The 288,358-nt window shown below is 38.6% G+C and overlaps 9 protein-coding genes and 1 long non-coding RNA gene across 27 annotated transcripts in view; 7 read left to right on the top strand and 3 right to left on the bottom strand.

The window, feature by feature from the left end:
* Nucleotides 1-39,603, top strand: part of LOC129730175 (atrial natriuretic peptide receptor 1-like) — a 269,163-nt gene extending 229,560 nt beyond the window's left edge. For all 6 annotated transcript variants that reach the window (XM_055689292.1, XM_055689294.1, XM_055689293.1 and 3 more), the window contains 12 exons: nt 1,017-1,131; nt 1,342-1,486; nt 19,720-20,019; nt 20,084-20,219; nt 20,278-20,489; nt 20,551-21,046; nt 21,670-21,825; nt 34,705-34,879; nt 34,954-35,103; nt 35,159-35,351; nt 36,426-36,600; nt 37,544-39,603. In XM_055689292.1, coding sequence (XP_055545267.1) covers nt 1,017-1,131; nt 1,342-1,486; nt 19,720-20,019; nt 20,084-20,219; nt 20,278-20,489; nt 20,551-21,046; nt 21,670-21,825; nt 34,705-34,879; nt 34,954-35,103; nt 35,159-35,351; nt 36,426-36,600; nt 37,544-38,073 — 2,783 coding nt within the window. In that variant the 3' untranslated portion in view covers nt 38,074-39,603. The remainder of the gene's footprint in view (nt 1-1,016; nt 1,132-1,341; nt 1,487-19,719; nt 20,020-20,083; nt 20,220-20,277; nt 20,490-20,550; nt 21,047-21,669; nt 21,826-34,704; nt 34,880-34,953; nt 35,104-35,158; nt 35,352-36,425; nt 36,601-37,543) is intronic.
* Nucleotides 21,619-22,576, bottom strand: LOC129730180 (uncharacterized). Its single transcript, XM_055689311.1, has 2 exons — nt 22,130-22,576; nt 21,619-22,079 (listed from the first exon to the last, which is right to left on the bottom strand). The coding sequence occupies exons 1-2, from the start codon at nt 22,506-22,508 to the stop codon at nt 21,856-21,858; spliced, it is 603 nt and encodes a 200-aa protein (XP_055545286.1). The 5' UTR covers nt 22,509-22,576; the 3' UTR covers nt 21,619-21,855.
* Nucleotides 39,604-48,809: 9,206 nt separating the features above from the next.
* Nucleotides 48,810-50,300, bottom strand: LOC129728851 (uncharacterized protein K02A2.6-like). The gene has a single exon (XM_055687317.1). The coding sequence runs from the start codon at nt 50,298-50,300 to the stop codon at nt 48,810-48,812; it is 1,491 nt and encodes a 496-aa protein (XP_055543292.1).
* A 9,579-nt stretch (nt 50,301-59,879) lies between these two features.
* Nucleotides 59,880-203,436, top strand: LOC129732839 (histone-lysine N-methyltransferase, H3 lysine-79 specific). 8 transcript variants are annotated; one of them, XM_055694131.1, is made up of 8 exons: nt 59,880-60,181; nt 60,336-60,744; nt 158,056-158,412; nt 158,477-162,192; nt 162,322-162,869; nt 162,942-163,115; nt 163,188-163,427; nt 198,816-203,436. In XM_055694131.1, exons 3-8 carry the CDS (start codon nt 158,146-158,148, stop codon nt 199,640-199,642), a joined length of 5,772 nt encoding a protein of 1,923 aa, XP_055550106.1. In that variant the 5' UTR covers nt 59,880-60,181; nt 60,336-60,744; nt 158,056-158,145; the 3' UTR covers nt 199,643-203,436. The 8 variants fall into 8 exon arrangements, with proteins under 8 accessions (XP_055550106.1, XP_055550105.1, XP_055550113.1 ...); XM_055694134.1 differs by lacking the exons at nt 59,880-60,181; nt 60,336-60,744 and adding exons at nt 81,708-81,809; nt 81,882-82,377; XM_055694130.1 differs by having other exon boundaries at nt 59,880-60,744.
* Nucleotides 96,185-96,544, top strand: LOC129728850 (protein FAM200C-like). The gene has a single exon (XM_055687315.1). It carries the CDS (start codon nt 96,185-96,187, stop codon nt 96,542-96,544), a length of 360 nt encoding a protein of 119 aa, XP_055543290.1.
* Nucleotides 96,547-97,209, top strand: LOC129728849 (SCAN domain-containing protein 3-like). The gene has a single exon (XM_055687314.1). The coding sequence runs from the start codon at nt 96,547-96,549 to the stop codon at nt 97,207-97,209; it is 663 nt and encodes a 220-aa protein (XP_055543289.1).
* Nucleotides 203,437-221,019: 17,583 nt separating the features above from the next.
* LOC129727074 (tetratricopeptide repeat protein 37) lies at nt 221,020-251,240 on the top strand. 2 transcript variants are annotated; one of them, XM_055684488.1, is made up of 7 exons: nt 221,020-221,262; nt 221,316-221,524; nt 221,588-223,097; nt 223,152-223,336; nt 248,951-250,180; nt 250,575-250,749; nt 250,806-251,240. In XM_055684488.1, exons 1-7 carry the CDS (start codon nt 221,170-221,172, stop codon nt 251,157-251,159), a joined length of 3,756 nt encoding a protein of 1,251 aa, XP_055540463.1. In that variant the 5' UTR covers nt 221,020-221,169; the 3' UTR covers nt 251,160-251,240. The 2 variants fall into 2 exon arrangements, with proteins under 2 accessions (XP_055540463.1, XP_055540464.1); XM_055684489.1 differs by having other exon boundaries at nt 221,103-221,262; nt 221,329-221,524.
* Nucleotides 251,241-267,065: 15,825 nt separating this feature from the next.
* Nucleotides 267,066-271,303, bottom strand: LOC129727075 (uncharacterized). 4 transcript variants are annotated; one of them, XM_055684491.1, is made up of 6 exons: nt 271,080-271,303; nt 270,860-271,003; nt 270,767-270,801; nt 270,438-270,685; nt 269,670-270,295; nt 267,066-269,316 (listed from the first exon to the last, which is right to left on the bottom strand). In XM_055684491.1, exons 4-6 carry the CDS (start codon nt 270,516-270,518, stop codon nt 267,789-267,791), a joined length of 2,235 nt encoding a protein of 744 aa, XP_055540466.1. In that variant the 5' UTR covers nt 270,519-270,685; nt 270,767-270,801; nt 270,860-271,003; nt 271,080-271,303; the 3' UTR covers nt 267,066-267,788. The 4 variants fall into 4 exon arrangements, with proteins under 4 accessions (XP_055540466.1, XP_055540467.1, XP_055540465.1 ...); XM_055684492.1 differs by lacking the exons at nt 270,767-270,801; nt 270,860-271,003 and having other exon boundaries at nt 270,438-270,711; XM_055684490.1 differs by lacking the exons at nt 270,767-270,801; nt 270,860-271,003.
* Nucleotides 271,304-272,872: 1,569 nt separating this feature from the next.
* On the top strand, nt 272,873-274,202 carry LOC129727076 (uncharacterized). The gene is made up of 3 exons (XR_008728475.1): nt 272,873-272,999; nt 273,087-274,013; nt 274,081-274,202. It is a non-coding gene; the product is annotated as an uncharacterized LOC129727076 (long non-coding RNA).
* A 6,162-nt stretch (nt 274,203-280,364) lies between these two features.
* On the top strand, nt 280,365-286,963 carry LOC129729222 (probable RNA methyltransferase CG1239). 2 transcript variants are annotated; one of them, XM_055687720.1, is made up of 4 exons: nt 280,365-280,702; nt 285,646-285,728; nt 286,037-286,328; nt 286,385-286,963. In XM_055687720.1, exons 2-4 carry the CDS (start codon nt 285,663-285,665, stop codon nt 286,855-286,857), a joined length of 831 nt encoding a protein of 276 aa, XP_055543695.1. In that variant the 5' UTR covers nt 280,365-280,702; nt 285,646-285,662; the 3' UTR covers nt 286,858-286,963. The 2 variants fall into 2 exon arrangements, with proteins under 2 accessions (XP_055543695.1, XP_055543694.1); XM_055687719.1 differs by lacking the exon at nt 280,365-280,702 and having other exon boundaries at nt 285,599-285,728.
* Nucleotides 286,964-288,358: the final 1,395 nt, after the last annotated feature.

The raw sequence follows: 288,358 nt of genomic DNA, 5'->3' as shown, positions 1-288,358 counted from the left end.
TCAGAAATGTATCGAAATGATTTGATTATGGTTGAAAGGTGCTTCATAATGTTCAATGAAATAAAAACGTAGAATTTTACGAGCGCAGGATTGAAAAAAAAAACTAAAAACAAATCAGATCCGAAACATATCGTAGGTATCTTTTTTAGCAGCAGTTAGATATTTCCGTTTTTGCAGTACAACAGTCAATAAAACTCAAGGCGGCGGTACGAAGTTTGCCGGGTCAGCTAGTATGAAATAAATTACTTGTGAGTTTGAGAGACAACCGTATGAAACTAGTTTTGCTCATATAAGCCTTAACAATTTGATATGGAATGGCTAAGTCTGACTATAATAAAATGATAATAAATCATATCGGTCCAACCATCTCTGAGAAAAGTGAGTGAGTTAAAAAAAGTTCATTAGTTAAGGGTTTTGAAGACAGCCCGTTAATTAGATACCCATATTGTTCAAATCGGTTGTATAGTTACTGAGACATTTTATGTTCGTATTCTGTCTAGTTGAACCGAAAATAATGTTTCAAATATTTTCGGAAGACCTGAATTTACAAAAAAAAAAAAAAAAACAAAGTGTTTACAGTTATCGATAAAAATAAATGTATGGAAACCGGGAATTTCGAGCAAATTTTTGAATTTGTATAACTAATATAATTAATTCCTCTAGAGAATCCACATAGTAAAACGGGCAAGTTCCTAAATTCACACAAAACATGCGTAAATTTGTAAATCCTCGTGAAAGACCCGCCAAACATTAAAATCTGCGTATGAAAACGAGCAAAAAGTGACCTAAGAGTATATCTACCATTATTTCAGCAATATCCAGAATCCACAACACACCCTCCGCTCCCAGAGTTATTCTTTTAATTAATATCCCGCGATAGAGCTTTGACCATCTTTAATATGTTTCATAATTACTGCAACTGTATTTAATAGAAAATAGTAAGAAACTTGAAGATTCACTTATTTGTCATTTCGGGTTCACCACATTGATTACCTTACTCATTTATCTCTTTCTAGTTGTTATCATGTGTGCTAGTCCTACCACAATACGAGAAATTATGCTGGCAGCTGCAGAACTAAACATGGTGGACAGCGGCGAATACGTCTTTTTCAATATTGAGATTTTTAGCAGGTAAACATGGTTAGTTGACTATAAACAACATTGACAACAAATTGTGTTGTGTTTCGTAATGCGTTTTTTTTCAATATGGCATATTAGAGTTTTTTGAATCTATGACAGAAACTCGAAAAACGGTATACCAACTTTAAAAATAATTATCACTTCTCCTTCATTTATATTTCTATTATCGGATAACCGAAAACCTGTTGCCAAAAAATAAAGCATGGCTGCTACAAAGAAACCACCCTGGTTCGTGAAAAATGACACAGAGGAGCGAAACATGAAGGCGAGAAACGCTTATACGGCCCTGTTGCAGGTGGTTGCCCGGCAGCCTGAGGATGAAGAATATCGCCGTTTCTCCGAAGAGGTAAGGAGTTTTTGGATCGATAGTGTTACAAAAGGATTGATTTTGCCTTTCAAATCTAAAATGCTATTCGAGACAACTCGAGCAAACCTAGATATTTGAATATGTGGTCAGGTAAACGGACTGCCTATACTTATTTGTCATGTAGAACATGCATGTATGAAGAATCGTTTGAAGTGAACTGATAAGCGTTAGAATTTTTTCCGTTTATAAAGTTAGTAATATAGTCATGGTAAATGAATTAGAATGAGGCAATGTTTATGTGAATTAGTTTGAATTTCTCGTAATGGTTAAGATACTTTAATTACGATACAGTGGCTTTGATAGCATCAGCATTTTCGAGTTGACTTATAACTTGGGGGCAATATTTGTGTCCACAAGTCAGTGTTAGTTGATTTATTCGAAAAAAAAAAAATTACACTTTAACCGCACCAATTGGTTATTTCAATGAAAGCGCTGATTATTTGGATGTCTTCAACAAAAAAACCAATCATTATAATTGTTATCTTCTATTGATGATAATAAGGATGATGATGGTCTCGCCACATACCTCTACAAATGTACAAATTTAGTCACATGTAAATCAGTTATATAAAGAAAAGAACTGATTTTACCTCCAAATATAAACTTCTTCACAAAAGCTGTTTAGTTGGCTCACATCGGTGAATAAATAAATTTTTCTCTAAACATTAAAAAATCAATTTTAATTTCAATTGTAAAAGAATACATCTATTCTGAATTCTGCGCGCGAGGCTCAAACTTATGTAGTCACTTTCTATTATCTTTTTAAAACTGCAATAACATACAGGAAAAGAATCCATCATAACCACCGTGACGAACACAGCAGTTTTTGTTATTACATGTTAAAAAAGGTCTAATAAAAAAAATATAAAAAAATTTTAAAAACACAATCAGATCCGTTCATAAAAACTAAAACAATAAATAAATAAATTAATAGGCTCCAAAAATAAAAAGTTCATCCAAATGAAAAATGAGTAAGCTTACGCAATAATGTATACATTAGAGTAGTGAGGGGCAAAAGTACACACGGGGTAAAAGTACGCATTGGCCTTTTCGAAGCATACGAGCAAAACAAACTGGCAACATTGCATGAATTTGCAGTATTATATCGTCAGTTAATCACACATGTAAACACATGAGATTCCGTTTAAATGGGGCGAAGATATGAAGAGAGTTGTGTTTTGAGCTGTTTTGATTTAATTTTCTTAGTTTTGTGAACCCATTGACCCATTCAGAAACTACAGAAACTCGAAAACAACAGAGCCCAAAAAACTCTTGTATAATTGTGGTGTGTAGGGTGAACTTGTTTTGCCGGAAATATTATGATGTTTGTCATAAAACTCAAACCATTTGGAAAACTCATTGTGGGACAAAAGTATGCATAAATCGAGGGGCAAAAGTACGCACTAAGTGCCATTAACCTAATGAAAAATGTGTTTAATAACGATGTTTTTGTACAGAAATTACTCAAAAACAACTAGTGATATGAGAATGTGCTCTGAAATCGAGGAATATTATGGTTTCATGATTTTTTAAATGGAATCTTACAACCATTTTAATAGTTTTGTTGATATGCTTTCAAAATGGTCCTTCCGGAATAGATAAAAGCTTCTTGAAGCCAAAAAAACAATAAAAAATACAAGCCCAAATACCATCCAATATTTATTTTCGCAACTGGGATGATATCCACAGATCGAAAAATGGCCCAGACGCCATTTTGAATTTCAAGATGGCGACTTCCGGTTTCTAGAAAGCAACCTAAGATGGTCGAATACCCTCCAATATGTGTATATCCGTAATCGAGATGATGTCCAGAGACTGGATAACGACCCCAGACACCATTTGATTTTGATTCCAAAAGGCGACTTCCGGTTTCTGGAAAACAACAAAATGTGATCAAATACTAGGAAATATGATTTTTTTCGGAATCGGGATGATGCTCTGAGACCATTAAATGACCCCAGACGCCATTTTGGATCCCAAGATGTCGACTTCCGGTTTCTAGGAAAGAATGGTCGAGTACCCCCCAATATGTGTATATCTTAAAATCAAATGACGCCCTGGGACAGGAAATCAACTTTAGCACCATTTTCAAATTCTAGCTGGTGACTTCTGATTCGTCTGGTGTCGTATTCAGGTCTCTTGGCATCATACTCATATACGATGGTATTTGGTCAATTTTGGTTGTTTTCCAGAAACCGGAAATCACCATCTTGAATTTGAAAATCGCGTTTTGAATTATTATTTCTGGTGTCTGCGCATCATCCCGATCCCTGAAATACTCATATTGGTATTCGGCAGTTTTAGGTTGTGTTCCGGAAACCGGAAGTCACCATCTCGGAACTCAAGATGGCGTCTGGGATCGTTTTCAGGTCTCTTGGCATCATTTCTATTCCAAAATTACTCATATGGGGTGGTATTTGGTCAATTTGTACTGTTAACCGCAAACCGGAAGTCACCATCTTAAATTCAAAAATAACTTCTGAAGTTTATTTTTGATCTCAGAGCAACAATTCGATTCCGAAAATACCAGCATTGGGTGGTATTCAACCATTTTTGGTTGTTTTTCGGAAACCGGAAGTTGCTTTTTGGAATCTAATAAGGCATCCGGAGTCGTTCTCGGGTCTCTGTGTATCACCCCGGTTCCGAAAATAAATTTTATTAATTTGTTTCTATGGCCTCTAGAAGCCCCAGCGGAATCTCTTCTGGAAGGTCCACTTTTAGGATATATCACCAAAACACCCTAACATATCCCCAGAAAACCAAATTTCCGGAAGTAAGAGAATTATTTCGGGGCACCGCTCTAGCGCAGTTAAAAAGAATCAGTGCAAAACCAGCGAAAAACAATTAACTTTTTCAAGCATAGTTCATACAGTGCGAACTTTTGCCCCGCATGCTGGGTAAAAGATCGCATCTGAGTATTTTTTCTAAAAAGTGAAATTCTCATGCTACAAACAGAATTCGAAAAGCTCTGGTAATACATTTTAAAGGCGAAAGGTTCATGTTCCGCTTGGAAACAAAACCGAATTTTATGATAATTGTTTGCAATAGTTCTGTTGCAAAAACAATTAAGTGCGTACTTTTGCCCCTCACTACTCTATACGAAATCAAAAATAACAGAGCTTGAGCTTGATTGGTTGATCATCACCGGTTTGCCATAACGCGATTCTAGTTCTATCGCTGGCGAGAGAGCGACGACGAGCGTGTTCGTCTACCCAACTCAACCCCAGAGACGTACAAATGATCATGAAAGTTATTTCATTATTACGAAATCCGAGCGAAAGGTATATGTATCGCGGCGCTTCTACCGATGCGAAAGCGATGTTGTTCCAGAAGCGTATTAATGTTCCAGAAAGAAGCAAACGGATTCGGACCAAATGAAGGAGTTGTGGTGATGAGGAGAGCCTGAGAGAATACACCCGTGCCTAACTATACTAAATCCTTTTTATGATCAAAAATGGCCTGCTTCTACTATCTAAACAAGATTTGAACTCACGACCTTCTGCTTATCAAAGCGGACTCTGTAACCAAGTGGCTACCAGCTCCTTTATACGAAATCGAAAATAACAGAACACATTCAAGTGATTCCTCGATGTTATCCACGTTCATACGAAAGTACATTCGTTAATTGTACAAATTATACGAATGTTCTATACAATCAACAAAAGTACTGTACAATCTACGAATTCCATGTTTACGAAATGTGCATGAGTATGAATAACGAAAAAATATTTTCAGTGTAATATATGTATATACCTTGTAATTACAAATAATTTTCTTCAATTATTTGCCAAAAATATTTGCTGTCTTTTTCAGTAAACGAAAAATCAGGCCATTATTTGGTTTATCTAATGTCGTTGAATTTTTTGGTTGAAAATTCCGTAAATCAATGCAACCCTTTTGAAAATAATTTAATAAAACTCAAAGTCAGGGTCGTGGCTGCGATTTCATCTTTAAAACCGTCTCTGCAGAATATTTACGTAGGCATGCGAATGCTTTAAAACTAACCTTTTATGAGTCGTATTGAACTGATTATTTAGTTTTTTATTGTTTCCTTCCGGTTTGTTTCAATCTTTCACAGCAAACCGGCGAATGGCGGAATCACGTTCCAGTCAATCAATCCAAATTCTTACACGGAATCCTGAGCAAATACTTTACTATGGTGTAATAGGATAGCATATCGTCGGTTTCGTGTAACACTGGCACGACTCAAAAAGCATAGTTTCGAAAAACGCGATTGATAATTAGCGTCCAAAATTTAGTTTTCAATTTTCAAGAAAACTTTAAAGTTTAATATTTCTAATTCTCATTCAACGTTTTTGGGTCTATTGTGCACATTTTATGAGCACGTTGTACAAGATTTGTATTACAAGAAGTGCCTGCTTATAGCCTTTGATTATTTGTGAGTTTTGAAACAAGGTTTCGTGAGAGAAAAATTTACAGTATTTGGCATCGTTTGTCATCAAGAATTCAAAAATGCAAAATTTCCAGTTGCACGAAACCGACGATATATAGTATCCCTAAGAAACATTTTGCCCAAAAAGGCCGCACATTTTTCATTCCCGGTTCCCGGGAATGAGATTTTTTATTCCCGTTTCCCGGAAAACCAATTCTCGGGAATATTGCAAACCCTAATTGTCAATGTGAGCGTTGAACTTTATTTTTTTTTTTTAATCTCGCTTATTTTCCGTCGGTCTTGTTCCGTCACTGTTGTGGCCAATCACCGACGCCCAGGGAGGCGACTCCACACCCAGGACCCTAACTCACGACCCGTTTATTAACGGACCGGCGCCAACGGCTTTACTTCCTCATGCGATGGAAGGCGTGATCCCAGAGATTTTTCGCCTCAGAAAATCTCCCGGTGTCGGCTAGGATTGAATCTAGACCAGTTGGGTTGGTTGTGAGTGGATCACGCCACCTCACAACCATCGACACCTATGTCGGCGGTGGGATTCGAACCCAGGCGTCGAGCGTGGTTGGCGGAGACGTTACCAACCACACTAGGCCCCCGCTCTAGCGTTGAACTTTAGATTGTCATCAATAATCACGCCAAGATATTTAATATCTTAAACGCGACCAATTGCCTCATCATCGATAACAATACTGACATGGTCATTTACCACGGTGCGCGAGAAAATCATAAATTTAGTTTCATCAATATTCAATTTCAATTGCTTATACTTCAATCATCTGTTTAGAGAACTCTTATCAACTTTCCGTTATGACTATATAAAACGGTATTTTTCTGTTGCTGGAATTGAATAGTTCAGCTGATGGATTGTTTGTCTTACATTCCTTGTCCCGCACAGTAACTCTTTTGAATTTATCAATATGAATTGTGTTGGTTCGTTTTTTGACTTTTAATGTATGTTTCTTGCAAGTTTTCATAAATCTCATCTCTTTGGAATTTTGTTCAAAGCTTTTGAGTAAACTTTTGTGTGGGCCTGGCTTCTTGTGTTTCGCAAAGATAATTATTTTTCATAGATTTGATTTAGGAACTCTAGTCCAACGAATAGTGAACTTCAACTGCGACAAAACAAATAAAAATACTTCTCGAAATAATATAAGTCGTAAATAAATAATATGGAAATTTCCTAACAATAATTTGTATAGGATGGCCGGCTTAAATCACATTAGAAATTCGCCTCTACGCCTCTAGTGCAAAATAGTGACACGCCAACAAACACTAACCTCTAATCAAAATCAACGCCACACATTCTGTGCCGAACACGCATCAGTACTGGACGTGTTTGGTGATCGGTCCGATAGAGTATAAAACAAAAGACGTGTGAACAAGTGTTGGCATTGTTTGCCTGGTCGAGTGAAATAAATCCGGGTTCAAGGTCGTTCCTTTGTGCAACTGTTTCGCATCGTGACTGCCAGCTGGTGCGTAAGCCGATTTGGCTGCTGGCTGGATTGTGCTACAGCAGTGGACGAGACACAAACGAGGAAAAAGAAGAAGCCATCAGTGTCAGCTAGTCGTATCGCTGTGTGGAGTGATCTCACACCTGGCTCGCTGCTGGTGGCTGTTTAGTGCTGCTGTATTGGTGCTGCTGGCTGTAACGGCTGCTACTTCGAACGATCGGACAACCAACCTTACTGGAAGGGAGAAATAAAAAGGTACGTGTTCTTGTCAGCGCTAGTGCGCTAGACTTAAGATGGATGTAGATCCCTCGCCTCCCGCGCCACCATCCCCGAACCCCTCTGACCCTGACCCTTCTGTTACCCCCTCCCCTGTTCATTCTTCAGTCCCCCCTCGCCCCAGGCTTTACCCAGACGGAGCCCAGGGCAGCTATACTGTTTATTTTCGGCCAAAGGCAGGACCGAAATCGAAAAAGTTGAACCTCTTGCAGATTTCTAAAGACCTGACGAAGGAGTACAAGGGCGTGACCGAAATTTCCAAGGTCCGGCCTAACAAGCTCCGTGTCGTGGTCGGTAACCTGAAAGAGGCCAACGATATAGCTTGCTCTGAGCTCTTCACACGCGAGTATCGCGTTTACATACCCGCACGAGACGTGGAGATCGACGGTGTCATAACCGATTCGAGTCTGTCCGTCGAGTGTATACTACAAAGTGCCAAAGGGTGCTTTAAGAACAAAACGTGTCCCGAAGTAAAGGTGCTCGACTGCAAGCAATTGCGGTCAGCATCGATCATCGGTGGCAAAACAGTATACACTCCGTCAGACTCGTTTCGAGTTACGTTCGCCGGGTCTGCACTACCAAGCCACGTCTCGATCCACCGGGTTCGTCTCCCTGTGAGGCTCTACGTGCCCCGCGTCATGAACTGCCTGAATTGCAAGCAGTTAGGCCATACAGCCGCCTACTGCTGCAATAAGGCACGTTGTGGCAAGTGTGGGGAGTCTCATGCGGAAGATTCTTGCAGTGTTAACGCTGAAAAGTGTATTCACTGCGGAGAAAATCTGCATGAGCTCTCGACATGTGCGGTGTACATGCAGCGCAGGGATAAAATAAAACGGTCTCTCAAAGAGCGTTCAAAGCGTTCCTACGCTGACATGCTGAAGAAGACCGTTACCACTTCTCCCGTTACTTCGAACCCCTTCGATCTGTTGCCCTCTGAGGAAACCGATTCTGACGATTCACCAGCGGGAGCATCTTACGCCAATCCTGGGGAGTCTAGAAAGAGGAAAAGTGTTTCCTCTCCTAAACTTCCCAGAAAAGGTCCTAAGATTTCTCAAAGTGAAATGAAGGTTACAAACAAACCAAACAGTGCTGCGGAAAAACCGAAGCAAACTCCTCCTGGGCTGGCAAATTTAAAGTCCCAGAAGGAGTTCCCAGCACTGCCAGGAACATCTAAAACCCCAGTTGCTCCTTTTACACTCCCAGTTGATGAAACAAACTCTGGATTAGTGAAATTTTCTGACATTGTGGACTGGATTTTTGAAACTTTCAATGTACCCGATCCAATTAAAATTTTTCTTACAGCATTCCTCCCAACAGTTAGATCATTTTTGAAGCAGTTGACTGCCCAATGGCCCCTCCTTGCAGCGATTGTATCCTTCGATGCCTAATTCAACTGCGTATATGAAGGATTCTATCTCTGTCTTACAGTGGAATTGTAGAAGTATTTTACCAAAAATTGATTCGTTTAAAGTTTTGATAAATAAAAACAAATGCGATGCATTTTCCCTTTGTGAAACTTGGCTTACTTCAAATATTGATCTCAACTTCCATGATTTTAATATTATTCGCCTTGATCGAGACACCCCATATGGAGGAGTACTTTTAGGGATTAAAAAGTGCTATTCTTTCTATCGTATTAACCTCCCCTCGATTCCAGGCATCGAAGTTGTCGCATGTCAAATGACAATACAAGGTAAAGAGCTTTGTATTGCCTCAATATATATTCCCCCCAGAGCACAGGTTGGGCAACGGCTGCTCTTTGATTTAATAGAACTTCTTCCCTCGCCACGTTTGATTTTGGGAGACTTCAACTCTCATGGCGTGGCTTGGGGTTCCCCATACAATGATAACCGCTCCTCTTTAATCTATAACCTTTGCGATGACTTCGACATGACTATTTTAAACAACGGTGAAATGACACGTATCCCGAAACCTCCAGCGCGCCCAAGCGCTTTGGATCTATCCTTATGTTCGACGTCGCTACGGTTGGATTGCACATGGAAGGTAATCCTCGATCCTCACGGTAGCGACCATCTGCCTATTCTTATTTCAATTACTAACGGGTCAACTCGCATGCGACCAATTGACATTCCGTATGACCTCACACGAAATGTCGATTGGAAGTTATACGAGGAAATGATTTCAAAAGCGGTCGAGTCGATTCAACATCATTCACCACTTGAAGAATACAACCTCCTCGCGGGCTTGATTCTCGACGCCGCGTTGCAAGCCCAAACGAAGAAATATCCCGGCGTAACGATCAAAGAACGGCCTCCCACTCCGTGGTGGGACCAAGAGTGCTCCGATGTCTACACGCAAAGATCCGACGCGTTTAAGGCCTACCAGACGGGAGGTATACCTGGCGACTATTTACGGTATTCGGAGCTTGATACCAAGCTTAAAAGCTTGGCTAAAGCAAAGAAACGTGGATATTGGCGTCGGTTCGTGAACGAGACGTCGAGGGAGACATCGATGAGCACTCTTTGGAACACAGCCCGAAGAATGCGGAATCGCGTAACGGTCAACGAAAGCGAGGAGTCTTCAAGTAGGTGGATATTTGATTTTGCCAGGAAAGTATGTCCGGACTCTGTTCCTGAGCAAAATATTGTTCGCGATGCGTCTCCGGGCCACGACGCGATAGAATCACCTTTTACGATGGCAGAACTTTCAGTTGCCCTCCTGTCCTGTAACAATAACGCGCCTGGATTAGATAGAATCAAATTCAACTTGTTGAAGAATCTACCCGGCAATGCCAAGAGGCGCTTGTTGAACTTGTTCAATAAGTTCCTGGAGCACAACATTGTACCGCAGGATTGGAGGCAAGTGAAGGTGATCGCCATCCAAAAACCAGGGAAACCAGCTTCTAATCACAACTCTTATAGGCCGATTGCAATGCTATCCTGTATCCGGAAATTGATGGAAAAAATGATACTCCGTCGTTTAGACCACTGGGTCGAATCAAATGGTCTACTATCAGAAACTCAATTTGGCTTCCGCCGTGCCAAAGGGACGAATGATTGTCTTGCGTTGCTTTCAACAGATATTCAGCTGGCGTATGCTCGTAAAGAACAAATGGCGTCTGCGTTCTTGGACATTAAGGGGGCTTTTGATTCCGTTTCTATTGACATTCTTTCGGGTAAACTTCACCGACAAGGATTTTCTCCAATTTTGAACAATTTTTTGCACAACTTGTTGTCCGAAAAGCACATGCATTTTACGCATGGCGATTTGGCAACTTTTCGCATTAGCTACATGGGTCTTCCCCAGGGCTCATGTTTAAGCCCCCTTCTTTACAACTTTTATGTAAATGACATCGACGAATGTCTGGCAAATTCATGCACGATAAGACAACTTGCAGACGACAGTGTAATCTCTGTTACAGGAGCCAAAGCTGCCGATTTGCAAGGACCATTGCAAGATACCTTGGACAATTTGTCTGCTTGGGCTTTACAGCTAGGTATCGAATTCTCTCCGGAGAAGACTGAGATAGTAGTTTTTTCTAGGAAGCATGAACCTGCTCAGCTTCAAACACAATTAATGGGTAAAACGATTTCTCAGGTTTTGGTACACAAATATCTTGGTGTCTGGTTCGACTCTAAAGGCACCTGGGGATGTCACGTGAGGTATCTGATGAAAAAATGTCAACAAAGAGTGAATTTTCTTCGTACAATAACCGGACAATGGTGGGGAGCCCATCCAGGAGACCTTATAAGGCTTTACCAAACAACGATATTGTCTGTTATTGAATACGGGTGTTTCTGCTTCCGCTCCGCAGCAAACACACATTTGATCAAACTGGAGCGAATACAATATCGTTGTTTGCGTATCGCCTTAGGTTGCATGCAGTCGACCCATACGATGAGTTTGGAGGTTTTAGCTGGAGTACTACCATTGAAAAACCGCTTCTGGAGCCTGTCTTCTCGTATTCTAATCAAATGTGAGGTCTTGAACCGTCCCGTGATTGAAAATTTTGAAAGGTTAATCGAACTTAATTCTCAAACCCGTTTTATGACATTGTATTTCAATCACATGTCCCAAAATATTAACCCTTCTTCGAATATTCCAAATCGTGTCGACTTATCAAATACTTCTGATTCTACTGTGTTTTTCGATACATCCATGATAGAAGAAACTCGTGGAATCCCGGATCATTTACGCGTGCAGCAGATCCCTAAAATTTTTTCCAATAAATATCGAAACATCAACTGCGACAATATGTACTACACTGACGGATCACTTCTTGATGGGTCCACTGGCTTCGGTATCTTCAATAACAATTTAACCGTCTCCCATAAGCTCGATAATCCTGCTTCTGTTTACGTCGCAGAATTAGCTGCAATTCAGTACACCCTAGGGATTATCGAAAAAATGCCCACGGACCATTATTTCATCTTTACGGACAGTCTCAGTTCCATTGAGGCTCTCCGATCGATGAAAGATGTTAAGCACTCTCCGTATTTCCTGGGGAAAATACGGGAACATCTGAGTGCTTTATCCGAAAAATCTACTCAGATTACCTTAGCGTGGGTCCCTTCTCACTGCTCGATACCGGGTAATGAGAAAGCGGACTCTTTGGCTAAGGTGGGCGCAACAAACGGTGATATTTATGAAAGACCAATTGCCTTTAATGAATTTTTCGCACTTGTACGTCAGAATACGATCATCAGTTGGCAAAATGCTTGGACCAGAGGGGAATTGGGAAGGTGGTTACATTCCATAATCCCCAAAGTATCGACGAACCCGTGGTTCAAGGGGTTGGATGTAGGTCGGGATTTCATTTGCGTGATGTCCCGGCTTATGTCCAATCACTATAGATTTGACGCGCTCCTCCGTCGTGTTGGGCTCGGGGAAAGTGGTATCTGTGCCTGTGGTGAAGGTTATCACGACATAGAGCATGTGGTTTGGTCATGCCCTGTACACCGTGACGCCAGGTCTAAATTAATAGCTTCCCTGCAGGCCGAGGGTAGACAGCCGGCTGTTCCTGTTCGTGATGTCTTGGCGAGCCGTGACCTATCCTACATGTCCCTTATATACGTTTTCCTGAAATCCATCCACGCCCCAGTCTAGTCCCGTTCCCCTCCGTCTACACCCAACAAAACGACAAGAACACGTTTGAACCTTAAGCACAAAACCAGCAACCAGACCCCGCACAACAGAACCAGGACCCAAGGACTACGAGCCTCTGTCCCAACTCACGACATCGTGGCTCAGCAGAACGAATCCATACATGCCATTCGACGATTATCAGACGACCATTGAACAACAAAACACTGATTGGAAATCCCATGCTAGTTTTAAGTTAGACTTAATTTCAGCTCGTAGTCGGCAGCGAGGATAAAAAATTTGCTTTAGTTTTTAAGTCATCAGATATAATTGGCGCCGTTAAACATTAAATTGTATTTGTGCCGTGTCAAATAAATGTTATGTGAAGAAAAAAAAAATCAACGCCACAGTGTCGAAACGCCGCTGCCGTTGACGAAATTATTTTTTAAGCGCATGAATCATGATCCCAATGATTATGTGACATTATTACAAAGGCAATGTTTTGGGTTAGTCAGCAAAGAAGAAAATAATCCCCCAATATTGAACCAGATTTTTCAAAAAGTATTTCACATCAGAAAAGGAAAAGACTCACATTCTTGTCCGAATCCTATACTTCGAAATCTCTCCAACGTAACGAAGTCTTTTGAACGTAAAATACCCAAAACTATATGAAGAGTTAATTTTGAATATGAAATATTTTTCATTGTTTCCGATGCAATAAATATAAAAATATATAAAAAATAAATAAAATATATATAAAGTATGAAAAACAAGAAAAAATAGAAGTAAAGGAATATTACCAACATTAAGCATTCGAAAATAAACAGAACCAAAAATATTTCGTGTAGATTTCTAAACTTGAAATAAAAACTGTACAATGAAAATGTAAAATTATTCTTTAAGTATCATGCGGTTGAAACGTAAATTTTAATATACGTTTATTCATCTTAAACTCCACAAATATCCAGAAGAGTCAAGATATATCTGTTTAAATTCAATTTACAATATCAAAGCAGATTTTATCCATTAACGAAATAATGTTGCCACGGGTTGTGCAAAGTTATTATCTTAAATTAGCACTTGCGAACCTCCTCCGCAATGGACGTTGTCTGTAATTAACGGCCTCTTTTAACGTGATTTCAAGGTTGATGGGAAATGATATCATTTTGGCATAATTCATGTATCGCGAAGGAAGTGCAACGATATTCCGTGCTTCTTCACAGGTCAAAAAATTACTAGACTGAAACGGTTCTCGACCGCATATGAAATCGGTGCTATAACTCACTATAAACAGACTACATACTAATTGGCTGATTTTCATACACATTCAACTCTCGAAAGGGGATGAATTTTTCGATTTAATTTAGCAGCCTAAAATTCAATACGTGCAATATTCATTACAAATGTGTTAGTTAATCATATAGTTTTTTATTGATTCGCGAAAAAAAAAACCCTTTATTCCTCCCAAAAGTTAATCAGATGGCAACATCCATGGGAGATGTATTGAATTATCAGGGGTGTTGTTTTTATTCAAATAAAAACTGAATTGATGATTAGAAGAAACAATTATGTTATATTGATTATACATTTCTATAAACCTATGCTCGTTACTGGAAAACTACGAATAACTCACGGAAAAGGCGATTTTTCATAAAAAAAAAACAAAATTAATCCACCTAGCGGTGAGACCCAGCCTCTCTCTTTCGAACTTATTGTTTGTTTGAAAAGATTTACATTAAACCTTAAATTAATAAAAAAAACACATCTTGATAATTTCTGATGGATTTATTTTTCATAAATATGTTTTAAATATATGATGCGATTTTCTTTTATTCCTGGTATAATCAAAACGTCACTGTACTCATATATAGGTCGAATTATATATCATTTTAGATTAAACTTTTTGTAGTAGGACAATTTTCCCTGATGAACAACAGCCTGAACAGACCAAATATCGTTCAATATGATAATATGTGGAATAGTATGAAACCCAGAAGCCAAAAATCAACTTCAGACGCCATTTTAAATTTTGGACAGCAGCTTCCAGTTTAAATACTTAGAGGCCGGGAATCAACTCCATACTTCATTTTGAAATCCGATTTTGCGACTTATGGTTTCTGGAAAACAGCCTTAAATTGCCAAATTCAATCCAACAAAGATATATTGATGTTGTATCTGAACTAATAATTGAAGTATAAAATGTGAAATTTGATTTGTAATCACGAGCAATACCTGGAACGTTCAAATAGTACAATATATTTTGATCAGTCAATTTTGTTCTTTCCATAACTTTTGAACCACGTATCAAATTGTTATGAAATTTGTTATTTGTACGTTTGAGAGACAGTCCGTAAGTATGTTCAAATAAGTCATGTAATCTTTGAGTTTCGTTGTTTTCAGAATTCAATACATAACGGTCAAAATAAAAGTCCGATTATAATTGAATGAAATGGCAAATAAACCGTTCATTTGACACTGATATTGTTGAAATTAGTTCAGCCATCTCCGGGAAAACGAATGAAGTTGAAAACTTATCGGAACATGTTTCTTTTTGAAACTTTTGAACCATATGCCTAGTCATTATGAAATTCTTCAGTTAATCCTTAACTAGCCCGCTAATTGATACCAATGATGTTCGAATCGGTTGTGTGGTTTGTAAGATAATGAAGTTTAGTGATTTTCACATTTTGATACATTACAATTGGTCGCTTTTAGATGTTTTCTAGAAACCGAAAGTCGCCATTTTGGGATTCAAAACTGTGTTTCGAGTTTTGGCTTCTGTGCATCATCATGATTACGGAAATACCCATATTTTGTGGTATTTGATCACTTTCCGCTATTTTCCAACCCGTAAATCATAACAGAAACATTTATCACCCACAAAAACCTTTACATGCTAAATTTGGTTCCATTTGCTAGATTAGTTCTCGAGCTATGCAATAATTGGTGTTTCATTTAAATGGGGGCCTTCCCTTCCAGAGGAGGGAGGGATCTCAAAGTATCATAAGAACCTTCCCCGACCCCGAAACCCCTACATACAATTATTCATGTTGATCGGTTAAGTAGTTTCCAAGTCTATAGGATCAGACAGACAGAACTCCATTTTATATGTATGATATTATTCCAGTTTATTCAAAACAAACCCTGGGCACGACTCAGACTGGCTTCAGTCTCGATCACGCAAAGTCTTTAAGAGTTATCAGTGACAGCCAGCGTTGCCAGGTCATTTTTTCAAAAATCTGGAAAAGGCAAAATAAAAATCTGGAAAAAATCTGGCAGTCATTTCGTGGGGTGAAAGGTTAATTTTTCGAATAAAAGTTTTGGGGTACGCAAAATTTGAGGTGACAAAATTGCAAAATTTCGCGCCAAAATTGAAGTGATGACCTTTTTGCGGAACAGAGAAAATAAAATCTGGATAAAATCTGGATCATCCATGAAAAATCTGGATAATTGGACATCAAAGCTGTCTACCTGGATACATGTTCAAAAATCTTGATAATCCAGCTAAATCTGGATACCTGGCAACGTTGGTGACAGCTAACTCTTCTGCGTGTGATGAGCATGAGACATTCCTTTCAGTCGCAAAACTAACGCCTGCACAGCAGTGTGTGTGTGTGGAATGTGATACAAATATAGTAGTTTAATTGGTCAAAATATCATGCCGGAGACAAGGAAACTGCGGGTTAAAGTCGCCTGGATGCGATATATTTTTCCAAGTTTGTATCATATTTTCAGCTGGCTTATTTTTGGTTTTCCCAGTTGCACAGCTGTCTACTTTTATAAACTCCAAAATCATCCTCTGACTATTTGTTAACAGTCTTGTGTTTTACAAAATAACCATTCAGATCATTCAGATTTTCAACAAATACAAAATGCTGTCAAATTCCGTACGAAAAAAAAAATGACAGCTGAATGCAGCTTCGTTTGCCTGCTCTTTTTTGTTGTACCATCATAAGCCTGTAGGTTAGGGTGGGGCTTATTTTCAAAAATATTCGCGGGACCTGTTTTCCCAGGCAAAAAGACCTCCTTGGGGTTCAATAAGCAACATATTAAAAATTGGTTGAATTTCATTAAGGTCTAGAGGTGGCGCAGAGGGCCTAAAGGTCAAATTTTAAACGAAGCAATTTTAAAACAAAACATATGCCTATATAGGTAAACAGGTAATTTTGTGACCCTTTTGGGCGTAAATTTCGTCCGTTTTGCGTTTAATTCAACCGTTTTTGAGATATTCGCAATTTTAGTGTACACTCTTGCAAACTCGGGGTATGTGATTATTAGGAAATGCACAAGGTGCCTGTATAAGGGCATCTTCAGCAGTGGTCTATTTTTGAAACAACTTTATACTAGATTTACACCAGCGAAAACAGAATAGAACCAGATAATATAGACCAACTTTTCGTTCTCCGCACCGGTGTTGTATATCTTGTTGTTTTAATCCGCTGACATCTGTCACACTGTCAACAATTCAATACCCCATGCTATCAGTTTATGAGACTTGTTATAATAAAAAGCACTCAATATTTAACAAACGGAAATTCGATAATTTTTACGCACATTTGAACATTTTCAGTTCAGTGTCTTCGAGGAACATTTTCTGGCTTCTTAAGGTCTCCTCTAGTCCCACTACAATTAAGGCGATTAACAAATACCCAAAATATTTGTCATCCTGGTGGCTGATGGTTGCAAACCAAGTAGTTGAACCTACGGTTATGGTCTTCCAGAATTCCCCCTTTTGCTGATCGGTTTCCTTGAAACCGAAAACGACAAACCTGCTCATTTTCTTCTTCAGAAAATCCACAAAAATGAATTGTGATAAAAAATCTTTGTTTTGTTTACTCCCCAACACTCGCAAAACGCTTATATGAAAATAGCTAAAAATGGGGTATTCAATTGAAATATGACATTTCACCCACCTATTGGTGGCGTACGAAAAGTTTTAGAACGATCTATTTCTTGTTCCAAAAAGTGACAAAAATAGACCAAAACATATACCAGTTTCAATTTTTTTCAATTTAGATCTGGTATAAACAAAATTTACACCACCGGTGCAGCAGTGAACTAGAGTTTGTTCCAAAAAATAGAACAAAACAACGATTTGGACCACCGCTGGAGATGCCCTAAGTTAACACGTCATGTTCTCGAATATATTCTCGCAATAGATATCATTGTTCCTCCGAAAAGAGTGCAAAAGAGAAAGAAAAAGAATACGAAAAGCGAAAATATGGAGCATCACAAACTTGAAATTTACTAGTTTCTTAAGATGAAATGATGAAGATGAAATACACGCATTTGACTTTTCTTAGTTTCCCTTTTTCCATTCTCTTTCTTTCTCTTTTGCACTCTTTCCGGAGGAACAATGATGTCTATTGCGAGAATATATTCGAGAACATGACGTGTTAACTTATACAGGCACCTTGTGCATTTCCTTATAATCACATACCCCGAGATTGCAAGAGTGTACACTGAAATTGCGAATATCTCAAAAACGGTTGAATTTAACGCAAAACGGACGAAATATACGCCCAAAAGGGTTACAAAATCACCTGTTTACCTATATAGGCATATGTTTTGTTTTAAAATTGCTTTCGTTTAAAATTTGACCTTTAAGCCCTCTGCGCCACCTCTAGATCTTAATGAAATTCAACCAATTTTTTATATGTTGCTTATTGAACCCCAAGGAGGTCTTTTTGCCTGGGGAAACAGGTCCCGCGAACATTTTTGAAAATAAGCCCCACCCTACTGTAGGTGTTAGTACTATCATAAAAACATTATTGTATCGACATTATAGTACCTGTCTTTTATTATACTAGTGAACCTTACAGCTAAGTTCACCTAAATTGGTTAAATAATCCATGTATGATTTGAAACAATACAGGTTTTTTAACGTAGGGGACACATACCTCATAAAATCCGCGTGAAAAAAACCGCGTAATTAAAAAATCGCTCTATGACGTTTTTGGTTGATATGCGTTATTCCGAGAATCCGCGAAAAAGCTTTTGAATTAACTCGGTAACGCGTAAAACAAACGTTAATTAGTAATAGTATTGCCTTGCATGTTTGTACTTGTATTGATGCAAAATTTCGAAATACTGTTAAACTTACTAACCTAAAAAAATTACTGGATACTTACTTATTTTCGTGGCTACAGGTCGTCATAGGTATACTGCATTACTAGGGTCGCGATACTTATTATCGCGACGAGATTGCTGTCTTCGATATAACTGGCGAGACACCGCATTTTATAGCTAAGCCATCCACTCTAGACCAGTTGCTGTTTGAGATCCGCCCCCCCCCCCCCCCCCCTGACATGGGAAATAGACGCTGAGACAAGCTGCTCTCCAATAAGAATGTGCTGAAAAACTGTTCTAAGAATTTATTAGTTTACAGCACAAATATTTTAGAGTAGTTTCACATTAATCGACATTTTGAAAAGTTGTGTCAATTTGTAATTTCTACAAAACTACTCTAAGAGCCTGTGTGAAAAAGTATAATCGTTCCAGGCATGAGAGGCTTCTGGTGGATACCGAGAATTGAATCATCGAGAACAATTGGCAGTTTTGGTTAGGCAATGTTATTTAAGAATTCTAAATTTTCGTATTTTCCAAATCATAAGAAAAAATTTAAGTTATTTTGTAATTTTTCAATGCTAGGTTGAATATTGATTACCGTATGATAACACTGGTCGACAAAAACGAAAAAATGTGCCTTAGAAAGGTTATTGCTTTTTAAACTTTCCTGTGATTTTAATGCCCCTAGTAAATGCAGCAGTGCGTCAAGAGGCCGCAGAGTAACTTCTAACCAAGTTCGTAACTTCCAAATTTGCTTAAAATTTTTTAAAAGTTATCTTTTCTAGAAGTACTAAAATTCACAGGAATGCAATGGTTGAAAAGTTGAACTTTTTTCAGTTTGAGGTCTAGGGCAAAATCTTTGTTCATCAGTGTAATTATAGCGTCAATCAAAGTTTTCATATTTCCCAAAACATTAGTCATCGAAAACCATTGATTGAAGAAATTATCACTCTTATGCGCAGGTCAAACAGCTAACTAAAAATAAGTTCAACTACACATATGCCGAAGATGAACCAGTATCTACATTTGTCACAGCATTTTACGATGCTGTCCTGCTCTACGCCTACGCCCTAAACGACAGTATTACCCAGCTAGGGGAACATCAGGCTCTGATGCAGCCCATTAACGGTACCCATTTAGTCCATTTGATGTGGGGAAAATCCTTCAAAGGTATTACTGGTAACGTAACAATCGACTCAAATGGAGACAGAGTTTCAGATTACTCACTACTGGATCTTAATCCAAATACGGGCATGTTTGAAGTAAGTTCTTTGTTTTTTTTTTCGTAAATCAGCATACTTAATCACAGTAACTTTTTATTTCAAGATAGTAGCAAATTACTTCCATGACGGTGGTTTGCAGTTCACTGCTGGTAAGGAAATCCATTGGTCAGGAGGAAGAGTAACAGCCCCACCAGATCGTCCTACTTGTGGGTTTGATGGTTCATTATGTCCTGATAATTGTAAGTAAATAAACAATTTCTTCCGTCAATTATCTATAAAGTTTATTCATCTGTATAGCAATTCCGGGTTATGCCATTCTTTCGTTGATCCTGGGTATGTGTGTGATATGCATGGGTATTGCATCAATACTTGGCTATAGACACTACAAGCTCGAAGCGGAAATCAATTCCATGACATGGAAGGTACATGCAAATGAAGTACTTTCCTGCAATTCTAATTTAGGACATCGTGGTAGTTTACACATGATGACCCGACGTGGCAGTCAAGCGGTAAGTATTCGCCTTCGATGTTTCATAGTAATATATAAACCAATTCATAGTTCGATTTTAGACAATCTATTCCGAAGACTTTAATTCGTTGCCCGGTGACCGACAAATCTACATTCAGTTTGGATTTTACAAAGGCTGTAAAGTTGCAATCAAAAGAATAAACGTCAACAACTTGAATCTTAACCGCAATTTGATGCTGGAGTTTAAACGTATGAAAGATATACAGCACGACCATCTTGTCAAATTCTACGGAGCCTGTCTCGAGCCTAGTCCAGATGCCTTCATTTTAACTGAGTACTGCCCAAAGGGTTCACTGCAAGACATCCTGGAGAATGAAACTATCAAGCTAGACTGGATGTTCAAAATATCGCTCATGCATGATATCGTCAAGGGTATGGCTTTTTTGCACTCCACTGACCTGCATTCGCACGGCAATTTAAAATCTTCTAATTGCGTGGTTGACTCGCGATTTGTGCTTAAAATCACAGATTTTGGGTTGCACCAGCTAAGAAGGCCTTGTGAAGAACAAGACCAGGAAAGCTACGCTTATTGGAAAAGTAAGTACCTACATTGTACCGGCTATGACATGTAAATGCTTGCATCTTTATACACAAATGTAACATTTGCTGCGTAAGCATTGATTTTGTTTGTACTACCAAATACCGTGCCATTACTATATTGCTGGCAGACATTTCTGTCTCATTACTCCTTCGTAAAGAAAGAATGTCGTTACGATAACAAACTCACGAACGATTTGATAAATACACATTATTGTGGATTCATTTATTAACCTAGTTCTTCCAATTTGGAACTGCTGTCAAGTAGAAATAAATGAGCTCAATTTGTTAATCCAGTTCCTGCCCAGAGGTTATAAATTTACTATAAAAGAGATCAGATAACCACCATCAATTATTAGAAACAAACTATCCTATTTAGACCACATTTTGCACAAGATTGCTAAGTCTCTAACGATTTTCATGATTAACGATTATCCGATGGACTGATGCGTCTCATTCACCACTGCAGGTGAACTTCAACTCATTATTGCTACTGTTGGTGAATACAATTTCAGTGTGAAATTTATTCCATCATGTATACAAACGCTTTAAAAATTAGACGTTGTTAAATATCAAACAGAAATATCTTCATTCAGTACAATACAAATATTTTTCCGTTGTAGAATTACTTTGGACGGCACCGGAACTTTTGCGTAACTCCACCCTCGATCCTGCTGGTACTCCACGAGGAGACGTTTACTCGTTCGGGATCATCGTCCAAGAGATCGTCTCACGACAAGGACCATTCTACACCGGGGAAGATGCAAAATCTCCGAAAGGTAAAAACCTTTTATCTTTTTTTTTTCATTTTACAATTTTCGCTTTTGTGTCCATATGGGACAAAGAAAAAAATAACAACATGGCGTTGAAGACACAACCTCATCCGATTGAGATTTATATGGTAATTTTTCGTTCTCCTGCTCCAATTGCTCTAACCAATGTAGCCTAGATTGTTGCCAGGAATTGTTCAATTTATAAATAGGAACAAACTTCTTGATTGATTCCTCCAGAACTTCTTCCCATTTCAGTGGAGCTGCAGGATTAAAAAAATCTACAATAGTTTCCTTTTCATATCCAACATACCGTAAATTTTAACTATTCTAATTCTTCTGGGAGTTATCGATTGCCTTCTCATGTATTCGCTGTACGCATCTCGAAAATTAAGCACCCTCATGCGTGTAAGCCGCGTTGAACTATCATCACGTATTAATGCGGTTTTTCCGCTAGGACCTGGTTGATGTTGAATTTCAGTAGATTTCTTGACTTCATGTTGTTTGTTATGTGTGGTCGATTGATTTTCTCGTTTAATGTTATCCAAGCATATAGAAAAATGCGACCTTGTTGGTAAATCGTAGATTTTATAAGGAGATTTAGATATCACGACACGTCTCTGGTACTGTGTCTGAGGATTTATTTGTTTTGACTCTGCTTTTTTGTGATGATGTCCAACTTCACGTGACATTGCTTATTCACACCGATAAATGTTCATTGCACTGGAAATTTTGACAAGCAAATTAATTGTATGCATCTCTACCGTTAGCGAAGACTACTTTGTTTTTGTTTGTTTTGCTCTTCTCCTAGAAAGGTATAGGTACCTTTAATTTGATTTATTGGTCAATCTTCAACATAAAGTTGTACAGATATTCACTTAGTCTAGGTGTTGAATTCTTCGTCTATAAGTACTTTTACTAATGTTAAAATCAAAGACGTCACAAACTTCGTTGAAAACTCGGCAGCACATATTCCATGGTGCGTTATAAGCGTAGTTGGTACGATGAGTATGTTGCCACAGCAAACCAGTATGTTGAGTGAACCAAATACAAAAAAACGCTGAAGTAGTTTTCTTCTTGCTGCCAATGACTCCAGGTTAAATAGTTGACATCGTTCTTCGTATGGCGGAAGGTGAATAGTGTTATTCCAGGGCAGGACATGTAGAGCGTATTTTATAAAGTTTTTCTGGATAGCTTCGATTCTGTTAAGTTGCGCAGCGTGATATGGCGCCCATACAACAACAGCGTATTCCAGAATGCTGCGGACTAGAGCGCAGTATAATGATTTGAGCGCATAGATATCTTGAAATGCACTGGTATTTCTTTTCAAGAAACCTAAGGTGGCGAACGCAGTAATCATGGGAATATCCCCGTTGAATCTGACCTTTGAGTCGATGATGACACCCAGATCTTTTATTTCATTCACCCGGGGAAGACTGGTGGAACCTATTTTATAACCAAAATGCAAAGGATTGTGTAGGCGGCTGAAGGTGATGGCGCAGCATTTAGTGGCATTAACCTGCACGCCGTTCAATGTGCCCCAGCGTATGAGTACGTCAATGTCATTCTGTAGAGCACAACAGTCAAGTCTGGATTTAATTACGCGGAATATTTTTAAGTCGTCCGCAAACATGAGTTTTGAAGAACGTAGACGGGTACACAGGTCGTTTACGAACAAAATAAATATTAAAGGTCCCAAATGGCTGCCTTGAGGCACACCTGAAGGTTGTATGAAGCAGGAAGATTTAGTATCACTGACTGATACGAAGGCTGAGCGATCGGTTAAGTAGGACAGTATCCACTCGGTCACCCAGTTAGGGAAACCCATACACCTCATCTTATCGACTGCTAGCGCAGGTGGTACTTTGTCGAATGCTTTACTGAAATACACATAAATTGCATCAACTTGTCGTCGTTCTTCAATACCATTTATCAGCGAGTCAATAAATATCATCAAATTTGTGACTGTAAAACGCTTTGTCACGAAACCATGTTGATGTTCAGGTATAATGAACGATACGCAGCGTCGTAAACAATTTGTTCGAGCAATTTTGGGAGGCAGCTAAGTATTGAGATACTACGGTGATTTTCGACATTATGAATGTTTCCAGTTTTATGTTATAGACGCAATTTTTCACACTGTCGGAAACACACCGCTACCTAGCGAACGATTGTAGCAAACTGCTTAACAAAAGCTGGCGATAGATTACTTGGACCGGGACCTTTAGAAGCATCTAATGACCCTAGCATTCTTTGAACCTCATCAACAGAAACATTAAATTGCGGTAAATTCACGCTGTAGTGAGCATTTGTAACGTTCGTCCGGTGAATGGGTGGGTGGGGTGTTCGAATATACGTTTTTAATGAATTTAGCGAAAAGTTCAACAGCTGTTTCAATGGAGTCCGCGCCGATGTTCCTGTAGGATACATCCTGTGGTATACCGCTATTCCGTCTCAACTTTTCAATAAATTACCAGAACGAGAGCGGATCTCGCTTAGCGTTCGATTTATTGCGCGATATGTAGTCATGAAATACTGCGTTCAGATGACCGGTGTAGAGCTCCTCAATTTCGTGAAGCAATCGCTTGTTGTCCTCAGTGCGTGATTTGAAGAAACGTTTCCTCATCTTACGTAATCTGTTGCGAAGTTTTCGAAGCTCGCAAGTCCACCATGGTTGATTGAAACGTGGGCGAACTTTACGTCGTCGAATAGGAGTATGATCGTAAATAATGTTGAAGCGAGTTTCATAAAATCGGAGGACAGCGTCGTCAATGTCACAATTCTTCATAAGCAATTCTCAGTCAAAAGAATTGAGGGCTCATCGCAGGATTCAAAATCGTAGTGAGATCGATCTGCCCAGGTGTCGTCAGAATTTCGAAAATAATCATATTTGATAATTAACGGCTTGTGGTGGCTGTCAATTTTTAAAATTCTACGAAGTGACTCGAATAGTTCGATTCTCACTTGCAATCACTTGCAAAACCGAAGATATAAAAGTGCTTCAAAGGGCCGAATACACGACTTTGTTGAACACCACTACGGACTGTCTCTCAAACGAACAAATAGCAAATTTCACATGTCACTAATGTTCCCAGGTAAATAAATTCGTCGACTACTTCAAATGTTTCCCCATCTAGCACCACCGCAGCACCAACCTCCGACGGACTACCACGCACTCTGCCAGCCACCATGTATTTCGTTTTGGCAGAGTTTATGACAAGCCCTAATCTTGCAGCTTCCCTCTTGAGAGGTCCGAAGGCCTCTTCCACAGCTCTACGGCTGATACCAATGATGTCGATATCGTCCGCAAAACCGAGAAGCATGTGCGACTTCGTAATGATGCTTCCAATGCGATGTTGAACAATAAGTTCGACAGCCCGTCACCCTAATTCAAACCATCTAACGTCACGAACGAGTCCGATATCTCATCGGCTATCCTGACGCTTGATGTAGAACCTTCAAGGGTGGCACGTATCAGCCTAATCAGCTTTGTTGGAAAGCCATGTTCAATCATAATCTGCCATAACCCATTTCTCTTGACTGAATCGTGGTTGGCGAATGGTTGGACACGTGTCACTTGAGATCATATTGTTGTCACTCACCTCTGTCCAGCAACTCCTATCCCAACCTCCACGTGGTGCCGACCGGGATACGAGTAACCTTAGCGGAGATTGGGTAACCAACCCCGGTGGAAACTTTGGTCGTATGCTGACTGGGAAGGGGGAACGTACGTGGCTGTTTCCCCATGTTAGGGGCGGCGTACAACAGCGTCTGATCCGGAGCGGGCGGCTGAATCATGAAACGCGGTATCTCGCCAGCTATATCAAAGACGGCAGCCCCGTCGCGAGACTAGGTATCGCAGCCCTAGTAAGGCAGCATACTGAATATTAAATACTACGAACAATCCAGATATAACAATTTGATACGTGGTTCAAAAGTTATGGAAAGAAACAAAATTGATTGATCAAAATATATTGTACTATTTGATCGTTCCCGGTGTTGCTCTTGATTAAAGTGTTTGATATTAGGAGGCATATTTTATCACGATATTTCTTCAGCACAAAAAGAACGTCAAAGCTCACATTTTTTGCTTTAATTATTACTTTAAATACAACATTCATACTGTAGGACCCAAAGAGTGAATATATACCTTTATGGGCTTGAATTTGACAATTCAAGGATGTTTTTCAAAAAACTATAAGTCGCAAAATCGGATTTCAAAATAAAGTATGGAGTTAATTCCCGGCATCTAAGCATTATCCCGGTTCCTGAAAAACTCACATTGGGTAATGAAACTGGAAGCTACTATCCAGAAATTTAAAATGGCGTCTGAAGTTGATTTTTGGCCCCTGGGTATCATACTGTTCCACAAATTCTCATATTGAATGATATGTGGTCTTTTTTGGCTGTTGTTCATCAGTGAAAATTTCATGTTACTTCCAAAATGTTCGGTATAGGTAGTTGTGCTTTTGGTTATCAGAAATTCATAATTAAAAGTAAAAAATAAATCAAGCAGAAATTTGAAATTAATTGAAGGTTTCATGTAAATCTATTCAAACAAATAATAAGTTCGAAAAAGAAAGGCTGGGTCTTACCGCTAGGTGAATTATTTTGGTTTTTTTAGTAGTGCGACCGAGTAAAATTTTGCTAAACATAACTAATTTGTCGAATATTCATGTAGGTATTCATAGATTGAAATTTGCTATTTGCAAACTCCTTAACTATTAACTTGATCACCGTACCAATTTCGATAAGTGGTTATGCTTCTACAACATTGATTTTTATGTATCTCAGTGGCGTAGCAAGGAGGGGTTCTTATTGAATTTCGTTATTTGTAAATTATGTAAAATTTTGTAAAAAAGTTCATCACGAATATTTATATAAAGGTGTTTACGAATATGAGACGTACATAACTTTGTCATTTGAGATGGGGGGGGGACTGGATGATTGTTGTCAATTAATTTTTTAAACGCTTAACCGACTATCATTTAATTCGGTAAATACAGGTCGTATAATAGCGTATATGTTTCAATAACTTTATATTATATCTATCTCATAAGTGTATGAATAAAAGAGGGTAGGGGGGCTGGCAACAAAAAATTTATTCGTTGTAAACTCCTAAACGCCGATTGAGGGAACAACGGTGGAAAAGTAAGGATAATTTCAGGAAAACTTTCGGAAAATATTTAAATACCTGTTAAAATTAGCATAAAATATGTACAAACTATTTGTTTTGAATAAACAAAGGTCAAATATGAACACTTCTAAACACCAAACATGATCAATGTGTTATTCTGTATACGTGGGTTCTTCTCTATCTTAGTGGCGTAGTTAAAAAGAGGTTACAACAACCTTCATCATTTATTAACCGTCTAATAGTTTATCTTGAACAGTTTTATCTAGAAGTTCTCGCGTATCGGACATGAGAGGAAAGAGGGGGGGGGGGGATTTGTCGTATTGCAAAGTAGAGATCGTTAATTTTATATATTATTTTATCATCATTTAAATTTAATGGCAAGGTGTCTCAAGCCTAAAGGGTGTTGTCATGATTTTGGTTTCCAACGGATTTCTTCCGTTTTTGCAACAATCAATTGGAAAATTACTTACGCCTCCATCAACATCCGGCAAAATCGTAATGTTATGACGTGAACTATTGAACTATTGAAAAATGTAGAAACATTTTTTAAACTCAGATTACTACCAATTAGAGCTGAAAAGAAGGCCAACGTGGGTATTTTCGAATCCTAGGTTATATTTAGAGGCCGGAGATCAACCCAAGATATCAAGATGACATTGTCCGGTTTCTAGAAAACATTCTAAAATGCACAATACCACCTAATATAAATATTTCTAAAATCAGAATAGTTCCTAGACCGCAAATCAAATCCAGACGCCATTTTTAAATCCAAGGTGGCATCTTCCGGTTTCAGAAAATTATCAAATTTTGCCAACTATGGTTAGTTTTGGAACCAAAATGATACCCAGAGGCCAAAAATCGACTCCAGACACCATTTTGAAATCCAAGATGATGATTTCCGGTTTCCAGAAAACAGTCTGAAACTTAATATCACCCAATATGGGTATTTTTGGAATCGAGGTAATGCCCAAAGACCTAAAATTAACCCTAGACACCATTTTGAAATCCAAGATAGTGACTTCCGGTTTCCGAAAATGACTAAATACCACCCAATATGGACATTTCTTTAATCGAAACGATGCACATAGACCAGAAATCGTCCACAGAGGCCATTTTGAAATTCGAAGTAGCAATTTCCGGTTGCTGGAGAACAACTAAAAATAGTCATTCCATAACCGAGATGATGCCCAGAGACCAGAAGTCCAATTCAGACGCTATTTAGAAATACGGCGACTTCCGGTTACCAAAAATGAGCAGATATAGGCATTTTTGTAATTGAAATGATGCACATATCCCTAAAATCGTCCCAGACGCTATTTTGAATTTGAAGTGGTTGTTGGAAAACAGCTAAAAATAGTGATACCATAACCGAGGCCGAAGACCGGATATCATATGCATACGCTATTTAGAAATACAAAATGGCGACTTTCGGTTACCGAAAATGACCAAATACCACACAGGGAGAACTGGCAGCACGGCCAACAATCAACACGCAGTTCTGCTTGCTTTATGTTAATCTTCAAATTATTAGTGTTTTTTATAAGTTTAAACAGCATAAGTTCTTAGAAACGTTAAACTGGTGCGCGGTTTGTACGGAAGTGAAAAAATAATTAGGTTTGAGTGCATCGTTTAGTGAAAAATCGTTAAAATGAACATTGAAAATCTTCGGTCGTGTAAAATGTGTCTAAAGTGTGAGCAGGATGACACAAGTTATCGTAATCGAAAAAGCTCGCGAAGAACGCTTTCTTTTGGTTTGACACGGACAACGCGGTCAAACGAGAGAAAAAAAGTAACGTGAAAGAGACAACACCAGCTAAGTATCCCTATTTTGCATCATGTGGTGTTTGTGTGATGTATTCTCGAAAGTGACGATGCCAGTCACGCACACTAAACGCAAACTGTTTGCTTCATATATGACTTGCTTTCACCACTGCAATGTAAATCATATAGGTAGTGATGTCCGATTTTTTCAACTAATCGATTAATTGTTAATCGATTATTTTGTTCGGGCCCGCTAATCGGACTCGATTAACTGACACAAGATATTCGATTAATCGAGATAATCGATTATTTGATTGCGTTAGCCCTACGTTCAAAAATAAAATGTTAGTGCTGACCAACAGTCAGTTACCAATAAACTTGATCTCAGATTTTACTGACAAATCTGGCAGAAAGCTCTAGAAATATTCCGTGGCCTACCTCTTGATTTTGATGTACGAAGCAGGTTCATCGAACAAGCCTAGGATCGAATCTCTACTGCAAATTCTGTGTTAAATAGTGTAACACCTAAACTTTGCTTTTTTGCAGCAAAAAATATTGTACAATTTTACAACATATTAAAACTTTCTTCAAGACACTTTTTGACTATTCGGTTTGGAATCACATTATTTAATATATTTAATAATTCAATCAGCCTAATTCTTTATGAATTTTCGAGAAAGTATTTTTCCGATTCATTTAATTCTTCAGTTTTGCGATTGTTTGCAAGTGATTTTGCTGTACGAAAAACTTTACACTAGATTTAAGTGATCGAATCCTACATCCTAAACATTAGGCAAACGAATCAATAAATAGGAACCACCATATAAATTTACTTGTTAACGTTTGAAAAGCGAGAAAAGAAACATTTATCTCAAAAATGCTAAACATTCGAATGACAATGAATGTCCCTACTCCCTAGACACCCTGTGACGTGAGTAGGTGCCGTCAGTAGAACCATGCATCCTCTCCTATCAAGTGTTAGATTAGGAACATTTCTAGTTGGGGTCTTGGGTGCCGATTTCGCAGCTTTGTAATCGTTTAACCGGCTTTGCTGAATAGACTTCTGAAGGAACGGATGTTCCTAGAACTGGCATGTATTTCATCGGTATTTTATAAAGCGTTGGAATCTGTCCTTGAATTCGGTTCCATACTATAATTGGGTCAACGCGAATTCGTTCGGTTCTTGCATGCAAAAAGAGGGAAGGAAATATTTTATCTCTGGCACTCACACATATTTTAACAATCGCTTATGTGAGTTTGCGTAAGTGCGAACAGCCCTTTAAATCTTTTTTAACTTCGTAGTCGCGACGCCAAGAGTTTTGTTTGTGAACACGCAAAAAAAAAGTTTAGTTTTCGTTCGTGCGCGCATTTTTATAATTTTGAATGAAATATCAACGTCGCAGCACTAAATCGAAATCGCGACTTTAAATATCCTTACGTGGGATGTAACGCGCTGTATAGCACATCAGATGCGCTATACAGCGCACTATTTGCGACGTAAGGTACAATGTATAATGTGCGGCATGCGAGTAAAATCAATTGTCGCCAGTCGACAACTGCAATTTTCAACTAAATGGATAATATAAAATAAGTGAGAACAGAGGTTTCGAAACCTCTTGTGTTTTCTTCACCGCTGGCATCACCAATTTTCCCATTTTTGGACAAAGTTGAACTATGATCGAACAATAATCGGGGTCAACTATTCGATTATTCAATAATCGAAAAGTCAGTTATTCGATTAAAACTTAATCGAATATTTCCGCAAATAATCGATTAACTCGATTAATTGAGAAGTAATCGGACATCACTACATATAGGGTTGGTGGAGCTGATAACAAAGCAAACTTAGTGCTGTGCGCGTACTGCTTTCTCCCATGAAATAAAATAGTGTAATTGGTGAAATGGCAAAGTTTGGTTTCTCCTGTTAACTCTGAATGAACTCTGAAGAAGGAGATCATCCGATCGCTTTTAGCAGGATCAGTACCGTTACATTTTTAAAGCTATTTGTTAGTTTTGAGATCAGCTGAACCAGACATAAAAAACACCAACCGTGAAGTTTAATTTTTCACGCTCGCAGCGCCACCGCCGGTCGCTGGCGGGTAGACAAACTAACCAAAAAAAAGCTGCCCATGAAATAGATGGGGAGATGCATACGAACAAAATGAAATCTGTTAGTAGAATACGCCGTTTCGCTTGTATAGAGAAAGTTTAAGTATATAGTCAAACATTTATTAGCGTGAGTTAAAGAAATATATATATATATATATATATATATATATATATATATATATATATATATATATATATATATATATATATATATATATATATATATATATATATATATATATATATATATATATATATATATATATATATATATATATATATATATATATATATATATATATATATATATATATTCGCTTCCTATATTATTACAATTCATGATTTCTCTAGCTTTTGAACAACTGTTAAATATTCACATTTTTTCATTTGATCATGTTGAAATTTATAAGTGGACTTGACACGAGTTCTACTATATATTCGGATTTTTAATGGTTTGGCTTTTTTTAAATAAACTTTGTTTGTACAGTAAGATCTTTTTTCACACGGTTTTTACAACGGGTTTTCAAATACCGCGGTTTTTTTTTCTTTTTTTTTCACGTCTTTTTTTTTAATAATGTGGTTTTGCTCATGCTCATACTTAGTGGTTAAGGAAAAATATCGAGTTTTTTATTGTTAGCATGTGGCACGCACCTAACATAAAGATCAAAGAATCAAAGCTAAAAGCGCCAAAGAAACGGACGCTTGGAGCGCCGTCTACTGGCGGATACTCGGGCATTATACGAAAGAAGCCCATTGACAAATTACATCGGTTTGTTAATTTTAAAATGTTTTCACATCTTTTAATATTGGTGTAGAAACAGAGATCATACGAATTCGATCGCTCGATTTAAAAACAGAAAGCAAATGAAACTTACCGTGTCACAAAGTTAGCTCAAACTGACTTGCCATTTCTCTGCGTATGATATGTGATACTTAAAAATGACATCACCAAAACTTCCGGCATCGGTAATATTTGGCATGCCGTTAATTTATTTATTTCAATTTTTTTCTAACAAGTCCCCTAGCTTTTGACAAATATTGCTATACAAAAACGTAATTCAGTTGCGCTGAAATCATGTATGGCGAAGTGACGACCTCAACGACATTATCTTTATCGTGATTAGTTAGGCGTTTTGCGATTAAATTTGGAACTAGCATATGTTCCATTTGTACAAGTTTCACAGGCTTCGAATTCATGCAACTTTGCCATTTTACAGATTAGATGAGGGACATAGCTTGTTCATTACAGTAGCGAACGCGTCGAGCTTGTTTTCGCAATAGGCGGTCTGTCGGGGATTTCGCGCACACTCTCGTGGTTGTGCACAGTATTGCTCTTCGAGTACGACGGCTTTACCTTTCAATGATCGCACGGTGTAACAGTGAGATGTTCGGGAGGTCTTAGAGATTCCGTCCGAGTTGTTTTCTATCTAGCACCAAGTCTCGAAAAATTATATTACAAGAGAAAAAACGCGTTGTAGATATTATATCCTCTAAAATTGCGGTCGGCTTACAGTTTCCGAATAAAGTTTAACGTTTTACGAAATAAAGCTACTCATTGATTCGTGAATGGGTAAATTAAGGTGTTCATGAGCAGAAACGCGTAGAGTCGTACGATACGTAAGGTAACCGAAATTACTTAACCTCCACGATTCGCTTGTATCCCGTCACTGCAAATATGATGAGGTTTCAAACATGTTGGCACCTGGCGCGCTTTCGTGAGTTCATATATCGAAGATCGCACCACTTACCTCGGGAAAGTGCGTGCACGTCGGGTTCAAAATTGGAAGGGTCGGTCAGTTCCTCTATTAGTACAAAGCTCGTTATTCCCGTCGTACTCCTAAAATCAATGAAACAAAACGTCTTAGATACATAGAAGATAGGTTCGCGAAAAATATCTTAGTGGACGAGGGCCCATAAATACCGCCAAGAGTTTTATCGTATATAGAGAAGAAACGCGACAAACAACTAACACAAAATTCCTATACCCGTGGTGCTTGTGGAGTGTGCAGGAGTATATCCGGCCTCTAGTAACAACAAGTATCGAACTAACACCCCTTTCCTTCCTTCCTTTGATCTACGTTCTGGACCGGCAGGCGTCGGTACTGATCAGCATGCAGGGATTATTGGAGATGCACATCGAAAAGCTAAATCCCAAGCAGTAATCACTAAATTCGATTTACAACTCCAATCGATCCTGGTCAGTAACGAAGTGGCAACCGGTGGTGATCAATAGAGCTCAAGCTCAAGCTCAAGAAAATGACCAAATACCACACAGTATGGTTATTTTTGGAATCAAATTAATAGACAGTGGCTGAACATCGACTCCACAGACCATTTTGTAGTCCACGATGATTACTTCCGGTTCCCGTAAAACGACCTCTAATTATCGAACACTTGTTAGTTAAGGTATATCTGGAATCGAAATGATGACCAGATATAAACTGAACTGAAATCCAATATGGTGACTTCCGGTTTTCAGAAAACAAACAAATACCAACAAAAATAGGTATTCCCGTAATCGAAATTACGCACAGACGCCAAAAATGATAACTAAAAATCTGGAATTGCAACGTCGAACTGCTGGAAAATAGCCAAAAATGATCATTCCGTAATCGCTATGATTGGTTATCATAGAACCCAGGCGCCTTTTTCAAATCCAAAATGGCGATATCCGGCTGTCGAAATATACCGCATACTTGGGTGGTATCTATTAGTTGTTTTGAAACCAAAATGAAATGAGAGATCGGAAAAAGTGCCCCAAAGAGCCGAATGGCATATATCACTCGACAAAGCTCGACGAGCTGAGCATTTTCTGTATGTGTGTGTGTGTGTGTGTGTATGTATGTGTGTGTGTATGTATGTGTGTGTGCATGTGCAACTTTTTATTCTCACTCACTTTTCTCAGAGATGGCTCAACCGATTTTCATGTAATTGATTGCAAATGGAAGGTCTTATTGTCCCATAGAAACATATTCAATTTTATTTTAAACGGGTTTTTAGTTTAGAGGATATGTAACCAAATATATAAATCATGAATCATCATTATCTCAGAAACTACACATCCGTTTTAAACAAAAATGATTTCAAATGAACGGGCTACCTCAAATACCCTTAACATTTGAATTTTATAAAGATTGAACTAGTGGTTCAATAGTGATGAAAATAGACGTGAATCTGAAGACTGTTTAATCTCACTCATGTTTCTCAGAGATGGCTGAACCGATTTCCATAAAATCAGTTTAAAAATGTGAAATCCAGCATGAAAAAAGACATATTTCGAAGGCTACTTGAACTCACTCACTTTTTTCAGAGATGGCGGACCCGATTTCTACAAAATTAATGTAAAATGAAAAATCTAGCTACCTCATAACACCCTATTAAATTTTCCTGTAATCGAACTGTAACTTCGTCTGTAATGTACCGGAATGTGAAAATCACGAAACTTCATTATCTCAGAAACTACACAACCGATTTGAACAATATTGATATCAGATGAACGGGCTAGTTAAGAGTTAACTGATGAATAAATGTGGTTTTAAAGTTTGGCTGCCCTATACGTTCCCATTTCATTTGATTATAATCGAACTTAAGCAACCGTTATGTATTAATTATCAAAACAACGAAAGCCTATTATCGCAAAGATTACACGACTTATTCGACCAATTTGAATTCGTTTCAAAACGTCGAAAATTAAAACTGAAATTTCTGAAAACTTCCGTCATTTAAATCGTCAGTATTACATCAATTACGTACATTTAGCATTGAAAATCATTTTGTATGAGCTTTTATTATAATATATTGTCATTTCAAGAGATTTTAAACAACCATATATGAAAAAACAACTGAACTGCTTTAAGAAAAAGTAATCTCTTTGATTTCAGAAATCATAAAACTAGTCAAAAACGGACCTGAATCGTACAACGCCCCATTCCGACCCAAGGTAGATGAGACCTCATACGAAGATGTAAACAACCTTATGGTTAAATGTTGGGCTGAGGATCCTGCTGATCGTCCAGATTTCAATCTATTGAAAACAATCATTAGAAAAATCAATAAGTAAGTGGTTTACAAAATACAAACTTTGATATTCTTATTAGCAATTGATGTCGCAACACATTCTTGTATTACAGGGAAAACGAATCTGGTAATATATTAGATAATTTATTACAACGCATGGAACAATATGCAAATAACTTAGAGACACTAGTAGAAGAGCGTACACAAGACTACTTCGAGGAGAAACGCAAGTGCGAAGAGCTCCTGTATCAGTTACTGCCAAGGTAAATCGATCGAATGATAAAAATAACATTTCAAAAATTTATCAAATTATTCAAGGTCCGTGGCAGCACAACTTATAATGGGCAAATCTGTGATAGCCGAAACCTATGATCAAGTAACTATTTATTTTAGCGATATTGTTGGATTCACGTCCATTTCCGCTCAAAGCACACCAATGCAGGTCGTGGACCTGCTTAACGATCTCTACACTTGCTTCGACTCCATTGTGGAGAATTTTGATGTCTACAAGGTAAGCATACTCTTCAAGATGATATTTTGATTAGATATCTGCTAGATTAAATGATAAAAACATATACTCAATGGCAGTTTAAAAACTGATGGAGCGGTTTTATATATCAAAAATAAAATTCGTTCGCCTTAGAGAAATATATTACACTGGTCATCATAAGTGCACTCCATGAACTCAAACTGGAAAAAACAGAAAAATCATAGCTAGTCAACCATTCCTGTGAACTTTGGTGTCCTTAGCTATTACCGTTTTTGAGACTTAAATGAGTTTACTCGTAAACATAACGTTAAAGCGACGAACCCGGCGAGCGATTTCTATACGACACTCTCATGAAAGTTGACGCGTTTTGGTAATGGCTAGGGGCACCAAAATTCATAGGAATGGTTATATAGCTATAATCTTTCATTTTTTCCGGTTTGAGCTTTTGGAATGCACTTTTTTCATTTTGTCGACTAGTTTAATTCTTAAAAAATATTCTTTTAAATATGTCAAGTGCTCCATCGCGCAAACTACATAATCTTCAAGTCCTCGTTTTGGGGATTCTTCCACCGTGTCCACTTCTGACACTATGTAATAAGCTTATGAATATCTTCTATCAGATTGTTATCTAAATCGCACTGAAGTCAAAGGTATACTAACCTAAACTAAATTGTAAAAGAATATAGCACTGGAACATTATTGCTAAAACTGCAAAAGTAAATAGCTTCGTCCAGTTGAGCAATATTGGGCCATCGTCAAGCGGACCTAGAATAAGAACTAAAACCAGTTCAAAACGGTGAGCAGTATAAGGCGAATCAGCAGTCTGTGGTGAAAAAAGTGGATGCAGTAGCTGTTGGAGTTTAACGAAACTCGGCTGCCACATAGAAACTAGTTTTACGAAAAGTAGCCTTTAACTAGTTTTAAAATTTCAATGATTTCTATCACTCTAGATTGAGGTGAACTATTGAATTTCGTGTTATAAAACATAAAGTCGAGCATTTACTGTTGAACTTGAAGGGACCATAGACTAAAAACCTTTTTTTTATAAGTTACTTAAAGCGAGACTCTAGACTAAAAACACATTGTATATTTCAGGTAGAAACTATAGGAGATGCATATATGGTTGTATCTGGTTTGCCGGTACGTAATGGAAATCTCCACGCCAGAGAAATCTCTCGTATGGCCCTAGCTTTACTGGCTGCTGTGTACAAATTTACCATCCGGCATCGACCCGATGAGCAACTAAGGTTAAGGATAGGTTTGCATAGTGGTAAGTGACAAATCATCGTAAATTCAAATTGTAACAGAAAGTTGAGACTGAACAAATCACCCGAAGATGTAATCTTTCTCAATTCATCAAATAATAAGTGTATCTCATTTTTTCCACACACCTACTAGAGATGGTCGGGTTTGGCTTTTTTCAAACCCGTACCCAATTTTTTATTTCGGTTGAAACCCGACCAGGGGGTCGATTTTTTGTACCAATTTGAGGCTGCCGTGAAGCTTTGAGCCTCGAATGGTATTGAAATGTTAGTGATTTTTACAGTTGGATGAAAATAGACATCATTATCTTATCAAAATGAAAATTTTTTCCCGGCAAACCCGACCCGTACCCGACACCTTCAAAAATGTTCAAACCCGGACTCGACCCGAACCCGACACTTTCAAAAATTTTCAAACCCGAACCCAACGGGTATGGGTCGGGTTCGGGTTTTGGGTTCGAAAACCCGAAAACCGACCATCTCTAACACCTACATTTTTTTGCCTGGTCTCGGTAGTTTATAGCCGAGAACGGCACCATTGAGTGCTCGGTTAAAAAATTAATAACAGCTGTCTCATTTTTTCATAAATCTCGGTTCAACCTAACTAAAATTTCACCACAAAATATTATCGAGCTATCACTACCGAGATTTCGCCGAAATTCCAGTTAGGTGATCCGAGATTTACGAAAAAATATGACAGCGGTCATTATTTTTTTGACCGAGCACTCAGTGGTGCCGTTCTCGGCTATAAACTACCGAGACCCGTCAAAAAATTTTGAGTGTGCATATGCACATATCCTATTGAATCTTATGTATATTCAATAATTTACAAAAACAGTTTAAAGGTTAAATAATGCTGCATTATTATGATTTAATTATTTCTTCTTATTCTTCAAATTTTTTAAATTTAGTGATGAACTGTCTCAACTTGATTCTGTTTCTGCTCCGCAGGGCCTTGTGTTGCTGGTGTAGTTGGCTTGAAGATGCCTCGGTACTGCTTATTCGGGGACACAGTAAATACGGCCTCGCGTATGGAGTCCAACGGAGAAGCGCTTAAAATTCACATAAGTCATAATACTAAGGCTCTTCTGGACACGTTTGGTACGTTTGACGTGACGGAGCGTGGATTGGTACCAATGAAGGGCAAAGGTGAAATGTTAACATATTGGCTGAACGGCGAAAGACTGGAACTGCTGCAAAATAGTTTCAAAGTGAATCATTTCGCGAACGGCAACTTTCCTGAAAATAGTCCTTTGACACTTTTGAACGGGGCACCACCTACAGGAATCCTTCACAACAATAACAACACTAACATGTACAGTCTAAACAATGGCGGTAGCAAAAAACTCAACAATGTGTCGTACAATTTTATTAAATCAAACAGTACGAAAAATCTTCTGAACTCCAAGGGAAGATTGAGCCTAGGCGGTAACGATACGATGCGTAGTGCCACTCAACCTCTACTCACACAAATTAACTGACATTAGCCTCAACAAAAATATGTGGGAATTGATAAACAGACGTTACGTCGGTAGACACAGAAGAATGTTAGTTATACTGCCCTTCTACGCAATATTATACTACTTTCCATGAAGTTTTCTATGAATATGGGACAACCATCGGTAGAACGGCAGTATACTGGTATCAAGTTGAATCCGATTCTGACTGAACAACAACTAACTGAGACATATGTAGTACTTCGAAAAAAAAACTTGTGGTTCAGAGGGGGGTAAAAGAATGGTTACAAATTGGATTTCTGTTTGAATAGTTTTCGTAAATGATGTGGTGCTGCGCAGATACACTGTTCACCTAAACTCATTCATTCCCTTCACTCACTTGGCATTGTTTTCAAATGTGAGTTTCCATCATCTCTTGGCAGAAACTTTTATGTATGTAAGAATTCTTGTGTACCAAATTAGTACTGATCATCTGAACCAAGCAACCATAACTACGACTACGAATCGGAGCAGGGTCAGTTAAGGCTCAAGCTCAATGTTACGGCATGCGTTTGCGTTTCTAAATCCGGTAATACGGTTGTACTAAACATATAATCACACGCAAAATGGAAAATTTACACACAATCAATCTGAATTGTAATCGATTTATGCAAATGTGTTACATAGGTAGGCAGCAAAAAAACCTGGGTTTAGAACCAAATCGCGAATTCAACCCGAATTCATTGTGCACTGTATCATAAGATTTCATGTGTTTAATGCACTTATCCAAAAATTCGGATTCGTAACCAAATCCATTGTACTTAGGCATTAAGTTTTGTTGGAATATAAAAGAGCATGAACGATATAGTTGAATATGCATTTTTCGACGTTTTACTATGAATTCAGTCCAGATGGATCTCGTACAGTCATCCATTACTATTAACGTATCGATTGTGCCTGCCAGCGACACCCTATCAAACTATTACCTATGTGTATAATTTTTAAGTCCCGATGATTTATTATATTTTGAAATAATTCAAACTTACACGTTGAACTAAAACAGGGTATGAACACATCGGGTATTCCTCAGTGTACATGTAAATTTTAAGTTGTACGTTGAAGAACTAGTCTACAAAATTTCGTAAATAGATAACAGATGCGCGAATACACTTTTGTTTGGGAGGAAGAAAACCAATAGAACAATGCTGGCATAGTAGATTTTGCTAAAATGGTTTGAAAATGCGTGTGTGAAATATACCAAAACCTGTCCTTATTGAACAATGTTAGATTACTATTTTGCAAATGCGGTTTATGTACTTACGATTTTTGTGATCCAACATATAGTCCTAAATAATTATAAGTGTAAAGGCTGACAGTAACAGAGCATTACGAAAATATAGTTGTTCAACGATTAAAAGCAAATGTAAACATGGCCAAAAATAGACAACTTTGTTAAGAATAACCACTGCTCGTGTAAACCGTGAGATAAAATAAATCATACATAAATGTTGACATCAATATCTGCAGACAATGAAAGAAGGGAAACGAAAAATATAAATATTTACAGATATCAAATTGCATTTAATTTAGTGTTCAACATTCAACAACTATGTTTGTTGAAGAGTTTCCACCTTTCGTATAGGATCAAATAGTTTCTTATCCAAATAAGCGTAAGTATCAACAAGACAATGTTAGCTTGATATACAATACTACTGCTTTTGTTCATTTAAATTATCGTTTTTTCAATAGGAGGAAAGGAGGGCGATGTTCAGCGATGAATTAATTATTTACTAACAGGGATGTTATCTGCTCAATTCAAGAGCACAAAGAGTCAACTTTTCGTTTTTCACATAGAGAAGAACGCCTGCAACCGTTGAGCAACCATGTCCAAAACACGCTCTGCACTGAGGGATATATTTAAAACACGAAACGGCGTGCTTAGCAATTGCCACTCAGTGTTGGTGTATAACAGACCGCACGAAGGACGAAACTTGAAACACCGAAGCCAGTGGCAGTGTTATACGCAGTGTTGCCACTATGTTTCGAATAAAATCTGACAAAACGAAAATAAAAAGTCTGGCAAAAATCTGTCACTCATTTTTGGATAAAATTCCTGGCAGAATTGAAAGTGATGACCTTTTTTTTGCTCTCCCCGGGTGTAGGTAGGTTAAGGCCAGGCACGGCCCATCTCGCAGTAATGACCTTTTCGCAAGACGACGCGGATGAAATCTGGCAAATATCTGGCTCATTTACAAATATCTGGCAGATTCTGAGGTTTATCTGTTTGTCTGGCGCGCAAACAAAAATCTGGCAAAATCCAGATTTATCTGGCACAATGGCAACGCTGGTTATACGATCAGAACTGGCACATTGGCACAGTGTTATACGATCGGCGTGTCTGGCCAGCGTGCGTGCACATATTTTCTACTGAAGAACCAAAAATGATACAAAATCTCTTTATTTTAAGTATCGACATCTAGCGGTGGAGAGGACGCATTTCACACTCGAAATTTTATTACGCTTATATTCCATTCATTCAATAAAAGGACTGTATGAGCTCTCGCTGCTTTTTCGCCGAGAGAATCCTTTGTTCTACCCGGTACTGGTATAGCGAGGGTGCCTTTTCATGATAATCGTACAGTACCACCCGCATACGTGCAACGGTTTTTATTTAGATATATTTTCAATAAATTTCATTGCTGCCCAAGTTGAAAACTAAATATCTTGACTAACGACTATCATTTTTTTACATCGTACCTAATGTCGTAAGCAGTGTTGTGTATAGCGCGTCTGATAAGCATTACTTGCAATGTTAGGTATAAAAAACGGTACGAGAAAACAATATTGTCGCTGGTCGAGAAATTCGGTTCCCAAGTCCAACGAAGATATTCAAGTAAATCAACTAACAGGTTAAAATAGTTCATAGTTTCGCGAGGTGTACGATCCAAGAAAATTTGTTAAACAATGTTTGAATGGTTGAAAGATTTTTAGTTTAATTTGTTCTTTTGACGTTGATTGTGAATTGTTACTGAATTTCCGCTTTAAAGATCTCTTGAATGCGGTTCTGTCTTAACTTGATTTTGATAGATTCAACAGGATTCAACTATTCAAGATCACATTTTTACTTGGTCATTGAAGCAAAAAAATAATAATTTTTTGGTGCATGTTCAAACTATTGGAGCGAACTGTTGGAACAATGCACTGTAAAATCAATGTAGAATGGAACAGCCAAAAATGAATGCGAAAGCTTGAGCACCGATTTGCTGCAAAGTTTTGTTCGAAGTTGCATATCTGCTCTGTGGTGCGTGACTTGCTATACAGCGTGTGCATGTCTAGCGTGTCTGAACATGTCTATTGCGTGTGTGGCTTGCTATAAAGCGTGTGTGACATGTGACTAGCGTGCGTGGCTTGCTAAAGAGCGTGTGCATGTCTAGCGTGTCTGTGCATGCCTATAGCGTGTGGGGCTAGAGTGCGTGGCTTGCTATATAGCGTGTGTGGCTAGTAGTATAGCGATTATAATTTTCATACATAATTGCAAATAAATCGCCTCATGTTGATTTTAATTGTCACTGTAAATCATTCAGAACTAAATAAAAAATTGCGATGTTAAAAAATCATTCAGTTGTCAATAAATGGCATAAACAAGCACAGCTAACCTTTTTTGACTTCAGCAATTCCTTAATGTGTATCTGAAGAATTTTTGAGCTAGTGAGCCTGAATCACATAATTTTTCACTGAAGTCTTACTATTTGCAGCAATCAGTTGTAAAATCATCTACGCTATCGTGAAATGCAGAAAGTTGTTATTTGAACTGTTATACCACATACATAAGACATACGTAACACTCAGGAAGAAATCTTCCAAAAAAGTTGATACAAAATGAACTACTCGAAAGTACCAACCTCTGTAAAAAAACCTCTGTTTGAGTAGTTTATGGAGGTTGTGTACCTGCGCAGCCCTGCATTTGTCTCGTTCACACTCGAAAAATGCAGCATTGATTTTGTAAACAACTTTTTGACAGTTTCTTGAGGGATTTTGTTATGGGCTCGAGTAAAGCCGCGATGAAGAAAATTCATTCCGTTCATTTTCGGCGAGCAGTTCAAACTGGTGTTGGTTTCGGGTGATGTGGAGCAAACAGTACCAAAAAAATCGCCAGTGTTACGTATGTCTAAGTATGTGGTTATACTATAGATGGAAATGCACTATTTGCCCTCGTCTATAGTCTCTTCGTAGCCACTGCCTAAATTAAGATATCTTAGTGCAACTTGATACAAAAGACAGCCTCAAAGTAATTCAATATCATTCTTGTTTTGGATACGGCAGCAAGTGAAACCGCAGAGCTACACATAGCTTCTGCTGTTGTTCATTGTCGTTACCGGAGGAAAACGTCATCTGGAGCAGGGAGACCATTAAATTAATTAACCCCAATTGAGTGTATTCCTACACCTATTCCAAGAAATACATTCACATAAGAAAGGCTGTCATCTTTTACGTTAACTCTGCGGTCGTGTCTTATAAACAACCACTTCAACTTTTTTTAAACTGAAATGTTTGTTGGTTTTGTGATGAGAACGTATCAGAGCTTAGAAATATGATGATGTGCTTTAGCTTGGCTCCTGCGTTTTAACCTTCCCGCGGTAGCGTTTTCCAACCTCATCATTTGATTTACACGTTGTACTCAGTGATGCCACATTCGCATCTGTATTTTGAAGCTCAAAAAATCTTGTCACCTTGATAAAAATTCAAAAAGCTTGTTTAACATTTATCCCGTGATTCATTTATGCACACGCTTACGCGAAGCATATAAATATAATAAAAACAATATAACATAACATTTGAGTTGATTTTTTTTTTTAAATATATCAAGAAGTTTAATTTGCGATCAGGAAAACTAAAAAAACTGTATAGTTCTGTATAGTATATGCAGATATCTGTATGGAAAATACGTAAGAAATCTGTATAAATGCAGATAAAACTGCATATGGGGCATCATTGGTTTAACTAAGTACACCAGCGCGAGTGGAAGAATGTGAGATTAATTTTCCATTCGAAAAATACCAATACCAATAACCAGCACATCGCACAAACCAAAACGAGCTTCACAAAGTTCCGCAAAGAGCAACTTTGTGTAGAAGAACAATTTACTTTCTCTTTATGTAGGTTTCTCAATCACCTATGCACTCAGCGCAAGAAAGAAATCAAAGCAACAAAGAGAAGAGCACACGACCTGAAAACAGAGCAGCGAGTCAGAATTTCACTTTTCTCTTTTTTTCCTCTGAGGAGAGTAATATTTATTCATAATTTATTTTGTCTGTTCTGATACAAACGGTGACATGTCAACACTGATACATATATTTTCAATTTTATTACATTAATAGATTGTAATTACTTTCGCAGTCTTTCGCAACTTTTTTGCAACAGACTGCAAATGACACGAAGGCTTTTTTCCTCTACGCTTATATCGTCACAAAGAAGAGATTATATACGATTGGGCGCAAAAAGGTTCCTTGGGGTACACCAGACCAGCTCTAACGGGTAATCTATCAGATTTATCATTAAAATAGTTAATCTGAAGAGAGCGATCAGTTAAGTAGATTTGTCTCATTTTTTTTGTTTAAAGAGAAAAATGGAAATTGGACATTTTATCTATTAAAACTAGAAGAGCGGCTCCAGTGGAGTAGCCTTATTTTTTATTAGTTCGAATCATATTAGTTACTCTAAGTAACTGATGAGTAGTTGAATGCCCATTGCAAAAACCAAACTGCTCATTTGCAAAAATTGAATCCTCATTAATATGTGTTAGCATTCTATTAAGAATTTTATTAAGTATTTTTTCAAAAAGTTTGCTTATAGGAGAAAGTAAACTAATTTGGGAGATAACTTTATGCTGCAGCTGAATTTATTGTCAGGTTTCATAAATGGAGTGACTTCGGAATTTTTTCATTTTGTGAAAAAATATCAACTCAAATCTTCAAGAAATTTTTTCAGGAGGATACCTCTTCAGAAAATAATTCTAGGGTGGTGAACTGGCCATCATCATTTTCAACAGGACTTACTACGTTCGAATTGAAATTATGAACACTCTCTAACTGCTGAGCAAGTTTTTGAGCTTTTTGTTCATTCACAAGAAATATGCGGTCATCATCTTTGAGGACTGGAATGGACTCCGATGATTTCTTAAAAACCTTTGAAAGCTTCCAGAAAGGTGGAATATGGTTTTAGCTGTTCAAGTTTCTCTCATGAAATTTTCATTTAGTAAGTAAGTCCATGTTTAATTTCCGTTTGTAAATCTTAAAAAATAACTTAAAAACCAGGATCACAAGATGCCTGATATTGACGTCTCCGTATGTTCTTCAAACGCATGAAAGTTGAAGTTCATTGTCAATAATTGGTGTATTGAATTTCACTCAGGCCTTAGGAACTGATAAGTTCCGGGGATTGAGAATTAAACTGCATATATCATCTAATGCTCTGTCAATGTTAGTACTATTTTGTAAAACAATATCGCAATTCAAACTTTCTTCGATCGTGGTACGATATCTATCCCAATTGGTCTTGTGATATTCAAAGACAGACCTAGTGGAAGTCAAGAAAGTTTTACGTGATATGGAAGAAATTTTAGGAAGATTATCAGCATCAAACTCAATATGGATCAATATGGATATAAATATAAATATAAATCAATATGAATATAAATAAAAATCACCGCAAAAATGACTAAGATTTGATGATACCAAATTAATTGTAGATGGATTCCTAACATGTAGAACCATTCGTAAAAAATAAAATCGAATAAAATCCAGCCGAGCAATTATTAAGCAATATTTTTCCACTGGAATTGGTTTGAGCATTATTCCACGATCGATGTTTTGCATTAGAATAAAAAGTCAATAATATCTGTTTCAATTTCAATTCCCAAAGTTTCGATAACTTTTGTTTGAAGATGGAACGTAACACGATGCTTTATTCGACGGTGGATAACTATTGCAACTCCTCCTCCGGCAACATCAATTCTGTCAGACCTGTGAACAACATAATCAGGGTTTCTTTGGTTTCTTTTTAGTTTAGTCATCACATCTGGAATATGCACGTCATGGACTATTTAAAATTTAAAGCTTTTTGTTAAACAAATATTCACACATGGCCTGGCATGAATTTTTGCATGAAAAAAGCTGTTAAACTTTGTCACATTGGTACAGCCAGTGGTGGGCACCGCTAACTGAAAATTTAGCGACGCTAATCGCTAATTCGCTAACTGGAGAATTTAGCTCGATAATCGCTAAACGCTAAACGCTAAACTCATATTGGCGGAACTTTCGCTAATCGCTAATCGCTAACTTTTTATTACGTAAATTGTCATATGGTTGTATTTATTGCTCATAAAAACGAAAATATTTGCATTGGAGTGCTATTCACTAGGGTACTGATGGAAATCGACTTCACAAATATCGGTGAGCGATATGGCTCAAAAATTTCGTTTTTTGGAATTTATATGGACAGTTGTCCACGGAGGGGGAGGGGGGGGGGTCAAAATCTTTAAAAATCTGTCCACGTGGTATGTGGATGGCCCCCAACTCAATTGATCTTTGGGAAGTTGTGTTTCAATGTGGTAAAAATTTTACTCTTGCATCAATTGAGAAAAACAATGATATCGTGCAATTCGCGGACTACTTGTTCTTTTTTTCATCGGTCAAAAGAGTGAAACTTTTAGCGCTTAAGTCACGGCTTCACAAAGTCCGATTGAGCTGAAACTTTACATGAATACTTGACTCGAAACGACGAAGAGCTTATGCTCTAAACGGAATTCGAAGGTAAAATTATTCCCATTGGTACCTTACTATGTATAGCAAGAGATTCGAAATTAAAAACACGGATTTTATAAAAACGGGTTAACGGGTTTAACGGGTTTGATAAAAATTAAATTTTTAAGAATGTAAAAGCGCATTGTTGCTCACAGAAGTTTTTGCGTGTCAATGAATTAATATAGATAATTTGGAACGATAACTCGAACAAAGACTTGCACTTGTCTGGAAAAGAGAGGAACTCTATACAGTTAAGACAATTATACGTTATTTAAATAAAACATATGTCCTCTAAGTAACATTCCAGTGAAGCATGTTCATCATTCGAAGCAATTTATATATGTAACTCACATTTTTTGTAAATAGTTTTTTGCCACTTTTTCTAGAAAATTTAGCGGATTAGCGATTAGCGTTACGTAGGTCAAGACTTTAGCGCCGCTAACAGTTCGCTAAACAGCTCAAAAATTAGCGAAACCGCTAAACCGCTAACTGAAAATTAGCGTCGCTTATTAGCGATTAGCGAATTAGCGGAATTGTGCCCACCACTGAGTACAGCTCAGCTGATTCTAGGACCAATCCAGAATGTCTATTGTTTTGTTTTGTTTCTATTGTTTTTGTTCTGTAAACACGTTGTGGTGTTAACAAGTATCTCTTGCAGACTGTTTATTTGACATATTGTGAGTATGGGGTGGTACAATAATATTTAAATGACATAGGGTGTTTCTAATACAACATCTTCCCTTTTCCGAAAAGCCTTAAGTTTCCGTACCATAATTGTTAGAAAAGTTTTAAATCAACTAATCCAAAAAACTTGAAGGTTTAATAATTTTTCGTTTTGGTCGACCAGAGGACGACGGAACAATATTCTCTACGTCTTTTGAGTTTCGCCTTGATCGAGCTGTTGGTGTTGTCGGTAAGTCTCTTTCCTCGTCACTGAGATCGGACACTTCTGTGCCCAAAGACGAATGCTGCTTCTGGTACCCCGGTACTGGCTGGTCCATCACGTTGGTTGCTCCATAGTCATGTCGCTCGAACACATATTTCTCCGAATTTGCTGCTGCTTTGTTACCCATATTGCTTCTCGTGAACGACGCTTTGTTTACTTGCTGCTGCTGTTCTTGGTGTAGCTTCTCTTCTCGTTCTTGATTTAGCCGACGCTGCCTTTGCAACTCTACTTGCTCGTCTAACTGCACTTGTCTGCCTGGCTCCACGTGTACTGCACTCCTGCGATAAACTGCACCATCCTTCGTTTACACTTCATATGATTGGTCCTCAAGTCGCCGTAGTAATACTGCTTTCTCCCAGGTAGATTGAAGGTCCGGCCTACGTTGTACCAGTACATCAGCTCCAACACTCAGGTTAGGCAACTTTTTTGCGTTTTTATCGTTTTATCGCTCTCCAAAAATCAGTTTCATTTTTTGCACATTTCCTGTACAGCTGTTTCATGGATTTTATTGCAGATTCCGACTTACCATTTCCTTGGGCATGGTACGGAGACGAAGTCACGTGAACAAAATCCCATTTACGTGCAAAACTAGTCCATTCGTTGTTATCAAACTGTGGTCCGTTGTCTGTGACCACCACTTCAGGACTTCCATGTCGTGCGAAATTGCGTTTGCAAGCGGTTACGATGGTTCTCGTTTTTGTATCACTTAAAAAGTCTACTTCGACGAAGTCCGAGTAGCTGTCCGCTGTGACCATCAGTGTCAACTTTTTGTCACCTGTTTTTATTTCGCCGAGGTCGATATTGACTCACTGAAATGGATATTGTGGAATTTGATGTGTTGTCATTGGCGGTTTACTTTGATTTCCACTGAACAGTTACGAATGTAATTTGCTACCTGATCGCTCATACCTGGCCAGAAGAAAGACTCTCTTGCCGCACGCAGTGTGTAATCAATCCCGAGATGAACCATGTGTAAATTGTCGAGCAGTTTTTTCCGAAGACTTTTAGGTACTAAAACTCTGCCGCTTTTGAAGATGACCCCTTGACAAGTTAACAAATCGCCTTTCATTGTCCAGTATGTATACATTTCATCATCCAAATCAGTTTTACTTTCCGGCCATCCTTCGATGAGCAGCTGCATCAGTTTACTTAAAATTAAATCTTTTCTGGTTTCCGTAGCAATTTCACCGAAACGTTCATCCGATATGTTGATAAATTCGACCGTATTGATACCTGCGATCTCTCGAAATGCTGTCTCTACTTTTTCTCCTTGCAATCTATCTAGGCCTGTACCTGCTATTGCTGTGCGAGAAAGCAAATCTGCTATGTGCATATCACTGCCCTTCCTGTAGCGCAATAGAATGTCATATCGCTGTAACGTCATTCGCATTTTCTGTAGACGGAGTGGTGCATCTGTTATTGGATTTTTAAAAATATCTTCCAAAGGCTTATGGTCTGATTCTACTACTACCGACCGACCTGCAACGTATTGGTCGAATCTCTTGCACGCGAATACGATGGCTAAGCATTCACGTTCAATAGGAGCATAGTTGCTTTCTGTTTTATTGAGTGTTCGAGAAGCGTAAGCTACCGGCCGCCCCTCTTGAAGAAGAACACATCCAACGCCGAACATGCTCGCATCACATTGTATCACAAGTGGCTTGGTTGGTGCTTCTGTAGCCAACTGCTTAATAAGCCGAAAAGAATCTGCTGCTTTCCGGTCCTAGACGTATTCGAAGTGGTGCACTTACTTCAGCCAGTCTAGGCAAAAATCGTCCCAGATTTGTGACAAGTCCCAAAAGTGTCAGGAGTTCTTTCTTGTTCTTTGGAGGTTGAATATCCAGAACAGCTGAAATTTTGCTAGGATCCGATTGGACTCCCTTGTCCGTTACAATATGTCCAAAAAACGGTACTGATGTTAACGCCACTTTTGCTTTTGCTCGATTCAGTTTTAGTCCTCTATCCCTGCATCTTTGAAGAACGTCCTGTAAATTTCGATTGTGGTCTAGCATTGCCTCTTCCATCGTGTCTCCTCATCCGAATACCACATCATCAGCTAAGCAGCGTACTCCTCGAAGACCGGCGTCGAGTACGGTGAAAATCTTCGCTTTAGCGAATTCCGGAAGGAGTTCTTCTATGGTAGGGATTTGATGGTTAACACGTTTCACTGCTCGGTTTAGCTCTGCCGGATCCAAACACAATCTCAGCTTGTCACCTCTCTTCACCAACACTAGATTGCTCAGCCACTCCATGTGCCTGTTTACTGGTTCGACTATTCCTCTTCTTTCCAAATCGTCAATCTTGGTTTTAAGCTCCGACAGATATGCGAGGGGAATACGTCGTGCTTTTTGTTGCACAGCTGTAACGGAATAATCAATTTCAATTTTGAATTTACTCTGGAACAGACCGTCACCTTCGAAAACGTCGTGGTACTTACGGAGTATTTGATCACAATTCTGTTGCAACGAATCCACGTTGTATATATCGTGTATCTTGATAATCCCAAGGTCTATTGCTGATTGCGATGACAGTAACAGTGGCCTATTGTTTTTGACAATCACAAATGGCAGTGTTTTAGTTCCTTTCTTCAGTCGGATTTCCAGCTCTGCTTTGCCCTTCGGTGTTATGATTTTTCCAGAGTAACATCGCAGTTTAATCTTCGTGCTGCAGACGTTTACATTCACCGCAACACACTTTAAATCTCGGTAAGAAAGTACATTGACTCTAGCACCAGTATCCACCTGTATATTCAATGGTTTTGTCGCTCCAGTACTATCCACTATTTTCAGTTGTACCATAATCTTGCCTGCATCCATCATGTTGTCGCCGTCAATCTTCGCAATGTCGACAAACTCGCATTCCTCCTCGTCATCCGAGCTTTCCGTATTTTCAGTATTATCTGCTATTTGCCTGACATTCCTTGTTCTGGATTTCATCTTCGCAGTCTTCCCTCGACAAACTCGTTTGAAGTGATTAAACTTCCCACATTCATGACACTTCTTGCCAAATGCTGGACACTTGTTTTTGTCTTTCTGGTGCTTTGTTCCACAATATTTACAGTTGTTCATCATTCTCTTGGTAGTTGTCAACTTAAAAGTATCCCCCGGATGTTCACTCGCTGTTGTCATACGTTCATATTTCTTGGCCAACTCTTCAATTTGCTGATGCTCTTTGATTTTCTTCACCATATCATCTACCGAAATATCACCGGCTTCAAGTAACTCCTTTCTAACCTGGTGGTCTCGAACTCCCGCAACCAGGCGATCTTTTAGCAATTCCCCCTGCTGATCTGCTGCGTATCCACAGGCCAACGCTTTCTTTTTCAACCGTTTCACGAACTCTTCCACTGTTTCTTGTTCATTCTGACACATAGTGTTGAATCCTGCTCTCTCCATACGCTTGTCCCTCTGTGGAACCAAGTGCTGCTCCATCCGTGTCAAAATTGTATCCGGTGTGGCCCGTTCCGCTGCCGTCAGCTGCGATTCCTCTACCAGCATAACAGCCTCTACTCCAATTATTGCCATCAACGTAGCAATTTGTTGTGCGGCCGGTTTACTCGAAAGGTCTGTCGCTACTGCATAGTAGTTCTACTGTAGCTTGAATATTTTAATGGCTTCGCTATCTTCTTCCAACTTCAGCGGAGCTGGAACCGGAATGTTCGCCATTTTGGGGTTATGTTTACACTGTCAATGTCTATCGCAAAGTTTTCCAATTATTCCGCACATTTACACTGATTCTTCACGCGATAACTTAACCACTGTCCGCCGAACTTTGTCCCGGCCGCGAATAAAGATAATTCTGTAGGTATTGTATCTAAAAATGCCCACTTCTGACACCATGTTCTGTAAACACGTTGTGGTGTTGACAAGTATCTCTTGCAGACTGTTTATTTGACATATTGTGAGTATGGGGTGGTACAATAATATTTAAATGACATAGGGTGTTTCTAATACAACAGTTTCAACATCGGAGTTTAGTCTGAATTCCTTGAGAATCCTTAAAAGTCCTACCAGCTCACCATTTGAAGTATTGTTATAACGTTTGAATTGCAGAGCACTCTTTGCAGCCTACGGCTTTACAAACATGTGTGAGGGTAGCATATAGAGAACGGCTTCTAAAGCAGCTGATGGTGTACTTTTTGTTACCCCAGTTATTCTTTTTTTCATTCTTTTTCTAATGCAAAATTTTATATACAGGCAAGCTTCTGCAGTTCACCAAGTTCCGCTGGAGCGGTAACCTTGTTAATTTTAGGTCACCATATAAGTGAGGCGTATGCGATTTTCGAACGAACAATTTCTGAATAAATCCAGTGTACAGTTCTGGGCCGTAAACCACATGTTTTTTTCACAGCTCTGCTACAAACCCATGAGGCATTTGTACCTTTAGTGAAAACCTTGTCTAGATGGGAATTCCAATTCAGTTTTCATCCAAACTTACACCGAGGTATTTAACTTCCTCTGCAAACTGAATTTGAACTTCATCTAGAGAACTTGTTTGTGTTTTAGTTTTACACTTTCAGTGAAAAGTACCATGGAACAGAGTGAAATTGATCAATTTTTATAACTATTTCCAATTAACTAGCTTCATGTATATTTAACCCGAAATAGTATAATTTTGAAACAAGTACTGGTATGTGCTCCAGTAAACCTCTATGGCTATTGGTGAAATTTCTATCGTCTACTTCATGAAATAAATTCGATAATTCTATAAGTTACTATGAGATAAATTGGGTCCTAAAGCTATACCGGTTTTTATCTATCATTTGAAAAAGCCGCGTTTTCTGAGCAAAACGTGATTTTTTAAAAACGTTTATCGTTTTCCTTCGATTTTTAAATGAAGAATAAAAAAACTGCTCGAAAGGTCTTAGATGACGTTTCGCCCATGTACGGTATATGAGAGAACTGTCATTCAAGGCATTTCGAGCAGATTTTTATCCTTCATTTAAAAATCAAAGGAAAATGATAAACATTTTTAAAAATCACGTTTTGCTTAGAAATATGCACTCTTCCAGCTGATATATAAAAATCAGAAAACCGTTTGAAACTTTAGGACCCCATTGGGGTGAAATTGATCACCATTGAAATGCATACACTATTTTGGAAATGTGCTTTTTTTCGATATGCTAAAGATAAATAATGATTTCTGTACTGAAAAACATCATTTACAGCTAGTTTGGAAACGAAAATAACGATATTTCAGGTTATATAAAATTGGTTTATTTTGGCTCACGAGCTGCTCGTTGCTAGATTTGCTCTTATTTGATCGTCGTTAGACCGATTTCAATTCGGTTTGTTGCAAAAGCTCAAAAACTAGCTCTGAAATTAAAATCTTTGTGGTTTCCTGCGCAGGCTTGTAAACGGTCACCATTTTCATTTGATCTCGCTGGCTTAGCGTTCGTCACAGTCGGCTTTCGCTCGTAAATGTTAAATAACCAAACCATCGCCGCTCAGCACACAGAAAGAAAAGAATAGTCAAACGACACTCGCGTATCAAAGAGATGCACACTGTCAATCGTTGAGCGATGTTATTTCGGCCTATTTCTGTCTACTTCGTTCATTTATGTTGAGAAATATTATTACAAGATCAATGCTATGAAAAAATTCCAGAATACACGCACTTAACGTGCGTAATTCTCATTTTTAGAAAAAATTGTCAAAATACGTTTGAGGAAAATAACGTCGGATGGCGATACTCATTTGACATGTTTGTTCAAGAATGTATTCAGACAGCGAGTCTTGGTAGCGTCAGAGGAAGAAGAAGACGATTATCGCAGTGAAATGTGGTTCTACCGTGACCATTTCGAAGCCTGTTCCTGCGAATTCATCAGTATTTCTTTAATGGTATGGAATGATCATTGTTGAAAATTACATATTTTGAGCTTTTATCAAACTTTACTCACTTCTCCAAATTTAACGTAAATAACCCTCAACTAAGATTACTTCAAGTGAATTCAATACTTTTTTTTTGTTATTTGGAAACTTGTTTGATCAAATTTGATTGAGTTTTGACTGAGTTAAAAGAATTTTTCGAAAATATGATAAATCGCACTGGGCATGCAAGGGTTAACTTTGACAGGTATGTGAATCATGCAAAAGTTGCGTTTATACGTTAACATTACCTAGTGTTGTAAGAGCAATATCTTTTGATTAGTATTTTTTATCACGAATTCTCAGGTGATCAACTTCACCCCACTGATCAATTTCACCCCATTCCACATACGTGACACTGGCGTTTTTTTCTGGAACACGTTGCCCCATAGTACTCCGTGCCTCGTCCTGTCCAACTGCTCGACAAATAATGAACAAAATGAATTTTCTTTTTCTCGGCTTTATCGAGCCCCAAAGAAAATCCCATAAGGAACTGTCAAAGAGTTATTTACAAAATCAATGCAGCATTTTTCGAGTAGGAACGAGACAAATGCAGAGCTGCTCAGGTACACTGCCTTAAAAACAACTCAAACAGTGATTTTATTCAGAGGGTGGTACCATTCGAGTACATAGTTCATTTTGTACCAACTTTTTTGGAACATTTCTTCCTGAGTGTTACGTATGTCTTATGTATGTGATGTTACTGTAATTCAGTTCTACAATTTACTTAATTTCGTTCAGTAATTATATTTTTACTGTAAACCAGTATTTCATTGATCAATTAACTAAAAATCAGTAATCGACTCAGTGATTCGCGAAAATACAGCACAACTATTTGCTGAACAGAAAACAGTAGATGAATGTTTGTTGGAATCCAGCGAAAGAATTGATATGTCAAAATATTTTACGTCAAGCTGTCATTAGTAAAACGCGCCAAACCGCTATGCAGCTGGTAAGAGATCGTTGCTAAGTTCCTGATAGCGGATGAAGGACCATTGCTGAGGTTACAGTTTTAATTTTACTGAACAGATTGCTGGAAATACAGCACACCAAAAATCAGCAAAATTTTGCTGGTTTCCAGCAATAAAAATTTGGTGTGTAAACAGTGCCCCAATCCAATTCGATTCAGCCAAAAAAAAAGTCATCGACCGTTTTCTGGCCGTTCAGACAGCCAGTCATACCAGCAGTCAAGAACGAGAGAAACGAAAACAAAACGTGCTACATGCTGCCGATCATACTCTAGTTTGCTTTTTTTTAATACACATTGTACACAATGATCGAGTGAGAGAGTTTTTAAATCGTTTTCTCCGGAACTGCGGTCGTTATCATTAGAAAAAAATCGTCACACGAGAGAAAGAAAAAAAACTTTTTTTCGTTCGACCGACCGTTTCTGCCGTTCAAATCAAACGAAAAAAGCATGTGTATTCACCGTAGTCACAATCAAAATTCGATCTCTTTTCAAGCACTAAATCATTGCCCTACAACAATACTATATTTGATTACAGAAGTCTGGGTAAGAACTTATTCTGACCTAAATGCTTGTATATATCTGATATAATGTTGAAAAGGCGAAATAGCTAGCTGATAAAGTGCTGCAGGTGGCAACCATTGATATGCATCACTAATGCTGATTTGGAGCACCCATAAATTTTTTTTTCTGACATGTGAGTTAAGAAAATAAACGAAAAAAAATTAGAACCTTAATTATTTAGTGTCTGGAACGAATGCAAACAAATATTCAGAAGTAATACATATGGTTTATTTTGTTCATGTGTTCTTCCTCAATACCGTTTGGAATTCAACAGGGACTTCTTTCATCTTCTGATATTGACGGTTCAGAAACCAAGAGCCCAGGAGATGTAGATCCTGGATCCAACTCACTAGTTTGCAGTTGTTTTGTATTGGATATTTTGGAAAGTTTCATGCTTCCATATACCCGAACTTTGCGTCGAAAATCCCCACTCCTTTTTTTCATTTACGTGGAGTACCCATGTTCCGTCTATTTTTAATTGACCACTCGATATCGCTCGTTATTGGCACTTACAAAAAAATGTAATGCGTCTTCTATATGCATTTAAAACACTACATCGTAGCACTTAGGGTAGCCCCTTAAGCGCATATTTTGCTCTCAGTAATGCTAGTTTAGCATAATGCCCTAAACATTGTTTATTTACATTGCTTATTTGGTACACGCTGCTTTATTTTGACCCTAATCTGATTAGGATCTACTCAGTTGAGTTTACTTATGCAAAATGTCAAAAAGTGAGTTATGGGTTACTGGATAATTGAGTAACATTCAAAGTTGCTGATTATCACAATCATTCATGATTTAGCTGCAGCCTATCGCATCATCAAGTGCGAATAGCAGTGCTTATTAACCTGTTTGGGTGTATTCTATTTTTTACTTCTTCGCCTGCCATTGTATCTCACTGAGTTACCACATTCGGCCACCCGAAAAAAAGTTACTCACCATCAATTCGACTTACAGCTAAAGCGAACGAATCTAACGAAGCGAACGAAGCGTCGGGAAAGACCAATGACGTTTACAAAGGAAAAAAACACTGTTGGTTTTGGTAAGAATAGATTCGTACAAGACCCAAACAAACGTCACCGCCTAGGGTGGGCAAGCGAATTCTCTGTTTATCGAATAGGGTGTTCGATACATCTGAGAAGGGATGTATTCTTGACAGAATAAATTTTGCGGCATATAGTTTAAGGAATTAGTTTAGATGTTCGCACGTATTGTTCGAGATGTTTGAAAAGGAAAAAATGACATTCTTTCAATGTATGTTTTTATTTTTATGTTTCTTGAAGTCAACTGATTATAGATTTCTGAAATTTAAAATGAATTTAACAAAACTGAAAGCATCGATAAGGCACCTATATTTTATTGCCCCTGTGGCAGCAGCCTTTTCCTCAACAACATCCTTCTTCTTTGTTTTTACCGCGCGGCAGTTCATCACTGCCAGACTTTTTTTTTATTTTTAAAAACTACAATTACGCAGCACTGTTGGCTGAAGAAAGCTAATCGCTTCGGTTCACCCAAAAAAAAAAGGCCCGAAGAATATGACTGATGCAAATCGTACGAACGGTGCGAACGATGCAAAAGAAATGAATGATGCGAATCATCTGAATATTCTGAGTGATGAGATTACCACGGAAAAAAAACCTCTGTCTTCCCTTTTGATCTGATCGGGTCCAAAGCGAAGATGGTGCGAAGAGAAAAAAAACTTCTCATATGTGAGTCACTCACCATGGCACGGGACAATCAACGCGTTCATTTCATTTATGAGCGCATGCTTTGTTGCCACTGAACTGAGTACTTCTGGTTGCAGACAACGTATCTGAGTGTAATTCTGTGGTGTAATGAAGTGATAATCAGCAACACTGGTAACATTTACCCAAATTTTCATAATTACCTTGTTTACTCAGTTTTGAGTTACTATATATGATGTTTACCTACCCCTGAGTATAAGTATACGTCAAAAGTTTTAACAGCGATATTATCGGTTTCCAAAGAACAATTGGTGTCGCTTTTTATTCGTTGGCTAGCAGTAAGTACCTGATCTGATATCAAATCAATAACTTCCTAATCATTTGCGTTACAAACAACATATAACAATATTCCATAATAATTTCAGCCCAACATCAGTATTGCAGAGGATTTGAAAACATATAAATTATCTCTTCAAAATGAACAACCGCATGTTGTATGTTCTGCAATGCCGTTTAAAGCCGGTCTTTTATTTGTGATAATAAACGGAAACATTTGTAATGATGTGCAGCGCTCAATACATGCAATCGATGCAGTGTTCTCCTTCGCAGTGTTTGGTGACGGATGATGACGGATTTTCTAGCGTGCGTACTGTACAAAAGTGTGAGCCACAGTTCACGGGCAAGGGGCAACTGTGAACCGGTTAGTTGCCCCATTCAATGAAGACACGGGAATGATTTTAAACATTCATAATGTTTCGATGAAAAATAAATCTATGTTTTTGATTTTTCTGAATTTATTTTATTTTTTGAGTCAGATTTATAAAAACCAGATATCATCAAATTTTCAAATTTAGGCAAACTGGGTAAGTCATTTTCGTTAATTTCTGGTTTGCATAAACAGAATAGATTCTACTCAATTTTTGACGTATGACGGCCTTACTCAGAAGTGAGTAACCATAAAAGTATTCTAATTAGGGTACCTCCACGTTTTTCAAAAATGAGTCATATCAAACTAGGGAACCAGTATATTAGAGAAATGACAAGACACTCACCGTTAAGGCAACTGTCAACATCAAAACGGATAACGGAAATGCAAAACTATACAGCTCGCCCGTTGATGTTGACAGTTGCCTTAACGGTGAGTGTCTCGGCGTCTCTCTGGTGTATAGGCTGACTATATCAAACTCTCTTTAGAGTAACAAAAAATGAGCGTGTATGACGGCCTTACTCAGAGAGTTCTCCAGGCGCATTTAGATTAGTGCGATGTATTCGATTTTTCTTTGTAAGCTGTAAGAATTTTTTGTCACCTGTGAGAACTGTCATCTGAAAGAGAGCATAAAAAACTACCGAGTTTGTTTCACACTCTCACAAATTTCAATATACAGTGTAAAGCGGGCCGTGTCGTAGTGATCGTGTGTTTTCGCTTGGAGAACTCTAGATGTGAGTAACCATAAAAGCAGAGTCTATGTGTATAAAGAGTGGCGCAAAGAAAAAATCTATCGTCTCGGCAACACAGTTTTTGTGCCATTTGTTACCAAGAACTATACAGTTCTGTTTCTCACCATGCATAGCGAATATCATTTTTTGAAATTCTTCACATGGTACACCGTTTTGAAAGATTACACCGGTGATGCTTTGTTGAATTTAACTGGACCAGTGTACAGGCACAGACAGACGTCCAAGCAAGAACAACATTGATCAAAATTTCCGTGTAAATTTTCAAAGTAAATTGCGTTATAAATCACTTGTACACTAGCGCCGCCTGGTGACCTTATCGCTACAATACATTTTTTTCGCTGGTGTACGAGGCTGGCGGTACTGGTAGCGCTGTCTGGTTACGGATTGCTACTACAAAAAAACTTTACACAAGTTTGGAACTCAGCTTGGACGTCTGTCTGCGGTACAGGTTTGTAATGTGTGTTGTATGTGTTGTAATTGAGCGTAATAAAGAATATGTGTTTTTCCGAAGTTTTACTTACACATTTCAATCCAACATAAAACCTGTACACTGGTTCACTTAAATTTAACAAAACATCACCGATGTAATCTTACAAAACTGTGTACCTTGTGAAGAATTTCAAAAAATGATATTCGCTTATGCATGATAAAAAACAGAACTGTATAGTTCTTGGCAACAAACGGCACAAAAACTGTGTTGCCGAAACGATAGATTTTCTCTTCGCGCGACTATGGTGCTTATTACGGGAGTCACTTCACGGTGAAATCAGAGTAAAGTGAACAAAATCCTATTACGGGACTCACGTAAGTGAAAAAAACGTCGCGAAGAAACATCTGCCGTGGAATCTGGGTTATTATGAGTGTCATATCAGTGAAGTGAGAACGGAAAAAGCGACGTTTCACGTGAAATTTTTCTCACGACCATTTTGAACGGTGAAATGCTTCCACGAAGCTGCCATAAGTCTTAAAGTTGATTGATTTGTGATCTAATGGTAAATATTGGATTTATTCTTCAGTAAAGAAGCGAATCAGAGTTTGATCCGTACCTTAAAGCGGTCAATTTTTCATATTTTTGCCCGATGAAAAAAATGCAAACTAGTTCAGGAAATTTTCGATACCGAAAAAAACATTGTTTTTGATGTCGAATGTCTTAGAAATGCAGAACATGTCGGCGTTGGTGATTGGCCACAACAGTGACGAAACTAGACCGACGGAAAATAAGCGAGAATAAAAAAAAAGAACATGTCAAGATCTGGTGTTATCTAAAAAAACGGGAAAAACGACTTTCTGGGACTTAGACATTTTCGAGCTGGGAAACAATCTCATTTCACTTGTCCTATTCTCAATTTTACTTCACTGTCAATCTCACTCCACGGAGGTGATTTTTGTCACCTCACTTGAGGTGGAATCGGGAATAGGTCTAATAAAGTGAAGTGAGCGTGAACAAAATCTACCCAACCGGAGTGTACAAACTACCTGAAATGATGTGAACCTTATACAACCTACGTGTTGGTGGTTTTGCAATGCTATTGCTGAGTCATTTCAACTTAATTTACTTTAAACATGCTTTTACTCAATGGTGGTGTTTTGACAAAAAGTCAATAATGAGTAGTTTAAACCCAATATTGGACGAAAAATCAAACTGGTTGAAAATTCATAACCCGCGTGAAAAAATTGATTTCGCGAAAGTGGCAGAGATATCTTTGATATTGGTAGTTTTGGTTATAAATTAGTGATATTAGGTGAAGAACGTGCTTTTGTGCTTCTGGTTTTGAATAATAGCCGCCAATCAAGAAGAAGATTAAAATTGCATTGTGAGAATGGAGCTAGGAACGGAGGCACTTTAAGGGGAAATTAATAAAGCCAGTTACACTAAATTAGAAGGTACGTGAGTAGGTTTTGAGATAGATTTAATAGATTATTATATAATATTAATTCAATCGAATGAAATTGACTGAAACCTACCCAAGGCATAGTTTAAAAGATTGAACTAAACGTTGGGTATTTTTTACGTATTATTACTCTTAGTGCTATATACCTTCTATTGAATTAATCAACAACTACTCAAAATTGGCTTCCTGCACGGAACGACGCCGTTGAGTGAAATCGACATGAAAATGGGTACTTTTCGTTTTCCGTGACACATAGACTCTGATTGATCAGACTCTGCGAAAGTGTAGTTTCAGCGAAGCTCCACCATAAAAACGAATTCTATTCGCGACTACGAAGTTGAAAGAGATTTTGAAGGCTGTTCGCACCTAGACGAACTCTCATATGCAATTGTCAAAATGTGTGTGATGACAAAAGCAAAAATATTTCCCTCCTTCTTTTTCTCATGCAAAAACCAAACAAATATCAGCACCTTCGTAGTCGCGAACTTAAGAGTGTTTGCGGGTTAACAAAAAATAGCATGTAACGGTTGCGTGATCACCTGTTGTCACAATCAATTTTAACAGCGTCATCTGGATTTTTTCTGAAAACTATTCTTAACACACACTACTACAATTAGCCACTCCGATATGACGATCCTCAGAACTGTTCACACAATACGGAAGAGCACTAGCACAGTTGCAAGGCAAGTCGTTGAGTGCAATCCCCATTTTTTTCGCTGCGGTGCGTGGTTCGAAGATCTGTTTTGTTTATTACTGTTTTTGGACCGCAAAATTTTATCTGCAGGGGAAAAAGTGTATCAACTGTGCTATTTAGTTATGAATCTTGTTGTAAAGTATGGAATAGAAGCTGTAAACTAGTGCCAAATGATGGAAAGTGTGACTGAAAAAACTGCCTCTTTTTAATGAGAACCTTCAACCATCAATGTGTGAAGATTCGTCGACGTTGTGCCAGACAATCGAAGAAAATCATAAGTATGGTTTTAGCTTGTCCTACAAGCAACAACGTTGCGGCTAATTCAGATGGAATATATCAATGATTATGGTGGCTTGTTCAAGCTGGAAGATGGTTAATATATTAATGAGAAAAACAAAAATTTAGTACGGTCATTTTTGTTTCTCTGATCAGTGATGATTCCAGGGAGCAGCCATTTCTTTCGGTGGCGGAGCGCGTTTCTCCGCGAGTGCTTACCATAAACCAGTGTTAGTGAGCGCAAGGTAAACTCAATAAAAGCAAGAAAAACGAGAGTGCGGGAAGATTGTACTATTCTGAGTTTAAATCTATACACATACATACATGTCAAGTTGTTCTGTGGTTAAGAAAAATAAAAATAACTGAAGAGCCGAAGAAAAGCGGCTGTGTTTTGGATTAGCGGAAGTGCGCTCACATTGTCGAGATTGGCTAGTGCTGCTAGGAGAGCGACGGCAGCTGCTCCAAGAATAGGTGGTGGACGTGAGTGGCAGCTATCCCGCAATGAATGTTTTGTAACTTCACAGTTAGGAAGAGCTAGCCCGAAATAACTTGTCAAATCAATTCAGTAAGTGCTTGTTCCAAACTTGTGATCTATTCAAATGCTAATGTAAATTGAGTTAACTAGTTATCTGTTGTTTGAAGAACTTTAAAAACCCTTTTTTATATACAGTCTTATACAACGTATTTTTGAAAAATAATATATTGCAATACAGTCATACCTCGATAAAAGGCAATCTCGATATAACGTAACTTCTACCTCGATATAACGTAACTTTTTAAGATGTATTGAAATTGAAAATAAATGATACAGCAACTATTTTTGGGGTATAAATTGCTTCAAAAAAATGTTTGTAATAAGTTTTGAAACCAATGCGAAAGTCGTCCTAAATGGGCAGAAGAATGGTTTAAAAATACTAATAGGTGATGGGAAATAGGTTTTCATGCAACCTTCAGTAACAATTCACAGTCTTGCATCAATTGAATTTTTTTTTTTTTTGCTCGTTGAAATTTTCTCTAAAAGTGCATAAGAAAGGTTTGAAAATACTGATAGGTAATGGAAACAGGTTTTCGCGCACCTTCGAGTAACCATAAACAGTCTTGTATCAATTAAAATTTATTTTTTTGCTTGTTGAAAATTGTGCTAAATGTGCAAAAGAATGGTTTAAAAAAACTGATAGGTGATGGGAAATAGGTTTTCACGCATCTTTGAGTAACCTCTTGTATCAATTGAAAAATTTTTTTTTACTTCCGAAAATATTTCTAAATGGGCATGAGAAAGGTTTAAGAATACTGATAGGTAATGGAAAATAGGTTTTCGCGCATATTTAAGTAACCATTTACATTCTTGCATTAATTAAAAATATTTTTTTTTGCTTCGATATAACATAACGAAAATAAAAATAAGTTGCCTTATATCGAGGTATGACTGTAATTATATTCTAACGTTCCTAAACAGAAAGGTTGAATCTAGACTAAAATTTTGGTTAACCTCAATAGGTTTTTTGAACTTTCTTCAACATTTTTAATAAACAAATTGATGCTTAAACATTGAAAAACGATTTCTACTAAAAAAAATAAAATCAGTAAATGAATGAATGAAATGAATGTATTGTACCTATCTTTAATTTTTCTGTATATCACGTGTTTTTTTTTTGCTACTTTACCGTTGAAGAAAATCGCTATCGTGCTGGCTTGGTGTTGGATGAAATAACTTCTCATAATATAGCGATACCTATATAGCAGGTAGCCTGATAAAAAACAACTATCTAATATTTGGTTCATTCAACTCATTACAGTTACGTTTAATATTTATTAATGCATTACAGTCCTACGTAATTTTTCATTACCTTCAAGATGATCCTACATTACGTTGTCTTTGTACTTTTAATGTACCTTTTAATGTGTACTTTTAATTAACCACAAGAAAAAAAATGATAAAAATATAAAAATTAGCAGTCCCATTCAACAACAAACGTAGAAATAATTAAAATTGGTAATTAGAAGTTCATTAAGCAGACAATGTGTGCAGTAGGGAAAGCGAAAAATAAGCGAACTGATACAGAGACTGATTTGGAAAAATATACCGCATCCCGACAGGAACAATTTAATTAAAACAATTTTTACAATTCAAACTGAATACAGCAACCGAGAGAACAAAGAAACGAAACACGGATTGAATAATGGGAAACATCACTTGGGAAATTTGAGAAAACATTTCTTGATCGTTTTTTAACAGAAATGAATGACAGCGACTTTAATATTATAAATTGACGTAGAATGAACCTATCTTGCCAAACTTTTTTAAGCTAATAGAATTATAGAACATTTTTTTTCATATTTTGCCAGTTGCGCCATGCGAATTATTCCGGAAATATATTCAAAAACTCTTCGTTTTTCCAATAAAAGGAACCAAAATATTTTTTGGGAAGAATACGTGAAACAGGGTAGCGAACGGCTTCGGCAGTGGTTTTCTTCGGCAGGTTTTCTGCAGCAATCTTAGGGGCTGTTCCTCACTTTTTATACCCCTCGTGGTCTTTTGGTCAATCCCCCCCTCCCTTGCGGCTTAAACTACGTGGTCTTTTCATTTTTAAAGTGCCAAAAATTCGGTCAATTTTTTTACATTTATATTACTAAACTTTTAGTACATTCTATATTTCTAAAATGCAGAAGGTTAATTCTTGACTTGGTGGCAACAATAAATTATACGTCAGGAGAAAAACACATGGTCGTTTCGTTCGAGCAAGTCAGCATTCAAAGAGCAAAAGAGCGAAACCAAGCATGGAGTCGAGACGCGATTCATTTTTAAGCTGCTCATTAGCGACAATTCAACATGAAAACAACAAAGTAATCAAGGTCACCCCATAATAAAACTTGCCCCCATAATAAAATTTGCTCACAGGTCGGACTCGATTATCCGGAGTTTTAAAAAACATTTCGCTCCGGATAATCGAATCCTCTGGATAATCGTGCCATTTTTGCCTTTCTCCTAGAAAGTATAAAAGTGCTCCAAAGGGCCGAATGGCATATATCACTCGACTCAGCTCGACGAGCTGAGCATTTTCTGTATGTGTGTGTGTGTGTGTGTGTGTGTGTGTGTGTGTGTGTGTGTATGTGTGTGTGTGTGTGTGTGTGTGTGTGTGTGTATGCGCAGATTTTTATTCTCACTCACTTTTCTCAGAGATGGCTGGACCGATTTTCATGAAATTAATCGCAAATGAAAGGTCTCGTTGTCCCATAAGACCCCATTAAATTTTACTGTAATCGGATTTTTAGTTTGGAGGTAATGTATCGAAATCATGAAACATCATAACCGATTTTAACAAAATTGATTTCGAATGAACGGGCTACCTAAAATCCCCTAACTTTTGAATTTTATAAAGATTGAACTTGTGGTTCAAAAGTTATGACAAGAAACGTGTTTTGAAGACTCACTCATGTTTCTCAGAGATGGCTGGACCGATTTTCATAAAATCAGTGTTAAATGAAAAGCCTAGTTGCCCCATAAGACCCTATTGATTTGTTTTGCAATCAGACTATTACTTTGCCTATTATGTTTAAAAATGTGAAATCCAGCTATGCAAAGAAACATATTCCGAAGACTACTTGAACTCACTATCTTTTCTCAAAGATGGCAGACCCGATTTCCACAAAATTAGTGTCACCTTATAAGTCTAGCTGCATCGTAACACCCTATTGAATTTTACTGTAATCGGACTGTAACTTTGTCTGTAATGTACCAAAATGGGAAAATCACGAAACTTTATTATCTCAGAAACTACACAACCGATTTGATCAATATTATTATCAGATGAGCGGGCTAGTTAGGGATTAACTGATGAATTATGATTGAACACGTGGTTCCAAAGTTTGGTTGCCCTATACGTTCCCATTTCATTTGATTATAATAGAACTTAAGCAACTGTTATGTATTAAATTGTTAATAAAGCAACGAAAGTCTATTATCTCAAAGATAACATGACTTATTTGAACATAACTAGTGTCATACAAGTCATCTTTCGAACTTACAAATAAAAAGCTTCATAACAATTTGATATGAGGCTCAAAAGTTATGGAAAACACAGAAATTCAAAGGGGCCATCCACATACCACGTGGACAGATTTTTAACGATTTTAACCCCCCCCTCCCCCTCCGTGGACAACTGCCCATATAAATTCTAAAAAAATTGTATGGACCGTGGACATTAACCAACCCCCCCCCCCCCCTAAGCTGTCCACGTGGTATGTGGATGGCCCCAAAGACTATTTAAAACTATACCTGCTTTGATCGATATATGTGGCCTCAACATAATTTAAATGTGATATCGTACTATTTGAACGTTCCAAATTCATTGATTCCTTGCAATGTGTTTAAAGTCAGCAAATGCACGACGAATAGGCCGTATAGATTGTTCTGAAAATTATAAATACATCTTCTTTCTTGAATAAAACAAAAAATACAGGATTTTTCGGGTCATTTTATTCTGGAATATAGATAATAAGTGTTTTCTTTCCAGTTTCAATTCAAGTTGGGATTATTTTTCGTAGGATACGCGAGTTCTCTAACTTTTCTCTTAACACTACTCATAAGCTTTTGCAGAGTGTGTTCTCCGACCATTTTTACCATTTTAAGCCAATCTCTTAAATTTTTCAACATTGTCCGCTGGTTTGACATATTTCCTCAGCTTTGCCTTGGTCAAAGCCCAAAAAGTTTCAATAGGGCGAATTTCAGGGCAGTTTGGAGGATTCATCTCCTTTGGGAAACATGTGACATTATTTGTTTTATACCACCCTAGTGCATCCTTAGAGCAATGGCAGGAAGCAAGATCGGGCCAAAAGATTGGAGGATTGTTATGCTGCTTAACCATAGGTAACAACCTTTTCTGCAAACACTCTTTCACGTAAATTTTACCATTCATTGTGTCATTCGTAATGAATGGACGAGATATTTTCCCACATTCACAAATGGCCTGCTAAACCATTACCTTCTTGCCGAATTTTTCGGTGTAAATGGCTTTCACTGGTCCAGGGACATCCTTTCCCTTTGGTGATGTATAAAATTGCGGTCCTGGCAGAGTCTTATAGTCCAGTTTAATGTTGGTTTCGTCATCCATGATAACACACCCCATTTTTTTGGTTAGAAGTTTGTCATAAATCTTCCGAGCTCTCGGTTTCACAGATTCAGCTTGTTTTGGATTTCGTTTTGGCTGCTTCTGCTTCCGACGGGCCTGCAGACCCATTCTTCCCTTGGCACGTATAACGTTACTCGCCGAGGTTCCAAGCTTTCTCGCCACATCTCGTACTGATACTGAAGGATGCCGCTTGTAGTATTCCTTAACCTTTTTGTCCATTGTGGGATCAACAGGCCCGGGTTTTCTACCACGTCTTGGGGCATCAGTAAATGTGCACTCTTCACAATACTTCCGCAATGCGGTTTGAACTGCTCCGACACTTATACCTTCTTCTCTGGCTAATTTTCTTATAGAAAGACCACTCACGGTGCCCCATTTGTGCACAATTCGCTTTCTTTGCTCGGGAGAAAGGCCAAGCATTTTTAAAATTTCGCACTAAATGTTAGAAAAAATGACAGCATCTGTTTCTTTTGGATGTAAACAACAGGACGCAGCCAACGTTTGGTTGAATACTGCACGTTATTTGAAATGACGGTTGATCGTAAGTGTATTTATAATTATCGGAACGGTCTATAGGATATGATCAAAGTCAAATAACAAATCGTTTGAATTGATTGGTTTTATCGTCGTCTCTAAATTCAAAATGGTGTCAAGGGTCAATGTTTGGTTTCTATGCGTCATCTCGATTACGGATATATCCATATTGAGTATTATTCGGTCATTTTCGACTGTTTCCTAGAAGTTGCCATTTAGCAATTCAAAATGATGCCTGAGGTCAATTGTTAGCTCATTGCATTATTCTGATTCCAGAGATACTCATATTGGATAGTATTTGTTTATTTTGGGCTGTTTTTCACAAACCGGAAGTCGCCATTTTGAATTTTAAAATGGTATTTATGATAATTTCTGGCCTCTGAGCGTCATTCTGGTGGAATGTTTTTAGAGGTAACAAATATAATCATGGAAAAAACGAAACTTGATAGCAGAAAGCCAGAACCAAGTTTTTTTTGTTCTATTTGGAGCCTCAAACAATTCTGAATTTATCGGAAGTCGTTTGGTTTAGTCTCCGCTTGGCGCATTGCGTTTCAAATTTAAATGGAGATTTGTATGGAAAAACCAACGTTTTTGCGTTTTCCATTCTAAAGAGCTCAAAGTGGCTCAAACCATATGTTTCATGACTTCAAATGGCAGGTTTTTTGATGCCTAACAACTTGGCCGAAGACATCAAAGAGCTAGGGTGTCCCAAAAAAATACTGGAGCTGTTCGAAGTTGAGTATGTCGAAATTTATGTTGCAAATCATTTTTTCTGCCAACACTGCCAGTGTACCGGCGTTAGTTAGATTTCCATCAGAAGCAACCTCTAAAACACGCTATAGATTCTACCTACGCCTAGAATATTGACCTGAATTTGTTTGTTTGATCCAGCTGAGTGTATAAACTTGTAACGACAGGTTATTTCTGATGGGAATGCTACTGGCGCCGGTAAATTGGTAATGTTGGCAGAAAACAAGATTTAAATCGACATACCTAACTTTGAACAGCTATAGCTCTTCTTGAGGACATCTTAGCTCTTCAGTGCCTTCTGCAAAGTTGTTAGGCATCTAAAATACTATACTTTTACATAATGTAGCGCGTTATTAGAACATTATTTAGCTCTCAAGAAAGGTAAATGTAAAAAAGTAGGTTTTTTGCATATAAATTTTCATACAAATTTGAAATGCAATGCGCCGAGCGGAGACAAAACCAATCGACTTCCGATAAGTTCAGGGTTGTTTGGGGCCCCAAAAGGAACCAAAAAACTTGGTTCTGGAAAATCGATCACTTTTCCCCACCCTAATGTCCATAATGGTTCGACGCCCCTCCCTCTTCTGGAAGCACATTTTCCTGGGAAACAGCCGAAAATGATCGAATAACACCCAATACCGGAAGTCGCCATCTTAGAACTAAAAATGGTATCTGTGGTCGATTTTAGCTCCTGTGTATCATTCCAGATCCGGATATTGTTATATTGGGCGGAAATCGGCCATTTTTGGCTGTTTTCCAGAAACCGGAAGTTGCCATCTTACAATCCAAAATGTTGCCTGAGGTCGATTATGGAACATATTTGCTACCAGTTGGTTAGCTCTCGAGATGTGCAGAAATTTGTGTTTCATTTGTATGGGACCCCTCCCTTCCAGAAAAGGGAGGGTTGTCGAACCATTATGGACATATTTGTTATCCTTAAAAACATTCACATTCTAAATTTGGTTCCCTTTACTCGGTTAGTTCTCGAGATGTGCAGAAATTCGTGTTTCATTTGTATGGATCCCCTCCCTTCCAAAAGAAGGAGGGGTTTCAAAACATTATGGACATATTTTTTACCACTAAAAACATTTACCTGCCAAATTTGGTTCCATTTAATTGATTAGTTCTCGAGATGTGCAGAAATTTGGGTTTCATTTGTATGGAACCCCTCCTTTCCAGAAAAGGGAAGGCGTTTAACTATTATGGACATATTTGTTACCTCTTAAAACATCCACGTGCCAAATTCGGTTTAATTCGCTTGGTTTGTTCTTGAGTTGTGCAGAAATTTATATTTCATTTGTATGGGACCCCTCCCTGCCAGAAGAGGGAGGGGTCTCAAACTATCATAGGAACCTTATCGGCACCAAAAACCCCTACATACAAATTTTCGCGTCGATCGGTTAGGTAATTTTCGAGCCTATGTGGATCAGACAGACAGACAGACCGGACTGCATTTTTTTATGTATAGATTGAAACATCAATATTTTAGAACCTAAAGAGTGAATATACATTTATTGGATTGAAGCGTTCATGGAAATCTATTTTTACAAATAAAAGTTTGAATGAGAAAGGCTGGGTCTGACCGCTAGGTTGATTAATTTAGGATTTTTTCAAATTTTTAATATCTCTTATCTGAAACAGTGAGTTTTCTATTATAATATATTGTACACAATACATGTGCCGACGAAAAAAATTGGCTTTAGACTGTTTGCGGCGTTTGTTATGCATATATACGTAACAATAAATTATGTTATATTGATTATCTCGAAAATGTAAAAACGAAATAAAACCCACCATAAATTCAACAAACATAGTTGATCATAATGAGATGAATGGACCATTAGAAAGACAGTTTTTGCTTCGAGAGATTAGAGGAAATATTTTCCAGAAAATATTGAATAAAATATGATATTTTCTACGTATTTATCTGTTTTCGTTGTCTTAAATATTAAGAAGAATTGAGGTGTTACATATACAGACCCTGTTCGATTTTGACAACACTTATGATTTTTTTCTATTTCTTGAGTGACCTATAATGACCTAGACTCGTCTAGCTCGATATGGTTACTAATGGGCTACTTTGCGGATTTCAAGTCGTTATTGTTTTCGCTTGATGAGTTTTGGTTTAATAATCTGAAAGTATCCGGAACACAACCGGGACAGACCTGCTTGTGGTTCTAAGTACTGCATTGATTTTGGCCATTATATTACAGGAATATCCGGCCATAAGTAAGAATTGGTTAAAGGAACGACAAGAAAACTGCCAAAAATGAACCGCCTACACAGAACGGGGCTTGTACCGTTACAATTTCGAACAACTCCGAACCTCCTAATGACCCGAAATACAAAAGTACGTTATAGAAATACAGAAAAAAAATATTCCGGATAATCGAACCATTTTCTCCGATCATAATCGAGCCCCGGATAATCGAGCACCCGGATAATCGAGTCCGACCTGTATATGTAATAATTTAAGAACAATTTTTTGGGCGACAGGAAGCTCACAATTCGAGCTGCTGCCAATAGAACGTATAGGAAAAATTTGACCTTCAAATTTTTTTTATCGGTTTAACTCAAAAGCAGGGGCGACTCGTCCTTAGGTGCAACCAGTGCATTGCACACGGGAACGCCATGCATAAAGTAAATTTCAATACCAAATTTATATTTATATGTTATTATTTTTAGTTTTGTTTTCAAATAGTACCAAAGAAAATGGCTTGCGTTTTCTCGCGGACATAATTGTGATTACTTCCCCAAACTGTGATATTCATCTTCTCGGAAAAAGTCCCCATACAAAATTTGTAAAGTTTTACTTTTTTGACCAAAGAAAAAATGCACGTAGTCCATGGATTGTTCGAAATCGAAATTTTTTAAATACCAAATGTCTGATATGCATAAAACGTTGCGATTTGGTGTTATACAAAACGATTTTATTTTGGAAAAATAATAAGGCTGCATTTTTGGGTAGAGAGACAAATTGATTGATTGATGTTTTTCGATTTATTTTGCATATTTTTATTTATTAAAAGTGCATTATTTCTGGTAATCGTACTTTTTGATGTTTCGAAACTTATTACATCTTCTCTTATTAAATAATATATAAATTTCTCAACAAATGAATGTGATTGATATTTATTAAACTTAAAAAGGTTTTTTCGAATGATTTGTAGTTGATGTTTTAAAAACAAAACTGAATGTGAAGCAAAATGTTGTAGCTTTTTGATACGTGCCACTTCAATTTTGACAAAAAAAAACTCCTCAATAAGTCGTCGCTCGAAAAACTTGCTTTTCACAGCGATTTAAGTATTTTAAAAAAGGAAACAGAAAAAAATCAGTACATATTAAGTGTAACGCGTGGAGAAGTTTTTATCGGCTTTGTTTTCATTAGTATCATAGTTGAGGAAGAGTATGAATTCGACGATTGGTTTTGTTAGAATACTGGTTGAATAAAAAAATCCAACATTCGAAAAACCAACCGCTTTTTAATTCCACTGACTAGGTATGTCCATTTGTCGAAGAAAATCCATATCGACAATTCCAATGACGAAAACGAAATCTCTGATTAACTAGTTTAACGATTCTTAACATTTTTTTGTTCGCGTTGGTGATATTCTCTAAATCAGTTTTACCCTCTGGCTTGATTTGTTCTAGTATAGTGAGAGAAAGTAATGGTAGATCATGTTGCGGTAGCCTACTGATTTCTTTCGCGTACAACTGCTTAAAATACTTTCGAGAGGATTGAAATAGTCTCCCTCGGTTAGAATTAGGGTGGTTTACCGGTAAATCAAAAACCGGTAAAACCGATATTTTTTTCAATACCGAAATGTCGGTATCGGAGAAACGAAAAAACCGGTATTTTCGGTATTTTTTCTAAAATTTAAATAAATCAATCATTGTGAGGCAAATGAATGCTACCCACTTACAGGTAGGCGTTACAGCTCGCTTGACGTTGTATTCAATAAATACATATGGACAATAGCAATATCGAATAATGATTTACTCCAATATTTGAGAATACAATGTTTGAAACTATTGGGAACAGTAAATGAATAAAAAAAAATAAAATGATCAGAAATAAATTTGCATTTTACGAATCCGAAGAAACAAAAGGTTAATACCTTTCTTTTTTGTTCGATACTTTTTCAACAGTTCGTCCAACTTCGATTGAATCTGAGAGAGTTGAAATTTTACTTTTTCAAGAATAAGGAGCACTAATTTTTAAAATGGAATCCTCTACTTAATCAGTAAACCAAATTGGAAATCACTTGTATCTGGGATGACTCGTCCGCACGGGAACGCCAGGTGAAAAAAAAAATTAAATCCAAATGTATATTTATTTATTTTATTTTTTTACTCAGATAAACATGTATATTTATATTTTATTAATTTTAACTTATATTTTTCAATAATATTAAAGAGATAGACTTGCATTTTATCGTGGACATGATTGTGATTACTTCACCAAACTGCGATTTCCCAAAATTGTAATTGAACAGGTAGGTTCAAAGGCCACGAATCGTCCTGATTTGTATTAATCTAAAAAAAAATAAAAACACCGGTTTTACCGGTTTTCTTTTTTACGAGTACCGAAATACCTGTTTTTGACGTTGGACTAACGTCTATATCGAAGTTAGGCACCTGAATTTGAAAATCTAGTAATTCAACCGGGGAAAACCAGGGAAAAGTGGTCAGGTTTTGAGCGCTTATACATCAGTCATTTCTTTTCAGAATTTCGAGGTTTCGGCATCAACCGATCAGAAATTCTTTTACGGTTGAATTTATGTAACAAAAATAACCTATTTCTCGAGATACACTATTGAAAAATTGATAAATCACATCGATTGTCTAAATCATACCGAGCAACCAATCACCACCTCTCTTCACAAGCACAGTCGACACTAACGGGTACAACCGATCTGACTTTGTAAACAGTCTCACAGCTTTCAACCAATAACGAGCTCGCTTTCGGTAGCTGCAACAGGTGTTTCAACACCGTTTTAAAATGCTTCTTTTATCATTACCACTGAACAGATTCTAAACACCAATGGCTTGATTGATAGGGGAAATATTGCGCAAGATTGTCATATTATAATTTAAATATGTTTTCGATACTAAACTAGTTAAAAGTTGTGTTAAAAGTCGTGCACATTCAACCAATCACAAGCTCGCTTCTTGTTTGCTCGCGGATGGATTTTTGCTTTGGGCTATATAATAGCCTGTGTCGTCTCATAGCAGTCATCAGTTAACATGTGAAAGGCCACCAGGCCGGTCTTGTATAATCAGCAGCGGTGGCTGATTCCAGCGGCCAAACTGAGCTGCAGCAGAACCAGAGCGGTGGTATCAGGCAGCAGCGGCGGAGGTAGTGGGAAGCTGCATTTCTTCATTCAGTTCGGTGCTCCTTCGATCTGCGTTGGACCCCACCAGCGGTAATCCAATTCAGATATCGTTGGGTGAAAACGTTGGGTGTGTGTGCAGTGTGCACATATAGCGTATGTGCATCTGTATTGCTATGACATTTGCGATGATAGGGATGGCGCTGTTGCGTGTGTATGGCTAGCTATAGCGTGTGTAAGACACTAGCATGTGTAGCATATTATGGCTATTGCGTGTATATCTTCAGCGTGTGTACGGATAGTTATAGCTTGTGTGTGGATAGCTGCTGCGTGTGTAATGATTAGTTATAGCGTATGTATGGATAGTAATAGCACATGGTTGGATAGCTTATGCGTGTGTATAGATAGTTGTATCGGATGTATGGAAAGGAATAGCGTGTGTATGGATAGCTATAGCTACAGCGTGTGTATGAATAGTTTTAACGCGTGTTTAGATAGTTATAGCATGTGTGTGAATAACTATAGCGGGTGTTTATCGAAGATTATTATTGTCATTGAAAATATTAAAACGTCTTAACGAACACAGTTGTGAATTTGATTTTACAGCAGCGATTTTAACTTCTTCAGCCAGTCTTTATTCATCGAGGAAAAATTACTACCTATGAATGATCAACACTTATTTACTAGAAATTTGATTTAGATCAAAACGGGTTCTTTTGAGTATCATAAGTTATTGGTAAAAAGAGTTGCAAGTTTTCTCAATGAGCATCCATTAAATTTTCGTTTTTGTTTCTCGGTGCGCGGTTTTGATTTTGTTTCTCGCACACAGAGAAAGAAACAAACTTGTCGCTATCGTGAAAAATAACAAAACAATTAGAAATGCTCTAAATCACAACTGAAGAAGTTAATATATTTTCCTGTCACTCGCCCAAACCTTGATAACAACTACCGAAAAACGTGTGATTGAGCTCTTGCTATATTGAGTTATTGAACCAAACGTTTTTTTTTTTCAAATACATGAAGTTATATGCTGGGCTGGAACTAACCTAGCATGAGTTTTATCGATTAAATGTCAAACAATTTTCAAATTTAAAATTTTCGGTTGAATCGTTCTGGGTTCCAATTTCAGATAGTTTCGTAAAGTTTGCTTTTTGCTTAGATAGGAAAATTTTACCAATTCGCTCAATTAAATGATTGTCTTGGTAGTGCAGCAAACAAAGGGTTGATTCGAATATGTATGAAATGACAGCGATTAAATAAAAGATATCCATTCTTTTAGTATATATTATTATTTATAACGTTTTAACGTCTCAGCATCCAGAAATGCACTGTTAGATAAAATTGCAGCAAATACTAGAGTTGCAATTCTCTCTATTATTTGTTTTAATGGAATATAAGAATACCGTAGTCCAACGTCATGCGGTCGTGTCTTGAATACCACACTCCTACTTTTTTTTTCGAAAAGTCGGTAATACCAACCACCCTAGTTAGGGTCATCGAATGATTTAGGTAAAGTTTGCTGAATCAGTTTTATGAAATGAGAATAAGTGCTGACAGAGAAAAAAGTATCGAACAAAATGACAAACTTAAGAAAACGACTTTGATATTACAACGAAGCTTTATTTTTCAAAGAGGACATTTGCTTGATGATGTTGCATAAAATTGTTGAGCACAGCATCGAATAATCGTTCAATGGATTCAATAAAGAGATACAACAAGAACAGCACTACGATTGCGATTCTAGGAGCCATGCAGTACAGTAACTGTTCGCTAACGAAGCACGCTTATCTGGGGACGTGGGAATGTTCAAATCCATGCCATACATCGGGACGAAAAGTTGTGTCCGGTTTTCGGTCCGATCTGGTCGATAATCGGAACAATTTCGTTCCAGTTCGTTTTTGGTTCGGTCCGGTTCAAAGTCCGGATTGGCGTCTGCGGACGAAAGTCGCTAGTTTTTTTTTTTGAGTTACTGTTATTTTATTGAAAGAACCAATCACAAACCCCCATATGCGTGCTAGAAACCGTTTGTTTCGATCAGAACAAAGCAAAAAAGTTCTGCTGAAAATGTTATAAATTTTTTTTTAATTCAATGGTTATTAATTATGAAAATTTAACATTTTTGTCTCGTTCTTTTCGTGTTAATTGAAATGGTTTAATGCAAATTTGTAAACTGCTACATGAATAGCAAGGCGAGTTTGTGTAAAAAATTCGTAAGTACGGGGCAACTATAAAGCTAAGTCAGAAACGTAGTTAGGTAAAACAATTTGAAACATTTTTGAATTATCAAACTAGTGAAACGATCATCATTTAATTTTCCATATGAGACTTCTATAGTAGCAAGTGTGTTTCAATGCTTTTAATTTTAATCTATCTCAAGATAAAAAATATATTCGTCTTTTTCTCTAGGGTAACGGGGGTATTTTGGTCAGCTTTGGGAAGTGTTCGCACAGTTCATTAAAAACAAACACAATTTTTCAACATAAATACCTACTCTATTATTTCATTGTTAAAAGCTAAGTGTCTTTTTTAATATATACCGTTCAACAATGCAATGTATTGAAAAATATCCTAGAAATATCAAAATTTCTACGAAAAACATATTTTGGTGCACCAAATTTTTACTTTGGCCCACCTTTATATTTACAGACGTGTATGGAAATAGTTCGGACTAATTATATTTAAGAGCCAGTTCGCGAGAGCCGCAACCACCTTTCTGAGGGACGTTGTTTTGATGTTCTCCGATTGGGCTGAAATTTTCAGCGTTTGTTTGTCTATTCAAGACAGAAAGTTTTGCAAAATTAAATTTTTTTTCTTTGAGGCTAAGTGGGGTAAAACGGCCCTTGAAAATGTGATGTCCAAAAACGTCCAAATACTAAAAAGTGCAATAACTCCTGCTAGACTTGATGGATTTTTCTAAAAATTTGTGGTATTATTCTACACTAAAAGTACTTCAAAACGCATGGTAACAATATAGGGTAAAGAGGTAACATGATGAAAAAAACGCATTTTTCTTTTAAAAATTGTCAATTTTCGGAATCATCCTACTCTTTTCAACATCGCTAGAAAAAAATATCTGAATATGGCGTTTTGTAGAGCAACTCAAGAGCTTTAATGTCATGTATAAGCCAAGTGTGCCAAATTTTTTTTTTCAAAAAACCGTCAAAATCACTAAAATCACTCTAGTTTCTGCTAGACTTATAATATTTTACTAACAATTTGGATTATCACTGTACCTTACCAGAGCTACCTACTCTATCAGAAGATAGGCAATTTGGGGTAAAACGTTCCTTGAAGATTTTTTTTCGAAAAATGCCGTCAGAATCACCAATACTGCAAGAACTCGGGTTAGACTTGATAGATTTACTGAAAATTTAGATAATTACTCTAAGTTAATACGAACTTAAAGGCAAGATGACAAAAATGACAAATAGATTTACATAACGAAAATAAATATTTTTCTTGAGAAATACTTAGCGATTTTCGGGGTGCTATTTTCTCTACAGAAAAGGTCCAGAACCAGAAGTTAGTATTTTATAAACAACTACAAAGCTTTTATTTGGCATAATATCCAGATGCATCTTTTGGGAAGTGACTAAAAGGACTAAAGTTTTCCTTAACTTCACGAAAAGCTTCAAACAAGGTGAAAGATATTATCGACATGATGGTCGCGAAAATAAATAATTCCAACCGAGTTCCTACTTATCCGTGGAGCAAATAAAATCGTTATTTGCACGATTCCCTGCAATATTTATGTAGGCAAACTTAGTATAAAGGAAGATGGTGCTTTGATGAACGTTGAAGAACATCATGAGTAAATATTGTTAAGCATTAATGTTCGCAGTCGTGATTTTTCAAAATGATTGTTCATTTTTGTTGATAGGTACAACAGCAACCAGAGTAACATGATTTTTTTGGCCAACACTCAGGAAAAAGCGAAGAATGAGACCGATGACAATTAAGTTAAAAATAATCAAATTAAAAAGATTTAAATCAAATTTAAAATCAATCAAATTAAAAAGATGAACATGAAACTCAAACCATAACTTACTTCATTTGCTTCAACAAAACTCGAAATATTGCAGTCTTTCAGCAACCGTCTCATCGATATTGTCTTTCACAGGGTTTGATGCTTTTCTTGAAACCTAGTGAAAAAGTCAAGAAAAATTTCAGTCCTTTTTAGTCAGTTTCCAAATGACGCATCTGGAATTGATATCAAATAAAAGCTCTTTAATTGTTTTATAATGCTAACTTCGGGTTCTGGACTGTTTTTTGTTGAGGAAATAGCACCCTGAAATTCGCCAAGTATTTCCCAAGAAAAAATTTTTTTTTTCGTCATGTAAATCTATTTGTCACTTTTGTCATCTTACCCTTAAGTTCGTATCTAACTAGAGTTATAATCTAAAATTTCAGTAAATTTATCAAGTCTTACCTCAGTTATTGCAGTTTTGGTGATTTTGACGGCATTTTTCGAAAAAAAAAATCTTCAAGGAACGTTTTACCCCAAATTGCGTATCTTCTGGTAAAGTAGGTAGTTCTGGTAAGGTACAGTGATAATCCAAATTTTAAGTAAAATCTTTTAAGTCTAGCAGGAACTAAAGTGATTCTAGTGATTTTGACAGTTTTTTAAAAAAAAACCTTCTAGGGCCGTTTTACCCCATTTGGCACACTTGGCTTATACATGACATCAAAGCTCTTGAGTTGCTCTACAAAACGCCATATTCAGATATTTTTTCTAGCGATGTTGAAAAGAGTTGGATGACCCTAAAAATTGACAATTTTTGAAAGAAAAATGCGTTTTTTTCGTCAATTTACCTTTTTACCCTATATTGTTACCATGCGTTTTGAAGTACTCTTAGTGTAGAATAATACCACCAATTTTTAGAGAAATCCATCAAGTCTAGCAGGAGTTATTGCACTTTTTAGAATTTGGACGTTTTTGTACATATCATTTTCAATGGCCGTTTTACCCCACTTAACCTCAATGAAAAAAATTGAAATTTTGCAAAACTTCCTACCTTGAATAGACAAACAAATGCTGAAAATTTCAGCCCAATCGGAGAACATCAAATCAACATGCGGTTGCGCCTCTCGCGAACTGGCTTTTAGGATCATCATCGGTATTTTTAGAGCAAAAATAGTGGGTTTGAGGAGAATATTCTTCTGCTGTGAATTTTTGTAAATTTTTGGCATCTAAAAATGAAATGATTTGGCTTATAGCGGTTTGATGTGATAAATTAAGAAGTAATTACCTGTAAATTGTCACAAGCTGCTTCTTTGTTCACGTGCAACGGCCGAACGGTAATCAAAGAGATGTCAAAACTTGGCATGGTCAAAATATGTTTGCTTCAGAAAAAGGCAAACATGTTTCGGCCATGCGTTTAACCACTTTTTCAACTTTTTACAACATGTTAGAGTATACAAACTGTTTCTATGACATTTTATTGTTGTTACTACAACAACGAATTGTTTCAAAAACATACATATTTGTTACAATAGCTTCCGGACGTTGACTTGTATATTACCACTTCCTCTTGACTTTGGGTTGATTCAGCCATGACTTTGAATATGTATAAACTAATTCCTAAATAACACTACCTAGAGCCAGTTTTTCGCCGAAAATTATAGTGTAGTATGATTCTTAGGTGTGCTATTCAATGTTTCATGCATAGTTTTCTAATATACGTTGAATTTATCAGATAAAATGCGTAAAATGTTACCGGGTGGGCCAAAATCGCCCGTTACCCTACACTCAATTCGCTTTCCACACGGCTTGTGAAAAACCTCGTAAAAACACAATTAAACTAAAAACTTCATATGTGATTACTTCACCCGCGATTCTCATAAGAAATGTCCCAATTTCGTTATTTTTTGGATTGCCATTTTTGATATGGCTGCAACTTTGCACAAATGTTCCTATAGGTTCGAACCGTCATGCCATTCTTTGAAAAGGGTTTAAGCAAAAATGACATTGATGATTATAAATATTTTCAGAACGGTGTGACGATTTCGGCAATGTTGTAGATGACAATTTCCATTCTTCAGAAAAAAATATTCATCGTGAACAAATTTTTTTGAAACAAAAATATTGAATATTATTTCAGAAAGCTTACTTCTCATAAATCTTATTCGTTATGAAAACTACCAAAGGATAGCTAAACATTGTAAGTTGTCTGTATAAATAGAAAAAAAATTGGATGTCTAACAAGAAATTAAAAAAAAAACAGATTTGTTAGATTGTTATGTTTTCGGCAATATTGCCAACAGTTAAACACAAATATATAATATCTCAAAATGCCGCTTTTCACAAATCTGAATCATTATCTACGGAAAGTATGCAATGTAAGCTTAGAAGTTTTTTCAAAGCTCGAATAAACCGAAATGAGTTTTGTTCATTATTTGTCGAGTAGCGATGGGTTAAACAAGTACTACTCGACTGAACCATGTAATAATTGCTGGTGTTAGGCACGTTTTTAGCATGTGGCTTCCGCTTAGCAAAATAAGCCACTCTCATGAATATAAAATAAACCACGAACGGTTTGTTTGATCGGTGTGACGTTCTTGGCAAAGTTGTAGACACAGCTGATAAAAATCATTTTTACTACCGGAATTCTTCGAAAAATACAACCAATCTTTATCAATTTTCACTCTCAACGAACGCAACGCCCTTTCAAATGCACTTGATTTTCATACTTGTAACGAGCTGTCATGCTCCGATAAAATAATGCTCGCGCTGCGTGCACGGTCACGCAACAAAATTTTCTGAAAATTCAACCAAACAATCTTCACCGTTCGTTATCAAAATGATGCTTACTGTGGTTATCATAATAAAACACCAAAATTTCTTTCGTGGTAGTATTTTTTCCCTCCATCAATAATCGCGTAATGTACAGTACACTAACCGAATTCACAACATTGCAGTTTACGCAATGAAATTCAGAGTAATGAATTTTCAAAAGATTTGATACAGTGAATATCGAACGAACACGTTTTTACTGCATACTGACAGATGACTTGACTTTCTTTTTTTACGAATAATAAAAAACGAAGCAACACTGAAAGAAATCGACACGACATTATAAAGAGTTTTGTGCACTCGAATTCGCCCTACTGGTCAAAACATATAGAATTCATATGCGAAACACTTTAGAATTATTCATCGTGCAACACCTCATTTTCAAAAGAAAAACACTTTCAATTCTGGTGTTATGACATATAGACATAAAGTGTTTGGATTTTGAATCTCGAATGAATGCTTACCGAGCTTCGAATGATTTTTATTCGATTTTAAAATGAAAACTGTTTTACAGGGATATGATTGCATATAATATTTTTTATTTATAAAATTAAAATTTCAGTATAAAAATTCATCACCAAATATAAACTATCCTTTTCTGTTGAAGAAGCCTGTAAAGCAAACAAAGATTTAAATTAGTTTAATTTAAATAATTGATGTTCTAGTAAACAAATACTTGCCTCTAGCGTAAAGAATTTTTCATCAGAATCTCTGTGATCTTGTGCTGGAAGGACGAAATAAGATTAGAATTCGATTCTTTTACGTAACATAAATCACTTACCTTCCAAAAATTTACAGATGCAGTCTGGAAAATCCTCAAACTTCTGAGCCGTATGACACTCGTTGACTCTTCATCTGTCGCCATTTTTCTACTTTTCCGCTCAAACGGCACATCATTTGACATATAAAAACAAAACAAACCAACTGAAAGTGTTTCGCACATGATAATCACTGTAATGAAACAGTGGGGCAGATTCATGTGCAATTCACTTGTAAGGGATGTTGGAATCATACGTAAATGAAAGTGTTTCGCACATGATAATCACTGTGATGAAACAGTGGGGCAGATTCAAGTGCAATTCACCTGAAAGGGATGTTGGAATCATACGTAAGTGGAGTCGGCTCATGGATGTAAGTTGATGTGTGCGACAACCTGAAACGAAAGTGAAAAATGATTGAATTCGATGAAAGAAATTCTACAAATAACAATGCAGAGTCATTTTCATATCCATTTGATGAAACACTTGGATGGAGCGTGCCCAGTTTTTTCAGTGAAGAGTGCACTTTCATGCAAAAGCGCTGAAAAATATCGGCCTACAAATACACTACACTAAAAAAAACACTTTTTTATATTAATTCGTTTTCAGAAAAGTTATGAAAAGTAATTTTGTCCTTTGAGAAAAATACATAACGTGAGACAATATTATTATAAATCGGATATCACAAAAAATTTATTATTACAAACCTGAACTTTTTTCTACGAAAACTGCACACTGTAAGTTAACCAATAATAATCAATTGATCTTGGAGAAATAAAAACAAAAAAAACGCTAACGCTTTAACATCGTCAGCTAAAATCTAATGTTTTATAGAAAAACAAATGATTTGTAAATAAAACAATGATGGAGATTTTTAGGGAAGGGTAATCAAACAAAAATGTGTACTTAGCATGTCTTAGATAGTCTCTCCAAAAACTCAGGTGTTTGTCTAAATCAATTTCATAAAATTAAAAAATTTGGTTTTAATATAAAATGGGATAAGTGTTTCCGGTAATATCCGGTTGAACGGCATATACTACGTAAAATTGCTAGTATTTTTGGTTATAGTGGTGAAGGAAAACCTTCTGGATGTTTCCGGTTTCGTGCTTTATCGCTCTGTGAAAATAATCAAGAAATTCTTATTTTTTATTCTTACAAGAATGAAACTTTGTCAAACTATGGAAAAGTGTACTGTAAGATCATTTCATAATAAATTCAAGTGTTTAAATGAATTTTGAACCGGCTATGACTGAGTTTAAATTTTATCATAAGGAATGTCATTCATCACTTTTGGGTAGGTTACTTCATGCAAAAATTCACCCAAATCTACTCATTAGTTTTTATTATCACTATATGATACGTTTTAATGCAAAAAATAATAATAAACTAATTATGATCAGGTTTGATGTTCTGTTCCACTATTAGTGGGCTCAGGAAAACTCCTGAAGTTAGATTTCTCGTTAGCAGAAGGAACATATGTATCCCACTAACTGATTCAAAATCATTCTGATTTTCAATCAGACAACCATCATTGTTTATCTAAGCTTTGGAAATAAATAAAATTTCTAAAAACTAAACTTTTTGAAAAAAAAATTGTTGAAAAAGTTTTTTTTACAGCGTATATATTTTTCGCAAAGACAAGGTTATTATCTACTAGGACGTCCCACCGATCAAACAAACCGTTCTGACTCTTGAAATATTTAAAATCATCAATACCTTTTTACATAACCTTGAATACCACGAATTAATCGTGATTGAAAAAATATCAATAACACAAAATGACATCTTTAACGCATGTTCATTTCTGTCCATCTGACATCCAAAAAAAAAAACGATTTGCAACAATGAATTTTTCAATTCTGAAATATATCCAATTTAATGGCAAATTGAAGATGTAAAATGTAACAAGCTTATATACTTATAACTTATAGCTAAATCCGTTGATTTTTCATTTTTCTTTTTTTACATAAAAATATCTAGCAGCAATGAAAACATGTTAACTTGTATTCGAAAAATTTGACTAGCATCCCTGGTTGCCGCTTGCTTCCTCATGCTCATAACTTCAGTCTGCCTACATACACGTTTCTATTACTGCTGCTATGTTGTGTTGTTCCTATCTCGATTTCTTCTATGTGTATGTTTTGTGTACCATGAATGCGAGCAAGGAAAAACTAATCAATATTTTATTGATTTTCCAACAGCTCGCCGAAGCAAAGTTTAAATTCATTCCTGCTTCTACTCGCACACAGTTCTTGGTCAGTTAACGCGCAGTCTGCTCAGTAAAATCTTCGATGAAAGTTTGGTTCGCGTGAGAGTATCATTCGTCTGTGTGGGTATATGTCAAATAGATGCTTCAATTACAATTGGTCTTGTAATGCAGTTTTTGTTTTCAATATTAAAAATAGTTGTAGAAGCGGCAATATCATTTCGGTTGAAAATGAAACTGTCTGCCCTCGGTCGGGACTGTTATTTGTTAATGTGGTAGGAGGCTCGAATCTAAAGTGACAACATTGCTCCCGGTGGCTCGAGTTCGGATATATGAGCAAAAAGAAACACGAAAAGAAAAATCGATAAAAGCAAACGCCCCACATAGAAGAGCATGCGAGAAGTAAAATGAAACATCGATTTTTGTTATTGTTGTGATTGCTACCTCAGCTCCACCCTCGCTAGGAGCTTCTGCCTAAGAGCTGACCTATGTGAAAGCATTTTTGTCAAGCATTTCATGACACTCCGTATTGCAAAATGTGCCATGAGTTAGTTGGTGATGCTGGGGATTGACACCCTGTGTAATAAAGTGGAACTGTATTACAGCGACTGAATGCGGTAGACATAATAGAAAGTGAAATGGAAAATACACAATACTGTTTTTTCGTCTATATCCTCTGTATGTTGATTTATTAGGTAAAGGTTTCTTCGAAACAATCAAATATCCTAATACAAGTTACTATGATTAGTTCTATTCGGCGCCATGTCGCCACCATTTCTTTGCGCGATGATAATGATTGTGATTTTTTTAAGTTTGTCAATTCGTCGATATTTGTGATACTTTATTGCCAAGCATATACGCAACGTATCGTTACATTACCCAGAAAATCTAATGAGTATCGTCCGAGGTTATGGAAAATTACGCCAACATCGCAATCACAAAACTTCATGTAGTTTGTCAAGACTAATACGTCCAGATTTAACCTTTCGATGAAGCACATGTAGATTTGAATCTGGTGTAAGAAACGTTGTCAAAATGACAGTTGGAACATTACGAACATGGATCAGATTTTTTTTTTAATTTCCTTTTTAACATGCATGATCCACCTTTTAGCAAAATTGTGGTAACACCTGACCCTCCAGAGCCGAAAAAATGAACACTATTTCAACTACCATTCCGTAAGATCTCAATCAAATTTTATCAAACCTCTTTCGAAAAATAACAAATTTATCATAATGTTTGGGACAGTTACAGTTTGTGAAGCTCCCAAAATTATCATAGTTTTTGAAACAGTGGGTAACATTTCAAAGTTTTTCGTTGTTCCAGATTATTGAGGGGGGAAGGACACACGATTCCCAGAAGTCGACCAGCAATGTTAATGTACAGCAATCCAGTAGCTTTAGCCGGTTGGCGTTACGGTCAGTTAGAAAAGAAAAGAAGGAAGTGTTACAATCGTTGTTGCCAGAGACCAAGTTTACCTTTGCATCTCTAACGACTATAACCAGTGGCGTCGTACTATGGGACGTTTTCATACAAGCAGGCGGACAAAAATATCGTCATCATTTTTTCTACAGTTTTGGTATTTTTTCTATTTGTTATGAACAAAACAACTTAGGATCATTTGTGACTATATTACGGTCAAATTTTGATAGAGGGGAGTATTTTTTATATAAAACTAACGTTCACAATTCCGCATGTTTTCATTTCAAATATTCGAGGCTTTTTTATTAGTTACTCAAAAGAAACAGTTTCTCCTGCTCACACAAAAAAACAGTTTTTTAAGTTCACATAGAAAAAAACAAATTTAAATTGTTCAGTTGGAAGACGACCTTTTTAAAGAATAAATAAACAGGAGGACTTTCCAATATATTACTGGACGTGTGAAAAGCATGGGAATTCTAAATTGATTCCTAACACTTTCAAAGATCAGGGTGGCCAGCAAACCGGGAAAATGCCGGGAATTCGAAAATGAACCGGGAAAAATCCAGGAATTTTAATACTAAACTGGGAAATTTATCATGTTTATTTTAAACATTATTTTTCATTTACTACATGCTTGGGATCTGTTATATTACATTTTCTGTCATCTCAAAAAACACTGGAAAACTCAAGAAACCAATTAGTTGGTCTCGGGGTAAGATGCTGGAGTAACCAGCCAGTCCTCATATGTTAGAATCTCGGCTAAGAGAGACGACCGTTAGAGTCAATAGGATCCTAGCGCTAGCCCCGCAATTGTTCTGTACATTAACGGTTGGCTGCGATTGTTTTTCTCTCACTTGGTTCCCTTCTTATTCGCACTTTACAGGATCAACATCTAATGTCATTTATGTCTGAGTTTGTTTCAAAGTTATGTACCGAATTATTCATAATTAATGTGGAAAGAATTCTTTAAAAAGAGACCAGATTCACAAGTTACAAGTCGCCAACAAAAATTTACAAAGTCCAGGAAAGGTTAAAACTTTAAATTACTAAAATATATTTTAAAGGCAAGAGAAGTCAAGAATGATTCCAATCAGGCTTTATATGTTAACATGAAATAGGCAAAAACTAAACTATTATCAAAAAATATCTAAAACCTAAAACAAGTAACGCTTCTACCAACCACGAATCCCAACACCATAAGTGTCGATGGTTGTGTGATGACGTGATCCACTCACAATCAACCAAAACTGATCTAGATTTATTCCTCCGGAGATTTTCTGAGGCGGATAATAACGGACCTCCGGGCTCTGATATAGCATGGGAAATTGAAGCCGTTGGCGCCGGTCCGTTAATCAACGGGTCGTTAGTTAGGAGTTGTTGGAGTCGCCTTCCCGGGTGTCGGTGATTGACACAATAGTGGCGGAAATAGACCGACGGAAAATAAGCAAAAAAAAATTGTTACCTAGCCCATTCCCGGCGGGTGATGTCATATGGCATCACCTGACATTTAAACTTTGATTTGAGTTGAACAGTTATACTTGAAAATTTACACGACGAAACTATTCAGCATCGTTAGAGAATAGATTGATGTTTAACCCTTTATAAGGCAGTGACAACTATATTGCCACCAACAAAATTTATTTTTTCGCTGCACTAAGAATATTGTTTTTAAATTTGGCTTAATCAAAGACTTCTAAAGGTGTTCTAACACTTCATTTTTTTTCTAGGACTGCTAAAAGTGTACAATATTGATTTTGGGATAATTTTTATGTGAACAAACCGCGATTTTATACCGTCTTTAGGAAATTCATTTTTAATTTGGTGAAAATCCAACAAATTGGTGAGTTTTTCACCAGGAACTTTCTTTTCAGGACCTACTGTGTTAGACTATGCAGTTTTTTCGTTAAAATACACAGGGCTGCAAGTTGGTCACTTTTTAGTGACTTGGTCACTTTTTTTAAGCTGGTCACTCAAAAGTCACTTTTTTCATCAAAAAGTCACTAAAGTTACTTTTTCCGAAAAATAGTCACTAAAGTCACTTTTTTACCATTTTGACCAGCCCTCATCAGCCCTGCTTTCTGAATGAAATTTTTGATGCCAAATATCTTAGATATGCATGATACGTCGAGATTTGTTCTCTCTCAAAAAAAAATTTTTTTTGGGAATAACCGACTTTCTGGCACTAAGAGAAAATTTTTGAAACGGGAGAGTGCATTGAATTTAACTTAAAGGATTTGAATGCAATTCCTGAGAAATTCATGATAATAGTATTAAAGTGCTCGATATTGGAACGAAAAGTTGGGTCTTGAACTTGGTCTTGTCCGGTCTGATTGAAAATCGGAACGAGCCTGGTCCTCGTGGTTCTGTGGTTAGCGATGTCGGTCGGCTAGCTCTCCCACACGGTTGTGATGTCGGGTTCGATTCCCGATAAGGTCGAGGATCTTTTCGAGCTGGAAATTTTCTCGACTCAGTACTGGAGCACGGTGTATCGTTGTACTTATCCTACAACACGCAAAATGTGCCAAAAACAATATAGATAACGAATTCTCTCAACTAATAATCTAGTTGATCGAGACCGCATTAGTCCTCCAGGCTAGCGTACGATATTGTTTATTGTTCTGTTCCGGTCCGTTTAGGGTGCAGTTCGTTTGGTTTCGTTACAGTTCGGCTCTAAGTCCGGTACGGTCTGTAATTTGGGAACGAATATTGCCAATGATTTCATTAAACGTTATTTTAGTGAAAGAATCAATCATGAATTCATATATGCATGTTAGAAACTGTTTGATTTTTGAATCAACAATTTTTACTATTTATTTTACTATTTATAACTATTTTTAATATGATGTATTTTTCGATTAAACAAATTAAGGACTATATAGTAGAGATGGTCGGGTTTTGCTTTTTTCAAACCCGTACCCGACCCGAACCCGAGAATTTTTTTTCGATCAAACCCGAAACCGACATTTTTTTTCGATCACACCCGAACCAGAAAATTTTATTTTTGTGAAACCCGAACCCGACCCGAAACCGAGATTATTTTTTTTGGGTCCATTTTTTGTACCAATCTGAGGTTGCTCTGAAGCTTTGAGCCTCGAATGGTATTGAAATGTTAGTGATTTTTACAGTTGCATGAAATTAGACATCATTATCTTATAAAAATTCTCACTTTATATAGCCGGGTTTCGGGTTTTCAGACCTAAACCCGACATTTTCAAACCCGAACCCGAAAATTTTTTTCACCAAACCCGAACCCGACCCGTACCCGACACCTTTAAAAATTCTCAAACCCGAGCCCGACCCGAACCCGACACTTTCGGAAATTTTCAAATCCGAACCCGACGGGTACAAGTCGGGTTCGGGTTTCGGGTTTGAAAAACTATTTTGGAATATTGTGAAAAACAAATTTTTACATTTTCTTATTAATTGTTTAAAGTTCAATGTTTGAACGTTTTGAGTGAAAATAACGATTTTTGATGTAATTTAATTCAGAAATTCTCATTCCTAAGTGTAGTCGTTTTGAGAAAACAATTGATTCACTGTTTTTCATTTTACATACTACATTCTACAAGGTTTTCTCGTTGTACCTGAAAGATTTCAAAAGTTTGAATAACAGAATTTGATCTCTGACAGCAAAAAAATATAGTAGAGGAAATGTTTTCATGAAAATCTTTGAACGGCTTCACTCAAGGACATGCTTGTCGTTTCTCCTGAGAGAATCACTGGCGTGTAAGAGAATATCTTTCACTGTGAAAACAAACTGCTCTCATACTAGTGAGCAAATCGCACGCACTTGCCTGAAGAGAGAAGCGAATCGTGTGCAACTGAGGAGCTTACAAAAACGTCGTGATGTAATCTGAATTATCTCTCCTGAGAGATAATAAACTATGATTAGATTTCTCACACGAATGGACATTACACACTATAGCTACACTACAGAGCTCACTGCAGTATTTTTAGTGTCTTTCTACGAGTGGCAGAAGCACAACACAAAGTAAAAGAAAGAAGTGTAGTACAAAAAATTGCTACATGCAACACTCATGTTCGAAAAGAAGCGCGCGCTGTATTTTAACTTCGCTCTTTTCACATATTGAGAAGAATAACAAGTCTGTTCAAGAATGTGTTCACTAAGAGTATTTCGCATAAACAAATATGAATTTCAGAAATGTACAAAAATTTGTTTTTCATGCTAATGTTTTGTCAGCTACCTGTTTCGCGTAAAAACGTACTATATGCTATGATATCTCTGAAATCAAAACGTTGAGGATTCTTCATGCGTCACGTATAATACTAATTTTTAAAATATCCAAGTCGTTATCAAAAACATAAGTTTTTCATATAATACTAATTTAAGTGTTTTTTTATCAAAATAAAAATCACACGTTGTTTTTAAACTACTGAATTTTGGCTTTTCATTAATTTTGCTTTGCAAATGAATCGCAATGTCGTGTATTTTTATTCAATAGTTTCGTGATTTATTAAGCGATTTATAATTAGCCTGAAATGAAAAAAGAAAACAAACAATAATTCGCTTTGAAACAAATTAAAAAATGGTGCGATTACCATAATCAGTGCATTTTTATGGAATAGAAACGTGTAAAACACCGATTTAGTTTTAACAAACATGATCCATTTTAGAATAAAGAACGAGTCAATCTAAATAGTTAATCGAATCAGCTATTTGCAACTTGTACTTCCACCTTCAACTGTAGGTACTCTTCCGTCTCCATTTTGTAGATTTTTTGCCGACAAAAATGTAGTTATGATCATTCTTTATTATCCCGATCATAAAAGCTTAACGTTAAAAAAACAATATCTTGCTGATCGAACTCTGCAACTTGTCTATCAGAATTCAAAATCTGGTAGATTTCCTGTCAGAGCAGGTGTGCCTCAAGGTTCAGTCTTGGGTCCAGTCCTGAACAACATTTTTGCTACGATAAGCTCTCTTTATAGCCAATAAGTTAGCAATTAAGTTAGCTGTAAATTTACTTCCCTTTTTTGACAAGTAGGTTTAAATCCCCACGAATGATGAGTCCTAATTGCGAAAGCAAACAAATCCTAACAATCAAAATTACAAATTTTCTAACAGTGTTGAGAAGTAACCATTTGTGATTGGACACACATACTCATTATTTACTAATATTTATCATAAATACCTAAACTACTAACAACCCCCCTTATTAAAAAAAACAAAAGCTTGACGAAATTTGGACTTAATAAGCGACGGGAACTGATCTTGCGTTCAACTATGCAATCCAGGAATTTTTAGTACAGATCATGTCGTGTTAACTAAATTTGTTCTCTGTTCGAGTATGGAGCGTGATTCTGTGACATTGACTTTGCTGCATTTCAGAGGCGTGGTTTTTTTTTTTTTTTTTTTTTTAAGGGGGGATTTGTTAGTAGCTTAAGTATTTATGATAAATATTAGTAAATAATGAGTATGTGTGTCCAATCACAAATGGTGACTTCTCAACACTGTTAGAAATTTGTAATTTTAATTGTTAGGATTTGTTTGCTTTCGCAATTAGGACTTATCATTCGTAGGGATTTAAACCTACTTGTCAGGAAAGGGGAAGTAAACTTACAACTAACTTAATTGCTAACTTATTGGCTATAAAGAGAGCTTATCGTAGCAATTGAGGATTGCAACGATTTTTGTCGAAAATTGTTAATAATTTTATTTGACATAGCTTCTAATGGTTCAACACCAGTAAGTCTATGTAATTCGAGTGTACCAAACCAAGGAGGACGCTTCAAAATCATTTTCAGAATTTTATTCTGAATCCTTTGGAGCGTTTTCTTCCTTGTTGAACAGCAACTTGACCAGATCGGTACAGCATAAAGCATTGCTGGTCTAAAAATTTGTTTGTAAATCAAAGGTTTGTTCTTTAAACAAAGTTTAGAATTCCTGTTAATGAGAGGATATAAACATCTCGTATATTTGATGCACTTGGCTTGTATACTCTCAATGTGCTCTTTGAAAATAAGTTTTTTATCATAAATTAGTCCCAAGTACTTAACCTTGTCGGACCAACTTAAAATAACCCCATTCATCTTGACAACGTGATTATTGTTTGGCTTGAGGAAAGAAGCCCTAGGCTTATGCGGAAAAATTATCATTTGAGTTTTAGAAGCATTGGGAGAGATTTTCCACTTTTGCAAGTAGGAAGAAAAAATATCTAAACTTTTCTGCAATCGACTGCATATGACACGAAGACTTTTTCCTTTTACGGAAATTCTTGTGTCATCGCAGAACAATGACTTTGTGCATCCTGGAGGCAAATCAGGAAGATCTGAAGTGAATATGTTGTACAGGACTGGACCCAAGACTGAACCTTGAGGTACACCTGCTCTGACAGGAAATCTATCGGATTTTGAATTCTGATAGACAACCTGCAGAGTTCGATCAGTAAGATAATTTTTTAAAATTTTGATTAGGAAAATTGGAAAATTAAAAGTTTGCAATTTCGCAATCAAACCCTTATGCCAAACACTGTCGAATGCTTTTTCTATGTCTACAGAGGCGTGGTTAAGGAAAGCGATCGCAAACTTTATTTATTTTCGAACTGCTGAATCGATCACCACTGAATCTTGTACATTAGAGCTCTATAGTAGCTTGTGCTGAATGATTTCAATTTTCATCCATCTCATTAGAGTGCGCAAGGATCATTCATCATCTATAATTTATTTGACACGGCACAAATACAATTTAATGTTTAACGGCGCCAATTATATCTGGTAGCTTACTTTCTAAAGTATCTTAATAACTAAAAGCAAATTTTTTATCCTCGCTGCCGACTACGAGCTGAAACTAAATCTAACTTAAAGCTAGAATGTTTTGCATTAAAAGCACTGATTTGTTGTTTGATGGTTTTCCATCGCCATAGGTAAGCAGCATATTGAATATGTTCCGCTGCTGGGCCAAGATATTACGGACTGGCATATTGGGTTGTCTCCCTCGGGACCTGAGAGTATCGTGCGGGTCTAGTTGCTGTTTCCGGATCCGGGGTCTTAACGTGTTCTTGTCGTTTGGTTGGATGTAGGCGGAAGGGAATAGGTTTAAACTGGGGCGTGGATGGATTTCAGGAAAACGTATATAAGGGACATGTAGGATAGGTCACGGCTCGCCAAGACATCACGAACAGGAACAGCCGGCTGCCTACTTTCGGCCTGCAGGGAAGCTATTAATTTAGACCTGGCGTCACGGTGTACAGGGCATGACCAAACCACATGCTTTATGTCGTGATAACCCTCACCACAGGCACAGATACCACTTTCCCCGAGCCCAACACGACGGAGATGCGCGTCAAATCTATAGTGATTGGACATAAGCCGGGACATCACGCAAATGAAATCCCGACCTACATCCAACCCCTTGAACCACGGGTTCGTCGATACTTTGGGGATTATGGAATGTAACCACCTTCCCAATTCCCCTCTGGTCCAAGCATTTTGCCAACTGATGATCGTATTCTGACGTACAAGTGCGAAAAATTCATTAAAAGCAATTGGTCTTTCATAAATATCACCGTTTGTTGCGCCCACCTTAGCCAAAGAGTCCGCTTCCTCATTGCCCGGTATCGAGCAGTGAGAAGGGACCCACGCTAAGGTAATCTGAAACGATTTTTCGGATAAAGCACTCAGATGTTCCCGTATTTTCCCCAGGAAATACGGAGAGTGCTTAACATCTTTCATCGATCGGAGAGCCTCAATGGAACTGAGACTGTCCGTAAAGATGAAATAATGGTCCGTGGGCATTTTTTCGATAAACCCTAGAGTGTACTGAATTGCAGCCAATTCTGCGACGTAAACAGAAGCAGGATTATCAAGCTAATGGGAGACGGTTAAATTGTTATTGAAAATACCGAAGCCAGTGGACCCATCAAGAAGTGATCCGTCAGTGTAGAACATATTGTCGCAGTTGATGTTTTCAGAAGTCGTCGACACGATTTGGAATATTCGAAGAAGGGTTAATATTTTGGGACATGTGATGGAAATACAATGTCATAAAACGGGTTTGAGAATTAAGTTCGATTAACCTTTCAAAATTTTCAATCACGGGACGGTTCAAGACCTCACATTTGATAAGAATACGAGAAGACAGGCTCCAAAAGCGATTTTTCAATGGTAGTACTCCAGCTAAGACCTCCAAACTCATCGTATGGGTCGATTGCATGCAACCTAAGGCGATACGCAAACAACGATATTGTATTCGTTCCAGTTTGATCAAATGTGTGTTTGCTGCGGAGCGGAAGCAGAAACACCCGTATTCAATAACAGACAATATCGTTGTTTGGTAAAGCCTTATAAGGTCTCCTGGATGGGCTCCCCACCATTGTCCGGTTATTGTACGAAGAAAATTCACTCTTTGTTGACATTTTTTCATCAGATACCTCACGTGACAACCCCAGGTGCCTTTAGAGTCGAACCAGACACCAAGATATTTGTGTACCAAAACCTGAGAAATCGTTTTACCCATTAATTGTGTTTGAAGCTGAGCAGGTTCATGCTTCCTAGAAAAAACTACTATCTCAGTCTTCTCCGGAGAGAATTCGATACCTAGCTGTAAAGCCCAAGCAGACAAATTGTCCAAGGTATCTTGCAATGGTCCTTGCAAATCGGCAGCTTTGGCTCCTGTAACAGAGATTACACTGTCGTCTGCAAGTTGTCTTATCGTGCATGAATTTGCCAGACATTCGTCGATGTCATTTACATAAAAGTTGTAAAGAAGGGGGCTTAAACATGAGCCCTGGGGAAGACCCATGTAGCTAATGCGAAAAGTTGCCAAATCGCCGTGCGTAAAATGCATGTGCTTTTCGGACAACAAATTGTGCAAAAAATTGTTTAAAATTGGAGAAAATCCTTGTCGGTGAAGTTTGCCCGAAAGAATGTCAATAGAAACGGAATCAAAAGCCCCCTTAATGTCCAAAAACGCAGACGCCATTTGTTCTTTGCGAGCATACGCCAGCTGAATATCTGTTGAAAGCAGCGCAAGACAATCATTCGTCCCTTTGGCACGGCGGAAGCCAAATTGAGTATCCGATAGTAGGCCATTTGATTCGACCCAATGATCTAAACGACGGAGTATCATTTTTTCCATCAATTTCCGGATACAGGATAGCATTGCAATCGGCCTATAAGAGTTGTGATCAGAAGCTGGTTTCCCTGGTTTTTGGATGGCGATCACCCAGAGGCGACGCGTGACCAAGTGGGCTACCTGTTCAATCGGTTGTCCGACTTTTCCTAGAAAACCATTCCCCAGAAAATAAAGTGTCGAAGGATTTTCCCCAGAATGAACCATTCTCCAGAATACCAAATCCCAGAATATACTAGTTACCAGAATTCTAAACCCCTGAAAGTACTAGTTACCTAGTTAGAAAACCGTTTCCCAGAATGCACCAATGCCCAGAAACTATTCTCCAGCATCACCGTAACCAGAAAAAAAAATTAGTATTCAGTGATTATATTGTTAACATTCTAAATTATTTGACATTTTTAATTAACACTTGCGTACCTGACCCCTCCAGAGCCGAAAATATGAAAATTCTTTTACTTGCCATTCCGCAAGATCTAAACCGAATTTGATCGAACATTTTTCAAATGATCACAAATTCATCATAGTTTTTGGGACATTAGGGGACATTTGTTCCGGATTTATCGAGGGGAACAGTGGGGTAAGTACCCTTCAAGAGACACAGGCTAAATTAAAAACGGTAGCGAAGCCTTGCTTCAACATATCAAGCTTTAGGTTTTTGCAAAACAACACTATTAACGATCGGTATTTCGCCACTTTGTTTTAATTCGAAAGTCAGGTTTCCCTCAGCGGTGCCAGTTCTGAATTGACTGTTTATCGATAACTGCAGCCCAAGCCGGGAAGCGTATGAACCCGGGCGCGGCGGGCGAGCGAGCGCATCGCAAGCCTGCGCGATGCGGATGAACGAGCGACTCACACCACCACACGGCCGGACGCCCCGGAGTGCGTTGAGGCAGAAGCGCCGGCAGGCACACGGCGCGACACCCGCGCGAAGCGGGAACACGACCGCAGACCCGCGACCCGGCAGTCCCGTAGCCCGAGTCATCCAAGTCTTCGGAGCCAATCCTTATCCCGAAGTTACGGATCTAATTTGCCGACTTTCCTTACCTACATTGATCTATCGACTAGAGACTCTAAACCTTGGAGACTTTCTGCGGATTCGGTACAAGCTGTTGAGAGTTTGCGTGCCCCAGTCTTCGATTTTTAAGGTCCAAGAAGAGAATATCGACACAGCAATTTAATGCCATGCTCTACTAGCCTGTCCCACCATATCTCTCTATGAAAGACTTCTATGGCTAGTATGACTGTTAAACAGAAAAGAAAACTCTTCCGATATCTCTATATACTAGTGGATGTTGCATCAACCCAGGTAAACGAACGAACCTCTACAGAGGAAATTTCTGCAGGGGGGCTGCCCCCCATGTGAACTAGATTAACCGAATTAAGATAAGAAGGGGTCTTTAGTTTTTTGGTCAAGGAGCCTCGGAAATCAATTCGCTACTGTGTTTTTGTGATCGACTTGTGATGTTAATTCAGCGAAAAACGATTACTGAAAGTTCTCTGATTTTTTAACTATGGCCTGGTGTCAAGCTCTTACTTATTTACTCCATGAATGTTGAAAACAAATGTTGACAATAAGTTGATTCAAATGATAGAATCGTTATACATTTCAGATATACAAAAACTCAGTTTCAACAGATTTTCCATGTTTAAAAAATAAAAATGCATATTTCTTCGTTTTATGATAACAGTTTTCTAGAAAACGGTATTTTCTGGGAAATAGTTTTCTGGGCATTGGTTCATTCCGGATAATAACTTTCTGGGTAGCAGTTTTCTGGTGATTGGTACATTCTGGGATTTTGTTTTCTGGGGAAAAAGCTCCGGCGTTTTATTTTCTGGGGAATAGTTTTCGAGGAATTGTTATACAATCTGTTCAATCAACATTTGCAACACTGAAACAATAGTATTGTGATAACAATTTTAAAATCTTTTTTTTTCTCAACATTTATCTATATGGCAATGAAATCTATTGTGACCGCGAATTTTTCGATAATTTTCTCGTAGAATAATGACATCTGAATCATTTCATAGAGGGAATGATTCCCAATGATCGGTTTTAGTCGTAAATAACTCTTGATCCGTCGAAGAACTGATAAAGTTCGCTCGACTGATGCCGCTGTGTTATGCAACGCCAGTATCAGTCCCCCAACCTAAGCGTTTCAGTTTTTGCAGGTTTTGTCCAACGATAATTGAAATAATGTTCACAATATTTTTGCCATTAAACCCTTCGCATGAGTAAAAATTGTTTATCGAATTTTCGTTCAATGCTAAAGCGTTTCCTTCGACGATGTTAAAATTTCAATCTAAAAAAAATTTGTTTATCGAATTTTAGTTCAATGCTAAAGCTTTTCCTTTGACGATGTTAAAATTTCAATCTAAAAAGTAAGCAACGCGTAAGAAGACAAACATGTACTATGCCAGTGGTTACCAACCGGGGGTCCGCGGCCGCCAAGGGGGCCGCGAAGCCCATCTAGGGGGTCCGCGAAGGCCTTGGTAAATTTTAATAAAATTACTTCCTACAATTCATATAATCTTGACACCAGATGAATAATATAAATTTAAATATAACATTTAGAAAACATAAACATGTTTTTGATCTTTGCAAAACAAATTAAGTTTTCTGGCAACTTCTGCCACTTATCTTGACTTCTTTCCGACGGCGATTGCAGTTTTTACACTACAGAACTTTTCAAGAGAAAGCGAGACCTTCATCATGTCATATCTCATGTGTCATCATGGTTAACATGTTGATCAAAAAGAGAGATTGCGAAGAGAGTGCAAACACTACCACCAACAAACATATGAATGAATTGACAGCGTTTGAATCAGAGGGGATTCATTGCTGTCAAATTTCATATATGTGTGCGTTATCGCAGATCAACTTTGGTCCATGACGTTTGTTGTTCCTAATGTTTGTAACTAGGAACAATAATGGGGGAAAAAATCACTACACAACACATTCATGAAAGTTTTCCGCGGTTTCTCGAGTTTTGATAAAAAACGTTCCAATTCTATAATATTTCACATCGATTAATTTAATGACCAAAGCAAAGCAAAGCCTTGGTGCTACATTCCGATTCGGAACTTGACCTTCTGTTTATTTATACACAGACTTCGCAGCCGACTGTTCAGTGTACAGGACAATTGCGGGGCTAGCGCTACGATCCTACTGACACTAACAGTCTCTCCCGAGCCGAGACTCGAACCTACGACGACTGGCATGTTAGGCCAGCATCGTACCTCAAGACCATCTGGGAGATTTAATTACCAAAAAGAAAAAAAAAATTAACAAACGCCATGTTGCCGAATATGTTGGTTACATGATGTTTGACAGATAGATCCGCCCTGGTTTGGATGAAGGGGCTAATTTCACATCGTAGGTAAGAAAATGCAAGCGGAAGTGAAGTGAACTCTTTTTTTTTATAGAACCGAATGAATACCATGGTAGAGCATGTGTTTACTGTTGCCAACTATGCAGATTTCTCTGCAGAAAACAGTTTTTTTTAAGATTCTGTTCCGTACAGATTGCAATTTTTGTTAGCAAGTACAGATTTATGAGATTTCGAATAACTAACAGTGATAAGATACAACTACAAAACAGCAACGCAGGCTTGCAATCCAAAAGATTTATTGACAACCTAGTTGGGATCTTACCACTAATGTTGAAGAGTCAATGCAGTTACAGTATCGTAAAGTAATGAATTGATTGTTTTTTTTGGGAAATTACTGAAAAAATAACTATGTTCTTGTCGTACAGTTTTTAAAGTAATTTTGAAAATAGCAAATGTGGATATTTTTTCCAGATCCCAGCACAAAATTATGGATGTGGCAACACTGGGTATCTTGCTGTGTGTTGTTGTCTGTAAATGTAAGAGTCGTCTCAAATGGTGTTGTTTACATGGTAATTTTTTACGGGGGAGCAGATTTTTTTTTTGCAAACTTTGTAATTGAATCATCAAAATAATTGGTAATTACAGGGAGCAACAGCAATGGAGAAGAAGAGGCAGAACTCCGAAGATTACATCAAATATGGATTTACAGACTTAACCATCAATGGAATAAATAAACCACAATGTGTTCTGTGCAATGTTGTGTTAAGCGTGGAGGCTATGAAACCATCAAAGTTGAAACGGCATTTGGTTACGCACCATGCGGAGCATAGCGCTAAAGATATGTCATTTTTCCGTCGTTATGAAGCTGGTATTAAACGGCGAAGACTGAATTCTTCGGGTACCATCCAATTGCAGAGTAATGCAGTATTGCAGGCCTCATATGAGACTGCCTTTGAAATTGCGAGGAACAAGAAACCTCATACGATCGGTGAAACTCTCATCAACCCACGATGCTGAAAATGGTGAGTTTAGTTCTTGGAGAAGCAAGTGCGGCGAAAATGCGACAAATCGCGTTGTCAAACAATACCGTGCAACGACGAATTGCTGATATGTCCAATGATGTGAAAGCGCAAATTTTAAGTGAAATTAGGCTATCCACATTGTTTGCAATTCAACTTGACGAATCTACAGACGTCAGTTCGTGTGCGCAACTAATCGTGTTTGTAAAATATATTCACTCTGGCGAATTGAAGGAAGAGTTCCTATTTTGCAGTGAACTGGAGACTACTACCAAAAGTGACGATATATTGGCTACAATCCAAGTATTTTTTGAATCTGGTGGTTTACAGTGGGATAAGCTTTGCGGAGTTTGTACTGATGGTGCTCCAGCGATGCTTGGTAGTAAATCAGGATTCCAGAAAAAAATCAAAGAGCTTTCGCCACTAGTCAAAGGTGTTCACTGCATGATTCACCGTTATGCTCTTGCCAGCAAGACTCTGCTAGCACAATTACAAAAAGTTCTCGATACAGTTATCAAGATCGTCAACTACATCAAGTCGGGAGCTCTGAATGCTCGTTTATTCAGAGAACTCTGCAAAGACATGAACTCAGATCACGAAACTCTCCTGTTTTATACTGCTGTGTGCTGGTTATCGAAAGGAAATGTCCTCAATCGTGTTTGAGCTGAAAAATGAAATTGAGGTGTTTTTGGAAAGTCAAGGAAAAAAGGATTTTCTCGTTGACTTGAATGGAACAGGCTGGCAGCAACGACTTGCTTATTTGGCAGACATTTTTGAGTATCTTAATTCGTTAAATTTAAAACTTCAGGGCAAACGAACAAACTTAGTTCAATTCCAGGACATTTTTCAATCTTTCATTGCAAAAATAAAAAATTGGCGTCGGAAAGTTTGTTTGGGAAATGTTGCTATATTTGAAAGACTTTGTGATACGATTTCGAAAGAAAACAAGTTGGATTCGAAACTAAGATTGGAAATTACTACTCATCTGGACTCACTCTGCACGCAGTTCGAACGGTACTTTTTTAAGCTTAATCAAGAAGATGCTGCTCTAGCGCGCATTCCATTTTCTACTTCGTTGAATGTGGCTGATCTTCCTGACAACATACAAGATGAATTTTTGGACTTATATAACGATTCATCAGCTCGTGATTTATTCGATGTCAATTCTGGTGCGCAATGTACGATTCGTACCCAAAGGTGGCCTTGCAAGCATTGAGGATTCTCATCCCTTTTGCGTCCACGTACCTCTGTGAGAGCGGGTTTTCAACCCTTTTGCAAATGAAAACAAAAACAAGAAATAAATTAAACGTGCAGGACGATATAAGACTGGCTTTTTCTCAAACAATACCTCGAATAACAAAACTTGTATCAGAAATGCAGGTACAATCATCGCACTGAACAATTTGTGCTCAAGTTACTATGTTTTATTAATAAAACAAATACCGAACCGAAAGAATTTTCTTCATTCAATTCAGTGTGAATTATCCGTGAAATTTGTTTGGGGGTCCGCGGAGCTCTCTATGCTTCGCCAAGGGGCCGCGAGGCCAAAAAGGTTGGGAACCACTGTACTATGCGGACTATACGAGGTTCAAGTTTTCGAATGAACAAAATGGATGTAAAGGTTCGAATGAAACTATACATCGACGAAAGAACACCACCGCACTGACATTGAATTCTTGCGGCCACGTGGTCTCTCTCAAATTTCAACGACGTCGAGAGAAGAAACAGAAAGCCATAACGAAACAGATTAGCAGACACTGAAGAGAGGTGGTGTGTAATGAATGTTTCTCTCTTTGCCATCGGTTTTGTTCAGCAGAAAGTTTGAACCAAAAATGTCATTTTTACGCAAGGCGTCGCATTAGTAGTGGTGAGCATAACTGACGGCGTCTACGCTGCCGCACTTGAAGGTGCAGAGAAGTGTTGAACGACGGTTAATTCAGATGAAAGCTCTGAACAAACGGTAGTCATTATTGCGTGTGGGTTGCGTTGCGTGTGAGTTGTATGGCGTAGTCTGAAGTGTAGGTTACATTCTTCACGGCGCTTAAATTTTCACTATGTTGGAAATAAAATAAGGATGTTCGGGATAACATTGAAATTATAAATAAATTACCTTCGAAGTTTTTTCATCTACTCTACAAATGTGAAAAAATCACTTTTCTGAGATTGTCTACCTGTCCTATGAACAGTTTGAACAGGTGGACGAGACGCCTCTGCGATCACCTTCACTTGCCTCCAATCCTGCGGTACAATGTTTTGCTCCAGGAACTTATTGAACAAGTTCAACAAGCGCCTCTTGGCATTGCCGGGTAGATTCTTCAACAAGTTGAATTTGATTCTATCTAACCCAGGCGCGTTATTGTTACAGGACAGGAGGGCAACTGAAAATTCTGCCATCGTAAAAGGTGATTCTATCGCGTCGTGGCCCGGAGACGCATCACGAACAATATTTTGCTCAGGAACAGAGTCCGGACATACTTTCCTGGCAAAATCAAATATCCACCTACTTGAAGACTCCTCGCTTTCGTTGACCGTTACGCGATTCCGCATTATTCGGGCTGTGTTCCAAAGAGTGCTCATCGATGTCTCCCTCGACGTCTCGTTCACGAACCGACGCCAATATCCGCGTTTCTTTGCTTTAGCCAAGCTTTTAAGCTTGGTATCAAGCTCCGAATACCGTAAATAGTCGCCAGGTATACCTCCCTTCTGGTAGGCCAAAAACGCGTCGGATCTTTGCGTGTAGACATCGGAGCACTCTTGGTCCCACCACGGAGTGGGAGGCCGTTCTTTAATCGTTACGCCGGGATATTTCTTCGTTTGGGCTTGCAACGCGGCGTCTAGAATCAAGCCCGCGAGGAGGTTGTATTCTTCAAGTGGTGGATGATGTTGAATCGAATCGACCGCTTTTGAAATCATTTCCTCGTATAACTTCCAATCGACATTCCGTGTGAGGTCATACGGAATGTCAACTGGTCGCATGCGAGTTGACCCGTTATTAATTGAAATAAGAATAGGCAAATGGTCGCTACCGTGAGGATCGAGGATTACCTTCCATGTGCAATCCAACCGTAGCGACGTCGAACATAAGGATAGATCCAAAGCGCTTGGGCGCGCTGGAGGTTTCGGGATACGTGTCATTTCACCGTTGTTTAAAATAGTCATGTCGAAGTCATCGCAAAGGTTATAGATTAAAGAGGAGCGGTTATCATTGTAAGGGGAACCCCAAGCCACGCCATGAGAGTTGAAGTCTCCCAAAATCAAAGCGGAAGAAGTTTTATTAAATCAAAGAGCAGCCGTTGCCCAACCTGTGCTCTGGGAGGAATATATATTGAGGCAATACAAAGCTCTTTACCTTGTATTGTCATTTGACATGCGACAACTTCGATGCCTGGAATCGAGGGGAGGTTAATACGATAGAAAGAATAGCACTTTTTAATCCCTAAAAGTACTCCTCCATGTGGGGTGTCTCGATCAAGGCGAATAATATTAAAATCATGGAAGTTGAGATCAATATTTGAAGTAAGCCAAGTTTCACAAAGGGAAAATGCATCGCATTTGTTTTTATTTATCAAAACTTTAAACGAATCAATTTTTGGTAAAATACTTCTACAATTCCACTGTAAAACAGAGATAGAATCCTTCATATACGCAGTTGAATTAGGCATCGAAGGATACAATCGCTGCAAGGAGGGGCCATTGGGCAGTCAACTGCTTCAAAAATGATCTAACTGTTGGGAGAAATGCTGTAAGAAAAATTTTAATTGGATCGGGTACATTGAAAGTTTCAAAAATCCAGTCCACAATGTCAAAAAATTTCACTAATCCAGAGTTTGTTTCATCAACTGGATGTGCAAAAGGAACAACTGGGGTTTTAGATGTTCCTGGCAGTGCTGGGAACTCCTTCTGGGATTTTAAATTTGCAAGCCCAGGAGGAGTTTGCTTCGGTTTTTCCGCAGCACTGTTTGGTTTGCTTGTAACTTTCATTTCACTTTGAGAAATCTTAGGACCTTTTCTGGGAAGTTTAGGAGAGGAAATATTTTTCCTCTTTCTAAACTCCCCAGGATTGGCGTAAGATGTTCCCGCTGGTGAATCGTCAGAATCGGTTTCATCAGAGGACAACAGATCATAAGGGTTTGATGTAATGGGAGAAGTGGTAACGGTCTTCTTCAGCATCTCAGCGTAAGAACGCTTCGAACGCTCTTTGAGAGACCTCTTTATTTTATCCCTGCGCTGCATGTACACCGCACATGTCGAGAGCTCATGCTGACTCTCCCCACAGTGAATGCATTTTTCAGCATTTTTACTGCAGGAATCATCCGCATGGTTCTCCCCACACTTGCCACAACGTGCCTTATTTTGCAGCAGTAGGCGGCGGTGTGGCCTAACTGCTTACAATTCAGGCAGTTCATGACGCGAGGCACATATAATCGCACAGGGAGACGAACCCGGTGGATCGAGACGTGGCTTGGTAGCGCTGACCCGGCGAACGTAACTCGAAACGAGTCTGACGGGGTGTATACTGTTTTGCCACCGATGATCGATGCTGACCGCAATTGCTTGCAGTCGAGCACCTTTACATCGGGACAGGTTTTGTTTTTAAAGCACCCTTTGGCACTTGCCAGTATACACTCGACGGACAGACTCGAATCGGTTATGACACCGTCGATCTCCACGTCTCGTGCGGGTATGTAAACGCGATACTCGCGTGTTAAGAGCTCAGAGCAAGCTATATCGTTGGCCTCTTTCAGGTTACTGACCACGACACGGAGCTTGTTAGGCCGGACCTTGGAAATTTCGATCACGCCCTTGTACTCCTTCGTCAGGTCTTTAGAAATCTGCAAGAGGTTCAACTGTTTCGATTTCGGTCCCGCCTTTGGCCGAAAATAGACAGCATAGCTGCCCTGGGCTCCGTCTGGGTAAAGCCTGGGGCGAGGGGGGACTGAAGAATGAACAGGGGAGGGGGTAACAGAAGGGTCAGGGTCAGAGGGGTTCGGGGATGGTGGCGCGGGAGGCGAGGGATCTACATCCATCCCGCTAAGTCTAGCGCAGTAGCGCCGACAAGAGCACGTACCTTTTTACTTCTCCCTTCCAATAAGGTTGGTTGTCCGATCGTTCGGAGTTGCAGCCGTTACAGCCAGCAGCACCAATACAGCAGCACCAAACAGCCACCAGCAGCGAGCCAGGTGTGAGATCACTCCACACAGCGATACAACTCACTGTCAACTGATGGCTTCTTCTTTTTCCTCTTTTGTGTCTCGTCCACTGTTGTAGCACAATTCAGCCAGCAGCCAAATCGGCTTACGCACCAGCTGGTAGTCACGATGCGAAACAGTTGCACAAAGGCGCGACCTTGAACCCGGATTTATTTCACTCGACCAGGCAAACAATGCCAACACTTGTTCACACGTCTTTTGTTTTATAGTCTATCGGAGCGATCACCGATCACACGTCCGATACTGATGCGTGTTCGGCACAGAATGAGCAAGGATCATTGACTCTGTTCTTTTGAAACATCCAGTTAGGATCACCGTGCCGATTCGTATACAAGGATACTCATACAAGAGGTGTATTTCTGTGATATTGATATTGCTGTTGAGCAACTACTAGCAACATAGGAAAATTTTAATGTTTTTTCAATTGTCATTTTTGATTTGGCTGGAACTTTGCTCAGATGTTCCTATAGGCTACATATCATTCTGTGGTATTATTTTTTTTTAGTCACGACTAACTTTTGAAAAGGGCTTTTGTAAAATTGGTAAATGGTAATGGATGATAAAAAATATTTTGAAAGCCAGAACGGTTTTGGCTAAGTTGTAGATAATACTTATTTCTTCAAAAAATGAAAAAAAAAAATTACTGCAAATACGCTGCAATTAAAGTCGTGTCGCATTCCAAATGTAATTTTCAAGCTGTATGGAAAATGTTGACTGTTTACACTTGCTTAAAACATATTTTTGTAATTTTCAACCTAAAGGACCACCTCGGAGGAAAATGAGGGAATCGTTTCAAACAAATATTACAAATTAATAACGTCCTACGACGATATAAGAAATGATTTTATGCTATTTACTTTAATATCTCAATTGAATTAAATAATGGTTCATTATGTACATTAAGTTAGCCATCACGATAAAATTTTAAATTTCTACAATTTTTTCCCTTTTTTCGACTAAAATTTGCCTTGCCCCCAATACGTTCTCAATTTTTGAAAAAAGAAGGTCAATTGCGTGAAATCAATGAGAATGTTTTTCATGAGTGTCATCTCCATAGCTGCCATCAGGGAGGATACTTAAACTGGTAAACACAGGTTTTGCTTAAAATGGAGATGAGATACTAACTTTTCAACCATTCCTTTGAATTTTGATGCTCCTAGCAAAGATAACTTTTTCAGAGATTTAAATAAGTTTTCCCGTAAGCAACGAACGTAGAAGCGACGAACCCGGCGAGAAATTACTCTGCGGCGTTTTGATGCAATTGTACATTTACTAGGGGCCTCAAAACTCTTAGGAACGACCAGAGAAGTGCCTAGAACAAAAAACTGGCCAAAATAAGAAAAAAAAAATTTAATCTTTTTGGTGCCGCTATATTTTTTTTCAGCTTGAATAGATGCTTTACGAAATACAATCATTCGATTCAGTTTTAACTATATTTACATATGCTGAGAGTGCTGTAAACATTGACAAATTTTCAAGCTTCTTTTTTGGAAATCGAATCATTAACAACTTGTGCCAGGCGTCAAAAAATGACATTTGATCAATATTTTGCAGTAAATGAATTCTCTATGTTCAATTCCAGTAAACCGGTTGATAGAAATTCCGGAACTAAAAATTATAACTTCTCTTAGGAACTTTTCGAAATTAGTGATTTTATGTACTTTTAAGCGTTTTCAATATTGACAAAGATATCAAATTCCGTGGAATCCTATCATAAAAACTTCGGGGGAATGAAAGTTCATATCATCACGAACATATTCGTTGTAATATCTCATCCGGCAACGTCCGGATTGACATTTGCGACCCGTTTAAAAAAATGCTATTTTTAACAAATTTTGACGTTAAGAGCTTACGCGTACATGGGAAATAGAAAAAAAAATACCTGGGTCTCTGCCTCATGCTCCAAACACAGCTGAAAAACAATGATTAAATGAATTCAAATTTATTTTCGCTTCACCTTCAAATATTACCCAACACAGTGGCGTCTCGTCCTATTGTGCACTACGTGCACTACACCAGGTGTTGTGGGTGGGGGCCGATTTCAAGAATATCAAACAAAAGTCAAAAGCTAAAAAAATCCATCAAACAGTATCAATGATCAACTAGTATTGCTCGCTGTGTACCATTTCTAGTGCACAAAATGAAAAAATACATGTGACCATGCTTTACCCACTCTACCTTAAGTTAACTCTGGAAATCAATGAGTGATGAGAACGTGAGACATAAAACAGACCCAAAATCTCTCTGCGCAGTGCACTTTTCAATGTACACAATATTGTTATGTATCTACATACCAAGCGTTTACGCGTGTGGCAAGTGGTTTTGGTTTCAAGACCGGTGTGTTAGTGTTGATTCCGTGCACTCCCGTCAGTGAACTTGAAGAGATGAGAGCAAACACGGAGAGCGTTGAAATTTGACAACGTTGTACACTCTCCGCAAGTATTGAATGCTGCTTCATCAGAGAAGGGATAGGTGGGAAACTGAGGCCTCTGTCATGCCGAGTGCGGCGCGGCGCGAACTACGGCAAAACAGTTCGGGATCTGCTCTGACGCGCGTGAGTCTTCATTGCTGACATTATTCCTCACCGTGAGAAGAGACGCAGCTCGCGCCGCGCCGCACTCGGCATGACAGAGGCCTGAGTGAGGCCCTCGCCATGCAGTATGCGGCAATACGCGACAAGTGTCTTTTCTCACGGTGAGGAATAATATTAATAATATGTTAGTATTGGCTACTGAAAATACGCTCGGTGGCATCGTATATAGGTAACACACACGCGATGTTGTATTGCCTGGGTGGTAGAATGAAATGATTTTCATTCAGTACTTTTTAAGAGGCAAGTGCAGTACGTTAAAATAAATATGGAGCTAGATCTTGTTGAAGACCTTCTAGTCAAGCCATTCGTAAGGCGATCTGTTGAAGAAAAGCTCTTGATCACAAAAATGCAAGTTCCTCGACCGAAGCTAGAAAATCTCAAGTCAACGTTTGTCAGAGGTGGAAAGACAATTACACGAAAATTTAACGTGAACGCTTATGATGCAACGTGGCTGTGCGGCTCACAGACACGTGGTAAACTATTTTGCTGGCCGTGTCTCTTGTTTCAAAATCCTAGTGATAAATGCGTGTGGATAAAGGATGGATATGGAGATTTGAACCATCTTTCCTCGGCCATGAAGGGGCATGCAGCGACTAAAGAGCATATTAACAACGCTATGGCACACCGCACGTTTGGAAGAACGAGGATTGATGAGGCGCTGGATCATGCACACGAAATTGCAAGGAAAAACCATAACGCTCAAGTGAAAAGAAATAGGGAAGGAATGACAACATTGATTGATTTAACATGTTTCCTTGGCTCGCATGGTCTAAGCTTTCGAGGTCATAACGAACAACACGATTCCGTCAATAAAGGCAACTATAAGGATCTCTGTGAATTCATAGCATCCAGAGACGTGGCCTTCGCTGATTTCGTCAACAACAATTCAGTGTTTTCGGGAACATCCGCTTCCATTCAGAACGAGCTTATAGAAGTCATTGGATCTTTTATGATTGAAGAAATCTTCCGGGAAGTGCAAAATGCTGAATTTATTTCTGTGATGGTCGATGAAAGCACTGATGTTGCGAGAAAATCTCAGTTGGCTACGACTTTTCGATATTCTTTGAAAGATGGTAAGTAAAATTAATAGTATTTTTTGTGTAATGAAAAGGATTGAGTTGAAATGCATTGTTATCTTTGTGAAACCCGTCTGTAGGTACGCCCGTTGAAAGATTCGTGGATTTGTGTGATGTAAGCAACGACAAAACCGCTGTAGCCCTTGCCAGAGAAGTAGTTTCGTTGTTGGAAAAATTCAGCGTGACCCCTGAAAAATTGGTAGCACAGACATACGATGGAGCTCATGTTATGTCGGGTGTTGCTGGCGGAACGCAAGCGATCGTCAAAAAATTATACCGTGATGCCGACTACATACATTGTAAGGCCCATGTTTTAAATCTTGTTTTGCTGCACGCTTGCAACTACCAAGATACAAGAAAGTTTCTCACTACACTGTCTACACTGGCTTCGTTCTTTACTCAAAGTCCTAAAAGAGATTCAGAATTGAAAAACTACATCCAGCGTAAAATTCCAAACGTTTGTAAAGTGAAGTGGGCATATACATCCAGAATGGTTAATATTGTAGAAGCTCACTATTCTGAACTAACCACGTGTTTGGGCGAAATGTATCTCGGAAACGTTAAATGGGACGGCGAAACTTGTTCCCTAGCAAGGGGGTTACACAGTTTCATGCTTGAATTTGACATCATCTTTTATTTGAAAGTATTTTCGGCAGTATTTTCGTTCACTGATATTTTGTATCAAACTCTTCAAACGAAGGAGCTTGACTACATTGAATGCGGCAAAAGCGTGAGAAATACTCGTGAAAACATTAGTAATTTACAGACGGACAAGAAGTACAAAGCGATCTGGCAGGAATGCTTGGAAATTACTGGTGAAACATACGACGGAAATCGATACGACCAATACTTCAAGAAATATAACGCAGTGATCACACGTATAATTTCTGAATTTGACCAACGTTTTGCTGACTTAAACAAGCGGAGCTATTTGAGTTTGCTGGACTGTTCTAAGTTTAGCGGATATTGCGAGCAGTTCCCTAAGGATTTGGTTGATGCTATCTGTTCTCGGTACACTGGTTTTGACAAAGTGAAACTGGGAAACGAACTTAAAGTTTTCTACTCAAAAGAGGAATTTTCGGGAAAAAAAGTACCGGAAATCATGCAGATCCTAATGGAAAAAAACCTTGAAGACATCTTCTCGGAGATTTCACGCCTTGTCCGATTGGTCTTGACGCTCCCTTCCACAACAGCATCAGTCGAAAGAAGCTTCTCAATCCTGAGAAGACTCAAATCATATCTACGATCAACGATGGGAGACAATAGGCTAAAATGGCTTATGCTGATGGCTGTTGAAAGTTCTTTGCTACACAAATTACAACATCAGAGTGGTTTCAGTGATAAAATAATTGATAGATTCGCCCGTAGAGCGGATCGTAGAATTCCGCTGCTGTACAAATGAATGCTTAATTTAGAATTTCTAAGAATAAATCTGGTGTTTGAAGACGATATTTTTATAAATAAATTTGATTCTTTTTATGACAGCTAATGATAGATTTTCAGAAAATATGAATACTAAATCAGATAAATGCAATGCATGTGTTTTATTATGTACATTTCTGGCGATGGCCACTGGGGAAGGAGGAGGGGAGGGGGTAGGTGTTTGTATGGGACAACCTTGAGTGCACAGTCAATATCCAAATCCACGAGACGCCACTGACCCAACATATTGCTAAATAGGAGCGAAAATAAGTTTGGCTAGGTTTTCACTCGAGTATTCCTCTGTGGAACGGTTAAAAGTTATAATTTTTCATTTTTCCGGTTAAAGTTTAGAGAATTTTTTTTCGCTTCTGTCGACTAGTGTTATCAGTTAGAGTCAGTGTTGAGATGGTTTGCCTATCTATCTCTTAGTATTTACATTGAAGTGTTCGGAATTTGAATCAAAGCCGAGTTCTAAATTCTCGTTAATTTAATTAACAAAACATGTTTGAATTTATATAAATAGCACCTGATTGCAACACAAATAAAATAACCAACATGTTAAACGTTTAAGATCGACGAGAAAATTCATTTTTAGTTGTTTTTCTAGTGCAAGAAGATACATCATAGCTTAAGTGTTCGAAAGTTGATGCAGTACGGTATATTTTCCAGATCTAGGAATTAATTTGCTACCACTTTTTCATTGGCAACATTAGTAGAAGACATACAGGAGGATGATTTTCCTGATGTGAAGCCTAATTTCCCGCTTTTCCCGTCTTTTTTCCGGTGATTTAAAATTCCCGTCTTTTTCCCGCTTTTCATGGTAGAGTGGCCACCCTGATTATTAATGCACGTAAACATTTTTGTAAACAAAGATTCAAACGACAATTTGATGCAACTGCTAAGTAGGCGTCTCAAGGTACGATGCTGGCCTAACAAGCCAATCGTCGTAAGTTCGAGTCTCGGCACGGGAAAGACTGTCAGTGTCAGTAGGATCGTAACGCTAGCCCCGCAATTGTCCTGTACACTTAACAGTCGGCAGCGAAGTCTGTGTATAATAAACAGAAGGTCAATTTCTGAATCGGATTGTAGCACCAAGGCTTTGCTTTGCTTTACTTTGGTAGCTTTGTTTACTTTTGCACCTAAACAAACAGTTTGAAAATAACAAAAAAATGAAACATCAACAATATTGGATATTTGCATTTTGAACAAAGTTGAGATTTTCAAATATAGAAGTTTTTGTTATAAATTTTTTTGTAAGAGTGACTATGTTGAAATGTTCAGAAGAGTTTCAATGAATAATCAATGAATTTCAGACGGTTTTCTATACGCCAGAACTTGACAACTTTTCTCTAATTCTTGTCATTACTGACGTCGATGAGACGCATGTGATTTCAGAACTCGTTAAATTAAAAAGTAATATATACAGTTATGGGTATTTCCGAAATCAGGATGACCTGAAATCGACTCTAGTCGTCGTTTTGAAATCCAAGGTGGCAACTTCCAGTTCATGAAAATCAGCCAAAAATGGCAAAATACCACCCAATATGAGTATTTTCGGAGCCGGGATGACATTCATAGGTCGTAAATCGACCACAGTTGCCATTTTGAATCTATTCAGGACCACCACATAACATCCAAAGAGTTATGTTATTAGTGAAGCCCCAGTAAATCTTTTCGGGAAGGAGCATTTTTGGGGCACGTAAGGGTGTTTTATTGTCGAGCACATAACGGTTATGATAAAATTTTGTTTTTGTAGTATCTCAATTATTCATTTTTCTCAATATTTTTAAATGGAAATTCAGACAACTTTCTCAAAGTCATTCCTTGACGACTTTTTTTTTCTTGTCATTATACAGATATATCGATTTACAAAAAAAACTTCAGTTCTCTTTGAATGTAAGTCTAGATAATTTAAAAAAAATAGGATATGCAAAGTTGCTCAGTTTAGTAAAGTCTACATACTAGGATGCCAACCAAAATGGTAATTTTAAGAAACCATATACAAAATTTTCACCTGCCCGAAAAAACACCTAGTGAAAAATCAAAAAAGCGATTGAAGTTTGGTCTTTAAAAATCCAATAATTCACCCAAAGCGGGGGTTGGCTGCATGAAATTTCGGTTTTCGAAAAAAAAATTTGGTGTCAGATAGCTTAAAATGCATGAAACGTCGAAAACCGGTATCATCTGAAAAACAATCATGATTTTTGTGATTTTTCGGATTTCTCAAGGTCTAACTTCGTTTTGCGCCACCCCATTTTGAATCCAACTGACCTGAAATTTTGCACAGGGTGTTTTTCGGACAGGTAAACATTTTGTATAGGGTTTTTTTCCCTAAATTCTTTGATTACTTTTTTCATACAAGTGATTGGCACCCTTCTACACACCCACCATGTTTCATTGAACTCTGAAAGGGTGCTGCCAGCCCCTCAGTCGATATCCTGATTTTCAGGTAATTGGAAGCAGGGTTGCTAGGCTTTCCGCAAATTCCGCGCCATGGAGTAGTAAAAACGCGCCAAATCCGCAAAAAACGCAAAATCCGCAAAAAACGCGAAATCCGCGCCGACTGTAACAACCCTGAAATAGGTAAAAAATTTACAGTTAAAATTTTTTTAAAATTTAATTTTTAATTGTTTTAAAATTTAGCAATGATTTTAAATAAACCGATCAAAATTTTAAATTGGAATGCTCGCTCATTGAGGGCCAATGAGAATGAGCTTTTTAATTTTTTAACAGTAAATAATGTGCATATTACAGAGAGGAGCTGGCAACACAACTAACCGATAATACGTGCCCCGAAAGCAATTCGTTAAAGTTATTGATTTATAAGTGAAATGAGGGGCCAAACTTGCTAAAAAGTGTACAGTTGTGATCTGTGATGCTTTGTTTAAGTGAGAAAAGTGGAGGTTTTGTGAAAAACACAGTGTTCTATGCGTGGAAGTTATAATTTATCCACGAAATCAAATTGAAATTGTTAGGCCAGTTAGGTTGCGTGAGTGTGAGTGCCTACTTCGTGCGTCACGCTAACAAGCGGTTCATTATTAACGTGCGATAATGGAGTGCATATGGTGGTGTGAACGAAGAGAACGGCACTTCCTGGAGAGCGGAGAGAATAGCGGTGCGCTGTGCTAGTCGGCGTTTGTTTCGCTGGGATAGGCATAACCAAACTAAAACAGATGAGTATATGTTTTTTTGTATCAAACATTTCATGAATGTAAGGCTATGTGTGTAGTGGTTTTTAGCGGGCTTTGGACTTTGGCAGAAGCGTGAATGTGTGATCTGTTGGGTGCACGAAGTGTGGTAGCTTTTCGGCTGCGAGTAGGGTTTTTTTTTGTTTGCGCGATGAGTCTTGAAATGTTTTACTTTTTTTCTCCCACAAGTAAAAGCAATGAGAATCGTCAGGTGAGGTTAGCGAACCTATACATTAGAGAAGGGACAGGACACTCACCGTTGGGGCGGCTGTCAACATCAAAACGGATAACGGCAATGAAAATTTATACTGCTCGCCCGTTTTGATGTTGACAGTTGCCTTAACGATGAGTGTCTTGTCATTTCTCTGATGTATAGGTTCGCTAGGTGAGGTAGGTTAACTTATCAACGGGCTCGATACGACATACACGATTCGCTTTTGGAATTTTTTTTTTTTCCTAATTGGTCCGCGTTCGAATATGGTTTACATCATGTGATGATCCACCGGATACCACGTAGTTGCCAGTTTGAGAAACGACGTAGCGTGCCGTTTTGATTGTGGCCGTTATGAATGTTTAACTGTTACAGTTTCGATTGTCCAAATAGAAAACAGAGTGCAATTAAGATGTTTTTCTGGAGACTTTTTTCGTGTGGTGTTGTGTAATAGTGTTGTTCATTAGAATTTACGGTAGAATAGTCTAATTAAGTTGTATTTACTGATGTATCGTGTGCCATGAATTTTTAAACGCACTGACTCTCGCATGACAGGTAATAGAAATTTCAATGGAGTCGAGTTTGACTTTCGAGGATTATTTAGTCAGCCTGAAATAATCATGATTGGTTTGGTCCTCTCAATAATTTCAAGACTTTTGATTAGTATGTACATCTACACCTGATGTTTGCACTAAATGTTTTAGATGCACCAAGCTTTGCCATTTTTCTATCTTTCCAACAGTATAACACCCATTTTAAGGTAATGGGTAGCTCAACTTAGTAATGAGCCAATATGACGCATAGTATACTTTGAATCCGCCATCTACCACGGTTTTGCACGGTCAGGCTTCAAGTAGGGTTTTATTAGAAAACATGTTCTCACCTCGAGAGCAATGGTGTGGTTTATGGAAGCTGGGAGTATGGTTCAGTGATAATACATGAAATCTTATGCTTCACTTTTCCGATTTTTCTAGCTTTTGGGCTGTTTATGTTTTGTATACAATGTTCCAAACATGACTAGGTCGGCATTTTGTTAACAAACTTAAGACCATATATTGGTCAATATTGAAATTTGCATTTTTAAATTATCAAGGCTTTGCATGCATGAAACTTTGCCAATTTTTTTTTATTTAATAGGCAACATTCGCATCGACAACTAAGATAGAATCGGCGTGAAAAGTCGTGTCCCCGAGTTTCTGCGTCGGTAGGAGGGAATAGAGCGGTCGTGCATAGTGCTTCGATGTAAACTGCGTTTCCGGCTCGGGAGCATTTTAATTATATGAACGTTTTTAGAATATAGTGATTTCGAGGGCTATACTCAGATACTCGTTTATGTCTCACTGTGACTGTTTAACCGAAGATTTCGTTCGGTCGATAAATATCGCGATTAACGAAAACACAATGTATACCCTCTAAAGAATCGCGTCGGCCGACGTGCAGTCGTTTCTTCGAAAGTACTCGGGATTGACAAATAGCTGATGGCTACGAGTAGCAAAGGCTACATCGCGGACCGTTTGGCAAGAAATATACTCATGGTTCGTTCTCGTAATAAGCGCGCATCATTGTTATATTCTGTTTTTCAGGTGTGTTTTTCGCGGGATCGTATCGTTTTTTAGAGCAGACAAAGTGTATACGAGAAACGTCGTTGGTCGATTTGTTAGGTAGAAATGTCCGGTTGAACGAACTCCGCGTCGATACATTCATGAGGTCGAATTATCTAAAGATAGATCAACAACGCGCCCTTGATTTTGGTGTAAAGAGGAAAAGAGGATCACCTTACGAGGAGATACCATATCATTTGAAGTTGTCCCAATTTGATCAAAGGTCTAGTATTCTCGCGTACGATTTATTGTTGCGGTGTTACATTGTCAAACTGAATAAGTTCGAATCGCATTATGAATATCGTGGCGGATATAATGAACTTGTTCGCGCGATACTTGTTCTAAAGAACCCGACACTCGAAACCAGCGCATCGTTTACCAAAACGAACCCTGCTGTGTACCTTGCCCTTTCTCCAACATCCCAGGGATTTCTCGTGGAAGTGCAGAGGTGTTCTCGGCTTCCAATAAGCGAGTATCACGTCAACATTTTCCTATACAAATTCCTTCTTTGACCTGCATTCGGATGCGGCCGGCGCTGGTATTGCCTAATACAAAGATTAAGGTCACCAGTTTTTACACATTGAGGATGCATGTTGGTCCCAAGCATCATCTGTTGGTTCTCTGTGTAATTACAGCTGATCTGGCAATAACGGAGTAGCAACCGCGGGCGGTCAATCATGCTCATGCTCATGCTCTGTCGACTAGTGTTATCAGTTACCAATTGTTAATTGAAAACGACCGTGCTTACTCTACTGATTTTGATGATGTTAATAAACAATTTGCTGTTGCTATGCCAAAACGTGTTAAAATCTGCTAAAACCATGAATTGGTATTAAACTAAATAAATGCTGTTATTCCCTTCCAGCTGGTCTTGGGAAACGATGCTGGCCTAACAAGCCGGTCGTAGTAGATTCGAGTCCCGGTTCGGGTGAGAATGTTAGTTTCAGCAGGATCGTTGCGCTAGCCCTGAAATTGTCCTGTACACTAAAACAGTTGGCTGCGATGTCTATATAAAATAAACAGAAGGTCGAGTTCCAATACGGAATGTGGCACCAAGGCTTTGCTTTGCTTCAAATTTGTTTTAAATTGGAAATGCTCTATAGTGTCTTTTATCTCTGCTTTTTTATACTGAGAGGCCCTCTGAATTGTTGATATGTCATCACCGCTCTTAGCTTTATCGGTTTATCAACATTTTTCATATTTTAGCGTAATGTTCTGTTATGCAAATATTTATTTTAATTTCTTGAAAAATCTCACATTATGTTTTGGAAAAAACTGTTCCCTTTTGAACGATTCATGCAAGACAATCAGAAAAAGCCTGGTCACTTTTTTCAAGTTTTTAAGTCACTTTTTGGTCACTTTTTTCGAGCTTTGAAGTCACTTTTTGGTCACTTTTTTCGGAATTTTGGTCACTAAAGTCACTTTTTCTGACCAGTTTGACCACTTTCAGCCCTGAACACATGGTGTATTGGACGACAAATTTCAAATTTCTTCCTAAAAATTTTTTCTTGGTACCACTTGAAAACCCTTTACTTCGATCTTTTCCATGCAAAATAAATGAAGTCCTACTGCTACATTCTAATTACTGTGATTTTTCATTTTTTATAATAACAAAAAATCAAGCTTACAATGCAGCTGCAAAAAATTCCTTCCATCGTTTTTGAGGTTAACGGGCAGTGGCAACTATAGTGCCACCAACATCGTGGCGTTAACGGGCAGTGGCAACTATATTGCCACCATTGTTTTTGGGGTTAACGGGCAGTGGTAACTATATTGCCACCAATTTTTTCAATTGATTCAATAGTTAATTTTTTAACAAAGGTACATTTGTGTTGTTCCTTCCGTAAGGAATACTTTTTATTGAAGTTATTGTCGATTCCTTGCGTAGTTTTCACGGCCTTATAAAGGGTTAATATGCAATACAGTTTGTGTTAATTATGCATATAGGGTAGGGAACGGCTTAAGCAGTAGCGCCTATTTTAATCAGTCGAAGAAAACAGGCCCCAAACTCCTGCATTTTGATCAATATCAACAATTTCAATGATGGAAACGAAAACTTTGATTGTCTAGCTGTCTTACAAATATAAGAAATACCGTTAATCACAAAGAAATCTGTGATCAAGTGCAATTCGGGTGCTGAAAAAAAAAACGCCTGCAAAACAGATGGAAACTGCTTAAAATAGGTTCGGGGTGATTGGAATAGTGTCCCTCGATTGGTAACTTTGATTGATGATTGTTAAAGTTTGCTAACTTAGTTTTACAATCTGAAAACAAGTTCTGACAGAGAAAACGATAGCGAACAGATTGATATACTACTGTTTGAGTTTCACCCAACACATTTCGAGTATTTCGTCTGAATACACAGGCGGTTCCTAAAGCGACGTCGCGCACTTGCGTTTGACAGCTATTGGTGGCTTTGTTTGCCTTCGGGCGATGCAGTTTGGTTCTAAATTTAGCAGATCATTTCAGTTGTGACCAGTGATGCCACATATATAGATTCGTCTGCTTTTATACAGATTTCTTGCGTATTTTTCATACAGATATCTGCATGCAGATTGCAGATTTTCTGGAAATAATACAGATTTTTTTGGTTTTCATGGGGTAGTAAATTGAACTTCTTGATGTGGTTGAAAAGCGGAGATTGGCTCGGATGCGGTTCAGCGTGTCGTAGGTTTTACTATTTTCATATGCTATAATATAATATAAGATTTATAATCTTTGAACACGCTAACTTTCACAAGATCGAATTGATAGTTTTACAATAGAGTTTGATCATCTATCATTCACACGCGACAAATATCTAAGTGCTTCGTCTGTCATGAAGAGTTCTGATCGGTTACGGTCATTTAACCATATTTAACCCTATTATTTTTATGATTTTCCTAGCTTTTGGACAAATGTTGATACACTTGAATTTTTTTTTTATTCAATAATGTTTAAATCTTGTTGGATGCAATTTTTTGTTTTTGAATTTTAAGGGCTTTGGATACATGTAAATTTGCCAGTTTTTGAATTCATTAGAATACTTAGCTCATTCCAAATTATATTACAAGAGAAAAACGCGTTGTAGATCTTATATCCTTTAAAATTGCGGTCGGCTTACAGTTTCCGAATAAAGTTTAACGTCTCACGAAATAAAGCTACTCATTGATTCGTGAATGGGTAAATTAAGGTGTTCATGAGCAGAAACGCGTAGAGTCGTACGATACGTAAGGTAACCGAAATTACTTAACCTCCACGATTCGCTTGTATCCCGTCACTGCAAATATGATGAGGTTTCAAACATGTTGGCACCTGGCGCGCTTTCGTGAGTTCATATATCGAAGATCGCACCACTAACCTCGGGAAAGTGCGTGCACGTCGGGTTCAAAAGTGGAAGGGTCGGTCAGTTCCTCTATTAGTACAAAGCTCGTTATTCCCGTCGTATTCCTAAAATCAATGAAACAAAACGTCTTAGATACATAGAAGATAGGTTCGCGAAAAATATCTTAGTGGACGAGGGCCCATAAATACCGCCAAGAGTTTTATCGTATATAGAGAAGAAACGCGACAAACAACTAACACAAAATTCCTATACCCGTGGTGCTTGTGGAGTGTGCAGGAGTATATCCGGCCTCTAGTAACAACAAGTATCGAACTAACACCCCTTTCCTTCCTTCCTTTGATCTACGATCTGGACCGGCAGGCGTCGGTACTGATCAGCATGCAGGGGTTTTTGGAGATGCACATCGAAAAGCTAAATCCCAAGCAGGAATCACTAAATTCGATTTACAACTCCAATCGATCCTGATCAGTAACGAAGTGGCAACCGGTGGTGATCAATCAAGCTCAAGCTCAAGCTGAATACACAGGCGGTTCCTAAAGCTGCTTAGAATATGTTCCCTACCTTAGTTGATTAGTAATAGGAGTTTAAAGTTCATTGTTCGAGGTAAAAACGGATTTTTCTCCACCGGGAATGGGTTAAGCTTAAATCCGTTTGAAAAAATGTCTTGAGGCGAGAAATTTGAGGAATTGATTTTAAAGAATTTGCATTTCTAAGACCAGAAGCAACGAAAATAATTTAAAACTCAATTTAAAACTTATAAAAAAGAATTCTAGAGACTTCAAAATGCAGAGCCTGTCTTTATTTTTTCTCAAATTGCTTACATACTCCTCCAAAATCAGAAAGACATATTTTTGCCTTTCTCCTAGAAAGGTATAGCAATCACTTGCAAAACCGAAAGTATAAAGTGCTTCAAAGGGCCGAATGGCATATATCACTCGACTCAGCTCGACGAGCTGAGCATTTTCTGTATGTGTGTGTGTATGTGTGTGTGTGTGTGTGTGTGTGTATGTGCAGATTTTTATTCTCACTCACCTCGTCTCAGAGATGGCTGGACCGATTTTCATGAAATTAATTGCAAATGAAAGGTCTTGTTGCCCCATAAGACCCTATTGAATTTCATTGTAATCGGATTTTTAGTTTAGAGGTTATGTTTAAAAATGAGAAAATCATGAAACATCAATATCTCAGAAACTATACAACCGATTTGAACAAAATTGGTCTCTAAAGAACGGGCTACCTATTAAACCCTTAAGTTTTCATAAAGATTGAACTTGTGGTTCAAAAGTTATGGAAAGAAACGTGTTCTGAAGACTGTTTAATCTCACTCATGTTTCTCAGAGATGGCTGTACCGATTTTCATAAAAACAGTGTCAAATGGAAGGTCTAATTGACCCATAAGACCCTATTGATTTGTTTTGCAGTCGGACTATCACTTTGCCTGTTATGTTTAAAAATGTGAAATCCAGCTATGCAAAGGAACATATTCCGAAGACTACTTGGACTCACTCACTTTTCTCAGAGATGGCTGACCTGATTTCCACAAAATTAGTGTCAAATGAATGGTCTAGCTGCCTCAGAAGTTCCTATTGAATTTTACTGTAATCAAACTGTAACTTCATTTGTAATGTGCCGACTTGTGAAAATCACGAAACTTCATTATCTCAGAAACTACACAACCGATTTGATTATTATTATCAGATGAGGGGACTAGTTAAGGGTTAACTGATGAATTATGACTGAACACGTGGTTTCAAAGTTTGGCTGCCCTACACGTTCCCATTCCATTTGATTATAATCGAACTTAGGCAACCGTTATGTATTAAATTGTCAATAACACAACGAAAGTCTATTATCTCAAAGATTATATGACTTATTTGAACATAACTAGTGTCATATGAACGAGTCAACTCTCAAACTTACAAATAACAAACTTCATAACAATTTGATATGTGGCTCAAAAGTTATGGAAAGAAGAGAAATTCAAAGACTATTTAAAACTATACCTGCTTTGATCGATATATGTGGCCTCAACATAATTTAAATGTGGTGTCGTACTATTTGAACGTTCCAAGTTCATTGATTCCTTGCGGTTTGTTTGAAGTCTGCAAATGCACGACGAATCGGCCATAGGATATGATCAAAGTCAAAAGACAAATCGTTCGAAATGATTGGTTTTATCGAAATGACAACATCCTCGACTTTTGGCTTCTGTACATCGCCCTAATTCTGAATATATTCATATTGGGTGGTATTCGGTCATTTTCAGAAAATTTTCTGGCATCAATCTGACACCGGAAATACTCATATTGGGAGGTATTTAGTTATTTTGGTTGTTTTCCAAAAACTAACAGTGGTCGTCTTTAAAATCAAAATGTTGTCAAGGGTCAATGTTTGGTTTCTATGCATCATCTCGATTACGGAAATATCCATGTTGAGTATTATTTGGTCATTTTCGGCTGTTTCCTATAAGTTGCCATTTAGCGATTCAAAATGGTGCCTGAGGTCAATTGTTAGCTCATTGCATCATTCTGGTTCCAGAGATACTCATTACTCATATTGGATGGTATTTGGTTATTTTAGGCTGTTTTTCACAAACCGGAAGTCGCCATCTTGGATTTCGAAATGGTATTTAAGATAATTTCTGGCCTCTGAGCGTCATTCTGGTTGAAGAAACACTCACATTGGGTGTAATTCGATCATTTTCCGCTGTTTCCCAGGAACCGTAAGTCGCCAACCTAGAATCCAAAATAGGATCTTTGAACGATTTCAGCTGCTGTGTATCATTCTAGATCCGGAGATACTCATGTTAGACGGAAATCGGCCATTGTTGGTTGTTTTCCTGAAACCACAAGTTGCCATCCTACAATTCATAATGGTGTCTGAAGTCGATTTGTGGCTCCAGTGCATCATCACGATTCCGAAAATATCCATATTGGGTGGTATTTGGTCGTTTGCCGCTGTTTTTCCGAAACCGGAAGTCGCCATCTTAGAATTCAAAATGGTATCTGTGGTCGAATTTAGCTCCTGTGTATCTTTCTTTATCCGGATATTATTAGATTGGGTGGAAATCGTCCATTTTTGGCTGTTTTCCAGAAACCGGAAGTTGCAATCTTACAATCCAAAATGTTGCCTGAGGTCGATTATGGAACATATTTGTTACCACTAAAAACATTTACCTGCCAAATATGGTTCCATTTAGTTGATTAGTTCGCGAGATGTGCAGAAATTTGTGCAGAAACATGTGCTTCCATAAGAGGGAGGGGCGTCGAACCATTATGGACATATTTATTACCCTTTAAAACATCCACATGCCAAATTCGGTTTCATTTGCTTGGTTTGTTCTTGAGTTGTGCAGAAATGTATGTTTCATTTGTATTGGACCCCTCCCTGCCAGAAGAGGGAGGGGTCTCAAACTATCATAGGAACCTTTATCGGGACCAAAAACCCCTACATAGAAATTTTCACGTCGATCGGTTCGGTAGTTTTCGAGCCTATATGGATCAAACAGACAGACAAACCGGACTGCATTTTCATATGTATAGATTACAACATCAATATTATAGAACCTAAAGAGTGAATATACATTTATTGGATTGAAGCGTTCATGTAAATCTATTTTTACAAATTAAAGTTTGAATGAGAAAGGCTGGGTCTGACCGCTAGGTGGATTAATTTAGGTTTTTAAATAAAAAAGTCAAAATAAACCTGGAACAATACCACGTAAGGATAACAATGGTATCAAATTAGTCCTTTCTATATTACCCAGGCAATAACTGAACCTCAAGAGATCCTTAAGAAACCGGAAAAAATATTTTGAACGACAAATACACACAAATGTTCATAATTCAGCTCACAATTGCCATGAAACGTTTACAGATACTAGAAAAAGATAAAAAATACGTTCAAATGTTTTTAAAGTTTTTCGATAAAAGTCAGCAATCAGATTTTAATTTGAAGTCCGAAATGCACCAAAAAAATTTTTTTTAAATAGATTTTTGTTGAAAATTCTTAAATTTAGATCGTGGATTCAGAAAACACAAAACAAGCTCAAAAAGGCAAAAATTGTTTCTAAGTAGCAATAAATTGTATTGAAGCCTGAAAGAAACTAACAACATCAATTTAAAATCAATTTCAAAACTGAATCTTGAAAAGTATGTGAACCAGAAAATGGGTAATAATTAGGTTAAAAATGCCAATATTGATTCTTAAACAAATTCAAAATTGCCAGAAACTTTCATTTATTTATTTATTTATAAAATAACTAGAATGATTCCTCCCATTCACTAAAAATGACTATAAAAAAGTTATCAGGAAACAAGAAAAAAATGTTAAATTATTTTTAATGTATTCAATAAAAAAAATTGAAGTCAATTCAATTTAAAATTAAGTTTTAGAATAGAAAATGGTGTCAGAACTATGGAATTTAGCTGAAAAATGGCTAAATTTTAGTCTGATGAGAAATCAGAAAAAGAAACCCTAGAAAAGATTCCAAATTAAATTTAAAAAAATCCACAATCATATTTAAAATTCCATTTAGAATTAGTGGAAAATGAGTTTTTGTTTTTTTATTTTTAAATAAGCACTTTGAATAAGGCCAAAATCCGTAACAAAGCTTAAAATCAATTGATGAAATTTTTCAAGGCCTGAAATGATAAAAAATGATTTCAAAGATTTGTCGTTTCCGTAGCTCAACAGTAGCCAAAACAATTTTGAATGAAATTTCAAATTTGTGAATAGATATATATATATATATATATATATATATATATATATATATATATATATATATATATATATATATATATATATATATATATATATATATATATATATATATATATATATATATATATATATATATATATATATATATATATATATATATATATATATATATATATATATATATATTAAAGGTTGAAAAAGGAGAAACCAGCTTTACAAAACGCCGAAAATCTCAACCAGAGAGTGCAGAAGGTTACAAATATCGCTTTAGTTTTTTTTATTTTTTTTTTTATTATTTTTTTAAGGGGGGATTTGTTAGTAGCTTAAGTATTTATGATAAATATTAGTAAATAATGAGTATGTGTGTCCAATCACAAATGGTGACTTCTCAACACTGTTAGAAATTTGTAATTTTAATTGTTAGGATTTGTTTGCTTTAGCAATTAGGACTTATCATTCGTAGGGATTTAAACCTACTTGTCAGAAAAGGGGAAGTAAACTTACAACTAACTTAATTGCTAACTTATTGGCTATAAAGAGAGCTTATCGTAGCAATTGAGGATTGCAACGATTTTTGTCGAAAATTGTTAATAATTTTATTTGACATAGCTTCTAATGGTTCAACACCAGTAAGTCTATGTAATTCGAGTGTACCAAACCAAGGAGGACGCTTCAAAATCATTTTCAGAATTTTATTCTGAATCCTTTGGAGCGTTTTCTTCCTTGTTGAACAGCAACTTGACCAGATCGGTACAGCATAAAGCATTGCTGGTCTAAAAATTTGTTTGTAAATCAAAAGTTTGTTCTTTAAGCAAAGTTTAGAATTCCTGTTAATGAGAGGATATAAACATCTCGTATATTTGATGCACTTGGCTTGTATACTCTCAATGTGCTCTTTGAAAATAAGTTTTTTATCATAAATTAGTCCCAAGTACTTAACCTTGTCGGACCAACTTAAAATAACCCCATTCATCTTGACAACGTGATTATTGTTTGGCTTGAGGAAAGAAGCCCTAGGCTTATGCGGAAAAATTATCATTTGAGTTTTAGAAGCATTGGGAGAGATTTTCCACTTTTGTAAGTAGGAAGAAAAAATATCTAAACTTTTCTGCAATCGACTGCATATGACACGAAGACTTTTTCCTTTTACGGAAATGCTTGTGTCATCGCAGAACAATGACTTTGTGCATCCTGGAGGCAAATCAGGAAGATCTGAAGTGAATATGTTGTACAGGACTGGACCCAAGACTGAACCTTGAGGCACACCTGCTCTGACAGGAAATCTATCAGATTTTGAATTCTGATAGACAACCTGCAGAGTTCGATCAGTAAGATAATTTTTTAAAATTTTGATTAGGAAAATTGGAAAATTAAAAGTTTGCAATTTCGCAATCAAACCTTTATGCCAAACACTGTCGAATGCTTTTTCTATGTCTAAAAGAGCAGCTCCAGTGGAATAACCTTCAGATTTGTTAGCTCGTATCATATTAGTAACTCTGAGCAATTGATGAGTTGTGGAATGCCCATGGCGAAATCCAAACTGTTCATTTGCAAAAATTGAATTTTCGTTGATGTGTGACATCATTCTGTTAAGAATAACTCTCTCAAACAGTTTACTTATTGAAGAAAGCAAACTGATTGGTCGATAACTTGAAACTTCAGCTGGGTTCTTATCCGGTTTTAAAATGGGAGTAATTTTTGCATTTTTCCATAATTTGGGAAAATATGCAATTTTGAAGCAGCAATTGAAAATTTTCACTAAAAAATCCATTGTGCTCTCAGGGAGATGTTTGATTAGTATATTAAAGATTCCATCGTCACCAGGTGCCTTCATATTTTTGAAATTTTTAATAATTGATTTAATCTCATTCAAGTTAGTTTCAATTATTTCTGCAGGTAAAAAATTCTGGGAAGAAATTAAATCAAATTGACGTGTGACTTCATTTTCAATTGGACTCACAAAATTCAAATTTGAGTTATGAACACTCTCAAACTGCTGAGCAAGTCTTTGAGCCTTTTGTTCATTGGATACAAGAAAACGTTCACCATCTTTTAAAACTGGAATAGGCTTTGAAGGTTTCTTAAGAATTTTCGACAGCTTCCAAAATGGTTTTGAATATGGTTTCAATTTTTCAACTTTAGTCTCAAAATTTTGATTTCTCAGAAGAGTAAATCTATGTTTAATCTCTTTCTGTAAATCTTTATAAATAGTTTTAAAAACAGGGTCACGAGAACGTTGATATTGACGTCTGCGGACATTTTTCAAACGAATTAGAAGTTGAAGATTTTCGTCAATTATTGGTGAATCAAATTTCACTTGAGCCTTTGGAACAGAATAATTCCTGGCATCAACAATTGCACATTTTAATGCTTCCAAAGCGAAATCAATATTCACTTCGTTTTGCAAATCAAGCTCAATATTGAAATTTCTCTCATTATAATTTTTTTTATCTTTCCCAATTAGCTTTGTTATAATTAAAAACAGAGCTCATAGGGTTTAAAACTGATTCATGTGATAAAGAAAAAGTTATTGGAAGATGGTCAGAATCAAAGTCAGCATGTGTGATCAAATCACTACATACATGACTTTGATCTGTCAGCACCAAATCAATTGTTGAAGGGTTTCTTACAGAAGAAAAGCATGTAGGACTATTCGGAGACAAAATAGAATAGTATCCTGAAGAACAATCATTGAATAAAATTTTGCCATTGGAATTACTTTGAGAATTATTCCATGAACGATGTTTAACGTTAAAATCGCCGATTATGAAAAATTTCGAACGATTTCTGGTGAGTTTTTGTAAATCACCTTTAAAATAATTTTTGAGCTCGCGTGTGCATTGAAATGGTAAATATGCTGCGGCAATAAATAAAATCCCAAGTTCAGTTTGAACTTCAATTCCCAAAGTTTCAATAACTTTCGTCTCAAGATGGGGAAGAGCACGGTGTTTGATTCGGCGATGAATAACAATTGCAACTCCACCACCGGAACCCTGAATCCTATCATATCTATGAACCACGTAATTGGGATCATATTTTAATTTTATGTTAGGTTTCAAAAATGTTTCAGTAATAATTGCAATATGCACATTATTTACTGTTAAAAAATTAAAAAGCTCATTCTCATTGGCCTTCAATGAGCGAGCATTCCAATTTAATATTTTAATTGTTTTATTTAAAATCATTGCTAAATTTTAAATTAGAAACAATTTTAATAGTAAAATTTGTGCCTATTTGAATGGCTTCAAACATTGATTTTGCCTGCAACATGGCGTTCATAAGATCGAACATTGCCTGTTGCAAAAAAGAAAGTTTACCTGCCGTAATAGGCCCCAGGCAGTTGACATTAGAAAAAATATTTTCGGCAGCAATATTAGCTGGAGTAATAGGTGTACAATTATTTTCTAGCGTGTTTTGCTTACCCATATTAACGGTCATTTTCGAACTACCAACACTAGGCGGTATAATGTTCGAACTACCTGTAACCTGTGCATAAGTTAAACGGGTATGCAAAGGAGTAGGTAAACTATGCGTCACTGGTACGCTTGGAGAATTTTGTTTTGAAGTTGGTTTTAATTGAGAAATTGAATTTTGTTTACCTTGCCTTGCCTTAACAATTGCTAAACGGACTGGGCATTGATAAAAATTTGACATATGGTTGCCGTTACAATTCGCACAGCGAAAATTTTTACTCTCTTTCACAGGACATGTGTCCTTTTTGTGAGAAGAGTCTCCACAATTAAGACATTTTTGGTCCATGTTACAGAATTTGGAACCATGGCCATAACGTTGGCAAGTACGGCATTGGGTGATATGCTTTTCACCTCCGCCATACTTCCTATAAGTTTCCCACTTTACACGCACATTATACAAAGCATGTGCTTTTTCAAAAAATTTTAAGTTGTTAACCTCATTGCGGTTAAAATGAATTAAATAATTAACAAGGGAAATTCCAGTTCTCTGACTGTTTTCGCCTCGTGATTTTTGTTTCATTAGAATTACTTGGGTAGGGGCTATGCCAAGTAATTCTGTTAAAGTAAGTTTGATCTCATCAACGGTTTGATCGTTGGTGAGACCTTTCAAGACAACCTTGAACGGCTTGGCGTTCTTGGTGTCATATGTAAAAAATTTGTACATCTTGTCAGTTAAATACTGAACAAGACGATCACGACCCTTTACTGAGTCGGCTAATAAGCGGCATTCACCTCTACGGCCAATTTGATAGGTAACTTTAACGTCAGAAACAAACGTTGAAAGTTCCTTTTTGAATATATTAAATTCAGAAGAAATAGTTACCACAATAGGTGGAACTTTCTCCTTTTTAAAGATTTTATATTTTGTATAGTTTCATTATTGGTAACTTCCATTTCACCAGCTTCTTGCTCAGGCAAAATATCAAAAGGATTGTCACTACAGACACTCGATGTGTCAGAAAGAGATGCCTCTCTTTTCCTCCCCGCAGCGAAGCGAGGTTTCTTTTTCCGTCCAGCCATTTCAGGTGATACGAAAAAAGTTAAAACAAATGTTAAATTCAAAAGTAGGTAGCCTTGAGAAAGACTGATGGGAAATAACTTTCAGGTAGTCTTTAAAAGACACACTGACAAAACACAAACTTTGAAGCTATAGGCAGTCAAAGACCAGTCCACAAGCAACCGAAAAAACGTCTGATCTGTAGGACAGTTCAAGACGCACTGATCGCTTTAGTTAAACAATTTGATTAAACCAGTAATTAATTTACGTAAGTCTAAAATGACAGAGAATTGTTCCAAAGAACAGTTCAAAATAAATTCAAAAATTATGTGAAAATATTCTGAAACATGAAGCACAAATTGATTCTAAATTATATCTTGATTTTAGCTGAGTGAAATAATGAAAATTTTGAGAGAATGACATTTTCTGCACGTTACATGTTTCGTGTGCCCTTTCTACTAGACACAAGATAATACCGGATAATACCTCATTCAGAATTTGCACAATGGGCCGAGTTGCATTCCACAGCCATGAAAAGTCGAAAAATCAACACAAATAGATGTTGGCCGAAGTAGTTAGCCTTTTTTCAAGTTTTGAAACGAGATAATGATATTAAATACAAAGTTCTCTCACAAAATTATTTTGTCAATGAATGAACGTGGTTGAACTTATATATTTATGCGTTTTTTTAACCGGGAATTTGAAATTGGAAATCTGCTGGCCACCCTGAAAGATTGACTTTGCCATTTTTAAATAGACAATTCAAATCCAAACATTACGTTTAAACTCAAAGTCAAATCGTTTTCGGATTGAGAACATCCTTACCTTTGAATTTGCCTTCAAGTTTTGTTGCTTGTACTACAATAGTTTTGAGATGATTTACGACCAATCTTGTCCAGTTACAGAGTTTGTTTGGTTCAGGTTTCTGGGCGTGCAAGTGACATTTTCAACTTTTAACCGTGAATCATGTGCACTGCTGTAAATAGGGGAATTGCTGGATGATACAGAAGAGTTAAGGAACTCTTTTAGATAGTTCTTTCTTATTATTTATACAATCTATTGACTTATTCATACAATCTTCTGATTTATCTAGAATTTCTTTCGGAATCATGAAATTAAAAGCATCGTCATGTTTATTTTTCGATGCCAAAATTTAACCTCACGTGACCGTGGTATACATGGTTCTGAAACGCATTTGTAATGAGTTCCTGAATCATCAAATGATTACAGTTTTCGGGAATAAAACAGATGAAAACCACATCTGGCACTTTTCTATGCTCATTTCAAGATGGCTTGACAAAGTATTTTTTTTTAATTCTTTTAGCACCAATATTTAGTGGTTAATTTGTGGTTTCTAAATCCAATTTGTGGTAATTTGTGGTTGAGTAATTTCTGAGAAATTTTCAGAAAACTGAGTCAAGCCATCTCTGAAAATGATTTCGCCTAAAATGAATCGGACAACGATGATATATACATCAATCGAAAGCTCTTAAGTCGTGGTTCACGAAAATGTAGTTTTTGTAGGCATAGTTCATATTAAAATAAGTAAAAAACTATTATTTAAATTTTTTAACATTGTTTACCTCTTGTTGTCTACACCGACCGTACACGGCGTTGGATGAGCATAGTACTGGCACCTGCCGATGTTAGTGCTAGTGGGTTATCTAGAACATATCGATAGTCGTTCATATACACTAAGGTCGTTTTTTACGCGGGGGATGCGTTCCAAATTTGTATGGGTCCGCGTAAAAAACGACTTTTTTGAGTTGCAAATATAACAAAGAACACCGTCCTAAAACGTTAAAACCTCGTTTGAATATGATAGTGGCCAATCTAGAGACCAAAATTCAATATTTTAAATTTTGAGTATTTACACCAAAAATTGTGATTTTTTTTAAAAACTGATATATGATCACTCGTGGCTTAAAACGGGAAACGTGATTGAAATGAGGTCGATATCTTGTACCGTTTTTGAGTAATGGAGGAAAGCAACCCGCGTAAAAAGCAACCTTACTGTATACGACATACAGTTGTCGCTGCCGTTGAAAGCTTTTTTGTTTTATTATTCAGGGGGTAGTTGTAGTAGCATATTCCTGAGACGAGAAAATATCGAATTTTAATTCTAGTCAGGACTCACACCTTTGGGCATTTACCATGCGTTTCAACCGTTCCCTACAGTTCTAAGGCCCATTCCCGATCTTCAGGCATCATTCCAGTTTCTAAAATACCCAACAGTCGAATACAGTTGCGTAATCGGTTACCAAAATATTATTATATTTATCGAAACAAAAAATTGTTCTTTATTATTATCAGGCTGTAATTATTCCAAGAGTTAAAACGTATGTGCTAATAGATTTTAACATATAATAGATTTTGTATGAGAAAGACCAGATCACACCCCTTGGTGTATTAATTTGGGTTTTTTTTTTCAAACAATCGGTCAACGGCAAAACTACATTTTCGGGAAATGATTCGACCGAATATCGAGAAAATTACGCTCGCATGCCTACGTAAAACTTCACTTATTTTGAGGAAATTTACGTAAAACACACGGAGGCTTGTCAACTACAAATATCTGCTAATTGATCAACATTTGCATTTCGCAGCAAATCTGCACATATAGTATCCCTGCTGTTTACATACTGTTTCACCTAGAAATACTCAGAGGAAGAGATTCGCGGTGAAAAAAATCGCCAATTCGGCAACTGGGTTTCATATGTCAGAGGTTCCAGATCTCTTCTCAAAGCGCAATGTTGACTAACATTCGACTTGTATAATCGGTGGTGACGGTGAAAGTCCTTAAGAATAGTGAAGTGCTTCGTAAAATTGTTAAGGTGATATATTTTATGCTTATGTTTAATTTTATGCACCTTCATTTATTTTGTTACCTATACACAAGGTTTGTTGAACTCCGAGTAAAAATCACTCATTCATTGGCAATAGAACAAAAAATCGTATAGAAATGAACACGTTCTTTTTTGTACCTGATTGCAATACCTCTCAATGTGGTGTTACCTTTCTTGTTCGTTTGGCTCCAGTTTTGACGGTTCGTTTGGCTCACCGCATATCTCTCCCTCTGAGTATCTCTAGTTTGACTATACTCATCGCTACACGAAAGCTTTCTGAGAAAAAAATCATCTTGATGGTCTACCAGCGCCGCGTACGGTCGATGTTGACAACAAGAGGTAAACAATGTTCAAAAATTTAAATAATAGTTTTTTAATTATTTTATTATGAAGTATGCCTACAAAAACTACATTTTCGTGGACCACAAATCAAGACCTTCGATTGATGTATATATCATCGTTGTCCGATTCATTTGAAGCGAAATCATTTTCAGAGATGGCTTGACTCAGTTTTCTGAAAATTTCTCAGAAATTACTCAACCACAAATTGGATTTCGAAACCACAAATTAACCACTAAATATTGGTGCTAAAAGAATTTAAAAAAAAATACTTTGTCAAGCCATCTTGAAATGAGCCTTTTCTATTGAATTGAATTGAATTCACCTTGTCTTGAAACAAAAAAAAAATCCAATTTTTTTCAAGCGCGGATTCTACGGTTGCACGTGAAGAATTTTGAAAATTTTTATTTTTCGAAAATGACGGGCTAATTTCCTCGCAAATTGAAGAAAAGCTGAGGCGAATGAAAAAGACCAGGTGGTGCCATTCCTAGGAGATTTGTAGAATTTGTTAACTCCGTTGGATAATTGGTCACTTCTTCTTGTTTATTCATCTACACCGACCAATGCCGTTTACATAATTTTGAATGATTTTCGGAATGAACTCCTATTTCGTTGAGGTTACACAATTATTACCTGTATCGAAAAAGTAGAACCGAAATGGCCATAATTTCAAGCGCATTAAAAGTTAAAGAAGTTTTTGGGGTGCCAAAAATTTAATCTAGATCTCTTTAAATTGTACTGCGGCTTGTGCGATAACTTGAACCCCATTCCGAGTAAAAGACTGACTTGCACCTCTGTCGTAAAGAGAGCTATTCTGTATCATCAAGACCAGGGGTTTCCAAGCCTTTTGCTTGACGGACGGATCAATGTGTAGATGGATTAAAAAATGCAAATTTTGATAAGTGTGAATCAAGGCCCCGCCGGGACCCGTCACCTCTAGCGAGAATGTTCACTGTTCGGGGTGCTAACTAGAATACAAGTAACCTTAGAGAAGATTGGGTCCCAACCTCAGTGGAAATTTTGATCGTATGAAAACTGAGAAGGGTTTCCGTAATCATCGTTTTTTTTCATATCCCTTTCCGACCGAGCCCACACAAATGTATTGGTAAAAAATGAGGGAAAAAAACCTAAATCGAAGCAATTCCTATATAAAAACACTTGCTCCGTTTTTTTAATTTTTCGTAGCAGCTGCGATGTTGACACTAGCGTTGTGAGCAGTAAAGCAATGAATAGGACGTTCAAAAAGCGAGAGAGAAGGTTTTGTTTATGTCACTTTCTAACTACGCAATTATATGGGCCCGGTCAGAAAGGGATATTGGGTGGTGTATAACTGCGTCTTATTGGGAACGAACGACTGATCCATAGAAATGAGGTTTAGCTCTTCAAGGAAGATACCGGTAATATTCAGCGGTTGTTAGTAAGTCGGAGTTACTGCTAACTACCCTCGGAGAGTTTACGAACGGCTTGGTGACCGGCTTGGATGAAACAAGAAAGCTTGGAAAGAGCCAAAAAGCCACAAAACAACTGGAAAGGACGCATTCCAGCCAAACTATCCAAAGCTCGGGAGTGAGCAGCTTTTGCATTGCCGCAAACAGAAATGACGGCGTTCCGCCGAATGTTATAATTTAAAAGAGTGTTCCGTCGAATGAAAGACGTCAAAAACTGACAGAATCTGTTTTTGCGGCTGGTTTTTATTTTTCATCAACTACGCCGCGGTGCATCAAGTGTTCCGTGGAGCACGATTTAGAAATCCCTGAATACGATCCAGAAGTAACGTTTGCAGTGATCATTCATCATCATTCGAAGCATTTTATTTACGCCACCAGTCATACACAGTTTTTGTAAATTAACTTTTTCGCTTCTCTACAAAATTAGCGATTAGCGTTTCAAAAGCCAAAATTTTAGCGACACTAACTAGCTCAAAAATTAGCGAAATCGCTAACTGAATATTAGCGTAACTATTTAGCGATTAGCGAATTAGCGGAATGGTGCCCACCTGGGAGGGAGAAATCAGGGGACTATAAACGTCAACATTTTGCCTACCAACCATAAATTCATCACGGCGTCAATATTTCATTTCAAATGCTTACAAAACCTATATTTTTCATTAAAAGTGCACATTGTACTGATATATAACTTCAATTCCCCTGATTCCCGGATATATAACTTCAATTCCCCTGATATTTTTCAGCATTTGGCACAAAAAATTGCAACGTAGATAAACGCAGCTATGAAATCCCAATGAAAAATGTATTCGATCGATATGAAACCAAAGTTTTTTATGCTAAAAAAATCAGTTTTTGTGCTAAAGATCCATTTAAAAATTAATCGCGTATCGTTCAAAATTTTTTCCTGATCATTTTTCAGATTTCGCTGATATTTCCTGACATTCCCGCCTGATTTTCCAGGTTTTCAACACCCTGGCTAAACATTGTTTCAAAAAAATCTCTGCAGTTGAATCGCATTGCATTGCGGTGATCCAATTTCGGGTTATCTGACTCGCGGTATATTGGTTTCTGAATGCTGAATCTGCGATGTCTAAGAGCTCCAATATATTTTGGTTGATGAAAATTTAAAAGGCACCGTTGAATTTCATTAAACTTACCTGAGCCACTAAATTTTTTTATTCGGGTGCACCTGTGCAACATGTGCACTTCGGCGCTGGTATTGCCTAATAAACAGATTAAGGTCACCAGTTTTTCACATTGAGGATGCATGTTGGTCCCAAGCATCATCTATTGGTTCTCTGTGTAATTACTGCTGATCTGGCAATAACGGAGTAGCAACCGGGGGGGGGGGGGGGGGGGTCAATCATGCTCATGCTCATGCTCTACCTGTGCAACATGTGCACTGCACAGGTACCCTATTTCCTAATATCCGGGCATATGCAATTATGGAAATGTGATAACCTATTAAAACAAGGAAGCATACTAGCGAAACCCTTCGATTTAAAGCAACAAACAAATTTGTTTGATTTTCTTCTTTCATTTGAGGAAAAAGAACTCAAATAAATGTTTGGTGCACATGTGACGAAATCAGTCACGCCTCTGACTATAACAGACAGAAATAGGTACTTTTATCACCGTGGTCAGTGACGGATTTTTAACCCGTTTACCAGTGGTGGGCATCAGGGAGGGAGAAATGAATACTACACTCAAAACATAGAACATGTACATGCGTCGTTTTCTGATAGCGTGTAACTATCTTCTTGCTGTAACGCATGCATGACTCAAACGAAGTTTTCAGTAACAGGAATACTGAATGTGCAAATTTTACAGACAAATTTTTTGAGTCTGTGTTTTTTTCAATTTGTCATTGTATAAAAGTTTGCTCAGAGTTTTGAGTGCGACCGTGATGAAGTGTGTCCGAAATTGTAACCAAAGCCTTAAATCCAGAGAAGCGCAAGTTTTATAATCAAAGTACGCTAGCATGATTATTACTTAAAGTACAGACAAACAGACGTGCCTCTTCGAAGAAAAGTCCTGAAAAATCTTCGTCCTCATTCGAAACTTTACACCCATGCGCCACCATGTGAGCTTATTGCCTACTAACTTATTTTCGTATAACGGGTTTATCTTTGCTAAATCGGTGTGCACGCTCGCCTAAATCAAGAACAGAGGCATTACTAACGGTTTTTGTCTTTGATAATGAATGTGCACACTTGCCTATAGCGACACTAGCGGTATTATTGCCCACTAAGCAAAATTTCAAAATAAAAACAAACCAAAATATTTTGTAAAACGACAATGAATACAAAAACTGTTCGCGATGAATATTTTTTCGAACAACGAAATACCTTTCAGTTATAACAATACTCATCGCAAAAAAAAATTTCCTTGGTCTAAATTGACAGTCAATGACAGCTCATTCTGGTTTATTTTGACACTCACACAGCTTCGTATCCGTTTCTCCCAAGGGGCTCGTGTGGCTGTCAAACTCCATACATTTTTCCATCTATTATTCATTGATTCTGGTACCAGCGTTTCTGGTACCCACTTTTTGGTTGGTTTGCCCTAAAACAAATGGAGTAGAGTTAACGTCCCATAATTGTCGGTAGACTTATTCTCGAAGAAATATCGTTTTAGATGAAAAAACAAGAACTCAACGTTTGTTATCAGTACAATGTGCACTTTTAATGAAAAATATAGGTTTTGTAAGCATTTGAAATGAAATATTGACGCCGTGATGAATTTATGATTGGTAGGCAAAATGTTGACGTTTATAGTCCCCTGATTTCTCCCTCCCAGGTGGGCACCATTCCGCTAATTCGCTAATCGCTAAATAGTTACGCTAATATTCAGTTAGCGATTTCGCTAATTTTTGAGCTAGTTAGTGTCGCTAAAATTTTGGCTTTTGAAACGCTAATCGCTAATTTTGTAGAGAAGCGAAAAAGTTAATTTACAAAAACTGTGTATGACTGGTGGCGTAAATAAAATGCTTCGAATGATGATGAATGATCACTGCAAACGTTACTTCTGGATCGTATTCAGGGATTTCTAAATCGTGCTCCGCGGAACACTTGATGCACCGCGGCGTAGTTGATGAAAAATAAAAACCAGCCGCAAAAACAGATTCTGTCAGTTTTTGACGTCTTTCATTCGACGGAACACTCTTTTAAAATATAACATTCGGCGGAACGCCGTCATTTCTGTTTGCGGCAATGCAAAAGCTGCTCACTCCCGAGCTTTGGATAGTTTGGCTGGAATGCGTCCTTTCCAGTTGTTTTGTGGCTTTTTGGCTCTTTCCAAGCTTTCTTGTTTCATCCAAGCCGGTCACCAAGCCGTTCGTAAACTCTCCGAGGGTAGTTAGCAGTAACTCCGACTTACTAACAACCGCTGAATATTACCGGTATCTTCCTTGAAGAGCTAAACCTCATTTCTATGGATCAGTCGTCCGTTCCCAATAAGACGCAGTTATACACCACCCAATATCCCTTTCTGACCGGGCCCATATAATTGCGTAGTTAGAAAGTGACCTAAACAAAACCTTCTCTCTCGCTTTTTGAACGTCCTATTCATTGCTTTACTGCTCACAACGCTAGTGTCAACATCGCAGCTGCTACGAAAAATTAAAAAAACGGAGCAAGTGTTTTTATATAGGAATTGCTTCGATTTAGGTTTTTTTTCCCTCATTTTTTACCAATACATTTGTGTGGGCTCGGTCGGAAAGGGATATGAAAAAATAGATGATTACGGAAACCCTTCTCAGTTTTCATACGATCAAAATTTCCACTGAGGTTGGGACCCAATCTTCTCTAAGGTTACTTGTATTCTAGTTAGCACCCCGAACAGTGAACATTCTCGCTAGAGGTGACGGGTCCCGGCGGGGCCTTGATTCACACTTATCAAAATTTGCATTTTTTAATCCATCTACACATTGATCCGTCCGTCAAGCAAAAGGCTTGGAAACCCCTGGTCTTGATGATACAGAATAGCTCTCTTTACGACAGAGGTGCAAGTCAGTCTTTTACTCGGAATGGGGTTCAAGTTATCGCACAAGCCGCAGTACAATTTAAAGAGATCTAGATTAAATTTTTGGCACCCCAAAAACTTCTTTAACTTTTAATGCGCTTGAAATTATGGCCATTTCGGTTCTACTTTTTCGATACAGGTAATAATTGAGTTGATTTTTAAAAGTATTTATTTTACATACAAACAGATTCACTTATTTTGCTCCTTGTTTTTACAAAACCCGAATGAACATAGTATGAGCACCGTTTTGTAAATTTTGAACCTCGTATTGTAAATAGCACTTAAAAGTAATCATTTTCTTCTGTTTTTATGGGCAATAGATATAGCCATATGACAATCTACGTATTAATAAGTTAGCGATTAGCGAAAGTTCCGCTAATATGGGTTTAGCTATTACTTACTTTACTTACTTTTATGGCGACAGATCATTAAGATCCTATGCCGAATCCAGCATACGTCTCCACAAAACTCGGTCTTGGGCTGCTACTCTCCAGTCTCTCCTTACACCCGCTGCTCTGGCATCCTCGTCGACAGCACACATCCAGCGCGTGCGCGGTCTGCCTCGAAGTCGTCGGCCTCTATCCGGTTCTCTACTAAATATTATCTTTGCCGGTCGCTCATCCGCCATCCGTGCTACATGGCCAGCCCACTATAACCTGCCGTGTTTCATCAGCTTGACAATATCAGCGTGTTTGTATACTTCGTACAGCTCGTGATTCATTCGCCTGCGCCACACCCCGTTCTCTAGTTTGCCTCCGAGTATTGATCGCAGGATTCTACGCTCGAAGACCCCAAGCGCTCGTCGATCGGCCTTCTTCCACGTCCACGATTCGTGTCCGTAGAGCGCCACCGGGAGGATCAGAGTCCTATAGAGCGCAAATTTCGTACGGATCTGTAGGCTACGGGACCTAAGCTGGCTACGCAATCCGTAATAAGCCCTATTCGCCGCCGCAATCCGCCTCTTCACCTCGCGGCTCACCTCGTTGTCACATGTCACGAGATTACCAAGATAAATAAATTCGTCGACCACTTCGAAAGTATCCCCATCCATCTCCACCGCAGCACCAACACCCGTAGAACTACCACGCTCTCTGCCCGACACCATGTACTTCGTTTTGGCAGTGTTTATGGTGAGTCCAATTCTCGCAGCTTCCCTTTTGAGAGCCGTAAAGGCCTCCTCAACTGCTCTACGGTTAACACCAATTATATCAATGTCGTCCGCAAAGCCCAGAAGCATGTGAGACTTAGTGATGATGGTGCCGCTCCTCTGCACACCTGCCCTTCGTATCGCACCTTCCAAAGCTATGTTGAACAGCAAGTTCGAGAGCCCGTCCCCTTGCTTCAGACCATCTAACGTCACAAACGCGTCCGAAAATTTGCCCGCTGTCCTGACGCATGATGTGAAACCGTCGAGCGTCGCACGTATCAGTTTAATCAGTTTAGTTGGGAAACCATGTTCTAGCATTATTTGCCACAGCTCGTTGCGTTTCACTGTATCGTACGCCGCTCGAAAGTCTATAAACAGATGATGTGTCTGCAGGTTGTGTTCTCGAAACTTGTCGAGGATCTGTCTCAAGGTGAACATCTGGTCCGTTGTAGATTGCCCCACTCGAAAACCGCATTGGTATTCGCCAACAAAGGCTTCCTGCAACGGCCTCAGTCGCTGGAACAGGATACGGGAGAGAATTTTGTAAGCGGAATTGAGGAGGGTTATGCCTCGATAATTACTACACTCTAGTCTATGTCCCTTCTTGTAGATAGGGCATATGAGTCCTTCCAACCAGTCCGTAGCTAGTTGTTCCTCAGACCATACCCTTAGGATAATCTGGTGAATTGCACTACAAAGCCGCTCGCTCCCAACTTTGAAAAGTTCGGCCGGTAAGCCGTCCTTCCCAGCGGCTTTGTTGTTTTTTAGCTCTTTGCAAGCATTCTTCACCTCGTCCAATGTTGGTGGGTCCACAGCTTGTCCGTCCTCCCCAATTTCTATCCTGTTCCCCTCGACGACTCTCCTCCCTTTCTCGCCGTTCAACACCACTTCGAAATGTTGCTTCCAACGCCTGGCCACCTGCGATTTATCGGTAATCAGGTTCCCCTCTTTGTCATTGCACATGGCAGGTATTGGCACGGTCCGGTTCCTGATTCCGTTGATCGTTCTATAGAAGCTCCTCGTGTCGTGCCTGGTGAATCAATTCTCCGCCTCCGCGAGGACGCGATCGTAGTGCTCACGTTTCTTACGGCGATGAAGCCTCTTTTCGGCAGCTCTTGCCTCCCGGTATTTCTCCCGCATCTGACGCGTTACACGATTAGCTGCTACTAACGTGTTGGCGTAGGCTCGATTCTTCTCCTCCGTCACCTCTAGGCACTCAGCATCGAACCACCCACTACGCGTGGTTTCCGTTGTCATGCCTATCAACTCTCGCGCTGTTTCGCTGACCGCATCATGGATGTGCTTCCACTGCTCGTTCAGGTCCACTCCAGCTGGTCCACCGATCCGTCTATCAACTTTCCGAGTATACTCTGCAGCAACTCCTTCCGCTGATAACCTCTGGATGTCCAGATGTATCTTCCTCGCCGATCTCGATTTAAATACATTGGACAACCGGGCGCGAATCTTGCCTACCACGAGATAGTGATCCGAGTCGATGTTTGGCCCTCGAAAGGACCGCACATCTATGACGACTGAGAAGTGCCGGCCGTCGATCAGCATGTGGTCGATCTGGGAGCAGGCCTCTCCGTTGGGGTGTCTCCGAGGGTGTGCTTCCGAATATTCAGACGTGCAAAATGGGTGCTACAGATGGCCATTTCCCTGTCCGCGGCGAAGTTCACTAGCCTCAAGCCGTTGTCGTTGGTGGTAGAGTGAAGGCTTTCCCTACCAATAACGGGACGAAAGAACTCCTCTCGTCCGACTTGTGCGTTCGTATCTCCGATGACGATCTTTATATCGTGTTGTGGGCACTCTCCATACGTTTTCTCGAGGAGCTCATAGAACTCCTCCTTTACGTCATCGGTTTTATCGTTTGTCGGCGCGTACACGTTGATAAGGCTGTAATTGAAAAATCTGCCCTTGATCCTCAATACGCATAGACGGTCATTAATAGGCCTCCACCTAATAACACGCTTCTTTTGGTTTCCAAGTAGAACGAAACCGACGCCCCGTTCCGCTCTATCGCCGCCACTGTAGTAGATGTGAAACTTGAAAGAAGTGCCCGCGGTCGGTTCGACCGCCCGGAATTCACGTTCCCCGGTTTTGGGCCAACGCACCTCTTGTATGGCTGCTACCTCCACTTTTGCCTTCCGTAGCTCTCTGGCCAAGATGCCCACGCGTGCCGGTTCGAGCAGAGTCCTAACATTCCAAGTAGCAAGTTTCCAATCGTTGTCCTTTTTCGTTTGCCTAGGTCTATACCGATTGTTCCGATTCGTATCATTCGCTGCCTTACTAGGGCTGCGATGCCTAGTCTCGCGACGGGGCTGCCGTCTTGGGTGTAGCTGGCGAGACACCGCATTTCATAGTTCAGGCGTCCGCTCCGGATCAGTCGCGGTTTGAGCCGCCCCTGACCTGGGGAACAGACGCTCAGGCAAGCTGCTCTCCAAGGAGAACAACTCCCCCTTCCCTGTCAGCACACGACCAAGTTCCCACCGGTTCACCGATCTTCCCTTGGTTGCTCGTATCCCAGTCGGTACCACGTGGAGGTAGGGATAGGAGTTGCTGGGCATTATGCTATGGACCACACTGGGGTCTATTTTATGCCAACTAGTACGGGTGTACTGCTGGTACGCAATGCCCAGCCGTTTACCATGTAGGGTTTAGCTATTATCGAGCTAAATTTTCCAGTTAGTGGATTAGCGATTAGCGTAACTAAATATTCGGTTAGCGGTGTTCAACACTACCTTTAACCCTCCCCCTCTCTACACGCCCATATATAGACTCTACTGCTATTCTTTACCTAGCCTTGTTAGTTATCCTTTGCCAAGTATCAGCAATTTTAACTGCCTGGAGAAATATTCTCATTCAACTGTGTGTGACTTTTTTCTGGAATTTTAGCGTGGGGGAAGGGCCAATAAGAAGGATAATGGAAGAGGGCCTGCCTGCGAATAAACCCATGTATAACATTCCCTTCGACATCAAACGGTCTGATTCTACTAATATTCGAACTCATGACTAGTCCGCTTATCAAAGCAGACTCTATAACTCTTCTCTCTTTTAGAGCAACTTATTAGAGCTTTAGGGCAACAATTTTTCACTTTTACCGACGAGCGTAATCATTGTTTTCAATTTTATCAAACTGGAAAAGTTTCTCAACAAAAAAATATTTTTGTTCAAGTTGGGGGCCGTTCACATTCCCCGTGGGCGCATAAATCGTCATTTCAGACTCCCTTCTCCCGCCTCGTGAACAAGCGTGAGCATTCACCAAACCCCCTCCCCCTCTCTTTGTCCACGTGGACATTTTTTTACAACGGAAAGTCGAAAAATGTTTATTTCTGTAGTTTCAAAATTTCAAGCAAAAAAATAACAAAAGTAATTTCAATATCAACCCATAACCACCTAGACCAGCTATTCTCAACCTATTTTGTCCGAGTACCCCTTTGCGATATTTTACAAATCAATTGCACCCCGAATTTTTTTCGAATGATTTTCCTTATGGTAATTTTTGAAAATGACTGAATCAATCTGTAATTATGTTAATAGTACCCTCCAATTCAGCAATAGAAAATAGATATTTGAACATTTTATCTCAAACCGCCATTACTGATGTTTTTCTCGCGTACCCCCTGGAGGCTTTCGAGTACCCCTAGGGTAGCGTTTCTCAACCTTTGTTTGTCCGTGTCCCCTTAATGATATTTTACAAATCAATTGTAACCCGATTTTTTTTCGAATGATTTTTCATATGGTTATTTTTAAAAATAATTGAATCAATCTGTAATAAAGTTAGTTGTACCCTCCAATTCAACAACAGAAAATATAGCAAAGGCCTAGCGTGGTTGGTAACGTCTCCGCTGACCACGCTCGACGCCTGGGTTCGAATCCCACCACCGACATAGGTGTCGATGGTTGTGAGGTGGCGTGATCCACTCACAATCAACCCAACTGGTCTAGGTTCAATCCTAGCCGACACCGGGAGATTTTCTAAGGCGAAAAAGCTCTGGGATCACGCCTTCCATCACATGAGGAAGTAAAGCCGTTGGCGTCGGTCCGTTGATCAACGGGTCGTGAGTTAGTGTCCTGGGTGGCCTCCCCGGGAGTCGGTGATTGGCACAATAACAGTGGCGGAACTAGACCGACGGTAAATAAGCGAGAATAAAAAAAATAAAAAAAAACAATAGAAAATATATTTTTGAACATTTTATCTCAAACATTGTGTAATTTGCTTTGTCCGCCATTACTAATGTTTTTCTCGCGTACCCCCTGGAGGCTTTCGAGTCCCCCTTAGAGGTACGCGTACCCCAGGTTGAGAACCTCTGACCTCGACCATAACAGCCATAAATGTAAAGAATCCCATGAAAATCAGCCTAAAAGAACCTAGAGATTGCTAATTCAGAAGGAACATAGAGTAATATAATCACAAATCATGGCCTCTATTACAAAAGACGAGACGAGCGGCGAAAAACTCGTCTGACCAAATTTTGGTTTTGCAGATGGCGAGTCGGCTGGATTTTGAGCTAGCTGGGAGTAGCTCGTCTGTCACTCAGCTGTCACCAGCCAATTTTCGATCGCGTTCCCTAATACAACATTTTGCTCGCCTCGTTTTCTGTGATAGGGGCCATGCTTTGAATAATTGAAAACACTTTTAAACGCCAGAAGAAAAAAAAACACAATAGATTTAAATATCCACTCTGAAAAGATTTTGGTTTTCGAAATAGTTGTAAACTACTTGGAAACAGAAACAAGTAAGTGGCCAAAACAAAACGGACTCAATATGTAGAAAGCTTCTGTGGAAGCTGCAGAGATGAAATCTTATCTACAATGTAGAAAAGTTAAAAAAGTCGTAGCATACTGATTGAAAACATTTTGACCAGAAAATAAAAAATATTTAATTTTAATTTCAGGAAAACAGGTAAATCTTAGAAAAAAAACAGGAAAACCCAAACAAATTGAACTCAAATTTATCTTACGTCAGGAAAAGGCCGAAGAAGGGCTGTAAAATGTTTCGCAGATAAAGGAGAAACAGAAGAAAAAAATTTCCTTAAAATTATGTTAAAACAGCCTTTAGAAAACAGATGAAGCAAATTAGATATTCCGAACTAACTTAAATGCTCCTCATTGATTCAAATTAATAAATTAATTCTTTGGAGATGAAAAGGTCAAAAGGAAAACGATTTAAATTCAGCCAAATTGTCGAAAAATAGAAGCGTTCTGAAGGAACAGGGCAAAGCAGAAAATGATTCCAAATAAGGCGAAATGTGGATTGTTAGATGAATGAGACTAAAGACAAAAATTATTCCATTAATTGAGCTTAGTAGAAAATGCTTCAAAGATCTCTGCTAACGAATGAAAACGATCAAAAAAGAATTTTATCTAGAAGCCAAATTTGTCACAAATACAGCTGACAGCGATTCTAAAACCACAACAGCTATTTTTTATTCTATTTTGGCAGATTTCCATTTTTTGGAAAAATATCGTGTCCACGTGGACATTATCATTACTCCCTCCCCCTCCTATCGTGGGACGTGGACATTTGCGTTTCCATTAACCGGTTTTACACCAATGACAAAGAAGAAGACATTTGTCTGTGTTAGTAGCGAAAAATAAGCAAAAAAAACGTGCTTCTGGTTTGTGACGTAGATCTCGGTCAACGAGCAAATGTCATTCAAAACGTTATTCCGCATTTTCTAACGGCACAGGAAGGTATTTTCAGCTTAAAACTTTAAAAAACTTGTGAAAAAAATCTGCCGAACATTATTTTTTCCACAATGTTTTTTGGAGTTCAACGTCATCACTGTTAACAAAAAAGAAGCCCTTTAAACCTGAGACTCAAACCATCTTCGTACCTTTCTATATTCTATTGGCTAATTTACGTCAAAATGCTGTGTGAGCAGTGTTGCCACATTTTCATCTGTCCTGGAAGGGTGAAAATCTTTTTCAGCTATACTTTTTCTTCCGAAAATAAGTACCTGTAAAACTTGTGTTGCAGAGAAAGATCACTTTTCTTAACCTTAATAACCAACAGAAGTGGCCATTTTTTTTCACTCAGTTGATGATGGTCTTGGTGCTACATTCCGCTTCGGAACTCGACCTTCTGTTTGTTATATAGACTTCGCAGCCAACTGTTTAGTGTACAGGACAATTGCGGGGCTAGTGCTACGATCCTACTGACACTAAGGCTAATGACATACTGAGGCGTCAAATGAAGCGAAGCAAAAAGCGTCGCAAAGGCGTCTGAGCTACTTCTTCGAACGTCTATATGAAACGCTCAAACCGGTCATACTGGAACGGCAAAGACGCGTCAGTGGAGGCGGCGAAACAAAACGAGTAGTGTTTTGACGCGCGTATACGTACGCGGTAACACCATATTCAGACTAAATCTTTCATCACCAGGTGCTTTATATTTGTTTTGTTTTGGTAATCCAAAAAAAGCCAATAAAATACATTTTCCTTTAGAAAATGTTAAAATGTTTAGAAAATGTTAGTGCAGTAATACCATGTTCAGACTAAACTTGATATCGCCAGATGCTTTATATTTGCTTTAATTTGGTCCTAAATCTCAAAAAAAGTACATTTTTCGGAAAGAAAAAAGGGTATCTAACGTCTTCGTCAGTGGTTTTCTTCGGGCCCCTTTTGCATAAGATTGCTGCAGAAAAACTGCCGAAGAAAACCACTGACGAAGACGTTCGATGCCCTACTATCGGGAAAAATTTTCAGGTCGTCAGGAAAATAACACTGGTACTTTCGATTTATTTTGTTGAGTTCTGATTCGAATGGCCAGGAATCTAGCATGTTAAAATTCTTTGGTCGCGAAAACGTAAGCCGCTGAGTAACTAGCTGAGCTCACATGGGTTATTCAAATCCTAACCGATATTACGGAAGTCACTTCACGGTGAGGTGACAACCGTAAAAGCACGGTGAAAGTGATTCCCATTTGATTTGCACGCGTCTTTTTTCACCGTGAGATTTTTTCACTTTGTTCTCACCTTGAGGTGACATCCGTAATAAGCCCCATTATCAATGAACGTTGCTCGGGCTCAAAGGGTTTGAAATTAAGAATAATTTCTTACATTTTTTACTACGTCTGTAGTACAACTTACTTCAGAAATATTATTCTATTTCATAAAAAAATCTCTATGTTTACTAAAAACTAATATTCCCTTCAAACGAAACCGCTACTGGAATCTAGGAATATGACAACACAAAACATTTGTGACGCTCGCTCCAGTATGTCATAGGAAGCTTCACCCAACGCTCCTGTTTATACCGCTTCTCATATGCTTGACGCTTCGCTTCGTTTGACATTGGCCTAACAGTCTCTCCCGAGCCGAGACTCGAACCAACGACGACTGGCTTGTTAGGCCAGCATCGTACCTCGAGACCATCTGGGAGATGATAAATGAATATATTTTTATTAAATTTGGAATTTGTTTTCAAGTCTTCCGAGAAGGAAAGCAGGGCAACAACAACGTTTACATAAAACACTAACTCTAACTCTTCGCATCGAGCTTTACAGGATTTTTTTTCGTTTTCCAAGGGATACATCTCAAATGATCTCAGGTACACCAAGTGAAAAATATCAATATTTGATGGTCCCTTCAAAAATTTTGTACCTACACGCAAAAGTTGGATGGTGCGAAACCAGTACAAAATTGTGCGTTTTTAGAGCAATTGTTGATGTAATTCGGAACCAGTACAATGATTGCGTGTTGGGCATAACGCAATTGATGCTCTAGCGTTTCTCCAATGTATTTGGCAGCTCCAAACTACTACACCTCAACAGTTTCAACTGGTATCAAGCAGCATTGCAAAGCGAGCGAGAGGCAAAACCATTCTCCTCCTTTCTGCTTGAGAACGAGACATATGCTACGCTTTTCAAGTCTTTTGCACACACGCTTTCGAGATACTTTTCCTTCTTCATGCATGTATGTGACGTGTCTAGTCTTGTCGCACATACATGGAAATTCCACGAGCGAGAGAGAAATTTCTCTCGTCGCTTGAGAAAAAAGCGCGTGCACAGACATATTCTGTTTTCATTCTGTGTCAATGTATTCGCAGTACAATTGTTGCGTTATGTGTTTCACACATTTATTGTGCGATTTCTGTGCAACATTTGTGCGAATCGGGAAGACACAATGATTGTACAAGACTTCAACTTTTGCGTGTATCTGTACGTTTTGGCAAAAATCTAGGACAGGGCGTGACAATAGAAACCAAAAATCACCCAAAGTTCTGTCAAAGTGAAAGCCGTCTCTGATTGATCGATTCTATCAACAATGCGCTAGTGTTGAATTTTGTTATAAGTCGGTACGATTGGCCGTGCTGCAAACACTTTTGATATTTATGGTTTACACTGTTTCTGCTTAGCAAGTGAACTGCGTTTCGTTCAACAACTTCTCAAAACTTTTTCATACACCGGACTGCGTAATATATGTGAAAATCATCATTCGAAATATTAATAATGTTTTTGAAACCACGTATGATGAACGATTGCAGATTTATTTCATGAAAAGCAAGCGGAATCTGGAATAAGTTGAAATTATTACTAGTTCAAATAAATCCATGACATATCTTTAAATCAATTTAGGATTCTTTGAGCAACCATTACCAAATAAATTAATTATAATTGAAACCCAGAACTTGAAAAAGCCTAGATATTGATATTTTCTTTATTAAATATTTTTGGTGACACTGGCAAGCGTCGTGCCGAAAAATTAAAATTTTTTACGTGGGTAATTTTGAACGAAAAGAAGAATACCTAGAATAACGTTTGTAAAATACGTCATTTTGTTTGCGTCGTTTAACGTCTTCTAAATTCACTTGTGTTGAGTAAAACACAAACAAAGTCAAAACATAACATAAAATAACACAAAAACATCGTTTGTTCAAATTTCGCGACTTATGCCGGTTTGAATAATTACGCGAGAATTTGACATAAACGCCTCTATGCGAGAAAAAATCGGTAATTGTAGTGCAATGTGCAGTGCTTAAAAGTTTTTTTAGAATTGAGGCTTTAATTAGAGAAGTTATTACTTTTCCAGGAACGAAGTTCATTCTGTACATGGAAGACAATGCTATTGATGTACGCACCCATGACCTTCCAAGGGCGTTCAGTCCGAGGTCAAAAGAACGTGAGGCGAGTATAGAGAAGAAACTTCTTTCCGGATGTTTACAAAGGCGTGCGTTTAGCCAAACCAATACCGAGTTTTGTCACGTTTACCCGTAGATAGAACATACTCCGAACAAAGTTTGGTTACCTACAAGAATCCACGCGCAACTTGCCAATGGTGTGGCCCAGAAGCTCATCCGGGAAGCCCCCGCAATAAAGCGGTCCAACACAGTTCGTCATCCTCGACACCCAACGACGAAAAAAGTAATAAACAGCCATCAAAGAAATTATCATCATCGGAAACAACAAAGACAACAACACAACATCCAAAAGCGAAGCTGCCGGCAACTGAAACAGTTACGCAACGGTTCTCAACCTGGGATACGCGTACCCCTAAAGGTACTCGAAAGCCTCCGCGAGAAAAACATCAGTAATGGCGGACAAAGCAAATTACACAATGTTTGAGATAAAATGTTGAAAAATATTTTTTTCCGTTGTAGAATTGGAGGGTATTACTAACTTTATTACAGATTGATTCAGTTATTTTCAAAAATTGCCATATGAAAAATCATTCGAAAAAAAAAATCGGGGTACAATTGATTTGTAAAATATCGCAAAAGTGTATGCGGACAAAAAAGGTTGAGAATCGCTGCAGTACACCAGCGCAAACTAAGGCCCACTACCTAATACTGATGCCAACGCGTTTAAAGAGATGAAACGTAGACTCCGAAAAATAAAACTTCGATTATAGGCGATAGCGAGTTGTCAGCCAGCGAAAACGAGACGATTTGTTCTATACCGGAGGCAGGCAAGAATGTTAGTTCATCACCTCGAAAAAAGATAACTACGAGTAGTAACAACCGAAATGGCCCCACAACAAGAAAACAGTTTAGGCGAACCAGCAAAAAGCTGAAAGCCTCTCTAATAAAGACAAAAAAAAACAAGAAAACATAATGCAACTATTGATAATAAATAGCGGTAGAAGTGTTTTTTTATTTTTGTATCGGGCACCGTAAACCTAATGACATTGTGCCGTGTCAAATAAACGAGTTATTGGAAAAAATTCTATACTGGAACGCATTTTGTAAAATTGGAAATGAAACAGGCAAATGTTGCGTCAGATTTCAAACGATAATAACAGCATAACCAAAAGAGGGATAACAATTGTCGTAAACCGAGGTCGGTAACGGCCTCACGTATTTGCCGGCTTCCTTCGGTTCGACTGAATCGTGTTTCTCCGCCCGCCGCATGAATCGGTCAATTGCGCTGCGCAATTCGATGCGCTGACGCTGTTCGGCTTCCAAGCTCGACGTCGGTTGTTGCTGCTGTTCGGCTCCCAGGCTCAACGCCGCTTGCTGCTGTTTGGCTTCCATCCTACGAGTGTCGTCTATAGCGTCAGACTAGTGAATGAGCTTGGTAGTGAAATCCCTGGTTCTTATATAGCAAACGCTAGAGTGCTTCAACCAATCACAGCCCACGCAGCGAAGGGGAACGGTTGCAAAGGGGAAGCCATTCAAACAGTTGAAAAGAGGAAAACAACTCGAATGGTACATTGAGGAAACTCTTTGTTTGGAGCGCGAATGATTCGGAATAATAATGTTTTCTAACGGAGGGGAAAAGTGCAAAATAAAACAGTTCAAACATTCTTTCGGGTAACAACGATATGTTTGAACTGAGAATATGGCAGAACTGTCACACAATAATATTACAACACGACTCTCTCTTTTTTTTTAATTTTTTATTAATTTACCATGTCGTTGAAACGAGAAGGTTTCTTTCTCAAACGTTTTGGTTTTCCACACTCATTTTCCATTTGTACTTCGTCAGAGGAATCCGAAATTCGAGTTTCCGATGCAAATTCATTCCTCTCTGCTCTGCATAGTATACTAGGAGCCTTCTTAACATCCTGAACATTTCTCGAGTATTGCACACCTCTGTCACTTTGCACCACAACTCTTGCACCGTCTCTAGTTAAAACAGTGAAGCGATCCTCTGAAAATGTCGGTTCTCCCTTATGTCCTGTATTTTGAGCTAAAAGAACTTTATCTCCAACTATTATCTCGGATTCCTTAGCCCTTCTGGTCGAATCCGCGTATTGTTTGCTGTCAAGTTTAGTAAAGGCATCTTTCTCGCGCACATCTTGTCGATCAATTTGATTCGAGGATACTGTTTCCTACAAAAATGGAAACGTCCCCCTGAATCTCCAACCAACGAGTAATTCAAATGGTGTTACGCCGAGTCTTGATAGTGGTCGTACCTTGTTATGCATGTGCAAGTACTTTTCAAGGGCCAATTTCCAATTGACGTTATCAAGCTTCGCAGCTGTCAATGCTCCCTTCAATCCTTTGTTTTGGCGTTCTACAGCTCCGTTCGACTGAGCACTCAATGGGATTGCCTTCCATATTTTGACGCCTCGGTCTTCCCATGTTTTGACAAACTTTTCTCCTTGAAAAGGTGGGCCGTTGTCGCTGTGGATTGCCATGGGGTATCCCCAAACTTCAAAAATTCTACTCAATGCTGCATTAGTGCTTTCTGCGTCGGTATTTTTCATTTCTACTACGTGTAGATATCGTGAGCAGTGATGGAAACGAAACGAATATGATGCAATCGTCGTTAATTCATCACTTGTGCACTTCACGAAGTGTACAGGCCGCGACTGAACTTGAATCCTCTCAACCCATAATGAAATGATGATATGGTGCATAGGTTTCTGGGAGAAAACAAACACACGACTAGACTACATCAGCTCTGAGAAGCGATTCGATCGTTGCGTTTGTCTTTCCATAGGCCGGTAGTTAGGGGAAGAAAGGATAGCAACAGGAGAATATCATATCGCCTGAACAGCAGCAGAGGTTGGGTGCGGTGAGAGGGAATATGTGGGGGAACGGACTACTTCGGCAGCGGTTGAGTTGAAGCGAGAGTAGGTGGGCATACACTGTCATTTTCTTTCTTTTTCTGACAAAAAATCATATTCATGAGTCAAATGAATAAGGATATAACAAATTCTGATCCCTCTGTGTAACAGAGACGAATAACTTCATATACCGAGTTGTACACATTGAGAACCACGTGTTGTGGTGTACACTAATGAATAGAAATATATCGTAAAGAGGAAAGCAAAGAGAGTGCACCAGCACCGATACTTGGTTTTTCGCATACTGACGACGATTTCAACGCATCTTAGGCTTGTTTTATGTCTACTCATTAATCGCTAGAGGTGATTTTTTTCCTTCGCTGATCGTGAGTACGTATCTACCACAACCAAAAACTCTCCAGACCCACAATCTTTGAATGAAAAAAGTCTATCTGGAGAATTTCCCAGGGCCCATTGGGCAAGATACGATTGGTTAACGGAAATGGTGGATTTCTCTTAGACATTCGGAAGCATGTTTCACACCCTTTAACAAAAGCTTCTATTTGTTTAGCCATGCCTGGCCACCAGAAATAATTTCTGAGAATCTTCTTCATTGAAACCGCACCCATATGTCCTTGATGAGCTGAGCTGAGCGCCTTATCGCGAAGAACACAGGGTAGAATCACTCGGTCATTCAAAAATACGAGAGCCCCAAGAATTCTTAGGTTTTTCGCTTCTGATTCATACCGCTTTAATGATTTGTCCCAATGGTTATTCTTAATAGAATCACGTACAAGATTCTGTTCGGCATCTTTTTCAGCTTCGATTTCAATTTCTTTCAAGTAAGTTCCATTTTACTAGAATCGAGAAAATACAAAAGATGCTTTTCATTGGATTCGTCGAATAATTCTGCTTCTTGTGTTTCTGATAATATTCGGGATAATACATCGGCTATGTTTAACTCGCCTGGTACGCGAGCAACTTTGAAGTTGTACGGCTGCAATCTTAAAGCCCATGCTTCAGCTCGTGAAACTGCTCTTTTCCCGATCCGATGAGCACCGCCGAAAATGAATTCATTAGATTTTGCATCCGTTCGTATTGTAAATATGTTCAAAAGATATACCGAAAACCGTTCAACACCCCATGTCATTGCAAGAGCTTCCTTTTGTGTATGTGGATATCTTTTTTCGGCCATCGTCAATGCCTTCGACGCACAAGAAATAACACGAGGCTTGGAGTCAGCACTATACTGCACTAGCACGGCCCCTATCTCGTACGGTGAAGCATCCACGAACAACTCGGTTTCATCGTCACGACTGAAATATCCCAGAGTTTTGATTTGTTTCCAAGCATTGGATCTCAAGTAGTTGAACTCATCTTCAAGGTCTTGATTCCAATAAAAATCTTGCGCATTAGAAAGTGCTCGCAGGTGACGGGTTTTGTCTGCTCTCTGAGGAATGAATCTGTCAATGAATGTGACAAGCCCAAGAAAGCTTTTCACTTCTGACAAAGATTCAGGCTTACGCGCATTCCTAATTGCACTGATTTTTTCGTTTTCGATTTGCCAGCCTTCGTTCGATACTTTGAAACCTAGGAATTGGACTATTTCTTTACCGAAAGAACATTTCTCGTAATTAATTCGCACATTATGGTCTTTGAGCTTTTCTAGAACTTTCCGGAGGTTTTTGTCATGTTCTTCTTTTCCTTGACCGTATACCAAGATATCATCCAGATAGTTTACAGTCCCCTCACAATCTGACAAAACAACAGTTTGCATAACTTCCTGGAAAATATCTGGGGCGTTTGTGAGACCAAATGGAAGTCGGCAGCATCTATAAAGGGCTTCACCCGTGAAGAAATTTGTAAGGTGCCTTGAACTTTTATCGAGTTCTATATGGAAGAAAGCATTTTTGAGGTCGATTGTGGAAAAATATTTTGCTCCGTGCAATTTCAACAATATTGACTCCAACGTTGGCATACTAAAAGGCGTTCGATGAATGCACTTGTTAGGGCCACGCAGATCAACGACGAGACGGATATCCGAACTCCCTTTCGGGACCACCAACAATGAAGAACAGGGTTTGAAAACCCGAAACCCGACCATCTCTAGTGGCTACCACCTCAATAGTTCCTTGCGATGCATAACCTCGTAGCGTTCTATCTGATCCATATGTTAACTCATATAAATTTCTTCTGGCGGTTTCATTCTGAAGAAGAGCATCGAAAGACTCGGCTGTAATTGTAGCGACTTGTGCCCCAGAGTCAATGTAGAAAAGAACTTTTATTCCCGAGACATATGCATTGACGTATGCTGCCTTATCATTCGATTCAACCCTATCAAGATTTGCAACTTTTTGCTCATTGTTCGTGAGTCCGTATACCTGCAAAGATCACATTAAAACACAATTCATTTCCAGTTGCTTCAACGATTTTATTTGCTTAGAATTTTAAATAGTAAGGAATCGATTTAAAGAATAAAAAAATTTTTAGACATTATCATCTTCGGTTACCTCTGTTAGCTCGAACTTTCTATCATTTTCTTGGACAGTAGCAATTTTGGTTGGTGGCTCAGTTATATTTGTAGTACTCTGCCGTTTGCTTGGTTCTTGTTTTATTTGTGTGGAACAAGCTCGAGCAATGTGCCCACGACGATTGCAACTGCGACAAATTTTGTCGGCATGGAAACACTCCTCCGCTGAGTGGTAAACACTCAAACATCTTCAACAGGATCTAACACGTCTCGAATTTCTTAATGCACCGTTACCAAATGAACCTCTACCCCGATTGTTGCTGTATCCTCTTGCTGGTTCTTGTCCAAAATATGGCTGTCGTGAAATCGCTGCAACGTGGCAGACTGCTGCTGATGTAATCTACGATAATCGTTTTCGTTCTCCAATTCAACTTCGCGTATGCGTACGCGGTCCATCAGCTCGTTCAAGGAGCCTCCATCGATTAAAACGCGATAAGCTAGCGTTCTTACACGACTATCCTTTGATCCTCTAGTCAACGTTCGCGAAATTGCCTCAAATTCCTCGTCCTGCTTGTAGTCACATAATTTGGATGCCGCTGCAACCCGTTGAACATATTCAATGATCGACTCTCCGCTGCTCTGTACCATGTTCGCTAATTTATTGCGTTGAGATAGCACGTACGCCCTCGAACTGAAATGAGCATCCAATCGTGCTATTGCGTTTGAGTATGGGTATCTTCCTTCATCCGGCATCCCAGGCTGTGTACTAGTAGCATTAAGTATCTCGAGTATCATAGGGCCTGCTTTGATACGTAGCAAATCGATGCTGGTTGACTCGTCAGTCGCTTGAATTAAGTTCAGAGATACAATCAAAACATTTTTCCAGTGATCATAAGATCTTTTGTTTATTTCCTTATCACCAGTAACTGGAACACATTCAGGAATATTGATACTGCTCAGCGACATATTACTCATTGTGGCGAGTAAAATCTCATTCGCGGTACTGTGTTCATTACGCATGGTGCTCGATCTAGCGTCATAGAATTCGTTTCCATTCTGCCTTATTTCAGCCACAATGTGACTTAGTTCTTCGTTTTCGAAACGAGTTCTCTCTAACTCAGCTTTTACTTCTGGCAGCTCGTCTATTAACTTTTCAGTAGTTTTTCGTTTGGTTACTCTGCCGAAAAAAAAGAAAGAAAAAAATGCTTCTTACATTTCTATTCTCATTTGCTGGCAAATAATCATATCCTTTCAAAATTATTACACTACACCATTGTCTTTTCGATCAGTGTTTAATACAACAAACTCTGCCGTATTTCATTCGGTGTACTACATACTATCGACCATCGCTTCTCCATTCGAGGTCTACTAACGCTTAACTACCCGCCTTTCAATCGAGTAGTATAATTTATTTATTTATTTAGTATAACAAATAAATAAACAAAAAAACACCGTCTTTTCTATCGGGGTTCATATAAATTTAACCAACGCCTTTTCAATCGAAAGTATTGAATGATTAACCACCGCCTTTTTTCAATCGGGGTCATTGAAAATTAACCACCGCTTTTTCAATCGGGGTTATTGAATATTAACCACCGCCTTTTCTATCGGGGTTCATATAAATTTAACCACCGCCTTTTCAATCGGAGTTATTGAATAATTAACCACCGCCTTTTCAATCGGGGTTATTGAAAATTAACCACCGCCTTTTCTATCGTTTTTTTTTTAAGAAATCACTGCCGTCTTTTTCTATCGGGATCTGTATAGGGTAGTTTGTGGTAATTTGGACCCCCTAAGGAAAACTTCTGTTATTTCGTAACCTGTTTTTTCTATCCCATAAACGTAATGTATTATGGTAATATTGATCTGTTTTCTATGTTTCTGCACGAAAAAATCATGATATTGAAAAGTGTGAGTTTTATAGTACCAATAGTTACTTAATACACAGTAGAAGGTGGTATTAGGCATACGGAATGATAATCGAAATGTGTGTGTGTGTGTGTGTGTGTGTGTGTGTGTGTGTGTGTGTGTGTGACTGTGGTTGTGTGACTGTGTGTGTGACTGTGTGTGTGTGTGTGAATGTGTGTGTGACTGTGTGTGTGACTGTGCGTGTCTGTCTATGTGTGTGTGTGTGACGTAAGTTTCATGGGAATCGGACGATATACCAATTTTTGGCAGCACATTGAATGTTGCTGTGTCAGGAAATTTCAATGATTTTTATCTTTGAAAATCACAATTTTAAGCTTAACTTCGAATACCTGTAACTCCCTCAATTTTGATCTGATTTTGGATCAACAAGTTTCGTTTTGAAGGGAAATTTATGTTATTTTTTTTCATTTCCCAATGTTTACCAAAAATACAACCAGTTTTTGAATCAAGTTTGCCTGAAAGCCAAAAATTATGTATTTCAGAACTCATGTGTACCGTACAATTTCGTGAAATAGATAAAAAAAATAGTTAAATAAATCGTACTTTTCGAATTTTTGGGTTCCGGTTTGCATATCGTCGTTCCAAATCCGTTAATCCTAAATCCGCGAAACAGGAAAACATATAACGAATGTACTTTGATGTACGATTTCTTATGTTATGCCTATCAAATTACTTACATTTTCCATTAATTCTTTTAATCGGCCAAACGACACAAAAGTTACAATTTTTTGGAAAATGATTGCCGATTTTTGGCAACCCTAGTTCAAAAAGGATCACACTAAGGACCAAACAAAAAAATACGGGTATAAAATTTTTCGATAAAGAACAAGTATACCAATGTAATGTAGAGCATGATCTGAACAAAAGAAATGATTCTGATAATAAGAAAGGTTTAACGGCATTTTAGGTGAATAACATTTTTTGACATCAGAAATGAGTTCAGCACCCAAAAATTGGCATTATACGTCATTTTCAATCATCTAAGAAAAAATTTTAGGTTTTTTACAACTTTTGTTCAGAAAGCCGCCATTGTGCGGAGTATTGAAAACACTTTTCGTACAAATAAATCATCCAGGATTGCCTGCAATACTTTTTACAGTTCATCCTTTGTTCACCACCGTCTATCCGTCCGTTTTTATATGCCCGCGGCATCAGTCCGACAAAAGAATTTACTTCAAACTCGCTTGACCATATCACCCCATAAAAACTGTCCATTTTACCCCAAACAGGAAGCCTTTCTAAAAACTCAATTCCTTGCACTATTTTCGATCAAACTTATCGCAATCTTTCATTAAAATGTAGTCTTTCACTAGACAAACACGGCTGCAAAGCAAATTAGACTGAAAACATTAAAGAAGTTCTCAAAAACCTTAAATACACGAGCGTAAAACTTACAGCAACATCAACTTTTGAAGTTTCCTTTGTTTACATTGGCACCGCGGTGCACCTGTCACAGCAAACCATGAAATTTTCATGTTAGTTAGGGTTTAGTAGTTCAAGGAAAGGATGAAGTAGTACATGGAACCCAAAAAAGTAATACTTTCCGAGATAAAGCACCTGTCCATTTCACCCCAGGGGTCCAAATTACCCCAAACTACCCTACAACCCGTATCGTTCACTACACTATCTCTACCATTTTCTCACCTTAAATGCTTGTCAGAACCAGCGTTGCCAGGTCATTTTTTAAAAAATCTGGAAAAGGCAAAATAAAAATCTGGAAAAAATCTGGCAGTCATTTCGTGGGGTGAAAGGTTAATTTTTCGGATAAAAGTCTTGGTGTACGCAAAATTTGAGGTGACAAAATTGCAAAATTCCGCGCCAAAATTGAAGTGATGACCTTTTTGCGGAACAGAGAAAATAAAATCTGGATAAAATCTGGATCATCCATGAAAAATCTGGATAATTTGACATCAAAGCTGTTTACCTGGATACATGTCCAAAAATCTGGATAATCCAGCTAAATCTGGATACCTGGCAACGCTGGTCAGAACCGCTACCAGCTGCGCCATTGTCGAAACCGAGGTCGGTAACGGCCTCACGTATTTGCCGGCTTCCTTCGGTTCGACTGAATCGTGTTTCTCCGCCCGCCGCATGAATCGGTCAATTGCGCTGCGCAATTCGATGCGCTGACGCTGTTCGGCTTCCAAGCTCGACGTCGGTTGTTGCTGCTGTTCGGCTCCCAGGCTCAACGCCGCATGCTGCTGTTTGGCTTCCATCCTACGAGTGTCGTCTATAGCGTCAGACTAGTGAATGAGCTCGCTAGTGAAATCCCTGGTTCTTATATAGCAAACGCTAGAGTGCTTTAACCAATCACAGCCCACGCAGCGAAGGGGAACGGTTGCAAAGGGGAAGCAATTCAAAGAGTTGAAAAGAGGAAAACAACTCGAATGGTACATTGAGGAAACTCTTTGTTTGGAGCGCGAATGATTCGGAATAATAATGTTTTCTAACGGAGGGGAAAAGAGCAAAATAAAACAGTTCAGACATTCTTTCGGGTAACAACGATATGTTTGAACTGAGAATATGGCAGAACTGTCACAGAATAATATTACAACACGACTCTCTTTTTTTTTTTTTATTTTTATTATTGTACCACTTCCTTTTCCTACAACAATAACCAGTATGTTGTTGGAGAGATAAAATGTTGAACAATTTTGTAATACGCTAGTTATCATTATTATTTCTTTACTAAGCGGAAAATATTGATAAAAAGTTTCAAGGACAAATTTACGCGAACAATGAACCAATTACATGCGATAATTCCTAGCACAGACGTTAATAGACACCTACCATTCCCTGTGACATTCTCTCTGTACCAATATCGAAAAAAAATGATAGAGTCTTTCCAATAGGTCAATTTATGTTTGCTTTCATGAAATTAGACTAATTTGATGTCTCGAAGGTGAAAGTTTTTCGAATAGTTTTAAATAACCCTTTTTTCTGCTTCTGCTTGTGATATCATGGTCCATTTACTAAGATTTATTTACTAAGACAATATTTTTAGCTTAACATATAATGTAGTATATGAGCTGTCCTTATGGTACAGCGAAATAACTTTTTTGAAATTGTTGATTGCTATATTGCTGCTTAACATAGCTTCTTATGTTTGTTTATTCCGGCTTCGATACTACTTTCGGAGTAAGATTCATATAATGAATTTGATTTAATCAGAGGTCAATAAGACAAAACCATTCATTATGATAAAGTATTATAGGATTTGTTTTTTGAGGAAATAGAGTCAATTCTGATTTGGATCCATTATGAAATTCTTGTTGCTTCTTCAACAACAACGATACGCTTGTGCCTTGTCAAATAAATATTTTTTGCACACAAAAAAAACACTACAACATCGCCAAATGTAAACGATATTCTTTCGAGTGTTGTTAAATATATTTATAAAAAAAATTAAAGAGCGGCTGAGAATAAAAATACGTAATTCACTGAACAAACGAATTGATCTGCAGATTCTGTTACCTTTGTAACAAAAATCCTTTTAATAACAGTGTTTAGTCCCACGTCACTATTTCATACAACCCTAGGACTGTATACCTTGTAGTATTTCTTGATTGAATTAATGTTGTGATTTTAAAGAAAAATTAGAATTCTGCGCTCTAACTGACAACCGAAAATGACAATCTCAGACAGCACCGATAAAAATGCGACTCAAGAACTTGTTTGTCAAAGCGTATGCAATCTTAATTTATTTCAATTGAAATTGAATAGCATTGACTTAGAGCCGCCTTGATTCCCTGCCCTCGACTATGCAGCAGAGCCGCATTGATATGGTTTGCAATAGAGGTGCACCGAATAATAGGGCTAGGAAAAAGATTTGTTGTGGAAAGTACCGAATTTTCAGTTTACAGAACAATGGTTTTAACTTGAGCTTGTCTAGGATAAGTCACATCAAGTCAAGAATAATTTGGTTTTTAATTTTTCTCATCTCATCATCATGTTTCGTTGAGTATTCGGCCGCCTGTTCAGCCGAATATTCAGCCGGACGGACGGCCGAATATTCAACAGAACATGATGATTAAATGAGAAAAATTAAAAACCAAATAACTCATCAATTAGAGTGGATTACCCTAGACAAAGTCTAGTTTAAATCATTTTTCGATAATCCGAATATTCGGTAATTTTCAAAAATAACTTTTTCCCAGCCCTATTATTCGGTGCACCTCTAGTTTGCAATCAGAATGTAAGAATTATTTGATGTTGCTTAAACAGTATGCAATATAACATAGTTTTCATTGACTGGTGAATGACCGCCGGTTAAAACCTCAACAAAAAATGTGTCAATGACAGGGTGGCCGCTCTACCGGGAAAAGCCGGAAAAAGCATGGAATAGGGCGTTTTAGGGGTATGTATATTATTATTTTTTTGTCAAAAGTAATACTGACTTTTCTTATTTTAAGGTGAAACGGGATTGTGGTCTTTTCCTATACAATTTTGAGGTTAGAGTTCTTTTTACTTTTGTAGTTTGAGCGTAAAAAAATTCGGCTTCCACTAAATAAACAGCACTCAAATTGCTACTTCAGGCATGCAACAGTTGTGAAAACAATTGATCAAAGTTTCATGTACGTAGTCTTCATAAATCAAGTAAAAATTAGATTGCAAAATTCGAGTTGATCGCGACCACGTCCCGTTTCACCTTAAACAGCAAAACTATTGAAAAAATCTATTTCGAATTTTAACAACTGTAAGTGGTTTTAAGAAATCAGGGGAGGCCAGGTCATTTTTCAAATATCTTCACACTTTACAAAACAATGTCTTTATACATAGGAAATCTGTAAACACGGTCCCCGTTCCAGTGACACATTAAATCGATTGCGGGTAATCAATCGACTAATAGGCTTCCACTCATTCACACGCGCTCAAATGTTTTCAATATTAAGACATGTCTTCACATATGACATCCCTGTCATGACATGTAAACCAGGATTATATTTTCCAAAAGCCAGCAGCAGAAATGTCACTTTGCTTACTATCAGGGTTATATTCCCCAAAAGCCAGCAACAGCAATATCACTCTGTGCACTACTTGCCAGTTAATGAAAATTTAAAACAAATCTCGCTAAACATGTGAAAAGGGCCCATGTGCCATATGTAAACAAGCCACAATTTCACGTTTTTCAATGAATACAAGCTTAATCTACCCGTACAAATAAGATTGTTTGATTAAGAGTAAATTTTTTTATCAATAAATCTTATTGGTAAGGGCAGATTTCGTTTGTATTAATCAAAAAACGAGAAAATTTGGCTTGTTTACATATGGCACATGGGCCCTTTCCACATGTTTGGCGAGAACACAATTTTTCAATTTTAAAATCAAAGAACACTCGTAGAGATCTAAGACAAATTACGTAATGCCTACTGAAAGGTCGGTTATCGATTAGTATGAGAAAAAGCAGGTATTTTTTTCAAATTAAAACCCCCTATTTCAAATCACCGGGAAAAAAGACGGGAAAACCGGGAAATTAGGCTTCACGCCGGGAAAATCAGATCCCTGTATTTTTTTTTGCATGAGACCTAATTGGCATGATTCTCCCAGCTATGGAAATGCTGGTTGTTGACTTCAGTCAAAGTCAGCAGCGGCTTCGTAGTTCTCGTAGTGTTGAATAAAATCAAGCTTGATCAGACGAATAAACATATTTTGCTGTTCTGTAACATATTTTGTCAGGAAAATGGTCGTACGTTCTCATCTTGCATATCCAACCCCCTTCTTATGTGAACAAGGACTGCTCAGGTTTGAACCAGATGAAAGAAACTTTGATTCCCCAAAACATCGTATACGACACCGTCAGCGTCGCAGAAGAGAATCTTCAAAGCTCGATTATATATCGGACCAAACCGGAACGGACCTACCTGGGACATATTTCAAAGAGAATATTTAACAAAAATTTCCACAAACTCTATACGTCTTTTTGCGTTTTTTTTTTGTAGAATTAAAATAAGTTATTTTTTTAATCTGTGTTCGTCCTATTGACTACTGTATTGCCACCTTGAAGAGTTATTTGTAAAAGATTTCTCATATATCAAAACCAAACATTAGCTACGCAAAAAGAAGGAAAATTATTTTATAGCCTTTTTCCCTAAAATATCTATTTTTCCCTAAAAAATTGAAACTTAACGATTTCCATTTGTATTTAAAAAGTAAACATATCAATTAGTCTGCATTTCAATGCAAAATAAATGAAAAAACATGAGCATTTTTTGATTTGAAGTAGGATTGAGATAGGGTTGCCATCCCCCTGGACTCGCCAAACCGTGCAAGTAACATGTCATGGAAACCAGTGGCATCCCATGTGCAGATTTGTCTGCAAAACTGTCTTGTTGATTCGATGATGGAATCTCTACATGAAACGTGTTTAATTTGCCTTGACGGCGTTGAAAGAGATTTTACAGGCTGCTCGCACCTACGCGAACTCTTATATGTAATTGTCAAAATGTGCGGGATGACAACAGCAAAAAAAAATTTTTTTCTTCTTTTTTGCATGCAAAAACTAAACAAATATCAGTAACACCGTAAACGCGAATAGGTCGTGGTGATTTGAAGTCTATCAGAACAGATAGAACCTTTAGAAATGTTACTCTAGAAATGTTTAATTGATATCAATCACAACTACATTTCTTTAGTTGAAACAGTACAGTGTTACAACACTGAACCAAGTAATCATGTAAAAGTTATTGGAAAACATATATAGTTTTTTTCCATGTAGGTTTTTCAATAGCATTTATGTGCATGTCAGTTAGAAACTCACATTACGGTTTTAGTTATATTCATTGGAATAATCACATGTTCTGTATGTGTTTCACAGCGATGAGAATCATTGGTTTCATTTAATATACTTCATGTGCTTGTGCATGTAATGTTCGGTCTGTTAGTTTGAAGTGTTGCATTTTTCCGAAATTAAAAAACTAAATATAAGAGATTGAATTTGTCCATTTATTTCAATGATGTTTGAGGTATATTACAAATAATAAATAAACATAATTGTAAATAGAACTTACATTACTAATAAAACTTAACTCCATTCAACGGAACTTTGCTCCAAACTGTTCTTGAAGTTGTCCAACGAAAATGTTAGGAGCTAATACAGCTGAATTCCACACTCTAAAAAATAGATTTGATTTATTTTTTATTTTACATAATTTTGCTAAACTTACGTTGTATAAATTCCAAGGAATGCTCAAAAAACGCCAAATCTTCCAGAAAACTATCTGCAACGTTCGCCATCTTAAATACACGGACGAAAAACACATTTTTTCACATCTAAAAATCTCATAACTATTATCTGTCCACGCACATGAAGCGTATTCACATAAAAGCTATCAGGTTGACCGATAAAAAGTATTCCTGCGTTCTAACAAATTTCATCTGGTTCTCTCATGAAGTTTATCGTGTACACATAACATGAATTAGATTATGAAATAAGTAAAGTTATGTGGCGTTTCCAATAATAAATAAGTGAATACCTGGTTCAGTGAATATAATCGCTTCTACATGTATGTATTTATTTTCCTTATTCACAGATTCGTGATGCTTTCATAAACTTGCTGTGAAAGTTCAGATAAAAAAGTGTACAAGGCTAGTAATAGGCATTCGATAACGGTGTATGCAATATGGCAACTCCAAATTACAAAGAGCTCAAGTTACAGTCACCGGCTGGAGCGGAACCTTTTCTGTACAACTGGCCTTTCGCTATTGGTGGTGGACACGACAATGGTATCGAACTGATCGAAAATGTACGATGGGTGTGCGAGGATATGCCAGAAATTAAATCCGCTATAGAAGAGATCAATTTGAATGAACTGGATACTGGAGATTATGATGCGATGAAAAATCTTTGTGATCGGTTCAACAAAGCAATCGATAGTGTGGCTGCACTGGTAAGTTGGCTTTAAACTTTTTGAATTGATCTATGGAGGAAAGTTAACGTATATTAAATTCTAGGAAAAAGGAACATCTCTCTCGAGTCAAAGGTTTACTTATCCATCTCGCGGTCTTTTACGACATATAATACAACAAGTTTACAACCAAGCCGTCGTTGAACCAGAAAAACTAAATCAATATGAACCATTTTCACCGGAAGTGTATGGTGAAACTTCGTTCGATCTCATTTGCCAAATGATTGATCAAATTAAAATCACCGGAGATGACGTGTTTGTTGATCTCGGTTCAGGAGTTGGTCAGGTGGTGCTGCAAATGGCAGCATCCACACCAGTTAAGATCTGTTATGGTATAGAAAAGGCTGATGTACCATCACGATATGCAGAGGGAATGACCGCAACGTTTAAATTATGGATGCGATGGTTCGGTAAAAAGTATGGTGACTACGAGCTTATCAAAGGTGATTTTCTTGCTGATGAACATCGAGAAAAAATTACTTCCGCGACTATTGTTTTCGTAAATAATTTCGCGTTCGGGCCGAATGTCGATCATCAACTGAAAGAGCGATTCGCTGATCTCAAAGATGGAGCCAGAATTGTATCGTCAAAAAGTTTTTGTCCGCTTAATTTTCGCATCACCGATCGCAATCTTAGCGATATTGGAACTATAATGCACGTTAGTGAAATGTCACCACTAAGAGGGTCTGTTTCATGGACAGGCAAACCAGTCTCATACTACTTACACATAATAGATCGCACTAAATTGGAGAGATATTTTCAAAGATTGAAAACTAAAGGTGGTGATAATGGGGAACAAGCGAGCGGAAGTTCTAATACTCGTGCTTCCAGATCGAAAAGGGACTCAAATCAAAAATCGACAATCACTAATGATGAAAGTAGTTCAGATAGTGATGGCGATACTACAGGACCAACAACGAGAAAAATCTGGTCGGACTGGTGTAGTGGAAAGGAAAAAAGTAGTCATTCGGAAGAGGAAAATAATAATTCACCAGTTCTTCGTAATGGTCGCATCCCAACGGCAACAAAAAAACGTAGAAAGATTACGCGTACTAAAACATCAAAAAAAGATCCAATAATACAAGCAGCACAGCAAGCAGCGAAGGAAGCTAAGGTTGCTGAAACTAAAAAACGTGGTCGAGTTAAAAAGGGCAGGCAGAGAAGAGTACTTAAAATAAATGGTCTTGATCTTCTGCACAGTGAAACACTACTGAGTACATCAGAACAAGCTATAGGAAAACGACTCCCGCCAGCACCTGGATGTGTCGATCAGTTGCTCACTTCATTGGCTGGTGATATGCAACACAATGAATTAGATATTCCAGAAGCACCTTCTGAAACACCATATGCATTACAAATACTGTTAGACTTATACAAGACTCAGTTTATAAAAACGATTGAAGCTATGCGAAAACCGTCATATAAAGACAATGTGCAACAGCAAGTTGAACGGGAGAGAGAACGAAATCAACGATTACTAAACCGAGCTGGGCAGTTAGAAAAACAAATTAAGGTTCTAATCGATGACAGTGTGGCACTGTTGAAAGCTCGAATGAATGAGCTTGGTATCAGCACGACTAGTCAAAACGATCTGCTTTGTAAGGCTAAAGAGATTGTGGGCCGGCACAAGGAATTGCAAGTAATGGCAGCTAAACTTCAAAACCAGGTTAACTCGATCGAACAGGAACAAAAACGTTTAGTTTCGCAACACGTGCAGAAAATTTCTGAAAAATATATAAAATCAGAAGATGTAGAGATGACACCGAAAACATCAAATGAATTAGTGTTGAAAGAAATTGCAAACACCCTTTCGCAACGAAAAAAATTATACGCGCAAGTCTCAAGTCTAGAAAGTGAGCTTAACGTTGTAGAGAAGCTTGCCGATGAGAGAAAGGCAGCGGCGGCGTTACAGGTGTCTGTAGGCACTCAACAAAGAGAACTACCACAACAGCTTCCTTTATCTCGAGAACAACAGCACAACCGGATCGAAGAATCCAGGCATGCAATTACAACGCAACCTTTATCTGTTCCGGTTGCTGTTCACACACCTCAAATAACGTCGTCAAAACACGGTTCAGGTTCATCTAGGTCACAGCGCAAATCTCGTGAACATCGAACTAGATCGCAAGAATGGCCTGAAATACCTGATATAGGTAAGATAGAAGAGAACAATCCTGAGATTCTAGCTCAAAAAATACTAGAAACAGGTCGGCAAATCGAAGCTGGGAAACTTTTGGCTAACACCAGCTGTAAATATAAAGATCGTGATACTAAAAACAATCACCTACAGCAGCATCAACAGCAAATAGCCCACCACCAACCTCACTCGCATCATCCTGGTGACGCTGCATTGATGCCTGCACCTCAAACACTTAACAAGTCGCATCAACGTAGTAACACTAGTGCAAATAATACTGCCAATTTCAACCTGTCGAAAGCGTATGTACCTGGTTCGAATGTTACGGGAGAAATATCTGCAACAGCAATAGCAGGTAACTCCATAAATGTCAAATCGGAACCTCGATCAAGACTGCACGATTCGCACAAAGTGGTTAACTTTGAAGATCGTCTTAAAAGCATTATCACATCAGTGTTACAAGGACCTCCAAAAACCATTAATAGCAGCGCAGCAACACAGCAAGCTGCCTTACACCAACTATCACATACGCGAGAAATGTCTCAACCATTAACACATGGGCATGGCGAACATGTTTCTCCCAATAAGCCATCATCGTACGGAAGAACAGTCTACCTTTCTTCCAACGTTTTACCTTCTTCAAATTCGATGCACAATACAGCTAATGACGTATCTATTCGCGGTGTGAGTGGAAACAACAGTAGTAATGGAAGCCAGCATAACCTACCTCATTCCGGCAACGGTTCCTCCGTGGGCCCGCCAGGCCAATATCAAACGATATTAAATGTTGTCACTACTACACAACATCTGAATGCGACAACAACAATTACCAACGCTCCTGTATCACCATACAAAGGTGTTAGCCAAAGTACGAAAATCTCACCGAACTCCAAGTACTACCAACAAAAAGGAATTCCAACTAATCACCATTCTCCAGGAACTAACAGTACACATCAACAAATTTTACAACAACAAGAGCGCGAGGCACGCGAATTCAGGCAGACACAAATGGCTATGCACTTCAATCAATCTCATGCCGTCGTTGTCGATTCACAAAGCCATCATCTCATTCGTAGAGGGTCCAGCGAGGGAAAATTAGAATTTAAAGCGCCTGAGCAGTTCCGATTTGATCCTCGCAATGTAGTTGATGTTTCAATGTTACAGAATCATCCAAAAAGTGCAGCTGTAACGACACTAGATGGAGAATATGCCGGGACATCAACCGGCATTAATGTCCGTCATAACAGTGCCCCGTCTAGTCAACAACTGCAGCAGCAACAAGCCCTGCAGTTAGGTGGAAATAATTCTAGACCTGGTTCATCATCATCGCAACCAGACTATACGCAAGTCTCCCCAGCCAAAATGGCCTTGAGGCGGCATTTATCACAAGAAAAATTAACTCATCCAATAGCTCCGGCATCTACAAGTACGGTCAAAACTATCGGCGATCTCGTTAACGGTGAAATCGAACGAACTTTGGAAATCTCCAATCAATCTATCATAAACGCTGCCGTCAACATGAGCACTACTGTCGGACCGCAGGGCCACACCGTGATCAATACTAATGTGCAGCGCCCTGAACGCGTCAGTATACGGGTATTAGAAGAAGCCACTCGTAATGCCAGGTAAGTGCTCTTTTTTAAACAAATGATGTATATGTATCGATTTATCCCACCCATTTTGAGTCTCGTTGCAAACATGACCATTTTTTACCCGAAAAACTTCCTAATTAGACTATTCGCATTCTCAAACAGCGTTGAAAAATGCAAGTCTCCCGTGCATATGCAAGGTCAAAGTAATTTGGCTACCTTAGCACAGGTGGCTACATATAGTAACAACAGCAAACCATCATTATCGTCTCGCATTAGCGGAGCTTCGGTTGATGGGCGACCTCATCCTTCAGTTAATCAACAATATTCATCGGGTCCTCCGCACTCTTCTGTAGTGTATCCACAGAGCAGATGTGATAACTCAACTTATTCGTCTTCGGAACGTTCAAGTGGAGACACACCTTACATGGCACTACCACGAGCGGACATGAAACCTTATTTAGAATCGTACTTCATTGATGAGCACAAGAGACAACAACAACCGCCAACGCACAGGCAGGAATCACCTTCCTTAGGATCTCACAATCTTTCTGTTACAAATCATCCACCCGGTAGTAACAGCAGTCGACCAAATGAACTGCATGCACGTGGTTATCAGGTTGGAGTGATGGACACTTCACACTCGCGCCGAGAATCATTGCATCTAATAGATGAAAGAATGGAAAGAATGAACGGAAGTCCCCCGTTGGAGGGTGAGAAAGTCAACAGTTTTTTTTACTTGAGAATTGACCTAAACTAAATTTTCTCAACAATATCCGGAACAGGTTTGGCAGCATCACTTCGAGCTCGAGTAATTGCGTCCCTAAAAAGCAAAGAGGAAGATGAAGAGAGACATCGAAGAGATTTAACCACCTCTTTGCATGTGGGTTCTATTAGTAATAGTTCGATCTGTAACACCAACATTCAGCTAGTACAAACTCCGCATTCCAAATCTGACAGTAAGCTTAGTTCATCAATCAAATTGTTTATTTTCAGCCAAAATAAAACTTCAATCATCTTCTGTTTTGCAGAATATCCCACTTCTGGTATAAAACGAAAGTCTCCAATTATTGAAAATACATCTCGACCTCCAAAAATGTTATTTACGGATTGTTCAGATTCCATGCTCAATCCAGATATACTGCATGCAGGTCAAGGTGGTTCTGTAGCTACAGCGCGTAGAATGGGACCTTTAATGAGTCCAGAAATCAATTCACTTTCTTCAGAGGATCGCCAGCATCTTTTGCGTCATAGTAGAAATGAAGTCGATGGTGAGTAAAATATGTTTCCAGAAATGTTCTATGTAAAATTAACTCTTACTTTTAACACTGCATGAAAGACGTATTGTTCGCAACGTAATCTAATTTTCAAATTTTTGCACTGGTTTCTTCAATGTTTTTGCGACAAAAATTACTAATGCATTTCAACTATCCAACGCTTATACTAACAAATTTATTTCTTACCATTCAGTTTCAATTGAGTATAAACATAAAGTTATTCTACATAAAGATTATGCACTCTTTTCTTTAGTTATCCCAAAGATGTTTGCACAAAACGTTTTAGTCTCTTCACGATGTCAACGTAATGTAAAAGAGAATACATAGGATGTTATTTGTTAATTAAAATTTCTAGAACGTACATCGCTTCAGATCATTAGTATAAGAATTGCACCTTCGGAACTAACTGTTTCAGTACAGGTTTTATTAGGAAACCAACGCATTTGAAACATACTGTAGTAACATCAATACCTAATATACTATAGAAACAGTTTGTATACTCTTACAAGTGAATAAAAAGTTGAAATAGTAATTAAACGCATGGCCTAAATATGTTCGTCTTTATCCAGAGCGAAAATATTTCGGTCATGTCACCTAACCAAGCTTTGAAAGCTCTATGTTTACCATTTGGCCGCTGCGCATTGGACATAGAAGCAGCTTTTGGTGATTCACATATAGGGTAACGGGGGTATTTTGGCCAGCTTTGGGAAGTGCTCGCACAGTTCATTAAAAACAAACACAATTTTTCAACATAAATACTGTTCCATCCGTCACGACAGCAACAATAAGAACGCGAATACATAGACAAGGCAAATTGAGTACATACATCCCTCTCTACCTAGCAGCTTGATGGGTGAGCACCGATTCATCGATGCTATTCCCATTCATTCTATGTACGACCATTGAAGTGTTCAGTTCGTAGTTCGCGCGATCAAATTTAAATTTAAAGTTAATAAAGATAGTTTGCTAAGTGTTAATCACGTGTATTCCATCGATCGATCAACCGTATACAGTCCACTCTAAACTAATCCGGCCAGGGAATCGTGAACAAACTTTGAGTGTCACGGGTTTCACGTTTCTAACCCACGTCTTATGGTCCATTGATGTGGAACATAAATTGGTCCTTCGAGCCGGATCATAGCACAGTGAATGAAAAGTGACTCAAAGGATCGGTATCCAGTTCATATAAGGTTTTCTTCCAAGAAGGAATCATTCCAAGAACACGTGATAAAACAGCAGATCGAAAAGTACAGCCGTCGCGAAGTACAGTCGTCGCGTGCGCGTCGCGAGGTGAAATTGCGAGTCGATACAAGCGAGAACGTGTTCAAGGACGTTTTGCTGCGCGTGTGCTACGTTGCCGTTTTTGTGTGAAAGAGAGTCTCGATACGAACACTGTGTGAGAAAAGACCATCGAACAAAAAAGTAGTAAAGTGAGAAGTTTCGAAATGCCGCTAGAACATTCACCAGTAAGAAATATGCTAGAAAATCAAAACCAAGTGGACCAACTGCAAGAAGGTCAGAATGTTCCACTTCTGAGTCGAAGCCGAAACAGTAATACTCCAACCGGACAACATTCAAGGTCCAATTCGTCCGCTTCATTTCACGGATTCAATTGGGAGGAGGGAATGGAGCTGGAGTCGATGCGAAAATTGAAGGGCTTGTTCCGGCAGAGAGGACAGATCGAACAGAAGCTAGTGAGGATTCAGTTGACTTTGCAGACGCAGAGTAGTATGACGTTAGCCCAGTTGCAGTGCGCGGAGAAGAAACTAGTTGTAATCTACAGCGAGTTTAGCCACTTCCATAGTGAAATCATGGCCTTGATTCCTGATGAAGCATCGGATGAGCAAGATGAAATTTACTGCACTTTTGAGGATCGTCATACCGAGTTGTCGAATCACATCCAGGAAAGAATCAATGCTGCTACTCAAATGCAAACCGTGAGGTCATCTGTTTCCCCACAGGTTATTATTCAGCAGCAGCCGTTGAAAGCACCTATTCCTACATTTGACGGTAATTATGCTAATTGGCCAAAATTCAAGGCGATTTTCCAAGACCTGATGGCACAGTCCAGGGACTCAGAGTCATTAAAACTGTACCACCTAGACAAAGCATTGATTGGATCCGCAGCAGGTATATTAGATGCAAAAATAATCAACGAGGGTAATTATAAGCAAGCGTGGAAGGTGCTAACAGACCGTTACGAAAACACACGTGTAATCGTTGAGTCACACATTCAAGGATTGCTTACCCTAAGAAAAATGTCTCAAGCAACATTCAAAGAATTGGATGGCTTGCTAACTGAAGCAACCGGTCATGTTGAAGGCCTACGGTACCAAAAACAACAGTTAACGGGTATCTCCGAGCACATCGTGGTGCATCTTATCGTCAGTGCCTTGGATAATTCGACCCGCATGGCTTGGGAACGTATCCAGCAAAGAGGTGTGCTCCCGAAATACGAACAAACAATCTCCTTTCTCAAAACCAGTTGTCAAGTGCTGGAGCAGTGTGAATCGTCGCAAGCTTTCTCCCAACTAACCGCCGTAAAATCAAAGTTTTCACCAGTCAACAACAAAATGCCATCGCTCAAGACTAACGCAGTTACTTCAAGTTCCAGCAAGTCTTCAGGTTCCTGCCACTTTTGTGGAGGTTCACATCTTAACTTCCAATGTGAGGAATTCAAGCAGCTGACAGCAACTCAAAGGGCAGAAAAGGTTCGAGCAAAGGGTTTGTGCTTCAACTGCCTCCGGAAGGGACATCAGTCCAAACAGTGCACGTCTAACAACACGTGTCGAAAATGCAGCCGCAAACATCACACCATTCTCCACGATGATGCTGAAAGGAACAGCAGTCAGGATTCAAAGGCCGACATTGCCGCGCCAAAGCAACCTGTCGCGAATAATCAACCAACTGTTGTTCAACCTTCTGTTTCGGTGGTGGATAAACCAGTATCCACTACATGCTCAAGCAATCACGTTTCAACATCAAAGACCGTCTTGCTGTTGACTGCTGTCGTTCAAGCCATTGATGAACATAACCAGTCCCACCCTTGTCGAGTCCTACTTGACAGTGGGTCTCAAGTTAACTTTGTCACCGAGAAAATGGCAACCCGCCTCGGTTGTTCTAGAATGCCAGCAAATGTATCAATCACTGGAATCAATGCCCTGAGAAGTCTAGCTCGTGATAAGGTGTTCGTTAAATTCCAATCGAGCTACGGAGACTTTCAAGCCAACATCGAGTGTCTGGTTACAACCAAGGTAACTGGAACTATTCCTAACCGAACGATTGATTTCAGCTCCTGGGAACTTCCTGAAGGCATTCAACTCGCCGATCCACATTTCTTCCAGCCAGAAAAGGTTGACATGTTAATCGGGGGAGAATTGTTCTTTGATCTTCTTAAGCCCGATCAAATAAGTCTTGGTGACAATTTACCACAACTTCGAGAAACTCATCTTGGATGGGTGGTAGCTGGAGTAATAAACGAGCCGTACATTTCGAATGCGGCTATTCAACACGTCAACCATGCTTCGATCGATTCCATCGAGGAAATGATGCATCAATTTTGAAAGGTGGAGGAAGTACCAAACGCATCTCCATTTTCATCCGAACAGCTGTCCTGTGAAGCCCATTTCCTGTCGACGTACAAGCGCGATGCAACGGGTAGGTTTGTTGTAAAACTACCGTTTAAAGAAAACCTCAACCGGTTGGATAATTGCCGTTCTTTGGCACTCAAGCGATTCCTTATGTTAGAAAAACGATTGGAGCGTAATCCCGAGCTGAGGCAGCAATACAACGATTTCATAAGGGAGTATGAAGACCTCGGCCATTGCAGAGAAGTTAAGGAAGCTGAGGATCCAGGTAATATGGATACGTACTATCTGCCGCATCATGCAGTATTACGACCGTCAAGCTCAACCACGAAGTGCCGCGTCGTATTCGATGCTAGTGCCAAAATGGACCCATCAAAACTATCGCTCAATGAGGTTCTTCAAGTAGGACCAGTTGTACAGAATGGCATATTCTCTATTACGCTGCGATTCCGTAAGTACGCTTATGCATTTTCAAGCGATATAGAAAAAATGTACCGGCAAGTGTTCGTTGCGCCGGAAGAACGCCGATTCCTCCGATGCTTTTGGAGGTCCGACCCGTCACATCCATTAAGGGTTCTCGAGCTTAATACCGTTACTTACGGAACAGCTTGTGCGCCATACCAAGCAACAAGGTGTTTGGTACAACTTGCCAAGGAAGAAGGTTCCGAGTTTCCCATCGGCTCTCGAATCTTGACTGAGGACTTTTACGTTGACGATGCGCTTTCTGGCGCTAACACGTTGGAAGAAGCTCTCGAAAGCCAACGTCAATTAAAAGAACTGCTAACCAGAGGTGGTTTCCATATTCACAAATGGTGCTCCAATTCGGCAGAGTTTCTAGAGCACATTCCACCAGCCGACCGAGAAAGGAAGGTTCCTTTTCATGAGTACGGAGCAAATGAAGTAATAAAGGTGCTTGGATTGTTGTGGGATCCTGACGGCGACGTCCTCATGATAGCCAATCCGCCGAAATGTTCTTTTCCGGATGATGAGCTAGCCACGAAACGAATGATTTATTCCGAGGTGGCAAAATTGTTCGATCCACTCGGACTGTTTGCACCAGTAATTGTCATGGCCAAACTCTTGGTACAGCAGCTTTGGAAAATATCAGCTGGATGGGACGATCCCATCGACGAAACCATCCGCGAAAATTGGGCTACTCTGCGCGCATCCCTTCCAGACCTTGGACGCATTCACGTTCCAAGGTGTGTTATGTTCCCGAATGCGATTGCATATGAGTTGCATGGTTTTTCCGATGCATCGAACGTGGCGTACGGTGCATGCGTCTACTTGAGAAGTATTTTCACCAATGGATCCGCCAACCTACGTCTTCTATGCAGCAAGTCAAAGGTTGCCCCATTAGACGATGTCTCCATTCCTCGTAAAGAGCTCTGTGCCGCTCAGCTGCTTTCGAAATTGATCAGCCAGGTCGTTCCCGCGCTTCGAATGAACTTTCGAGAAGTTGTTCTCTGGTCGGACAGCACCATTGTTCTGGCATGGCTGAAGAAACCGTTAGATCAACTTCAGACGTTCGTAAGGAATCGGATTGCTTTGATACGAAAGGATACTAATGAGTATCGATGGAGTTATGTTTGCTCGGCCAATAATCCCGCCGATATCGTTTCTCGAGGAAAGCTGCCAGAAGATTTAAAACAAAATATTCTCTGGTGGAGCGGTCCAAGGTTCCTGTGTGAAGTAGAATATGACGTTGAAGACACCGAAGAGATTTTGGAGAATCTTCCCGAACTAAAAGTCCACGTCATAACCATGTCAGCTCACGATTCGTTTCCATTCTTCGGAAAATTCAGTTCTTTTCGGAAAATCCAGCGCACCATGTGCTACGTTCTACGGTTTATTCGAAATTGCAAACGGCCAAAGTCTAATCGTGTGAAGCAAGTACATCTTTCCATCGAAGAACTACGTCAAGCATCCGAAGCAATCGTCAAGGCGATTCAACAAGCACATCTTGGGGACGAAATTAAGCGAGTGATTTCCAACCAAACATGCAAGCGTCTTGGTAACCTGCGTCCAGTGTATGAAAACGGTTTACTACGAGTTGGAGGGCGATTAGATCGCTCAGTACTGCCGTTTGCTGCAAAACATCAGTAAATACTTCCCGATAAAGATCATGTAACGAAAAAACTCATTAGAACTTTGCATATGGAGCATCTTCACGTCGGCCAGGCCGGTTTGATCAGCATCATTCGTCAAAGGTACTGGCTTTTAAATGCTAAATCAACTGTGCGACAAGTAACACGATCGTGCGTTACATGTTTCCGAACAAAACCCGTTGAAACCAAACAGCTAATGGGAAATCTCCCTACCTCGAGAATTGTGCCATCACCACCGTTCGCAGTTACTGGCGTCGATTATGCCGGTCCATTCATGGTGAGGCAAGGTTCTTATCGTCCGAAGCTTGTTAAGTCCTACGTCGCAGTTTACGTATGTATGGCGACAAAGGCTGTACATTTAGAGATTGTGTCCGACTTAACAACGGATGCCTTCTTGGCGTCTTTGAAACGGTTCATTAGTCGGAGAGGAATGGTGCAGCAAATTCACTCTGACAATGCGACCAACTTTCATGGAGCAAGCAACCAACTGCACGAGTTGTACCGACAGTTTCAGAATCAACAAGAGGTGAAGAAAATCCAGCAGTTTTGTGAAGTACGCGAGATACAGTGGCATTTCATCCCACCAGACGCACCAGAGTTCGGTGGTCTCTGGGAAGCGGCGGTCAAGGCGATGAAAACTCACCTGAAGCGAGTCGTAGGGAATGCAAACCTCACTTACGAAGAAATGGCAACCATTCTAGCCGAAATAGAAGCCATTTTAAATTCTCGTCCGTTGTTCAGTTTGTCCAACGATCCTGCCGATCCACAGGTAATAACACCAGCTCATTACCTCATAGGTCGACCGTTGTCTGCACCAGCTGAGCCATCTTTAGAAGACACCAAGGTGAACCGACTCGATAGATGGCAACACCTCCAGCTCATGCGTGAGCATTTTTGGCGAGCGTGGTCAAGGGACTACCTTAATTCTCTCCAACCACGTAAGAAGAATACCAGAGCAACGTCGAACGTTCGACCTGGCATGGTCGTTCTTCTCCACGATAAGACGCAACCTCCGCTCAGCTGGAAACTGGGCAGAATCACCGGAGTGTATCCTGGTGACGACGGCTTAGTGCGAGCCATTGACGTATTTTCCAACGGAGCAACATACCGTCGTCCAATCAACAAGGTCTCGATAATTCCAATCGAGGACAACGTCTGCTCTGCCCCGGTCCTTTGTTGATACGAAGTTTCAACCCGGGGGGAGAATGTTCCATCCGTCACGACAGCAACAATAAGAACGCGAATACATAGACAAGGCAAATTGAGTACATACATCCCTCTCTACCTAGCAGCTTGATGGGTGAGCACCGATTCATCGATGCTATTCCCATTCATTCTATGTACGACCATTGAAGTGTTCAGTTCGTAGTTCGCGCGATCAAATTTAAATTTAAAGTTAATAAAGATAGTTTGCTAAGTGTTAATCACGTGTATTCCATCGATCGATCAACCGTATACAGTCCACTCTAAACTAATCCGGCCAGGGAATCGTGAACAAACTTTGAGTGTCACGGGTTTCACGTTTCTAACCCACGTCTTATGGTCCATTGATGTGGAACAAATACCTACTCTATTATACCATTGTTAAAAGCTAAGTGTCTATTTTAATATACACCGTTCAACAATGCAATATATTGAAAAATATCCTAGAAATATCAAAATTTCTACGAAGTACTAATAACATATTTTGGTCCACCAAATTTCTACTTTGGCCCACCTTTATATCTACAGACGTGTATGGAAATTGTTCGGACTAACTATATTTAAGATCATCATCGGTATTTTTAGAGCAAAAATAGTGGGTTTGAGGAGAACATCCTTCTGCTGTGAATTTTTGTAAATTTTAGGCATCTGAAAATGAAATGATTTGGCTTATAGCGGTTTGACAGGCATTCTCATCCAATTTCATATCGTTAAATGTGATAAATCAAGAAGTAATTACCTGTAAAATGTCACAAACTACTTCTTTGTTCACGTGCAACGGCCGAACGGTAATCAAAGACATGTCAAAACTTGGCATGGCCAAAATATGTTTTCTTCAGAAAGAGGCAAACATATTTCGGCCATGCGTTTAATCACTTTTTCAACTTTTTCCAACATGTTAGAGTATACAAACTGTTTCTATGACATTTTATTGATGTTATTACAACAACGAAATGTTTCAGAAGCATACATATCTGTTATAATAGCTTCCGGACGTTGACTTGTGTATTACCACTTCCTCTTGACTTTGGGTTGACTCAGCCATGACTTTGAACATGTATGAACTAATTCCAAAATGACACTACCTAGAGCCAGTTTTTCGCCGAAAATCATAGTGTAGTATGATTCTTAGGTGTGTTATTCAATTTTGCATGCATAGTTTTCTAATATTCATTGAATTTATCAGATAAAACGCGTAAAATGTTACCGGGTGGGCCAGAATATGCATGTGGGCCAAAATACCCCCGTTACCCTACCTAACTATTTCCCATTTTATAACATTTAACGATATGAAACTGGCTGCAAATGTCTGGCTGCATAAGTCCGAAATATTTCCACACACGGTTCGAAATATTGAGGTGGGCCCAAGTATAGACTTGGTGGTCCAAAATATGTTCTAAGTACTCCATGGAAATTTTGATATTGCTAGAATATTTTCCAATAATTTGTACTGTTGAATGATATATTTTAAAATAGACATTTAGCTCTTCACAATGGTATGATAAAGCAGTGATTCATGTCGAAAAAATCGTTTTTTTTTTCATAAATTCTAAAACCACTTCCTTAAGCTACTCAAAAAATCCCCGTTTCCCTGTATAACAATGGTGAATAAAAGTGAAAAAAAAAACTCTAACTGGAAAAAAATGAGAGCTTATAGCTTTTTAGCAATTCTTGTAAATTTTGGTGCCCCTAATAAATGCAAAAATGCGTCGAAATGCCACAGAGTACTTGCTCGACGGGTTAGTCGCTCATATTAGTTTTCGAAAAAGTTATCTTTATCTAGGGAAAAACCTGTGTTTATTGGTGTAATTACCGTAAAGGTGACTATCTTTGATAGCTGTTTACAGTATATTTTAAATATATAACATAACTCTTAATTTAATTTTCCCGGGTTTTGCATTTTTAGAACAAGTACTCGATATACTAGAATACATGTACAACAACGAAATCCATCAGTATTGTTTTGACTATATTATTGATTTTTTTTTTTTTTTTTTTTTTTTAAGGGGGGATTTGTTAGTAGCTTAAGTATTTATGATAAATATTAGTAAATAATGAGTATGTGTGTCCAATCACAAATGGTGACTTCTCAACACTGTTAGAAATTTGTAATTTTAATTGTTAGGATTTGTTTGCTTTCGCAATTAGGACTTATCATTCGTAGGGATTTAAACCTACTTGGACTATATTATTGATTTTTTCTGTAACCAGTGACTTGTTGTTCGTTTGCGGGTAATAATAAACTTCAAAATAATGAAGAATAATGTATAGAAGGTTTCAATTTTTATGCATTTCGGAATGTATTGAGATAAAAGTTTGCGAAAGGGCTATCCACAAGCCACGTAGAATTTTAAATTAATTCTGGCCGTTCGATTTTAGTCTATACAATTTTTAAACATGGATTAATATCAGACCCCCTCTCTTTCAACTTTTAAATAGTTTACGGTTTTCGTCGATCACTACAAGAGGGGCTATCCACGTTCTTCGTTGGTGTAGGTTTTCAGTGATTTCGATGATTTTATTTGATTATGTGTGAAGCAGCCTATTTGAAAATTTTGGATATTACTAAGAAAAGTGCAAATTTATGGCTGGCTCATATCCGCATTTTTATGTATGATAATTTGTAAACAAATTGAGATCATGTCAGTGTTTGAAAACCTTAAGTGCTATATTGCTCTCCGGATCAGTTATATGCGAAATATGTAATTGTTTGAATGCCATGGAAAATAGTTTAAAATTGTGAAAAACGTTTTTTTGTCAGTTTCTGGAACACTGTATAACGCCAACAGCACAAAATTAATGTTTAACGCGAACAATGTTACCCAAACTACAAAATAAAAGACAAACAGCTGTTGTGAAAAAACGAAACAAATATATTGGGTTGGGTATGCGCTATCAATGTTACCCGCACTATCAAAGTTTGCTGCGTGTACGGTACCTATATTTGGATTCGAGCCCGAGCGGTCCAACCATTTCGTTATGCAATTTTGTGATAAATAAACCGCGACTACAACTGATAAACTGTATCAGGGCAGGTAGCAGGCCTCTCTTTAGAGATTTGATCACTATTTTAGAGCTAGTCTATCTCTAAACAGTGTTAGTTCTCAACGAAAGGTCTCTCAAGTTTTTTTTACCCAACATGGTATCGTTTAAAATTGATGATGCAATTCTGATGAATTGACTTCAAACAATTTAGGAGTACAGTAGTAATCATGCTTCAAAAATTATACGTTCATATTGACTTTTTTATATTACTTTTTTTATTCTGACATGTTTTCTTTTAAGACATCAGTTTTTATTATGTTCTAACTTCAAGTAGGGTAACAAATTGTTTAAGAAAGAGGGCATTTTCAAATTTTCCGAAAAACCTGTATCTTCTAGACATTAAATTAGTCTAAGTTCATGGAAACAAACATAAATTGACCTGTTGGGACGGGAAGACTGAAATTTTTTTGGTACTGATATAGAAAGTGTCACAGTAAATAACTGGTGTCTATGCATGTTATCTGTGCTTGGCATGTATGATTGGTTCATTGTTCGCGTAAATTTGTCCTTGAAACTTTCCAGCACTTGAAATAATAATGATAACTAGCGTTTTACAAATTTTTCCAATGTTCTATCTATCTATTAAATTGGTTATTGTCATTCATCATGTGGTTGTGCCTTTATTATCGTTTGAAATCTGACGGAATTCATTTGGATGACGAAAACTTGAAAAAAAAAACCTACAAAATAAGGGAATTTGAAAAAACCACAGGAAATAAAAAACGATTGGAAAATTTTCGACCAAAAAGCTGCTGTCGAGTTTTAAGACGTTCCGATCAAGAACCATCCATCCGAATTAAACCAATAACGTATAAGCTCAGTTACAAATACAACATAGGGGTACGTTGACATTAAGAGATTGATTTTTTGTATCGCTATAGGTTGGATTGTTCATTGATGTGGGTAATGTCTACCACGTGGAGTCCCCTCCAAATCCCGATATATCATCTCGACCCTTCAGAAAACCTTCAGAAGCCACTCAGAATAAAGATTCTCAAAAAATGTATGAGACGTATACTATAATTTTATGTCGAATTCTTTTTGCGGTATAGCTGCCTCAGGACTACATTGTCTACATCCGAAAAAATGTAATTCGAGCATCGTTTGTTGGTTCCTTGCGTGAATGCAGTCCTAACAAAAACAGAATGAAATTACATAGACGGTTAAACAATATGCGCCACTTACTCACGTTCATACAGGATCCCGTTAGGAAATGTTGGATTATTTGACTGTAGCAAAAATATTTTTGTTTTTATTAGAAGGTTAAAGAAATAATAGAAACTAACTTATGATTAAGCCTGATAATGTTGTTGGTGGTAACTGTGGCATATTGCGTTTCCTGCAATTCATTTCAAACATTTCCTTAACTCAAACACTGCATAAGTGATTAAAAACCATACCATTCGCATTGTCTCTTTATAATATTGGAAAAATTAAAACGTTAAACTAAAAGTCCTATATTCATCGTGATGAGATTAGAATCCTTATTATGTTAACAGTTTGCAAACATTGGGATACTTAAGGGCAATAACATTATTTTTATGAACAAATGTGTCAGATTTTTTTCGTGATCTGCATGCTTTTGTAATGCGGTATAATGCACATTTATTAGAATTTACGCGATAAAAAGAAGAGAATCAAGTTAATTAATGCACACTAGCGTTTTTATTTTAATTTAACACTGGTCATAAACATTAATAGTGCAAGATTTTATCAGTTTCATTTCATCATAATGCGCACTGTGGTAGTTACTGGAAGTAGTGCAAACAATGCATTTTTAGAAAGCAACACGGAACAAATGACCGCCAATTTTGTACTAAAGTAAAATTGTTGTTCGTAGGCATTCTATTTTAATCACCTCTTTAAAATGATATATTGATGTTGCAGGATATTGAAATGTCCATTTTTAGTTAAACTAAACGTTTTCAGGTATTGAACTTTTTAATTCTATCATTCGTTCAATTAATTCAAATAAAGTTTCATGATTTCTAGTATCTAACATCTTGTAATGTAATGAAAATGTCATATTTTTGAGCTAGAAAAGGAAAAAGAGTCAGATTGTCAGAGCTCCAAAAGCAAATTTTATCATATAATTAAAAAATTATGTATTGGTCTTAGGCCGCGGTACCTGTGTCTTTAGTCCTTCTACTACCACTACCACTTTTTCTTCTTCCTCGTCAACAACCACAACAAAAGCAACCTTGTACAAAGTTATACAACCTGTTGTACCGAGCATCGTAATCAACTCAACTGTTCAAATGTCTTCGACAGTAGGACCAGTTTGCACCAGTGGTAGAACAGTGAACGTACAGCAACAGCCGTCTACAGTAAAAGTAATCAACTTACCATATGGAAATTCGAGCAGTGCTAACACTGGCTGTGCCGTTTCATCGGCCAATAAAAAATTCAATCATCAGCCTCAAATACAATACCGCTTAGAACCACACGGCGATGACCAAAGCAAAATGCAAAGAGTTCAACATGCACCAAACAGATACGCAAAACCATATGCCAAATGACACTGGCAGGATGATTTTTTTGATTTGGGTCACTATCCGACGGCGCTTGTGCTTCTTTGAAGTCGATTAAGAGTTTTGACGGTAAGTTTGAGTACAAGTGTATACGAAAACTGCATCGCAAAAGCACCCACCACCTTAACTCATAAACAGGTACCACGACCACCAAATCAATTATTTATCATTTTATACTCTTTTGTTTTTAACTTTTTTGGTTCGAAGTAATTTTTTTTTTCTTTTTACTGATTTTCATATTTTTACTACCATTTACATTAAATTCGGTAATCGAGATATATTGTTAATTCACGTTATTTAATTTTTGAAGTCGCGAATGGTGATTGACAATAACTATTATTATATTAAATAATTAAAACTGGCTCAAAACAAATTGAAGGTCGATATGCATTGATTTGTAAATAGTTGCAACATTTGATGAAGTAACACTAATTTTTCTATAAGGGGGAAGCTCTTGGTTCAACTTTATATAAATATAGATATATATATATATATATATATATATATATATATATATATATATATATATATATATATATATATATATATATATATATATATATATATATATATATATATATATATATATATATATATATATATATATATATATATATATATATATATATATATATATATATATATATATATATCCTTTTTTGTTTATTGTATAGTTAAATTTTTTGTTAGGGAAACGGCAGTAAATTTCGAAATTACTCGCACAATTCATTTGACCTAGTTATTACAAATGATTACTTACAGATTGCATTTATAATATATTGAAATAATAATTAACGAAATAACAAAAGCAAAACTGTTGCGTAGGATATCGAATGTCTGTGGCAGGTTTTTAAATAAGACTGCTGCAGAAAATCTTCCTTCTAAACCACCCTATACCCACCCTGCCCTATATGCTTGTACAGACAAAAAAATAGGATCGACCTTTTTAAGCTATCAAGGAAATAGCATAGTTAATGTGTAACTCGAATGATTGATTTACAACTGATTTTATTGAATGGTTTACTGTTCACATTTCTGTAATTACCGCTTCAAAATACAAAAATGTAACCGATAAATTTCATCCGCAAAAACGTTTTGCACAAATAATTAAAAACATCACACCGTTTTTGTGATTACTCCGGCAGAATTATAGATAGTACTTTATTTTTTTCAGAAAAATATATTTATTATTATTTTTTTTTCAGAAAAAGGTCAAAAAATAGTAATGAACTCATGAAAAAAAATATTTAAAGGAAGTTAAGAACAGTTTTTAGTGTTGTTTTGGTAGGGACAAGGCTACTATCTAGCTATGAGATTGTCGAAAACATCACACTGATCAAACAAACCGTTCTGACTCTGAAAATATTTGTAATTACTAATATCATTTTTACGCAGGCCCTTCTCAGAAATTTGTCGCGATTCAAAAAAAAATACCTGCTATTGATATGACATCTTGAGCTTATAAAAACATCCCAAGTAACCAGTAAGCACTAAATCATTGCCCTACAACAATACTATATTTGATTACAGAATTCTGGGTAAGAACTTATTCTGACCTAAATGCTTGTATAAATCTGATATAATGTTAAAAAGGCGAAACAGCGAGCTGATAAAGTGATGCAGGTGGCAACCATTGATTTGCATCACTAATGCTGATTTGGAGCACCCATGAGATTTTTCTTTTCAAATGTGAGTTAAGAAAATGAACGAAAAAAAAATTAGAACCTTAATTATTTAGTGTCTGGAACGATTGCTAAAAATATTAAGAAGTAATACATATGGTTTATTTTGTGCATGTGTTCTTCCTCAACACCGTTTGGAATTCAACAGGGACTATTTTTCATCTTCTGATATTGACGGTTCAGGAACCGCGAGCCCAGGAGATGTAGATCCTGGATCTAACTCACTAGTTTGCAATTGTTTTATATTGGGTATTTCGGAAAGTTTCATGCTTTCATATACCCGAACTTTGCGTCGAAAATTCCCACTCCTTTTTTTTTCATTTACGTGGAGTATCCATGTTCCGTCTATTTTTGATTGACCACTCAATATCGCTCGTTATTGGCACTTACGAAAAAATGTAATGCGTCTTCTATATGCATTTAAAACACTACATCGTAGCACTTACGGTAGCCCTTTAAGCGCATATTTTGCTCTCAGTAATGCTAGTTTAGCATAATGCCCTAAACATTAAAAAACATGATATAAAGCTATTTGGCATTAAAAAGGTTCAATTAGTGCTAATAAAATGCTATCTCCTAATGCTGATGGTTACTTGGGATCTGTGTAAAGTTTCGGCCAAATTAAATTTAAATTTAAAAACATTAAAATTGTTCTATGTTGGTTGTAATTGCTCTTATGCTCATAACAGACTAGCTGATACCCGGTCCGCGTTGTTGCGCCTCTTAGCCTATGACCACAATTATATGGACTCTCAAAAGTGCCATAATTTCAAACATACAAAAACATTACTATGCAGTACAAAAACGCGTTTTAATTTACGCTTCTTTACATGCGCATGAAGAGAACATTGAAAACCAAACCGTTATGTGGTTCAAACCATTATGTGTTTTCATTTGTAATAGAATTTTTCGGAAATTCTGGCATATTTGTTTGGCCAGGGATAGATTCAGCATTGTCTTAATCTTTAACCAAGCAGCACGTGAAAAAGGATCAAGGTGCCAAATATAAACAAATAGATTCTTTTGATTCAAGATAATTTAAGAAATGATTTTGTTTTACAAATAAAAAAGATATTCAGTTATTTTAATAACTACCTTCACCTGTTCATGTTAGGTGGTAAATAACTATATTTAACATTATAAAATAAACTTTAAAAGGCCTAGTGAAATAAATGATGGGACCTTTATTTCAGATTCAGCTAAATCAATAGTATCCATAAAAGTCATTAATTTTAATTTGAATGAGGTATTATCTCGTAATGTTGTTTGCAAAATCACGACCGCAAATTTGACGTATAACTATATAAGGCTGTTTGTTACATGGCTTGCATTATTGCATTATTGCAAGGGATAAATTCGAAGTAAACTGCTTCTTTTCATTAATTCTTTGAATGATAGTCGATTAGATTATGATGGATTATCTTGTATCAACACGTTTATGTCAATAACTGCCGCTAATTATTGTTGGCTGTTATCTAGAAACCGGAAATTGCTATCTTGGATTTGGCGTCAAAAACAACCAATAAATACCAATGGATTTCAATAAGGCGCCTGGATTTGATTTCCGATCTCTGGGTATCATAGCGATTCCGGAAAGACCATTTTGGCTATTTTCCAGCAATTCGACGTTGCGATTCCAGATTGTAAGTTATCACCGTGATTTTAGGTTGTCGTCAGTGGTCGATTTTTTGCATATGTCGATCATTTCGATTCCTGGCAACCGGAAGTCACCATCTTGAATTTAAAAAAAAATTGTCTTGAGTTGATTTCTGGTCTCTTGGCATCATTTCGATTCCATAAATACCCATATTGGGTTGTGTTCGGTCATTATAGCTTGTTTTACGGAAAACGAAAGTAGTCATCGTGGATTTCAGAATGGTCTATGAAGTCGATGTTCGACCACTGGCTATTATTTGATTACAAAAACAACAGTTATTTTCTATTAACCGGAAGTTACAACCTTGAATTTCAAAATGGCGTCTGGGGACGATTTTTGGTCTATGTGCATCATCTCGATTACAGAATTGCCAATTTTGGGTGGTATTTGGTCATTTTTAAAAACGAGAAGTCACCATCTTGGATTTAAAAATAGTATCTAGAGTTGATTTCAGGTCTCTGGACATTATCTCGATCCCAAAAATACCCATTTTGGGTCATTTCCGGCTGTTTTTTGTAAACTGGAAATCGACTCTATGAATTTAAAAATGGTGTCTATAACCGTTTCGATCTCTGGGTATTATTTTGGTTTCATGACAAACCATAATAGTCAGTTTTTGATAATTTTCTGAAACCGGATGTCACCATCTTGGATTTCGAAATGGCGTCTAGATTTGATTTCCAGTTTCGGCACTGTCCTGGTTTAAGAAATATTTAATTGGGTGGTATTGGACCATTTTGGAACGTTTTCCAGAAACCGGAGAATGTCATCTTGACATCTTGGGTCGATTTCCGACCTCTAGATATCACCTCGGTTTCGAAAATACCCTCATTGGCCTTCTTTTAATTCTAATTCTCATTGGTCGGAATCTGAGTTCAAAACATGTCTCGACATTTTTAGGAGCTCAATAGTTCCCGTCAAGACATTACAACTTTGCCACATATTGATGGAGGCGTAAGTAAATTCCCAATCCACTGTTGTGAAAACGAAAATAATTTGTTGGAAACCAACATCATGAAAACAACCTTGAAACTTGAAACACCCTGCAAACAAATTAAATGATGATGAAAATTAGCGATCTCTGCTTTGCAATGCAAAAAATTCAAATTGATGAACTATTAGACGATGCTGAAGGTTGTTGCAATAACCACCCCCCTCCCATTGCTTTAACTACGCCACCGAGATACAGAAAAGTCGATATCACGGGATTCGTATTTGTAGAGAACAACACAATGATCATCCTTGGTGTTTAGAAGTGTTCATGTTTGGCGTTTAAGAGTTTACAATGAACAAATTTGTAGTTGCTACCTCCTCAAATCCGCTTTATCCCTTCCTGTATGAGATAAACATAATTTGAAGTTTTGGAAACATATACGCTCAGGACCGGATTTAGACGGCGGGGGGCCCGGGGCAAATTTGTTTGTGAGGCCCTCTTTCCTCAAAACATTTAGAGGTATCGTTCTGGAAGGTGACGAGCAAAAAAAAAGGTCGCCTCAGGACTAGGGGGGGCCCTTGAATCGGGAGGCCCGGGGCATCTGCCCCCTTTGCCCCCCCTCAAATCCGGGCCTGTATACGCTTCTTTACGGCCTGTATTTACTACGTCTCATATTCGAAACCACCTGTATATAAATTTTCACGATGTGCATTTCAATAATTTACAAATAATGAAGCTAACATATCCCCCCCCTTACTACGTCACTGGGATACAGAAAAGACAGTGGTAAAGAAACTCCCACCAATCGAAATTGCCACGGTGAGCAAGTTAGGTGTTGAGGAGCTTACAAATAGTTAATTTACCCTCCTCCCTTTCCACGCTAATGGAATATATGAAATTCAAAGTCGTTGAAATACAACAGCTACCTAGACTCTAATACCGAGTTTATTGCTGATCGATCCAGCAGATTTAAAATCATCAAAGGTTGACATCGCTAACCCCCCCTTCCCACCTTATCCTTGCAACGTCCTGAAATAAAGAAGGTCTAACGTCATACAGTAACTTTGCAAAAGTACATCTCAGACTAAAACATATATAGAGTATAAGCTGGCACGGTTATCAGGGAGAATGTTTTCAGGGGTATAAACCACCAATCTACGTCCCCTTGCCTACGCTAATGAGATAGAGCAAAACTAATATCTTAGTGTTACTTTCCGTACTTGAACACCCCTACGTAATAATTTTCACGGTAATCGGTTCAGTAGTTTTTGAGCCTATAGGGAACAGACAGACAGACATTCGCATTTATAGATATAGAAGATAGCATTATTATGAATTTCCAAAAAAATGCTATATAGCATGTCTGTTTCGGCGGATTTATTTCAAACGCAATATTTAATGGACTGTACTAACTTTATTACGAATAACTAAAAAACACGTCTACACGCGACGGGATCTTCATACATACTTACTATTCAAATGCGCACTTCCGTTAAGCGGATACAAAAAAAAAAAGGCGAGCAAGCAAGCCCGCCAGGGGCAATCTTAAAACGAAGTTATGGGTTATTCTGGTACAACACCATTAGAAGACGCAACACTCTCCCCCTGTTGAGCTAGCCTCAAAGTTTACTCGTTGTCTTCTATTGGTAGAACAGCAATTTGTGTCGTTGGTCTTGTGTAGATGCCAGTAGATGTGCGAACCTTCACCACTCTGACGACTCCATGGCTTCCAGGAAACACTTCCACTATGCGTCCAAGCCGCCACGTTTGAGGTGGTGTATTGTCCTCCTTCAAGCTACAAGATTACATTTCTGAACTATTTGATATCGAGACAAAGTATTTTCTTTCAAATGCAAGTAAACCGGTTCCGCAACTGCCGTCAACGCTCTACCGATAATAAAATGTGCTGGACTCAATGCTTTGTACTCTAAAGGATCATCAGATAGCGGACAAAGTGGTCGCGAATTCAGTATGGCCTCAATTTGTATAAGCAGAGTGTTCATCTCTCCATAAGTCAAATGAGCTTCCTTCATTACACGATATAAATAATCCTCCCTGGTGTGGTGCTTTGGGAGCTGTAAATTTCCATGATATGCCACGAGGTTGACAAAAGTCACTGATCTCTTTCTCCAGCTGCTGAGACGATAGTAACTCACGTAGCTCTCTAAGCTGGCGTTCAGCACCGATGAAGTTCTTTCCATTGTCTGAGAACATTTCAGACACATTACCACGCCTTCCCACGAATCTATGCAGAGCACTTAAAAATCCGTCCGTGGACAACGACGACACTAATTCGAGGTGTATCGATTTCGTAGTCATGCACACAAAGAGTGCAATGTACGCCTTGATTGGGGCCTTACTTCGCCCTTGTTTCAATAATATCGGGCCGGCATAGTCGACACCCGTTCTGACAAATGGTTGAGAATCCGTTACACGACAACCTGGTAAATCGCCCATGAACTGTTTAACATCCTTAGGATTCACTCGAAAGCATTGTACACATCGTTTTAACACACGACGAATGCATCGTTTAGCGCTTATTGGCCAGTACTTCTGACGTAGGATAGCTAGCAATCCGTTACAACCAACATGAAGGTTTTCACGATGAACAGCAAATATTAAAGTTTCAGTCAAATGATGTTTGTTAGGGAGAATTAACGGATGTTTCTGATCAGCTGAAAGATTGGAATTACGAAGCCGTCCGCCAACAAAAAGCAGTCGTCTCTCCTCATCGAATATCGGGTTAAGGTTTCGAAGCGTACCGCTCACGGCCAAGCCCTTGCGGATACGTTCAATTTCATTTTGGAACTCATTATGTTGTACTATCCTTACTATTGCAAACCGTGATTCGCGAAAGTCCTTCACTATCAATCTGCCATGGCGTCGTTTTGTTGGGGTTCTGCTGTTATGGATAAATCTAAGAACGTATGCAAAAATTCGTTCCAGTTTTCGAAAGTCACTATATTTAGCAACAATATCAACTAAATAATTTTCAGGCATCATCGGTTCGACTGATATATGAGCATGATGGTTATGATTTGAAGGTTCGCCAGGTTGAACTTTCTCGAAATAATTTTCGTTCTTCACTAAATCTAATCGTTCATTTCGCAAATAAGCAGGACCATACCACCACAGTTCACATTTTGTCAATGTCGCTGGAAAGACACCACGCGAGATTAAATCAGCGGGGTTCATTGCAGTTGGTACATATCTCCACTTGCATTTGCTAGTCAGTTGTCGAATAGCATCAATACGATGTTTTACAAAAACAGGAGAATCAGGCTTCAAATTCTCAATCCATGCTAAGACGATTTTGGAATCTGACCAGAGTATCACGTCACTTAGTTTTTTATCTATTGCAGTCACAATAGATTTGTGACTTTGTCATTTGCTCAGCAAGAAGTTTCGCTGCACATAGCTCTAGACGAGGCATTGTCAATTCAATCGGGGAATCTCCATCTATATGTTTTCGATTCAACTCCTTTAAAGGTGTCACTCTCGATTTTCCACATATCAAACGTGATTCGACTTGGGCACCTGCTTCACATCTAAGATACAAGCAGCATCCGTATGCTTTGGCTGATGCGTCAGCAAAACCATGAATTTCATACCGTGCTGCTTCACCCAAGGTTATCATTCTTGGGATCTTCAAAGTAGTAATTTCGTTAAGCTCCGTACGGAACCTTTTCCAACTTTCAAGAGGCTCACCGGTAACCACATCATCCCAGTAGATTCCTTCCTTCCACAACTGCTGCATCACAAGTTTTGCTATGACCACTACTGGTCCCAGCAATCCGAGTGGATCAAATACTCTCGCTATCTCGGACATTATTTGCCTCTTCGTAGGCATTTCAATTGGCTTTTCTATCGGCTTCACACGGAATCGGAATTCATCATCAACAGGGTTCCACAAAAGACCAAGTGTCTTGATAGTATCATTCACGGGACAGTCTTCGAAGTTTAGTAACCCTTCCCGAAAATCAACTGGAATGCTTTCAAGTAGTTCTGGATCGTTGGCACAAAATTTCCGTAATTCAAAACCACCTCTAGACAACAATAAGCTCAAATCATGTAGCAGCTTCTTTGATTCATTCAAATCATCAGCTCCTGTCAACACATCATCAACGTAAAAGTTTTTGAGGATCACATCACTAGCTTTTGGAAAATTGTGTCCTTCATCTAATGCTAGCTGCATCAGAGATCGAGTTGCTAAAAATGGAGCTGCTGATGTGCCATATGTAACTGTATTGAGTTCAATCGTTTTTAGCGGTTTAGTCTTATCATCACGCCATAAAATTTTTTGGTATTTACGGTCTTCACTATGTACTTGTACTTGCCTGTACATTTTTGACACATCTGCAGTGAATACATATCTTGGGATTCGAAACCGAATGATAATATCAAATAATGAAGGTTGTATAACTGGTCCTATCATCATGACATCGTTCAATGAAAGATTTGTAGAGCTCTTAGACGAAGCGTCAAATACAACTCTCAATTTTGTCGTAGAGCTTTCTGGTTTTAACACGCAATGGTGCGGCAAGAAAAAACCGGTTTCCTTTTCTTCCGAATCGTCAACTAGGCGTGCATGTCCTAAAGAGATGTATTCGTCGACGAATTTTTTATACTCTACTTTCAAAGGAATGTTTCTATCTAATCTGCGCTCTAGTTGATAGAATCGTTGTTCTGCTATTTGTCGAGATTCGCCAAGCTCTGCGACACTATCACGGAACGGTAAACGGACAATGTAACGTCCATCATCACTTCGCTGATGTGTTTGAGCAAAATGACGTTCACAATCATTTTCTCCTCGTTCAGGCTCGAAACTATTTTGCTCATCGACTGACCAAAACCGTTTCATAAGGATAATCAGTTCTTGTTCTGCAGACTCATTTGACATTGCATGGCAAACACGTACTGTACGCACTGCAGTCGAATCAGTCACTCTTCCGGAAATCAACCATCCCAGTTCACTTTCTTGTAGTAATGGTAGATTCACAGACATTTTTATCTTTCCTTCATTAAGTAGTTCATAGAATACCTCAGCTCCAATAAGTAAATCTATTCGATTTGGTTCGTGAAACCAAGGGTCTGCTAATACTAAGTCAGTCGGAATTGGCCAGCTTTCAATATCGATCCTGGCTGGTGGCAATGTTCCAGTAACACGTGGTACAATCAAATAATCCAAAGAAAAGGCATACTCAGACGTTCGCGATTGCACCTTTGCTCTGACCTTCAGTTTTACCGTAGATTTCATCCCGTTCACTCCCATAACCGGAATATTAGCAGGTTTTTTCTTGAGATTCAAAAGATCAACAAACCGTTGCGACATAAAATTTGCCATAGCCCCAGAGTCAAGTAGGGCTCGACATGCATGCGGCACTCCACTAACATCAATTACATGTACAATAGCGGTGGCCAGATGAACTTGTTTCGTTGTTTCACTGGAATTACAAGACAATGAGCAATTTATATTCGCGTTCAACTGACTAGTACTCGGCATGTCAGATGTCGCATTCGTGTTTGGTATCTTAGGTGTCATTGTTTCCTTATTTTCAATTTTATCATCAGGATGCAACAACATGTGATGGGAATTAGAGCATAAAGAGCATTTTTTATCCATCTTACAATCTGCAGTTCGATGACCACGCTTCAGACAAGCGAAACATAAACCTAGTTTTCGAGCCTTGTAATAGCGAGCGTTGACATTCATTTTCTTAAATAATTCACAGCAATCAAGCAAATGATTATCATTACAAAGAGCACAATTTACTTCGGTTTTCTTTATGGTTGCAACATGATTCTTACTTGCAAAAATTGGTTTTTCGATTCTGACACTTGTATTCAAAACGCGTGATTTGCCTATTGATTTTGCTTTTTCACAACGTTCCAGCACTGCTTGTTGATTTCTTAAAACCGTAATCATATTTTTATAGGCTGGTAAACTCTTACGCTCTACACTAGATTCCCAAACTCTACGTGTATTTGCATCCAGCTTAGACGCGGTCAGGTTGATAATCATAGCTTCTGACAGTTTGTCCATCTTCAAATCATGATAAGCCAGAGAACTTACACATTTTTCAACATCATCAATAAGTATTTTTAAATGCATAAATGATTCAGAAGCCATTGATTTTAAATTCAAGGCAGGAAGGTTTTCAAACTGCTCAGTCAATGAATTCCAAGCACCTTCATAATTATTGTCCCGTATAATCTGCTGATCAATGGCACCTCGTGCCTTTCCAACCAAAGCCTTGTCTAAATAATGAAGTTTGGTTGCTGCAGAATCAGAAGTACATCTATCAGCGATATCACAAAACATTTGTTTGAACTTAAACCAATTTTCATATTGGCCATCAAAACACGGGAGCGCCGCTTGCTGCAAAACAATGGTCGGCGGTAGAGCAACTGGCATTCTATTAACGGTACCGTTTTGCAAAAGTCCATCACCACCCACAATGGTACCAACAGCAGCCACCCGTTCCTTGTTGTTATCCTCGTACGCTTGCATCATTTCGCACAGCGCAATCCGTGTAAATTCAATCGTTGAAATCATCGTAAGCTGAATCGACGGTTTTCAAATACAATTTCAACGCATGCACGCTGAACTTTTGATGGTCGATGCCAGCTGCTTCAATCGCTCTTCTAATGCGCGTCACCTTAGCTTGTGCTCCCTCACAGCACCTGATCAAAGCTTCAACACTTTCCGCCATATTTGCTTTGTTTCTTTGCTTCTTTTGCTCTTCACGTTGCTCTCGCACTGACGGAACTGGTGTTGAATTATCACGAGGAGATGGAACAATTCCGGTAAACAATTTTTTCCCTCCGGATCTTAGCATCATCATGAAAAATTTACGCGTAGTGAATTGAAAACGATCTATGACGCAGTTTCTATGATGAAGTGAAATGGCTGCGAGTGATGTTCATGTCTTTGGAAGAAAAATCGTTTTTTGAGTGCTGTGCAATTATTATTGAAAGAAGAAATTGTTTGCAGCGACACGTGTTTCGATTTTCCAAAGCTGAACTAGAAAAAATGATATGTGAAACGTTATATATATATATATATATATATATATATATATATATATATATATATATATATATATATATATATATATATATATATATATATATATATATATATATATATATATATATCTATATATATATCTATATATATATATCTATATATATATATATATATATATATATATATATATATATATATATATATATATATATATATATATATATATATATATATATATATATATATATATATATATATATATATATATATATTTATATATATATATATATATATATATATATATATATATATATATATATATATATATATATATATATGTATATATATATATATATATATATATATATATATATATATATATATAGATATATATATATATATATATACATATATATATATATATATATATATATATATATATATATATATATATATATATATATATATATATATATATATATATATATTTATATTTTTTTTTTTTTTTTTTGTTTCAGGTGGAGGGGAAATTTGCATCCAAACCCCTGAGGTGACCAACCTCAGGGAGTGTGGGGTTGGTTTGAATCAGTGACCGGACCCACTAAAACCCCTCCAGTCTCCAGCCCATAATACTCCCCGGGACTACCGCTAGGTATTGCTTCGGGGAGCGGCTTTTGTGCTCTGTGCACCCTCTTGGTTCTATAGATCTCTTTGCTAACTTAGCTAACTAACCTGGCGACTGGCCGTTAGCTAACACTGGCGTGTCGGTGGTCAACCTGTCGCCTGTTTTGCAATTCTAAAACTATTTGAGAGGCGGCTGTACAAACCGCCCTCCAAATGTTTGGGTCTTCACACATCCTCCGAACTAGGTTGTCCGGAGTGGTGTCTGGCCCGCTCACTACCATCATGTCGCTCCGCGCATGCACAAAACGAGGGCACACGAAGAAGACATGCTCAGCAGTTTCTTCCGCATCCGCGCACTCGGGACACATGGGGGACCCCGCATGCCCGAATCTGTGTAGATACTGCCTGAAGCAACCATGACCTGACAGAATCTGTGTCAAGTGGAAGTTAACTTCTCCATGGCGCCGTCCATCTACCCTTTGCGGAATTGGACCATTCCTGCTGCCATCTGATCATCGAGAATGACCTACTGGTGCCTCGTATACCCCTTGTGTCACGTTGATCGAAGCATTCTACGTCCTCCTTAATGGCTATGCTGATAGGCATCATGCCGGACAGGACGCAGATTGCGTCGTATGACACTGTACGGTACGCGCTCACAACCCTCAGGCACATGAGCCTGTAGGTACTTTCCAGTTTTCGACGATGACTGTTGGTACCTAACGCTTTGGACCACGCTGGCCCACCATACCTAAGTATGGACGAAACCACGCTGGCAAGAAGTTTACGCTTGCTGCCATATACCGCTGAGCTATTGGACATCATTCGAGATAGTCCTGCAGCGGCCGCTGAAGCCCTCTTACAGGCATAGTCGACGTGACTCTTAAATGTGAGCTTATCGTCAACCATAACCCCCAAGAGCTTCAAGGAACGCCTTGAGGTAATGGTGCAGTCACCGACTCTGACCACCGCCTGTTGCTCTAATTTGCGGTTGTTCACAACCGTAACCTCCGTTTTATGGTGCGCTAACTCCAGTTTCCTAGAGTGCATCCAGTCTTCGACCTTGCGTATGCAGTGCGCGGCCGTCAACTCGACCTCTTCGATCGACTCGCCGTAGACCTCTAGCGTGATGTCGTCTGCGAAACCGACGATCACAACCCCTACAGGGAACTTTAGTTTCAACACCCCGTCATACATGACATTCCACAACACCGGGCCCAGGATGGAACCTTGCGGTACCCCTGCGGTGATTGGGACGCACTTCTGACCCTCCTCCGTGTTGTAAACTAGTACCCGATTCTGGAAATAATTTTCCAAAATCTTGTACAACGACACCGGTACGTGGATGCTCAAGCGTGACGATTGCGCAATAGCGAATGCCCCAACTCTTACGCTGGAGTGCTACCTCTGCCGTCTTGGTGACAGAGAGAATAGCATCCAGCGTGGATCTACCTTTCCGGAAGCCGAACTGGTTACTTGCCAGACCGTTTACACCCTCTGTGTACTTCACCAGTCTGTTGAGGATAATCCTCTCAAGCACCTTGCCCGTAGTGTCCAGCAGACAGATAGGTCTGTATGCCGATGGGTCCCCTGGCGGTTTCCCAGCCTTCGGCAACAGCACCAATCTCTGTCGCTTCCACCTGTCCGGAAAGAGGCAGTCATCCAGGCACTTCTGCATGACTGCTCGAAATAGATCGGGGGCCACTTTCATGGCTGTCCTGATGGCCAAGTTCGGGATTCCATCCGGTCCCGGTGCCTTGCTCACCTTTCGGGAGTTGGCGATCACGATGAGTTCCTCATTCGTAACCCTTACCTCCTCCACAACCTCTGCACGGCTGCCGTCTCTCACGGATTGGATGCCCGGCAGGTTGGCCGACCATCCCTGGTCTGTGTCTGAGATACTGGAACGTCGGACGTGAGACTCAGCAACCGGAGGCCAAGGATTTGGCTCGTGTCGTGGAAAGAGTCCCTCGATGATACGCTCCAGCGTCGCTGGTGATCGCTCTGCAGGCGCCAACACGCCTTTGGTCTTCGCCATTACGACTCTGTAGGCGTTGCCCCACGGATTCGTATTGGCACTCGCGCATAGCCTATCGAAGCAGGCCCTTTTGCTCGCCTTTATCGCACTTTTAAGCGCCGATCTTGCAGATCCGAATACTACACGGCGCTCTACCCACTGTGCATCGGTACGTGCACGTTGCAACATCCGTCTTGCACGGAGGCACGCGCTACGGAGGTCCGCTATCGCGTCGGTCCACCAGTATACCGGTGATTTACCATTCCTAGGTTGGCGGGTCCTAGGCATGGTGGCGTCGCACGCCCGCGATAATGTGGCAACTAATTGGTCAGCACTCGGGCGGAGCCAACTGCCCCCCTCGCGCTCTCTTCTCATTGCTTCTGCAAATACCTCGGCATCGAAATGCGATGTCTTCCACCCGCGGACGGTCGGAGTATTGGCTCTACCCGTCGCCTGCCGCCTCACGTTCTGGACTACGCTATAGCAGACCGACTGGTGGTCACTATAGGTGTAGCCATCGTCTACCCTCCAGTTCACGATCAGTCCTGGGCTGGAGAACGTCACGTCGATGATCGACTCCGCACCATTTCTGCTGAATGTACACTTGGTTCCAACGTTGGCCAGATCTAGGTTGAGCTTTGCCAAAGCTTCCAACAAGATCTGACCCCTCCGGTTCGTGCGGCGGCTTCCCCACTCAACAGCCCAAGCGTTGAAGTCGCCCGCCACTACTAAGGGTGTTAGTCCCGTCAGCTCCATAGATAACAAATCGACCATCTGGGTGAACCTTTCGATAGACCAACGCGGCGGAGCATAACAACTGCAGTAGAACACTCCGTCCACCTTGGCAACCGCGTATCCTTCATTTGAGGTTGACACAACCTCCTGAACCGGGAACTTGCTGGTCGTGCATATGGCCGCCGTACTGGACTTATCTGCAACCCAATTACCGTTTCCGGGAGGAATGCAGTAGGGGTCCGATACGATTGCGATGTCCGACCGCGACTCAGACGCTGCTTGGTATAGCAGCTGCTGTGCCGCATAGCAATGGTTCAGGTTCAATTGTGTCACCCTCACGCCCGTGGTTTCGTGGCCGCCTTACCGGCTGGGCACCGTGGGCCTCCCATAAAGTGCTTGGCGTCCCGTTTTCCAGTACATACCAAGCACTTGGGAGGCTCCCCGCAGTCTTTAGCTTTATGACCAGCACCACCACAACGCCTACATAACTGGCTCCTATCGGGCCCCTTGCAGGTCCAGGACTTGTGTCCTCCCTCGAAACACCTGAAGCAAACGTCCGGCTGCTGGAGTATGCTCAGGGGACATACTGACCAGCCAACCTTAAGTTTGGCTGTCTTCAGGGCCAGAGTTGCATCGGCCGATGCAAGCCGGAAAGTGGCCACCTGGGTCCCCGCTGGACCCTTTCGGAGGCGAATTACCTCAGTGGCTACTTCCACTCCGCACTTCTCCTTGAGGGCCTGTGCAATATCGCACCTCTCGGTGATTTCATCCAGGTTTTTGAGCTGGAGAGTCACCTCTGAGGTGAGTGCCCGAATTTGCACATCTTTCCCAAGGACCTGCTCGGCTACCGTCTTGTAGGCAGCGCCCTTGTTTTTAGCATCCTTACGGAGCTCAAGGATCATCTCGCCGGTGCGAGAACGACGGATGGTCCGCACATCCGCTCCCAGATCCTTGAGCTGGGTTTCGCCTCTCATTTTCTTCAAGACTTCGGAGTACTTGGACCCCTCCGTCTTAAGTATGAGGGCGTCGCCCCTGCTTCGCGCCTTCTTTCCTATTTTTGGACGATTTGTCGTCTTCTCGTCGTTGCGCTTGCTGTCTTTTTGGCGCTTCCTTCCTCCCACGGTAACCCAAGGGCTTCCCGTAGCTGCCACTTCGGCAGACTTTTCGGCGGACTTGGAGGCCGTTGGTGTGCTATCTCGCGGGCTTAGCACAACCAACCGTTTCTTGCTGTTCTCGGGGGCTTCCCCCGGAGACTGCCTTGCTCTTTTTGCGGCTGACCCGGAGGCGCAAACCGCTGCAAACATGCAGGTGTCCGTTTGGACCGACTTCGTCGCCCTTCCGGTCACCTCCGTTGCATTCTTCTCTGCAGCCACCGCTCTTGCCTTGAGCTCGGCGTGCTCCTTCTTCGCAGCATCGAAGGAGGACCGAAGCATGTAGAGAGCCTGCTTCAGGTACTTCGTCGTGTTGGTGCGACTTTTCGCAAACTCGATTATGGCATCGAGCTGCTCCGACAGCGCTACTACCTTCGGTAGCGTGTCTCGCTGTCTTCCGACCGCCTTTATCAACAGTGGACCAGCCACTGCGATGTCTTGCGTCGATCCGGTAGGCGTACTGCCTTTGCCGTCTTCGCAGGCGTCCTATACTGCATCCATCTCCGCCTTTCTCGGCGGAGACCTCTGGATGCCTCCTCGTGCAAACGGGTTTTTCAACCCATCTGCGCCCAATTGTTGATCTTCATTATTACCGTTCATTTTTGTTAAGTGGGTCCCCCTTCCAGTCGCTATCCTTATCCATACTGGAGTGGTCGCCTATCTGGTCCCATGGTAGTCTATGCCGAAGCAGTGAGGCCATGGCTAGGGGCGGCTGCCATAGCGCCTTATGAGCAACTATGACACCCCCGACCGGCGCAAGTCAGGAAAGGACATCTGATCCCACTCCTGCCCGGTTCCCACCGGGCAATGAATTTGGAACGTACTGGAAGGCCTGCCAGGTTTTAAGGGACGGAGACCCCTGCACCGGTTGTTGTCTCGCCGTTTTAAGCCGTTGTCACAGGACCTTACTAAGGGAGCTCGGCGCAAGTGCCAGCCCAGAATCGTGGTACGAAAACGAAATCCGACTCTTATCATATGGCTTTGCGACCAGTTACCGTAATTGGGAACTTACTGGCATCAATCCCAATGGGCGAATTAGTGCATTTGGGTGGTGGAAGCGGCACTATTCGCTCCGTCAGAGCTGCTTCCGGATAATGTGGCTTTTGTGAGAATTCGGCGGCCCAATGCGTGAGTCTCACCACAACCTAGGCTAGCTCTCGCTGATGGTCCGGGACTGCGTTTTTGCGTTTTTGTATATATATATATATATATATATATATATATATATATATATATATATATATATATATATATATATATATATATATATATATATATATATATATATATATATATATATATATATATATATATATATATATATATATATATATATATATATATATATATATATATATATATATATATATATATATATGTGGAAACAGCAACCCGTTGTTTTACCAAAGCCAGGATCGGAGTTGTCAAGGATATCTAATAGATAACAACCGGGCTGGCGGCTTCTACTGTAGTACATAAGCGTCGTTACTTTGGTAACATATAAACATCCTGGAAGGGTATAAAAACTGATATTTTCATCCAGGACTAGTTAGTTCATTTTCAACCGCTCCAAGATACAGATTAAATAAATCTGTCATTTACAAACCGGTCTTTTTCTTTCTGTTCGAGTATTACCAACAAGAGGTTATGGGCACCCCGAAAGAAGCTGCGCACGGAATTCCCCAATATTCCGGTGGACCTGGATTTGAGAATTGGAGTTTTCGCGTCAAAATGTACCTGAATGCGGCGGCCGTACTGCAGGTGCTGACGGAAGACGTTCCAGCGGCGGAAGCGGAGAGAAAGATTTTTCTGGAAGTGGACCGCAAGGCAAAGAGCTTGATCGTCGGGTTCCTGGCTGATGATGTTCTGGAGGTTGTCCGGGACAAGACTACCGCCAAGGAAATGTGGACGAGCCTTAACGAAGTTTTCGCCAAGAAGTCGGTGGCCAGCCAAACTCTACTGAGAAAACAGCTCGGACGTTTGCGAATGACGGAAGGGACATCGATGCGATCCCACCTTCTAGCGTTCGATGATTTGGTCCGGCAACTGAGAACGGCCGGTGCAACGCTGGTGACTGGAGATCTCGTGTCCCAGCTCTTCTTGAGCTTACCGGATTCGTACGATACATTAGTGACAGCGCTGGAAAACATGAAGGAGGACGAACTTACTCTGGACGTGGTCAAGCAGAGGCTTTTGGCGGAAGAGCAGAAACGTGCTGATCGAACAAGCGATCCAACGAGTGAAAAACCAGCAGCGTTTACAGGCAAGCAGCAACGCAAGCGTGGTGGCAAAAGTGGAAAATTCAATGGGAAATGCCACAAATGCGGGAAACCGGGCCACATGCAGAGAGATTGCAAGCAGAAGGAAGCGCATGTTACTACAGGGCAAAATGCGGTTAGTTTCATGGTGAATCGGGCAAGTGCGGCGAAATCAAATGGTGAAACGATCAATTTTAAATTGGATTCCGGAGCTACGGACCATTTGGTGAATGTCAAGACGTTTTTCGACTCGGTTGACAATCTGTACCCCCCGGTTGTGATTAACGTGGCAAAGGATGGCCAAAATCTTGTGGCAAGGCAAGAAGGCGAGATTAATGGATACAGCAACCAGGGCGTGCTTCTTAACGTACGAAGAGTGCTGTTTGTACCAGATCTTCGTGACAACCTGCTATCGGTGAAGAAATTGGCGGCTGGTGGTGTGGAGGTGCTGTTCTTGCAGAAGAAGGCGGTTCTGAAGAAAAACGGCGTTGTCATAGCAACGGCGCCGATGAAAGGTAACCTCTACGAGCTTGACATCAAGGTGATTAGATCCACTGCAAATGTTTGCCAAGTAGACCAAAACGAATTGTGGCATCGCCGCCTGGGACATCTCGGTCAAGGTGGAATGGCCAAGCTCGTGCTGAATGAAATGGTAACCGGTGTGAATTTCAAGCCGGGACTGGATCGATTCTGCGACGCCTGTGCCCAGGGCAAGCAATGTCGGGACACTTTCGATGGAACAAGGACAAGAGCAAAGCGACCCCTCGAGCGGATTCATTCCGATGTTTGCGGTCCAATCGATCCTCCAGCCTGGAATGGTTCCAAGTATTTCGTGTCATTCATCGATGACAAGACACATTTCGCCATGATTTACCTTCTGAAGAGGAAGTCGGAGGTCTTCGAGAAGTTTCTGGAGTACGAAGCGCTGGTGACTGCGCAATTCGGTTTGCAAATCTCAAATTTGACGGTAGACCAAGGGCGAGAATACTGTTCGACAGCGCAGAAGAAGTTTTACAAGGCAAAGGGTATCCAGGTTGAAGCTACCGTCGCATACACGCCTCAACAAAATGGCGTTGCTGAGCGATTCAACAGGACGCTTGTGGAAAAAGTAAGAACCATGCTAATTGATTCGTCAATGCCAAAGCAAATGTGGAGTGAAGCAGCTCTAGCAGCAGTTTATTTGATCAACCGTAGCCCGACAGCAGCAGTAATGGAAGGTACTACACCGGCCGAGTGTTGGACAGGATCCAAGCCGGATCTATCAAAGCTTCGGATTTTCGGATGCAAGGGATATGCATGGGTCCCCGAGCAACTCCGGAAGAAATTAGACGCCAAAAGCCAAGAAGCAATCATGATTGGATATGCTCCAAATGGTTACCGCCTTTGGAATCGTCAAAGTAGAAAGATAATTATTGCTCGTGACGTTCGTTTCGACGAAAAATGTTTTCCGTATGCCTCTGAGCCTAAAAAAGAGGAGAAACCGTTACTGGTGTTGCCGTCGTACGAGCAAGAGGGGGATGTTGAATCAGAAATTCCTGAAACCGAACAATCAGAAAACGAAGATGATGGCTCAGGTGAAGAATCAGCCGAGGATCCTGAAGAGAACGAACCAGCCAAACAGCAAACTGGACAGCCCGACGCGCTCTCTTCACCATCAGAAAGACACAATGCTAATGGCAAGTTGTCGAGGCGCAGTGAACGGGAGCGCAGGTTTCCGGACGTTCCTCAAACCTTCCAAGATGTGCTTACCCGTGAGGATCGCGACGAGTGGCTGAAAGCCATTCAGGATGAGCTGGATGCAATGGTACGCAACCAAGTGTGGAAGCTGGTACCATGCCCCTCAAATGCCAAACCGTTACAGACCAAGTGGGTTTTCCGAGTGAAGGAGGACGAGCAAGGACGGGCAGTGCGCTACAAGGCCCGACTCGTTGCGAAAGGTTTTCTTCAGAAACCAGGACTGGACTACGATGAAACGTACGCTCCGGTGGCAAAGCTCGCGACAATCAGAATCATTCTCGCAATAGGCGTACACGAAGGCTTCCTCTTCCACCAGATGGATGTGAAGACAGCTTTCCTTCATGGCGAGCTGAAGGAGAAAATCTACATCTGTGTTCCAGACGGAGTGAAATCTGCATCGGGAATGGCGTGCCTACTGCAAAAGTCGCTTTACGGACTGAAGCAATCACCGCGATGCTGGAATCAGAAGTTCACCGCTGAAATTGAAAAGATGGGATTTGTCCGGTCGAAGCGAGACTACTGCTTGTATGTCAGATACCGTGACAAGGACGAGCTGTTTATTATCCTGTACGTTGATGATCTTCTGATTGCGGGACGAAAATTGGCTTCCATCATCCAACTGAAAAAGAAGCTGTCATCCGTATTTGCCATGACGGATTGTGGCGAACTGCGGCATTTTCTTGGAATGCGCATCGACTACAACCCTACTAAGGGGTATTTGAAACTATCGCAAGCAGCCAGCATCATGAAGGTTCTTGATAGTTTTGGCATGACTGAATGCAATCCGACTAAAACTCCGATGGAAAAAGGTATTCAACTGCCAACTGGAGGACCTAATGCTGGTGAACCGTTCCGAGAGCTACTGGGCAGCCTGATGTATATCATGCTCTGTGTCAGGCCGGATATCTGTTACCCTGTGGGGTATCTTGGTCGATTCCAGCAGCAGCCTTCAACCGTACACTGGAATGCGTTGAAGCGAGTGGTACGATACCTGAACGGGACCAAATCCTTAAGTCTCGTTTATCGAAAGAACAGCGAAGCAAAAACCCTCGTCGGTTATGCTGATGCCGATTGGGCAACCGACCTTCAGGACCGAAAGTCGGTGAGCGGCTTTATCTTTACGGTGTATGGATGTACCGTATCCTGGAGTAGCAAAAAGCAGTCCACCGTGTCGCTTTCGTCGAGCGAAGCCGAATACGTCGCTCTCAGCGCTGCAGCAACCGAGGCTGTGTGGATCAGCGGGGTCCTGGAAGATCTTCATATGACTGCAAAACCTGTGACAATATATGAGGACAATCATGGATGCGTTTGCATGGCCAAGAACCTGGAGAGTAAGAGGACGAAGCACATCGACGTGAAACATCACTTCATCCGGGATCTAGTGGCAAGTGGAACCCTGCATATCGAGCCAATCGGAACCCATGACCAACTGGCGGATCTATTTACGAAACCGCTGGAAGGCACCCGTTTCAAGTTACTAACGTCAAACCTAGGCATGTCGGATTGAGAGGGGGTGTGAAAACAGCAACCCGTTGTTTTACCAAAGCCAGGATCGGAGTTGTCAAGGATATCTAATAGATAACAACCGGGCTGGCGGCTTCTACTGTAGTACATAAGCGTCGTTACTTTGGTAACATATAAACATCCTGGAAGGGTATAAAAACTGATATTTTCATCCAGGACTAGTTAGTTCATTTTCAACCGCTCCAAGATACAGATTAAATAAATCTGTCATTTACAAACCGGTCTTTTTCTTTCTGTTCGAGTATTACCAACAAGAATATATATATATATATATATATATATATATATATATATATATATATATATATATATATATATATATATATATATATATATATATATATATATATATATATATATATATATATATATATATATATATATATATATATATATATATATATATATATATATATATGAATTCAGAGTGGGTAGATTGGTGAGATAAAATCACCGATTTCGCAAAGAAACTGTTAACTTTATGTATCCCAATGTTAAACCACTTCATAACCTTTATATTAGAACAATTTGTTTGAAAGAATCCGTTGAACAGAATTTTATTCAGAGATTTTTGCTTCTTCTGAACAATTTGCTCGATGGCACATAGACCACTCTGTTCCGCAACGGCTCATTTGAAAGTTATAGCACGTGGGGTGTAGCTTTGGTGTAGTTCCGCTTCAAAAACGAATTCGACATTATATTTAAGCTGCTTTGAGTGTGAAGCAGTGTTCTATACTCATAGCCAAAGCCTTGGGTGCTATATTCCGATTCGGAACTTGACCTTCTGTTTATTATACACTGACTTCCATCTGTTTAGTGTACAGGACAATTGCGACGCTAGTGCTACTACTGATATCAACAGTCTCTTCCGAGCCGAGGCTCGAACATACGACGACTGGCTTGTTTTTCGTGATGGTCAGTATATGTAAACATAACATACGAACAGAAAAACATAATTTGTAACATTTTTGCGTTTTGGTGAACGGATTCAAGTTCAAAGTTCAAGTTTATCTTACCGATTTTGAAAGGTTTCATATAAAATATTAATAACCAAATGCTTTTTGCATACGCGCACCTTTTGTAGAAATATAAGTTCAGGCATGAAAATGATGACTTAGTAAATATGTAGCAAATTTGTATGGTCTAATAAAAATTGATTAGTAGTAGATTATTAAAACAATTGCATGCATCTGTTAAAAGTTTGCTGTATGTCTTAGCTGTTTCACTGTGGCACGGTATATTAGTTCTATTACTTTTCAAAAAATACTGGTGAAAACAGTGAAATTAATGACAAATTATTTTATCTAAATAAAAATAATCGGTGTTAGAGCAAAGTAATGTTGTACATGTATGCAATATAATACGCTTTCAATATCAACTGCATTTGGTAGCAGCAATGATTTTTGAATAGGTACTCCACAGAGTTCTTTTTACATCAAGTAAACTTTTTCGCAACAAACAACATCTCAACTCATAAAAAAAGTTCATTGATTATAACCTATGCCGTATTTTAGAAAATTTACAATGGCATTTTCTCTTTCTCTTGCATAATTCATCAGACGATGTAGGAGATGACGAATCTAGCTGGCACGACCGTGTCAGCTCCGGTTTCGATCGATTGGTAGCATTTGCCTCCACTGAACTGGATAAAACTCGGCGCTCTAACGAGGAAGCTCCGCAATTGTCGACAAGTTGCACCACATCGCCAGATTCTGGTATCAATCAAAGCGATCACAGCCGCACATTTTTATCTTCGTCGTCTTCATCATCGCAATTAGATGTTCCACCGAGTAGTGGTAACTCCGGCAGTAACACTGGGATTGGTCTTTCTAAAAATGTTGTGCCAATTATAAAATCATCACCTGCTGAACCAGTTGAGAGCCCTCCGTTGTCAGATGTCGGTCTACCTCGGACACCTAGTCCTTCATCAAGTCCCCCTCTGCTGTACCAATCCTCAACAGTAGCTCCAACCGCACACAATCTTCTTCACGGAGGAAATAATTTGAAAATTCCCTTGAAGTATCAACGGCAGTCGAAGGTATCATCAGAGAAACATTACAAAAAGAAATTTCGCGAACGTAATTGGGAAGAATACGAAGAGAGCCTTGGGGGACGTTTAAGTTCTACGGGTAGTGCAGAACCGCTCGATCAGGACTATGCCGATGGATTCGTTGCATCTTCAAGCTCAAATGTCAGTGCGGGCCTTTCGTCCTCAAATAAAATAGACAGTATAACGACCAATAATTCAGAAATCTCAACGCATCATCATAAACACAAATCAGCAAAGTTTCGGCCGAAAGGCAAAGATTGGAACTGGGATGATGAACATTCGAATGCATCTTCATCTAGTTCACATCGACATCGGTCCGGCCATACTCCAACTTGATATGTTCTATGGAATTCTCACAAGACGATATTGAATGGACCATCTTTAATATAGTTTAATTTAAGAACGCATTATATGTATGCCTTTATTTTAAATTGTTTGCGTCTATCTCAATTTAATAATGTATGTAGCAGTATGATTAGAAATTTCTACCGTGGTTGTGGCAGGTCATTGCTCAATGTTGTTGAAATTAGAGCCCCAAAATTGAAAAGTTATTTATGCCAGTACTTTTCGAGTTCTACATGTAAGACTGAATTGAAACCAAAATAATCGAAATAATGTACTATTGGAATTTGTTCGATTACAAAATCTTTCAACCCTTTTTTGTTCTAGTTTTCAAATTTGTTTTTCAAATTCGGTGCATTAAAGTATTTGTAATTTAATAACGCAAATCGATAATCTTCGAGAATAAAATCTTGTCGCTTAGATCTATATATGAGATATGAGACTTCAACTTTTTTTCTATTTTGTAAATAAAATTAGAATTTTGCAATAGCATTTTCTCGACTAAAATTCGTGAAAAAATTATTCTCTCAGACTGGTTTTTAAGAAAAATTGTGGTTAATACGTCAATAGTGTAGTAACTACTAACCCTATTAACAAAATTTTGACTTGTTATTGTAGTCAAGGGAAAGTCATTACGCTACTTTGGTACATTTTATACAATGAAAAGCACAGCGATTCAGGGGTACAATTTGCATTGCAAAATTTTCTAGCATAACAGATCTTCTGCTACACGCGGGATAACCACAGAGCAACGGAGAACAATTATTTTTACATTTTTCAAAGCGTCGAATGTATACTGTTTTAAATAATTTATATGTTACTGACTTTGGTACTACTATAAGACGAATTAATTTGAAGGGTGTTTAATAAGCATCTAGAAGCAAAATCCGATCTTATTCCGGAAGAAACTAGCATGCCATTTTCCATGTTTAGGCGTCCACATTTATTCTTATGTGAGCAGCTTGAAAGTTTGTTGTCATGGCTACTTACTGGTAGCGCAGTTCATTGTTACAAGCGTTATGTTGTTCATATGATTATATACTCTCCACAACAATTTATTCCGGTCTGTCACTGTGTCTTTCAATTTGTTTGTGACAGTTATTCAAAAAGAACAAAACTTTCATAATTTTACAACAAGCATAATTGAACATGGAAAAAATATGACAAAAAAGAATACTTCAGCAATAAAATGTTTATTAATTCAATTAAACATAGTACAAGCGTTTTAGGAAAGTCATACAAACTACGTTACCATTCAAATAGCAATTTATAAAATGTAACAAACTATCGGAAATTGAAGCTGTATCAAACTGGTAGAAAAATATGTTGGGCGATCCCAAGATATTTTGACATACCTTCCCAAATAAACGAAAAAACATACACGAGTATGAACTATGAAAAAATTAGTGATTATAAATCCTAAAGAAACATGGAAAATGTCTGCAGTGAAGCGTTGAACTTATTAATATTGTTAAAATTTATCTAAAGTACCTGTATAGAGAGTAGCGCCATCCAAGGTAACACTGGTAACACTGAACATCCTTTCTCTTTTCTTTGGACGAAGTTTAATAGGTTCGTTACTCGATTGGAATGACACTGACATAGAATTTTTGTTCCAATTCTAACAGTGTCGTCACTCTGTATACATGCACTCTTTAAATGCTTGGAGCGTTTTATTTTTTGAAAAAAAAAAACCACAGCATATTTCGAAAATACTAAATATGCTCGTAATCAGTTAGATCCGATGTTAGTTGCAAAATTCCTAATATTAAGTACATGAAATAAAGTGGATTTATGAGGTGGGATTCTTCACATTGCCGTCAAACGAACGCTGCTTGTGGTTGTCTTGCTCTAAACTATTCATGATATATCGCGAATAACTCGTATTCAGAACGATTCTCATAATAGTGGTCGGCTATTCCTAACTGTAGTGAATCGCATCGATTTCGGTATTTTAGATTTTAAAGTTATAAATCGATTAAACAAAAATCAATGGGAAATGTATCAACGGATATGATTTACAGTGTAATACTGAAAATCATCTCCGAATGAATGTGTAATCATGTTGATTATTTCTTGTTTTCTTTAGAGTACTCATAAAAGTATTTCTCAAAAATGTTTTATTAATATAGAAAGCAAGCAACTGCACTCCGAAGGAATCTGAAAAAATCTACTATTAACTACAAAAGCAGTACTAAATTTCTAAATCAATGTGCACAAGCCTGAAACTGACTAACATAAAAAGGATTGTACTGGAGTAATCGAAGAAATAGGAAAAAAACGAGTTAACTGAAACTTGTCTACATAAATTCGCTGGTCGTTCGATCTCATGGTTTCATGTTTTCATTTTTATTTCGAACAAAACGCAGAGAAAACGCATCACTAGTAGGTGCATAGTCCGTTAAAAATAATCTAAGTTGTCTTTTCCAATCACCCTGTGTGTGTCGTCCTTCTGACTTTACATCTACATTTTACATATTTAAACAATGAAAACTGCCATTAACTATGAAGGAATTATAGAAAAATTTTATTTCTACAAGCTTGTTTAAAAATATTAACTCTTGAGAAAACTGTCGAAAATTACTAGCAACTGAAAAGGACTGGTACGAAACCAACTTTTCGAAAACGTACAAAATAAGAAAATAGATGAAAATGTAGCTGCCGTTTAAATAATGCATAACTGTCACCAGGCACATGAATGATTGAAATCGTCGACATACCGCGTCACTTAAAAGTGAAGGAATCTAGAAAATAATTTAGCTGACAGTAACCGATTTAATCATAATTATTATGATAAAAAACGCTGCTTGTGACAGGTCGCATTCAGCAATGTACAATAACCGTAAAAATGTTTTAGTTTATAACAATTGTAATGGCAAAATACGTCAAATCACCTCATATATTTTTGAACAAACTGGAAGAGACGCTTTGTGAATACTTGAATACTTAAAAAATTATTCGGTTTTAAAGATTTATTTCGCTCACTAAATGTACAGTGTTCCAAAATAGTAGGGCACGCATGAATCGTGTCACAAATGTAGAAAAAATAGTTTGATTCCAATAATTTATTCACGGCTCCGCGAAAAAGGTACGTCAAACGCAGAGATATTTAAAAGAGAACGGGTGGTTTAAAGACAGAAAAATACAAAATAAATAAATAAAGGGCTGCTAGTAACAGTAAAAAACACGACGCGTTCTGTTGTGTGCATCGATTTATCTCGCATAATTATAATGCACAAATATTTAGTTCACCGTATTGCTGCCACAAACTCAAAGACAAATGGGATCGGTTGGCAAATGAGTTAAACAATATACCCATTCTACAGTACTAATAATTCTAACCTCTGTCGAGAATAATTTTGATTAACGTGATTTCATGTTATTCACGACGTTCGCATTGTTTATTATCAAATTCGAAAATTTTGTGTAAATAACTTTAAATAAATTTTTAATTTATCATAAATGTAAAATGAAATTGTATAGTTAAGATAGTGATAGTGATATTGTTTATTTATTTATAAATAATTCTAACGGTATTAGCTATATTGTTTGTAATACTTTGTTTTATTTGTATATAGTAGCAACTCTTTAGATGAAATCACACTGACAGATGATGGATCGGGTTTGTTGAAAATTTAGCAACACTAGGAGGCCTGCGAACTAAAACAAATGTTTCAAATTTGAAAACAGCGCGAATAGTCCCATTCAATGATCGCCATGATGTCATCTGCGGTAATTCTACTACTGTACTAAAATATTGAAATAAAATAATTCCATACCACAGCATATATTTTTTCTGCAAATAGCATAAATCATCATATCACTGACCTCTAAACAAACTACGTTGTCACATGGAAAAGCAAGAATACCATAGAATCAATTATGCTAGACTCTCGCATGGACAACCAGTTCAGATTTAAATTAAAAAAAAATCATTTTACGAACTGACAGGTGTCACGGATCCTGCTGATATTGATGCTGCTTTTACGTGCGTTATGTCAACGGTTCCGAGCTTTCTGTCAAAATTTCATTCTTGAATTGAGTTCAGAAACGTCTCGTAAAATGGTCTATATTACAGAACAGTACTGCCAGGGGCTGGCACTTTGACGTAAACGCCTGAAGCACTTCTTATTTTTCGATATTGTACACGTTTAGTTTGATTCACCCCTCGACGAAATATCGGACAGAGTTGCCAAACTTGGAACATGCAACAGCAAGTAGGATTGCATCAGCGTTGCCAGGTATCCAGATTTTTGAACATGAATCCAGGTAGACAGATTTGATGCTCAATTATCCAGATTTTTCATAAATTATCCAGATTTCATTTTCTCTGTTTTGCAAAAAGGTCATCACTTCAAATTTAGCGCAAAATTTTGCATTTTTGTCACTTCAAATGTTAAGCACTTCAAACGAGGGTGGGTACCCCAAGAATTTTATCCGAAAAAAATACCTCACCTCACAATTGCTTTTTTCAGATTTAGAAAAAATTGACATGGCAACGCTGGATTGCATCATCATTTCTCGCGTAATTTTTCAAAGGGACCTAAGTAACAATGAAAGATTCTCTCCTCTCTCACTTTGTTTCGTTAATTACGTCGTCATTATATATATTTTCTAAGCTTTCTTCCGCTTCATCGAGAGAGAGAGAGAGAGAGTAATACTGTCTTGCTTACTATGCATTGAGTGTTATGAAATATGGAAAAAATAACATATTTATTGATCAATAAGAAAGTAAACAAAGAGAGTCTCTCAATGTTAGATAGGTCGCTTTGGAAAATTACGCGAGATTTCTCATTCTTCATTCCATACAAAGTTTCAGAGCGTACACATGCATTACCAAGAGAAACAATAAACCACGTGTTATTTTAGAAAGTGATCTTTTATTTGCAAATTGCTATCCAGTAGCTTGTTTATTATCGCCTACAAATTGGTCCTTAACACCCGGATAATTCAGACGAGCGGCGCAATGGAACAAGCAGTGAAAAAACGAGATACATTATTCGCGAAATTGCAATGGAAATATGAGGTGGCAAAAGCTATCCAAAATCGTCACCCGCATGAATCGGAAATCATCGAGCGATTAGAGAAGCTGCTGGATACTCCTTCGGCCTTTGAAGAAGCACAAACGGATATTAAAATGGCCACGGAATCCCTCCAAGAAATTTCTACGATTTTAAACTATCGGATGGACACAGACAAACAGACGTGCTTCTTCGAAGAAAAATTCTGAAAAATCTTCGTCCTTATTCGAAACGTTACACTCATGCGCCACCATGTGAGCTTATTGCTTATTCTCGTAAAATAGTTTTTGTCTTTGCTAATGGGTGTACTAGCAATACTCAGAGAGAGAGAGAGATATGCGAAGAGAATGTCAAAATCCGAGCCAAACGAACATGAAAGATAACACATTGAAAGGTGTTGCAATCAGGTACAATTAAGGATATATTTGTTTGTTTTTTTCACACGTTTTTCATGTTTAATTGCTAAACAATGAATTAAGAATGCTCCAAAATTGCTTTATTACAGTAATTTTTAACTGGTGATTCCACCTCCCTGACACCGTAATCTCATTACCTATAGTTTGACAGTACCCCCATTATGGCGAACCCCTCGATGCCGAGCCCCAAACAATAATGGTCGCAAAGGAAAGACATCTGACGTGCTTTTTACTCCCGTTCAGTGTTGCCTAATCTAGCGATGTCGCCGTTTATAGCAGTATGAAGCACGGCAGTGTAGTATGCCATTTCATTCCCGCGTATATAGAAGCACAGGCTACGAACGTGTCAGGGAGGTGGGTGGTTCACAAACCTTCTGTATGGTCAACAAAATAATGATCAATTATGGTGAAAACATATAAAATTAAACATAAACATAAAATTTAACACCTCCGCGGTTTTTGTGATGCACTTTATTATTCCCTAAAACTTCCACCACCACCATCAGTTATACGAGTCGAATGAAAAAGTTAGTCAACATTGTGATTTGAGAAAAGATCTGGCACCTCCGACATGTGAAACCTAGTTGCCAAATTGGAGGTTTTTTTCATCGCTTATCTCTCTGAGTATCTCTATGGTGTACACGCTTGATTATAACGACACTAGCGGCATTATTGCCCACTAAGCAAAATTTCAAAATAATAGTTTTTTTTCTGGTCGATGAAATCGTCATCGAGTGGCACGTCTGTTTGTCTGTGGGATGGAGTTCAAGCGCATTTATTATGAGATAAAAACAATCTACGCAACAGTTTTGGATTCGATCAAGGGCCCACCCAGTTCGGTAGCTGATTTGCAAGATGATTTTGAATCGGCTATACGATCGCTTGTGGAAACACAGGAACGTTTCCTTCAGGCTCAAGCTGCAGTTTCAACTAATCTAGGTGAGTTAGCTGTATTGATGGTGCTCCAACACTAAACCCGAACGCGAATGTAAGGATACCAATGTTCACTATTCCAATTTTCAAAGGTGACAGAAAAGAGTTGCGAAGTTTCAAGGATTTTTTTTGAAACCGGAATTCATAATTGAGAAAATATAAGCAATACGTTAAAATTACAGTACTTGCTTACATACCTTGACAGGGAAGCAAAAAGCCTCATCAGTGCCTTTCCCATAACAGATGCTAATTATGAACCTGTCTGGACGAAACTGAAGGAGCACTAGGACGAGACAAAATACGTTGTTCATTCCCTCGTACGGGAATTTGTTGAGCAGCCGGCTGTTACGAATTCAAACACAGGTGGACTACGGAAATTGGTTACATCATCCGATGACGTCATAAGACAACTGAAAGCTCTTGGAGCAGAGTATGAATCAAGAGATCCGTGGTTGATTCATTTGCTGCTCGGAAAGGTTGACAAAGAAACAAGGTCACTGTAGGCCCAGAAAGTTATATTTATAGATAATCCATGTTCCGAGGAGTTTTTGAAGTTTCTACAGGACAGATGCGATTCACTGGAAATCTTTTCTGCTCTAGGAACAAAATCGTCTCACGTTAATTTGGATAGAAAGGACAAGAGTAAACAACAAAGGCAGCCACCAGCAAAGGAAAAAGCCTTTCAAAGTTTTAAAACAGTTTTACAACAGTGCGCGAAACGCGAGGCAAAAACAGTTTGATATACAGCTGCCCAGTCTTTCGGACCCTTGATACAGATGCACGACGAGAATTTGTTCAGAAATCATGACTTTGTTCTAACTGTTTGAAATGATGAATGTAAGCAAAGACATCACAATATGTTATGTCAATCGGCTCAATCAAAGGAAACAACCCCTTCTGGGCGAAGGAGCCTGCATCACGCAATCAATTCGATGATAGCAGTACCAATCAGATGGTAGCCTGCACTGGTGAACTAACGGAAGTTCTAAAGCTTCACACAACTCGTGTCATCAATATTTTATCAACGGGTTTAGTGAAAATCAAAGGAAAGAATGGCACACTACATGTGGCTCGAGTGCTTATCGACTCTGGATCGCAGGTGTCATTAGTTACGCAGGATTTCGCAACGCGATTAGGTTTATCCAGAAGGAATGCACGACTAGTCATTACTAGTCTCTCACAGCTAGCAGCAGAAACAACTAAAGAAGTTATTCAACTGATCGTTTTTTTGGCCCACAGTCTTCAAGCTGAAATAAATGCTATCCTAACATGCACAAATATTTGTTTGGCTAGAAAAAATATAGATATGCCAATATCTGTATTTTCTCTGATAGTCAAGCAGCTCTTAATGCACTTAAAGTCTACACATGCCAGTCGAAGTTAGTTTGGGATTGTATTTTATCCCTACGACAACTGACTGTAACAAACGATGTAAATCTATACTGGGTGCCTGGTCACTGTGGTATAGAAGGAAATGAAAAAGCCGATCTCTTAGCAAAAATTGGTTCTTCAACTGCATTCGTCAGATCGGAGCCATTCTGTGGGGTTTCTACATCCTGCCTGATATCAGAGCTCAGAGGCTGGAAAGTAATGATGATTGGTGCCAACTGGAGGGCTACCTCCAATGCAAGACAATCTAAACTATTCATTACACCTTGTAATAGAATCACCCGCAACCTCCTCAGTACAAATAAAGCTGATCTGAGTACGTTGACTGGCCTACTGACTGGACACTGTTCGAGTAGGTATCACCTTAAAAAAATAGGTAAACTGACAGAAGACATATGTTGCTTCTGTAATCTTGAAGTTGAAACTTCGGAACACCTACTGTGCCAATGCGGCGCATTATTTCAGCAAAGACTGCGTATTTGTTGAAAAGGTGTCCTTAGGTATGGAATGCTGAACTAACAAAGGTAATGAACTCTATCAAAGAGGGCATTCCTTCTTGGGGGGAAATGCAGAGTCCTAGGGCGACCGTCACTGATACCCATAGTGATGGTACGAACTGACAGCGCATATATATTAACGCGGAGTATACCACAATATTTTTTTTTAATTCTAATTATTATCAATAAACAACATTATTATTACCACAATATATCTAACTAATGGTAGCAGTGGTCATAAGCTCCTACGAGGGAAAAAAACTAATGAAGTGTAGAGAATAAAACTTATTCGGATATTTTTGTGTTTCAATTACGAACATTTAGCTATCCCCAGTTGAACGTGTATCGAGTGCTATTCCTTAAGGAATATATATATACAGCACTTTTTTACCAGTGTTTGAGATGTCTGTCAGTTGCGGGTGTTGCTTCTCCTTTTTCTTAAAAATAGACCATTTTACGAACTGACATGTGTCACGGATCCTGCTGATATTGATGCTGCTTTTACGTACGTTATGTCAGCGGTTCCGAGCTTTCTGTCAAAATTTCATTCATGAATTGAGTTCCCAAACGTCTCGTAAAATGGTCTATACCCTGCATTCTATTTTTTTTTGTGAAAGAACAAAAAAGAAAAAACTATGGCTCTTACACAAGAAACTGAAAATGCTCAATTTTACACTTAGTTGACAATGACAAATCATGTGAAAAAATTACTTATTGCAGATTTCGTACGTAATACCGAACTAGAAAAGTTAAAAGGAGGAACCTACGACGACGCGCTAGTGTAGGGTTATATCTAAGGGGCGACATCTGGCTTCTTACTATTCTTCCTCATCCACCTCGATGATCCCTGTTGTATTTTTCGTAAGTGATGCCATTCACTCGGAAAATACTTGAATATTTTAATGCTATTTATCACCATTATGCACATTTCCTCCTGTAGGCGATAGTTTTACCGTCTGAGGGTTACCGGAGAATCTGCATCTTTTATATACTTAAAATCGAACGTGTTATCCATCAATGATTAGATTCATTCAATGGCCCATCTGAATTGTACTCTCCGCACAAGCAATATGCCTCAACAGGTATGTTCCAAACTTAATCCAGAACGGAAAGAAATAAGCTCACACTACACTATTTACTCCCGACATCGAGCAGCGGTATGCTGTTCTTATGCTTCACGCAGAACCGTAATAACTCCTTGCGCACTTTTGGATCTTTTGGTAATTGATTTTAGTGATGATCCATGTCGGATCTCTTACTACGCCCGTATTTGTACGCTTTGTACTTTTTTTTAATGTTCACTCTAAATTATTTTAGATTGTAACAGGTGACATCATTAAGAAAACATAAATCAAAACAACGAACAATGTTGCTCAGCAACACTGCCAGCAAACCTGATGATAAATTTTAACGCACTCGGGGTTTTCAATTTCAGCCAATCAGCGAGTGGTTCCCAAAGTGGATGCAAATCTATACCCAGTTGTCTCTCCTTAGGGTTATATCAACATTGTTCCTACACGTTCGGCCGTTTTTACTCTAAATTGGGTAAATTTTGACTCAATTTCGTTAAAAGTGGATCTACCTTAAACAGAGTAACCATGTAGTTACTCATTTTTGAGTAGCATAGATAAATGTCAAAAACTGAGTACTACTTACTCATTTAAAAAAAAAGCATGAATCAGCCAAACTGAGTAACTGTTACTCAGTTTCGTTAATTTGACTACCCTACGTAGGGATACCATCTGGTCGAAGTTAGAAATCAGGACACCTTTTCTCGGCACCAATTTGACTAAGCCATTCTATTCTTCAAAGTATGAGCAAATATAACACATAATATGTGATTTACCCTTTAAAATACAATATAACACTCTTCTTATTTACTTAAAATACACTCAGTTTTTATTTACGCGGAGATATGTACCTCGTGGAAAAACGCGTAATTCAAAAATCCGCGTGAAAAAAACCGTAATTCGAAAATCCGTGTGGAAAAATACTTATTAAAAAAATGAGTATATCTCCACTTTTATCAAGCCACTTCGAATTGTTACGCATTAGTAGATGCTTTAAAAATTCAACACACGTGAACTGTTTCAACTTAAACTTAACAAATGCCAGATACTTAATGGTAACAGTCAACGCGTTAACGGATCCTCTTATAACTATACTGAGTTTTAAACAATGGAAAAAAAAAATCGATTGCAGTGAGCGTTGCGACATGGATCGAAAACACTTATTGAGCAATTTTCAAAAATTCTGCTTATTAGCTTACAACAAAATTAGATATGTTATGAAAATCAGGACAAATGTTATAATATAAAAAATAAATCAGGACGCCCAAATAGGACTCCAAAATCAGGACATGTCCCGCTAAATCGGGACGGATGGTAGCCCTGTCCCTACGCAAAAGAAAACATAAGGAAATTCGGAAATTAAAATATTTAAACAACGTAAGAAAAATCGTTAAAATGTTGTAGATTTATTTCCCATCAAGTTACCTAACTATTGATATTTTATAATATTATCATCTTTCGGATTGCTTCGCGTAAAAAAGCTACAACTCGGTACAAGTATCATGGAGACAAAGCCCAGCACTAGGGAGAGCCCAAATGTGGATAAATCAGCGCTGTGTTTATTGTCCGGTGTTAGAGAGGTGCCCACGTATTTAACTTCAAGATTGCTTCCATCCGAGCTTCCATCGTACAAGGAACGAATTCCTTCTGGTATTATGACTGTAAGGGCTGTTCCCACCAACAACCTAGCACCAAACATATACACATTTTTAGTTTTTCCTTTAACAGCATCACGATTAAAAGTATACTTCCAGCTATACAGGAACCAACTAGTATTACAAAAAGAATTAGCATCACCGTCTCATCCATGATTCAAGAATATGGATCGGACCACTCAAATAGCTTGATCAATATGTTACAAAATCAATGTAACAAAAACAGAAGTTATTCGAACAAGCGGACGTGTCCGATGTTTTTATGCACTCATTCTTCGCGTTTCGTTCCCTCACAACTGCAGCACACACTTACACTTATTTGACTTGTGGCTCATATATCAAAAAGCGGATTATTATTTTATTGTAAACTATTCGTTGCAGTACTTTCAAAACTAAATCCATGTACGAATAAGCGAAACAAACAGGGAACTGTTAAATGCTTACACACTTAATCCAAAAAAAGTCGTTCGGTAATTTTTTTTACAATAATCCATCGGTAAAGTGTAATAATACCGGTATTCCTGCAAAAAAGCATCAAATTAACGACTGTTCTGTAAGATCTGTAAGTTTTACCAAAATTCTGTTAACTGTAACCGAAATATTTGCTTAATTTTACTTTCACCGAAATTTGTATAACTTTTTACCGAACAACCTGTAAAAATGCCAAATTGCGAATGTGGTGGCCATTTTTCTCATACGTGCAACCGTGCAAGACGCGAATATTTTCTACTGGTGCTGCTGATTTGTTTTAATTGTTGTTGTGTGTAAACATAGGATATTTGTAATTTGGAAAGTGTTAATGAATGTACGAGTCGCTAACATTTTTCGTAAGTGATCTGGTTGATTTAATTTGATTTTAGACGGTACCGGCAGGCTCATTTATAACCGACTTTTCTGCCACCGGTATTTTTTACAGGTGCGTTCGGTATTTTTGTTCATTTTTAAAGTTTCTTTCGGTAAATTTTACTGGCTGCTCGGTTTGAAACATTACCAAAAAGCTGCGAAAATTACCGACCACTCGGTTGGTGGTTTCACAAACTGTTCGGTAATTTTCGGAAACACCGAAGATTTCACCGAACGTTCAGCTGTTGAGATTCCGGTAAAATTTTATCGAATTCGGTGTTTTATTTTAAGTGTGTAGCTTTTGTTTACAGCAAACTGATATAAACTGAACGGTCACCCAAAAGTGAGCAACACAAAAAAATACGAAAACTAGGTGAAACTTACTCAGTTTCGTAAATCAATATTACTCATTTTTTGACATTTCGAATCAAAATACGAAAGTGAGTACTTTCTGATCAATTTAGTGTAAAATTGAACGAGCGTGTAGTTGAATCTTGTATATAATATACTTAACAACGAATGACCTGGTTGTACTGAGATTCGAGCCCGCAACCTTCCGCTCTGTACCAATTAGTAGAGAATACACGGCTCGTTTGTGCTTGGTTGAATATTAAATGTCAAATACTCAAAACACTCGTAACGATGAAATCTTCTAAAAATAATGTTTTGAAATAAATTGCTAGAACTTTCTTAACCTCAATAATGAACTTTGAGTACTTTATGCGAACAATATACCTGCATGCTTTTTCATCCATTCTTAACACAACTCTTGATTTTTTTGCAGACATTAAGATTTTGTGTTCGGTTCTGTTTTGGACAAAACCAATAACACAAACAAACATACCAACCGTGAAACGTCACCCATGTACTGCCTCATACATAAGCGAACTTTATTCTCATTATAAAATTCACAATAATATGTGCATTTTTTCAGTGTACCCATTTGGGTAATATTATTGTCAAAAGTTATTCTTTTTCGAATGTCCTGTAGAACAAAATCAGAAGTGGCGCCCCTTGCGGTCGAAAAGGTGACTAGCGCTTCTGTCATTTTCAATTTTTCTTCATGATTTCACGTAAGTTAACTATATTGGTATTAGAAGATAATTGATCATAGTCAACCCGAAAAAAATAACATCAAAAAACCTAAAAAGTTTCTGTAATTGTACATATTTTTACCACATAAGACATACGTAACACTCAGGAAGGTATCTTCCAAAAAAGTTGGTAAAATGAACTACTCGAATGGTACCAAACTCTGGATAAAATCACTGTTTGAGTTGTTTTTGAAGGCAGTGTACCTGCGCAGCCCTGCATATGTCTCGTTCCTACTCAAAAAATGATGCATTGATTTTGTAAATAACTTTTTGACAGTTCCTTATGGGATTTTCTTTGGGGCTCGGTAAAGCCGAGAAAAAGAAAATTCATTCTGTTCATTATATATCGAGCAGTTTGACAAGACGAGGTACGGAGTACTATGGGGCAACGTGTACCAGAAAAAACGCCAGTGTTACGTAGATTTCTTCCTGAGTGTTATGTATGTCTTATGTATGTGGTTTTGCCATAATTCAACTATGTTTTTCATTGTAAGTACATCGTTTTTACATTAAATATCATTGTCCAGAACAACAAAATACATTGTTTATGCCATTTTTACCAAGAAAAAGGGGGGTTGTTATGTATCTTAACAGCATTTTTTCAGGCACTTTTCCCATACATTTAGAAGTCACTGACGATAGATACAACAACAATAAACATTGTTAAAACATGGTAATAAAAAAAAACGTTCGTGAGCTTACAGTAAAAATAACATGTTTTTTAAGGTTCCAACAAAAAATATTGTCCATTTACTGTTCTCACCACAAAATACATCGTTAATTTTTTTCCGGGAAAGCTGCCAGACGCATGAAAATTCTCACAAATAGTAGAGTCGCTGTTTATGCAACGGTGTAACACTGTTTTTGTGAGGTTTGTGTATTTTTTTTTCATATCAACACCAAAACAAACAAATTTATCGCAAATATGAACTGAGATTGAATAAAATTGACGAGTACACGGAAAAGTTCAAGCCTTGTACAATCATTGTACTTCCCGATCAGCACAAATTTTGCACTAAAATCGCACAATAAATGTCTGAAAAGGATAACGCAGCAGTTGTACTGCGAATACATTGTCATAGATTGAAATCAGAATATGTATCATATGTATACCGACACTTTGTTTCTCACACCGAGTGTGTTAGTGACTACTCTTTCTCCCTTGCTCGTAGATTTTCCATGTACGTGCGACGAGACTAGATACGTCACATATAATTTGCAGGTTGCTCTTTCGCTTCTTTTTCGGTTCGGATTGCGACGCGCAAGACGATGTCTCGTCGTTTTACGAAATGAGCGAGGCACCCGTTCTGTACATACTTGATGCCAGTGTTGCTACCCAACAAACAATTTGGTTGATTTACAGCCTAATAAACTATTATTCAGTGGATTTCGGTTTAACTATAGCATAACAAGCCGTTATTCAACAAAATTGTTTGTTGGGCAGTCTCACTCATACCGCAGACAGACGTCCAAGCTGAGTTCCAAACTTGTGTAAAGTTTTTTGTAGTAGCAATCCGTAACCAGATAGCGCTACCAGTACCGCCAGCCTCGTTCACCAGCAAAAAAATGTATTGTAGCGATAAGGTCACCAGGCGGCACTAGTGTATAAGTGATTTATAACGCAATTTACTTTGAAAATTTACACGGAAATTTTGATCAATGTTGTTCTTGCTTGGACGTCTGTCTGTGCTCATACTGTCGGTGCGTGTTTGCTGCTACTCAGGGGAAAGCGTAGCATATATCTCGTTTTCAAGTAGAAAGGTTTTGCTTCTCGCTCGCTTTGCAATGCTGCTTGATACCAGCTGAAACTGTTTAGGTGTAGTAGTTTGGAGCCGACAAATACATTGAAAAAACGCTAGAGCATTGATTGCGTTATGCCCAACACGCAATCATTGTGCTGGTTCCAAACCACATCAACAATTGCGCTAAAAACGCACAATTTTGGACTGGTTCCGAACCATCCAACTTTTGCGTGTATGTACAAATTACGACTATTCAAAATTTCTACAGCAAAAAACGACAACGCTTCTTATTGCAATAATATCGATAAGAGCTGGAAAACTATCGAATTTATCGAATCATTGGCCACTAAGTGTTTTTAGCGCCACAATACTGTGTATTGCGACATGCTAAAAAACCATTGCGTCTTTTTGCAGAGGACAGAGGACAGACTAACAATCAAACGATAAAAAGTGTGTAAAACAAATTGCGCGCGCAAAAATATACTCTCCGAATTACACCCCCGTCGTGCTGAGTGGTAAACTAGAATGTGATGTCGCTACCGTCGCCGTAGAGCGAACGGCATAGCCAATATATTTTAACGTCAGTACCAACGGGAGTGAAAAGTACATACACTGATGAAAATACAGTCTGTTTAGCAACGGTAGCGACATCACACTTTATTTTACCATTAAGCATAACGAGGGGTATTATTTGGAGGAGATTTCATGGCACACATGCAAAATTTTACACACTTTTTTCAGACCGTTTGTTCGTCGCCTGTTAGTTTGTTCTCTGCGATATAAAGTTTTATAAATCACGTTTTGTTCAGAAAATTACACTCTTTCAGATGATATATAAAAATCGGAAATCCGTAAATAGCTAAACAACCCAATTTGACGTCCCTACGCAAAAGAAAACAATTAGAATTTCGGAAATTCAAATTTAAAAACAACATCAGAAGAATCGTTAAAATGTTATTGATTTATTTTCTATCAATTTGATAAATAATATTAGATATTTTTTCCGTATCTTCCGCACTGATAGCTTTGCCGAAAGAAGCTACAATCACATACATAAGACATACGTAACACTGGCGTTTTTTTTCTGGTACACGTTGCCCCATAGTACTCCGTACCTCGTCCTGTCCAGCTGCTCGACAAATATTGCAGATTGCATCTGAAACGCGAATCACAGGCAACTTGCAAGCAAAATCTAGATAACGTGCACGCCAGATTGATCGTAAACCAGTCAACTAGAGCGAACGCGACAGAATGCCTTCGTTAATCGTATCTATACAGTCTATCGCGTTCACTCTCGTATGCTGGTATACGATATATCTGACGTATAAGTTGTTTGCATTTTGCTTGCAAGTTGTCTGTAATTCGCGTTTCAGCGGAAATTTGCAATACTGAACAAAATGAATTTTATTTTTCTCGGCTTTATCGAGCCCCAAAGAAAATCCCATAAGAAACTGTTAAAAAGTTATTTACAAAATCAATGCATCATTTTTTGAGTAGAAACGAGACAAATGCAGGTACACTGCCTTCAAAAACAACTAAAACAGTGATTTTATTCAGAGCGTGGTACCATTCGAGTAGTTTATTTTGTACCAACTTTTTCGGAGGATTTCTTCCTGAGTGTTACGTATGTCTTATGTATGCGCTACAATTCTGTTAACAGTTGGGCAGGAGCTGCAGTTTACCAGATTGTTATGCTCATTGGATCCTTCCTTGCGCCGCGATGACATCTGATTGATGAGCACCTTGAAGACAAAGCCCAGCACTAGCGAAAGCATGATTATGAATAAATGCTCATCAGCGCTGTGAATATTGTCCGGAGTTAGAGAGGTGCCCTCGTATTTAACTTCAAGGTTGCTTTCATCGTACAATGAACGAATTCCTTTTGATATTATGACTTAAGAGCCCTTCCCACCAACAACCCAGCAGTTTTTCCTCGGTATACTTCCAGCTATATAGGAACCGACTATATTACCACATACATAAGACATACGTAACACTGGCGTTCTTTTCTGGTACACGTTGCCCCATAGTACTCCGTACCTCATTCTGTCAAACTGCTCGATAAATAATGAACAAAATAAATTTCCTTTTTCTCAGCTTTATCGAGCCCCAAAGAAAATCTCATAAGGAACTGTCAAGAACTTATTTACAAAATCGTACAGCATTTTTCGAGTAGGAATGAGACAAATGCAGGGCTGCGCAGGTACACGGCCCTCAAAAACAACTCAAACAGTGATTTTATTCAGACTGTGGTACCATTCGAGTACGCACTTAGTCCAAAAAAAGTCGTTCGGTAATTTTTTTACAATAATCCATCGGTAAAGTGTAATAATACTGGTATTCCTGCAAAAAAACATCAAATTAACGACTGTTCCGTATGATCTGTAAGTTTTACCAAAATTCTGTTAACTGTTACCACAGAACAGATATGCAACTTCGAACAAAACTTTGCAGCAAAACGGTACCCAAGCTTTCGCATTCATTTTTTGCTGTTCCATCCTACATTGATTTTACAGTGCATCGTTCGAACAGTTCGCTCCAATAGTTTGAACATGTACCAAAAAACTATTTTTTTTTGCTTCAATGACCAGGCAAAAAGGTGATCTTGAACAGTTGAATCTATCAAAATCAAGTTAAGACAGGATCGCATTCAAGAGATCTTTAAAGTGGAAATTCAGTAACAATTCACAATCAACGTCAATGAAACAAATTAAACTAAAAATCTTTCAACCATTCAAACATTGTCTAACAAATTTTCATGGATCGTACACCTCATGACTGCTAAAACTATTTTAACCTGTTAGTTGAATATTTTCGTTGGACTTGGAAACCGAATTTCTCGATCAACGACAATATTTATTTCTCGTACCGTTTTTTATACCTAACATTGCTAGAAATGCATATCAGACGCGCTGTACAAGCACTGCTTACTTCATTAGGTACAATGTAAAAATTGATTGTCGTTAGTCAAGATATTCAGTTTTCAACTTGGGCAACAATGAAATTCATTAAAAATATATCTACATTAAAACCGTTGCACGTATGCGGGTGGTACTGTACGTTTATCATGGAAAGGCACCCTCGCTATACCAGTACCGGGGAGAACAAAGGATTCTCTCGATGAAAAAGCGGTGAGAGCTCATACAGTCCTTTTGTTAAATGAATGGAATATAAGCGTGATGAAATTTCGAGTGTAAAATGCATGCTCTCCACCGCTAGATGTCGATACTTAAAATAAAGAGATTTTGCCTCGTTTTTGGTTCTTCAGTTGAACAGATGTGCTGTTACCGAAATATTTGCTTAATTTTACATTCACCGAAATTTGTATAACTTTTTACCGAACAACCTGTAAAAATGCCAAATTGCGAATGTGGTGGCCATTTTTCTCATACGTGCAACCGTGCAAGACGCGAATATTTTCTACTGGTGCTGCTGATTTGTTTTAATTGTTGTTGTGTGTAAACATAGGATATTTGTAATTTGGAAAGTGTTAATGAATGTACGAGTCGCTAACATTTTTCGTAAGTGATCTGGTTGATTTAATTTGATTTTAGACGGTACCGGCAGGCTCATTTATAACCGACTTTTCTGCCACCGGTATTTTTTACAGGTGCGTTCGGTATTTTTGTTCATTTTTAAAGTTACTTTCGGTAAATTTTACTGGCTGCTCGGTTTGAAACATTACCAAAAAGCTGCGAAAATTACCGACCACTCGGTTGGTGGTTTCACAAACTGTTCGGTAATTTTCGGAAACACCGAAGATTTCACCGAACGTTCAGCTGTTGAGATTCCGGTAAAATTTTACCGAATTCGGTGTTTTATTTTAAGTGTGTAGTACATATTGTACCAACTTTTTTGGAAGATTTCTTCCTGAGTGTTAGGTATGCCTTATGTATGAGATTTTACAAGAAGAATGAGCATTATCGCACATGCATAAGACATACGTAACACTGGTGTTTTTTTTCTGGTACACGTTGCCCCATAGTACTCCGTACCTCGTTCTGTCCAACTGCTCGACAAATAATGAACATTTTGTATTTCGCGGCTTTATGTCTGTCAAAAAGTTCTTTGCAAAATCAATGCAGCATTTTTCGAGTGGGAAGGAGACAAATGCAGGGCTGCGCGGGTACACTGCCTACATAAACTACTTAAACAGGGATTTTATTCAGTGTGTGGTACCATTCGAGTAGTTCATTTTGTACCAACTTTTTTGGTAAGATTTCTTCCTGAGTATTACGTATGTCTTTTGTATGTGATTACCGTCTCATCCATGATTTAAGAATACGATCTGACCACTCAAACAGCTTGATTAATATGTTACCAAATCAATATCAATCAATGTAACAAACGCAAAACTTATTCGAACTAGCGCGACGTGTCCGATGTTGTTGTGCACTTACATGTTCTTCGCGTTTTGTTCTCTCACTACTACTGCACACATTCATTTAACTTACACGGTAAGAGTCCCGAAAACCCATTAATGGATAATTCTGTACTCGTTTTTTACTGTCATATGCGGCTGTTAAAAAAATGGGTGAATTTAAAAATATGAAATGGGTAAAACTGTTCGCATTAGGAAGACATATTCTTAGAAAAAAATGAGTCATTTTTTACCCATTAGAGGGTGAAAAAATACTTCAAGTGTCTTTTTAGTTTGCTCTGTCGAATTGTTCGCGTGCTTTACTACTATGATCTGTTTTGTTCACTATTGGTCAATAATTGCCATGAAAGAACTGAAAAAGAGACTCGATGCTGCGTCGTTTGAGAAGTTGCAAGGTAAACAGTAGGTAATACCAAGTGTTGAATTTTACTATGTTAGAGTTCTTCTTTATTACAGAAAATTGCGATTCTGACAATTGATGATAGCAGATAAAATACTCCTGTATTCGTAAATAAGAGTCATTTCTATACATTTGCAAATAAATTAATATAATTTCACTTTTCGATAATCACAAAATTTCAATTTTTGCATGGATGCAGGTTTTATTTAATGTGATAAAATTTAACCCATTTTCTTGAGAAAATTCATTTCTCAAACTGTACCCAGTTTTTGACGTTTGATCGGTATACCCATTAATGAGTATATCGAGTTTACCCATTAAATGGGTTGGCTCACTTTTTGGCGAAATGGTTGAAAAAGTACCCGTGTATGGATAAATCGAGTTTACCCATTAAATGGGTTGGCTCACTTTTTGGGGAAATGGTTGGAAAAGTACCCATTAATGGGTTTTCTTTTCCTACCGTGTATGGCTCATATCCACACAGAAAAATAAAAACACCCAAATATGCGTATTTTTGACGCAAATCAGCCCTTCTGTGCGGGAAGGTAATTTTAGGTAAAAGTGATTTACCTACTTTTGAGTACCTGCACGAAAGTCATCATTTAGGTAAAATCGGATACCTTGAATCAACAATATCAATATCAAAGACTTCGTACAAACTTTTACCCAAAATTAAGTATTCGCATTTTATCAACCTGTTGCGTTGTTTTCACCAATTTCTATGCGTATTATTTACCTAAACCAGGAAAAACATTAAGGTTTACGTAAATTTACGTTGTTTGTAAAATTCGTATTATGTTACCTACCCTTTTGACAACTCTGCTTACGTCAGTTTGACTCTTCATGTGTTTTGCAAGAAAAACAATTAATCTGGCAACATTTATGTTGCCAAAACTGTAGAAATCATGAATCTGACGTAAGCAGAGAGGTTCACAAATTACGAACGCGCATTATATCACCCGCCATTATGGTGCGTAAAAAGCTGTACATATATCAAAGTGCTGATCTTGTTTATTGTGACTATTTATTTCAGTACTTTCAAAACCAAATCCATGTACGGATGAGCGAAACAAACAGGAAACTGTTAACTGATATAGAATGAACAGTTACCGAAAAGGGAGTAAAACAAAAAAAATACGAAACTAAGTGAAAGTAGTTTTGTTAATCAATGTTACTCATTTTTTGACATTTTTAATTAAAATACAAAAATGAGTACTTTCTAACCAATTTAGAGTAAAATTGAACGAACGTGTAGGGGAAAAAATTGGACGCCTTGTTGCCAAATATGTTGGTCACGGTTACAGGATATTCGCGACTACGAAGTTGAGAGAGATTTTAAAGGCTGTTCGCGAACTCTCATATGCAATTGTCAAAATGTGTGTGATGACAAAAGCAAAAATATTTCCTTCCTTCTTTTTCTCATGCAAAAATTTAACAAATATCAGCACCTTCGTAGTCGCGAATTAGACAGATAGATTCCCCACGGTGCCAACCGATTAACTGATTGCAATTTGAGCATGAACAGAATATATTCGGGTTATTCGCATTGAAAGAGATTTTGAAGGCTGTTCGCACTTACGTGAACACTCATATGCAATTGTCAAAATGTGCGTGATGACCAGCGTTGCCAGGTCATTTTTTAAAAAATCTGGAAAAGGCAAAATAAAAATCTGGAAAAAATCTGGCAGTCATTTCGTGGGGTGAAAGGTTAATTTTTCGGATAAAAGTCTTGGTGTACGCAAAATTTGAGGTGACAAAATTGCAAAATTTCGCGCCAAAATTGAAGTGATGACCTTTTTGCGGAACAGAGAAAATAAAATCTGGATAAAATCTGGATCATCCATGAATAATCTGGATAATTTGACATCAAAGCTGTTTACCTGGATACATGTCCAAAAATCTGGATAATCCAGCAAAATCTGGATACCTGGCAACGCTGGTGATGACAAAAGCAAAAATATTTCCTTCCTTCTTTTTCGCATGCAAAAACCAAACAAATATCAGCAACACCGTCAACGCGAATACTAAATATAAAACCACTTATTTTTATTTTGAATTTTAGAGTAAGTTGAAAATTTAAATGATGTCTTCGAATGATGTGAAAAGTCTGCTTAAGGAAGCTCGAGAAGCAGTCAAAAAGAAACATTTTTCAGATGCTATTAGATTGTGCAATGTAAGTTTACATTTGTTAGCTTTGTTTTGTTACTGTTTGTACTTATTTTAAAGAAAATTCTAAAAGTGGATGACAAACACTACATGGCTCTACTCTTGATGGGAGCTTGTTATCAGGACACCGATAAGACGGAAGCAGCGAATTTTTTGAAGAGAGCTTTAGCTTGTAGCAGTGATCCTACTGTTCCACTACAAGGATTAGCAAATTGTGTCAACGATAAAGAATTGCCGGCTATATATCAACGGTTACTCTTACTTACTCCGTAACAAAAAAAGAAACACGTTTTACAGTTTAACACGTTTTACATTGATGCCTCTTTTTTCAGAGATAAATATCTAGAACTGCACAATAAACTTCTTAAAATTGCATGCAATGAAGAACAAATTGATCAGATTGTCAACATTTTTGAAAGTGAGATTGATTCAAAGGAAAGCAATGAAAGCAGAGTTCATTCTGCGTATAAATGCTTATCAATAATTTTCAAGGATTTGAAACTAGAAAAAAAGTACGAAAAACTCGTGGAACGAATACTCGAGTACGAGACAAATATCCATGACGATCCATATTTGAATGAAAAACTCAAGCGATATCTTAAGCTACTATTTCACATGAACATGTATGAGAAGCTAGCTAAAAAAGCATCAGAGATGCATGATTGCTTTCAAGGTGATGTTACTCCTTTAGAATGGATTTGTCATGTATATGTAGGGCAACACCTGGAGGAGGAAAAACTTTCCAGTTTACTATCGAAACCATTAGAATCATATTTTATTTCGGCAATAGAAATAAATCCATCATCAGCAATTGCACTTGTAGCTAAAGGTATTTTTAGTTACAAAAAAGGTGATACAGCGAAAGCTACTGAGTTGCTACGAAAAGCAGATTCTATTCATCCAAATTGGCCCACATGTCTGAGTGTTCTGGCCGAAATATATTTTCAATTGAAGGCATACGGGCTTGCAGAAAACATTTATCGTCAGTTGAAACTTGTTAATGTCAACTTATTCATTGCTCTTATAGAAGATGGTAGCCCAGAGAAACTTGAAGAAGCTATGTCTTATTGGACTGAATCATTGCACGAAATCAAAAACCCTAGCTTGTCTTTCTTTAGCGTTAAATTGCAATTACTTCTTGGAAGAATTCACAACATAGATGAGCTACTGGAAAATTTAAAACAGCAGGGTGTTACTGAGAATCAGTGTAAATATTTGGAAGCGTTACATTATAGAAAGACAAAAAAACCATTAAAAGCAATAGAAGTTTTGAAATGTGTTGATGAAACCTTTGACAATCTTTTAGAGTTATCAGTGTTATATTTTGAAACACAAAACATGGAACAAAGTTTTATGTGTGCCTTAAAAGCTACTAAACTTCAGCCGTCTTCTGCTAACTGCTTTCATCAATTAGGAAAAATTTATTTGCGCAATGCTGATACTTCGAGAGCAAAAAAATGTTTGGAAAAATGTGTTTCGCTAAATCCATTTCATAGAGAAGCGATTATGTTACTAAGTCTAATATATCGAAATTTATCGGATTGGGAGTCTAATGCAAAACTACTGCGTAATTCAGTAAACCTCTGTAATGGACCGAGTTCGACATGGGCTTATCTTCAACTGGCTTTACATCATCTTGGGCAGCAGCAGTATGATGAAGCTATTGCCGCTTTTCGTACTGTCATTAGGTATGACATAAATAACATAACGAGTTGGGAAGGACTAGCTGATGCATACATGGGTCGAGGGTCCTTTATTTCGGCCATGAGAGTATTTGAAAAGACAACCGAATTCAATCCTGATAATCCGTATCCGATACTGCAATTGGCAAACATAAAAAATGTTCGTTATAAGCATACATATGTCCAAATGAATTACAATATTTTTTTCTTTTAGATCTTAAAGCAAAATAACGAAGCTCTAGAACTGTTTAACAAATTATTTAAAAATAATGAAGAATATTTTCCTGCAATAAAAGGAATAGCCGAATCGCATTTGGGTCTTAGTTACTCATACCTTAATCAAAGATTGATTGGGAAAAGTCGTGACCACGCTCAGCACGCTGTTCATTACTGCACAAGGTATGTTACGATAGATTAGGTAACAATCGAAAATGACATTCAAAAGAATTCAATATCATTAGGAATTTTATATGCTTAGAGCTTATAAACCTAATGTTCCTAAATAATATAATTGAGTTACTTACCCACAGTGTAAGTTGAAACCTCTCAGTACCTTACGGAAGGTACGACGCTGGTATAATTACCAGTCGTCGTATGCCTGAGTCCCGGCTTAGGAGAGACTGTTCTGTCAATAGGATCGTGGTATTGCCCCCAATATTTTCTTGTATATTAACTTTTGGCTGTGAAATCTGTCTCGAAGAAAAAGTTCAAATTCTAACAGCATAACATGACAACTTTTCTTTGCTTTTAAGTAGAACTCAACTTTTCCATTGAAAATAAACTTGAAATAATCGCATTTGTTGACCAATATGCCTCGTCATCCTTCGTGAGTTTTTTATCGCTTTTAAAACAAACTTGCAAAACTCCAAAAATAAATACCTGAGGCGCCCTAATTCTGCGCGGCTCTTAATTCTGCGCACTTAGTATCAAAATGTCGATGCTGTTTAGTAAAAAAAAGGAAACATAGGCAGAAAGTTAACAGTTAATATATATGAAATCACTTCCAAACATCATTTTTTTTACAATCTGCTTTTAATTGATTTTTTTTTAACATTTTAATATGAGGTGCGCAGCCTTAGGAACCGCGCAGAAATAGGGCTCTTTACGGTAAATTATGTATACTCCATTAAGGTGAAATGGCGTTGAAGCCACAAACAGTTAATGCGTTCTCTGTGAAAACGCTTTTTCATGTTTGCTTTACCACAGCTATTCAAACATCGCACGCGCATTTTTTTATCCACTTTATACTATAAGTAACGTTTAGTCTGACCCAAATTCACAAAAATTGAAAGATTTACTTTTTAATGTGCAAAAATGTTGTTTTTTAACAACACTGACTTTTTGGCAAAATAAAGTTTAAACAATTATTTTGTTAGCAGTAACTTTAAAATTGACCTTTTGTTAGTATAATTTTTAATAATTCAGACAACTTCACTAATCAACACCAGTCGGGAATCTCGCCATGTTTTTTTTTCGTTTCCGAGATTTTGACTGCAAAAATAAAACAAAACATTTAAATACAGTACTTCCAGCTGTTAAGTTTTCTTCGTTAAAGTCTAGAGAGCTGTTCTAAAGAATTATATTTCTAAAAAATACTAAAATACGTAATGCTTTGAAACGTTTTTAGTAGTGTTGTTTGAAAACAACATAGTGCATTTAAGGGTTAAATGACATAAAAACTGACAAATATTACGACATTTGCTGCCGCCTTTTAGCTGCAACTGTTTATGTACAGGTAACTCCTCGACCTTTGAAATGAATCTGTGTGAAACCTGTAAGCTCAAAACTCGATGTCAAATTTGTACGGTTTTTGGCTTTCTCCTAGAAATCAACCGAAAGAATAAAAATGCTCCAAAGGGCCGAATAGCATATATCACTCGACTCAGATCGACGAGCTGAGCATTTTCTGTATGTGTGTGTGTGTATTTGTGTGTGTGTGTGTGTGTGTGTGTGTGTGTGTGTGTGTGTGTTTGTGTGTATGTGTATCTGTGTGTGTGTATTTGTGTGTGTGTGTGTGTGTGTGTGTGTGTGTGTGTGTGTGTATTTGTGTGTGTCTGTGTGTATGTGTGTGTGTGTCTGTGTGTGTGTGTCTGTGTGTGTGTATTTGTGTGTGTATTTGTGTGTGTATTTGTGTCTGTGTGTGTATTTGTATTTGTGTGTGTGTGTGTGTGTGTTTTTTTTTTTTTAAAGGTGGCGGGGAAATCTGCAAACAGACACCTGAGAAGAGAACTCAGGGTGTGGGGATGAGACTAGGGGAGAGATGCTGGGGTAGTTACACTCGCCCAGGCACCTACTGATCCCTGTCCCGACCCACTAAAACCCCTCCAGTCTCCAGCCCTGGTCTTCCCGGAACGACGGTTAAGTATTACGTCGGGGAGTGGCTTTTGTGCGTGATGCACCCTCTTTACTCTTATAACCTCCTAGCTTACTACCTGGAGACTGGTAATTAGCTACCACTGGCCTGTTGGTGGTTGACCCGCCACACACGTTGCAGCTCCAGAACAATCTGAGAGGCGGCCGCACAGACCGCGTTCCAGATGTCCGGGTCGTCGCACATCCTCCGGACTAGATTGTCCGGAGTAGTGCCAGGCCCGCTCACAGCCATCATGTTGCTCCTCGCTCTTACGAAACGGGGGCATACGAAGAAGACATGCTCAGCAGTCTCCTCCTCCTCCACGCACTCGGGACACATGGGGGACACCGCGTGTCCGAACCTGTGCAGATATTGCCTGAAACAACCATGGCCTGACAGGATTTGTGTCAGGTAGAAGTTCACTTCACCATGTCGTCTCCCGACCCAGCCGGATATCTCCGGTATGAGTCGGTGCGTCCATCTGCCCTTTGTGGAGTTGGACCATTCCCGCTGCCAGCGGAGCATCGAGAATGACCTTCTGGTACCTCGTATGCCCCTTGTGTCACGTTGGTCGAAACACTCTCTGTCCTCCTTGATGGCGATGCTGATAGGCATCATGCTGGACAAGACACAGATTGCATCGTATGACACCGTACGATACGCACTCGCAACTCTCAGGCACATGAGCCTGTAGGTACTTTCCAGTTTACCACGGTAACTGTTAGTACCTAGCGCTCTGGACCACACTGGCCCACCATACCTAAGTATGGACGAAACCACGCTGGCAAGAAGTCTTCGCTTGCTGCCATAAACCGCTGAGCTATTGGACATCATACGAGATAGTGCTGCAATAGCCGATGAGGCCCTCTTACAGGCAAAGTCGACGTGACTCCCGAACGTGAGCTTGTCGTCCACCATAACCCCCAAGAGCTTCAGGGATCGCTTCGAGGTGATGGTGCAGTCTCCGACTCTGACCACCGCCTGTTGCTCCGATTTACGGTTGTTCACAACCGTGACCTCCGTCTTATAATGCGCGAGCTCCAGTTTCCTGGAGCGCATCCAGTCCTCGACCTTGCGTATACAGTGCGCGGCCGTCAACTCGACCTCCTCGATGGACTCGCCGTAAACCTCCAGCGTTATGTCGTCTGCAAAGCCGACGATCACAACCCCTACAGGGAACTTGAGTTTCAACACTCCGTCATACATGACATTCCACAACACCGGGCCCAGGATAGAACCTTGCGGAACTCCTGCGGTAATTGGGACGCACTTCTGACCCTCCTCTGTGTCGTAAACAAGTACTCGATTCTGGAAATAATTTTCCAGAATCTTGTACAGCGACACCGGTACATGGATGCTCCTGAGCGCGTTCGCTATGGAGTCCCAACTGGCACTATTGAACGCATTCTTCACGTCGAGCGTGACGATTGCGCAGTAGCGTATTCCCCTTCTCTTGCGCTGGATTGCTACCTCCGCCGTCTTGATGACGGAAGAGATTGCGTCCAGCGTGGACCTGCCCTTCCGGAAGCCGAACTGGTTACTTGCCAGACCGTGTACACCCTCCGTGTACCTCACCAGTCTGTTGAGGATGATCCTCTCAAGCACCTTGCCCGCGGTGTCCAGCAGGCAGATAGGCCTATATGCCGATGGGTCTCCTGGCGGTTTCCCAGCCTTCGGCAATAAGACCAGTCTCTGCCGCTTCCACCTGTCCGGAAAGAGACAGTCATCCAGGCACCTCTGCATGGCTGCCCTGAACAGCCCGGGGGCCGTTTTTATCGCCAGCCTGATCGCCAGGTTAGGGATACCATCCGGTCCCGGTGCCTTGCTCACCTTTAGGGATTTGGCGATCACGATGAGTTCCTCATTCGTAACCCTTGCCTCCTCCCCTGCCTCGACACGGCTGTCGTCGCTCACGGATTGGATGCTCGGCAGGTTGGCCGACCATCTCTGGTCTATGTCTGAGATACTGGAACGTCGGACGTGAGACTCGACCGCCGGAGGCCAAGGACTTGGCTCGTGGCGTGGAAAGAGTCCCTCGATGATACGCTCCAGCATCGCTGGTGATCGCTCTGCAGGCGCCAGCGCGCCTTTAGTCTTGGCCATTACGATCCTTGGCTCGTGGCGTGGAAAGAGTCCCTCGATGATACGCTCCAGCGTCGCTGGTGATCGGTCTGCAGGCGCCAGCGCGCCTTTAGTCTTGGCCATTACGATCCTGTAGGCGTCACCCCACGGATTTGTATTGGCACTCGCACATAGCCTATCGAAGCAGGCCCTCTTGCTGGCCTTTATCGCACTCTTTAGCATCGATCTTGCCGAACTGAATGCTGCGCGGCGCTCTGTCCTCTCTTCTCCGTTTCGCGCACGCTGCATCTTCCGTCTTGCACGGAGGCACGCACTGCGAAGGTCGGCTATCGCGTCCGTCCACCAGTAAACCGGTGGCTTTCCATTCCTAGGTTGGCGAGTCCTAGGCATGGTGGCGTCGCACGCCCGCGATAGCATAGCAACTAGTTGGTCAGCAGTCGGGCGGAGCCAACTGCCCCCCTCGCGCTCCCTTCTCATTGCCTCTTCGAATACCTCGGCATCAAAGTGCGATGTCTTCCACCCGCGAACGGTCGGAGTGTTGGCTCTAGTGGTCGCTTGCCGCCTCTCGTTGTTGTCTACACTATAACAGACCGCCTGGTGGTCGCTATTAGTGTAGCCATCGTCTACCCTCCAGTTCTTGATCAGTCCTGGGCTGGAGAACGTCACGTCGATGATCGACTCCGCACCATTTCTGCTAAATGTACTTTTGTTCCCAACGTTGGCCAGATCTAGGTTGAGCTTTGCAAAAGCCTCCAACAGGATCTGGCCCCTCTGGTTCGTGAGGCGACTTCCCCACTCAACAGCCCAAGCGTTGAAGTCGCCCGCCACCACCAACGGCGTTAGGCCCGTTAGCTCCATGGATAGGAGGTCGACCATCTGAGTGAACCTTTCGGTAGACCAACGTGGCGGAGCATAGCAACTGCAGTAGAACACTCCGTTCACCTTAGCAACTACGTACCCTTCTTCTGAGGTTGAGACAACCTCCTGAACCGGGAACTTGCTCGTCGTACATATGGCCGCCAAACTGGACTTATCCGCAACCCAGTTACCGTTTCCAGGAGGGATGCGGTAGGGATCCGATATGACGGCGATGTCCGACAACGACTCAGTGGCTGCTTGGTGTAGCAGCTGCTGAGCCGCGAAGCAATGGTTCAGGTTCAGTTGCGTCACCCTTACGCCCGTGGTTTCGCAGCCGGCTTACCAGCTGGGCACCTGGGGCCTCCCATAAAGTGTTTGGCGTCCCGTTTCCCGGAACATACCATGCACTTGGGAGACTCCCCACAGTCCTTTGCTTTATGGCCTGCACCTCAACATCGCCTGCACAGCTGGCTCCTATCGGGCCCCTTGCAGGTCCAGGACTTATGTCCGCCCTCGAAGCACCGGAAGCAAATGTCTGGTTGCTGTAGTATGCCCAGAGGACATACAGACCAGCCGACCTTCAACTTGCCCTCTTTCAGGGCCAGGTTAGCGTCCGCCGACGGTAGTCGGTAGGGAGCTATCTGGGTCCCCGCCGAACCTTTGCGGAGGCGGATTGACTCCTTAGCCACCTCCACCCCGCACTTCGCTTTTAGGGCTTGTGCAATGTCGCACCCCTCAGTGATTTCGTCCAGCTTTTTAAGCTGGAGTCACTTCTGAGGTGAGTGCCCGCACTTGCACCTCCTTCCCTAGGACCTTTTCAGCTACCGTTTTGTAGGTAGCCCCCTTGTTCTTGGCGTCCTTCCGGAGCTCAAGTATCATCTCGCCAGTGCGAGATTGGCGGATACCCCGCACATCCGCCCCCAGATCCTTGAGCTGGGTTTCCCCCCTCATCTTCTTCAAGACTTCTGAGTACTTCGACCCATCCGTCTTGAGTATGAGGGCATCACCCCTACTCCGCGCCTTTTTGACCTTTTTTGGTCCTCTGGCCGCTCCGCCATCATGTCGCGTCGCACCTTCCCGACGCTTCCTACCCTCTACGGTAGTCCAAGGGTTGCCCGTAGCCTCCACCTGTGCCTTTTCCGCGGTGGACCTTGAACCGGTTGGCGTGTGTTCCCGTGGGAGTAGCACGACCAATCGTTTCTTGGTGTTCCCGGGGGCCGTTTCCCCCGGGGACTGCCTCGTTCGCTTAGCGACCTGCCCCGTGGAGCAGACCGACGCGAACGAGGGGGCGTCTGTCTGCACCTCTTTAGATGCAGTCGCCCTCCCGGTCCTGGCGCTTTCTCGGCCGCCTTCACCCGAGCTACGAGTTCTTCGTGCTCCTTTCTGGCTTCATCAATGGTGCTCCGAAGCAGGAGGAGGCTCTGCTTCAGGTCGCCAGCGATGTTTCGCCTGTTCGCCAAGAACTCGATTATGGCATCGAGTTGTTCAGACAGCGCCGCCACTCTTGGCCGCGTGTCCATACACCTTTCGACGGCCTTGACTAGTAAGGGACCGTCTACCGAGATGTCTGGTGTGGACACCGACGGATTCGCCGTTTTTCCACCTCCAGACTTCGCCGCATCCGTCTCCGCCTTCTTCTGCGGAGACCGCTGGATGCCACCTCTTGCGAAGGGATTTTGTAATCCATCCGCACTCGTCTCTTTCGTTTTGAATGTGTTCATCTTGATGTTAAATGGGTCCCCCTTCCAGCCGCTATCCTTTTCCATGGTGGAGTAGTCGCCTATGTGGTCCCATGGTGGTCTATGCCGAAGCAGTGAGGTCATGGCTAGGGTAAGCAGTCATAGCGCCTTATGGGCAACTATGACTCCACCGACCGGCGCAAGTCAGGAACAACCTTCTGATCCTACTCCTGCCTGATTCCCACCAGGCAATAGACTCGGAACGTACTGGAAGGCCTGCCAGGTTTTATGGGACGGAGACCCCTGCACCGGGTACCACCCCGCCATTTCAAGCCGTTGTCACACGACTTTACTAAGGGAGCTCGATGCAGGTGCCAGCCCGAGGATGCGGTACCATTCCAAAATCCAGCTCATATCCGTTCACTACGCTGCCAGTTGCCATAATCGGGACCTTACTGGCATCAGTCCCGATGGGCGGGTAAGTGCTTTTGGGTGTTGGGAGCGGCTCTATTCGCTCCGTCAGAGGTGCTTCCGGGTGATTGTGGCTTTTGCGAGGAGTCGACTGTCCCTGGTCCGACGCTCACCACCCCTAGGCGACCTCCCGCTGCTGGTCCGGGACTGTTCGGTACTGTCAGTGGTCACACCTGTATTGTGCGCCCTCGACGATCGCCATACGTCGACCCGTGGTGACATGCAGCTCTGCCGTACCAGTTCAATGTGTGTGTGTGTGTGTGTATTTGTGTGTGTGTATGTGTGTGTGTGTGTATGTGTGTGTGTGTGTGTATTTGTGTGTGTGTGTGTATTTGTGTGTGTGTGTATTTGTGTGTGTGTGCCTGTGTGTGTGTGCGCGTGTGTGTGTATGTGCGTGTGTATGTGTGTGTACGTGTGTGTATGTGTGTGTGTGCATGTGCAGATTTTTTTCGCTTTCACTTTTCTCAGAGATGGCTGGAGCGATATTCATGAAATTGATTGCAAATGAAAGGTCTTGTTGTCCCATAAACCCTATTCAATTTAATTGTAATCGGATTTTCATTTTAGAGGTTATGTATCAAAATGTAAAAATCATGCAACATCATTATCTCAAAAACTACACAACCGATATGAACTGAATTGGTTTCAAATGAACGGGCTACCTGGAATATCCTTAACTCTTGAATTTCATATAGATTGAACTTGTGGTTCAAAAGTTATGCAAAGAAACGTGTTCTGAAGACTGTTTAATCTCACTCATGTTTCTCAGAGATGGCTGGACCGATTTTCATAAAATCAGTGTCAAATGGAAGGTCTAGTTGCCCCCCCCATAATACCCTTCTGATTTGTTTTGCAATCTGACTATTACTTGATTAGTTGATTAGTTCGTGAGATGTGCAGAATTTTGTGCAGAAACATGTGTTTCCAAAAGAGGGAGGGGCGTCAAACCATTATAGACATATTGGTTACCTCTAAAAACAATCACCTGCCAAATTTGGTTCCATTTAGTTGTTTTTCTTTGTGTTTCTTTTGTATGGAACCCCTCCCTTTCAGAAAAGGGAGGGGTGTCGAACAATTATGGACATATTGATAAAAAAACGTTTCAATTCTATAATATTTCACATCGATCAATTTCATGACCTAAAAGAGTAAAACCAAAACAAACGCCATGTTGCCGAATATGTTGGTTACACGATGTTTGACAGATAGATCCCCCCTGTTTGTTACCCCTTAAAATCTATTAATAAATCTATTTTTACAAATAAAAGTTTGAATGAGAAAGGCTGGGTCCGACCGCTAGGTGGATTAATTTAGGTTTTTAAAAGCTTACTTATTGGCAAGTCGTCGAGAAATTTTATTTTAGGTTCAGAGACTGAATCAGACAACAGCTTTGCTATTTTGATTTCTGTATATTTTCACACAGAGGGTTCACGCGATACTTCTTCTATAACATTCTGTTTGACGTTGCCAAATTCACGTAGATGCTATAGCCTGTATTACACTCTTTGACCAATGGTCAAATATTTGCCCTTCTGACATAATGGGCAAATTTATTTGACATGATGGGTTGTCCGACTTTTCCTAGAAAACCATTCCCCAGAAAAAAAAGTGTCGAGGGATTTTCCCCAGAATGAACCATTCTCCAGAATACCAAATCCCAGAATATAGTAGTTACCAGAATTCTAAACCCCTGAAAGTACTAGTTACCAGGAAACCGTTTCCCAGAATGCACCAATGTCCAGACATTCTCCAGTATCACCGTAATCAGAAAAAAAACATTAGTATTAAGTTATCATATTGTTAACATTCTAAATTATTTGACATTTTTAATTAACACTTGCGTACCTGACCCCTCCAGAGCCGAAAATATAAAAATTCTTTTACCTGCCATTCCGCAAGATCTAAGCCGAATTTGATCGAACCTTTTTCAAAAGATCACAAATTTATCATAGTTTTTGGGACAGTTGGGGACATTTGTTCTGGATTTATGGAGGAGAACGGTGGGGTAAGTACCCTTCCAGAGACAGGCTAAATTAAAAAAGCTGCTTCAACATATCAAGCTTTAGGTTTATGCAAAACAACACTAATAACGATGGATATTTCGCCACTTTGTTTTAATTAGATGGTCGGATTCCCTCAGCAGTGCCAGTTCTGAATTGACTGTTTATCGATGACTGCAGCCCAAGCCGGGAAGCGTGTGAACTCGGGCGCGACGGGCCAGCGAGCACACCGCACGCCCGCGCGGGCGGATGAACGGGCGGCCCACACCACCACACGGCCGAACGCCCCGGAGTGTTTCGAGGCTCGACACCCGCACGAACTGGGAGCACGCGCAGATCCTCGACCCGACAGCCTCGTAGCCCGAGTCATCCCAGTCTTCAGAGCCAATCCTTATCCCGAAGTTACGGATCTAATTTGCCGACTTCCCTTACCTACATTGATCCACAGACTAGCAGACGTAACACTGGAACTTACCTTCATCGCCACATAAAACAGTCATTTCAAATTTCCAATCGAATAACAGTCATCGTGCGATAACGCCGTCTGGGGCGCTGTCTTGTAATCTCATACATATTTTGTGGTTCCCCATTTGACACATGCAGTAACGCTAGCGCTGTAGTCGAAATGCATGACGCAGCGCGAACACGGCAGCAGATGGTGCTAGTGTTACTAAAGTCATCAGGGAAAATTTTAGAGGCTTGGGATTTTTTTACGGAGTTTGTTCTGAATTGGATTTATTAACAAGTCATTAAGTAGTGCGCGCATTTTTTACTATTACTACGCTTACTATTACTACGCTTTTTTATATAAACCAGTGGTTAGACGAGATTTTTTTCTTCGGTTTCTTACAATTGCTTCCGAACTATTGACGCACCGTTTACACCCAACACAAACGGGAAACATTTTATTACTTTAGGGAAATTTTTCAATACTTTTTGTGTCTTATGACTGCGCATTGTATACAAAGAGTAATAAAAATTATGACGGCCACGCGCTTGTATATGTTTCTGCAGGAGAACATACAGCCAAGCACCGCAATGCATGTGTTAGCAAGACTGCACTCGCTGCATTTGTATTGATGCAACGATCTGATTCATTTTTGTCTCCTTCATCCACACATAATCAGAATCTCAACCGTCAACCTCAAATGTCTAATTAGAAACACTTTCGTTTCGTCCCCCAGTGTTTACTTGAAATGGAAATATGTAATACTGTCCGACCAGAGTTGCCGAAATTGCGAATATTGTTCTGGATGGGCACAAGTTTTGTATTTTCAAACAGGTCCAAATGAGTTTCCATGAGCCAATGATTATGTGCAGTAGATAGCTTGCAAGAAAGCGAATGTTTTCGTTTTTCTCTAACGCAGTTCAGAGATCGTGATGTCATTTCAAGGCGCATTTCAAGTCTTTGAAATCATCAACGTTTGCATACTGTATGACGGGGAAAATGCTGCTTGGCAGCTCTTGTCATGTTTTTTCGTTACTCCGTATGCATACAACGAGCGAACTAATACACGCACACCGGATGAATTGGAGATTGAAGGAACTTGTAAGGCCTCTGCCAGGCTGAACGTCAAAACGAGCGATGGGGCGAAATTTTTGCCGTAGGTTAATGAACAGCTCTACTTACGGCTGTTTATTTACCTACGGCGAGAATCTCGCCCGATCGCTCGCGTTGGCATTCAACCTAGCAGAGGCCTAACATGTGCAACATATGCGACTGTGTGTGATTTTTTTTTTGACTTGAGACGGAAAGGGAGTATTTTTCGACAGAAAAAATGATGCATGTGGTTTAAACGACTATTATTAGATAGTCGTACTCTCGTTACACGTACTAAATATGTGACAGTATGTGTTGTTACTTGACTGGGGAAGAATTTTATTGCCTTTTAAGTAATGGTTTTGTTACCTGGAAGGCAATTTTGCGCTATTGCTTCTAAAGTAACAAGAAAAAGTTTTGCGTGTAACAACACCTGAGCAAGGTCCACTATCGCTATTGTCATATTCCAGTAATCAAGAATTGTGATTGCTTTCTTGCAACCAATTAACAGAAGACTCAAAGACTTGATCAATAGTTTGAGTGTGTTCATAACTCGAAACATAGTGAGCCCGATTGAAGTCGAAGTCACACGTTAATTTTATCAAATTTCTACCCGCGAATTTTTACCAGCAGAATTAATTGAAACTAAGTTAAATGAGATTAAATCTATCATTAAAATTTTCAAAAGTATAAAAGCACCTCGTCACGAATGGATTTTAAACATTTTAAATAAAGTTTTTGAGAAATTCTCAGAAACTGTTTTAAAATGATCATTTTGTCAAGTTATGGAAAAATGCCAAAAATACTCAAATTTTAAAGCCGGGTAAAAAACCAGCTGAGGTTTCAAGTTGTCGACCAATCAATTTATGATGATACGAGCTAATGAATCTGAAGGTTATTCAAGTAGAGCTGCTCTTCTTTACATAGAAAAAGCATTCGACAGTGTTTAGCATAAAGGTTTGATTGCGAAATTGTTAATTTCTAATTTTCTACTTTTCACAGTCAAGATCTAAAAAGAATTATTCAACTGATCTAACCAGAATTCGAAATCTGATTGATTTTTTTGTCAAAGCAGGTATGCCTCGAAATAGTTAATTGATAACACTCTTCCTGTGAATTTTGGTGCCCCTAGACGTTTCTGAAATGCCTCAAGTCTTCATAAACTTCAATAAAATTTTCCCGTAAATAAACGGAAAAACGACGAACACTTTTAAAACACTTCTGCATTTACCACGGGCACCAAAATAAACAGGTGAAAAAGCTATTGTATTTCTAGGGTACTTATTTGAGCTTAACGACAATTTTTTTCACTTTTGTCGTCCAGTGTAATTTTTTTTTCTCAATTTTATTTAACTGGACGTGTTTCTCAACAAAAAATATTTTTGTTCAAGATTCAAGTTAGCAAAAGCGAAGCTAAACTGCTTCATTTACTGGTGGGAATGTTAGCAGGAATCAGTTCAAGTCTGATCCTTTTTAGTACATTTAGGTGAAAAAGTCGTAACTTAAATCAGTTTAAAATAAATTTGAATAGTCAGGAAAAAAATTAGGAACAGCAGGGAATATCAGGAAATTTGTTTTTGGAAATTGAGTCGCCACCCTGAATTTAATACCATGCTCTACCAGCCTGTCCAACCATATCTCTCTATGAAAGACTTCTATGGCTAAGTATGACTGTTAAACAGAAAAGAAAACTCTTCCGATATCTCTTGTTGGCTTCTCAAAGGAAAAATTCATGTTACCATGAATTACAAAGGCACTACAGTTTTCGGTGTGCACGCCAATGCAAACGTATACTCAACAAGCTCCGGAATTGTAACCGGGTTCCCTTTCGCTCGTTTAATATATACTAGTGGATGTTTTTATATATATATATATATATATATATATATATATATATATATATATATATATATATATATATATATATATATATATATATATATTTATATATTTATATATATATATATATATATATATATATATATATATATATATATATATATATATATATATATATATATATATATATATATATATATATATATATATATATATATATATATATATATATATATATATATATATATATATATATATATATAGAGTTGACGCACTTCTCAACAAGTTGCTGAGAAAATTTCACCTACCCCGGCCATCTTCATGCCGTGAGGGGGTTAGGCTCTGTGGATTTTTAAATTACGACGTAAAGTGCTCCCAGTGAGAATGATTCTCTTTCCAGGGAGCACGAGAAAAGTTACTCTAAGATCTTAACATGAAGTAACTGACAACTAGATGATATTTTTTTTAAAACAGTTGTGGTGGTAGCGACGATGGAGGTGGCAGCGATGATGGAGGTGGCAGCGATGACAGCGGAGGTAGTGGTGACAGCGAGGGTAGCGGTGGCAGTGGAGGTAGCGGTAGCAGTGGTGGTAGTGGTGTAATCGGTAATAGCGGAGGCGTTGACAACGATTGGTAGTAGATGCTAATGACCAAAGGCTGAGATTAAGCTATTGGAGACGACGAGGTACAGGACAGTTAGTGTTCGAACAAAGTTTATTAGTTTAGACCAGTAATATCAGAGACAGTACTGTTGCGCATCAAATATTGGTCAATTTTCAGCTTGATGTGTTTTCTCAGCATAGTTTTGAAGGAGTTCAGGTTGCTAGCAGATTTACACACTTGCGGCAAAGCGTTATGGTTCTTGAAACCATTGTATGTTAGCTTTCTTCGTCCCATCATGGTATTCGGTCTGGCCATAACGGCCTTGATGCACGACTGTATTGAATCCTTCTTACGACAATGTTGTGATGCAACGATGGATCCATGATTAGCTTGTGGACGTAGGTCAGTGTCTGGAACTCGTGCAAAGCTTTTATAGGCAAGATCACGTCCTTTTCACCGGAGTACAGTTGAACTGTTGGGGATCAGTAAGGTTTCCTTAAAACGGTCCTCAGACAACGGTTTTGAATGACCTGAAGTTCGCGCAGATTCGATTTGCAGGCTGAACCCCAAATAGCAACCAAATATTGCAGCCGGGAGTGGAATATACAACTTCAACAGCCATTTTTGCGGAATAAACGAGGTCACTTTACGCAAAACACCACACAGGGAGCTCAGCTTCATCTTTAATCGATGGATGTGGGCAGACCAACTTAGAGTAGAGTCAAGTGTAAGCCCCGGGAAAACATTCTCGAACTTCTTCGACTTCTTGTCCTTGAATTTCAAGCGGTAAATGAGGTGTGATCCGTCTCCGTGGCGAGTGCATAAACATATATTTTGTTTTCCGCAAGTTTAGGGACAGCATATTGGATCTGAAGTAATCGTGCAAAAGAACTAGGTCTTGTTCCATCTGCCGCTGAACAGCTGGCCTTTGGGTACCTTTGTAGAAGATCGATGTATCGTCAGCAAACAAACAGAGACTACCTTCCAAATTCAGTTTTCAGATATCGTTGATGAACAAAAGAAAAAGAATCGGGCCAAGGTTGCTACCCTGCGGTACACCGGTTCTAATGAACCGTTCATCACTGCAACTATTTCCCAAAGCAACAAACTGCAGGCGATCAGTGAGATAACTTCCAATTAGAGATTTTGAAACTCCTTTGATACCAAAAAACTCAAGCTTTCTAATAAGAAGTGCATGATTTACTGTATCGAACGCCATTTTCAGGTCGATGAAAACCGCTCCCGCCAGCTTTTTATTATCAAGAGAGTCATATATATCTTCCAGTAAGTCGCATGTAGCGCTTAACGTGCTTGATCCTTTTCTGAATCCATATTGGCGAGAGAAGATCAAGTTGTAGCGGTTAGCGTATGAAACTATCCGCGTAACTAATATTTTTTCCAAGATCTTGTCGAGAACAGATAAACAAGATATGGGTCTGTAGTTATTCAGTTCTTTTGGGTCACCTCCTTTGAAAACAGGTATCACACGGGCAGTTTTCAAACAATCAGGAAAAATACCAGTGTTTATTATTACATTGAAGACTAGTTCAGCAAATAGTGGGTGATGATCTTTTACAAACATTGGTGGTATTTTATCGGGTCCTGCAGACTTTTTCGTGCTAAGACCATTTATCAAAATTGTTGTTTCGTTAACCGTAGTTGGAGTGAGAAAAAATGAGGTTGGGTGCGGGGTTAGAGTTGAAAACCGTTCAATATTCCTATCGCTTTTAATTGTGGCTGCCAGGTTAGCTCCGATATCACAGAAAAACTCGTTAAATGCCGAGCAAACAGAACGCTCATCGGTGATGGTAGTAGCAGCATCCATTCGGATATGAATGGGTTCCTTTCGGTTGTGCTTTTTCCCGATGACGTCGTTAACAACTTTCCAAGCGTCTTTTTGGCTAGCCCTTTCGATTAAGTTATAGTAATAGTTACGCTTCGCGACTGTTTTCTTTTGATGCAACAATTTCGAAACGTGATCGAGCAGTTCGGATGTGTGCTGATCAGTGGGATATCTCCTGTGCCTTTTCAACAAACGCTCTTTCATTTGCAGCGTTTTTGTGATCAGCTTCCGAGAGAACGCAAACGAGGACACGATCAAACTGTGGTCACTTAGATCGTTATCAATAGTTTCATTAACGACGGTATTGGCAAGTGGGATTGAACAGATGACGTGATCGAGAATATTGCCGCTAACAGGTCTTGTTGTGAGTGAATTAGTAACAGCGACATTGTATGACGTCAGCAGTCTCAGATACTCGCGCACGACGTTGTTCGAAAGTAAATTTATTGGAACGTTCATATCTCCGACTATGATGCAATCTCTTTTTCGCTGAGTTTGGATAGAAAACTTTCAAGCTTTTCAAAAAGGCTTTTAACGGCATATGATGGGGGTCTATATATCGCGTGAAAGTCTATTTGTTTTCCGGAAGAGCGTAATTAAAAATGTATGTGATGTAAACCATCCTCAAAACTGTTTAGACAAACATCAACCGACAAATCATTACGCACAAACACAAATAAACCACCGTTTGACTCATCTCTACAAGAAAACAGACCCGTGTATCCATCTAATTTATACATGAAGGACCGATCTTGCTTCACCCAAGTTTCGCATAATACAACAACATCAACTCGCTTACTGTACCTTTGTAACAATTCACCAACACAATCAAACTTCGAAAGATCATTGATGCCTCTGATATTCCATTGAATAATCTTCAGGGTGTTTGCATTATCTACAGACTCTTTATTTTCAATCCAATCATTGATGCATTCGAACTTCAAATTAGAATACATCGTTAAATACAAACAAAACACACAATAGTGTAAACAAACTGGTTGAACGTGTGGCAGCGGGATCGCTGGGAGAGACTGAAATTCGTCGTTTAAGGTTCTTCTTTTGTAGCTGTTCTACCTCACTGCGCCGCCGGATGATCTCGATCTTGGAGTTTTCGTTTTTTTTAACAAGAATAGCACCATTGCGTCCTGGCCAAACGTATTTCAAATCAACTAGCTCCTGTACCTGGCGATTCTCTTTCATGAGCATGAGCATGAGCATGATTGACCGCCCGTGGTTGCTACTCCGTTATTGCCAGATCAGCTGTAATTACACAGAGAACCAATGGATGATGCTTGGGATTAACATTCATCCTCAATGTGTAAAAACTGGTGACCTTAATCTTTATATTAGGCAATACCAGCGCCGGCCGCATCCGAATGCAGGTCAAAGAAGGAGTGTGTATAGGAATATGTTGACGTGATACTCGCTTTATTGGAAGCCGAGAACACCTCTGCACTTCCACGAGAAATCACTGGGATGTTGGAGAAAAGAGTTAGGTTTGCAGCAGATTTCGTTTTGGTAAACGATGCGCTGAGTTCTAATACCGGGATATTTGTTATTATCGCGCGTACGAGTTCATTATATCTTTTACGGAAATCATAACGCGATCCGAACTCATTCCGGTTGATGATGTAACACCGCAAAAATAAAGCGCACGCGAGGATACCGGACCTACAACCTAATCAAGACACACTCAAATATTCGAAAATCTGTTTACGAAGTCATTATGCAACTACCGAAACGTATCTCTCATTGATTTATCTCAGCTGACTACACAATGTTACGAAGCAACCAGATATGCATTACCCAAAAATAAGAAAAAAGTAAATATATAGGCCCTCAACACATACTGCAAGCGGTCAGCAAGAGAACTTCAAAAACGGCCTATTTGCTTGGCCATCGCCGTTCGACAGACGAGTCGCGTATAATCCTGATATTAATTGCAAATAATTGCGATATTTGGTGGCGATTAATTACGATGTTTTGTCGCGATTAATTATTTACGATATTTATCGAACGAACGGAACCTATTCCGAATCACTGCGTGCTGGAAAAGAACCTACGGGTGGACAGTCTGCGAATAAATGGTTTGGTACACATCGAAAGTCACAAAACACCGAAAATCCATAGTTGAGCAAAGCTCACCTGGGCCGAAAACACGTTTACTTCGGAAAGTTATGCGCGACCGCTCTATTCTCTCTTACCGACGCATACACGCGGAGACACGGTATTTAGCGTTGATTACCACTTACTTCTTGAATAATAAAGCGAAGATACCTACTGAGTATGAAAAAACTGGCAAAGTTTCATGCATTCATAGCTAGAAAATTTTTAAAAATGCAAATATGCATATCTAACAAGACCGAGTACTAATTAGATTTAACAAAATGTCAAAACAATTGCAGTCAAAATTTATTTGCCATGCTCACCGACAAGATTTCTACTTAATTAAATTAAAAGTTGTCTATGTGTTTCAGTATTTACTCAAAAGCTAGAAAAATCATAAAACAAGGGCATAAAACTGCTCAAAATATTCGTAACCGTCCAGTCGGAGCGCGAAAGATAAATTTCTAAATTATGTTGTACTGCTACTCATTCCGTCATGTAAAAACCAGCGTGTTCAAAGGTTTAAAACATCCCTCCTATTGGAGCAATTCTGTCTATTGAGTATAGACTTTGGCAAACAAAGCGACTCCATGAAATCACGCTTTAACAAATCTCCATATACTGAGAGCAATGCAACCAGATATGTATCTTCCAAAATAAAAATAAATAAATAAATAACCCAATTGATTCAGAAACGGCTGACAACGCAAGCAGGGTATGTACAGTATCCCTACCGACGTCAGTCCACTGCGCACACAAATAACGAGACAGCTCGATGAACGCGAAAAAAAAACTATACCTCACACATACATATCATCCTCATATAAACTGCACAAAAACAAAAGAAATCACAAACTCACGACAATCCTACAGTCTGCACCCCTTAAGTCTCAGCACGCACTGCAAGGCCGATGCCATACCGGAGAGGATACGAAGCTAACAGCGTCGTGAAAAGCAGAAAAAAAAAACAGTGGTTCCCTTTTGCCATGCAAATCAAACAAAAAACACAGGCAAAACGTTACCAACACTAATACTTATCCTTTAATTCCCGCGTCCTCTGTGAATCATCATGCTAGTGCGAGAACGTGCCGCACGCAAGAGCAACGGTCATCCTGCACTTGCACTTCTCGCGCTTTTCCTTGTTCACCTTGCACTTACTCACACACACTTATGGCAAGGCAAGGGCTAGCGGGAAACGTGCTCCGCCACCGAAAAAGAACCGAAATTGCACGAATCTTTAACGGATTTCAACATTGACGTCACTCTCACCGATAATACGAAACCGCCACATTTCGTATTAACTTTTACTCCACCCTTTGCACTTAAAATATAACGATTACGCGACGGGAAGGCTAAATAAAATACGTCGACATTATTGCACTATCCTCAACCGTACACGACAACCCTCGGAACACTTCATCGCGATTCGAATCAAACACTCGGAATTCACACCGAAACAACAGCAGCCTTCATTCAATAAATGTAGACACATCCCTTTTCCAGATAGAAAATATATAACTTATAAAAACATGAAAAAACGATGAAAAATTCCGACGAGAAACATTTTCACGCCCGTTTTTGATCACAGCTTGCTTCGATCTCCTGTACCTGGCGAATCTCTTTCAGTAGATTTACTCCGTATGGTGTAAGTTCGTCACGCAGCAGAATTTTCCCATTACCAGGACTAAATGCAGCATCAACAGCAGCCAACAGCAACGGTCCGTGATTTTTCTTTTTCATCAGCATCTCTTCTTTAAATTTCTCATCAGCAAACACAACTTTGATCGGCGGAGATTTAGCAAAATTTTGCTGGGTATCTTTTGTTCCCATACGGAAAGCTTACAGAACAGCGCCATCGGGTAAATTGTAGCCGAGAGCAGAGCAAATATTGTAAACAACGCGCGTAGTCGATTCGTTCTTCACCATAGGAACACCAATAACAACAGCATTCTTCGAGAGTGCGTTCCTTTTCAAACGGTCCACGTCTAGTTCCAACTGTTCAACAGTAACGGCTGTTGTATGCTGTTGTACACTAAGAGCATCCACTCTAGATTTCAGTACGGATTGGTCGTTTTTAATTGATTTCACTTCTTTCAGTACAGAGTCCAACTTCTCAGACAAGAAGTTTTGAAACTTCTCTACTTCACATATTGTTGTCTTCATCGCCTGTAACTCAGCTCGAGTTTCTCGTACTTCACTAAGCACCATACGTACTTCTTCCAGCACTTGTGAATCCATCGCGGCGGTTTGTTTCGGTCGCTGGCTCGACTCTTTACAGGCAATTGAACAGAAGTAAACTTGGTCCCGAAGTTTTCGAATTGCACTACTGGAGATTTTTTTGCACTTGATGTGAGCACTTTTATGACAGAACTCACACTTCAATATTTTGTGTAGATCTTTTTCTTCCGGGTGACAGAAATATTTCACATAAAGTGCAATCGAGAAACACATCAATATAGAATAAATGAAAAATACTATGACAAAAGAGCTATGGATGACTATAGCTACCGACTATAGCATCATATTTAAAAACGCTTTTCCACAGGTACACCAGTTATTGATGGTGAAAGTAATTTGTCCAACAAAGTGACATCCACTTATTGTAGTTTTGATACGGTCGAAGAGATTATTGGAACAGATTTTCACGCTTTCACAAAGATTTTACAGTGCAGCGATAACTATGCCTGTGCACTAGGATACAGTGTTGCCAGTCTTTGAACTCAGCATCAACTCAGGAAAACGAACGAACCTCTACAGAGGTAATTTTTGCAGGGCGGCTGCCCCCCATATGAACTAGATTAACCGAATTAAGATAAGAAGGGGTATTTTAGATTTTTGGTCAGGGAGCCTCAGGAATCAATTCGCTACTGTGTTTTTGTGGACGACTTGTGATGTTCCTTCAGCCAAAAACGATTACTGAAAGTTCTCTTATTTTATGACTATGGCCTGGTGTCTAGCGCTTACTTATTTACTCCATGAAAAAACAAATGTATTAGTTGAAAATAAGTTTATTTAAATGATAGAATCGTTACACATTTCAGATATACAAAAACTCAGTTTTACAAATTTTCCATGTTAAAAAAATAAAAATGCATATTTTTTCGTTTTAGGATAACAGCACAGAACAGATACGCAATTTCGAACAAAGCTCTGCAGCAAATCGGTGCCCAAGCTCTCGCATTCATTTTTTGCTGTTCCATCCTACATTGATTTTACAGTGCATCGAACAGTTCGCTCTAATAGTTTGAACATGCACCAAAATACTATTTTTTTTTTGCTTTAATGACCACGCAAAAAGGTGATCTTGAATCTATCAAAATCAAGTTAAGACAAGACCGCATTCAAGAGATCTTTAAAGTGGAAATTCAGTAACAATTCACAGTCAACGTCAATACAACAAATTAAACTAAAAATCTTTCAACCATTCAAACATTGCCTAACAAATATTCTTGGATCGTACACCTCACGACTGTTGAAAGTATTTTAACCTGTTAATTGGACTTGGAAACCGAATTTCGCGACCAACGACAATATTTTTTTCTCGTACCGTTTTTATACCTAACATTGCTAGAAATGCATATCAGACGCGCTGTACCAACACTGCTTACGCCTGATGTCGTACAATGTAAAAAAATGATTGTAGTTAGTCGAGATATTCCGTTTTCAACTTGGGCAATAATGAATTTCATTAAAAATATATCTACATAAAAACCGTTGCACGTATGCGGGTGGTACTGTACGTTTATTATGAAAAGGCACCCTCGCTATACCAGTACCGGGGAGAACAAAGGATTCTCTCGACGAAAAAGCGGCGACAGCTCATACAGTCCTTTTGTTGAATGAATGGAATATAAGCGTAATGAAATTTCGAGTGTAAAATGCGTTCTCTCCACCGCTAGATGTCGATACTTAAAATAAAGAGAATTTGTCTCGTTTTTGGTTCTTCAGTTGAACAGATGTGATAACAGTTTTCTGAAAAACGGTATTTTCTGGGAAATAGTTTTCTGGGCATAGGTTCATTCCGGATAATAACTTTCTGGGGATTAGTACTTTCTGGGTAGCAGATTTCTGGTAATTGATATATTCCGAGATTTTGTTTTCTGGGGTTTTCCGTTTTATTTTCTGGGGAATAGTTTTCGAGGAATTGTTATACAATCGACATGATGGTTGTTTGCCCGTGTTTGCCCCATGTGAAAATTGGAGAGAGACAAACAATTATCTTTGACCAAATTTTTTTTTGTCAAGAAGTGGCAAATATGTGACGCTTAGTCAAAGAGTGTATTACAGCCTTATGTGATAAAATATAGTAGGGTAAACAGGTGTAATACGTTCCCAACTAGAGAAACGACGTCCATATTGTAGTTATGTTCATCACAAACAACAAATCTTTTATGCAGTTAGATACACTATTTAGTTGGTAATGCACTGCTATAATTTTGTTTTGTAATAACTGTTGCACAAAACGCCAGATAAATATTTCTTAAAAAAAGATAAATCGCAAGTTTACTAACTTACCGGGACAAAACGCCCCAGTTGCAGTATAACATGCCCCATGCAGTACCTTTTTACACACTTAAAATAAAACACCGAATTCGTTAAAATTTTACCGGAATCTCAACAGTTGAACGTTCGGCGAAAGCTTCGGTGTTTCCGAAAATTGTGAAACCACCAACCGAGTAGTCGGTAATTTTCACAGCTTTTCGATAATTTTCCAAACCGAGCAGCCTGTAAAATTCACCGAAACATACTGTAAACACAGACTAGCAATCATCGTTCGGATAATATCAGTACTTTAGTAAGACTAGCAGTAACACTTTAGTAACACTAGCACCATCTACTGCCATGTTCGCGCTGTGTCTTGTTTTCCGACACCAGCGCTAACTACGTGCATGTGTCAAGTTGAGAACCACAAAATATGTATGAGATTGCATGACAGCGCCCCACTCGGTGTTATCGCGCGATGACTTCATTTCGATTAGAAATTTGAAATGATCGTTTTTGTGGCGATGGAGATAAGTTCCAGTGTTACGTCTGTTAGTCTGTGCTGTAAAAATGTACGAGAAAAAAGAAAATACCGAACGCACCTGTAAAAAATATTGGTCGCAGAAAAAGTAACTTATGAATGAGCCTGCCGGTACCGTCTAAATGAAACCATATTAACTAGACTACTCACGAATATAGTCGACGACTCGTTCATCTTGTTTCAGCAATTTATCATAAACACTTTCCTTATTGTAAATATCTTTTTTTTTTTGTTCACACAACAATTGTTTAACACGGCACAATTTTATAAATATCTTATATTTACACACAAAAACAATTAAAATAAATTAGCAGCATCAATAGAAAATATTCTTGTCCTGCACGGTAGCAAGTATGAATAAAATGGCTGCAGATTCACAATTTGGCATTTTTACAGACCGTTCGGTAAAAAGTTCTACAGATTTCGGTGAGTGTAAAATTGAGCAAATATTTCGGTGAAAATTGAAAAAAAAAATTGTAAAACTCACAGATTTTACAGAACAGTCGTTGATTTGATGCTTTTTTCAGAGTGGCCACTCAATATCAATTTTCGATTTACCGGTTTTCCCGATGATCTATACATATAAAAATGCAGCTCTGTCTGTCTGTCTGTCTTTCTGTCTGTTTGTTCCATATAGGCTTGGAAACTACTGAACCGACTCGCGTGAAATTTTGTATATAGGGCCAAGAAAGGTGACTAAGATAGTTTGAGACCCCTCTCTCTTCTGGAAGGAAGGGGTCCCATACAAATGAAACACAAATTCATGCACATCTCGAAAACTAATCAAGCAAATGGAACCAAATTTGACAGGTGGATGTTTTTAGGGGTAACAAAATCATCCATAATGGTTTAAGACCCCTCCCTCTTCTGGAAGGGAGGGTTGCCATACAAATGAAATACAAATTCATGCACATCTCGAAAACTAACCAACTAAATGGAACCAAATTGGGCAAGTGGATGTTTTTAGGGATATCAAACAGTTTGACGCCCCTCCCTCTCTTAAAAAGGGAGGGGTCTCATACAAAAGAACCACAAATTTCGCACAGCTCGAGAACCAATCCACCAAATAGAACCAAATTTGGCATGTAAATGTTTTTAGAGGTAACAAATATGTCCATAATAATTCGACACCCCTCCCTCTTATGTGAAGCAGAAAGCATTGAATTGAATTCGAGCAAATTATACAATTTTTACCGTGACTTTACTTGATACAGCTGCTCATAGGTTCACTTGAGATATATAAGTGCAGATACCAGATAATAAACTTTACAGATTAGTATAAAAACCTTACGGAAACGCTGCAAGACATTAGATTTGATTTTTGAAACAGCTCAAATCAAAATATAGTTGTTTATTTTTCGCTACTATTGACAACTATCAAACTTGTACATGAGGTTGGTCCTATATTTTTGCATGTTTTCGAATGAATCGACTGCACAGTGTTTTATTTCACCGTTTTCGTGCGATTAATTAAATAGCGTTTCAAATGTTGATTATAGCCATAATGTTTGTTCGGAGAAGATATTCAAAAATACATCTTTAGATGTAGGAAGATGAGTGATCAATCCACCTAAAAGTGAGATAGAAAATTTACTTTTTTATCAGATTGAGATAAACGCATGGTGTCTTTGGCAAAATTTTAGGTGATCTCAAAACAATAAACTTTGCCGAAGACATTATGTTTCTATCTCTTATATATTACGAGCAACATAAAGTTTTCTATGAAGAGGTACTGAAAGTCACAATTTTAGTTAGAACTTTTTTCTCAGATTTTTCCGAATTTTCAAACCTAATGCATCCTAACATGCATGTTTATGCTGAACATTGTTATTTTTTATCTCCTAAAATAAAAGATTTTTCCGAATTTTCAAACCTAATGCATTCTAACATGCATGTTTATGCTAAACATTGTTTTTTTTTATCTCCTAAAATAAAAAAGGTATTTGACATATTTCGATATTTTTTGGGATACTTTAACCTTTGAGATTCAATCAATCAAAAAGACTGCTTACATACTCTTACATACCAAAGTGTGTACCTTTAATTGAAAGTCTGAAGATAGTTATTTCATCGTATGAAACTGCCACGTGCGTAAAATTGCGTAATTTTGAGATGGTTGAGGTGAAAGTATCCCAAAAAATATCGAAATATGTCAAATAACTTTTTTATTTTAGGAGATAAAAAATAACAATGTTCAGCATAAACATGCATATTAGGATGACTGATAACTTTGTAGAAGGTTTGAAAAATGTGAAAAATCTGATAAAAAAGTTTTAACTAAAATTGTGATTTTCAGTACCTCTTCATAGAAAACTTGTTTAGAAAAATGTTGCTCGTAATATATAAGAGATAGAAACATAATGTCTTCGGCAAAGTTTATTGTTTTAAGATCACCAAAAATTTTGCCGAAGACACCATGCGTTTACGGTTTTCTCAGCATCTACTAAACCGATTTGGCTAAAGTTTTATTCAGCATGTAAAAAGGATTATCTGAATTGTTCACTAGAAGCTGAGAAAAGCCTACCACCAGTTAGAAACTGATTTTGAGACAGCATCCACGTTCACAGGTGAATAAAACCTAATAGTTGCTAGATTTGCATCCACGATATGCAGAATACATCTTCAAATGAATCCTAATTAATAACCAAAATACCCGATTCATTCTTTGAACATCCGAAAAAAATCTCGAAATTTTATTATCTTCCAACTTTCCAGAGAGATTTCAATCTTCGCTTTTGAACGGCTCGCGTTCGCGTCAAGTATGACAGAGGCCTAAGATGGCCAAGGCATTTATTGAACGTTATGGAACATACGAATTGCAATGTAGCGTTTTGGTTTCTACGGATTGCGATGCATGTTATTTATCAAAAAGCAACTTCAGCTGAGAAACGAAAGCTCGTTCGACATAGAGTCTACAATTTCTGAAAAGCCGTCAATGTACAGCTAAGTAAAGTTCTAAAGATATACTCCTGAAAATTTTAATTCCACTCATCCCAGATGCTAAGAAGGATTTCTGAAAACAGTTTCCAAAAAAAACTTCACTTTAACTTTCGGTTTTCTTCGAAAATAAACATAAGTTTTAATAAGTTTTAATGTCTGTAGTGAATTTTCAAATGAACCATGCAAACATGAACTTTGTTTTACTTTATTTAAGTCAGTGATTTTTTATGTGAACACTTTTCTTTCAACTGATTACAAATGTGTAATGTTGTTTTTTAAAAGAAAATTGATAATATACTTAGGATGGGACTCGTATGCCTTTATTTTCAATATGGGACAGGCAATGTTTGGTATTTTTCCTGTATTTTTCAGAACAAACCTTCAAATTTCATCAAGGCATACGAAAATTTGAACAAAATTAGATACATTGATGGCATAAACTTGAATTTGCCTAGAAGTGATATGGGACCCCTATGCTTTTACGGACAGTATACTGCCCTTCTACGCATAGTTGTTCCATAGTTTTATGAGGTTTACTATAAATATGGGATAACTATCGATAGAAGGGTAGTATAGGCCCTCATCGGCTGACATGAGTAATAAATGAAAATGAAAATCAATATACAATTATAGACAGTGAAGCAAAGTTGAGTTTCAAATTAGATTTTTTTTTCAGAGCCATAAAATTGAAACCCAATTTTACATGTCTGTGGAAACAACTGGGAGACGTTTTAGACATGGTTGCGAATTTTCCCAAATCCAAATCACATTTGCTAATAGAAGCTGCTTTGGCGGGAACGCCAACGACACAAAGCCCTGTCAGGCTAGAAGCAGAACAATTATCTGAACTTGCGGGTCGTTGTTACTGCCGAGCGGTGCAGTTACGCCCCGATAACAGCTTATTTTGGTATGAAATGGCTGCAAATTTCTACAGGCGAGCATTACGTATCACCACAGATAATGAAGACCGTTTTAATAAGTTTTCATCTGCAATAGCGGCCGCGAAGCAGGCGATAACGTTAGAACCATCCCGTTGGCAAAATTGGAATCTATTAGGTGTAATCTGTGCAACGAAACAGGTTAACAATTTGGCTCTGGCGCAACATTGTTTCATTGAAGCAATTTCATTGGACAAAAAAACGGCAGCCGTAGGTTGGTCCAATCTTGGTATCCTATATTTGTTGCAAGGATCAACCAGTCTTGCAAATAAAGCCTTTGGACAAGCTCAACAAATAGACACAGGGTATATGAACGCCTGGATAGGTCAAGCAATAATTGCTGAACAGATGGGACAAGTTGACGAAGCGATAGACTTGTTTAGACACTGTACTCAACTAGGATATCATCCAGAGTCGTCATTAGGATATTCTCACTGGGTTTGCTCAGTTATGCAAGACGACGATTATCGAAAAAATAAAAGATATCTTTTTGCCATTGAAAACATGCATGCTTTACCACATTCGCATGATTCCATCACATGGCACTGCGCAGAAAAAGAGGATGAAGCTTCTGGAGAAGCATTAAGATTTTTAGGTTACATAAGTTATAAACTTGGATTGTGGAGGACCGCAGCGACAGCGTTTCAGAATGCATTGAGTAAAACTAATGGAATCCATAAAGACCATGTTTTGTGCGATCTTGGATACTGTTTCTTGAAGCTAAAAAAATACCATGATGCCGTGGAATGTTTCCAACAATTGTCAGAAGCGACATATGAAGCTGCAGTTGGAAAAGCTTTAGCATACTTCAAATCCGGTCAGTACGAAGAGTCATATTCTGAGTATGAAAGCACATTGAATTGGTTAGCAAATACGAATTTAGAAAAGGCATATGTGCTTATCGCAATGTCAGCAATGGTCTATGCTTTCCAAGGTGAATCTGATGCCAAAACAATTCTTTTCCAATGGTAGGTTAAAGACTTATACCTTTACTTATACACTAAGGTCGCTTTTTTCGCGGGTTTTTTGTTACGCGGATTCCGGAATTCACGCGGTTTTTTTTACGCGGATTCCGGAATTTACGCGGTTTTTTTTTACGCGGATTCCGGAATTTACGCGGTATTTTTTTTTTGCCCGGATTCCGGTTTCCCTTCACTCGGAATGCAAAATTAACGATGGTTTTTTTACGCGGATTCCGGAATTTACGCGTTTTTTTTACGCGGATTCCGGAATTCACGCCGTTTTATTTACGCGGCACATATCCCCGCGTAAAAAGCGACTTTAGTGTACTCTCAAGCGTACACTATCTGAAAAGTATCAAATTATTAAGAGAAAAAAGATTAGTCAAGTTTTTTTTTGCAGTATTACCTTGCCGGAACCTTCCATACAAGCTTTCTTCTCAGCATGTGCTCTAGGTTTATTACATAAAGACAATGTACTTACAGAGTTAGTAATTAAAGAGTTGCGAAAATATGAAAACGATCCCAACAATGGACATCACGTCGTATATCTTGTTTCACAATTCCTCTGGATAAATGTAAGTAAAACTGGCATAAATTTAATGCTTACCAAATTTTTGGGGTCCAATTTTAGATGCGCAAATCCTGTTCACTTGCCTACTTAATTTCCCAAGTGCACAAATTCCCAGATCGACCAAAACTTCGACAAATTCTGGCATTATCATTGTTAAAAAATCACCGAACTCCTAAGAAAAATTTATTCCTTGCTAGTAGCATTGCTGAAAGCGCCTTAATATTGGATTTACATGATAGACGACGTAGCACTCGAAGCGATGAGGCAGCGAAGTGGCTAGCGGTCGCAAGCGAAGCGGTGCGACCAGTTGACATCAAACGGCGTAAGATACTCGCTCAAAAAGCGGTACATGTGGATCCCTCATGTAAAGAAGCCTGGAGCTCTCTCATTAGAATTTTGCAATCGAAAACGTAACCATGGTACAGCATAGATTGATGAAAGATATAAAAAAATCAATGCGTATATTTAAAAAATATAGTGTTCTCAGGAAATCTAGTCCAGTTTTTTTTATAAAATTGTGAAGCCTATGTAGAATTATTTTGGTTAATATTTCTGGATTATATTTACAAGACAGTTGAACAAGGAAATTTATCTTCCGCTGTTTTCTTTTTTTTTTTTTAAAGGGGGGATTTGGTAGTAGCTTAAGTATTTATGATAAATATTAGTAAATAATGAGTATGTGTGTCCAATCACACATGGTGACTTCTCAACACTGTTAGAAATTTGTAATTTTTATTGTTAGGATTTGCTTGCTTTCGCAAGTAGGACTTATCATTCGTAGGGATTTAAACCTACTTGTCAGAAAAGGGGAAGTAAGCTTACAACTAACTTAATTGCTAACTTATTGGCTATAAAGAGAGCTTATCGTAGCAATTGAGGATCGCAACGATTTTTGTCGAAAATTGTTAATAATTTTATTTGACATAGCTTCTAATGGTTAAACACCAGTAAGTCTATGTAATTTGAGTGTACCAAGCCAAGGAGGACGCTTCAAAATCATTTTCAGAATTTTATTCTGAATCCTTTGGAGCGTTTTCTTCCTTGTTGAACAGCAACTTGACCAGATCGGTACAGCATAAAGCATTGCTGGTCTAAAAATTTGTTTATAAATCAAAAGTTTGTTCTTTGAACAAAGTTTAGAATTCCTGTTAATGAGAGGATATAAACATCTCGTATATTTGATGCACTTGGCTTGTATACTCTCAATGTGCTCTTTGAAAATAAGTTTTTTATCATAAATTAGTCCCAAGTACTTAACCTTGTCGGACCAACTTAAAATAACCCCAATCATCTTGACAACGTGATTATTGTTTGGCTTGAGGAAAGAAGCCCTAGGCTTATGCGGAAAAATTATCATTTGAGTTTTAGAAGCATTGGGAGAGATTTTCCACTTTTGCAAGTAGGAAGAAAAAATATCTAAACTTTTCTGCAATCGACTGCATATGACACGAACACTTTTTCCTTTTACGGAAATGCTTGTGTCATCGCAGAACAATGACTTTGTGCATCCTGGAGGCAAATCAGGAAGATCTGAAGTGAATATGTTGTACAGGACTGGACCCAAGACTGAACCTTGAGGCACACCTGCTCTGACAGGGAATCTATCAGATTTTGAGTTCTGATAGACAACCTGCAGAGTTCGATCAGTAAGATAATTTTTTAAAATTTTGATTAGGAAAATTGGAAAATTAAAAGTTTGCAATTTCGCAATCAAACCTTTATGCCAAACACTGTCGAATGCTTTTTCTATGTCTAAAAGAGCAGCTCCAGTGGAATAACCTTCAGATTTGTTAGCTCGTATCATATTAGTAACTCTGAGCAATTGATGAGTTGTGGAATGCCCATGGCGAAATCCAAACTGTTCATTTGCAAAAATTGAATTTTCGTTGATGTGTGACGTCATTCTATTAAGAATAATTCTCTCAAACAGTTTACTTATTGAAGAAAGCAAACTGATTGGTCGATAACTTGAAACTTCAGCTGGATTCTTATCCGGTTTTAAAATTGGAGTAATTTTTGCATTTTTCCATAATTTGGGAAAATATGCAATTTTGAAGCAGCAATTGAAAATTTTCACTAAAAATTCCATTGTGCTCTCAGGTAGATGTTTGATTAGTATATTAAAGATTCCATCGTCACCAGGTGCTTTCATATTTTTGAAATTTTTAATAATTGATTTAATCTTATTCAAGTTAGTTTCAATTTTTTCTGCAGGTAAAAAATTCTGGGAAGAAATTAAATCAAATTGACGTGTGACTTCATTTTCAATTGGACTCACAAAATTCAAATTTGAGTTATGAACACTCTCAAACTGCTGAGCAAGTCTTTGAGCCTTTTGTTCATTGGATACAAGAAATCGTTCACCATCTTTTAAAACTGGAATAGGCTTTGAAGGTTTCTTAAGGATCTTCGACAGCTTCCAGAAAGGTGTTGAATATGGTTTCAATTTTTCAACCTTAGTCTCAAAATTTTGATTTCTCAGAAGAGTAAATCTATGTTTAATCTCTTTCTGTAAATCTTTATAAATAGTTTTGAAAACAGGGTCACGAGAACGTTGATATTGACGTCTGCGGACATTTTTCAAACGAATTAGAAGTTGAAGATTTTCGTCAATTATTGGTGAATCAAACTTCACTTGAGCCTTTGGAACAGAATAATTCCTGGCATCAACAATTGCACATTTTAATGCTTCCAAAGCGGAATCAATATTCACTTCGTTTTGCAAATCAAGCTCATTATTGAAATTTCTCTCAATATGAATTTTGTATCTTTCCCAATTAGCCTTGTTATAATTAAAAACAGAGCTCATAGGGTTTAGAACTGATTCATGTAATAAAGAAAAAGTTATTGTAAGATGGTCAGAATCAAAGTCAGCATGTGTGATCAAATCACTACATACATGACTTTGATCTGTTAGCACCAAATCAATTGTTGAAGGGTTTCTTACAGAAGAAAAGCATGTAGGACTATTCGGAGACAGAATAGAATAGTATCCTGAAGAACAATCATTGAATAAAATTTTGCCATTGGAATTACTTTGAGAATTATTCCATGAACGATGTTTAGCGTTAAAATCGCCGATTATAAAAAAATTCGAACGATTTCTGGTGAGTTTTTGTAAATCACCTTTAAAATAATTTTTGTGCTCGCGTGTGCATTGAAATGGTAAATATGCTGCGGCAATAAATAAAATCCCAAGTTCAGTTTGAACTTCAATTCCCAAAGTTTCAATAACTTTCGTCTCAAGATGGGGAAGAGCACGATGTTTGATTCGGCGATGAATAACAATTGCAACTCCACCGCCGGAACCCTGAATCCTATCATATCTATGAACCACGTAATTGGGATCATATTTTAATTTTATGTTAAGTTTCAAAAATGTTTCAGTAATAATTGCAATATGCACATTATTTACTGTTAAAAAATTAAAAAGCTCATTCTCATTGGCCTTCAATGAGCGAGTATTCCAATTTAATATTTTAATTGTTTTATTTAAAATCATTGCTAAATTTTAAATTAGAAACAATTTTAATAGTAAAATTTGTGCCTATTTGAATGGCTTCAAACATTGATTTTGCCTGCAACATGGCGTTCATAAGATCGAACATTGCCTGTTGCAAAAAAAGAAAGTTTACCTGCCGTAATAGGCCCCAGGCAGTTGACATTAGAAAAAATATTTTCGGCAGCAATATTAGCTGGAGTAATAGGTGTACAATTATTTTCTAGCGTGTTTTGCTTACCCATATTAACGGTCATTTTCGAACTACCAACACTAGGCGGCCTACAGTGTTCCAGGCCGAAATATTTGCAATTTATGAATGTGCACAAGTCTGTTTGGCTAGGAAATACAGGCATGCTAACATATGCATTTTTTCTGATAGCCAAGCAGCACTTAAAGCACTAAAAGCCTTCACATGTACCTCTAAGCTAGTATGGGAGTGCATCCTTTCACTGAAACAACTGGCAGAGAGGAACCAAGTATGTTTATACTGGGTTCCTGGTCACTGCGGAGTGGAAGGCAATGAAAAAGCCGATACGTTAGCTAGACAGGGGTCATGTACCGATTTCATTGGCCCAGAACCGTTCTGTGGGGTGTCATCAAGCGCCTTGAAAGCAGAATTGAAAACCTGGGAACATAGGACAATACAAGAGAACTGGAGATGCTCAGTAGGGCTACGCCAGTCTAAACGCTTTATAAAACCAAGTGTCAAGAAAAGCCAGCAATTGCTTAGTTCAAATAAAAAGGGACTAAGGACAATTACCGGACTGTTTACAGGACACTGTCCAAGTAAGCATCACCTGAAACAAATTGGTCAGTCAGATGACGAAATTTGTCGTCTCTGCGGGTTCGAATGTGAAACCGCAGAACATTTGCTCTGCCACTGCAGTGCACTAATACAGCGCAGAATAAGAGCCTTTGGAAAAGGAACTTTGGAGCCTTTTGAGGTCTGGTCTGCGAATCCTAATGAGGTAATACATTTCATACGAAGTACAGTGCCTAATTGGGAGAAAGGGTGCGATAGGACAACGACGATCACTTCCATCAATAGTGATATGTCTGCCACGAGTACCTAGACTAAAGAAGAGGTATACCACAAAAGATCAAAATAATGGTCGCAGTGGTCCCAATCTTACAAAAAAAAAAAAAAAAAAAAAAAAACACTAGGCGATATAATGTTCGAACTACCTGTAACCTGTGCATAAGTTAAACGGGTATGTAGAGGAGTAGGTAAACTATGCGTCACTGGTACGCTTGGAGAATTTTGTTTTGAAGTTGGTTTTAATTGAGAAATCGAATTTTGTTTACCTTGCCTTGCCTTAACAATTGCTAAACGGACTGGGCATTGATAAAAATTTGACATATGGTTCCCGTTACAATTCGCACAGCGAAAATTTTCACTCTCTTTGACAGGACATGTGTCCTTTTTGTGAGAAGAGTCTCCACAAATGAGGCATTTTTGGTCCATGTTACAAAACTTTGAACTTCCGCTGTTTTCTAAGAACAACATCCGCGCCGTCATTTTTTCACGTAGGGTTACATCTAATCATCTCATAAAACGTTTTCTCTATTGTTTCAATAATCTCTAATGCTGGTGATAGCATAAAGGCTCAAACACAATGGATACGTTTGCGTTGCATTGACTCTGTCAAAAAATGTATGGGCTAACTGTCAAATTACCGCAAACGCAGTCGCAACGTTTCCGTTGTGTTTGTGTCTTAAGAGCAGTGATGTTACGGATGTGATTTTTCAGATATCTGCGGATGCGGATATGTGATTACGGATGCAGATGTAGATGCGGATGTGAATTTTCATGCGGATGCGGATGCGGTTATCCGCAGCATCTCTTGTGTTTTATTTTTCTTATTTCACATAACCATGTCCCTTCCCAGTGCAAAAGTTATTTAAACGAGCAGTAAATACACAAAGGAAAATTTTGCTACAAAATTTTATGAAGTGATATTTTTTTTCAATATCCGCATGGTATGATGCGGATACGGATGCGAATGCGGATGTCAATTTTCATGCGGATGTACCGCATTTGCGGATATCCGTAACATCCCTACTTAAGAGCAGCGATGCCAGATTGGAAGACATGTCTTCAAATCGAAGACTATTATGTTGAGAATAACATTTCACTGCAGTCACTGCAATTAGAATGTGAAATGTCAAAAATAAGCAATTTGCCATTCATATACTTTATATACTCTATAAGCTTAGTATGTAGATTGAACTAAATGTATCTTGATAGCCAGCATGTATGCAATATTACATAGAAAGCTTTAGGTGGGAAGCTTAAAGCTGTACAACACGTGCGCGGCAGCTTAGATGCGTGTGCTACAAGCAATAGTAGGTAGACAAGTCTAAGAAAGAGAAACACAAAATTACTGTAACAATCGCTAGACCAACACGGTCGCTTATGATGACCTGACGAGATGATGTTGAATAAAGATTACCTTTTAACCTGGAATTAAAACCGAGTAGTTTAATTTGGCTATACATTCCAACAAATGGTTATGGGCCCAGGTTAACTGGTAGCAGTAGCATCACCAGTGGTAAACTGGTAGGTGCAAACCAGTGGTGAACTGGTAGCACATCAGTAGTTAACTGGTAGCAGACGCATCCCCAGTGGTAAACTGGTAGGTGCAAATCAGTGGTTAACTGATAGCTGCAACAGTCCTCGGGTTGGACTTGGAAAACCAGTGGTCAACTGGTAGGAATAGCAGTCCTAGGATTGGACTCGACAAACCAGTGGTCAACTGGTAGGAACAGCGGACTTAGGATCGGATTCGGACCGGATTCGGCAAACCAGTAGGAACAGCAGACTTGGGATAGGACTCGACAAACCAGTGGTTAACCGGTTATAGGTTATAGTCAGCAAGAGGACACCGCTTTACTGGACCAGGACAGGACTAAATACCAGGAACGCTAAACAATGGCTGGACATAGGGACAGCCGCTACAAAAGGGGAACTTCCGAGCGCGCCTTACCCTATGCCGCTACCGTTGTGCAAGCAGAGCGGGCCAACGTCTACGACGGTACAGAAGTGAACTTTGGTCCATGGTAGTGGCCCGTCCATAACCGGTTGGAAAAGCAACAGCATCACCAGTGGTAAACTGGTAGATGTAAATCAGTGGTTAACTGGTAGCTGCAGCTGGATGGACTTGGATTGGACTTGGAAAACCAGTAGTAAACTGGTAAAAGCAGCAGACCTCGGATTGAACTTGGAAAACAAGTGGTCATCTAGTAGCAATAGCAGTAGTTGTAGCAGCAGATATTGGACCGGACGTCTTAGACCAGGTGGTTAACTGGTAGTAGTAAGTCTTGCTAGAGTCGTGATCGATGGTATACTGATAGTCAGCGAGGACATCGCCTGACGCATACGAGGACAAAACGAAAACTTGACGTAGGAACGGTGGCTACGAAAGGGGAACTTTCGAACGCACCTTTTCCTATGCTACTATCGTTGTGTCAAGAGAGTGTTATTTTATTTGTACTGACGGATTAGAACCTGCACCACTGGAATAAAGCGGGTGCAGAAGCTGGGGAAGACAAGGCAAAGGAGAAGATTCCGTCGAACGTCGCCCTCGTAACGAAGAAGAAGACCAGACGTTGTTTCGGCTGTAACGTTACGGAGTATTTTTACAACATGTGCTTTGTCATGAAGAAGTTGAAAGCACAGGAGAAGGAAACGTACGGGAAGGAACAGAAGAGGGATAATCCCACGCTATGATGATGAAACTGAAGACGATGAAGCGGAACAAACGGATTTGTCTCGTGGTCGACTCTGGAACGAACGACCAGCGCTGCTGGATGACATTGAGGAACTTCCGGGACCATTGATGATTTCCACAGCCAAAAGCGGCGAGAATCTTCGGACCACGAAGATGGGAAAGTTGCGGCTTAAAACAATGGTCGGAAAGAACCTAATAAAGGAATTGGAATTGTACAATGTTCTATTAATTCCTAACCTTGAATAAAATGTAAATGGCAAATTTTCATGGGAAAAGGGTCACTTTTTCTGAAAAAGAGGTTATCTTTGAATATCAAAAGAAAGTAATCGGTGAAGGTAAATTCAATGATGGTTTATTCTATCTTGATTGCATTTGGGATGGAAAGTCCGAAAAATAAGCAAACGGATCGGCATATTTGGAAAACAGGGAATCTCGCGACGTGGCATAAAAGACTGGGACATCTAGGTACTGCTGGTTTGGAGATGCTCATTAAAAGAGGTATGATTGAGGGAATCAACATATCTTCTGAAAGAAAAATCAGGCTGATGTATGCGATGGTTGTTTGGCAGGGAAGCAAGCTGCTTTCTAATTTCAGGGTATGAAATTGCCAAGATAAAAACGACCATTAGAATTAATACATTCGGATGTCTGTGGCAACATGGAGCAGCAAACGCACGACGGTTATCGCTGTCGATGACTATACGCATTTTGCCGTAGTTTACCTAATGAAGCATAAGTCTAAAGTCTTTGAGAGATTCAAGGATTATGAAACCATGGCGTCAGCAAATTTTGAAACCCAATGCTGAGATGCGATAATGGCGGAGAATACACGAGCAACGAATTTCAAAAATACTGTACTGATACTGTGAACGGATGAATAGATCATAAATAGAAAAGGTAAGAGCAATGGTTTATGAAAGCGGGTTACCTAAAGATATGTGGGGTGAAGCATTGAATGCTGCAACATATCTATTGAAACGATCTCCAACAAAAGAGTTAGCGTCAGATAAAACTCCATACGAAATGTGGTTCAAAAGACAACCCGATTTGAAACATTTGAGAATCTTTGGATGCAGAGCATTCGAACAAATCCCAAAGAAGAAACGTCAAAAATTGGATCCCAAGAGTAAATCATTGATTTTTGTGGGATACGCAAACAATGGTTTTAGATTGTGGAATGTCGAAACACGTTCTATTGAGATTGGTAGAAATGTTGTATTCGACAAATCGGTCATAGTTTATCGTGGAAATGGAATGAATGAATTCAAAACCTGGGGAACAGGATTTGACACTTTATACACAATTCCAATTCAGAGATAACTATGAAGATCTCGGTGAAGATCAGGATCATGAGAGTGATGGTCAGGAATCAACTTCTGAAGAAGATCAGGTGAATGATAAGCAGGGATCACCATCCGATGAAGATCAAATAGAAGATGCTACCATAATTGAACAAAATCCAGATCTAGGTGAGAATCAGGATGCATCGGAGGAATCAGTTGGCGAAACTGATTGCGGGAGTGCAAATGATAGTCAAGCCGATGGAGAGGAAGATGGATACCAACAGAGGGATAGAAGACCACCTCATAGGTTTTCGGAATACTCTGCGAGAATGGCTACAATCCAAAGTGGTGAACTTCCAGGACAAACATTCAGGACTTGAAGGAGCTAGTGGACTGGGAGGAATGGAAGCAAGCAGTTGCATTGAATAGCAACAATACTTGGACAGTGGTTAACTGTAGTTGTATTGCATAGCAAAAATACTTGGACAGTGGTTAACTGTAGTTGCATTGAATAGCAACAATACTCGGACAGTGGTTAACTGTAGTTGCATAAAATGGCAACAATACTTGGATAGTGGTTAACTGTATACCAAAAGGAGTAAAACCAATGTACTCAAAATAGATCTTCTCGTTGAAAGAAGATGGAAGGCACAAGGCACGGTTAGTAGCCAAAGGATGTTCACAGCGACCAGGATTCGACTATAGTGAAACATTCGCACCTGTTGCAAAGCTAGAAAGCGTTCGTTTAGCACTTGCACTTGCAAACGAACACAAATTACTTGTACATCAAATGGGTGTTAAAACAGCATTTTTAAATGGACAATTAGAAGAGGAAATCTTCATGAAATTGCCACTCAATGAAAATGGACAAAGTCAGATTGTTCGCCTAAATAAAAGCTTGTATGGACCAAACCAAGCAAGTAGATCTTGGAACAAACGTTTCAATGATGCTACGGCAGAACTTCGATTTGTTCCACTTAAGAACGATTGTTGCATCTACAAATCGAAATCCAAGGGGATAATCCTCATACTCTTTGTAGATGACATTCTGCTAATTGCCAAGAACATAGATGAGATATCATGGATTAAGGAAAAACTTGGAAGGTTATTCCAAATGATTCTTTCCGAAGTGAAGCATGTCCTGGGAATGGAAATCAATATTGATTTTGAAAATCAAATAACCGAGATTTCTCAGAAGAAATATGTTGAGAGACTTCTCGAAAGATATGAAATGGCTGAGTGTAAACCAGTGGGGACACCTCTGGATAGTAGCACTAAATGGTCAAAATCAGAAGGGGAACTTACTGATCAACCGTATAGAGAATTGATCGGATCTTCAATATCTCTCATTAACATCAAGACCAGATATCTGTGCTGCAGAAAACGCCCTAAGCAAGTATACAAACTGCGCAACAGATTGGCATTGGTCAGGATTAAAACGAATCCTGAGATACTTGAGGAGATCAAGTAACACAAAGATTGTGTATGAAAAACACAATGATGGACCAGCATTAGTTGGATTTGGAGATGCGGATTTTGCAAATGATCCTGACGAAATCTGGTTTCGTGGTCAACGAAACGACAGCCAACAATCAGCCTATCATAGAGCGGGGGCCTAGTGTGGTTGGTAACGTCTCCGCCAACCACGCTCGACGCCTGGGTTCGAATCCCACCGCCGACATAGGTGTCGATGGTTGTGAGGTGGCGTGATCTACTCACAACCAACCCAACTGGTCTAGATTCAATCCTAGCCGACACCGGGAGATTTTCTGAGGCGAAAATCTCTGGGATCACGCCTTCCATCGCATGAGGAAGTAAAGCCGTTGGCGCCGCTCCGTTAATAAACGGGTCGTGAGTTAGGGTCCTAGGTGTGGAGTCGCCTTCCTGGGCGTCGGTGATTGGCCACAACAGTGGCGGAACTAGACCGACAGAAAACAAGCGAGAATAAAAAAAAATCAGCCTATCAACAAGCGAAGCAGAATTAATTGCACTGTGTGCTGCTGCAAAAGAAGGATAACAAAACTTCTTAATGAATTGGATGTGGTTATAACACCATTCATTACAATGGAGGACAGCATTCCGTGCATAAGCATAGCAGAGAAGCCGAGATCGCACCAGAGGATGAAAAATCTGGACATCAAATATCTCTTCATACGGGATCTCATCAAGCAAGGACAAGTCAAGCTGCAATTCATCCTGAGTGTAGATCATCCAGCCGACGCGTTCACCAAGGGGTTACCTAAGAACACGCAACGGAGATTGTTCAATATGCTGAATGTGCAAATTGTGGGGAAGTGTTGAGAATAACGTTTCACTGCAGTCACTGCAATTAGAATGTGAAATGTCAAAAATAAGCAGCAGCTTAGATGTGTGTGCTACAAGCAATAGTAGGTAGACAAGTCTAAGAAAGAGAAACACAAAATTACTGTAACAATCGCTAGACCAACACGGTCGCTTATAATGACCTGACGAGATGATGTTGAATAAAGATTACCTTTTAACCTGGAATTAAAACCGAGTAGTTTAATTTGGCTTTACATTAGAACATATTACAGTACGGTGAAGAAATTCTTGTTTGTGAAGTCAAATGGAAGACATTGAAAAATATGTGAAGACATTAGAAAATATTTGATAACGACCCGCATTTTGCGTAGGTGATGAACTTTTTTTGTCCGACATTTTTCGAGTTGCCAGCAATTTTTCCAGTCTTCGGTCGGTTTTAACCGAGCCATTGGCATCCCTATACCGAGTAACAGTGAATGACAATGAACTCATGTCCTGGGCTCAAATTAATTTGTGCCCGCTGTCAGCAGTAAGATACAGATGTTGAATAGAGGCGGTGATGTGCTATTGTGCATGCAGAGAAAAATCGGAAGGGACGAGTCGCTCGTCTGACAAGGATTTTCTAGCGAATTTCGTAGTATTTGAATACAATGTAGTCTTTGATTCAACATAAAATGTCCCGAAATATGCGATTGTAATATTTTCTAATAGTTTTGATTGTTTCCTAGTCGCAAAACCATCAATTTAATCAGAGAACATTAAAACTACATTGTACTGTGCGAGAAATAATCATACAAAATGACATCGCTAGAAATCTTCGCGTCGCTGGACTCACCAGCGAATTGCAGAGTAGTGCTGCAGCGACAAAATCTCGTTTACACATATGTTGAGATGTTAGCCCTTGAAACATGATGCGATGCCAAAGGGGTGGTTTTAACGAGCTATCTCGGGTTGGAAGATATGTGAAGACATTTTTTCTCGGAACGAGAAGACATTGAAAAAATGACCTGGCATCCCTGCTTAAGAGTCCTATCTGCAAATCAGAGTCTATTAGCAAATTTCTCTATTTCACTGCGTTCGGGCAAATCTGCCGAGGAATAAAAAAACGACATCGCAATTTACGACACAAGTGAGAAAGAGATGCCAGATAATTGTTTACGAACTAAGCACATGCGGTGACGGGTTGAATCCAGGCTTTGTTTTGCACATCTTCATCTGTAGAGAGAGCGCAAAATAATAGCACATACATAAGACATGCGTAACACTGGCGTTTTTTCTGGTACACGATACCCCATAGTACTCCGTACCTCGTCCTGTACAACTGCTCGACAAATAATAAACAAAATGAATGCTCTTTTTCTCAACTTTATCGAGCCCCAAAGAAAATCATAAGGAGCTGTCAAAAAGTTATTTACAAAATCAATGCAGCATTTTTCGAGTAGGAACGAGACAAATTAAGGTGAAACGGGACGTGGTCGCGATCAACTCGAATTTTGCAATCTAATTTTTTCTTGATTTATGAAGACTACGTACATGAAACTTTGATCAATTGTTTTCACAACTGTTGCATGCCTGAAGTATCAATTTGAGTGCTGTTTATTTAGTGGAAGCCGATTTTTTTACGATCAAAATACAGAAGTAAAAAGAACTCTAACCTCAAAATTGTAAAGGAAAAGGCCACAATCCCGTTTCACCTTAAGGGCTGCGTAAGTACACTGCCTTCAAAAACAGCTCAAAGAGTGATTTTATTCAGGGTGTGGTACCATTCGAGCAGTTCATTTTGTACCAAATTTGTTGGAAGATTTCTTCCTGAGTGTTACGTATGTCTTATGTATGTGGTAATAGTTTCTCTGACGAAAAAACGCTCCTAATTTGACAGAGCAAAAACCTAGTGAAACTCTTGTAAATTGCTTATCCGCGCACGCAAGAAAAGTGAAATAAATTGCTCGGCGATCAACTGACCATTGCGTTACCGTTCTCATCGCTCTGGGGTGCGGCAAAAACAGTATAAAATCGAACTTTCTGCAGAATACGCACCCATGGAGAGTTGGGTATCATCCTATAATATTGAATTCGAAAACGGTTAGGATGTGGCTTCAAAGTGAACCTAAATGTTCTGATATTTGGTCAACTTCTCTTCTAGTAAAGGAGAAGCTAACAAGAACTACTCCTTCTTAAAATGAGAGAGCAAATAAATGTTTATCCCTAACACGTGATGATAAAGAATGAAAAGGAACTCTGCGACTGAAATACTCTACGCCTAAATGTGGATAATTACTCACTCTGTGTGAGAGAAAGTCTAGTTCTCCAAGGAGTTTGGCAGGTAGAAAAGGAAATATGGGCAAAAATCAAGAGAACGGAAAAAGCCTGGTTGAAGCTGACAAATTTTACAGTGCGCTTCGGGCAGCACGCCAGGTCAATACTGGGTCAAAATCGAGCGAATAAAGAAGGGGTTTGACAGCAGTTAGGTTACTTCCAGGTCAAAACGAGGTGAGCTGGTGGAATAAAGAAATTCGCTATATAAATACTTAAAAAGTATTTATAATGATTCATAGTGATTTTACCGAAGCCCGTCTTGAAATTAATTTGGGCACTAGAGAGTTAAAGAAAAATCATGACTACGAAGCTCAAAGCTGCTCACACTCACGTAAATTATCGTATAGATTGTCAGAATATGCGTGTTGACAAAAGCAAAAATATTTCTTTCCTTTGCTTTCTTATGCAAAAAAAAAAAAACAAACAAATATCAGCAGGTTTGTAATCCCGAATAGCAAAATCTGCATAACGTAGGCTCGCACCACTCTTGTAGCCCTTTGCGCTCGATATTCAGCAAGTACTTAGTTGCATGTTGTCGGCGTTTTCGCTCAGTTAAAGCGTAAGAGGTAGTTTTTTCATTATAGTTTTAACCTGGGAGTTTTAACATTACTCATGTTTGATTGGAACGAGTTTTGCTTTTGACAGTTCGATTGGAGCTTAGTGACAGTCGGCCAAACTTTAACTCTAAGTCTTCAAGAAAAAGATGTTGGAACTTCCAACATCTCTTCCAACTTGGAAGAAATTTTAAGAATTGAATGTCATTCTCGCGTGATTTTTCAAAGCGACCTATCTAACATTGAGAGTCTCTCTTTGTTTACTTTCTCTTTGATCAAAAATTATGTTATTGTTTCCATATTTCATAACACTCAATGCATACACACTTATAGCGAATTTCTTTATTCCACCAGCTCACCTCGTTTTGACCTGGAAGCGCAGTAACTGCTGTCAAAACCCTTTTTTATTCGCTCGATTTTGACCCAGTTTTGACCTGCCGTGTTACCCGAAGCGCACTGTAAAATTTGTCAGCTTCAACCCACCACCGCACGTGCTAAGTTCGTAAACAATTATCTGGCATCTCTTTCTTACTTGCGTCTTGAATGGCGATGAAGTTTTATTATTCCTCGGCAGTTTTGCCCGCACACAGTGGAATAAAGAAATTCGCTATTAGATTTTATTGCCGAGAACTCAACAGCTGATAAATTCAGCGAAATATTCTACAAGTTTTCGGCAGAATTTTCAAGAACTTCGGCAAACAAAACGGTATATCGATATATTTACTGAATGTTCGTCGCAAAACTTTACCGAACTCGATCAGCTGTTGGGAAGTTTGCCGAGATAAGTTAAGTGTGTAGTAAGCAGCGAAGGAAAAAAATCACCTCTTAGCGATTAATGAATACATATAAAACAAGCCTAAGATGCGTTGACATAGTCGTCAGTATGCGAAAAACAAAGTATCGGTGCTGGTGCACTCTCTTGCTTTCCTCTTTACGCTATATTTCTATTCATTAGTGTGCAACACAACACGTGGTTCTTAATGTGTACAACTCGGTATATGAAGTTATTCGTCTCTGTTACACAGAGCGATCAGATCTTGTTATATCCTTATTCTTTAGACTAATGAAGATGATTTTTTGTCGGAAAAAGAAAGAAAATGACAGTGTATGCTCTTCTACTCTCGCTTAAACTCAACCGCTGCCGAAGTACTCCCTTCCCCCACACTTTCCCTCTCACCGCACCACACCTCTGCTGCTGTTCAGGCGACATGATATTCTCTTGTTGCTATTCGTTCTTCCCCTAACTACCGGCCTATAGAGAGACAAACGCAACGATCGAATCGCTTCTCAGAGCTGATGCAGTCTAGTCATGTGTTTGTTTTCTCCCAGAAACCTATGCACCATATCATCATTTCATTATGGGTTGAGAGGATTCAAGTTTAGTCGCGGCCTGTACACTTCGTGAAGTGCACAAGTGATGAATAAACGACGATTGCATCATATTCGTTTCGTTTCCATCACTGAAGCAAGACAGTATTACCGCAGACAGACGTCCAAGCTGAGTTCCAAACTTGTGTACAGATTTTTGTAGTAGCAATTCGTAACCAGATAGCGCTACCAGTGACGCCAGCCTCATACACCAGCGAAAAAAAATGTATTGTAGAGATAAGGTCACCAGGCGGCGCTAGTATACAAGTGATTTATAACGCAATTCTCTTTAAAAATTTACACGGAATTTCCGATCAATTTTGTTCTTGCTTGGACGCCTGTCTGTGGTATTACTATCTCTCGATTAAGGGGTTGAAAGCTTAGAAAATATATATAATGACGACGTAATTAACAAAACAAAGTGAGAGAGGAGAGAATCTGTCATTGTTACTTAGGTCCCTTTGAAAAATTACGCGAGAATTCTTAAAATTTCTTCCAACATCTTTTTCTTAAAGACTTAAAGTTTGGCCGACTGTCACTAAGCTGTCACACCTGTTCCAGGAGTGATTTGTTCAGAATAAAAAAAAATCCTACCCTGTATGACGTCGTACACAAATTACGTACCGCATAAAGGGACAGGGGGTCCAATTTGCGTTACTTATTTTTGCATTGGGGAGGAGTAGTTGAGACAGTTACATAATTATGATATGCTTGAAAAATTTACACTTTACTATTTGGATGAAATTTTAAAAATTGAATGTTTTACCTGTTCTTCACGCGAAATTCAACTTACAATTGTTAATAACAAATCAACGTTCCAACAAAGAGGGAAATTAAAAATATACAATTCAATTTATGCATAACTCTAAAAAAAACCTGTTGAAATTAAATGTATTCTTCAACACTGCATAACATATCACGAGTAGAAAAAACATCGCTGTTTGCAGCACGCACAATCGTAACCCTTACCTCACCTTACAAAACAATCCCAAGCCGTGGTGTGGCCTTTTCTGTACGTAAGAATCGTCTCCATTACACTTGGTCTCTGCAGTCTGCGTAGGGGACCACTCCGTCTCGTCTCTGACGGGTTGGTTTCAAGAACCATCTTGTATTCGCGGCATTTCTGCAGGTTATGCAGTTAACCGCGAGAATCTGATCCGTGTTGGCGCGGGAACCCATGAATCCCAAACGTAACCTATTAATAATAAAATTCAACAGCGCGCTTAATGTAGTCGACTTATCAGAAAGGGCTTTCACTTTGTACCAGAATGATTCCAAACAGCTTTTGAATCATTTTGCTTTTGAAGAGTTTTATTGCAGGCATTTTTGTACGTTTCACAATGACCGAGAATCACAATAGCTTCAGTAAAATTACTGATAATAAAAAGCGTTAGCATTTCTTTTGTCTCTAATATAGAAGATGTAGAATTATCAAACTTGCAATATGTAGTTGATATGCAGCATGTGATAATAAATTTTTATACCTACGTTAATAGGGTCTAGCTATGCCTTGTGCGAGCTCCCTAGCATTAAAACGCAAAATCGTATGATCTAGTTATATGTATGCCCTTGCCGAGAAATATTCTTGAGTTGCAATACTCTCAAGGCTTTCAGATACAAAATATTCAATTTTAATAATCACTCGCAATTTTCGATTGTTTCCTACGAGATTGTACATTCGAATTCTAATCACAGATAGTGTAGTGCATTGAAGCGAGATTTTGTGTTTTATTTTTATTATAAACTTTCAACTTCGTAACGTTAGTCTAAAGTCAAATATTACAGGATAAAGCAATTTAAAAAAGCTAGCAACATGTTTGATAAATTAACAGAACAAAGCTTACTATTCTTAACAGAAAACATTCCGCCATACATGTTTAAATGAATATATTCCATTCAATTTTAGTTTGGAAGTTAAAATAAAACTTATTATTATATATCGGCGTACATATATTGAGCATTTTTATGTGATGATTTTAAGATAAAATTTTAAAAACTTGTTTGTGTTATGAATTGCCAGCACTGTGGCGTTGAAGGACACTATTGATTTTCAAGCGCAATGGAGATAGATCAATCCTTCCAAAACGCGGCAAAGAACCAAACCGTTTGTTTGCATTGAAAAGCATGGGGTCAGTTACTTTGCGCCCAGTTGTCTTTTCATGGTATTTACTACCCGTGGGAGATACACTACATGAAACAGTTGCATATTTTAAATAACGTTTAGGTGTCACTTCTGGAGGATTGTTTTCGATGTTTTTGGTAGATGTTTCATGATTATCAATAAGGACTGGTTGTTTTGGTGGGTCCATTGTTCCCGAGTGTTGACTGCACCGAGTTGCGTTTTTCGATTTACAGTCAGAGATACATTTTTGTGCTGGTTTGTCAATATGTGATACCAATGGTGTTTTATCCTGGTGAATTATATTATTTTGGACGGTTTTCGGAGATGACATGACAACATAGTGGTTATCGGTGCGTGGACTTTTGAGTGCCTTGGAACGTGCTGGTCGTTTTTTAACACTCTCATTCCGAACAAAACATGTTGCTACTTTTTTGTGTGTCCGATAATCGTCATTTGGATGGTATGATGGAACTTTATCATCGATCCATCCCCGTAGTTTTCTAGAACTACAAACACTGCTTTTGCTGCTATATGTGCTACTTACTCCACTGCTACTTGAACTTGACAGTTCTGTATGCTCTTTACAAATAGTGTTATTATTTATGTTAACATAAATAGATGTTGTGTTATCGTTCCTTGCTGGCACTTTATATTTCATATCACTAGCAGCATCTGTCAGTTTTTGACGATCGAATCCAGTTCCAGCAGCACCCATTTCACAATATCCGGCAGAAAAAGATGGAATATCCAGGGTTTGCAACAACTCTTTTCGTGGTGTAGTACATTCGGAACCTACTAAATTTACTGAGGATAAATTACAGGAAACGTTGAGATTGGCAACGATCCTCTCAGAAATATTCATTATTTTCGACCGATTATCCCCACATAGATCAATTAATGAGTGTTCTATTAAAGAATTCTTAATATTTAAAGATTCGAATGATTGGAAGCAATCCTCCTCGATTTGATTTTTTTCATCTTGGCTTAAAAAATCTGAACTGCAGGATGCATTGTCTGACAAATTGTCCATAGAGGCCAAAGTGGTCTTTTTGGCATCATATATTTTAAGGATGCTTATATCGGGACTAGAAAAACTATGTCTTTTATTTTCCGTTAAATTCGGGTTTGCCACATTCTTGCAAGGAATACCTTTCTGTGAACTTAATGGTGTATTAACAGGTGGTTTTGGTTCATGGGTTGGAATTTCACCCATGTTTGAAACCTGTGTAGAACCACTGTTTGTTCGCCGACGACCAAACATCGTATCAAAGATTTGCCAATGCTTTTTCTTTTTCAAGAGATCTGCTTCTGGTGTAGTTAATGATCTTTGTAATTGATATTCATTTGTGAGTAATCTTGGACGTGGTGGAAGAGGTGGTGCAACATCATCATTTCCATCATTTAGGACATTTCTGGAATAAAAAACGTGTCACCTGAAGCTAGAGATCAAACTAGCAATTTCATGCAAAAAATAAATGAAAAGCCGTAGTAGTGGAAAATATAGTGCTGCTAAGACAATTTCCTGCGGGTGATGCCATATGCCATCCCCTGACAAATCAAATTTGAATCAAGTTTATCAATTATTTTTGAAATTTTGAGCTATAAAACTATTTAGTACGGTTAGAGAACAAATTGATCTTCAATATGCAGTACAGTGTGTACCAATTGTGCATATAGTTGCTGAGTAATGAGTGTTTGAAGGTAACTTTTGGAGGCAAAAACTAATTACTCTTCGCAAAATGTGCGTTATAAAATTTACACTTACTTTTTGGTATGCTCTCCGAAATCCGTTAGCTTCATTTCTTCATAGATACCTGAGGTAATTGACATACGGGGACAGGTATCCATTACATACGAGTTTTTAAGATCTGATATTTCTTCATAAATTTCAGAAACACCAGAGACTCGCAGCGAATTACTTATCTGGTCGGGTACACTTGGCAATGGGCCGAGGATTTCACGAACATCGACCATATTTTGAGTTATATCGAGATTCTGGTAGATGCCTAGATCACAGTCGGATGGTGCCGGATGTATCTCCTGCTTAAACTCATGCATAGGCGTTCTACTAGCTCTTCGCAACTGCAAAATTTCCTGACGGTATAGTTCTAGATTACGAATTGATTTTTTCATCCAGCGTAAATGACGCTCACAAAGTAACTGTGAAGGAAGTGCAAAGTAAGCACAGCATCTTTTGCGATTATTTTTCCAAAATATTCCATATGTGTGCGCTCGGGTACGAGAAGTAGCCATTTGCACAGTCAATCCTGGAATGTTGATACGCACTATCAGATCAGTGCTCTCGTCAGAATGTGATTGGAAAAAACTAATTTTGATGTAACACGGAAAACATTTGACAGCTTCCACGCGAACGAAATAGCGGGCCCAAGCCTGGGAAAAAGAATGAGTTTAGTAATTTATATGAAACACCTATACTAACAAGAAATACATTTTGTAGAATTGTCACATTCGTTATAGGTTTACATTGGCAATAGACTTTGATATTTGTGCTACACTGCTGAAATAGACATACCTTGAGGTGAGAGAATTCTAGTTTTCGCTCTCTAATATCCAATTTCACGTCCATGAACATACTTATGATATTATCCTCCATTGTTATCCAATCCTAGTTTATACAAATAATATTATAAGCAGAAGTAGCCTATAACTATTGAAATCAATGTTCATGTAAATTTTGGAAGTGGCGGTGTTCAAAAGCACATGTAATTGTTATTGGTCTATCAGGATCGCATTGTTCTAACATCAATAGTTGACTGCTTCCTGTAAAAATAAGTGAATTTGCAAAACTGGTCATCGAAAAATTAATGCCATATTCTGTCTTGAATAATGACTGTAAAGTACATGCATCAAACGAATGTCTTGCGATCCGGAGGTGACTGTGAAAGTACTTATTATTATTATTTTGAATTATCTTTAAACTACTAATCATATAACCTAAGCATGTAGTAGGTACTTATTTTATGAAACAGAATCATACAGAAATATGAAACATTAGCTATTAAACGTCTCATTTCCATTTCTTCAAACATTTTTTACACATAATGCGAATCGATAAGACAAATCCGCACGAACATATACCTATACATGATTTAAATTGTGTTTTAATTAGAAGCACTATTTTTGTACAAATAAAAGAAAGCTTTGTTACAATTACCTTTATAAAACGGTTGAAAAAAACTTGCAGTTATGTATGTCACTGCACATTCCTTTTAAAGAATTTCTAACTTCTTTTTTCAAACATAATCGTGAGAAAAAAAATTTATTGGAACCATTTCATAACTACGAAAGACATAAAATACGGCGGCTTCTAGTTAACATAATGCAAAAACTATTTTTATGTTTTGGGCGATGCAGTACATATTCTTATTACTTATTTTATCGCACGGTGATAATAATCGATGGATCGATACAAAAATTTATCGATATATCAGCCTTAGGGCATCTTCAGCGGTGGTCTATTTTCGAAACAGCTTTATACTAGATTTACACCAGCGAAACCTGCATAGAACCAGCTAATATAGACCAACTTTTCGTTCTCCGCACCGGTGTTGTATATCTTGTTGTTTTAAACCGCTGACATCTGTCACACTGTCAACAATTCAATACCCCATGTTATCAGTTAATGAGACTTGTTATATTAAAAAAACACTTAATATTTAATAAACGGAAATTCGATAATTTTTACGCACATTAAACGATTACTTTGGCAAGACACTTTATATCCACAAGACTTCATGGATTCGACGGTTTGACCCGAGCGTCAGTGACATTTCTCAGCATGGATTGGTATGACCGAATGCTACAAATAGGGTTACGGGGGATAGCGAAAAATATTTGATCGCGTAGGTGTCTATCTTCCGTTTTCGTCTCATCAATCTTTCAAAATCTTGCAGTTCCTAAAACTTGGTTTGGGTTTTGAGGATATTGGGTGGCATTGCGCAGCTTGATTCGAACAAATTTCGCTATTTTCGAGTAGGTCACATACTGCCAGTTATGCTTCAAGCTTAAAAGGAGCGGTCATTGTCATTTGTCCTGCGGCTCGTCTAACCCGCAAAGTCAAAATATACGAAAAACGAAACATAACGCCCCCCAGCGATCATTTGGTTTTGTTCGAGCTGCTCGAAACAAAATGCTCAATGTCACCCCAGCATTTTGAACGTTTTCAGTTCAGTGTCTTCGAGGAACATTTTTCTGGCCTCTTAAGTTCTCCTCTAGTCCCAATACAATTAAGGCGAATAGCCAACATATTTGTCATCCTGGTGGTTGCAAACCAAGTAGTTGAGCCTACGGTTATGGTCTTCCAGAATTCCCCCTTTTGCTGCTCGGTTTCCTTGAAGCCAAAAACGACAAACCTGTTCATTTTCTTCTTCAGAAAAGCCACAAAAATGAATTGGGAATTGTCATAAAAAATCTTTGTTTTGTTTATTCCCCAACACTCGCTTTTGCTTATATGAATATAGCTAGAAATGAGGTATTCAATTAAAATATGACATTTTACCCACCTATTGGTAGCGTACAAAGGGTTTTAGAACGTTCTATTTCTTGTTCCAAAAAGTGACAAAAATAGACCAAAACGTATACCAGTTTCAAATTTTTTCAATTTAGATCTGGTATAAAACAAAATTTACACCACCGGTGCAGCAGTGAATTTGAGTTTGTTCCAAAAAAATAGATCAAAACAACGATTTGGACCACCGCTGAAGATGCCCTTACGTTTACACTAGTAATACTCAGAAGGAGAGATATTTCTGCGCGAAGAGGAATCAAACGAACATGTCAAAATCTAAGGGGAGACAACTACAGTCCCTACACGCTACTTTATTTTAACTCTAATTTGATTAGGATCTACTCAGTTTGGTATTCTTATGCAAAATGTCAAAAAGTGAGTTATCGGGTACTGGATAATTGAGTAACATTTACCCAAATTTTCATAATTACCATGTTTACGCAGTTTTGAGTTATTATCCATGATGTTTACTCACCCCTGAGTATATGTATATGTCAAAAGTTTTCAACAGCGATATTATCTGTTTCCGAAGAACAATTGGTGTCGCTTTTTATTCGTTTGCTAGCAGTAAGTATTTGATCTTTCATCAAATCAATAATTTCCTAATCAATTACATTACAAACAACATGTAACAATATTCCATAACAATTTCAGCCCAACATTATTATTGCAGAGGATTTGAAAACATAAAAAACATCTCTTCAAAATGAACAACCGCATGTTGTGTGTTCTGCGATGCCGTTTTAAGTCGGGCTTTTATTCGTGATAATGAACGGAAACATTTGTATCGATGTACAGTGCCCAATACATGCAATCGATACAATTTAAATCCTTCGCAGTGTTTGGTGACGGATGATGATACTGTACAAAAACATGAGCCACAGTTCACGGGCAACTGTGAACCGGTTGGTTGCCGCATTATATAAAGACACGTGAATGATTTAAAACTTTTATAATGTTTCGATGAAAAATAAATCTATGATTTTGATTGTTCTGAATTTATTTTATTTATTGAGTAAGATTTACAAAAACCAGAAATCATCAAGTTTCCAAATTTAGGCAAACTGGGTAACTTGTACTCATTTTCGTTAATTCCTGGTTTGCATAAACAGAGTAGATTCTAATCAGTTTTTGACGTATGACGCCCTTACTCAGAAGTGAGTAACCGTAAAAGTACTCAAATTAGGGTACCTCCACTCTTTTCCTAAAATGGGTCATATCTAACTCACGTTAGAGTAACAAATAATGAGCGTGTATATTTACAGTCTGGCGGACAGAAAATCATCCGATCTGGCAACTGGATAATTCGATCAAAATAGTTGGCAACTGCAGACAAAGTTCAAACCATTGAAAACCTTTTTCGTTGTGATCAATAATGTTTAAACTTTTGTGAATTTTCTCCCGATATTACCGCAAAAAATGAAGTGTTTCTATTACAAATGTTCGAACAGCTCTCGGTGTCAGATGAAAAATGTAGCGTTCTTCCGTTTTCCTAAATTAGAAGATTTAAGAAGTAGGTGGTTAACTTTTTGTAATCTTCCTATTGAGACTGAAGTTCCAGAAAAAGCCAGGCTGTGCAGCGTGAGTTACATCATCCGCTTTCACAATTTCTGTATAGAACAACAATGAAATTTCAACGATTTTGCAGTTGCATTTTTAAGAGCATCATGTATATTTATCTTCGGCTGGTAAGATTCTAAAAACGAGCAAGGCCGTTCCTATATTTGAAAATGTTCCGCAACTATGCTCTGAAGGGCGAATGAAAAAACAGGAGGGTTGTGTGCAAAGCCACGACCGCAAGGTTGAAGTAGAATACTTTTACTAGAAAGATAGCCCGGCTGCTTGCGTGTCAGTCATTTTTCTAGTAAATAAACGTTGACTAATCAGATCAATCGAATTTTGCGCTTCAACAAGGATTGACCATTTTCAATAATATAGTAAGTTGCTTGTCGTGGTTGGGGCTTGACAATTTTTAAAATTTGAGATGAACTTTTATCGGATGTCGTGCTCATGACTGAAGAAAAAGATAATTCGGTACGTTCTGAGACATGGAAATAAGTAAAATTTATAACCTCTACAAATTTAAAAATGTAAATTAACTAAAGAGAAAACATTAACGCTTTAATCATCGGGTTTTTGTTTTATACTGAAAAGGACAATTTGTTGTTCAATTTAGTATCGGATAAGATGCCGATTACATCTTTGCGTTATCACTGACAGTGCGAACAAAGTATTCGTTGTGATAAAGCAAACAGTGAAATGCTGATATAACACTCAAAACTAGACGGCTCACGTGTTGTCAAAATGAATCAACTTTTCATTAAATACATTTACTAGTGCCCACTATCGCACAGAGACCGAATTTCACTAAAGTGCCTCACTGCATCAGCCGCTATCGATGCTGAGATCCGCTGCAACTAGTGCGCTATCAATAGCTATGTCACAGTTGTGGCCGCTATACCCTGCCATTGGTATCCACTGTCCCTGCATCAGCTGGCCCAGCTGCTATCGTTGCTGGAATCCGCTGCAACTAGTGGGCTATCCATTGCTACGCCACAGCTGTGGCCGCTTTCCGCCATCGATGGTATCCACTGCACTGCTGTTGTCGCTGTCTAGAACTATTATGAGCGGCTTCGACTGAAACAGGCTCTTTTATAGGCCAAATAGCATGTTTAAAATTGCAAGGTATATGATTCTGTCGACCGTGCTTGGGAAGCAATCATATAACGACCAATCAGAGGTCGAATTTTTCGTTTTGACAAGGCTTGACTATTTTCAATAGTACAATAGTGTGAATAACAAAATTACAATTATCTTCTATCGGGAAGAATCTTAGAAGATTTTCCAATATATTCCTGCAAGAACGAAGGAAATCCATCGAATACTAACCGATTTATTAGCATTTGAAATTTGACATATTTTTCACTTTTTCCGGTTTTAGATTTTCATTTAACATCCCTATGTAGCCGAACTTCCTGAGAGAAGTATTCTACTTCAAAAACAAACTCTTTGGAAATGGTAAAGGAGAACATTGTTCCGGGCGAATCTGATACCGTTGTCAATTGCAAAAATTGCACAGATAACACAAGGTCAGCCACTTTTGATTTTGATTCCAAATCTTATTTTTTCCTCTTTTCAGTTCATAACAAGAGAACCAGACATTAAAACGAAAGCTGAAAGATGTGGGAACTGTTATGAACCCCGACCAGTTTCAATTGATCACAGAGAATATTAAAAAAATCAAACGATGGTCTGATCAGAGCATTACGGAAGGTCTGCGATGTAAATTCTCGTGTGGCTCGACGGCGTACGAAACAGAGAGAAAGAAAAGATTCTTGCCTAGTGGACGTACACTACGAGAACGTCTGCAGAATATTCATTTCGAGAGCGGTGTACTCGAAGAAGTTTTTGTTTTACTTGAGCATAAAGTACCAAGAATGAAGGATACTGATAAAAATTGTATGATAATTTTTGATGAAATGGCCATTCAACTAGGAGTTAACCATACACTAACAGACTTTACACCTCGAACAAACTTTCAATAAAATCATCGTTTGGATGATTCCAGTACTTTACGTTAGTAACACTAGCACCATCTGCTGTCGTGTTCGCGCTGCGTCATGTATATTGACATCAGCGCCAGCGTTACTGCATGTGTCAAATGGGGAACTATAAAATATGTATGAGATTGCATGACAGCGCCCCAGACGACGTTTTCGCGCGATAACTTATTCGATTGAAAATTTGAAATGAACGTTTTTTGTGGCGATGGAGCTAGGTTCCAGTGTTACGTCTGTGAGTTAACTATTGTAATAACTTGAAAAAGTTTGTTGGACACAATACGCTTCCTAATCATAGTGGAGTAGCAAACCATGTGATGGTTTTTATGTTGGCAGGGCTTAGGGCTCGATGGAAGCAGGTAGTAGCATACTACTACCACAGACTAACAGACATAACATGTCGTATAAATTTTCAATAAAATCATCGTTTGGATGATTCCAGTACTTTACGTTAGTAACACTAGCACCATCTGCTGTCGTGTTCGCGCTGCGTCATTTATTTCGACATCAGCGCCAGCGTTACTGCATGTGTCAAATGGGGAACTACAAAATTTGTATAAGATTGCATGACAGCGCCCCAGACGACGTTTTCGCGCGACGACTGTTATTCGATTGAAAATTTGAAATGAACGTTTTTTTGGCGATGGAGCTAGGTTCCAGTGTTACGTCTGTTAGTCTGTGCTACTACACTGAGGATTCAATCAACAATGGTTGTTTGAAATCTATTTTATTTGATGTCATTCGGAAAACTGAGTCTACGGGTTTGCGTGTGCATGCAGCTGTTAGTGATTGCGGGGGTAGAGTTTGAATTTGGGGTTTTAACCACATTATCACGCTAATTGATTTTTTTACTTTCAGGCAATAATAAAAAACTGTGAAACGACTGTGGAATCCAACATACCAGAGAGAATGTGCTTTTTAATAAACCTATCGAGCACCCCTGTGACAAATCTCGTACTCTCGAGATTATTGAGGAATGCGATACCCTTTGTTACCGTTCTTGTGAGCAGAAGGTAGTGTACAATGTTGCTGGTATGATTATGCATAAGATTGCAGAGCATTCTCGAGTCTGTATGAAATGCTTGAGAAGTTGCATTCCAAGTGAAATCCCGTTAGATGATATAACTCTACTCACCAAGCTCAGAGACTATACCGGAGATGCATTGGTATACGTAAACATAGATACGTATAATTTTCTAACGGAGCTGGAGGAAATATTCAAAGGGACCATTGAACAACTCAAAATATCCAATTCAAATCTGGACCAAAAACTTTTCGAGCTAATGTCAGATGTTCCAGCAGCTCACATGTCAAAATGCCACAATATCAGAGAAAAAATTATTCGCAAATATATTCTGTTTCGTTTGCGAATCAGCCGGGAATATTTTCCTCGTGATACGCGTCACGACAGTAGGTCAATGGCAGTTTAAAATGCAATAAGTTTTTGCAATTAGTTTTTGTGTGGAGATAGCACACAGGAGTTAAACAAACGGTGATACCGTGACATGATACTCAGTAGAAAGCGAAAGTTCGAATGATCGTTTTTGCTTCGCTGAATTCCAATTGCTAAGCCTGTGCTACAGTTGTTGTTCGAATTATTAAATCGTTGAATATTAAATATTCATCTAATTGTTGGTCTTATGTAAACTGTTGATTTGTAATAATAAACCTGAAACCAAATATAAATTGATTTATTCTATACACAACACACAACAGCTAATAAAATTCCTCAAATATAATTTCAACTATGTTTTGAAGACTTGTTTGCCGTTTTTTTTTTATCCAGAACATCAGATTATGGTAAAAATTTAGTATGTTTGATTTACTGTCTCTTACATAGCCTCTGCATCAATTTTGAAATAGTTGAAATTATTTCGATAATTTTTAGCACACCGCGGTCTCAATACTTCCCCCAAGTTTTAACTTTTCTTAACTGTCATGTTCGATTGGCTCCGGTTCGATTGGCTCCGATACCTGAGTCCGCCAGACTGTGAATATAGGGACTGTAGAGACAACTGGGTATAGATTTGCATCCACTTTGGGAAGCACTCGCTGATTGGTTGAAGTTGAAAACCCCGAGTGCGTTAAAATTTATCATCAGGCTTGCTGGCAGTGTTGCTGAAGAACATGTTTTGTTGTTTTGATCTATGTTTTATATGATGTCACCTGCTATAATCTAATATATTTTCAAGTTAGCATTTAAAATAAAGTACAAAGCGTACAAATACGGGTGTAGTAAGAGATCCGACTTGGATCATCACTGATATTAATTACCAAAAGATCTAAAAGTGCGCAAGGAGTTATTACGGTTTTGCGTGAAGCATAAGAACAGCACCGCTGCTCAGTGTCGGAAGTAAATAGTGTAGTGTTAGCTTATTTCTACTTTTGAGTCCGTTCTGGATTAAGTTAGGAACATACCAGGCATATTAAAAAGGGTCAATGAATGAATCATAATCATTGATGGATGACACGTTTGATTTTAAGGATATTAAAGATGCAGATTCTCCGGTAGCCCCCAGGGAATTGTACATAATTCTGATAAAATGCATTAATAACATTCAAGTATTTTCCGAGTGAATGGCCTCACTTATGAAAAAACAACAGGGATCATCGAGGTGGGTAAGAAGAGTAAGAAGCCAGATGTCTTCCCTTAGGTCAAAATCTGAGCCAAACAAACAAGAAAGGTAACACATTGAAAGGTGTTGCAATTCAGTACGGTAAAGGATATATTTATTTTCACACGTTTAAGTAAGAACACACGTCAGCAGTAAGATAAAGATGTATGAAAAGAAGCGGTGATATGCTATCTCGTTTTTACACATGTTGAGATGTTAGCCCTTGAAACATGGCGTGATGCCAAAGGGGTGGTTATATGAGTCGGATGTAAAAGTTAGTCATTGTGCTTTGAGTATAGATCTGGCATCTCTGACATGTGAAACCTGGGGTGGCATTGCGCATTTCGTTTCGAGTGATTTTTGTTCGACCACATTTGACATTGGCGATTTCGATTCGAGCTCGAAACGAGTAGATGGCGTATTATTGCAGTTGATCTTCGAGCAAAAATGGCATTACGTAATGGTTTGATCGAGCATTTTTTAGCTCGAAAGTGATAAAAAATGGTCGATAAGTTGAAGGCGTTCGTTTGTACCTAAGTTTGTTGACTAAAACATAAATAATTTCACTAAACATCTGTGGAGCGGAAATACATTAATTTGGTAGGATCCACTAGTGATTAGATTTAAAGTAGGAGCTAACTTTAACGGAACAGGAATTGTACTAGTGCAGTTTGGAGGAAAATGAAATATTGTACTTCAAATAGGTTTGAGTGCTCCCCGCCTTATCTTGAAATGTTGACGAAACCATGAAAAAAAAAATCTTTTGCATCAGAAAATAACTAACTTTGTTTCATTTAATGTAAGCCTAATACTCATGTATTATTGTTTACGTCTTTGTATATTCCTAAAACCATTTTCATCACTAGAAGAATCGTAGTAAAACATTCAAAGATTGATATGTTGTTTTAAGGACAAATCTTATTATAAACGTGAAAAATACCAATCTCTAGGGGCAAGACACTATTGATATATGGCGGAATATTTCCAATATTAAATATTATAAAGTATTTATCGTTGCATTATTAGGCGCCGGTGTGATATCAATGTGTCGGATAAACGATAAATATCAAGATTTATCAACCGATATCGTATAATATTACCGAAATATTTTTTATGAAAATAAAGTTGTCCAGCCACTAGACAAATCTGACATTTATTTTCGAGTCAATGTTTGCTCGAAATAAACTGCAATAAAATTGGGGTGTCGAAAATAATACGCAATACCAACTCCACCTCGAAACGAGTTTGATTTCTCTCGATTCGAGTTACTCGAAGCGAAATGCGCAATGTCACCCCTGGTTGCAAAATTGGTGGTTTTTTTCATCGCTTATCTCTCTCTCTCTGAGTATCTCTAGCAGAGTCTATGTGTATAATATAGAGTCGCGCAAAGATGAAACAAAAGGAACCAAATCAGTGTCAAATAAGGGTACCAATCGAGCAATGTAAATAAACAAGTTGATAATGTTAGGAGTGGATGAAAAATGTTGTAATTAAACGTGATACAGAATATGTGTTTTTCCAAAGTTTTAACTACACATTTAATCCACATTAAACCTGTACACTGGTTCAGTTAAATTCAACAAAGCATCACCGGTGTAATCTTTCAAAACTGTGTATTTATCTTGGCAACGAATGGCACAAAAACTGTGTTGCCGAAACGATAGATTTTCTCTTTCTATAGAGTCGCGCAAAGAAAAAATCTATCGTTTCGGCAACACAGTTTTTGTACCGTACAGCTCTGTTTTTCACCATGCATAAGCGAATATCATTTTTTGTAATTCTTCACAAAGTACACAGTTTTGAAAGATTACACCAGTGATGCTTTGTTAAATTTAACTGAACCAGTGTACAACAACTTATTTTTACAGGTTTAATATTGGATTTAAAATGAGTAGTAAAATTTCGGAAAAACACATATTTTTTTTTACGCTTAATTACAACAGTTTTCTTCCACTCCCAACTTTATCACCTTAATTATTTACATTGCTCGATTGGTACCCTCGTTTGACACTGATTTGGTTCCTTTGGTTTCATCTTTGCGCGACTCTATATTATAAACATAGACTCTGACCTTTATAATCAGACATCAGACTAGTGATGGGAAATATCGCCCAAAACAGACATCGATAACAATCGATAATTCCGGGGCTTTTATCGATATTATCGATAAGTATCGATAATTTGACAGATGACGTTTACGGTAAAAATTTTTTTTTTCAGATGGTGAGAAAAAAACTATTTCAGATGGTGATGAAAAAAAAAACTATGACAGATAATTGAGTTGGATAAATTTCCCATGGAAGGTTATCATGTTAGCTTCCTCGCAAAAAAAATATTACGTCCTTGCGTGCAGCCTTTCGGCAGTTAACCGGAACATTCGCCATGGCGGACGAAAACATGCGTGTAGCCATGTTTTTAAGCTCTTTCTTCGTTTTTTTTTTTATTAATTCTCCCTCCGTTTTCGCGACAAAGTTGTTGGAATAGATCTTGCGCTTCAAGTTTGCCCAGATATTCTCTATGGGAAGCAGGTGGGGGACATTGGGCGGATTCGCCGACTTCGGTACCACAGCGATATTCAGCCGCTCCATCTCCTCCAACGATCGCTTCGAGTAGTTGGCCGACGTCAAATCTGGCCAGAACACCGTGTCTTCGCGCTTATGGTATTTCTTGATGAACGACGCAACTTCTGTCAGGCACTTCGTACTTTAAATTTCCCCGTTCACGGCCAGCCCGGAGCGAAAGAAGAGCAACTTTGACATCCCTTTCTCGCTGATTGTCAGCCACAGCCGCACCTTCTTGGGGAACTTGGTCTGTGAAATAAACTTTACCTCGGTGCTCACTTCCTTCGTGGGGGAGGTAAAATACAAAGAGCCCTGCTAGTCATTGCCATCCAGGGTAAGATAGGTCTAGTCGTCCAATACCACTGCCACGTCGCGATTCGCCGGGAAAATCGACTTGACCATCTTATTCAACCGCTGTCGCTGCGTCATTGCCTGCAGCTCCGAGACCGGTGGACGGGACTGCCGCTTTCTGCATGTATGTCCATGTTCTCCTGATACTTTTTCACTGTTTTAGAGCATGCACCAACCTCTCGGCCAAGTGCACGCAGCGATTTAGCCACTTTTCCCTCGGTCTGCCTCTTAAGCATCCTTTGAAGCTTCTTGTCGCTCAGGGTCGTTGGCCGTTCGGAACCGGGCTTTCTTTCGATGCTCTGATCGTAGTCCAATAGAGTCAAGATGTTGTAGATGCCAGAACCGGCATACCCGGCGTCCACAAAGTGCCGCACGATGTCCGTTTTTGACGCGGCGGGGTACTGTTCTTTGAACGCGCACACTTCTGAAAGGAGTAGCTTCACTTTTTTCGCCCTCACAGTTAGAGTTTGACTGATAGAGCTGTCAAATTTTTTTGCTAACTCATGGGTTACAATGATTGATGATGCATGAGTAGTTTCGTCAGTGCGATTAAAATGTAAACCCATGAAAAATCGGCAATTTTTGTCCATTTTTTTACCGCAAATGTTATTTGACAAATGGATACGTTTGCGTTGCGTTGACGTCAATGTGACAGTAAATGTATGGGCTAACTGTCGAATTGCCGCAAATGACAAATCTTACGACACTGCGAATGAAAATTCAAACAACCGGACGAGTTAAACAGTTTGTTTTGGAAAGTCTTCGGGTTTTACGCCGGGAGTGCTTTCTACGGAGTAGTTTCAATTAGTGCTGGGACTTTTAACCGGATATATTCGTGATCCGGTTATCCGAAGCTCGGATCACGGATGTGTGAAGGAATACTATTCGGATGTCCGGATATCCGGAGATCCGGATACGGGTAATCGAATAGTCGGATATCCGGATATACTATCCGGATATCCGGATTTTTTTCGTAGCTCTTAGGCCCGTTCGAATGAAATGTAACGCAAAAAATGGCTTTTTCCACAATCTCCCATCCCCTCGTAAGTATTTATTTACATAATTCTCATTAAACTATGTTCGGATACAATATCCGGATATCCGGTTTTTCGACTATCCGAAAATCCGGATATCCTGTCGGATAATATCCGGATATCCGATTGATCCGGAATTTGGATATTTGTCCGATATCCGAGGTCGGATATCCGGTTATTTTAATCCGAATAGTCCCAGCACTAGTTTCAATCCGAAGTTCATTTTGAAGGTTGTATAATAAGGGAAATAATTGAAGCAGGCAAAATTCTGTCAATTTTTAAATGGCCAAAACTTCACGAAAAATGAATCAATTCTGACAAAACAGGTTTCATTTCACTGGAAAACTGTCCTAGTTTCCTGAAATAACTTGAGAACTGGACGTGACCAAGGGTCACTGGAAATGTTTCGGATTTCCGGAGTGTGTGCCAAAGTGTACATTTTTGCAACGCGTAGAACTTTTTCTGACATTCTGTTTCACTTAGGTTTATATGTTGTCAATAAATCAAAATTTATTTCGGGTTCAATGGTAGCCAAAGATTGAAAATTCGCCAAGGAATCAACGAGGTATGAATTTATTAAGTATGGGTGTTGACTTTGGTGGTTTTTTCCCTGTTGGGTACTAATTTTCTTTGAGCTTGCAGCACTCTAGCAGAATTCAATCGAACATTGTGGGTGTATAGGTCTTATTAAACCAAGCGACTTTGCAAACTTGCGTTTGAAAATTTCACATTTTCATTTTCACGCGGATTTTCTCTAAAGGTTATTTATGCAGATTTTCAAATTAACGTGGTTTTCTACGCGAATTTTTGAATTAAAGCGGTTTTTCAAGCGGATTTCTGAATGGTTTTTCACGAGGCATGTATCCCCCGCGCAAGAAAACCTAACTGTATTTGAACCTTTTCCTTACACGCTCGTTCAATTTTACTCTAAATTGGTTAGAAAGTACTCACTTTCGTATTTTGATTCAAAATGTCAAAAAATGAGTAATATTGATTAACGAAACTGAGTAACTTTCACCCAGTTTTCGTATTTTTTTGTTTTGCTCACTTTTGGGTAACCGTTCATTTTATATCAGTTCGCTGTAAACAAAAGCTAGGCATTTAACAGTTCCCTGTTTGTTTCGCTTATTCGTACATGGATTTAGTTTTGAAAGTACTGCAACGAATAGTTTACAATAAAATAATAATCCGCTCTTTGAAATATGAGCCACAAGTCATATAAGTGTGTGCTGCAGTAGTGAGGGAACGAAACGCGAAGAATGAGTTCATAAAAACATCGGACACGTCCGCTTGTTCAAATAACTTCTGTTTTTGTTACATTGATTTTGTAACATATTGATCAAGCTATTTGAGTGTTCAGATCCATATTCCTCAATCATGGATGAGACGGTAATGCTTATTCTTTTTGTAATACTAGTTGGTTCCTATATAGCTGGAAGTATACTGTTAATCGTGATGCTGTTGGAGGGAAAACTAAAAATGTGTATATGTTTGGTGCTAGGTTGTTGGTGGGAACGGCCCTTACAGTAATACCAGAAGGAATTCGTTCCTTGTACGATGCAAGCTCGGATGGAAGCAATCTTGAAGTTAAATACGTGGGCACCTCTCTAACACCGGACAATAAACACAGCGCTGATTTATCCACATTTGGGCTCTCCCTAGTACTGGGCTTTGTCTCCATGATACTTGTACCGAGTTGTAGCTTTTTTACGCGAAGCAATCCGAAAGATGGAAATGATATAAAATAATAATAATTAGGTAACTTGATGGGAAATAAATCTATAACATATTAACAATTTTTCTTATGTTGTTTTCAAATTTTAATTTCCGAATTTCCTATTGTTTTCTTTTGCGTAGGGAAGTCAAATTAACGAAACTGAGTAACAGTTACTCAGTTTGGCTAATTCATGCTTTTTTTTTTAAAGAGTAAATAGTGCTCAGTTTTTGACATTTATCCATGCTACTCAAAAATGAGTAACTATATGGTTACTCTGTTTAGGGTAGATTCACTTTTAACGAAATTGAGTCAAAATTTACCCAATTTAGAGTAAAAACGGCCGAGCGTGTAGTAAAAATTATCTGAACTTTCCTTCAAAAATATAAAAAAATGAGTTTAATATCCTAATCTGAAATAAATATAATTTTAAAAACAAAAAATGATTTTAGAAATTATCGGTGATCTCTGATTTTTCTAAATGAAGTATTTTAGATAAACAATTTAGTTGCCTAAAACGTTCTATGCGTTGCAAAAATGTACACTTTGACACACACTCTTGAAATCCGAAACATTTTAGGTGTAGGTTGGTCACACCAAATACCCAAGTAATACTAATATAATACTGTTTTCCAGTGAAATGAAACCGGTTATCAAAATTGATTCATTTTTCGTAAAGTTCTGGCCATTTAAAATTCGAGAGAATTTAATTTATCTCAATTTTTTTGTCTACCCCCTGTATAAATCAGGATACTTTTCTGGCGCAGCAATTTCGTTGATTTGGATTTTTTTTGGAACTAAAAATTGTTTGTTGGGTAACAGATACTTTAAACTTAAACAGTTCCAAGTTAAACTAAACAATTACCAGAGAATTACCAATAGACTGCCGCTATGCATGTCTATCATATTATGAGAGTTGGCAAGCCAAAGAAAATGCATTTTATTACAATTTCGTATCATTGCTTTTTATGAGATGGTGCAAAAAGTTTGGATATTTTTTTGAAGTTCTCCAGTACTAAGCTGTCGAATTCATCTGTTCTTAGGAAACTAAAAACTATAAATACCTTTTTAATTACCATTATTTCTCAGAAACTCAGTGACACCCGGGGCGAACCTTTACACCACCCCCAACAATGCTTAATCTTGTCGAATAGCAGCAACCAACAAATACCTAGCGGCAAAAGTAACTCCTGGGGTAGGGTAGGTGAGGTCTTCTTCTTTTGGGTCTCCTCCAGTAACCAGCCGCACTGCCTTGTGCTCACCCTTATAATATCGATAATTATCGTTAACGTCAAAAGTTAACGATAATATCGATGTCCAGCATTTATCGATATTATCGATAAGTATCGATAAGTTTCCCATCACTACATCAGACTAGAATAATTACAAAATAGGATGGAGAATAAACAAATTAAAACAAAGTTGCAGAATCGTCCTGGTGGTGTTAACAAGGATGCCTCGGTAAGTACATATAGTGTGTTTCAACGAAAATTTGCGTTCATATTGTATGTGGCATTCAATTTAAGTTAGCATTTTCATAAAAGGCATTTAACTTGTATTAGAAATTCAAAAATCGAAAGTCTGTTAGTAAATGATGATTGAGCGAAGAAATTAAAAAAATTAATTTTGGATTTCTGGAATAGTGCGACTTTTCGTATGTTTTTCATCGCGTTTTGCAGCGTTAAAATAATTATAATAATTGAAAATTTATTTATTCAATTTTTTATTGTTAGTTGTGATTCCCTAATAAATTTTTATTTTTGTATTAGACCGTGCTGTTAGATGGTTTTATCAGAAAAAAAAGTTGCAAACACCAGGAAGTAAACGTACGCAAGAAAGTATTTCTCTATGGAAATTATGACCGGTATTACGGATATCGAAACATCCTGAAAACACCAGAAGAAGACGTTCGGTTAATAGCATTCGTTGCTCATAAACAGCTAATTACTGGCAAACATATACTGGATATTGGTTGCAACAATGGGTCTCTTACTATTTTAATTGCACAAAATTGCAAACCAGCCAGTGTGGTGGGAATAGATATTGATGGGGCTCTAATAGGTAAGTTACAATTTCTATTGTTATAATAACTGGACTAGTAACTACATTTTAAATAGGAAATGCACGTCGTCAATTGGCGGAAAATCTAAAATCATGTATGGTGAAAGGAATCGACCCTACACCATTGACATCAGTTGAATTTCGGAAAGCCAACTACGTCTATCAAAATCAAGAATTGCTAAATAGTGAGAAGCCTCAGTTTGATGTTATATTATGCTTGTCGGTTACTAAATGGATACACCTAAATTTTGGAGATAGCGGTCTAAAGTTGGCCTTCAAGCGTGTATATAGGCAGCTTCGAGAGGGTGGCATTTTTATTTTAGAAGCACAGCCCTGGAGCAGCTACAAACAAAAGAAAAAATTGACCACCACTATTTTCAGTAACTTTCAAAACATTTTGCTTCGACCTGAAAGTTTTAACTCTTATCTAACGAGTAGTGAAGTCGGATTTATTGATTTTTTTGAACTTAAGGTTGCAGAGCATTCAATTAAAGGATTTAGAAGACCAATTTACGTTTTCCGGAAATAGCGTTCATGGGTACTTGTTAGATGTTATGTTATTAATTTTGTGTAAACTGTATTTATATACTACGCGCATTTCTTGCTAGAGAATAAAGTCACTTATTTTGTACAAATCGGGCAATCTTCCCATGTGGTAAACACATCTAAAGCAAACGTCTGTGCAGAACGTGCCAGCAGTATAACCCATACTAATTGGCATAAAAGAGACCCCAGTGTGGTCCAAAGCATACCTCCCAGCAACTCCTATTCCTACCTCTACGTGGTACCGACTGTGATACAAGCAACCAAGGAAAGATCGGTGAACTGTTGGAAACTAGCTCGTGTGCTGACAGGTAAGGTGTAGCTTACTTGAGCGTATGTTCCCCATGTCAGGGACGACTCAAACAACGTTTAATACAGGCTGACCAGACGTAACTAGCGTGAAATGAGCGACAGTTTTTCTCAGCGACACATTTATCCGACCCCAGCGCACGGATGGCGTAGCGGCCGGTGTTGGAACTAATTAAAACGATATTTTATAAATTAATTAAATAAATTAGATTTTCAATATATTACGTGTTTATTTACTGTTTTAAAAGAAAGCCAATAGAATAAGGAATAAAAAAATACTTCAAGCGAATTCCCAAATAGGCAAATCAACGAGAAATTCAAGTATGAGATAACCAGATCTAAGAAGCAGAAAATAAAGGTTTATTGCAAGGAACACTAGAAATAACTATCACCGAACCATGTTAAAAAGTTAGCAGGCATGCCAAGCTACCATCTGACAAAATCTTACGGTTAGCATCAGGGTCTGACGGAAGTTATAGGGCAAAAGGTGTGAATTTTGTCAAAGGTACAACGGAAATGCTCTTGGTGATGTATGAAACATGAAAAATACCTATCACCGAACCATGTTAGAAAGTTAGCAGGCATGCCAAGCTACCATCTGACAAAATCTTACGGTTAGCATCAGGGTCTGACGGAAGTTATGGGGCAAAAGGTGTGAATTTTGTCAAAGGTACAACGGAAATGCTCTTGGTGATGTATGAAACATGAAAAATACCTATCACCGAACCATATTAGAAAGTTAGCAGGCATGCCAAGCTACCAACTGACAAAATCTTACGGTTAGCATCAGGGTCTGACGGAAGTTATAGGGCAAAAGGTGTGAATTTTGTCAAAGGTACAGCGGAAATGCTCTTGGTGATGTATGAAACATGAAAAATACCTATCACCGAACCATGTTAGAAAGTTAGCAGGCATGCCAAGCTACCATCTGACAAAATCTTACGGTTAGCATCAGGGTCTGACGGAAGTTATGGGGCAAAAGGTGTGAGTTTTGTCAGAGGCACAGCGGGAATGCTCTTGGTGATGTATGAAACAATACCTATCACCAAACCATGTTAGAAAGTTAGCAGGCATGCCAAGCTACCATCTGACAAAATCTTACGGTTAGCATCAGGGTCTGACGGAAGTTATAGGGCAAAAGGTGTGAATTTTGTCAAAGGTACAGCGGAAATGCTCTT

This window comes from Wyeomyia smithii, chromosome 3 (genome assembly GCF_029784165.1).
Source record: "Wyeomyia smithii strain HCP4-BCI-WySm-NY-G18 chromosome 3, ASM2978416v1, whole genome shotgun sequence".
NCBI classification, from domain to species: domain Eukaryota; kingdom Metazoa; phylum Arthropoda; class Insecta; order Diptera; family Culicidae; genus Wyeomyia; species Wyeomyia smithii.
This window is presented reverse-complemented; position numbering and strand designations above follow the sequence as displayed.

What these genes read in the sequence shown, in the direction of transcription:
- LOC129728849 (XM_055687314.1), top strand. Translation starts at nt 96,547, where the DNA reads ATGGTGAGTTTAGTTCTTGGAGAAGCAAGTGCGGCGAAAATGCGACAA.
- LOC129729222 (XM_055687720.1), top strand. Translation starts at nt 285,663, where the DNA reads ATGGAGAATAAACAAATTAAAACAAAGTTGCAGAATCGTCCTGGTGGT. An exon ending in GTGTTAACAAGGATGCCTCG is followed by an intron (nt 285,729 to 286,036) that starts GTAAGTACATAT and finishes TTTTTGTATTAG; the next exon opens with ACCGTGCTGTTAGATGGTTT. An exon ending in TATTGATGGGGCTCTAATAG is followed by an intron (nt 286,329 to 286,384) that starts GTAAGTTACAAT and finishes CATTTTAAATAG; the next exon opens with GAAATGCACGTCGTCAATTG.
- LOC129727075 (XM_055684491.1), bottom strand. Translation starts at nt 270,518, where the DNA reads ATGGAGGATAATATCATAAGTATGTTCATGGACGTGAAATTGGATATT. An exon ending in TAGAATTCTCTCACCTCAAG is followed by an intron (nt 270,296 to 270,437) that starts GTATGTCTATTT and finishes TCTTTTTCCCAG; the next exon opens with GCTTGGGCCCGCTATTTCGT. An exon ending in TTCGGAGAGCATACCAAAAA is followed by an intron (nt 269,317 to 269,669) that starts GTAAGTGTAAAT and finishes TTTTTATTCCAG; the next exon opens with AAATGTCCTAAATGATGGAA.
- LOC129732839 (XM_055694131.1), top strand. Translation starts at nt 158,146, where the DNA reads ATGGCAACTCCAAATTACAAAGAGCTCAAGTTACAGTCACCGGCTGGA. An exon ending in TCGATAGTGTGGCTGCACTG is followed by an intron (nt 158,413 to 158,476) that starts GTAAGTTGGCTT and finishes ATTAAATTCTAG; the next exon opens with GAAAAAGGAACATCTCTCTC. An exon ending in TCCGCATTCCAAATCTGACA is followed by an intron (nt 163,116 to 163,187) that starts GTAAGCTTAGTT and finishes TCTGTTTTGCAG; the next exon opens with AATATCCCACTTCTGGTATA.
- LOC129727074 (XM_055684488.1), top strand. Translation starts at nt 221,170, where the DNA reads ATGATGTCTTCGAATGATGTGAAAAGTCTGCTTAAGGAAGCTCGAGAA. An exon ending in ATGCTATTAGATTGTGCAAT is followed by an intron (nt 221,263 to 221,315) that starts GTAAGTTTACAT and finishes CTTATTTTAAAG; the next exon opens with AAAATTCTAAAAGTGGATGA. An exon ending in GCTGTTCATTACTGCACAAG is followed by an intron (nt 223,337 to 248,950) that starts GTATGTTACGAT and finishes TTTTTTTTTCAG; the next exon opens with AGCCATAAAATTGAAACCCA.
- LOC129730180 (XM_055689311.1), bottom strand. Translation starts at nt 22,508, where the DNA reads ATGTCACGTGAAGTTGGACATCATCACAAAAAAGCAGAGTCAAAACAA. An exon ending in TAGAATAGTTAAAATTTACG is followed by an intron (nt 22,080 to 22,129) that starts GTATGTTGGATA and finishes TTAATCCTGCAG; the next exon opens with CTCCACTGAAATGGGAAGAA.
- LOC129728850 (XM_055687315.1), top strand. Translation starts at nt 96,185, where the DNA reads ATGGAGAAGAAGAGGCAGAACTCCGAAGATTACATCAAATATGGATTT.
- LOC129728851 (XM_055687317.1), bottom strand. Translation starts at nt 50,300, where the DNA reads ATGGCAATAATTGGAGTAGAGGCTGTTATGCTGGTAGAGGAATCGCAG.